This window comes from Aotus nancymaae, unplaced genomic scaffold (genome assembly GCF_030222135.1).
Source record: "Aotus nancymaae isolate 86718 unplaced genomic scaffold, 86718_ANA_hifiasm-v0.15.2.pri h1tg000079l, whole genome shotgun sequence".
Classification (NCBI taxonomy): domain Eukaryota; kingdom Metazoa; phylum Chordata; class Mammalia; order Primates; family Aotidae; genus Aotus; species Aotus nancymaae.
This window is the reverse complement of record NW_026988494.1, coordinates 20,924,364-21,179,857: the sequence shown is the minus strand read 5'-3', so window position 1 is coordinate 21,179,857 and position 255,494 is coordinate 20,924,364. Positions and strand designations below refer to the sequence as shown.

The 255,494-nt window shown below is 47.4% G+C and overlaps 7 protein-coding genes across 29 annotated transcripts; 2 read left to right on the top strand and 5 right to left on the bottom strand.

Moving 5' to 3' along the window:
• The first annotated feature begins 7,309 nt into the window (after nucleotides 1-7,309).
• Nucleotides 7,310-13,102, top strand: EGR3 (early growth response 3). 4 transcript variants are annotated; one of them, XM_021665138.2, is made up of 3 exons: nucleotides 7,911-7,990; nucleotides 8,415-8,467; nucleotides 9,271-13,102. In XM_021665138.2, the coding sequence occupies exons 2-3, from the start codon at nucleotides 8,428-8,430 to the stop codon at nucleotides 10,278-10,280; spliced, it is 1,050 nt and encodes a 349-aa protein (XP_021520813.1). In that variant the 5' UTR covers nucleotides 7,911-7,990; nucleotides 8,415-8,427; the 3' UTR covers nucleotides 10,281-13,102. The 4 variants fall into 4 exon arrangements, with proteins under 4 accessions (XP_021520812.1, XP_021520815.1, XP_021520813.1 ...); XM_021665137.2 differs by lacking the exon at nucleotides 8,415-8,467 and having other exon boundaries at nucleotides 7,310-7,990; XM_021665140.2 differs by lacking the exon at nucleotides 8,415-8,467 and having other exon boundaries at nucleotides 7,883-7,962; nucleotides 9,271-10,928.
• Nucleotides 13,103-31,633: 18,531 nt separating this feature from the next.
• Nucleotides 31,634-88,807, top strand: BIN3 (bridging integrator 3). 4 transcript variants are annotated; one of them, XM_012435195.2, is made up of 9 exons: nucleotides 31,634-31,709; nucleotides 55,748-55,796; nucleotides 63,371-63,411; nucleotides 63,765-63,826; nucleotides 69,733-69,869; nucleotides 70,265-70,305; nucleotides 76,192-76,333; nucleotides 76,514-76,648; nucleotides 78,671-88,807. In XM_012435195.2, exons 1-9 carry the CDS (start codon nucleotides 31,702-31,704, stop codon nucleotides 78,815-78,817), a joined length of 762 nt encoding a protein of 253 aa, XP_012290618.2. In that variant the 5' UTR covers nucleotides 31,634-31,701; the 3' UTR covers nucleotides 78,818-88,807. The 4 variants fall into 4 exon arrangements, with proteins under 4 accessions (XP_012290618.2, XP_012290619.2, XP_012290620.2 ...); XM_012435197.3 differs by lacking the exon at nucleotides 63,765-63,826 and adding an exon at nucleotides 61,500-61,533 and having other exon boundaries at nucleotides 31,694-31,709; XM_064368888.1 differs by lacking the exon at nucleotides 31,634-31,709 and adding an exon at nucleotides 61,500-61,533 and having other exon boundaries at nucleotides 55,752-55,796.
• On the bottom strand, nucleotides 79,725-94,974 carry CCAR2 (cell cycle and apoptosis regulator 2). Of its 2 annotated transcripts, none has more exons than XM_012435187.2 (21): nucleotides 94,830-94,974; nucleotides 93,842-93,937; nucleotides 93,495-93,586; nucleotides 92,971-93,062; nucleotides 92,639-92,753; nucleotides 92,338-92,467; nucleotides 92,063-92,159; nucleotides 86,965-87,084; nucleotides 85,495-85,717; nucleotides 85,304-85,417; nucleotides 84,811-84,974; nucleotides 84,229-84,400; nucleotides 83,913-84,143; nucleotides 83,577-83,813; nucleotides 82,566-82,710; nucleotides 82,351-82,433; nucleotides 81,698-81,844; nucleotides 81,448-81,559; nucleotides 81,159-81,347; nucleotides 80,822-81,027; nucleotides 79,725-80,548 (listed from the first exon to the last, which is right to left on the bottom strand). In XM_012435187.2, exons 2-21 carry the CDS (start codon nucleotides 93,897-93,899, stop codon nucleotides 80,504-80,506), a joined length of 2,772 nt encoding a protein of 923 aa, XP_012290610.2. In that variant the 5' UTR covers nucleotides 93,900-93,937; nucleotides 94,830-94,974; the 3' UTR covers nucleotides 79,725-80,503. The 2 variants fall into 2 exon arrangements, with proteins under 2 accessions (XP_012290610.2, XP_012290611.2); XM_012435188.2 differs by lacking the exon at nucleotides 94,830-94,974 and adding an exon at nucleotides 94,254-94,627.
• A 329-nt stretch (nucleotides 94,975-95,303) lies between these two features.
• On the bottom strand, nucleotides 95,304-99,128 carry CUNH8orf58 (chromosome unknown C8orf58 homolog). Of its 4 annotated transcripts, XM_021665106.2 has the most exons (7): nucleotides 98,604-98,773; nucleotides 98,400-98,501; nucleotides 97,914-98,054; nucleotides 97,634-97,742; nucleotides 97,396-97,508; nucleotides 97,071-97,177; nucleotides 96,310-96,518 (listed from the first exon to the last, which is right to left on the bottom strand). In XM_021665106.2, exons 1-7 carry the CDS (start codon nucleotides 98,697-98,699, stop codon nucleotides 96,407-96,409), a joined length of 780 nt encoding a protein of 259 aa, XP_021520781.1. In that variant the 5' UTR covers nucleotides 98,700-98,773; the 3' UTR covers nucleotides 96,310-96,406. The 4 variants fall into 4 exon arrangements, with proteins under 4 accessions (XP_021520780.1, XP_064224902.1, XP_021520781.1 ...); XM_021665105.2 differs by having other exon boundaries at nucleotides 95,304-96,518; nucleotides 98,400-99,128; XM_012435191.2 differs by having other exon boundaries at nucleotides 96,352-96,518; nucleotides 97,071-97,152; nucleotides 98,400-98,773.
• A 6,574-nt stretch (nucleotides 99,129-105,702) lies between these two features.
• PDLIM2 (PDZ and LIM domain 2) lies at nucleotides 105,703-121,968 on the bottom strand. 4 transcript variants are annotated; one of them, XM_012435189.3, is made up of 10 exons: nucleotides 121,206-121,968; nucleotides 120,033-120,127; nucleotides 119,200-119,351; nucleotides 115,875-115,944; nucleotides 115,632-115,777; nucleotides 115,399-115,477; nucleotides 110,252-110,334; nucleotides 109,892-110,037; nucleotides 108,349-108,466; nucleotides 105,703-106,303 (listed from the first exon to the last, which is right to left on the bottom strand). In XM_012435189.3, exons 1-10 carry the CDS (start codon nucleotides 121,927-121,929, stop codon nucleotides 106,126-106,128), a joined length of 1,791 nt encoding a protein of 596 aa, XP_012290612.1. In that variant the 5' UTR covers nucleotides 121,930-121,968; the 3' UTR covers nucleotides 105,703-106,125. The 4 variants fall into 4 exon arrangements, with proteins under 4 accessions (XP_012290612.1, XP_012290613.1, XP_064224971.1 ...); XM_012435190.3 differs by having other exon boundaries at nucleotides 121,524-121,585; XM_064368901.1 differs by lacking the exon at nucleotides 121,206-121,968 and adding an exon at nucleotides 120,333-121,072.
• A 3,148-nt stretch (nucleotides 121,969-125,116) lies between these two features.
• SORBS3 (sorbin and SH3 domain containing 3) lies at nucleotides 125,117-150,182 on the bottom strand. 7 transcript variants are annotated; one of them, XM_021665107.2, is made up of 21 exons: nucleotides 150,021-150,177; nucleotides 145,478-145,634; nucleotides 145,105-145,222; nucleotides 143,056-143,249; nucleotides 141,613-141,676; nucleotides 138,739-138,777; nucleotides 138,184-138,250; nucleotides 135,915-136,005; nucleotides 135,625-135,711; nucleotides 135,476-135,529; nucleotides 134,640-134,726; nucleotides 134,128-134,174; nucleotides 133,572-133,711; nucleotides 133,287-133,339; nucleotides 133,146-133,192; nucleotides 132,842-132,956; nucleotides 131,260-131,385; nucleotides 129,355-129,666; nucleotides 128,762-128,871; nucleotides 128,142-128,244; nucleotides 125,117-125,936 (listed from the first exon to the last, which is right to left on the bottom strand). In XM_021665107.2, exons 1-21 carry the CDS (start codon nucleotides 150,125-150,127, stop codon nucleotides 125,475-125,477), a joined length of 2,580 nt encoding a protein of 859 aa, XP_021520782.2. In that variant the 5' UTR covers nucleotides 150,128-150,177; the 3' UTR covers nucleotides 125,117-125,474. The 7 variants fall into 7 exon arrangements, with proteins under 7 accessions (XP_021520782.2, XP_021520783.2, XP_021520784.2 ...); XM_021665108.2 differs by having other exon boundaries at nucleotides 145,105-145,177; XM_021665109.2 differs by lacking the exon at nucleotides 150,021-150,177 and adding an exon at nucleotides 148,103-148,170.
• A 3,916-nt stretch (nucleotides 150,183-154,098) lies between these two features.
• PPP3CC (protein phosphatase 3 catalytic subunit gamma) lies at nucleotides 154,099-255,274 on the bottom strand. 4 transcript variants are annotated; one of them, XM_012435199.2, is made up of 15 exons: nucleotides 255,174-255,274; nucleotides 222,925-223,122; nucleotides 222,452-222,576; nucleotides 204,097-204,208; nucleotides 191,051-191,196; nucleotides 189,185-189,324; nucleotides 181,797-181,874; nucleotides 181,617-181,711; nucleotides 176,545-176,670; nucleotides 175,468-175,539; nucleotides 169,399-169,425; nucleotides 168,423-168,504; nucleotides 167,707-167,804; nucleotides 160,995-161,024; nucleotides 154,099-159,878 (listed from the first exon to the last, which is right to left on the bottom strand). In XM_012435199.2, the coding sequence occupies exons 1-15, from the start codon at nucleotides 255,220-255,222 to the stop codon at nucleotides 159,694-159,696; spliced, it is 1,563 nt and encodes a 520-aa protein (XP_012290622.1). In that variant the 5' UTR covers nucleotides 255,223-255,274; the 3' UTR covers nucleotides 154,099-159,693. The 4 variants fall into 4 exon arrangements, with proteins under 4 accessions (XP_012290622.1, XP_012290624.1, XP_012290623.1 ...); XM_012435201.2 differs by lacking the exon at nucleotides 160,995-161,024; XM_012435200.2 differs by lacking the exon at nucleotides 169,399-169,425 and having other exon boundaries at nucleotides 255,174-255,271.
• Between the last annotated feature and the right edge of the window lie 220 nt (nucleotides 255,275-255,494).

Genomic DNA, 255,494 nt, shown 5'->3' with positions numbered 1-255,494 from the left:
TCCCCTGAGTGCCTCCCGCACCGCCCCCCACCCCACACTCACACCTTTTCTGGTTCATTTCAAGTCATAAAGTTCCTCTTTCCAAAAAGCCCCATCCCCAGAGACTCCTTTCTGCAAAGACACCCGTCCCTGCTGGCTGAGAAGGGCCTGTCCCAGTGGCCCCCAGGGGGAATGACAGTCCCTCGGAGCACATGACCCCACTTACCCTCCCTGAACCCTGAGCTAAGACAGTGAAGTTCCCACTACAAGCACTCATCCCTCCTCCTTCTCCCTGAAGACCCCAGCCCAAGCCCTACAGAACCCCTAAATTTGATTAGGAACTTGAACAGATGTCTCTCAACCCTTCTGCAATAGAACCAGAAACTCATGGATTAACAGAGCTGGGAGGAACTCAGAGCTAGTTTATCCCAGTCCAACCCCTTCCCAAAGGCCAGGAATGAGAAGGCCTTGGCCTAAAATCTTAGATCATTCATAGCAGAACCCAGAACTCCTGATACCCAGGCCAGGGCTAACACCTGACATCTACCCACACACCACACTTTGCACGAGTCTCACCTTCTAAGATCCTCCTTCCCTCCTGACCAAGCCCAGCCAGCCCCACACTCTCATCCTCTGGGGTACACATGGCAGTGACTCACTGCCTTGGACTTGTGTCTTGGGAGAGGTCTCCAGGACAATCCACTTTGGGTGCCTGTCCTCCTCAATATGTGGTACTTTTTCTGGCCAGGCACAGTGGCTCATGCCTGTAATCCCAGCACTTTGGGAGGCCAAGGCAGGCAGATAACCTGAAGTCAGGAGTTTGAGACCAGCCTGGCCAACATGGTGGAATCCCATCTCTACTAAAAATGCAAAAAAAATTAGCTGGATGTGGTGGCAGACACCTGTAATCCCAGCTACTTGGGAGTCTGAGGCAGGAGAATCACTTGAACCCAGAAAGTGGAAGGTTGCAGTGAGCTGAGATTGCACTATTGCATTCCAGCCTGGACGACAAAAGTGAGACTCTGTGTAAAAAAAAAAAAAAAAGTTACTTTTTCTCTCTTCTCTTCTCTTCTCTTCTCTTCTGTTCTTTCTCTTCTCTGCTATAGTACAGTGGCAAAATTTCAACTCACCACAGCCTCCACCTCCTGGGTTCGAGATTCTCCTACCTCAGCCTCCCAAGTAGCTGGGACTAGAGTCGTGTGCCACCATGCCCGGCTAATATTTGTATTTTAAGTAGAGATAGGCTTTCGCCTTGTTGGCCAGGCTGGTCTCAAACTCCTGACCTCAAGTGATCCTCCCACCTTGGCCTCCGAAAGTACTGGGATTACAGGCGTGAGCCACCTTTCCCTCCAGTAAATGTTACTATGTAACATGACTTTTTCTCTTTAGTCTCCAGACTCTACCTGAAATTGCTTAAAGAGTAATCAAAAACACTCTTGTTTCAACATCATTATAATGTGTTAGTTTGAATTTAGGCACAAACAGGTGTTTAGAAGGGAAGTATGCAACTAGCTTGAAGAAGGCCCGGTAGCCTCCGAGACAGCCTAGGAAAGGGGTAGTCAGTACGGAGTGGCACAGTGGCCGTTTCACCTACTGAGAGACCCTGGCAGAAACAGTTCCTCCCTGATTTCTGTGGGAATGGTGAGTACCCTTACTCTCCCCCTGGGCTACGGCTTCTCCCCTGCCCCCATGCTGGGTCCAAGTGGGTGCTGCGGTGCACCATTCAAGCTTGTCTTTCTCCCACACATTGACTTCTCCACAGTTTCATCCTGATTCCTCCTCTTACCCACATCTACCACCCCGTTTCTTTCCCTTGACACAGCCACAGTGGGGACAAAGGATGGATGTAAGAGCATTTGTTTTGGGGTCACATAGGATGAATTCCAATGTCAGACCAGCCAGGTAACCTCCAGTAAGCTACTGAAACTCTTAAGACTTAAAAGGACAACACTAAAAGCTTCCTGTCACAGGATTGTGATAAAGAATGAAGAAAATTATGGCCTGGAACGGTGGCTCACACCTGTAATCCCAGCACTTTGGGAGGCCAAGGCGGGCGGATCACCAGAGATTGGGAGTTTGAGACCAGCTTGACCAACATGGAGAAACCCTGTCTCTACTAAAAATACAAAAATTAGCTGGGCATGGTGGTGCATGCCTGTAATCCCAGCTACTCAGTAGGTTGAGGCAGAAGAATCGCTTGAATCCAGAAGGTGGAGGTTGCAGTGAGTTGAGACTGAACCATTGCCCTCCAGGCTGGGCAACAAGAGCAAAACTCCATCTCAAAAAAAAACTCAAAAAAAAATTTTTTTTTAAGTAGTTGGGCACAGTGATGCGCACCAGGAGTCCCAGCTACTCAGGAGGCTGAGGCCGGAGGATTGCTTGTGCCAAGGAGATCAAGACTATGGTAGCCATGATCATGCCATTGCACTCCAGCCTGGACAACAGAACAAGACCCTATTTTTTAAAAAACAATGAAGAAAATGAAATGTGTCCACAAGGCCTGGCCAAGACAGGCATCAGATATCGGTCGCCCCTATCTTCCATGTCTACAGCCTGGAACCTCCTGCAGCTCCCGGGACTGGGCTCCGTTTCGACTCCACCAGGAGCACTAGCCTCAAGGTCTTCAAGCCTGTGGGAATCTGTGGGGCTGCCAACAGTATTCCCTTCCTAAAGCTTCTAGGCAAAACCAGCCTAGCCTCTGAGGTAGCTGTCATTATCCAAGAAATGACAATGACCTCTAGAACGCCAGACAGGGCTGGCTGGGAGGATTCCACTGTGACTTGTCCATCACCTATGAACCCCTGTAGCACACCCCAAAATGGAAAACAACTGAGAACCCTCAAGAGAATGGCCATTCAGGAGCAGTCCCACCAGGCTGGGCCCCATACACAGGTGCTTGGTGTGATTGGAGGAACCCAGACACTCTCTGCACCCCAAGTCTCCCGCTCCTTGACTCTGATATGCCACAACCAGATGTGATTCCACCAGCATTCATGGGCACCTGCCACTTTCCAGCCATCATGCTGAGTATTGGGCTTGATTCCTCTGGGTTGTATATCACCCTCCCTAAGCGTTTTCTTTTAAAAGGCAAACACCCTCTGAGAAGGGCAATGCATTAGATTGCTCACATCCCAGATTGAATTAATTCAGGGTGTGGGGAGTTCTTTATTCTAAGATAGCAGAGAAGGACTAGATATCTTTAGCAAACAGGGCAGCTAAAGTTCAGAGAGCAGAGGTGACTATAAAACAAGACCAAGACAGAGCTGTCACTTTGCATTTTTCTACAGTGGATTTCAGGGGCCAGTTCTCCTCCCTCCTTTGTCCTTAATCAAGACAAACACGCCCATGCCCAGGACAAGCAGCCGCATTCCCCATAAGTACAGCTGATGAATTGGACTCCATGGGAGACAGCAGCCAGGAGCTGGCGGCCCTGGCTCTGCTGCAGAGGAGCCGGCCTGCCTTTCACCACCTCCAGGATAAGGACGCCCTGAACCAGTGCCTACTCGCTCCCCAGCAAGTTCAGGGCTTAGAGTTCAGGTAATTAGGCCCTTGGCAGTCTCACCTGAGCCCGCCAATAAACCAGACAAACATCTTCAGCTCCTGTTCAGGAGGAAGAGAGGAAACCAGGAGGGAGGAAGGGAAGGAGGAAAACTTTTTTCTGTTCTAAGGCTTGGCAACCAGAAGGGAGAATGCGATTCATTTACAAAGCAGCCACTCCAACACCCCACTCCTGCTCCACACCCAGCGTTGTCCCCTCCTGCCACAGAACCCTGGACTCCATCTGCCACAGTCCTCCAGGGAGACGGAGGACATCTGTGCAGGCCACAACCCGAACAGGCACTGGGTACTGAGGGCCTAACCTTGTAGGGCAGGCTTTCCCCAGCATGGTTCCTTCTAGCAGAGGAGAGAAGGAAAGGCTCCCTCCCACTCCAGGGGCTACAGCGCCCCCCAAAAATGTCTGAAAGCCTGCTCCAGAGTGTTAGAGAGCAACTGAGTGACTTCTTTGAACCCTGCTTTGTGTCACCACCAGCTCTTGAGGGCTCACGTCGTGTCTGGGCTCTTGAAGACCCGGGACCATTCCTTAACCATCCCTAGATAGGGACAGTGCCCAGGAGATACCACACACACACGGATAGGAATTTCCTTTTCTCCCTAAATAATAAACATTATTAACACTTCTTGCATATGATCATGCTGCTCTGTGATGAAGTTCCATACCTGGCCTTTTTAGTACCTACATCATCTAAATTTACTCCTGCCATACACAGGAGGGAAGGGACTGTGTGTCACATGGCAGGGTGAGGAAGAATAGTTTAACAATAATAACTGCAGTTTATTGGGTGCTTTCTTAAGGGACTGGCAAGTACTCTATGAGGATTATCGAATTTAATTCTTCCTAAAGGGTAGATACTGTTATTATCCCAATTTACAGACGAGGAAACCGAGGCTAAGAAAACAAAAATACAGACGTTTGCCCAAGGTCACAGTGAAGCTTTAATGAAGACTTTAATTGAATTGAAGGCTCCCGTTTTATGCAAAGAACTAGTAGAAAGGAGAGGGGAGGAATCACGTCTCCAGACTCCTATCCAATCTTGCTGCCCGGTAAGCAGGCCCTGGTGCAGGTTGGCAGATTTTGCCCCATGCTCTTCTCCTTGGGAGCAACAGGTTCAGCGAGCCGAAAAGGGTCAGGGGAGGGGGCCATCTATCTCATCCAGATGGGAGTGGCTGCACTCCACCGCCTCTGTGGCCCTGGAAGCTTAAGGATCCCAAACGCTTCCACCGCCTCTGCCTTTCCCAACGCAGGCCCCAATCCAACAGGATGAGGACTTCTAGCTCCTCACTCTGCAGCCCCTCCTGGGGAGAGATCCTGACAGGTGGAAAGTGAGTGCATCACAGAGGGGTCCTCCGGAGTTGAGCTGGGCTGCCCGGAGGCCTCTCACTTCCTTCCCACCACCCCCGCAGGCTGAGCTCTGCCTCGCGCGGGGAGACAGGGGCACTGCAGCCTTCGGGCCTGCAGCTGCCCAGGACCGCGGACCCCACGGCGTCTCCCGGCCCCGGGCGGGAACCGTGGAGACCCTCCGCCGCCTCCGGGTGCACGCTCAGCAGGAAGCGCCGTAGAGGGGCCAGGACTGGGACTGGCGCGCCCGCAGCTCTCTGGTCGCCGCGCCTCCCCGCTCCTCCCCTACGACCGGGCTCTACGTCCAGAGGCCAGAGCCGCTGGCTAATTTTTCACGCTCCCCCCCAGACCGCCTCCCTGGGTGACGCTACAGCCTGTGCGGTTCCTTTAAAGGCTGCGGGTTCCGTTCTTCTTTCCTTTTCCACTGGATGCCAAAATATGCAAATCTTGGGACCGGAATCTGAAGCCAAATCGAGAAGGAGAAGGGGCGCGGCCGGCGCGTCACCGGATCCGCTCCTTGTATGGCTCTTCCCGGCTTGGCCCGCCGCCCTGCGACCCTCCCTGCAGCCGCCGGGGCCCCTCCCGCACCCAGCCCGGCTCACACCGCCGCCCACGCCCCCTGACCGGCCGCGCGCCCCGCCCCCGGGAGGGAGCTGGGGGCGGGAGGCACAGCCTGCCCTGATTCTGGCCGGAGCGCGGGACCGCCGCAGCGCGCTACCTCCCCGCACTGCGCGGGCGGAGGAGGGCCCGGGGGTGCTGTGACTCCCTAGTATAGGAGTGCGGAGCCTGGCGGGAGAGGTGGCGGGGGTGGAGAGAGGGGGCTTGCAGGAGGCGGGAATCCCTCTTTCCCTAAGAACTAGAGAAGATGGGGGGAGGCCGGGCCCTCCGGTCCCCAGTCCTCCACCGGGTGGAGGGGAAGGGAGGGGAGGGGAGCGAGGTTGTCATCCACCCCCACTACAACGTGCAGCTCGGGAGTTCCTCCCACACGTCCCCGGCCCGCGTAGCCCTCCCACGGCGTGAGGCCCGGGGATCCTCTCCTCCTCCTTGTCAACGTTCCCACTCCCCCTGAGAAATGCACGTTCCCGCAACCCCGACTCCCTAGCAGGGGACGAGGGATTCACCGCGCCCACGCGGCCACCGAGGAGGGAATCCTCCCCGCCAAGCCGCTGTGAGTTGAGGGTCGCACCCCCATGCTCCCTCCCTCTCCCTCGCCCTCAGGCGGGCTGCACGCGCCTTGGGAGCAGGCCCCAGGGAGCACAGCAGCCGCCCCCGGGATCCGCTGCCGCTCCGGGAGGTGACAGCGCTCCGGGTCGGCACACAGGCCGCTCTAGACTGCAGAGCGCCGGCAGGCAGCAATGGGGACAGCCCTGTGGAAGGCGAGGGGGAGGGCAGAGACTAGGGGAGGCCGCCGGTGGCTCAGAGACTGTGGGTTCGGCGTCCTCCTGCTGCAACTCCGTGGCGGGCCCTTAACAGGCAGCAGTAGACAGCGACTGCGCCCGGGCCTGCTGGGCCCTCCTGCCATCCCGTGGCCACAGAGGCTGCTTTGGAACCGTTAGGGAATTTACTGGGGATTCAGTACACGTGTTTATCTATCCCTGGAACTTCTTTCTTCTTCACCACCAAAACCACACATCCTCCACCCCAGATGGATGGGGCTCTTTGGCGCAACCGCTGGGGTGCTGCGAATATCCTCGCCACTGCGCTCAGCCTGGAGTCAGCGCCGGGTCAGGGGCCCAGGAAGGGGCAGGGGTGTGAGAGGCGAATCAGAGTGAAGTTGGCACAAAAGTTCTTGGGATATTGGACTAAGGAATTCTGAAACGTTGGAACACCCCCACCCCCACCCTGAGAGAACCCCTCCTAACCCCCACAAAGGAAAGCACTCCCTTTCTCTTAATCTCGGATAGGATCCCGGACGCCGGAGCCGCTGCGGGAGCAGGGGCGCAACGCACGCCTTCCGGGTTCCCCAGCGGTTCCCAAGCTGCAAAGGGACTTCGTCAGGTATTTTCAACTCTCTCTCTAACTGCTGGGGTGTTGGAGACCACTTGCAAACAACCCCACCCCACCGCCCACCACCCCCCACTACCCCCTCCTAATGCAAACCTCAAATAAACACACATAATGAGTTACTGGTGTTTCGACTCCACGCTACGAGCTTTGCGCTTTGCGCTTTGCATTTAGCTGTATCCTTCCTTCCTCTCTCTTCTCGCATTCTTCTTTCTTCTCCCCTTCTCTCTCTTTTTTTCAAGAGCCGCGAGCGTTGCGGGCGCCGCACGTTGGCTGAGGCCCGCTTCCTGCTTTCTAATGTTCCATTGTGAGGAGCTTCCATTGTGACGTCGCGCCCCTTCGGCTGGGCTTTGTCTGTCCATATATGGGCAGCTACGTCACGGAGCTTTCCCGGGGCTCAGATAAATAGGCTGGTGGAGTTCCCTGGCTGGGAGCTTTTGGGCAGCAGTGAGCTTGCTAGGAAGCGGCGGGGCTGGTGGTGGTGGTAACAGCGGCGGCAGAGGCGGCGGCGGCGGCGGCGGCGGCGGCGGTGGCGGTGGCGGTGGCGGTGGCAGATCGGGGGGCGGGGGGGCCGCGGGCGCGTGTCTGTTTGTGAGATCAATACTGAGGCCGCGTCCGACCCCCTTGAGCCGAGATCCCCCCAGCCCAGCCCCTACCCCACCCCCCCCGCACACGCCCCACCCCACCCCCCACGACCCAGCCTCATAACGCACCAGCTGAGGCACCCAAGAGGATTACCCCCTGGGGCCCCCTCCCGCCCCCAAAAAGAGAGAAGATCCCCTCTCTTGGCCCATCCCTTCCCTTCTTCCCTCCCCCCTCCCCCCGAACTTTCCCTCTCGCATGCTTTTCCCCTGCACCACGGATCGCCTCTCGGATGCCGCTTTCCTGGAAGCTGCGTTAGGAGCGAGCGGCGGCGGTGGCGGCGGTGGCGGCGGCGGCGGCAGCTCGGGAGTGCTATGACCGGCAAACTCGCCGAGAAGCTGCCGGTGACCATGAGCAGTTTGCTAAACCAACTGCCTGACAATCTGTACCCCGAGGAGATCCCCAGCGCGCTCAATCTCTTCTCCGGCAGCAGCGACTCGGTAGTCCATTACAATCAGATGGCTACAGGTAAGGGCGGCGGGGAGGCGGCAAGGCAGCAAGGAAGGAAGGGGAGAGGAAGAGGAGGAGGGGACGACCTGGTGATGGATGGATGGATGGATGGATGGATGGATGGATGGATAAATGGATAAATGGATGGAGAGATGGGGGCGCGCTGGGAATTTTCCAGGGGGCGAGTTGCTTTTCCCACCCACTCCTCCCGCCCTCCTCGATCGGGAAGGCTAGGTTGGCGACGCCACGGTAGAGGCTTCGGTTCTCCCGGGTGGGGGCAGCCGCCGACCGGAGGGAGGTAGGTGCGAGCGGCTCTGGGGCTCTCCCTCCCCACGCAGGGGGCCCGATCGCCGGGCTACGCGCAAGGCGTGGTGCTGTCGCCCCCTTCCCGGGAGGAGCCCGGCGTCTTTTTCACCCGCGCTCTCCCCCCTTACTCCCTCAGCCTCCCACCCGGGATGGAGCCATGTGCGGCGTGGAGTCCCCGCGGTGGGAGAGGTACTGCGACGCTGCCTTTCCGGGGCGTTCAGCAAAGCCGTGGGGGTGTGGGGACGGCGGGGAGAAGGAGGGGGCTCACCCGCGGGGCGGGGGCTGCCACGGGGGACGATCCCAGGCCCGGTGAGCTGGGGAAGGGCGGTTGCTCCCGCCATGGAGACACGGGCCGGTTTTCCGCCGCTCTACACCCTCTCTAGCTGGGGCTAGGCTTTTCCCCTCCAGCAAGAGCTGAAAGCTCCTTCAGGCCCGAGGAGGCTGGGGCCGGAGGAGGTGAAGGGAGAGCTCCCTTTGAGGGCGGCACCCTTCTACGCTCCGAGGACAAAGCGTCGGAGCGCTCTGGGTCGGCGACCCGAGAGCAGCGCGCGTGGGGGCATCGCCGGGGAGGGAAAGGCGCGGCGTCCTGGAGCAGACAGGGCCAAGGAAAGAGGCCGAGTTGTGTGCGGTGGAGAGCGAGAGCCCAGAGCGCTCCGGGTCTGAAACTACCTGTAGCTGCAGCTACCTGCCCGCCCCACCTCAGGAAGAACAACAATGCTTCTCGCGCGCGCGCGCGTGTGTGTGGTACGTGAGTGTGTGCGCGGCTTGTGCGGTGTGTGTGCAGCAGCCACTCCACACCCCGATCCGTAGTATTTTGCTGTATCCAGGTTGCGCCCGGGAGCGCGGCACCGCCCGCTTTGCGCCGGGCTCAGCGTTCCTCTTACCCCATGCGCTACGCACTCCACCCGGCCGCACCCTCAGCACCTGGGCGCCGCGGCCCGGAGCCGGCTTAGCTTCACTCACCCCTCCCCTCTCTCCCCTGCTCTCCGCAGAGAATGTAATGGACATCGGTCTGACCAACGAGAAGCCCAACCCGGAACTCTCTTACTCCGGCTCCTTCCAGCCAGCCCCCGGCAACAAGACCGTGACCTACTTGGGAAAGTTCGCCTTCGATTCCCCTTCCAACTGGTGCCAGGACAACATCATTAGCCTCATGAGCGCCGGCATCTTGGGGGTGCCCCCGGCTTCAGGGGCGCTCAGCACGCAGACATCCACGGCCAGCATGGTGCAGCCACCGCAGGGCGACGTGGAGGCCATGTATCCGGCGCTACCCCCCTACTCCAACTGCGGCGACCTCTACTCAGAGCCCGTGTCTTTCCATGACCCCCAGGGCAACCCCGGGCTCGCCTATTCTCCCCAGGATTACCAATCGGCCAAGCCGGCGTTGGACAGCAATCTCTTCCCCATGATTCCTGACTACAACCTGTACCACCACCCCAACGACATGGGTTCCATTCCGGAGCACAAGCCCTTCCAGGGCATGGACCCCATCCGGGTCAACCCGCCCCCTATTACCCCTCTGGAGACCATCAAGGCGTTCAAAGACAAGCAGATCCACCCGGGCTTTGGCAGCCTGCCCCAGCCGCCGCTCACCCTCAAGCCCATCCGGCCCCGCAAGTACCCCAACCGGCCTAGCAAGACCCCGCTCCACGAACGGCCCCACGCGTGCCCGGCCGAGGGCTGCGACCGCCGTTTCAGCCGTTCGGACGAGCTGACCCGGCACCTGCGCATCCACACGGGCCACAAGCCCTTCCAGTGCCGGATCTGCATGCGGAGCTTCAGCCGCAGCGACCACCTCACCACTCACATCCGCACTCATACGGGCGAGAAGCCCTTTGCCTGCGAGTTCTGCGGGCGCAAGTTTGCGCGCAGCGACGAGCGCAAGCGCCACGCCAAGATCCACCTCAAGCAAAAGGAGAAGAAGGCGGAGAAGGGCGGTGCGCCCTCTGCATCCTCGGCGCCCCCCGTGTCGCTGGCCCCCGTGGTCACCACCTGCGCCTGAGGCTCGGGCCCCCAGATCCCCACTTTTCCCCTCCAGTGCCTCCCGCTGCTCGCCTGATAGCAGCGGGAAAGCCAGCCACGGAGGCGCAGGGGCCGCGCCCTGGCCTCTCCATGGACGTGCGGCCCCTTGCTCCCCTTCGACGCCCCCGGTTCCCAATCTTTCACGCCGGCCAGCGGTCAGGGGCCAGGGCTGGAGGCGCCTTCCCCTCGCGGTCCCCTCCTTAGCCAAGGCGTGGGGGCGGAAAGGTGGCGTCTAGCCCGCTTTGTTCAGTTCGGATCGCCTTGATCCAGGGGCCGCCGGGCCGCGCCAAGGACCTGCAAGGGACTGAAGGCGGAGCCCATCCAACCCTCGCCCGACCCAAACACCTCACAGTTTCCCCCACGTCTCCCTCTGTACCCCCTCGAAGACTCGAGAGGGGGAGGGGGTAAGGAGCGCACCAAAGCGCAGAGCTTGCTGCCCGCCGCACGCACGCGCGCCTGCGTGAGGGGATGCGCGCAAGTGTGTGCGTGCTCGCGTGTGTATGTATGTGTGTGTGAGTGTGTATGTGTGTGTGCGCGCGCGCAAGCGTGTGTGTAAGACTCTTGAGCTGAACTGGGCTGTGTTTACCCCCAAACTCTTCCCCACCTCGGGTCCCCAAACGGCTGGGGGATGTCCCAGGCTGGGAGTCCGCACGTGGCTGGAGGAGATGGTCTTCCATCCGCTCTGAAATCATGTTTCTTAGAGAAATGCCTCGGATGCCGCCGACGACGCGGTGCTGCTGCCTCCGCTTCGGATTTGGCCCCTCAGAACCCCTCCTTTTCTGAGTGCTTCCCTCTTAGGCCTCAGGGCAGTTTGATCTGTGGGGAGAAAGAGCAGCCATCGCTGAGCCTGCCTTTTAAAATAGATGTATATTTCCTTAGCCCCACTCTAAGAAATCTGTGTTCCTGAGTTTGCCCTCTGGCCTCCTCCTCTTCCCCTTCTCCCCTCTAAACCTTCTCCCATCTCTTTCAGAATCTTTTCCCAGAAAGGCAGGCTTCAACCGGCCACTCCGGCTTTGTGTCTTCTCTCACTTATATAGCAATTTCTCCTTCCCACCATCATGGGGAAGCTGGCTCTGCTTTTGCCCTTTGTCATCACCAACACAACGGATAGAATTTAAATATATGTATATGGTGTGTGTTTGTATGTATGTATATGTATATGCATGCATGTGTATATAGATACACATGCGTACATATATACAACATACACACAATATGTATTCCTAGCAAAATAAAATCTCTAAGGTACTTGGTTATCCAGTGCAGTGCACCGGAATAAAGAGAATTTGTAGGCGTATACAGCTTTAAATGATTTATTTTTTATGAAAATGTTAACTGATGAGATTATATCTACATGTATGTGTATGTGTGTGGATATAGATACACATATCTGTACATGTATGTGTGAGTGTATATATATATATACACATATACACATACATGTACAGATATGTGTGTGCACACATATATACATCTCTGTCCAAATTTTCCTCAAAGATATGGGGATTTTTTTCATGAATCCATGTTGATGAATGAGGTGTCTCCTTTCCATACCCAGTCTCACCTTCTCCCCACCCTACCTCACCTCTTCTCAGGCACCCCTCTTCCCCAGCTGTCCTGCCAGCCCTTCTCGCACAGGGTGGCTCCTTTGAAGTGGAGTAATAGGGAAGGTTGCTCTCTGCCACAGCTTCCAGCATGGTCTTGACTGAATGTACTGTTCCTGTTAGCGTTATTTCTCCTGTGGTCAGTAAGCTGCCCAGAGAGAAGGAACAAAGGTCTGGAGTTTACAGAATGTCTGTTTTTAAAGTCACTTTATGCGTTTTCCACTTTTTTTTTTTTAAGAAAAAGAAGTACCATTTTTGCTTTGTTTTGTTTTGATTTTTTTGGTGGTGGATAAATAATACTAAAAGGACTCTAGTGGAAAGGGGGGAAATCGAAGAGCAGGGGGTTGTGAATTTCCAGGTACTTGGACTTTTTGTAGAAGGAGAGAGAAGAAGATGAAGTTTGCCAGGAGGGCCCATATTTTTTCAGCTGAAGGGTAAAATCTTTCTTTGCAGAGACAGTATTTTGCTGAATACTTTTTATAATGTGATGATTATTAAAAAAGCAAAAATTTTGGTCACTTCCAAGCTAGAAGGAGGAATCAGATATCCTTTAATATTTTTTCCTCGCTCCTTCTGGCATATGCATGTCACTGCATGATAATTGAGTTTTCCTTTGTTTTAATAAAACTGTTCTCAGACATTAAGCTAAACTAAGAGAAAAATAACTTTGTTGCCAAAAGGTTGTGCTATCCAGATTTTTTATATGTCTGCATGTTTTAAAAAAAAAAAAGCAACAAAAGAAAATGCACTCTAACTTATGTGAACTGAGAGAAAAAAAATCAGGTTTTAAACAGGAAAACCTATGGGGAATGATATTTTTTGAAAGACTTTTGTATAAAGTTGAGTACTTAGAAAAAAAGACAAACCAGATGTAATATATTTTGTGGATGTTTTTATTTCTTGGATTTATAGTACCTTATACTAAGGTTAAAAAAATATGCTTGATATTGTGAAAAGGTGAAATTCTTCACCAACATTTCATTTGCTCCTTTGTCATATTGTAATGCCAATATAATATAGTTAATGAAAACAGCATTTTTAAAAACCGAAATATTGAAATGGTGTAATGTTGTACCATTTGCACTGTGAGCAAATGCTAATACAGTAAATATATTGTGTTTGCTGACAATCAGCCGGCCTATAAATCTCCTTATTTTATTTCTTGTTTTTATAGCATAAAGTTTTAGTTTGGCCTGTTTTTTTGTCTTGGTTTGTTTTTGGATGGTGGTTTGTTGGATAGGTTGTTATGCCTGGTTTTGCCGTTCTTACTCTGAAAACTCTCAAAGTGCAAATGTAGAACCTGGTGTCATTGGAAGTAGGTCAGAATTTGGTGCAGGTTTTGGTGTTTCAAATAGTTTTGAGTGTTTACTGTGGTACCAGGAAAATATGATTCCCCTCCACCCTTCTGGAAGCCTCACACTGCCAGAGGGATTAGGTGAACGTTAGGCCAACAGGTTAGATAAATTCATGGGAGTCAGGGCTGGTGACTGGGAATCTTCTAGAACCTTCTCTCTGGTTTCCGATGGGTATTTGGGGGTAGAAGGGAGGAGATCTCCTGGTTTATGAACAATTTCTCTAGAGACTGTCTTAGGGAAAACCAGAACGGGACTCTGGAGGGCCTGTTAGCCATACTGAGTAGTTCTCTTGCCAAAGCTTTTGAAGCCTGAAAAACAGGTGGAGACTTGACAGAGGTTCTTCAGGGTTGGCAAGATGGCCAGAGAGATTGGCAGCTCTTCTGTGGTCAGATAACTGGAAAAAATCAGGTTTTAAACTTCTACAACTTTAATCCCACTTGGGAGGGATTCTGCTAGGCCTCACTGTTTGTAGCTGCGTGGTAAAGGTGAACCTTGATGAAAACCAGCTCCTATGGATGACCCAGGGATCCAATGCCTTGAAAGGAAGAAAGGACATTGGGATTTGGAAAACACACAGGGAATGTTTGCATGGCATCAAACTGCCGTACCTTATGATTTCTACCTCCCATAAAAGCAATGCTTCTCGTATCCTGCAAGCTATCTTCCCTAGAACATTTCTCCTCCTTAACTTAGTTTATTTGCCAGCCCTAGAGCTGTCTCCACTTCTCTCGAGGAAAATATAACCTCCACTTTCTTCTTGTGTCTTCATGTCCATTTGACACCCCTCACCTTGTTCCCCGTGGTCTTTAGAAGCCCTTATCCCTTGAGGATTGTTCTAGAGCTGTCTTTGGACAAGTCAGTGGTCTCTCCCTCCCCTTCTTCCTGCCTGCCCTTGGAAAAAAAACTTGCCTGGATTCCTCTGCAGTGCATTTCACATAGGATCTGCCTCACCCAGGTTTAGGGGCTTGGTGTATAATGCTGTGCTATGTAAACCTCCCACCAGATTGTGACTGGGGTCTGTGTCTTGGACCCCGAGGTGCTGACCAGGTCAGCCACAAAGCAACAGAAATGCCATGTCCCTGCTCCAAAACCACTCTTTGGCACCCCAAGTCACACCCGTCACAGAGAAAAATATGGGTGGTATTTCTGGTTGGCTATAGTTACCAAGAAGTCGAGGCCAGACCTGGGTGGAGGAGGTAGGCTGTGGTCCTAGAAAAGAATGTTTTTGAAGTGAGAGATGAAGAAGGAGAATGCAGTATGGAATCTTAAATTTTCCCACCCACACAGGCAGGGTCACTGGCTGCCATCTTGAATTCCCTTCTCTTACCTCATGAAACTTTTAAAATTTCAAACTGTGGCTTCAACAGCCTTATAGAAGTATCCTTCCTTTTTAACAAAGGGACTCCAAGGTGGCAGAAAGGTCCTGACAATAGAAGATATAATCCATCTCTTTGCTAAACTAGATATTTCCTTTCAGATTTCTATGTGTTTTTCAAGTGACTAGTATGGGAAGAAGATACTGTCCCTGGGTGTCTTCATCGTCATCACCCAGCCCCACCTGCACCTTCTCCAATCAAACCAGGCCTTCAGTGTAATACTTTCATCAACAGTGTACTATGCTGCATGATTAATAAACTCACTATCCATTGGTGGATATTACTCAACCCAACCTGGTTCAACCACTGGGTTACTTGGCAATATGGCAGTCCGCCTGGCTGGCGCCAACCCTGTGTGGTGTAATCACTGATTCACACTTTGTAGCTAGATAAGAGTGTCCCAGATAGCATCACACCAGCTACCCAACCCACTTGGGTTTTGTAAATATGGGGACAGAAGACTCAACCCTGAAACTCAGGGATGAAGTAGGGAGAAGGTGGAGGGAAGGCCTAGATGGGGCTATCACCGGAGGGAATCAGTAGAGGCTTTGCAATGAATAGGCCCTGGGCCCTGGGGCAAAATCAGGTATCAAAGGATGGAAGGGATAGAGGCATAGCTCCTTCCAAGAACTCCTGGGGTGTTTGGGGGTGAATGAAAGGACACCCCACACATGCATACACACACACACACATGCACACGCACACACCCCTTGGGAATGGTGTACTGAAAGCGATGACTCTGCAAAATTGTACTTGGTGAACTGGGGTTGAGTATAAATGAGATACCTGGAGAGAACATGGGGCAAGGTATGGCATATGTTTTTGTGCGATGTGTGGTGGCAGTGGTGGTGGCGAGTGTGTAGTTGTGTCTGTATTCACAAGCATATCAAAAAGAATAGCAAGGTGGATTCTGGTGAATGAAGGCGCTAGCTCATGGCCAGCTGTTACTGATCTTTTTCTAATCCATAATTTGCTTGTCATAGATGAGGGGGTTGTGAGCTGCCTTCTCCTGGCCCTGATTGGCTTCCCTGGTGTTGTGGAACAATTAGCCTGAGGAAAGCAGGAGGCCTCTGTGTGTCCCAAGAGCTAGAACTCATACTGACAAAATCTTAAGGACAAAGGGGAAATAACTGACTGTCTAAAAGGTGCCGTGGGGTTTTAAAAATAGGTCAGAGTCCCAGATCTATCCCAAAGGGTTCTTTTCAGAATAACTATTCTTTGTGCGGAGAGGAGAGAGTTCCCCAGAGGAAGGGGAAGAAGGCCCTTGATCAGAGCGGTCCCTGGGTCAGCCCCAGGGACCACGCAGTCTTATGCACCCGTCAGACATCTGCAGAGGCCAGAAGAACCCCTGGCCTGGGAGCCTTCTCCCAGTACATCTGCTCTTGAAGTGTCACCATTCCTTTGGCTTGAACGTTTCTGTCCGCTCCATCTCTAATATTTTTAAAAATTGGTCATTTTCCCAGCCCCATGCAAGAACAGGAGTAGGCCAGGGTGGGAGGTAGTGTCATGAAGCATTCCCCAATTTGCAATAAAGCCTCTGACATGTCCCTGCCCGGGCATGACAGGACCAGGCCCTGACTCTCCCTGCTCCGGAAGAGTCCCCATCCCCATCACAGCTGGCTCATCTCTAGCCTGGAATTGGAGCAGTTCCTGCCACCACCTCTCCTGGCTACCAGCAGCCTCTGACCCCAGGCTGGAAACACTATTTCTTCCCCTCTAGCAAACACACAGATGCCCAGAAGGAAGTTTTCTGAGCAATTTTACCAAGGAGCTAATGCAAACAGAACATGGCTACAGAGCTGCAAACAAGAAGAATGTCAACAAAAATGTTCTAACTCCTAGGATGGGTGGGGGTCAGACTGTGATTCCATTCGGCTTCTTTCAAGCTGCCTACCTGCTTCTGGGCCTTGCCTCCTCCAGGGAGACCCCCAGTGCATTCTCTCAGGACATGTGTGGTTTCTCTGGTTTACTGAGGAGACCCTGTTCTGCTTCCGGGGTCCCTGGATGAGAAAAGCCCTTCCTCTGGGCCTCAGAATTGCCTTCCTGGGCCCCCAGGCACCCCGTGCTGCTCCTATCAGCCCCTCCTTCACCCCATTCCTGGGGAACTCTGGGGCTCCACACGCTCTAATCTTGTCCTTGCTCCAGTGGTGCCCCTGAGCCCCCACTCTTGCTGCTTGGAGCACGATGGCTGTCCTTTTGGCCAGCCCTTCCCGCCAGGCCTGCCCACGGCCTGCAGCCTTCTCTGCTTGGGCCTCCTGTTGCGGCCTCACGACCCAGCCAGAAACAGACTGCTCAATGATAGACTCACTTGGGATTCCCTTTTGGGTCGCTCACCGAGTTCCTAGCTAGAGTCTCAGGAATGCTTCCAGCTCTCTGTTCCCTGGAGGAATAGAGATGTCTGTCACCTTTGAGTCTGGGGACATCCCAAGCCCTCTTCAGGGGAAGTTACCCTTGTCTATGGGCCTGCATTCTCTGAAATGGCTCCCCCCAGGGGCGGCCATTCACTCACCTAGAATCCATCAGTGCCCTGTTCTCACCAAAGAGAGAGAGGTTAGTGGCTGGAACAGAACTGAGCCTTTGAGCCCTTTGGTATCTTCTCCACAACAGGCTGCAAGATCTCACACTTTTTATTCCTTAGCATCAACACTTTACATTGTCCAGATGCCTGACAGTCTCCCATTCCTCTTCGTTCCCTTCTCTGCACTGCTTAGGAAGGTCAGGTTGGTCCAGCAGGAGGGATGGAAGAAAACTTCCAGAACCCGCAAGACCCCAGGGTGCTAATGAAAGCCTTGTTTGGGGCACTTGTTACTTAGTCGTAAAAATGAAGCGACAGTTTGATAATCTGGCAGCTACTCTGGTTATTCCCCCAGGGCCCTTAACCCACTTTGGGACCATCACCTCCCTCCTACATCTGAATCTCAGCTCTGCCACTTTCTGGCAATGTGACTCTCAGCGAGTTCTTAGTCTATCTGACCCTTGATTTCCTCTTGTCTTATCACTGCTGTTGCGGAGCTTAAATGAGATACTGGATATAGTGCCTGGTTCATGGTGGGTGCTCCATCAGCGTCATTTATCTTTCCTGTCCCTTACCCCATCCCCATCCTCCAAACACAGTTGCAAGAAAACAGGCTCTGTCTCCACCACGGATGGTTACATCAATTCAAACAGCCAGGGGACCTCACAGTCCTTGCCACCACTCCCAGCCCCTGCCATCCACTGCGTATCTGTGTTCTGAAAATAGATCCTCTCCACCCTACCCCCAATCCACTCAGAGAAAACATGAGTCCTTTCCCCTCTTGGCCAGGGCCAAAACTCATTGTTGTTATTTCCTGGCCCAATTCCTGACCCTTCCTCACGTCCTTTTGTCCCATCTCTCTCTAAGATGGGTGGATGGGACACCTTCCTGATCCAGTATCATCTGCAAAGTTAATTAATGTGTCATTGGGCTGTTGCCTGCTTCCTGATCCTTATCAGGGATTTAAATAAAACGCAGCAGCCCCAGTTCTCCCTCGTCCATCTCTCGCCCTTGATCTTGCTCATCAGTCCTTGACCTCAGCCTTCCGGCTAGTCCTTAGCTTCCAGCTGCAGGCTTGTGGCCCTGCTTCTGCCCAGGCCTAGTCTAGGGGCAGAGGTGGCATACAGGGCTTTAATTCTGTGAAAGAATCATGGACATAAGGGTCCCTACCTCAAGGTCCCACTTCCTTGGGCAATTCCCTCTAAATTTTAGTCACAAGGGACCTTAAGATGCCATTTAGTCCAACATGCTCCTTTTTGGATAAGGAAACAGAGGTCTAAAGAGGTTTGTGACTTGTCCAAGCTCATACATCTAGGAAGGGCAGAGCTGAGAATTCAGATCCCGACGATCAATGGAAGGTCCCACAGGAAGGTTAATTGCTTGTTTATTTATTTAAATGTTTGTAAAGGGCCTGCCACGTGCAACACATTCTTCTAGGCACTAGGGATACAGCAGTGAACAAAAAGGCCTGCATTCTCAGAGCTTACCTTCTCCAGGGCAGAAACAGATAAACAAGCAAATATGAATTATGCCCGATTGTGATATGTGTTATGGAGAAAAATACAGTAGAGGAAGGAGAATGGTAGTGTTGGGGGAAGAGGGTTACAATCACAAACGGCTGATCATGGGGAGACGCCTTTCAGTACAGGTCCAGGAAGTGATGGGATGGGCCACGTGGCCATCTGAGGGAAGAGCTGTCCAGGCCGAGTGCAAAGGTCCTCAGGAGATGTTGGTGTTCTTGGGTGTCTGAGGAGTAACGTGGAGGCAGAGTGGTGGGAGAGGAAGGGAGCTGACAACAGGAGATGAAGTCGGAGGGACGGCGTGGGACCAGGTCACAAGAGTGCTTTAAAGGAAATGAACATGTCCAAAAGAAGCAAACAAACGCTGAAGGCTAATGGTGAGGGAAAGGCCTCATGACCCCTGAGCAGAGCCCCGACCTGTACTCACTGGGCTGCCAGACCAGCCAGCCCTGGGGTGCGGCTACCCTGTTGTTTCAGCCTCAGCACCCCCAGTCCTCTGCTTGGCCCTGTCATCCCCTGACTGCAGTCTTCTTAGCCTTTCTTTCACATCTGAGATGTCAAAGACCACCAATGACTCCTAAACTCCAGCCTAGCCAAAGAGAGACAGGGGTGCCTCCTTCAAGAACCATAACCAAGAGCCTTTCCTCTTCCTGTTGACATTTGCCGTGGTGCCAAGTTCCTAATGAGATGAATGAATCTTCCTGCTGCCCAGCCTAGGAGTGGGAATCTCCCTTGGCCTCATCTCTCAGAAATCACTCCTGCAGAGCCACCTCCCTCTTTTATCTGTGGCTAGATTGACCATGTTTTTCCCCCTGGCAAAAAGCTGGTGGATGGTCAGGTTCTTCCAATATGGTCACATTCTCACCCATACCCTGGGCCCTGCCAAGCAAGACGGGGTACCCTGAAAATCATTTGATCTGCTATACCACTTGCCACACGCTGTCTATTTCCCTGGATTCTGGCAAATCTTCATCTCATAGCATCATCTCTATAGCCCAGTCTGGGCAGTTTCATGCCTCCTGAGAAAAAAACACTTCTTTCTCCCTCTTCCCACCTTTTCTGGTCTTCCATTTCATGCCTCTCCGAAAGCTCCCCTTGGCCCTTGGCTTTCCCTCGCAACTTGACATCATCCAGAGCTTCTTCGCATCTCATTTGTGCATCCATGAATTTAGGAAAACTATTAAGCCAGGTACAATGTTTGCCGTGGGGATGGGGTGGTCACACAGTCCAAAGATGAACAACACACCGTCCGTGAAGATACTCTGTGGGGGAAGGCAGACACACAGACAATTTCAATACACCAGAACTCGTGTCGTGATAATGGGACACTCTGACAGGAAGGCACCTAAATCAGAGTTTAGGGGGAAGCAGGGAAGAAGGGGTGGGGTAGGGAAGCTTCCTGAAGGATCTCAGTCCTCTTTCACGTTCCACATCAATAACAAAACCACTAAGCTGCTGAGGATTTCCTATGTGCCAAGTGCTGCGCTCAAGGTTGGACATGAATTATCCCACTGGACTCTAGGTAGAGTGGAATTACCCAAGGGTGTTCACCGGCAGCCTGTGGGGCTGTTCACTCTTTGTCCTTTTCCTGGAGGAGGAAGAGAAAATCCCAGTGGCCCACAGGCCCTAGGAAACAACAGAGCAGCTTGGCATCTCTGGAGTATGCCCAGCTGGCTTAGTGGAAGTTGTCCAACCCAGATGACATGTCCCTGCGTTACATTCTGGTTGCTTCTCCTTGCTACAGAGCAGACTTTTCTGGGCTTTGGGAAGAGATACGGGGGCATCCATCTTTGGATTCTTTTGGTTCAGGCACGACATCCTTCCAGGGGGCCTCCGCCTGCCCTGGCTCTGTAGGAGCCAGTTATTCAACACGGACCTGAGGTGGTGAGCTGGGAGGAAACCCACCCTCCGTGCTCTTCTTCCTGGGGTGCTTAGAGTCAGGTTCCACAGTTCCAAGCATGGCCAACCTCCACCTTTTCCTCTCTCAGCCCATCCACCTGCTTCTCCTTTGCTGCTGGTTGAAGAGCTTAGACAAAAGGCCAAGGCTGTGGCTCCAGTTCCAGCACTGACTCTCTCTGTGCTTTAGACCCTAAGCCAACTTCTTAATTTGGCTGAGCCTCTATTTTCCCATCTGTACAATGGGGATAATACCCTTCTCCACAGAGTTGTTGAGAGGATCCACTGGAATGTAAATTATGGAAAAGAGCTGTCCTTTCCAAAAAGCCAAAAGAAGACTGTTGGAGGAGGGAGGTGGGCAATGCTCTTCTCCTTCAACAGGTAAATATGTTCTGGGGAGACGTTTCTAGGTGAAGCTAGATGCCCAGTCTGAACTCGGTCACTGTTCTTAGTAGGTCAGGTGAGAAGACCACACAGGATTCAGATGTCTCCAAGATGACAAGCTCAGGAATAATCCCTGCTTCATTGTTAGGAACTGTATTTTCTGGGTCTTAAGACATGGAAATCTCCATCCAATGAGGATGTAGATCATTGAACAGATGTACACCCTCTGCACTGCACTGCATCAGGCGTCAGGAGACCTGGCTTCTGGTCCTGGCTTGAACATGAGGACAAAGCTCTATGATGTCTGCAAAGTCACAGCCCTTCCCTGGGTCTTGAACATCGAATGATCCCACTAGAGAATCCATGATACCTTCAGCCCTAAAGTGCAGAAGCCCCAGGATTGTTCACTGTGTGCAAGACCCTCCCCCTTCTCATAGCTGGGGGCTGAGCCAGGGCTCAGCAATGCTGGGATGAGACTCAAATGCAAAGATCCTGCTTCTCATTGCCTCAAAGCACCAGTTCTCTCTCTCTATCCTCCTGAGAGCCTCTGAGGTGCCATTGGCATCCTGGGACTCTGAGACCTCCAGCCTCTTTCCCTGACTGTAGTTCCTTCTGGCCTGAGCCAATGGGGGAATGTTCTGTGACTTCATTTGCATCTTGGATTGTATTCTTAAACCCATTTTCTCTCATATTTGCCTGAAAAATATATAGAAACTGTCATACAATGCAGTCCTCTGGTTTGGGGTCCCATTCAACCCAATGCCAGAAATGCTTCGCAATGGTTTGCAGTACTTGGATCACTTCCTCTCCATGGACTGGAAAGCCCCAGGGGGTGGTGGGCTCCTGAATGCAACCCCTCCCCTAGTGAGGGAGCAGCAGGGGGCCCAGAAAGCTCAGAAGCTCTGCCTTTGGGGCCCTTTTGAGAATTCCTACTGCTGGGAGTCCCCGTTTTGGGATTTCAGCCTTAAATCCACCATCTGAGCCACTACCCCACCTGCTGGGTTTTCCTCCCAGATCACCACCACAAGTCCCTCCTTCATCTCAGGAAAGGACCCTCTAGTCCTCCTGGAAGCTCATCCCTCTTTTCATCCACCAAGCCCAAGTGTGCCTCACCCTATCCTCCACCCAAACTCTGCCCGGAACCAGGAGCCCCTCCCTGCTGGCACACCCCCTTGCCCTTATCTCCAGCATCACCCATTTATTCCAATCCTCACCCCACTGGAGCGTCTGCTGGGTTACTCAACCTCCCCTAGGTCAAGCCTGTGTTGGACGAGTTGAGTCATTACCTCCATCTCCTCCCAACCCTCCCGCGTCTCAGGAACTGGGCTAGTTTGGCAGGCTGGGAGGGAAGCCTCTGTCCATTCCATGTAGGCAGCCTCCTGGGACCAGGATTTTCCAGGTGTAGAGCCTAACTTTGTCTTTCCCGGAACACCCTCTGTCACCAACTAGACCACCCAGTCACCCACCTGAGTTTGCTCTCTGCCCATCTCCCCACACCAGCTCCTTCTGTAACCAGTCATGAAACTTGGACACAGCAATGAGTCTCTCTGGGCCTCGGATGACACATCTGCAAAATGGGGGCTAATGATACCTTTCCTGCCCCAGGGGAGGATGTGGGGCTGCTACTAACTCCTGGTCCTCCTATAGCTCTCCTAGGCTGCTCATTTCAGCTCCCTGTCTCTCTCTTACTCTTAGAGCACCTCATCTGCAAGCAATTTGGATTCTTAGGTCACTATACAGCCTAGTCTCTGCCCAACCGGCTCTGCCCTGGGCTCCTACCTCTCCCATCCACATCCTCCCACCCTTGGGGTCTTGGCAAATGTGACTGCCACCAAACAGGCACTGTAGACACAGCCCCCAGAAGTTCAGGCCACCACTTCCTTCCCTGCTTCACCCCACACTGTCCAGGGAGACCCAGAGGTTAGACAGCAAGGTCCAGATTCCCTCTAGGACAAGAAGCCAGGCTCTGTCCTCGGCTCACAAGGCATTCTGAAGCTGGCAGGACCCTGGACGATCTTGTGTGTACAGCCGGGCTCTGCAGCTCCCATCTTGGTGCACGCCCTGCACACAAATGCAGGCAGCAGCCCTACTCAATTCTCCCACAAAGCACACACTTTCCTGCTCTCCCTCCCCCCTCTCTATTTCTCTCTCTGAGCTGTGCTCCCAGAACACACCCTCCCAGCCCACCAATCCTACACACGCCACTGCGCTTTACAAGCATCAGCTCAAGAATCTCCCAGTTCCCCGCTTGCTCCCTCCACTCTATCTCTCCAACTCCTCCACCCGCAAAGGGTGGGCCCCTGTCTGCCCACAAGACGAAGATGCCTCGGCTTCTCCAGGTCTGCCTTTGCAGGAAGAGGATTTGCTGGCTTCTTACAGCCCCTCACCTCCCTTTCTCTGCAGGCAAAAGCAGCCCAAGGCCCCCACAGCCCGGGCAGCCCCTCCCCAGCATCTGGTGAGAGGACAAGAAGAAGGAAGAACTGTGGGTTCTTTTCCCTGAGACTCCTAGATTTTGTACCAAAATGCAGGGTGTGCTCCTGTTTGCATTTTTTTTTTGTTTCCTTTCTGAAAATAACCATGAAACTATCATTTCCTCCCACTGCCTTTTCCCTATCTTATTTGGATTAGCAGAGTTGCTGCAAGAGGTGGTTTGGAGCCACTGACAGCCTCCTTCCCTGACCTGGGTCCAGAGAACTCACAGGTGGCTTTGGAGCGGGTGCTAGGTCTTCTGGGGTGGAAGGAAGGAGTGCAGGTGCTGGGCACCATGGGGTCACTGTGACCCCCTCAATCAGAGACCCCTGGGAAACCAGGTTTGAGCCTGCCTTGTGCCCACATTAGAAAACGTCAGGAACAACCTCAGGCCTGGCTTTCTCTCTGTAGCTTTTCTGGAATGGGGGACAGCAGCTCAGCCCCCTCCCTTGGCTGACAGGTGAGGAAGTTGCAATTGATACAGGCTCTCCATGTGGGAAGGAGTCAATAGAGAAGAACGGGTGCTTATACAAGAAGAAAAATGGGGTGCATGGCGAGAGGGGGTGCCTCTCTTCCTTTGTTTGTATCCAATGCCTCCTCCAACGCAACTGCTCTGGGCCTTCATGCTGCTACCTGAGAAGCAACCTCAAAAGGAGCCAGCTTCAGGGTTGGGGGCAGTCAGAGAGACCCCCGAAGGAACCCGCCTCTCATGCCAGGGCCTTCAGGGCACAGCCCACTGAAAACCACCACTTGCTTGAGAAACTGAGAACTTCCCTGTAATCTCAGCACTTTGGGAGGCCAAAGCAGGAGGATCGCCTGGGGCCAGGAGGTCGAGGCTGCAGTAAGGCTGAGACAGAGCAAGACTCTGTCTCAAAAATATAAAAAGAAAAACAAGCTAGGCGTGGTGGCTCACGCCTGTAATCCAAGCACTTTGGAGGCCAAGGCGGGCGGATCACCTGAGGTCAGGAGTTCAAAACCAGCCTGACCAACATGGTGAAACCCCGTCTTAAAAAAAAAAGAAAAAGAAAAACAAAAGAAAGAAAGAAATGAGGGGGCAGCAACCCAGGCCTCCATGCCCTGAAGATGGTTCTTTCACAAAGCCCCTATCACAGGCCTCCAGCCTCTGAAGCCCACCGCTGCCTGACTTGTTTCTGGTTGAAGAGAACCCTGCGGGAGGGCCCTCTGCTGGTTCTGCCGTCCCTCGGGTCTGGCCAGTTGCAGTTCCATGAAAAGCAAAGGATGGCTGATGCCGGAAAAGGGAACATGGACTAAAGGTGCTTGGCCTGGCCTTCCCGGCAGAGGGAGTTGGGGCCCCCGGGACCTTTCCCACCCTTGTTTGGCCTCTCTTCTCTCCTGCCGTGTGCCTTCTTTGGGGATTCCTTCCTGATCAGTCCAGAGACACAGCAGGCCAGGGCTGGAGGGTGGCAGCTGGCCTGGCCTCAGTGGCACCACTGTCTCCTCCTATCCATCAGCCAGGTTCTGTCCACATGCCCCTGTCCACATGCTGGGTACCACCTTTCACTGTGACCAGATTCAGTGGCATGTACCCCATCTAACTTCTCTAGGCCAGCCTGCTGCAGTGGGACCTATCCCTTTCTTTGAGGGTCTTGGCTTGCTCCAAAGGTGCAGGCCTCGGCATGAAATCCTTCCCCCAGCTCCGTAGTCCTTCCTGACACATCCGCACTATGCACCCCTCGGTTCCGCCTCTTCCTCCCCAGCGGGACCCTTCTCCTCCCTCAGGCCGAGCTGCTGGGCTATTTGGGGCACTGCTGGGCTTGTGGTGTAATCAGTGCCTAGGGATAATTGCCACCTGCCCTGCCGGTGTCTGGGGGCTGTCTCCACCACAGCAGCAGGGGGTGGACACTGGGCAGCCAGGCCAGCAGCAAGGTCAGGCTGGAGCAGTCCTGCCCTCTCGCCAGGCCTGCTGCTCGTGCGTGGGACTCGCAAGGATTCCCTAGCAAAGCCGTGAGTTCCTAGAAGTTATGCCCACCTGGGACACTCTGTGGCTTCAGCTGGGGGTGGATGGCTATCCCAGCCAGAAGACAAACGTCCTGAGGCTACTCTATGCTCCCACTCAGCCCAAACCCTGTTCTCCCATACTGCCTTCCAAGGTCAGGGGATACCCATTGGCTGTTGGCCTATGGACAGAACAACAGCCAAAGCAAGAGCGACTTGGATTTGACCTTCAGCCCACCAGGCCTCATCATCCTCCTTCAGGGAGGCAGCAAGGGCTAATGAGACCACTGTGAAGGTGAGTCTACCATAAATGTTAGCTCCCTTCCTTTCTGTTATCTTCTTTTCTGCTCCAAGGCAGCCTGGGTTTAGACAGCCTGGGTTTAAATGCCTGTCCTTTTCACTTAGCCAACTCCGTGACCTTGGGCAATTAGTTCAGCCTCAGTTTCCTCATCTGTAAGAAAGAGATGATCAGAGGAGCTGCCTCACCAAGTTACTGCAGAATACATGATCTAATACATGTAAAATGCTTTGCCCAGTGCCAACAAGACTCTACAATGCTGGGTATTATTATTGAGAACTGCAAAGGGCAGAGAATGGGGGTTGGGAGCATCCATATGCCAGCTCTAGAATGCCCAGGAAAGAGAAGCAGGACTGAGGGGACAAACCTCAGTCAGCCCCAGGGCCGGACTATTGCAGCTAAGATCCTGGAGGATGGGGTTGGGGCATCTCACAGACCTTTTCTGTCTAGGAGGACTCACTCCCACTCTTTTGACCTCATTTCCTGTAATGTGGTGTCATATAAGCTTTTTGAGGCCAGAGCACACCAAATACCTGTGGCTGCTTTATTTTCCAAAGAGAAAGTCAGCAGCAGCAACATCCAGATGAAGTACTCTGATCTTGAGACATGCAGAAATTGAACTATATTTCTGTCTCTTTCTTTCGTGTTACAGTAAAAAGGTTATTTGTCCTAATACTTGAATTTCTTTACACAAATATTCATGGGCCTGTCACTTGAAACTCCACTCAGATAAATAAATGTCTGCTTTCCAGAGTGAAGCATTTAGGGGTGGGTGGCAAATGGGCTTAAGAGCTGGGCCAAAAAACCAGGACTCACAGGGTCAGCCCATCCCCACAGCAACCAAGCAACCCAGCACCATTTCTCCCTGCTTCAGTGCCTTCCCCAGCAGTGCCCAGAGCTCCCACTTCTGACACCTTGTATCAACAGGCCAGAGCAGGACAGCACCTCAGCTCTCCAGCCCCACCAGCACCAAAGTGGGAGCAAAGAGGGACACACTGGGTGGGAACAACAGTCAAAAGTACTAGATACTGCCCCATGGAGATGGAAGAGAAGGGAGAAGGCCAAAGTGTGGGGAGTGGGGCATGGGCTCTAATCTCACCCGCCAGGAATGTCTCAACCCCAGTTAGAGCCATGAGGGCCCCAGCTCAAGGCAGCAGCTCTTAGCCACACCACTGCCTGGCATTAGCCCCACATCACAGCCATCCTGAGCCCCATCTCAGGAGCCGTGTCTTCAGTGACTTCCTCTGACTTCCCCTTCCAGGTGTACCCTTCAGCTACCTGGAGGAACAGGCCACCCAGACCCAACTCAGAATCTCAGGAGCCTTGGATTCAGCAGTCCTCCTGCCAGTTCTCTCCAGTGGGCACCTCCTATTGTGAGTCTGGGGCCATCGTAGAGCCTACCTGTCAGGGGGCTGCCCAGCCTGGACAGCCCTTGGCCTGATGCCCAGGGAACATATCATCCTGGGGGAATTATTTTCCCTCCTGGTGCACTCTCCCTCACTTGCGTCTCCTCCCGGGTTCTGTGAGCTAATCAGAGAGAAGGAGGGGGAGGAGGGGGTGCTGCTTGCCTTCCCCGTTATCTGCAGCAATCCATGGTGACTAATGCTCCCAGTTGGTAAAAAGGCAGTGTAATCAAAACACTTTTTTTTTAGTCCTTAAAGTTAGTCATTCTCCCAGAGTGAGGAAAAAAAAAAAACCCACAGCAGGCACCACGAGATGCAAGCTGAGAGGCCCACACTGATGGATGGAACCGAAGCATTGGCTGTGGCAGCTCCTGTGGGTCAGAGGCCAGGGCTCCTCCTCCTCTGGACCCTTGGCTATCCTTCCTCCACACCCGCATTTGTTCTTGCTTTCCCCAACATCTGGGCCTTCTGATCCCTCAAGGACGTCCATGCCATGTCAGGGGCTGCCCTCTCCTCTCACCCTGCCCGGTGCTGCCACCTGCTGGCCCGGCGATCTCCATGCTGGAGGAAGCATATAAAATCTTGCAGGATGAGGCCAAGCCTGGCACCACTGTCAGGTGCCTGGTCCTAGGGTGGCCCTCCCTCCACCCACAACCAAGCCATTTAGTAGTGATGCTTCACCTGGCTCCATCTGCCTCACTGTACCTTGACAGAACCATAGATTGTTGGAGGTGAAATGGCAAATTGTAGTGGCAAAAACATAAGGGTCAAAGTCGGGGTGCTCAGGTCAGAAACCCCACTTCACTGCTTCATGAAGCTATACTATAGCTTCATGGCTATACTTCAGCTCCATCATCTGTGAAATGACAATAATGACAGTATCTACCTTATAGGGTTGTGGCAAGGATTAAATGTGAACTGCTTAGAATAGTGCCTGTCATGTCATGAGTACCCAATTATTATTAACTTATAATAAAAATAATAACAAATAATAAAGTGGAATATAAACCACCACATTGCCCTTTCTTGTCCAAGGCAGATATGACTAATCAATCACAGAACTTCTCCACTGATGGCAGATTCCCCAGAATCCTCAACACTGATTCTAGGCAGATAATCCAAGTTGGAACATGGGATAACGTCCATTCGCCATCCCAGATCTAACCTGGACCTTTCCCATTGTGATCAAGGAAGATGAGGCCCAGAGGAGGGACAAGACTCCCTCAAGCCACTTGGAGACAGAGCCATGGGTCAGACAGGCATTCCTGGTTCTGCCTGCTGCTTGCTGGCCTGGTTTCTGATGTGTCACTTCACCCTGACCTTTGAGCAGTCCATGTGGGCTTCCCACCACTGGAAATCTCACCCTGATTTCCTCCATCTTCTCCCACCCTTGGTCCTCCTCCTATGTCCTTGGCCCCCAATGGCCCCAGGAAAGCTGTTGCTCTGAGAAGTCCTGCTGAGCAGGTGCAGAGCAGGGCGAAGTAGGGCAGTGAGGCCACACAGAAACCTGAGGCCTGCGTCTGAATATCTGCAGGAGCCTCCCTGAGGCATCGAGACCTTTAGGGCTGCAAGAGAACTGAGCCCACCAATTTGGCCCTATCACGTTCAGTTCTTCAGCCTCAGCCTGGTGCCCTAATGAAGCCCCTGATAGCCCAGGCCCAGGTTCTGGGAATGCTCACTCTTCACTAATGAGAGGTTGGCATTGTGAAAGACCCGGGGGCCAGCCCTAGACTTCTGTGTGGGAAAGGCTGGGAGAGAACAGGACATAACAACCCCAGAGAAGAGGGTCATCAGTGATAAGTACCTGCTTACCAACTTCTGAGTAAAAAATTCCAAGGAAAAGTTGGGGGCTGATGGCAGAGCAGGTTCTGCTGCTGCTTTCCTCTTGTAAACAGCTTTTTCCCAGACTTCTGGGGAAGAATCAGTATTTACCAGCCTTGAAACCAGGAGCATCCATCCCTACCCAAAGTGCCTCCACTATCAGCTTCTACTTAGAAACCCAATTTTCTCTTTTCCATTCCTTCCCTGCAGGGGCAGGATCAATCTGTATCATGCTGTCCCTTTGGTTATAAATAAGGAAGACATAGCTCCCGACCCTGCAGGCTGAGTTTTTCACAACAGTGGGAAGTGTTTATGGGTCCTCATGTTCAGCTCCCTGGGGATCAATGCCTCATGGCACAGGAGGCTCACGGAGGAACACAGGACAGCAGGGTGCCTGACTATGCCTCCTCTGCCCAGTGCCCCTCTAGCTGAGAGAATGAGCCACAGGTAAGGAGAGCAGGCAGGCACATTCCAGACAGACTCCTGCGAGGCCACCATTCTTTTTAGTTACCTCAAAGATCCTGCTGGCTGCATTAAAGATCTGAGGCGACCTGTCAACAGCACAGCCCCAGAAAATTCTTATTTAGCTTTATCCCAGGATATCACCAGTTCCTCAGACCTGTCCACTTATCTGAGCTTGCCTCTCTGTTCACCTGCCTTTCCCATTCTCCTATTTCCCTAGGGCCTCTAGAGTCAACAAGACAGCTGACTTGGAACCTTGCAATGTTGGAGACTTTGGGGATGTTATCTATCCACTCCATCTTATAGATTAGGGGACCAAGGCCACAAAGGGGATCTGAGGTCAGTTATAGTGTCAAAGATGGAACTGGAAATAGAGCCCCAGACTCCTCCAGATTTGCAATCCAGAACTCATCCATTCTAGTCCTGCAGGATGTGTCTGCTGCCCTCCAGCCCTGAAACAGACTTCTCCTAGGATATGGTAGTTACCTAGGCTAAAACATTTGGAAATATTTATCACCGTTGGGCAATAACTGAGGGAGGTAGAGTATGGGGAAGGGAGGAAGCAGGTGGGAGAACTATTCATAGGTGCTAAATGCCAGGAGGCTCTTCGCCTTCAAAAGACAAAGAAAATTTCCTTCTCTTTTGGAAGGGGCCACAATAGCTCTTCAATCCATCACACTCTCTGCAAAGCAGCAAAATCTCTGTCTCCCTTCACACATACTCTCTGCCCAGGCTGCCCTTTGGTGAATTCTCCTCTTCCTCTTTACTCTTCAAGGCTGCTCTTGTGCTCATTGTGGCCTGTTTTCCAAGGAACAACGTTGTAGTAAAGCTGATCTGTGTGATGGCAACCCAACCTCCATTGGAAACATCAATTGAGTCAAACTATGGACTCTCAAGAATGGAAACAGAACACACAAATGAGAGACTGCATCCTGTGGCCCACCCTGCTACCTCTCCTGCTAAAGCCCTCTGCTCTACCCTAGGAGGTCAGAACAAATCATACATTACTTCTGCTCTAGGTCATTGGTTATATCTTTCACACTAGGTCATTGATTAGCAACTCAGTAAGCAGTCCCTGAAACACTCCCAGTCCATTTGAGGAAGGAGAATTCCCAGAGAGAAGGTCACTGGGGGGCCAGCAGCACCTACTCGGGCCTCACTACCTGCTTGTCCCTCTTCTAAGGGAGGGAGGTACTTAGGGGTAAGGAAACCAAGTCAGCCCAGAACCCCAAGCAACTTGTGAGCCACTAAGGCCTTGAATTCTGACTTTAAGAGACCTGAGGCAAGTCAGCTGCTTGCTTGTACCTGTGTCTTACCATGATAAGTTTCCTCTTCTTGAACCCTCCTCACCCCTCATCTCAGATTCACCTGGCTAGCCCTGATTCTGCCTTCCGGGCTTGGCTTTCATAGGCTCCTCCTGGAAGCCTTCCCTAAAACCCCATGTGCTGCTTCAAGGTCTCCTTCCAGGAGGCCACTACATCTCATTCTATCCTATCATATAGCATCATTGTAATTGCCTGCTTGTCTCTCCCTCCAGGAAAAGTAACTCTGGGAAGGAACAAGGGCAGAGCAGATACTTCTTTGGAATGGTTGTATCCTAAGATTGGCTCAGTACCTGACACTGTAGGTGTGCAACTAATATTAGTTAAATGAAGGAATAGAAAGAACGGGACAATTTACATCATTTGAGTCCTACAGAAGAGACCAAAGGGAAGGGCTGAAAGGCAGGCAGCAACCCATATTCTGCGTCTTCTTGTGTTGAGTAAATCTACAGAACATTCCAACCTGAAAAGCACCTATATATTGATATTCAGAGCACTGTGCCATCTTGAAGGAGTGAAACGTCCGTTTGTTTGCAACAGGTAATGCATGTGTGGTGTGCAAACTGTAAAAGACAGGAAAGAGCATTCAGAGAATGTCAGTTTTCCACTCTCTCGGTCCCCAGTGGCTTCTTCTCCCATAGACAACTGCTGCCACTGTCTCTGGATTAGAAACCACTTTGGCAGGACAGGCCAGCTAAGGACCTTACGTGGTCAGGAGAAGAGCTCTTTAGGAGTCAGTGTTGAAGGCAGAAAACGCCCCCAGAGGTCTCACTCTTCCTCTGTTGTAGCCTGAGTATCTAAGTGCTAGGCCAGAGCCAGAGACGGTCGCCGGCAAGGGAAACTCCGCGGCCCGCACGCGGCAGCGGAAGGGTTAACGCGCCGGGCTCCGCCCTCCCAAGGGCCTCTTCCGGGCGGAGGGGCGGGATTACGTCACTTCCTGGAGACTGGCTGAATCCGGAAGTGATCCCAGAGGAACGAGTTGTGGTTGAGGACGCCGGCTGCTGGCCCAGGTTCCGGATCATGAGCTGGTGAGTGAGGCCGGAGCGGCGGGAGCTGCTGGAGCCGCGGACTGGCAAGGCCCCTGCCCCTGCGTCAGTGCCGTGTCCCGGCGCCCGCCGGTCCTGCGCGACCCCTCTGTCCCAGAGCAAGACCCGACAGCTCCTGCCCTAGGGTCGTTCCCTCGGTGCTTTCCCCAGTCGCAGTTTCTCAGCAGGAGTCCCAGGAAGACCGGCGGAGAGTCCTCTCAGCTTGGGACTTAGCGTCTGACTCCTGTTTTGCGGGACCTGTGTCCTCCTAGCTCCTTGAAGTGAGGGACTTCCTTGTTCCCTCCTTTTTAAAACTCCCATTGAGGTGCAGTCAGTGTCGTCTTTCTCTCTGTGGGCATCGCTGCCCCGCGCCAATCCCGCCAGAGCTGTGCCCCTCGCTGTGGTAGCCTGGACCCAGTTCACTGACCAAAACCCACTCGCTTTTGGGTAACTATCCTTTGCACGACTTAGCCTTCAGAAGACAAAACTTGCTTGTCTTTTGGAAGGGGCTAGAATTACACCCCGCACCCACCCTCCCACTGTGGGATTGGACTGGTTTTAATCATTCCAGGGCTAGTACCCCCTGCCTTCCCTCCAAGTAGGAATATTAAATTTAAACTTTTGGGAACTATCATGCCATGACAAAATGAGCCAGGGAGTCTTCAAGTAATCGAGTCACAGCTCCAGTTGCTGAAGAACTGTGTGATACTTGGCTCATAGTAGATGCTTGATAATGGTGTATTTATTTTGTAACATTCCGTTGGCCCAAAAGGCAATCCCCATTTGTTGCTCTCGATTATTTATGTTCACAGGAAAAAACTATGACTTGCCTGCCTTCCTGGGGCTTTGTTAGAGGACGCTAATATGAAAGACCTTACCTTACCAATCAGGCCCAAGGACCTGTATAGGCACAACCCTGGACCTCAGGGGATTCAACTATAATTTGTGAATAAATCAGCCCATGGGCTTAGGGAACATATTTGCCACTCTTTCCTCAGAGTCTAGTGTGTTTGTGTATGCAAAGTGCATGATAACTAGTTATAACAAATGCAGATAATAGAACATCCTTCAGGAAGGCTTTTGCAGTCTAACTTTTGGCCATCAGTGGAGACCTCAAGCAGCTGATATCAGTCAGTGTGAGGGCTAGCTCTCAAGTAAAATGTGAACCATCTGTCCCCTCCCCCTCCTGTTTCTTAGACCAAGCTTGATGGACAAATGTCTGACAATCACTGCCAGCACGTGGAGGGAAGCCCGAAGCAATGTCCTAATAAGCCCCAGCAGGAGCTGCTCCTTCTCCCTCCATCATTTGCTCCAGGAGGCCAATAGGGGGCTGGAGCCTTAAAAAGCTACCTTTCCTGTCTTGGTATAACCTAGTTACTGGTGGGCAAAGTGGCAGTGCTTCAGTTCCCTTTCCCAGAGGAATTATGTCCTTTCAGTGTCATTCTGGGTCCCCTAGTTTTGCGATATAGATGTCCTCTTAGCTGGTGCGTCTTGAATCTTGAGTATTCTTGCCTTTTTTTTCAAAGTGAAAAGCAAACAGTACAGATGCTTTATATCGCTTAAATTGGCATTTACTGAAGCAATCCTCACATGCTGGGAGAAGAGTAGAGCAGAAACTAATAAAGGTAAATGATTCTCTGGGTGATCTGAAGCAGATTGTTTCCACCTGTCTCACAGAAAGCTGCTCTTCCGGAGAACTAGTAGCCCTTTCGTTAAAGGTTAACTTGTCAGGTTGGAGAGAATTGAAATGGACAACTGTCTAACAAGAGCTGAGATTTTCATCTAGTAGCATTAATTGACCAGTACGTGCACATCTTTGTACCTCCTTGGACTAAGAGTCAGCCAGAAGGGTGGCTTTGTCCTTAAAAGCTAAGATTCCTTTCTCTTCCTCCTTAAAGGGCTTCTACGTCATCTCTTGCGTGGACCCTGACCCTCTCTCTCAAAGAGGGGAACAGCACCGGCGCCTGGGCACACAATCAGACTCAGTTCCTAGCTCAATGGCTGGCAAGAAGACTGGGGCTGGGTCCTTCTGATTCACTCCCTCAGTGGTTTTCCTGCCCCCAGAATGAATCCATCCATTCATGTGAAACTGGAATTCTCATTAGGGGAAGAGACCAGAGTGACGTAGAGCCATCATGGGAGGCTGATGCCCAAGGTCAGGTTCACCAAGTACATGGGCTGTGCCAAGCCATCATTAAATAAGGCCCAGGGGCACATGGCCCATGGTCTCCAGAGGGTAACCATTGTTCTGGGCTAGGCTGAGCTTTCAAAATGTCACAGTGAGAAATGTCCAATATTGATGCCCTTTGCACACTGTGGACTTTGCATGAAGAGTGAGAGGCCTTTGTTCTCTGCTTCCTCTGTGCAGGCAACCCGCCCACCCCCTGTTTGTTTAGTGGGTATCTGCTGCCTTCTTGCACCATCTACCCATCCACTCAGCCACTGCTCATATAACCATCTGCCTTTCAGCAAGGTGACCCAGTGGTCTGTCCTACTAGGAAAAAGGCATTTGATATTCACATCTCAGATCACAGATTCACTTCTTGGCCCCAAGCCAAATGCTTCTCTCTCTCCAGCTCTCTTGCTCCCTCTTTCTCTCCCTCTCTCCTGCCACCCCACCACCACCTCTCCTTCGAATTTGTCCCCCAACTTTCTCTCCCCCCTCATTCAGCACCTCCCTCCCTCTTTGTCTCTCCCTTTCTCTCTCTCTTCCCCGTCCTCCAGTGTATACTCAGGTGGCTTTATTATGGTATGAAGAGAGAATGAAGTAGAATTAAGAACAGTGACCTTAATCTAGCTTAGCGGGCTCCAGGAATTCTAGCCTCCCGTTGAACCATGCACCTTGATGATTTTAGGCTTCAACGATGAGAAAAAGGGAGTGCTGGAAAAAATCTCCCTATAACTAGGGGTCCAGTAGTTTGATGAGAAGGAAGGAAATTATAGACAGAGCAGCTAAGTGTGAGTAGGAGTTAGGGTGCTGCGTTCAGGTTCTGGCTCAGTCACTCAGTGCGGCCTGGTCAAGCATTGAACCGTTCTCTGTCTTGGTTTCTCCATCTGTAGCATGGAGTGGCTATTCCTGCTGACACTTTGCCACCTGAACCTGCTGTGAAGTGGAGTGGAGAGAGATTTTTCTGACCCTTCCGGGGTCTTCTGTCTGCCCTTCACACTTTAGTATTCCTCATGCTTGATCCTTTTTTGTTTCTTTTCTGTTCTCACCCTTTATACCCTTGCTGTCATCCTCAGGATAGAGGCCTAACTCTGGACCAGGGCTCCTGAGGCCTTTTGGGCCTGGCTGTCCCTCTTTACTTCGTGTATGCCATCCTCCAGGCTTCTCCTGCTCTCTCATGCCCCTGTGCCTCTGGATAACTGTTCCTTCTGCCTGAAATGCTTCCCCTTCACTCTCACCCATTCCACCAGGCCAGCATCCACTCATCCTTCAAGAGCCAGGCCACTCTTCACGTCCCCTGAGGGTCTTCCCTGAATGGCCCCCCACACCCTGCCGTGCTGCATTGGTTGCCCCTCCTCTGACGTTCTCTTCTGACCTTTATCGACATCTGCTCAGCTGGTCAGTTTACTTGTCTGTGAGTTCTTGAGTATGAGGACTGTCTTGTGGTCATTGCAATCCCTGGCACTGTTCCTGGCAGTCAGGAAATGTTTATTAAATGTATGAATGGGGCTTTTTTCCCCCATTTCCTGACTTGCCTGAGCTCAGGAAAAATTTTAAGATAAAAACGTGCAGAACCTACAAACCACTTCCTAAAATGAAAAGCCTCTGAAAGTGCTATTGTTAAATTGACTGACACTAGTGGCTTCCAGGTCAGGCTGCCTCAGATTTCTCCTCCCCACTCCTCTCTTATCCACTTCAAACTGCTCTGGTGGTTTCTTCTGTACTCCCATAGTGCTTCTCCTGTAGCACTTCTGCATGCTTCTAGGTATCACAGACATGTACCTCTCTCCCATGTCAACCCCATGAGGACAGGAGCTACATACAGTTTCTTCATCTTTGTGTAAGCATAGTGGGTATCATGCACATAGTGGGTATCTAACAGGTAATTGTTAAAGGAAATGCATGGAATGTAATGAAAGAAGAAAAAAGGGTGAACTTCTGGGTCAAACAGCCATTATTCATTTTTTTTCTCGGTGAAGTCTTTCTCCCTATGATTACCATTGCTCTCTCACATGTGTAGATTGCTTCTAACTTTTCAGAGGGCTTTCCCATCCTTTGTCTGACTTTGTGCTCCCGTCTGCGCAAGCAGTTCAGTCTCATTATCCCCCTTGGCAACTTGTTAGAGTTCACTCAGCCAGTACCTGACAGAACTGGAACTAAAACCTGTATCTCCTGAGTATTCTGTCCCTGTGATCAGGAATATTGGAAGAGTGGCAGACCATTCCCAAGCTGATTGGATCATGAAGGAGTTTCACTTTGCTAGGGTGTGTTGACACTAGCAGGTTGGTAGTGAATCACAGGGAGTTGTCAGTCTTCACACACAAGAGATAGAGGAAGTCCTTGTGTCCTGCAGACCTCTAGGTGTTCTGTAACAGGCTCACCTGCTTCTACCTGTGGGGCCCCTGCCTGGGACAGCCTCACCACTCATGTCCTCTGTGACTTTGGACACACCAAGCTTTTCCTCCTCACTGGAGAACATGGTAATGCCTTGAAGACAGGAGCCCCATAAAGAGTCTGTGAGATTCTGTGTGTGAGCTTACTCCTATTTTAGGTATTTAATGAGAGACAAAGGATGTCTTCCAGGTTTTGGAGCAGTCAGGAAGAGTCCAGTGTCTTGATTCCCACAGCTACTTAGTCAGAGATGTTATACTTACTATACTCTTGAAGGAAATCTGTTGGGGGTAGTCTTTAGAGTCAGCTGTTAACCTATTAGAATTGTTTTCCCAAACCCATTATTTTGATGGCTAACCCAAAGGGCCCAGTATAGTGTGATGCACATACATGGTGCTCAACAAATATTTGTTGATTTAATGCTTGTTAAACATTTATAACATGCAAAGGTCTGTGCTAAATGTTGAAGGACATTTAAAAGGCTTGCATGAGTCGGTCTCTGTCTTCAGCCAGTGTACGGAAAGTGCTAGGGATTCAAAAGGACAGCCGATCACTAAATGTCAGTGTGGCATCATCAAGAAAGACTTGAAGCAAGAGATGTAATTTTAACTGAACCTTGACTTAGCAAGTATGTGCTGTTTCAGTGGGAGTGCGAGAAGGATCCAGGTTAGAAGCATGGCATGAAAACGGTGTGTGGAGTTAGAATGCGTCAAGAGTGTTTGCGCGGACTGTCAGGAGGCCAGCTTGGAGGTGGTAAATAGTGGTTTGGGTAGAGGCTGCGTTGGGGAGAATTGGCACTCCACCTCAGGACCACGTTATATAGTGCTTTCAGTGCCATACTGAGGACTTGAAATTGAGCCTAGGCTTTTGAAAATTGAAGGCTTTTGAGCAGGGAAGTGGTATGGCCAAAGCAATGATTTAGTCAGATTATTTTGGCGTTGGCCTGCAGGATAACTCAGAAAGAATGGAGCCAGGGACGCTAACTTGGACAGTCGTTTCCTTTTTTTTTGAGACACGGTCTCACTCTTGCTCTGTTGCCCAGGCTGGAGTGCGGTGGTGCAATTGCAGCTCACCACAGTCTCAAATTCCTGGGTCCAAGCGATCATCCTGCCTCAGCCTCCTGAATGGCTGGGACAATAGGTGTTAACCACCACACCCAGAGTAGTTTCCAAAATTTTTTGACCACAACTCACAGTTAGAAATACCTTTGATAACACAACTCACACGCACACACCTAACACTTGAAATCAGTTTCACACAGTATGTGCGCAGTGCACTCTGATATTTTCTATTATGTTCTTGTTTGTGTTTTTTTTTTTTTTCGAGACAAGGTCTGCCCCTGTTGCCCAGGCTGGAGTGCAGTCACGCTATCTCAGCTCACTGGAACCTCCACTTCCTGGGTTGAAGGGATACGCATGCCTCAGCCTCCCACATAACTGGAATTACAGGCATGTGCCACCACTCCTGGCTGATTTTTGTGTATTTTAGTAGAGACTGGTTTTCGCTATGTTGACCAGGGTGGTCTCAAACTTCTGGACTCAAGTGATCCACCCGCCTCGACCTCCCAAAGTGCTGGGATTACAAGCATGAGCCACCGCAGCCAGCCTTGTTTGTTTTTTCTTAAAGAATGACCCACCTCCTTTGACTTTTTTTTCTTTTTTCCTTCCCAAGGTGAGTGCATATGATTTTTTAATTTCGTGAGTGATTTTGATATATGTGTACAATGGAAGACTATGTAGCAGGTTAAATGATCTTTGAGTGATAGGTGTTCTACAAAGACCTCGGTTTGAAAACCACCTATTTAAGAATATCATTACAGATATCCAGACTGTAAGCTCACACCTTTGACTCTAGCAACTAAAGATAGGTTGCTTGTATATGTGGTTGTTTCACTGGGTTAATAAGAAATACAGAAGGGTCAGCAGTAAAGAACACTGGCTGAGTTCTTTATAAGAACTCATTCCGTAGATTTGAAAACTGTTGATCACTTTCTAGAAAAGAAAACCCAAGTGAACAAAAGCTCATACAGAGATATTTGGTCTTATTAGTAATCAAGAAAAACAGATTAAACCAACAATGAGATGCCATTTCTCAGCCATCAGACCAGCAGAAATTTTGAAGCCTGACAGTGCCAAGTATCTCAGGGTGAAGAACAGTAAGAACTTACATACACTGAAGAAGGGGGTGTAAATTAGAGATTTTGCAGTTGGAACAGTAGCTGTCCCTGACCCCAGAGAAACTCCCGTACCTCCATGCAGCAGGGGACACATGCGGGAGTATAAGCTGCATCATGATGTGCAGATGCCCAGCCTCTGGAGAATGGGGAAATAAATTGTGATGTCTTTACATGATGAAATATGGGCCAGGCACAGCAGCTCATGCCCTTTGGGAGGCCAAGGCAGGCAGATCACTTGAGGTCAAGAGTTGAAGACCAGCCTAACCAACATAGTGAAACCCCATCTCTACTAAACATACAAAATTTAACCAGGCATGGTGGTGGACACCTGTAATCCCAACTACTCGGAACCTCAGGCAGGACAGTCTTTGAACTTGGGAGGTGGAGATTGCACTGAGCCAAGATTGCGCTACTGCACTCCATCCTGGGTGACAAAGTGAGACTTTGCCTCAAAAAGAAAAAAGAAATAATATGTTTTAGTTAAAATGGGTAAAATAGAGCTGTGTGTACCATTGTGGGCATATCTCAAGAATATACTGCTGAATGTAAAAAGCTAGCTTCAGAATGATACATTCAAATACATAAGAATGATACATCCAACGTTGTAGGCTGGGCGCAGTGGCTCAACACTTTGGGAGGCTGGGCAGGTGGATCACTTGAGGTCAGGAGTTCAAGACCAGCCTGGCCAGCATGGTGAAACCCCATTGTAAGGTTTTTTCTCGCCGAGTTTAAAGGGAAGAAACTGAGGCCAGCACAAGAAGAGCCAATGCAAAGGATTTATTCGGGCTCCCGGACAACGTTCTGTGGTCCCACAGGAGGGGCTGGAGAAGTCGCGCGGACTCCTCACAAACGTGGGGTTTTATAGGGAGTGGAGGCGTTTGATTGGTTGTGCCCAAGGTGAGTGGGACCCAGATGGGACAAAATGGTAGGAGGGGAATGGGGCCCGGATGGAACAAAATGGCAGGCGGGGAGTGGGGCCCGGATGGGACAAAATGGCAGGCGAGGAGTGGGGCCCGGATAGGACAAAATGACAGTAGGTAGTGGGGCCCGGATAGGACAAAATGGCATCGGGTAGGTCCTGGTGGGGCTTTTTTTCCGGGCTCCCGGTGGGGGTGGGGGTGTGTCCGAGCTCCCAGCAAGGGAAGGGGGTGTGTCTGAGCTCCTGGCGAGGGAGGAGGAGTGTGTCCGAGCTCCCCAGCGAGGGATGGGGGGGTGTGCGTCCGAGTTCCTGGCGAGGCAACCGGCCTTACACCCATCTTTACTAAAAATACAAAAATTAGTCAGGCGCAGAGGTGCACACCTGTAATCCCAGCTACTAGGGAGGCTGAGGCAGAATCACTTGAGCCCGGGAGGTGGAGGTTGCAGTGAGCTGAGATTGCGCCACTGCACTCCAGTCTGGTTAATAGAGTGAGACTCCCTCTCAAAAAGGAAAAAAAAAAAGATACATTCAACATTGTACTGTTGATGTAAGCATTAGACCTATAAGGCAATACTGTATTTTGCATATGGACTTAATATAGTACAAGTATGGGAATAATAAATACTAAAATCAGAATAGTGGTTACTCTAGGGTAACAAGGAAAGAGAAGGAAATGGAATCTCAGGAGCCGGGTGAGGTGACTCACACCTATAATCCCAGCATCATGGGAGGCCAAGGCAGGAGGATCAGTAGAGTCCAGGAGTTAGAGACTAACCTGGGCAGCATAGTGAGACTGTCTCTACAAAAAAAAAAATTAAAAATTAGCCAGGGGTGGTGGTGCAAGCCTGTAATCTCAGGGTGTGAGACTTAGGGCGCCTCAACAGTATCTGTACTGTTGTGTTGTTTGAAGAATAATATCTAAAGCAAGCACAGCTTCGTTAGAATTTGACAAAGCCAGGTGGTGGTACGTGAGTATTTATTATATATTCTTTATATTCTTTGTGTATTTACAATATTTCATATTTTTTTAATTTTTAAATCATTGCTGGGGCAGACCTCACTTTCCATAGCAAGAGAATGTTTGCCTCTCCCCTCACCCTACTGTCCAGGTGGGGATGATCCAGGGAGGGGGCCTACAAGTCATTTTCCATCCAGCTGTCTTCCTTCTACCTCTTGCTTTCTAGGGGCCAAACTTTCAGCAGAGAAGAAGAAAAAGGTAGTGTGAGAGCTCTTTATAATTGCTAGTTGGTAAGAGACAGAACCAAAGTGAAATTAAAGATGGTACCTCAGAAACTAAACAGCCAGTCTGGTGCTCTCAGAGTCTAAGCCGCTGCCAGCCTCATCGGAGTGGAGATGAGGCCAGTGGCAGTTCCCTCTGCTTGTAGCGTCTGCAGGACAAGCCTTTCACCTCCCAAGTACAAAGCCATTTTCTGCCTCTTCTTATCTTACAGATTAGAATGAGAGTAAGTGATTGCTTGTCTGTCGGATATTAGGATCTTCTTAAGGGGCTGCAAAGGAAAAACATCCCAGCTGCCTCTTTGAGTTGCCTGTCTTCCTCTCTTAGGTGCTTCATTAGCCTCCACACTTTTGACAAAAATCCTTAGACTATATAGGGGTAAGTTGCCCCCCAAAGTTAGGCAGACTTATCACTTGGTCCTGGTGGTAGTGCATCACAGTATAGGATAGCTGCTTGCCCCCAAAACAAAAAAGTAATTTCAGGTTTCCTAACCATTCTTGGTTGGGGGTGAGGATACTTATCTCTGTAACTTCTTGCAAGTCGCCCCTTCTGGACCTGGTTGGTTGTCATCATCAAAATACCACCACCACCTTCTCAGCAAAAAGCAGACTGCTTATTTTATGTCAAGATCTGTTTTAAGCATTAAACTTGTTTAACCTTCACAGCGACCCTAGAAGATGAGTAGATTATTATCCTATTTTATAGACAAAGAGATGGAGACACAGGGAGGTGAGGTCACTTGCCCAGAGTCTCACAGCTGGTAACAGGCAGAGCCAGGATTTGAACCCCAGCTCTCTGGCTCCAGGCCCCTGATCTAGTGCACTGTCTGTCCTGTGAAGTGCAGGAGTGGACACTTAAAATAAACTGATGTATCAGCAGCGCCTATGCAGTCTGGCAATAGCAGATGCTTAATAAATGGTTGCTTTGATGAGATGATCTCCCAGCTCTTGGGTGACTTAACATTGTGTGCTTCATTCTGTCTACTTTTCAGAGGTCAACCTGGGGAGCGGTGGGGAAGGAGGGATCACAGCTGAGCTGGAGAAGTGTTCTGGTCCAAGTCACAAATCCGCCAAGTCACAGTCATGCCTTTTATTTTTAAACACACACATACCTCCTCGGACCGATGGCAGGTCGAGGTCAAGTTCTGTGTGTTCTGGTTGGGTCAAGCTAACTTGGAGAAAGGACCGAGGTGGGGCTGGAGGCTGTGGTCATAGGCACTGGAAAGGGCATAGGCACTGGAAAGGGCTGATTTCCAGCTCAGTTCATGTCCCCCTCTGCTGGGGTCTCTCCCAGCCTTGCTCGGGCTGAACTTTCCGTGGCCTTTCGCATTGTGGCCAGCTGGCCCTTCAGACAGAGAGGGTGGCATCCAACCAGCAGCTGTTCTGCCGGACCTAGATGGCTCTCGATAAGCCCTGTCCCGGCTCTGGCCCTCTGTTGTTTCTCTCCCACCATTAAGGTGGTGGTGGCCTTGTGGGGCCTCAGGCCAGACCAGGCAGCAACCCAAGGATAGAATAACAGAAGGCTGGGGGGAGGGGCTTGTCCTTCCAGCCTGCTGGAGCTGTTGCCTCTCGCCCACCTTCCTGCTCTTGCCGAGACAGTGACTCAGGCCCAGACCACTCCCCGGGGAGCCAGGATTTCAGCCACTATCAACCGCCACCGCCCACTCTTTGCTCAGCCCTCCCTCCATTCTCACCTCCCTTACCTCCCTTGCCCCCAGAACTGTGGGTCTCTCGTCTAGCTAGAGATAGCAGAAAGATATGGGGTGGGGCAGACTGAATCGTTTCAGGATTCTTACCAACCCCAAGCCAGGCCTAGGCTCATTCACGTTCAGTAGGATTCTGGAGGCCAAGCGAAGACCCAGGAAGCAGGTTTAGGGTTCAGCCTCTTTCCACTCTTTGTCGTGAAAGTAGGACTCTCCAAAGAAGACAGGGACGTGAGCTCTGCTGGAGTGACCAGGGGATCCCCACCCAGCTGCCATCTGGGCCTGCCTTTTATCTCTGCCTCTGCAGAGGGGGTGAGGAAACAAAAGATGGAGAAACCTAGCAAATTGAAAATGTAAAAGAGCTGTTTTTGTAAATAGACATTACACAAGAGCAGGGGCTTTTTTGGAAAGGTTCTACTGAGACAGACAGAATTAGCCAACTGGCATCATGCTACTAATAGAGATATTTACTGTTTGAAAAAGTATATTTGTAGCTTCGGAGAACATCCTGTTGACTTTTTCTTTATTATGAAAGAAAATAGAATCTTTTCCCCCCTTTGCCCTCTGTACACACAGAACTTTTTTTTTTTTTTTTTTTTTTTTTGAGGTGGGGCAGTTGGGTATTGGAGAAGGGGAGGGTTGAGAGAAATGTTTTCTCCATTTTGTTGCTGAGACTAAAATATCTCTTCTCCTGCCCTCTGGTGCTCATATTTGTGGAATGGGAAGCAGAACCAAGCTAGGACTTCTACTCCACAGGCAGAGAGCTCAGAACTCTCTTAATTTCTTCCAGAGCTCAGAGATGCCCTGGGGAGCAAGCCGTGTCTTCACTCTGGCCCTCTGCTCACATCCCTGATTCCAAGGGGAGCACTGAGGCAAGTGTGAGGAGGAGGGAGGAGAGTCCCGAAGCCTAGTGGGCCTCCTGCCCTGGAGCACTGCCAACCTCAGGCTGGTGTGTCCTGGCAGTGCCGAGGCCACTGCTCTCAGCCTGTGATACTGTCACTCTTGCCCCATGCCCTCCAAAGCAGCTGCTTCTCCTAAGGAAGTCCCCTGTGCCTGCAGGGGAAGAGCCACAGGGATGAAATGGGGACTCAAGGGGAGAAGAGGCACAAGAGCCTGCTGAAGTGCAGTTGTGTTGCCCTTCCCACTCTCCCTTACTTGCCACCTTTCACCACTTCCTGCAGGAATGCTCCATTTCAGCACAGGGAGAATCTGATCCATCAGGGCACCTGCCCAGTTTTCTGCCCATTTCTCTGACAGAATGGGCTCACATCTGCCATTTGGCAGCCTCGATAGAAACCCAGGAGCCTCTTCTCCTTTCATATATCCTCTCAGGCTCTTTGTTTTCTCTTGAGCCATCATACTCCAATAACTTTGTCAGGCTTTGCTTTCAAGGCCAAGGGCCCACTCCATTTTCTTGGTCTCCACTGAATGTACTGTTGCTGAACCCCAGCACTGGTGGATATTCTTTTTAGGCTTTTGGGGCTTTTGTTTTGTTTTGTTTTTTAGTTACCTAAGGATTGGGAGCCCAGAGACCATGATACTGCCTTTCTTTGTTCTTTATATAGCATTATCTAAGAGTAGTTTTCTTCAGGAACCTTAAATCAGAGCATGGTATTTTACAGGGCCCTTGGGCAGTGTGCTTCGTCATTCATTTAATTAATCATCCAGTGCTTACTATGTGCACAAAACTAGACTATAAGCTGCATGAGATCATAGAAGGAATCCGTCTCGTTCATCTTGATACCCCTAGAACCTAGCACAGTACTTGAAACAAAGGTGCCCCTTAATAAATATTTCCTCATTCAATGAAAAGTTGAAAATAGCATTGTGCCTAGTACAGTACTTACAGGGGTTGCCAAGAAGCATGACATTCAGTCATTGCCCTTGAGGTGCTATGTGTCATAATCAGAAAGCAAGACATTCACACATCAAAGTTAATTAGCCTGTACCCTTTACCAAGCAAAGTTTACTTAAGTAATGAAAGGATGGCTCAATATTAGGAAATACGTTTACACAGTTCAACACAATAATAGGTCATAGGAGAACAAACTGATTATCTAAATGCATGGTGAAAGGCATTGGTGGAATTCAAAAATCTAGTCTTTGTAAACTTTTAGTAAACTAGGAACAGAAAGATATTTTCTTACTATTAGGAACCTTCCTGGGTGAAATCAGGAATAGCTGCCTTCATATTTGATAGTGAGGGATCAGACGTAAAGCATTCTTACCAAAGTTGGAAACATTTTTCTGTAACTTCAAGCTAATGCAATAACATAAGGCAAGAAATAGGTATAAATATTGGGAAAGAAAAGATAAATTTTATTGTATTTTCATACTCTGATGGTATACCTGGAAAGCCTAATTAGTTATTTTTCTTCTTTTCAAATTGAATTTCTTGGGCTATAAATTAAGTATGTAGATATGGTGACTGGTTTCAGAGTAAATGTGCCAGGAAGATAATATGAAAAAGAGAATCCCATTTACAGCATAACCAAAAATATAAAATTCCATGGAATGCACCTGAGACATGTATAGAGCTAAAACTTCACATGTGTTACTTTGGGATCTTAATATTTAACAAAATAAATATAGACGATGGTTATGAGAAAAACTCAAGACCAAGAAAAATAATAAGGCTAGAATGAATGAAAAGAAATATGGCTCTGAATGAGCAAAAATAGGATCTTCAAAAGTTAATCTATAAATATATTGCATTTCTGGTAATAATCTTATGAGGGGTTTTTAGGTATGGGTAGGGGTGAGAGCATACAGCTGATAAAATTTATCTTGAATAATTAAAACAACCAAGAAATTACCTGAAAAAAATTTAATAAGGGGTTTGCTTCGCCAAGTTGTAGGAACTTTTATACATCTAAATAAATCTATGTTATTGTCAAAAGAGTAGATCACTCTGTGTTATGGAATAGTAGATGCATTGAATGATGATAAAATAATTTTTCAAAGATAGAATACTTTTAAAACTATTAAAACATCTAAGGAGTCTACACTCAAACTCTAAATGCAGCCATGATTTAAATATAAAAAAAAAATCACTAAAATTCACATGGAAAGGCAAGGGACACAGAACAGTCAAAACGATCTTGACAAAGAACAAAGCTGGAGAACTAATACTCCCCAGTCTTAATACTACAAAGCTACAGTAATTAAGATCATGTGGTACTGTCGTAAAGATAGACGTAGATAAATGGAATAGAATTAAGAGTCCAGAAATAAACCGTTACATATTTGGACAATTGATTTTACAAGGATGCCAGAACAGTTCAGTGGAAAAGAAATAATCTTTTCAACAAACGGTGCTGGGACAAATTGGATAGCCACATGCCAAAGAATGAAGTCAGACCCCTACCTCACACCATATTTAAAAATTAACTCAAAATGGATCAGACCTAAATGTAAGAGCTAAACTATAAAACTTCTAGAAGAAAAGACAGGAGTAAATCTTCGTGACCTTGAATTTGTCAAAGGATTCTTAGATATGACACCAAAAACACGAACAACAAAAGAAAAAACAGATAAATTGGACTTCAACTAAATTTAAAACTTTTTGCTTCAAAGGACACTATTAAGAAAGTGGAAACCCAGCTCATGGATGAGGGAAAATATTTCTGATTATGGGGTAATACCCAGAATATACAAAGACCTCCTATAACTCAACAACAATAATAAAACAGTTTTAGAATGGGCAAGCAATTTGAATAGATCTTTCTCCAAAGATATACAAATGAACACATGAAAAGATGTTCAACATCATTAGTCATTAGAGAAATGCAAATCAGAAATACTACCTCATATCTACTAGGATGGCTAAAATGAAAAAGACGTTAAGTGTCGACAAGGATATGGAGAAGTTGGAACCCTGATATATACCACTGATGGAAATGTAAAATTATACAATTATCTTGGAAAACAGTCTGGCACATCCTCAAAGCTTAAACATAGAGTGACCATATAACCCAGCAGTTTTGCTCCTAGATATATGCCCAAGAGAAATAAAAACATATCCACACAAAATCTTAAACATAAATGTTTGTCACAACATTCATTAATACCCAAAAAGACGAAACAGCCCAATTGCCCATCAAATGATAAGTGGATAAACAAAATGTAAATCCATACACTGGACTAGTATCCAGTGATTAAAAAAAATAAAAGGATGAAGTACTGATATATGCTACGACATGGATGACCTTCAAAAACATTTTGCTAAGTGAAGGAGGCTGACACAAAAGGCCACATACAAATATAATTCTACTTCTGTGCAATGTCCAGAAAAGGTAAATCCATGGAGACAAAGCAGAGTAATGGTTGCCAGGGCTGGGGGAGGGGAGTTGTTTGCTAATAGATGTGGAGTTTCTTTTTGGTGTGATGAAAATGTTCAAAAATTAAATAGCAGTGATTTTTGCACACTTCTGGGAATATACTAAAAACCCCAAATTGTACACCTTAAAAGGGTGAATGTTATGGTATGTTATTTAAAAATAAACCAGATTCTGAGTAAAGATGACAGATTGAATACATACATCTAATTTATCTCCCTCACAAATCCTACAAAAAGCACAGTAAAGCAATTTTTTTAAGGCATAAATCCATAGTTCAGGGAGACTAGAAGAGACATCAACAACAAAATTTGGGAATTAGAGTGCAGTTACATGAGGTAACTGACTTAGTTCTAAGAAAGTCAAATCCCAAACTGGCATTTGAGAAAACCGAGAGCCATCCCATTGTACGTCCCAGAATTCCCAAAGGTTTGGGAGTTGGTACTAAGTAACTCTAGAAGTTGGGTGAGGCCAAGGGCTAAGATAACAGGGTGATTGGTTGCAAACTCTTTATGAATGGCTTAGAGCCCTAACATCTCCTGCCTAACTCTGGGAGACTGTCCCCACCCCACCCTAGCAGAAGAATGAAGAGCCCTCCACCCCAACCCCCTCCTCCAAAGAGTTTGTACCAGGGGACACAAAGGTGGATTTAAGGTGTGAAACTTATAAAAGTTAAGCCTCAGGGCCCCTGACTTAAATGGACCTTTCCAAGACCCTGAAAGGGACCCTAGGCATCCCTATGTTTTGGTAAACTGACACATAAAGTATTTGTATTGCAATGAGTTAGGAAAACCTCTGTCTTCATTCCTGCTTTTTCTTCTTGGTCCTACCACTCATGTCAGGCAGTCTTTGGGTAGCCTAGGCTTTTTGGGGGAATGGAACTAGGGGAGGGTGAATTAGGAGTATACTGTTTTAACTGTACTTTGTAAATACATCTTTGGAAAATGTTAATAAGAAGAAATTACAGACTCCTGAGTTGGAAATCTGTGAAGGTTACCTTTTTGGTCAATTTTAAATTTACTTAAAAACTAAGGGGAAAATTGGATTTAAAAATAATGAAACACAAAAATGATAAGGTGACTGCTTAAACCAATAGAAATTCTGGAATCAAGCAAAGCATAACGAAACATTTTCAAATCGTACCAAAAGTGAGTAATCCATTAAAAGAAGGAGATCCATTTTAAATAGGGGTGATGATGGTTTGATAACTCAGTTAACAAGGAGGAGGAGGAAATCAGAGAAACACATTGATAAAACATTTAAATTTCTGATGGATTTAACATGAAAGACATAATGAAAACAAAACTCAAGATATGCCCTCCTACAAAGACATTAGTGATGAACTGGTCACTGTCATTACTTCAAAGAACATGTAAGATTAGTCACTGTACAAGAAATCTTGAAATGTGCCCTGACATCTTAGTTTATCTGCAGCGGAAACGTGAGATTTTTCTAAATTTTACAAGAATCCTAAAATTTATATATTATGCTGAAGAAAGGCTTTCCAAACCATCTAAAACAAATTTCTAGTAGAAAACAAATTTCAAACAACCATACCAGAGGAAAGATGGAATTACCTTTTTTACTCTTAGGAAAATTTTGCTACCAACTCTGTGTTACACGAAGAGGCAACCAAACGCTAAGCCGCCCAAAGTGTAGGGAGACAAGATAGAGATGTGTTAGGCGGATGATTAACAAAAATACTCGATTGTTTTCTGATGTTTGTGTCATTTGCTAGCTTTTAAAACTTGACATTTGTTGTGCTCTTTTCTCTGCCTGAATATTCATTTTCATGCCTATTTGTATATTTGTAATTTTATATTTTTTAAATAGAGCATACAAAATTGTGAAAACTTCAAACCCACCTCTGAGAGGGCAGCAAGCACAGCTGAGGGTGGGACTGCCCTAGTGAAGTCAGGAGGATGAAGTGAATTCGCACCCTCAGGGTGCCACGGCCCGTCCCTTCCCCTCCCCACCACATAGGCACGCTTGTGCACACAAACACGCACATACAAGCTCTTCCATTGCCAAGTTCCCAGAATGGTAGGAGATTGGAAGAATCTTCTTTAAAGAATTTTACCCGCCCAAGAGAAAACACTAGAAAGATAGTGACATCAGGGAGTTCCCCACAAAACTGTTCAGCCAGATTGCAGATTGCCCTTCCTAGTAGATCAACATGGTTCCTGTGCTCAGAGCTTCTTGTCAGCTCTTTTTGTCTCCCAGTCATATATGAGAATAGGCAACCAAGAATTACCACAAATCCAAGGAAAGCACTTAGTGTGAAAAATAAAGACAAATGGGGGAAAAAAGCAACTTGGAGAAAAACTAAGACTACAAAGGGAAGAAGCTTTTTAATTAAAGCTGTTGTTAAGATCCTCAGAGAGAGAAGGCATCCATGAAGTAAAAACAGGATACCATTTTAAAAGGACAGCCTAAAAATTTTAAATGGCTCTTGGAAATTAAAAATCTCATAGCAGAAATGAAAAAAAAAAAACAAAAAACTCGTTAGAAGCATTAGAAGATAAAATTTGAGAAACGGAAATTAGAGAACCAGCCAAGGAGGGTCAACATCAAGATTGTAACAGTTTCAGAAGTAAGAAACAGAAAACAGAAGAAATCAACAAAATTGTTTAATCCCAGAACTGAAGATTATAAATTGGCAAATTGAAATAGTCCTATGAGTACCCAGCACAGTGGATGAAAATAGACCTACATTGTTGTGAAATTATGCAACACCAGGACAAACATATATTCCTATAAGGTTGCTTAAAAAAAACTAAAAAAAAACAGGTCATATATAAAGAATAGGAATCAGAGTGGCTTCAGACTTCCCCACAGCAGCAGTACTGGGAAGTTAGAAGACGGTGAAGCAACACCTTTGAAATTCTGGCAGAAATTGTGTACAGCCTTTAATTCTATACCCAAACTAGCCTGCAGGTAGAAGAAAAAGTTTTTAGGATATGCAAAGTCTCAAAAATGATCTCCCACATGCTTTGTTTCCACCCAAAATAAGGGGTAAACCAAGAAAGAGAAGGACCAGGGGAAAAATCATGAGACAAGTCAAAGGAATCCCAGAAAAGTTGGTGAAGGTAGAGCTGGGGCTGAGAGCCGCACAGCTGGGGAGCAGGCAACCAGTCCGGGTTGGAGCGAGGCAGCAGCTACAGAGCAGACTGTTCCAGAAGATGCAAGGGAGAGAGCACCCGATATGATGAATGTATCAAAATTAGAGTTAGACCACAGATTGAATTGAGGATAAGTATGTAGACAATTAAGCAAATGAAAGAAAAGTGACAGTTATCAATTTTAGGGAAAGTAAAAAAGCATACATGTTATTAATTATGTTTTACTGCTGCATGATACATTCTCCCACAACTTAGTGGCTGAAAACAACAATAAATAGTTTCTGTTGGTCAGGAATTTGGGAGTGGCATAGCTGGCTTTGACTTGGAAACTTTCATGAGTTTGTGACTCAGTACATCGGCTGGAACTGCAGTCTTCTAAAGCTTTGACTGAGGTGGAACAATCTGCTTGTTATCAAGGGCAGGAGGGAAGAAAAATCATAATATCCTCCTAATAGTTGACTAAATAGTGAGCTTACCAAGTTATAATGTAATTGTATTGAGAAGAAGAGCTGCAAGTGTGGCTTCATGAGGGAGAGATGGACACCCAGCAATATTTTGTTTAATTAAATCCTCATCTTCCAAAGTAAAAATTCAATAGCTAACACAGATTTTTAGTGCCTAAAAACCTAACAATCTAAAGGTAGCAATATAAGCATTTATCCTTAGACGTGGAAACAGTTGAGTTGAAAGTGGTTGATTCTGGCAAATGAGATTAGTAGTCCTGGGAACGTTTTACATAAGAAATCTTGTTGCCTTATTAGACAATGCACACTATAACTTTGATACTAATAGAGTTTAGTTTAACAAAAGGAAGCCATGCAAGTAATAAAGTAAATATAGGTGAATAGTTGCAAGTTGATGGAGTGGAGGAAGCAGGTCATCCTGTTTGATACCAAAAGAAAAAATCACAAAAGAAAAGACAGATTTAGTAGATTTGATTGTGTACTAATCAAAAGCTTCTGCACATGAAACATAAACATGTACAAAAGTGAAAGGCAGACACTAATCCAGGAAAAAAACCCTGATACATAAACCAAAGGGTGGTTAGTAAAATGTAAACTGTTTCAGTCTTTTCAAAAATGTTAACTGTTTAAATCTGTCTGGAGGGCAGTTTGGCAAAATGTATCAAAGCCTTGAACACTGTATACAGAATTGATCCTGTGTGACTAATCCTTGGTGTGCACCATGATTTAGCTCTTAGAGCTTTTGTTCATAATAGAAAAATTTTGAAACAGTTGAAATGACCAGCAGTAAGTGATGAGGTTATAGAGATAAAACAAGTGGCACATTTTCATTATATACCTGAACCACTCATTTTACTTCTGTAGCTCTGAAAAATGAGGAGAGTGAAAATGATACATTCTCATATAAAACTATTCATGGCCGGACGCGGTGGCTCGCGCCTGTAATCCCAGCACTTTGGGAGGCCGAGGCGGGTGGATCACGAGGTCAAGAGATCGAGACCATCCCGGTCAACATGGTGAAACCCTGTCTCTACTAAAAATACAAAAAATTAGCTGGGCATGGTGGCGCATGCCTGTAGTCCCAGCTACTCAGGAGGCTGAGGCAGGAGAATTGCCTGAACCCAGGAGGCGGAGGTTGCGGTGAGCTGAGATCGCGCCATTGCACTCCAGCCTGGGTAACAAGAGCGAAACTCCGTCTCAAAAAAAAAAAAAAAAAAAACACTATTCATGATATATATTTCTTTTACTTTTTTAATTTAAAAGTTACACAAATATTTACACATATACATGCACACACACATATACACACTGAATCGGTATTATTGTCAATTTTTTCCTTTGGGGGTGTATGTGTGTGTTGTCCTTTGTGTTTTTCTATGTCTTCCAAGTTTTTAACATTGATCAGGTGCTATTTTTGTAGTCAAGAAAAAAAACAAGGTTTTTTTTTTGGTTTTTTTTTTTTTTTGGTGTATTTGAAAAAAAAAAATACGGAAAGTGCAAAGAAGAAAACAGTAATCATATTCTCACCACCCAAAATTAGCCACTACCAACATTTGGCATATTTGCTTCAGTGTTTCTTTCTGTAAATTTAAAAAATACAAATAACAACACTAAAACATTAACCTTGGCCATCTTTTAGATACGAAATTATGGCTGGGTTTTTTTTCCCCCCCTCATCTTTTCCTCCCTCATCCCCCCCAGTCACTCAGTCCCTTTTTATTTCTCAAGTTTTCTGCAGTGAGCATGTTTTTCTTTAATAATTGTTTTAAAGTTAGTGTTTCTCATGAGAATACTTTTTTCTTTTTTTGCCCACCTGCAACTGTCTTGATTGAGTTATAGAGAATACTTTTTAAGGGAATAAACTGCAGTTAACTGTAAAGGGTAGAATTTTTAAAATGCTAACTAAGTGATAGACATTTAAAAGACGGTGAGTTTTCCTGGGAGCAGAGAGAGTATTCCTTGTGGGGGGGTAGCCATTTGTTCCAGTTGCCCTGGGCAGTCCAAATTGTCCTGATGACATGTACTCCAGAATGTCCCAGTTTGGGACAGGAAACTATAAAGAGTCTAGATTTGGGGGATTAATGAACAGCCGCTTGGCTGAATCATGGCAGTTATACTGAGTGAATAGGAAAGAAATTAAAGGTAAGATTGAGACCATATTACAGAGATACATTGAATACTAATGTAAGTTCTTCCACTGATTCCAGGGCTGGAACAGGAAATACATAAGATGCACTTGGTACATGTTGTAGTGCTAGAAAGTAAGGAAATAACACGCACACATACATACATACATACATACATACATACATACATATGTTGATGTGGGTATGTCAAAGGAACACAGGGGCCAACTGAAAAAGCTGCCAGTGGCCAAAACTGGAACAGTTTGAGCATCAAAATAATGTATTGGATTATAACCCAAAATATAAGATAAATATGAGTCCATACTGATACTGAATGGTTGAATAAATAAGAAATGGGGCTCTGTGTGATGGCTTCCTCCCAAGGAGTGCAGTAGGGAAAGGGGGAAGGGAGAGTAACTTTACAGTAGGAAGCTGGTGATCAAGGGTCTCACATCATCAGGGTAAGGCATGTTGACATCGTGAACCCTGGGTATGACTTGGGGACAATGGCTCTTCTGCTCTGTGATCTTCTATCCCAAAAGCCATAACTCCATTCTAGTTAGGAGAAAAGCATCAGACAGATCCACGTTGGCATTCTATAGCATGCCTGACCAGCACTTCTTAAAACTGGGGTGGTCCTCAAAAGCAAGGAGAGATTGAGACACTGTCACAGCCAAGCAGAGCCTCAGGACACGTAGCGACTGAAGGTGATGTAGTGACCTCGGTGGGAAGCTGGAACTGAGAAAGGACATGGGGAAAACCGAGAAGATCTGAAGAAAGGGTAGTCTTGACTCTGTCACTGTTGGTTCATTGATTGTGAACAGTGAACCACACTAATATCAGGTGTTAATAAAAGGGGAAACTGAGGGTGGGCCGCATAGGAACTACGCACTTTCTTCACAATTTTTCTTTAAAACTTTTTAAATGAAGGATTTTTTTTAAGTGTTCTAATAGGGCTTTTGAGCAGGTGAGTTGAAAAATAATCAGAACAGTATGATAATTCTCTGTGATTGTATCTGTGGTGAAAATACAAGGAGATACCTGTTTCGTCTGCACAGTGTACATAAACTCTTATTGTGCCAGAGCACCCAGTTCAGCACGAATGTCCTCCCTGTTCATTTCCAGACCTTTAAGAACAGTGAACCCCTTTGAGTTCCGTAGGACTTCAAGACTAGGTATTTTGATCACATACTTTATAACATACTCATGTGAAAAGAGTATTGAGCTGTGGGTAGCAGAGAGAAAAACTGGGCTGGACACCAGGGGCCCTGGTTGCTTCTTCTGGTTCTCTGGTGACCCAGCAGAGTGACCCTGGGCTTGTCACTGAACCTCTCCGGATCTGCTTCCTCGTCTACAAAAGGAGAGGGTTGAACTGGGGAAAAAATTTCTATGGTAACTTACAGTTCTAAAAATACTGTGCTACTAAATTAAGGTTTAGAGGGAGGCTGTAGCACCACAAATAATGGAATCTATGTTTCTGATTTCTTAGTCCCTTGTCTGCAGTACTAAACTCCAAGAATCATTTTGAAGACCACTCTGAGACTTCTTTAGAATTCTCATCCTACTCCCCATATTCTTGGAGTGGAGATTCAGTTTAGAATTCCAGTTTTAGATGAGCTGAAGGGATTCCAACTCCTTTGTTTCATAGTTTAAGAAACTGGGCTCCAGAGAGATTGCGATTTGTTCAAATCACAAAATGAGTCAGAGGCAGAGGCCAGGTTTTCTGATATCTGGTCTAGAGCACTTTCCACTGCAGTGTCCTTCCGACAGAATATGGGCTGTCTTTTGCACTGCCACTGGGACCTCATTTGCACTGTCTCCAGAATGGTCCTTGAGGGCAATTGCTCACTCTCCAAAAACTATCATGTCAGTCAGCTCTAATCAGTAAGAATGGGAAAAGTAACCAGGGTGTGGGGACAGAACACGTCTCCCCATGAACTTTTCTTCTTTAGGTCTGAGAAAGGAAGACAACAATTTTTTCTTTTCCTTTTCAGTTCCAGACCTTACCTTTCCTCCCTGGTTATTATGTAGCCAGAAATTATTTATTTACAGAAGCCATGTGAATCAGCCAGCCCCCAAAGGGTTAACACTCAAAAATTACGGGGCTGGGTTAACAATAAACAGGATGTCCTCCAGAAATTAAATTTAAACCACTGTGACTCAGGCTGGCCCATCCCCTTTACTGGATTGCTGTCTGGGGTCATTATCGGTGGTTAATTATACCGTTGGGTTTAGCAGCAGTGTGTTGGTCAGTTTGGGCCAAAGGAAAGCAGGCTCAGGGAAAAGGGGGTGTGGAGGGAAGGGTGGGACCTGGGCCTGGTGGAGCGGGTCTGGTGTGTTGTGGAAACATGCGGTTCGAATGGAAGAGCCAAAAGGAGAGTGATGAGCATGGCTGGCTGAGAGCCCTCTGCCGGACCTGATTCCAAGGATTCTCGACTCACTTCCTACCTGGGATCAAGAGCCTACCGTTTCCATAGCTATTGGGATGCACTTTCTAGCCTGGCCGCTTTTCTTCCTGGAATCGGAGAATCATAGAATACTCAGTGCCTCAAGGCAGCTTCTAAATGACCTAGTTAATCCACTTGTTTTATGGAGTAGGAAATGAAGTCCCAGTGCAGTGGTTACCTGCTGAAGGGCAGCCTCCCCTCCCCTCCCCTCCCCTCCCCTCCCCGCCCCTCCCCGCCCTGCCCCGGCCCACCCCTAGGATTTTTTGTTGGTTGTTGGTTGTTTGGTTTTTGTTTTGTGTTTTGAGACAGAGTCTCACTGTCAGCAGGCTCTGAGTACAGTGGCTCGATCTTGGCTCACTGCAACCCCTGCCTCCCAGGTTCAAGCAGTTCTCCTGTATCAGCCTCCTGAGTAGCTGGGATTATAGGCGTGTATCTCCACACTCAGCTAATTTTGTATTTTTAGTAGAGATGGGGTTTCACCATGTTGGCCAGGATGGTCTCGATGTCTTGACCTTGTGATTTGCCCGTCTTGGCCTCCCAAAGTGCCAGGATTATAGGCAGAAGCCACCACGCCCATTGGTTGGTTTGAGATAGGGTCTTGCTATATCACTTAGGCTAGAGTACAGTGGTGCAATTATAGCCTACTGCGACCTCAAACTCCTTGCCCTCACCTTTTCATTGTCTTTAAATGACAGACTATCAGTAGGAAAGATGTTCTGAGGCAGAACAACCTGCATCTGACACTGTAGATGGGAGGACCTCTCTTTCTCAGAACCAAGCCCAGATGTTGACGGTTGCACGCCCACCAGGGCCCATGGTCCAAGTACCAAGTAGCAGGCAATGGCCACGCTTCCTCACCCTCCTGGGGGAGGGTGGCCTGTACTGTACCGATACTTTCAGCTACATCCTTCCCCACTTCTCACAATATCCCTCTTTGTCTCTTTCTCTTACAGGATTCCTTTTAAGATTGGGCAGCCCAAGAAACAGATTGTACCCAAAACAGTGAGTAACCCGATTGTTTTGCTGTGAGATTTAGTTCTGTATCACATGGCCTTTGCATAGAACCAAAGCTTTGAACCAACACATCTTGGGGCTGGAAAGACAGCAACCTGGGCCTCTTCCCACTTATGCGGATCCAGAACCTCACATAGACTGGGGCTTAGAGGGGCCTGCTGTCCTGGGACATTTCCCCCAGTAAGGTTAACCTGGGCTCTTCATCACCCTTGGGCAGGTGGAAGAGGTGGATTACCAAAAGGTAGAGAAAGATACTGCTTCAGAATAGTCCACCTCTAGGGACTGGCTTGCGGTCTACATTTTTGCTAACAGCATTCCTGAAACAGAGCCCCCCCGTCCCCCAAAGATACTGCCCAGGCAGTTACCTCAGTTGCAAAAGACCAAGAAGCTTTTCCCAGTGCCCTCAGCCTGTTTCTCCCAACTTCCAAATGCATTCTTGGCCATGAGTCACTCAGCAGGAGGGGAAGATTGAATCCCTCCACCCTTTAACACCCCCCTGACCTCCCCCCAATTTTTCATCCCTACTCCAGAATGGGAAAGGAAGAGAATCATAGATTCTTAGGAAGTTAGATCTGGAAGCTCATAGAGATCAAGTAGTCCAACCTCCCAATTTTTCCTGATGAGGAAAACGAGGCCCGTGGAAGGTTGCAGCGACTTTCTCAAGTTATAAAAACCCCACACTGGCAAAGCTGGAGTTAGAGCTCAGGTTTGAGCCTCTGGCCAATACTCTTTCCATTGCCTTATGCTTCCCCAGGCTGTGAAGCCCTCCCAGTGTTTTGGAATCCCAGTGTAGAATAGCCTTTTCAACCCCCTGACCCACAAATCTGAATGAGTCTCTTGGTTTTAACATGAGAGACCACAACTGTAGCGCATCTGTGACGTGACAGCTACAGAAAGTCCAGCACTGTGCTGGCAGCAGAGGTCCTCATCTGTCATCCCAGCCCCTGACAGTTCTCCTTGCCTTACTAGCTTTTTCCCCTCCTTGGCATAGCTCTCAGAAGCACAGGAAAGAGATTGCTTCAGTCTGGTGAGAACTTTGGCACACATCTGACCACTGGCTCCATCTCCAGCAAATCCAAAGTCAGGTCGCTTGAAAGGAAACAGGCGCAAGTTAAAAGCTCCCTGACTGGGTGCAGTGGCTCATGCCTGGAATCTCAACACTTTGGGAGGCCAGGGTGGGAGGATCATTTCAAACAAGGAGTTTGAGACCAGCCTGGGTAACAAAGTGAGACCCTGGCTCTACAAAAAAAAAAAAAAAAAAAAAAAAAAAAAAAAGAGTGCCTGTAGTCCCAGCTACTTGGGAGGCTAAAGCAGGAGGATCGCTTGAGCACAGGAGTTCAAAGCCACAGTGAGCTATGATTGCACCACTGCACTCCACCCTAGGTGATAGACCGAGACCCTGTCTATTTAAAAAAAGTGGGGTGCCTCTCTGCTTCACGCAGAGGCAGGTTGCTGACCAACTCAGCGTTGATGTCCCATGCAGAGGCTGACCATCTGTGGAGGCTCTCAGCTGAAGTCCAGAGAATCTGGGTGTGCACATGTTGGGCTCTAGCCGGCTGCAGGAAGTGGGAAGGTGTGGCTTTGAGTCTCCAGAGTTTAATCCATGACAGTCTGAAAGGGAAGTGGTTTCAAGAGGGGTCTTTTGTTCTGAATGCTTGCTACAAACAAGCAAACAAAAACCCTCCTGGCACCCCAACCTTTATAGAAATGGACTTTGTTCTCCACAGAAAGTGTAGGCAAACGAACTGCTTTGCCGGTTTGTTGGTGGCAAAATCTCTGGCTCCATTCATCTAAGGAGTGGCAAGGACTCGCGGGGAGGGCAGATGCACTCAGGGCGTCCCTCTTCCTTCCTCGCATCTGTCTCGCTGGAGATGGAATTGTGATCCTCTGATTACGGTATCTGCTCTCCCAGATAGACTGGGAATCAGGTAGGGGTCAAGAAACAGGTTCAGGAGGCTGGCAGCCTGGGTCCCCATCCTGGCTCTGCCATGTGCCGTCTGTGACCTTGAACAAGTTCCTCAACATCTTGAGCCTTTGTTTCCTTATTTGTAAAGTGAGGATAATGACAGTACCTGTGTCACAGATGTTACTTGAGGCTCAGACAAGGTAGCACATTGAAAGCACCTAACACAGTGCCTGGCACAAAATAAGCCCCCAGTTAATATTAACAACATCACAGGAAGCTGGTTGACTTGACCCTCTTTATGAACCACCAGGGACTCAGCCTGTCCCAGGAAGCCAGATTTCACAATGCAGCAAAGTCGGTGAGGCCTTTGATCTCTCACAAAGAATCACAGCTGAACTCAGCTTGGGGAAGAGTTATTTGCTTCCCTGACCTATACCCCTCCGCTTCCCAGAGGCACTGAAGTAGAATTAGCAAGACCCTGCCTCTTCAGTCTCATTCCCCACCCACTACCTCCTTCCAGCCCCCAAAACAGGCCTGGGCTGTGCAGTTGTCTCAGCATCTCTGGCAGCTGCCCTTCAACAGCAGTGACGCATTCTGTTGTTCTTGCCCAGGCACTTTCAGGGAGGGGAGCAGCTGTGGCTCTTTGGGTTATTGGAAGTCATGGAGCCCCTGTCATGGGAAGAAATGCTCGTGTTATCTTCAGGGAGTTTCAGGAGGTTTTTGGCTCAAGGCACCCAACTGTCAGGCACAAAGAAAGCATTGTGTCCGTACCCTCAGTGTTCTCCTTTGCCCAGGTTATTCACACACATTCCATTATTGTCAAGGCTTTGGCTGGAATGGCTTGTTCCTGCTGGGGCTGACCATTAGAACTGAGATGGAGGAAAAAAAGCTCCCCACTATCCCAATCCTAATCTTCCACCCAGTCCCCTCCTGCTCCCCAAGTCCCATAAAGTGGCTGGAGCATCTTAGCCTGGAAAGAAGCCGCCGTAACTTCCTGCATAACCAGGGAGGATGGAAGAGGTCTTTGAAGCTTTGCTATTTGTGTCCCTCTGAATCAAGGGTTACTCTGGGTCTTAAACACAAGGAACGCACACACCAAGGTTCCTAGCCAGGTGGATGCTCTGCGAAGTCAGAGCAAAGAGAGTCTGGCCACACAAAGCCTCTCCACTGGAGAAGGATTTTCACGTGCCAGGCGGTAGGTTCCTCAGCCTCATTAATCCTGCATAATCCTGCTAGAACATACCTTCAGGGAGCCCACATTCCACCCAGAGCATCCCTTGAAGGAGGAGCTTCCCACAGTGCTGCAATTCTGAGCTTCTCAGATTCCGATCAGATGCACCTCAGCCCTGGGATCACAGCCTCGGCCTTGCCTGCCAGTTTCCTTTTTCACTTCACCATGAGCATAGGTTGGGGTGGGAACTCAGCCTGTTCATTCACTTAGCAAATACTGGGTTTCCACTCTGTGCCAGGGCCTGACCTGGGCACTGCCAGTTGAGCAGGGAATAGCACAGCCCCTTCCTCCCACCCTGGGCCTTGGAGAATGAATGCAGTACGTGGCCAAGGATAATCGTGTGGGCCTTGGTTCTCCCTGCACTAACCTCGCCAGGCTGGCCCAGCCTGCCCTGATCCCCTGACGGTCCATGCACATGTGTTTACACTTGCATTGTTGACTGGGGTCCAGTTGCCTTTTTGGCAAAGGCATCAAGCGTTCAAAGATATTCAGATCTTTTCTGTCTGGCTCTTTTCCTCGGAATGAGGCTCCAGTGTGTCCCTTTAGTCCCTTAGCCATTATCTGAGAGGCTAGAATTCTGGCAGTGTCCCTGTGCATCTTTCCCCAGTGGAGGAGAGAGCTCTCAGAGCAGTGAGCTAGAGAAGCCACCCACCCCAGCCGCTGGCAGCAGGGGAGGTGAGATGTTTCCGAACTCCTCTCACGCTGTCAGATGGCCTTCAGTGGCACCAAGTAGAAAGAGCATACTTCCGCCCCTGACTTGCTCCTCAGCTCCAGTGTGAGACCTCAAGCTCCTCAGCTTCCAGAGTGATCCAACCTAGCTAAAAACCTGAAGTCCCTCCCGGTGCAAGTCCAAGCAGTCCCCAGCCAGGGAGACCAGGTGTTCTCTGACATCCCACACACACCAGCACACTTGGGGGATTGCAAAAGAGAGGAAGGGAGCCAAAGACTGGGGCCCCGGGGTTCAGCAAACTCTCAGCTCCCCTCCCAGAGAGCACCTCCTGTGTGTTCTGGATCTCTAGATGAGCTTGGTTTGGGCCAAGTAGTGCTTTGTTTTAGTTTTCTCTTTCTGGAAAGAAATACTTTTAATAAGTGAAGATGCTGCTCAGCTGTCATATCCTGCAAGGTTAGACAAAAGATGTGTCGGCTGAGTGCGGTGGCTCATGCCTGTAATCCCAGCACTTTGGGAGGCCAAGGCAGGCAGATTACTTGAGCCAGGAGTTTAAGACCAGCCTAGATAATATGGTGAAACCCCATCTCTACCAAAAAAAAAAAAATTTTCAAAAATTAGCTGGGTGTGGTGGCTCACTCCTGGAGTCCCAGCTACTTGGGAGGCTGAGGCATGAGAATTGCTTGAGCCTGGGAGGCAGAAGTTGCAGTGAGTCGAGATTGTGCTACCGCACTCCAGTCTGAGTGACAGAGTGAGACTCTATCTCAAAAAGAAAGAACAAAGATGTGTTTAGCAAAGGGAGCTAGGGCACTGTCACAGCACCCAGGCATGGGCCTCCACCCTTAGCCAACATCAGGGTTTCCCTAGCTGCCAGTTTCCTGCATGCTTAGGGCAGCTTCTCCTCTCTGCGAACAGGTTTATAGCCCAGTCTGCAGCCCCAGATTGCTCTGGTCTTCCCAGAACCCCAGTGAGCAGGAGAAAAACACAGAAACTAACTTTAGTGAGCACTGCCGTGGGCCAGGCACCTTGCAGTCTGTTCTACGTACGCTGCCTCTTAATCCTCAGAAGGAGCCACTGAGGTAGATATTATCATCAACTATTTTCTCGTAAGCCACCTAAAGTTGGCTGGGTGAGGTGGCTTACACCTGTAATCCCAGCACTTTGGGAGGCCAGTGCGAAAGGATGACTTGGGGCCAGGAGTTCAAAACCAGCTTAGGCAATATAGTAAGATCCCATCTCTACAAAAATTTAAAAATTAGCCAGGCATAGCGGCATATTCCTATAGTCTCAGCTACACAGGAGGCTGAGATAGGAGTATTGCTTGAGTCCAGAAGGTCAAGGCTGCAGTGAGCTATGATGGCACCACTGCATTCCAGCCTGGACAATAGAACAAAACCCTGTCTCAAAAAAAAAAAAAAAAAAAAAAAGTCCTCAGTACTATCAAGGCTCCACAACTAGTATCAGAGTTCATATCTTACCTATCTCTGCTCATGCCTCTAAACTGCATTCGTCTGTGGCCCTGCTGGAGAAAACTAGGCTGACACCGAAGTACAGACTTTGAAGGGCCCTGGCAAGGCTCCTTCACACCAAAGCAAATTTCCCACCTGCAGTCACTGCGGAGCCTTTCCCTTCCTTTAGCTGAGACTTTTTTTTTCCCTGCTAACTGGAAATCCCCTGGGACAGGCAGCACTTTAAATGCTTATCAAGCATTTGTGCTTTAGTGGGAGTGAATTTTGAATTTTTTTCTTAAGAGTAGCTTTTGCTGGATCTTAAGGAAAGTAGTGATAAAAATAATGGGTTCCTGGGTGGGGAAAGAGTCTGCTGAAAAGAGGAAGAAAGATTGTAGGATGGGAGGCTGGGGCACCAATGGTGGTTTTTACTTCACAGTTTTGTAGAAGATACTGGATGCCACGATCATAAAGTAAGTAAAAGACCATTTTTTCCCCTGCTTCCGGATTTTACAGTTGAAATGAGGAAGGTACAGCTATCGCCATGCAAGGGGGTCTGTTGTCATGCCCTGAGGGCGGGCCAGAGCTAAGCAGACTCTGTCCAAGTCTCTCTGGCCTTATCACTGCCGTCCAAAAGGCCCATCAGCAAGCATATTTGTATCTAGCTGTTGTTTATGTGCACCACCAGGGCCCACGTCTGTTTGAATCAACCAGGGTATCCCCAGGTCCTGGCAGAATGTATCCCACTTAATACGTGCTCAATACATGTTTGTAGGAATGAATATTGTTTACATTTGAAGCAAAAATACCTGAACCAGGACTCTGTATTCTAGCCTTGCATTGCCACCAGAATGTCCTGCGTCCTTAGGGAAGTCACTTCCCTCTCTGGGCTTCAGGCTCCTCATTTGTGACATGACTGCTGTTTTGTCATTCCAAGGCTATGTTGAATTAATCTAAATCTAAACGTGCAGTGCTAATTAGGGTTGATGGGCTCAGAACACTCTCAGGTCATTGTTGCTGGATGGCAGTGATGGGAACAGCCTGGCTCTGACAGTTTCTGCAAATATGTACTGCCTGACCCTCAGCCTATAGCGTAAGCAGAAGTCAGGATCTAGGGCTATCGGGGGCAGGAGTCTCGGGGAGCAGCCAGGAAGACTGCTTTCTTAGGTCAAGGCTTTCATTCATCAGAAAATGCCTTCTAGGAGAGTGATGGTTACGAATGCAGGCCATGGAGCCAGGCTGCCTGGGTTCCATTCCCACTGTGCTCAACTCTGCCCTTCACCAATGGGGTGACCTTGGCCAGGGTATATAACCTGGGTCCCGGTGACCACCTCAGTACTGTCACCTGATAGTCACGCCTGCCTTGGAGATGAGTGTAGAGAACTCCATTCTTGTAAAGCACACAGTGAGGGCTCTGTGAATGTGAGTTAGCGGTTTTGACTGCTCAGAGCATGAAGCCCAGAAACTGGCCCCTGACGTCTACTGCTCTGGCCAGGGAGAGTAGGAAGGACTGGCCTCTAGCTTAGTCTCCGTCTTTGCCTCTTGATAGCATTTACTTCCCATTCCACGCCCATAAGAGACCCATACTGAGGCCTCTTTTTACAGATAGTGAAGTCTAGGCACTAAAAGAAAGTACTAGATTCTTTAACTTGTAAGTGCAGCCCCAGGTTCAGGACTCACCCATTTGGTTTCAGTGTTGCTGGCTCTCGAGAGTCACTGTCTGGTTGGGAATGGAGAGAGCCTGCCTGAGTCAGTAGTCATAGTGTCTGTGTTTGATGCATCCCAGTCACAAAGCACAGGAGCATGCTTGTCCTGACCCACCCCGAGCCCAGCAGGGGCAGGTGGCCCTGAGAGGAGGGCACGGTAGGAGAGGAGGCGCCCTGTGTGGACCTGGAAACTAGGAAGGGCAAAGACAGCCCCCAACTCCAGACCCGCCCTCTCCTCTGCACCCTGCTGCCTCCCTGGATGGGATCCAGTCACATTCTGAGCACCCTGACCACCTCCAGCCTGGGGTGAGGAAGGCACGCAGCGAGTGCCTTGCTCCCAGCTGGGAAGAGCAGAGCCACGGTCTGCTGCCACCTGCCTGGCTGGCTTCTCTGGGAGGGGAGCCTTCTTCCCTCAATCAAACACTTAATTAACTTGGGAACACAGGAATACCATGTCAGGAGCGCTCTGTCGGTGCTTGTGTGAACTGGACCCTGTTGTTTTCTGCGGACTGGGGCAGGGTGTGGAGAGAGTTTCAGGAGGCTGGGAGGTTTTTTCCACCATGCTGTCATTTCTCCAATAATTGAGTTATCTCTCTTATTGCAGGTGGAGAGAGACTTTGAAAGGGAATATGGAAAACTCCAGCAGTGAGTGTCAACCCCAGAAGGCTGAGGCGGGAGGCAAGAGGGACAAGGGCCCCCTGCCAGGTCTCGCCTGTCTGCCCACCACCCTTCCCTGGGCTGCCCCTCTGCCCCATGAGCACCCTAGAAGCAGAGGGCAGCTCGGGTCACCAGGCTGCTGGAATCGTTCCCCAGCAGTGGCCGCACGAGAGTCATTCACTCGAAGCCTTTGGGTGTAGTGGCACTTCAGACAGCAGAAAGTGTCCCCATGGGGAAGGGCCCCTTCTCCTCCTCCCTGGCAGGCCCTCCAGAGTATCTGGGCTTCCCTCAGTTAGGGGAGGGGAAGGGGGATCCCCAGCAGCCTGTCCCCTGCCTTGCAGACTAGAAGAGCAGACCCGGAGGCTGCAGAAAGACATGAAGAAGAGCACCGACGCCGACCTGGGTAGGTGGCTTTCCACCCGCACCACTGGCTGGGCAGGTGAGGCAGAGGTGGGCATCCTCCCTCAGCCCCCCGAGGACTAACTGACGTCGTTGCACTCAGAGGATGCCTACCCAGTGTCCTGAGAAGCGGCCTAAGGACAGTCACTCCTCACTAGTCAGATCCTACTTCCCACAGAGCTCGCACCACCCCACTTTGGATGTGGGTGCTGGGGCAAGGCTCTCCTGGGATTCTAGTCAGGGCGGTACTGCAGCTGGTGGAAGCTTCTGGTAGTAGATGTCTCGATTGCCTCAGAATCCGGGCCGCCAGCTCAGGCTGTCCAGAGGGAAAGGGAAGCCCATTCCCTCTTGCAGAAACAAGAATCCCTGGCCTGCTGGGCCGGGCACTCCAGTGGCAACAGGAATGGAAGCTGTGGTGTGTTGAAACAGAAGGTTGGGTTAAAGTGTAAGGCCAGAAATGCCCCAGATAATTCCGTCATAACAAAGGGTACTGGGAGGTCCATGGAACATGGGGGCCAGCAGGTGCTGGGAAACAGCTCGGGCCCTTGGGGAGGTTTCTTGGCTGGAGAGTTCTTGTTTGAAACAAGGAAGAATAAGGCCCAGGAGCCCGGAGCCACAGGCATGTCTGGGATAAAGGAGCATCCAGAGCCCTTGTCACAGGCCACGTCCCAGAAAGGAGGCGACGAGCAGCTGGGAAAGGTGGAGAACTCCTTGAGGTTCTTTCTCCAAGGCCTCGACTTTTCTACCTCAGAGCAGCGAGCACTTGACCAAAGGTTGGTCAGTGGCTTCAGCACTCTGTGTGCACCTCCAGACAGCCGACTAAGCTCCACCTCAGTTCTCTCACCCGGGAAGCAAGCACAGGGAATGCCAGCCCAAGTGGCACGGGCTGGTGTTGAAGATGAAGTCACCTGAGCAACATGAAGCACTGAGAACGGCCTGGCACGGGTCAGCTCTCGGGGGATGTCAGCTCCTGTTGTCACCGTCATCATTGTCGGCAGCAAGGCTCCCTGACTGGTTCGACCTCCGCTGCTCCTTCCCTGGGTTCAGTGGGAGGGACATGTCTATATACCACACTGGAATGGGGACCTAAAAGAGACTTGGGTCTGGCCAGGACTGCTCACTTCCTCTCATTCAACAGATACGGACTGAGAACCCACCTGTGCCAGGCACTGTCAGTGCTAGAGAGTCAAAAGCAAGACAAAATGAGAGCTTACGTTCTAGGAGGAAGGCCTGCAAGAGATCTAAGAGGATGGGTATAATGACACGTCATGGCGAGCACTGTCAAGAACAGTCAGGAGGTGGAGAGTGACCGGGTCCAGGGAGGCCTTTCTGGGGAGGTGTCCCTTGGGCAGAGTCCTAAAGGAATGAGTAACCCAAACAAGTAGAGCCAAGGAAAGAGGGCCTGAAACACAGCGGACAGCAAGCGTGGAGGCCCAGAGGCCGCGGACAGCAAGCGTGGAGGCCCAGAGGCCATGCATGCTGACCAGAGATGCAGGAGAGCCAGCAGGATGGGGGAAGAGCCATCTTCAGTCCCCTCAGCCACTCCAGCTGCTGAATAATGCTGTTACAGTTGTGAAGAAATTTCACCTACACAAGCTCTTCTGACCTTGAGATTGACAGGGCACATGACACGTCCGTTTTATAAAAGAGGAAACTGATGTCCATTTGATGAAGGAGGAAAAGTTCAGCTCCTCTTCTCAAGCCCAGGGCCTTGTCTCCACAGCGAAGCCTGCCCATGCCCCACTCATTCCTTTGCCCTGCCATCCCAAACTAGAAACAGCCCCACTCCAGAACCCTGGCCTGTCCAATCTTGGCTTGGCTGTCTATGAACCTAGTGCAAATGGGTGCAGTGTCACTGTCTCCTGACACCATTCAAAGGGCCATAGTGCAGTGGGCACCTAAGGGTGAGATTTGAGGACCAGCTGGCCCCTACTTGGTACTGCAATTAAGAGGAAAACACTTGAAATGTCCCTAATGGAGGCAGTTATTTGAATTTGTTCCCATTTTATGCCAGCTCCTAAGCCTCAGCCAGTTACTGATGTGTAAACACACACCTTTCCTACCAAGCACTGATCACAAAAGGAAAACATTCCTTCCCTGGGAGCCACCGCCACCGCCACCACCATGCCCTGGTGAGTGCTGACTGCCTGTGCAGGGACTGTGGCCGTCTTGTTCTGTGCCATAAATCCTCATGCCAGTGCTAATTCCTGGGCCATGGGCTGGTCTGAACATGCACCTTGCTCCTGGCCCCTACTGTTGCCAAACTATGTGTGTCACAAGCCAAGGACCGGATTTGGGCGTTTGTGTGCAGTTGTTTGTTTTGTAGTTATTTCAGGTCTGAGTTACTTGGGTTGCATTTTTCTTGATCGGTCCCCACTGCCTTTCCAGTTCTGGAGCTGCTGTGACCCATTGCTTCCTTTCCTTCCTGCTTCTACAGACAGCTGCATTGTCAGAGCATAAATGAAGCCAGGTTGTGCTGTGTTCACAGCGGCTTGCTCCGGAACCAAGGAAGGCATCAGGGGTCTATGAGGCGCCATCTGTGGCTGTGGAAAGCTTAGTTTTCCAGCAGAGAAACCAGGGTTCGATGGGTGACTACAGAAGCCTAGGATTACTATCCTCAGTTAGGAGTGGATGTGGGCAGAGACAGCACCTCTGGAGAGCAGTGGTGCTGGTTGCAGGGCGGAGGCAAGCCTGATGGCCACAGCAGTCTTCCACACGGGGCGGGCATCAGCGTTATGGGTGGGCTTGCTGTGCTGCAGGCCGCGGGGCCCCACCTCCAGCCTCTGATTCATGGGCTGGGCGAGACCTGAAAATGTGTGCCCCTGGAATTCCCAGGTGATGCTGGAGACCCACACTGTGAGCACCACTGATCCAGACAATTGAGGGGAATGGAAGGATGCCTTTCCTGAGTGTGGAGTCTCCTGAGCTCCCCAGCAAGGTGGAAAATCCCCAGTTATTCTAAAAAAGATGACCTTTCTTTTAGAAACTTATATTACTTTCACAGTGCTGTGCTGGATCTTTGAATCTTACATTCCAGAGGCCGCATCAGGACTCCAGAGATCCAGATGGGGTCCAAGACCCTCACTTTCTCTATGGTTCAAAGACCACCAGCCTCCCGATGTGGGCCAGGCTGACTGTGCCCCTCTCCCAGTCCCTGCAGGGAGCAATGAGGAGGGATATGTGCCAGAGCAGGGACCACAGGCCCAGAGGGGCATGGAGACCTGCTGTTCTTTATTTTGTTTTGAGGGGGAATGGGGTCTTACTATGTCGTCCAGGCTGGTCTCGAACTCCTGGGCTCAAGGGATCCTCCTGCTTCAGCTTCCCAAAGCGCAGGGATTACAGGCATGAGTCATCACGCCCAGCCAAGGCCATGATGTTCTTGGCATCATCTACCCCAGCTCTGCTCTGCGCGCATGAATCGGAGGCATCACTGGGCGGGGATTCCAGACCCAGTTCTGCCCAGGGCTGGCCACTGAGTCCACTCAGTTCCTTGACTTCCTGACAATGCAACAGCTTTAGGAAAGAGAGAGGGAAGTGGGGCTGGGCCCGGTGACTCATGCCTGTAATCCCAGCACTTTGGGAGGCCTAGACAGGTGGATCACCTGAGGTCAGGAATTTGAGACCAGCCTGACCAACATGATGAAACCCTGTCTCTACTAAAAATACAAAAATTAGCAGGCACCTGTAATATTACCCAGCTACTTGGGAGGCTGAGGCAGGAGAATTGCTTGAACCCAGGAAGCAGAGGTTGCAGTGAGCCAAGATCGTGCCATTGCACTCCAGCCTGGGAGATAGCAAGACTCCATCTCAAAAACAGAAGTGGAAAGAATGTCTCCTTGATCCTCTGGCTTTTTGGGTTTTCTTCAGATATTTTAAAAAGAATAGAAGACATTTTTAACATTTCCAGCTTTATCTAGAATTTTATTATCTTTCTATTATGCCGTATGTGATCATTTCATAATCAAATCAAGTTACATATTTGTTCCCAAACCTACAGTCACTTCACAGAACTTGAGGTGTTTTTTTCCTCCGTTTCCTCAGCGTTTCTGGAAAGTTTACATTTCCAGCCTTCTCCCACAGTTTGCCCTTTTGCTGGGTGACTATAGCACTCTCCTAAATTCCAGAAAAATCCCAGGAGGATGCTCTGGGCTGGCTAGTTGTCTACTCAGTGCTGCCTTGCTGGCTGATGAAGGGGCCTGGGGGAGGTGGACCCTTCCTCAGGGAGAGCAGGGTCAGGGGTCGGGCTCATGCCCTGGAGTGCTAGGCAAGGCCACATCTGTAATTAACTGGGAGGCGAACCTTATGTCATGCGTCAAGACACTTTCCACAGTTAACATCTCTGAAATCAAAGTACTGTAACACTTGAGAGTGTAGCCTGGTTTGACTGACAGCAGGTTTTTTTTTCTTAGTAGTTTGTAGAGTAAGTGTCTTGTAACGAAGAGCATCTTAAATTCAGTAACATGCAAATAAAAGAAATTCCTTGCAGTGTGTCTTCTCTCCTGCCCCAGACACACTCTGACACTGGTACAGACAGCATCAGGCCAGCATGGCCCTTCTCCATGACCTCTTCCTGCCCCTCTAGAATTTTGTTTCTAGACTCTACAAATAATGGATGCCTGAAAACATGTTCAGGACCAAAAGCTCCAAAGCTGCCAGCAGGTCTCCAGCCCGCCTCTGAGCCGCCTGTGACTCGCAGGCTTCCCATCTGCCCAGCAGGGAATGTCAACACAGGAGGGAGGAGCACGGAGGGGTGGGTGGCACATTCGTGGGGACCGGGTACCAGAGCGCCTGAAAAACATCAGCGGATGCCCCATCAGAGCCTCGTGGACCTGTCCACTGGCTTCCTCCAGGCCAGATCACAAGGAGAGCAGTCAACAGGGAGGCAGCTGGCCAGGGTCAAGGGTCAAGGCCCAGCTGGCGCTCACAACCATTTGACCTTGGAGACGTTACAAATGCTTTTGTACCTGATCTGCCTCCTCTCTAAAATGGAACCAAAATAATTTCCCCTAGATGTTCCCTGGGTTGTTTGAGCTCTAAATGAGAGTGTATCGGAACCTTGACAGAACCCCAAGATGGGGACCTGCTGGCAGCTTTGGAGCTCCTTGTCCTGTACAAGTTCCCAGATCTCCATTATTTACAAACAAAATTCTAGAGGAGCAGGAAGACACCCTGGAGGAGGGCCATGCTGGCCCAGTGCCGTCTGTGCCAGCTGCAGAGTGTCCAGGCAAGTCTCAGGGGAAAACACATTTTCCAGTGAATCTCTTCCTACTGGATATCGAGGAAACTAGGGGTTGGCAGGCTACAGCTGCTGGCCTAATCTGACCTAGTTTTGTCAATAAAGTTTTATTCAAACAGCCACATCCATTTTTTGTGTGTTGTGGCTGGCAGTTTTCACAGCACAAGGCAGAGTTGAGAAGTTGCAACAGAAATCATACGGCCCACAAAGCATGAACTGTTTACTGTTGGGCCCTTTGTAGTGAAAGTGTGTGTAAACTGGAGTACTGTTACTCTTGTCCATGTGGGAGTCCCAAACCAAGCTTGACGTCCAAACCACCTGGAGACGTGGTTTTAAATGCATATTCTTGGGTTCCAGCTTTACTGAATTAGGATCTTTGGAGCCAGAAGCATTATATTATAGCCTCCCACCCAGATAGTCCTTTTTAACCTAGGGTTTGGAGAACAGGTAAAGCTGCTCAAAAGAATCGCCCAGAACAGTGTCAGTGAGGGGAATGAATATTAAACCAGGGGATCAGCGGCTCGTGGCTATGTGGCACTCTGCCATTCTGACAGCCATGGCGGTGAGAAGAGGTCATCAGGGTGCAGGCCCCTGGCCATAGGAGGGCAGAGTCCTTAAGAGAAGCCCATGAAACCTGTCCCTTCACAGGCTCACTGAGCTTTGGCTTTTTACAGCCATGTCAAAATCTGCTGTGAAGATATCTTTGGATTTACTCTCCAATCCCCTCTGTGAGCAAGACCAGGACCTTCTGAACATGGTGACGGCCCTGGACACTGCCATGAAGCGGATGGATGCCTTCAACCAGGAAAAGGTAGGTGACTGGGTCTTGGTCTGGGATAGGCCTCTCCCTGGAGGGACTGTGCGGGGAGGCCTGAGTAGGCTCCCTCTGCTCTCAGGGCACTTAGCGTTCTGGCCTTGTGTGCTGCAATGTGCCGCAGGCCCACAGGGCTCTTCACAGACTGTTCTGCCCTGGCTCTCCCTGCTTCCTGAGGCTCCACGAGCTGACATCACTCACTGTGAGGGTCGCCCATGGTAGTCCTGTTCACGCAGCCCCTGAGCCTTCTGTGGCTCAGGCCCAGGACAAGGACAGTGCCCTGTGGTCCTTGGGGCTTTTTGGTCCAGCAGTAATTAGGGGCCCGGCCTTGCCTATCATCCTCCCCTCTCCCACCCCACCAGTTTTAATGTCTTTGGGCTTTTCTTTTACAGGTGAACCAAATTCAGAAGACTGTGATCGAGCCCTTAAAAAAGTGAGTAAATGTTACCTGGGGGCCTCGGAGCACTTATGGGAGAGGCAGGTCAGCAGCCACTTGGAGCTTGAACAGCATTTCTAACAGCCTGTCCCCAGATTCCATGGGGACCAACAAGAAACTCAATGGGGACGTTAGCTCTGTGACCTGTGGCCTAAGGGTCTGTGCTACTGTGGGCTCTAGAGCACCTGCATGGCCCAGGTGAGCTCAGGTGACCCCTGCCCGCCACCCCCGACAAGCAACCGGCCACTCCTCCGGTGGTCATTTGACCGCTTCCTCCTGATTGAGAGCCAGTGGGGCCAGGCTTGCTGAATGGAGCTAGCAGAGATCTTGGCCAGCCCTCAGCAGACATGAGCAAGGCCTTTCATCTTGCCCCGCCGGATTGGGAGAGCAGCTGCCTGCAGCACTCGGCTTTGGAAACATGGGGGTGGCCGCACACAGGGAGGGGTGCGGCAACAGGGTCTGGCCTGGGAAAGTCCCCTAGCTTGTGACCTGTCGGGGTCAAGAATGCTTCTGTGAGACTCATCTTCTGTCAGGCAGGCCCTGGTCTGTGATCAGACAGGCCTATTCCCTCGATCCCCAGGGCGGGGAACAGGCAGAGCCATGCCTTGAAGCCCCGAATCACTTCATCATCTTCCCTGGCCTCTCCCGAGCAGGCTGTGACCTAGAAAGCGCCTGCTTGCCCAGCTGCACTTCCTTGCCTCTTCTGTGGTGGTCCTGGGCAGTTGCCTTGCCAGGGCCGGGTAATGAGGCTCTGCCTAATTATCACTGGCCTGGCCCAGGGCCCGGAGGGCAATGAGGGGAGCAGTTTTGATCCTGCAGCCCCTGGGGTTTGGGGTTGCTGAGCTGTTCATTGACTGTGCAGGCCTGAAGTATGGGATTAGGAAAAGGCCCGCCTGTCACTAGCAAGCTGTTGTTTCTAAGCCAAGACCGTGGAGGCTCAGTGATGGCAGGGAGAGAAGGGACTGCACCTCCCATTCTGGGCCTGGCCCCGCAGCCTCCCCAGAGTGGGCATCCACCACCCGCTGCCTGCTGGTGACTGGTGACAGTACAGCCCTGTGCCATGGGGTTGTATAGGGAGCTTGAGTGCAGAAGGAGCTCCATGGCTGTGGTTTTCAGTCCTGGGCTTCAGGACAGACGGTTCAGGGCTGGTTGGGAAGGACACAAGCCAAGAAGACCCTGCCGGCAGAGGGCTCTTCTGTGCCAGGGCTGCAGGGGTCCCAGAGACAGACACAGAGGCTGCCACAGGCACCCATGGCTGGAAGAGTGAGGCAGAGACCCAGCTCAGAGAACTGAGGGACTGACTCCCACCTCGATTTCAGTACCAACAAGGCGCCCTTGAAATCTGATCCCTGGCTTCTGGAGCCCAAATGGAGAGAAACCCCGGCCACTTCCCACCACCCTGGTGGCCCACCACCTGCCAGGAAGGTGGGGGTGTGGCAGAGGGGGCGCACCATCTCCGCTGCAGATCCGCTGACCTCTGCATGAGCCCTCAGGCCTGCCTGGCTGGCTTCTCCCTGCATCCCCACAGCTGACATATGATCTCCCCCGACCACATAAAACCGCGCAGCCTGCAGCCTCCTCCCCATTGGCTTCCTCTTGCCAGAAGAGAAGCTCCCAGGGACCCCAGCACCGGAAACAGGAAACTGCAGCTTTCCTGTCCTCTGATGAAGATCATGGCCACATGGCCACCCCACCGCCCCCAGCCTCCCAGCGGGGCTCTGCCTCTAATCCCCAGTCTCTGGGCTGTGTTCACATGTCGGATGGGGATGCTTTCAATTTCCCTTTCCTGGTGGGTGGAAGCTCCTGGCCGCGTGGGCACAGACCAAGGCATGGCAGGCATTCCCCACCAGTGCTGGCTGCGCCCAGCCCACCTCCCAGCCGGCCTCCCTCTCCTTCCCTGTTCTGCTCCTCTTTGCCCCATGCATCCCCAAGGGAGTGAGTTTGATATTGAGCCTTAAGACAGGCAAGAATTGGCAGTGATCATGAGTGTTGCTTTGATCACTGGCCTGGGCCCAGCCTGGCCCTGTTATTTGAGGATAAACGTAGAAGAAACTTCGGGAGCTTACAGTGTAGTGGAAAGCCATGATCTATTCTCAGGTGAGCGGCAGGTGTGGCAGTGCCAGCGTGGTGCAGTACTGTGGAGGAGAGCATGCTGGGTGGCCTGTCCCACCTGCCCCCACCCAGCCTGGGAGCCTGTTTCCTCACATGTGAAGAGAGAGGGCCAAACTGACTTCTTAGAATGGGACAGTCAGCACCTAGGAGCAGGAGAGGAGGTTTTGGTGGGCTGAGGTGGGCAAGGAGAAAGGAGGGGTGAAGTGCATTGGGACAGCAGAGTGGAGCCTGGGTCCTGGCCTTGCTCCTGGGGAGAGGTTCCCCCTCCTCATATGATTGGGTGGAGTCAGCAAGGCCTCTATGGTGTCCCAGGGGCGTATCTAAGAGGGGTCAGCACAGGGGCCTAGCCTGTACGTATCTCTCCCTCCCCTGTCAGCACCCTGAGCCCTGAGCTCTGAGCTGAGGTCCCGCGCAGCAACATGGCACATCCACCGTCCGCCCCTGGGCTTTGGCAAAGTCTTCCATTGCTGAAAGTAGAAAACGGAGGTGGGGCCTCAATGGGTCAGCGACCAGAGCAGATGTGACAGAGTCCTAGTCCCCCACATTTCAGCCACCTTGAGACAGGCTTCGCCCCGCCCTGACTGATGTGAGTTTCCTTGGAATGTAGAAGGGTGTGACCCTTGTCCCTACCCCTAGGGAATCCCAATCCCAGGATCCAACCTCCCCTACCGCGGTGGTAATTTATCAGCCGTCACCTCCAGTGGCCTGAGCAGGCAGAGCCTCTTGGTGACTGAGGGTGCTGTTGTGGGAGATGCAAGTTTTCGTGGTGAAGACACACCCTTCTCACAGGGGCAGGTACCCTGCAGCCATGTCCCCTGCAGAGGCCAGGTGGTCTTGGTTCCAGGGGGCTGGTAGGAGCCCATGCAGTCAGGTGGCCTCCTGGAAACACTGCCACCCCATCCCCCTGAGGAGCCCTGTAACTCAGCCTCCCTCACCCCGGCTCGGCACTCCCCTGTAGTCAGTGCTCCTAGTGGCTCTGACCCTGGCCCTGGAAATAATAAGTCCCAGCTGTGGGAAGGGGGCTATGAGAGGGCCTCAGGGATGTTGGGGGTTGGGCTGCTGGAGCAACCAGCATGCAGCTCCTCCCATCCTGCGCCATGGAAGGTGCCTTGTGTACACATGGCTTCATGCTGTGATGCCCTCCTTCCTGAGGATGTGAGCTCAGTGTGGTGGGATTGGGGCCAGGGCCAGCGAGCCCTCCACCTGCTGCCTCCTGCCTGCTTATCATCTTTGCCCTGTCCCGGTGCTAGCACCCACCCGGCAGCTCCCAGGCACCCACAAGGCCGAGGCACTGGGACCATGCAGGCAGCAGGTGGCTTCCAACACAAGGACCAGGGTGAGGACTGGGGTGGCTCCCAGTGGTCCGTTGGCCATTTGGGGCGGAGGGAGAGGTGGCATAGTAGCCTTTGAGGCCAGCTGCACCTGCTGCCTGAACACGTGCCTCTCAGCTGCCCAGGAAGGGGGGCGGGGCTCCACAGCAGCTGCAGCTCCACAGCAGCTGCCGTGGGTGAAAGCATCAAGCCCAGCTCCTCCCGGCGGTCTCACTCCAGCCCACGCCATGGGTGGCCATGTGTCCTGGTGGTGTCTGCTTCCTCTCAGTTCCGCAGAGCTGAGGGGGCCTGCGTTCTCCATGGGCAGTGCTGGGAGGCCCATGGCTTCTGCCTAGCAAGTTGTTCAGATGCTGGTTTGATTACTGTGTCTAAGGGCACGGCTGAGGATTCAGGGCACTTTGGTGGCTTCACCCACTTAGCACTTTGTTAGGCAGGGAGCCCGTTACGGACACTTGAGGTGGAGGATTCGTGTTAGTGGCCTTTCTTGGGGATAAGACCTTTGTTTCATCAAAGTCTACTCCCTGTGGCTTAGTTTGGGGCATTTAATGCTTTGGTAAAGTTTATATCCTCTTATTCTCTGGCAAAATTGTTCATTAATCTTACCTCACCTGGACACTTGATTTGCTGAGGCTTTTTAAAACCAGGCTCATGACTGCAATCCCAGCACTTTGGCAGGCCGAGACAAGTGGCTTACTCAAAGTCAGGAGTTCGAGACCAGCCTGGCCAATATGGTGAAACCCTGTCTCTACTAAAAATACAAAAATTAGCTGGGCGTGGTGGTGCACTCCTGTAATCCCAACTACTTGGGAAGCTGAGGCATGAGAATCACTGGAACCCAGGAGGGTAGGGGCTGCAATGAGCAGAGATCATGCCACTGCACTCCAGCCTGATGGAGATAACAAGACTCCATCTCAAAACCAAATTCATGGTCATGTTCCTTTGAGAGGCATATCTGAGAAGTCCTGCTCCGCCTGGTGTCTGAGCTCCTAGAAGCTGACAGTGAGTCTGCCGGTGTCCTCTCAGCTCTGAGTGCCTGTGAGAGGCTGACCCCAGCCTCAGTAACTGCTTCCTGCCCTCATCTTTCCTCCTCTCTGGGTTCATCGTAAAAACCTCCAGGAGGAACCAACTCTTCTGGTACCGGGTCACCTCCAAATGGCCACAGAGTCACGAGCTCCCTGCGCTGCACAGCTGGACCCTGAGCACTCCTGGGACTCGGGCTTGCCCTGCTGTGACACTGAGGGCCAGCCCTCCAGCAGCAGCAGCAGCAGCAGCAGCAGTGAAATCCTCGGGAGAGCATTGCTCCTGGCCGCTAAAGGCCACACATGTCACAGATGAGGCCCCTGGGGACCTGCAGTGCTGCATTGTCCACCGCTGCTGTCTCCGGGGCCCACTCCTCTGAGTCTCCCACATGGTCCCTTCTAGTCACGATGGGGTAGGAGGAGGTCCTCAGGGCATTTTCCTAAAGCAGTTGGTTGGCGCTTTGGCCATTCCAGTGGCAGAACTATAGGACTTCTGCCTTTTTATTTTTATATTTTTGAGACGGAGTCTTGCTCTGTTGCCAGGCTGGAGTGCAGTGGTGCAATCTCAGCTCACTACAATCTCTGCCTCCTTGGTTCAAGCAATTTCCCTGCCTCAGCCTCCCGAGTAGCTGGGACTACAGGCGTGTGCCACCGTACCCGGCTAGCTTTCTTTTGTATTTTAGTAGAGACAGGATTTCACCATCTTGGCCAGGATGGTCTTGATCTCCTGACCTTGTGATCCCCCCACCTTGGCCTCCCAGAGTACTGGGATTACAGGCATGAGCCACCATGCCCGGCTCTGCTGCTTTCATGTTGCCAAGGACGTGTTGAAGGAGAAGGTGCCCTGGACCAGGAGTAAGTTCAGATTTCAGCTGTCACCTGCCATTGGCACTGTGAAGGCTGGAAAGGGTGCCAGACAGAGAACGTGGACACCTGTGCTCTCTTCTGGACCTTCTCTGCCTCATTGTTTCCTTGGTTGAGTTATATATCATCTCTGTCCTCAGTTTCCCTCCTTTTTAAAAGCGAAGTGTTGGCCAGATGACTTCAGAGCACTTTCCCCACCATCCTCTAGTCCATTGTGTGGTGAAGCTCACAGGAGGTGGGGGTCAGGGCACCCTTCCTTCCTGGGTTGCCCTATGCTGCCCGGCTCCTGGGACCTGGCCCACAGCCCTGCCTCCTCTCATCTGTCCTCACCCCACGACGACATCCTCATTCGCACAAGCTGCAGGGGACAGAGCCTCATCTGTCTTGTTCACAGTGAGCTCCCCGAGACCTAGAGCAGGATCTGGCACTTAGTAGGTGCTCAGGACATATTTTTGGATAAGTGAGTGCTGGCCAGGCCACCCCTCCAAGAACAGGCCCATCTCCAGCCAGGCCGCCCCTCCAAGAGCGGGCCCACCTCCAGCCAGCTCGTCCCACAGGTTCGGCAGCGTCTTCCCGAGCCTCAACATGGCCGTGAAGCGGCGGGAACAGGCCTTGCAGGACTACAGGAGGCTGCAGGCCAAGGTGGAGAAGTACGAGGAAAAGGAGAAGACGGGGCCAGTGCTGGCCAAGCTCCACCAGGTACCAGGGAGGGCACACAGGCAGGGGGTGGACGGACAGGCCATCGTGGTCACCTGTGGAAAGTCCCTTCTTTCACCTGGGGGCACCAGGACCGAGACACCGCATGTCCCCACCCCACCCATCCTGTATCCTGCACCAGCAGAGATAGCGAGCTTTGACACCCTGGGTCTTGTTCCCTAGGCGCGAGAGGAGCTGCGGCCGGTACGGGAGGACTTTGAAGCCAAGAACAGGCAGCTGCTGGAGGAGATGCCGCACTTCTATGGCAGCCGCCTTGACTACTTCCAGCCCAGCTTTGAGTCCCTCATCCGAGCGCAGGTGAGGCCGCCAGGCTTGGTGGATGTATCTTGTGCCACTCCCTGTCACCCACGATGGAAGGGTGGCTTAGTCATTCTCCACCCCAGGCATGGCCCCGAAGGAATTCATTCCAGTACTAGAGTCCCAGGCTTGGCAACTCCGGGGCCCTGACTCTCTGCTATTTGAGTTCTGACATTGCTCTTGATGAATCCCAGACCAGGAATGGCTGAGGTTCCCCTTTGCCCAGTTGTTCCTCCCTGGGTCTCCCTGCATTTCACTATAAGCAGCCCCTCCGCCCCACACCCTCGGGTGGGCAGGCTCGTGGCCCAGGTGGTACAGAGGAGAAGGGATCTGAAGGGTGGAGGCCTTTTCTGAGGACCCAGCTCCCTGCCCCACCCACCCCTAGCCAGTCCTCTTTTTATTGGGAGATGGCGGAGTCCTGCCTTGGAGCCACCAGGTAAGGGGTCCCAGAACCCTGGGGAGAGCCACACTCGGGGCTGCTGCTGGGGCCCTGGGGTGGGCCTGGGGTCATGGGGCCACACCACTGGGGGTCACACATGGGCCAGGCCCCAGCGTCTCCTTCCACTTGGGGCAGGAGGACACAGAGTGGCAGCGCCTGTGGCTCCCGCCGTCCTCACCCTGCTCCACCTCCTCCCCCTCCTGCCCGTCCTCCGTCTTCAAGCCTTTAGCAAGGATTGTTCCCCCAACTGGCAAAATAGAAGAGGGTAGATGCCCATGCCAAGAGCGGCTCCCTTCCACACAGGACCCCACTGATGGCTTGTGCTCAGCAACAGCCTTGGGACCCCAACACCTCTGGCATCCCTTGGTGCCAGGTCCTCAAGCCACAGGCTCTGTGCCTCTCAGCCCCTGCAGTCTGAGCATGGCTGGGCGTCTGGCACCCTCCAGTGGCCGCAGCCATTCCTGCAGGCCCTGCAGTCACAGCCCCGAAGCCTGGCCCACAAGCCCACCCTGCTGGGCTAGAGTCAGGGTGGCCACCTGCCCCAATCAGGACGCTTGGGCAGGGTTCGTGCCAGGGCTGGGCCTTGTCAGTTACCCACATCCTTGGTCCTGTGCCATCTCTAGGGGGCAGTGAGAACTAGAGCGTCATGCAGGAGGGGTAAGGGACTTCTCCCAACACTTCCTCCTACAGCAAGGGCTCCCTCTGGCTGCCCCTCTAGGTTCAGTGGAGACATGGGCCTGCCTCTTCCTCACTGTCACCTGGGTGCTCCCCTGCACCCTCCCTCCTGTTGCTTACAGGAGGAAGCCACAGGGTGCCAGGCTCCCGTGTGCCCAGGTTGGAGCAGATGGGAGGCCAGGGATGCCCTGTAACCAGGCAGCATCACTGGGGGCTGTTTGGCTGCCTCCCAGGCCCCAGCCTCCCCCTCGCCCGCCCGGCTGCCATTAGTCATGGAAAAGTAAGCATTCCCAGTGACTCACCGTGCAGTGGCTTTGGCTGGGAGTGGGGGTAGGGTGGCCCACCCCACCCCCGTTTCTGGTGCCTCCCTAGAGGGATCCCTGGCAGTGAGCCTGGCCTCTGAGCTGTGCCCCTGGCCACGCAGCTCAGGCCATGAGCAAGGATGGGATATGAGTTGGGAGGGAATGGAAGGCTAGATGGGCATCCCCTTTCTCACCTGTGCTTCTAAAGCTGGTTTAGGGCTTTGGGAGCCACTAGCCTACCATGCCCTCTTTCTGCCATGGACAAAAAGCCTTGGATTCTCCCCTAGCTTACAAAAAGCAGTAAAACTCCCGTCACGGTGCCCATCATTCCACAGCCGCCCTAGGAGGCCAGTGCCTTGCTGCACTGCTGCTGGGGGAACCAGGAGCCCAAAGCAGGTGCACCTCCACCTGCAGCCACTGAGGCCCAGTTGCTCCCTGCCTCCTTTTGGTTCAGTCTCAGCTAGTGCCTTTCCATGCCTTGCACATCCCCAAAGGCACGTTGCCACGCAGCTCGATGGGTGAGAGCGGGCAGGAGTGGCAGCCTCTGGGACCCTGAAGCACATGGTTCCCTGGAGGCAGCACATGCCAACCTGTTGCCTCCCCCAGGTGGTGTACTACTCGGAAATGCACAAGATCTTTGGAGACCTGACCCAGCAGCTTGACCAGCCAGGCCACTCGGACGAGCAGCGGGAACGGGAGAACGAGTCCAAACTCAGTGAGCTCCGGGCCCTCTCCATTGTGGCTGATGACTGAAAACCCGTCACTCTCGGAGGACTCCTGTGACACGGTCAGCCTTGCTCGTTTTTGCCCTTCTCAGGGCTAGGGTTCCACTCTTCCACAGGCTGGGGACACAGGTGGCCCTGGTTCACTTGCCGGCCTTTTGCAATGAGTGACTCTTCCCGAGCCCAGCATCAGGAGCCCTAGGCAGGCCGCCATCTCCCCACTCACAGCCCCAGCAGGTAAGCAGTGCAGACAAACCCTGGGGGCTTTTTTATTTGGAGAACCATCCACCATGCATCCTGGCTCATGGCCTGAGCAAGCGGCAGCCCTTCCAAGGGCATGGCCTTCTTTGGCTCAGTTGAGGGTCTTGGCCCTGCATGCATGGTGGGGAGCAAATCTACCTCCAAAGGACTACATCCTGGGGAGCCTACTGGCCCCTTGTTGCCTTTTCACTTCAAAGCTGCTTTTTTCTGGGAGAGGCCCTGAGCCCTGCCAGGGAGAGCTGGTCCTCCAGCCCGGGCAGGCCCTCAGCCAGCTTCCCAGCAAGACAAAAGCTACCCTTGTGGCTTTGGGACCTAAGTCCCTGGGGTTCCCAAGGTAATAGAACTGTTACCTCGGAAACTCGAACTGTCAGCGCAACTGTCCCCATGTTAATTCTTAGGCCTCAAAGCAAGAACAGTGGGTTTGTGTCTCACCTGAATATTTGGAATTTTATTTTTTCAAGTAAAGTTTTCAATGAAACGTCCACATGGTATTATTGTGCTGTAACTTAGGGCAAGCAGAGGAAACCCTGTGGTCTCATGCAGGGGCACCCTCCAGCCCGGCTATGCACACCTCCCCTGCTCTACCTTCTGAGGCAAACTGCACCATGGTCCAGCAGAGACCCTGGGCGGGAACGACATGCAGGCAGGCCTGGAAGAGCTGTGGAGGACACGCTTGGTTTGTTTTTGACTTTGGTTTATTTAAAAAACAAAAAGCCAAAAAAAAAAAAACCCAACTTTATATACAAAGTCAAACTGAAACCATGGATTATGGAAAGAGGCAAGAATTATGGGGAACAGGGGAGAAGGCTGGGCCAGAGCCAATACCACATTCTGAACACAGGAGCCACGGGAAAGAAGTGCTGGTCTCTTCTGGTGAGTCTGGGGTGACTGGAACACAGTGTTCTATTGGCAAACAAAGCCCAACACTGAGTGCTTTCTAGCATGGACTCCATTCCTGGGATGGCCAAGGGAGACCCTTCCCCCAGAAGCCTGCGTCTGGAACTAGCAGGGCCTGTGCCATCCGGAGGAGGGGGGCGCTTAGCCCCAGCCAGGCTCCACGTCTGTTTCTTCAGTTCACTGACATCAGACCTTGTCTCACACTCGAAAAGCCTTTTTCTCCCCTGTCTTATTCTAAACTGGATAGAGGACAGGAGAAAGTCAGCACAAGACTAAAAGGGCCCCAGGAGAAATTCCAAGGTGGAGGGCAAAATGACATTCTAGGGGTGCAAAAGATGTTGTATTTAGTTGTAAGTGGAACCGGGATTCCTCACGCATCCATCCCACGTAGCACAGCCCCCAGCCTGATGGCCTGCCGTCCTCTAGAGGCTGAGCACAGGGTCAGCCACCCCTGCCCTGGCTCCCAGGTCTTGCTCCCGCTGCTTTCTGGTACCGCAAGGGTCTAACTTTGCCAGGTGCCACCGCTGCCCTCACAGGATGGCAGTTCCATGCAAGGCCGTCAGTTGCTAGGTGCCGGCTCCTCCTTCTCCACCCAGCTGTCAGCCTGTTTGAAACAGATGTACCCAGAATTGGTCCTGGCAAGGCAATCTGAGGACTGCGTACTGCCTCCTGCTGGGAAGCTCCCCACTGCTGACTGCTCAATTCCCAGAGAACCTGCAATGCAATCGGGGCCGTACAGCCTGAGAAGCAACGGAAGGAAGAAGCCGGTGCCTGCTGGCCCTCTGGTAACTCTGGACATGGTGGTAAGTGCCCTTCCGGGGGCTTTTAGAGCTCAGGGAAAGGAGCTGCAGTGCCTCCTGGTCCACCCCTACCTTACCTTTTCCACCACCCGCTGCATCTCCAGCTGCAGGGGGGCCAGGCGCCTGCGGAGCTCCTGCAGCAGCCGCTGGAGCTGGCTCTTTTGTCGCTCTGCCATCCGGGCGGTCTCCTCGGCCTCCGCCAGCCGGGATCGCAGCTCCTGCATCTCTGCCGCCAGCGTCTTATTTGTAACTTCAGTGGCTGAGAAACGGTTATGGCTCTCCTCTGTGAGGTAGAGGAGGAAACAAAGATGGACCCTGCTCCATCAAGTCCCAGAGCACAGGGCAGAGCCTAAGTGGTGGCTTCTCCACTGGTCTGCACGTGCCCCCGTGGTGGCCACAGCCCCAGGCCCTCACCCAGCTTCAGCTCCAGTGTGTGGATCTTGTTCTCCAGGTAGAGCCGCCCACTGTCCTGCTGCTCTGCGCGCTGTAGCAGACTCCCCACATTGATCAGGCTGCCATTGTGGGACACCAAGGCTTTGTGTTCCGTGGGGGTGGCACCTGGCTTTGTGCTTTTCCCAGGAGGAGGCAGCAGATCCAGGTTTCCTAGAAGGAGCCATGCAAAAGATTTTAGGATGGGGCCTAGGAGGAGAGGGCAGCCTGCCCTTCCTGTTCCCCACGAAGGCTGCAGGGCCCCAGGACATACCAAAGAGCACCTCCTCCGGAAGGCCACCGTCCAGGCTCTCTTGGCGACTGTACTGTAGGCTCCGGTACTGGCAGATGTTCTGGGTCACCACCCTACTGACCAGCTGCTTGGCCTGCAATAAACACACCCTCAGACACCTGCTGTTAAGAAGGCCCCATCTCTGACCCTGGCGGTGTGCAGGAACCTGGAGCAGGAGTAAGTGCAGGCCTGTGCCCGTGTGCTGGGGGCAGGAAAGAAGAGAAAAAGGTACCTGCTCTGCACTGAGCCGGATCCCAAGGGTAAGGAGGATCCTCTCCAAGTCTCGCCGGTGCAAGTAGCCACACCAGTTGGCATCAAAGAACACAAAAGCAAGCAGACAGTCCAAGGGGAGCACAGCAGAGGGATCCAGCTCCTTGGGCTGCAAAGAAAACAAAGATGAGTAGGATTTGGAAATAGGAAGTTCCCTCAGTGGCTCTACTGCCCAGGATTCAGCCTGTTCAGAATCCAGTGGCTCAGGCCACATGCAGTGATGCACTCCTAGAGTCCCAGCTACTGAGAAGGCTAAGGCAAGAGGATCACTTGAGCCCATTCATGCCTGTGAATAACTACTGTGCTCCAGCCTGGGCAACATAGCAAGACATCGTCTCTAAAAAACAAAACATCAAGCAGCTTGGCTGATGATGTTCATCACACCCAAGCCAGCCTTCCTCTCTGGGGCACTTTCAAAAAAACCTCCTGTGCTCTTCTCTCAGGAGAGGATCAAATACTACTCCCCGACAGACAAATGTTCTCCTGGCCTATGAACATGCCCTTCATGAGCCAAGGGCCACACTGTGTATTGGGTCCATCAAGAAAAGTCACTGGTAAGCATCCTTCCCCCAAGGAGCACCACTGCAGCCCAGAGAGGTTGAGAACAGCCCTCACCATGTCCTGAAGTGAAGAGAACTCCATCTCTGACTGGTTTGAGGCAACAGAACGGACCTCCGAATCCTCCAGCTTTGCTCCTGCTACAGAAAGCCCAAGATAAATGGAGAGCAGGTCCCACCACAGCCCCACAGTCTGAAAATGAAAAGCAGCTAGGCCACAGGTGGAAAGCCACATCCCGAGCCTGCAAGCTCCCCTCCCACCATTCCACGTACCGAACTCCTCCTCTCCATCATCCCTCAGAAGCAGCAGTTCTGGGTCCAGGGCCATCTCACACAGGTCCTCGGAAGCCTCGCCCCGGGGTTTTTCTTCTTCTTCTCCCCCAGAAGAGGGTGGTTTGGCCAAAAGCCCATCCTCCTTCTAGGGAAGCAGACGAAGGTGATGAGGAGAAGGCAGGCAGTTACCGTAATTACCAACAGTAATCATGGCTGACACTTGAGTATCAACTATGCCCCAGGCACTGTGGAGGGGTCTACAGACACACACTGATTTCATATATTTAATTTCATTACTTGCAATTCAGAGCATGCCAGGGCATCACCAGACACCTGGGCTTTTCCTCAGGTGCTGATCTTGGTCCCAGAAGAAATTATATTTACTCGATTGTATTTAAACAAGCAGCAGCTGAGCATGGTGGTGCATGCCTGTAATCCCAATACTTTAGGAGGCTGAGACAGGTGGATCACTTGAGGTCACGAGTTCAAGACCAGCCAGGCCAACATGGTGAAACCCATCTCTACATAAATAGAAAAATTAGCTGGGTATGATGGTGGGTGCCTGAAATCCCAGCTACTTGAGAAGCTGAGGCAGGAGAATCACTTGAACCCATGAGGCAGAGGTTGCAGTGAGCCGAGATCATACCACTGCACTCCAGCCTGGGCGACAGAGCAAGACTCCATCTCAAAAAAGAAAAAAGCAGACTCGTATTTCAGAAAAGGTTTACAAAATTTTCTAATTAACCGTCAGGCAAGCAAAGCACCCCACTCTGTCAAGTGCTTTCAGTGACTGGGGTTCCTGTGCGATCAGGCCACACAGCCACACTGCCCTGTACCATCTTCCCTCATGCCACATAGTGCCACTTACTTACTAGCTGTGTAGCCTCAGTCCGTGCTGAGCAAGGGAGTGGGGAATGTACTAGGGTGCGGGAAGCAGTGAGAAGAGAGCCCGGGGTGAAGGTGCGTGGTCATGGCAAGCACTATGGCAGCCTGGGGCAGGAGGGTACTCACCAACTGGGGCTCTGACTCCGCAGCCGGGCCCTCATTGTGTGCCTCATCCTTGGGCTCCTTGACCACCTCCTCTTTGATGGCTTCTTCTTCCTTGGTAGCTTCCTCCTTGGCCGCCTCCTCCTTCTCAGGTTCAGGTGGGGACACGACCTTTTCAGGAAGGCTTAGCAGCATCTTATAAACCCTATAGCCAAAATCCCTCTGGAGCATCTCCAGAAACAGCTCGGCCAGCACCATCACCTGATGGGGAGGTGGCAGGGTCCATGAGCATCAGGAAGAAAGGCTGCTCCAGGCCCACACATCCCAGCCCACTGCCTCCCCAAGACTCTTGACACCTGCCTCAAAAGAGATCCTTTCTTTTGGCCTCCGATCCTCCACAATCCCATGGAGGGACAGGTTTACACAGCCAGGGCGTGCGATGACAGCAGGTTCTAGTGGCGGCGGAGGGGCCTCTGGAAGATCAGTATCTGTTTCCTGCTGAGTGGTGGCCTCTGGAGTCTCTGCGTTCCGTCTAGAAGCATCTGCCGCTTGCTCTGAGGCATCAGGTGCCTGTTCAGTAGGTTCCGTTTCCTGTGACAACAGCTGAGATGAGACCCTCTGGGCCCCGGGATCAGGGGACCTACTTCCCCCGCTGCTGGTTAAGGCAGAGCCTTACCCCTGGTGCCTCTTGGGTCGAGGGAGCTGCCTCTGCAGCTTTCTGCTGGCACAGGGCCTCCCACTCCTCCAAAGTAGGCATGATGGTCCAGACATCCGGCAGGTACACCACCACTGTCTGCAGCCGCCGGGGAGGGCCTGGCTGCAGGTACTGAAACTCAGCAAAGCGCCACCTGCACACGGCAAAGGAAATACTAACTTCCTGAGTGACAACTCCACGCAGACACCACGTTCACAGGCCAGGGCTTCAGCTGCCAATCAGCACTCAATGAGCACACACTGCGAGCCCAACTTGAAAACACAACAGCAAAGTTACAGACCAAGTCCTCAAAAAACGCTCAGTCAGTGGGGAGGCCATAAGGACACAAGCGCCATACAAGGTGCAAGGACAACACAGCCTGGGGGCTCAGCTGGCTTTTGGCATACACTCCACCCTAGCCTGAGGCAGCAGAGGGGGCAGGAGTGGGACTAGGGGGCAGAAGAGAGCTCAGCAGCAGAAAGAGGCAAGGGCCGGGCCTCCCCAGCAAAACCCCTCCAACCAGCCCGGTGGGCTGGTGTCGCCAAGGCTCGGGAAGCCACTCACCACTTCGTGCAGCTGCTCAAGTCAATGCCGGTCTGGGCCTGCGCACAGCGGATGGCGGTGCGCACCAGCACCTGAGGGTCAGCCTGAGGGTTGAGGCCATCCAGGGAAGGAGACCATTCACCCCCAACCAGCACTGCCTCTTCTTCTTTCCTGCCCAGCAAAAACTGCAAAAAAGAGATCAGGGATATGAAACAAAAAACCACATTTCCTGGGTTTCCCACTGCAGGGGAAGGCTGCCACCCATCAGAATGAAGGCAGCAGGAAGCGGCGAAGTCCACCACCCAGCAGAGTCGTGATCTGCTAACATGAACCAGATATCTAGTTCTGACTAGTCACAACAGCTCTGAGCCCCTCCGTCCTCCTGGATGAAATGAAGGGCGTTCAGCTCTGAGATGCTTTGTTTCTATGTATTTAGGAACAGGAGCCAAGCACTCAAAACATGACAGGTTCTGGACGTACCCCGTGAATGCATCTCCTGCCCTCCAGCTCCTACCTTAATCTGCTTCAGAGGATGCTCTGGCGTCTCCCTTGGCTCAGCCATGTCATCCACAAAGAGCATGCAACAACGATACAACTCCTCCAACCCCGGGGAAGAGAACAGCAGTACCTGTGCAGAAGGAGACACTCAAGAGCTGCCTTCAACCTCCGGAAATCAGATGAAGCAGCAGATGCCTGTCGGCTTACCTTGGAACTATAAGCGGGGTCACTGTCTGCAGGGATAGGCTCAGCACCAGTGTCTGGAGCTGCCTCCTTTTCGGAAGAGACCTGGATCCGGCTTGGATGATGGAGGGAAAAGGGCTGGCTCAGAGGGAATGCCGACAGCCAGCTCAAATGCACGGACAGAAAATCTGAGGGGACCAGGAGGCTGCGATAACGGCGCTGGAGTTCTAGGAAGTCACAGATGGGGCTACAGGAAGACAGCAAGGGAACCCAGACTGAGCAAAGACTAAAACATTAGAAATTAAACAGTCAAAGACTTGAAAAAAATGGACGAATTATTTTTCAGTCTGAGAAAGAACTTTTGAAGTAAGGCACCTCTCAAGGAAACTGGATCAGATCTGACCACTTAATTTACAACCTCTAGATGGCAGAAGTCAAACCGGGAAAGGGAAAAAAGAAAACACTTACAACACATGACAGAGAAATGGGTCATTGCTATAATATAAAGGAACTCAAAATTCAGTTAACAAAAAAGTTCAAAAGCCTAAGAGAAAACAGAAAATTGACATCAGTAGGTTCTTCAGAGAAATACATGAGAATTAAAAGCCCATGAAATATGCTCAGTCTCACTTATAAGTAAAGAAATGCAAATCGTGGCCAGGCACCGTGGCTCACGCCTGTAATCCCAACACTTGGGAGGCTGAGGCGGGCGGATCACCTGAGGTCAGAAGTTCAAGATCAGCCTGACCAACATGCAGAAACCCCGTCTCTACTAAAAATACAAAACTAGATGGGCATGGTTGCGCATGCCTGTAATCCCAGCTACTCAGGGGGCTGAGGCAGGAGAATCGCTTGAACCCAGGAGGCAGAGGTTGCAGTGAGCCAAGATGACACCACCACACTCCAGCCTGGGCAACAAAGCAAGACTCTGTCTCAAAAAAAAAAAAAAAATGCAAATCACATTATCCTGTGTCACCAACTAGACAGACAAAGATGAAAAAGTCTGCTAACAGTGCTGGCACAGGCATGGGGAACAAGGACTCCACACCCCACTGGGGACAGCAGAATGGGCACAGCAGCCTCTTTGGGAGCTAGGGAAGCTTAAAGCAAAGCCTTTGAACCAGCTGTTCCATTTTTAGGAACTGATCTCAACAAACACATAGGGTGTAGAAAGAAGGATGTTCATTCCAAGAGAGTTTAGGGTAATCAGAGTGCAAATGGAGAACTGGTTAAATAAATCATGGTTCATCCATTCAATGAATACTGTGTAGTTGCTAAAAAAACTGGATCTAATAAACGTTCACATGGAATGAAATCTAAAGTACATTCAGTGAAAAGGCAAACCACCGAACAGTATGTACAACAGGTTTCCATGTGTTTTTTGTTATAAAAGGCTGTAAGAACACACACATGCACTTGCATGGACCCCATCTCATTTACATAAGAAACTGTTACCAGCACCAAGTCTCAGCTCACCTCAGCCTCACCACTCACCTGTCCACAGTGTAGGGAGTGAGGTGGACCCGGTAAGGAGGCAGGTCATGCCTTGGCTTCTTAGCACCCCAGGGCTCTCCGCCAGCCCGCTGTTTGCGTTTCTTGGAGTCATAGTCATCACTAGAGTTTGACCCATCACCAACAGTAAGAAGCCACATTGTTACATGTATTCAATACATAATGAACCAAAAGAACTAGAAATAATCTAAATCCCTCACATCCAAGAAATGGATAAAGAAGCCATGCTAACAGCCATATGACAGAACGTTACAAAGGTATTTAAATGGGTATCTACACTCTTAATAACATAGAAAAACATGCCTGTTAAGCAAAAAGCACACTCGGCAACACTATACACAGTAGACCTCAGCTACTCTAAAAACAACTTTAGAAGACTGAAAGAAAATATTAATGGTGGAAGCCTCTGGTAAGCTTACAAATAATTTTCTTCTATTTTTCTGCACTTTGCAAATTATAGTTAACGTGTTTTTTTTGAAATGAGAAATTGATTTTTCTTTTAAAACGAGAGACAGATCTATGGATCCATGCTATGCATTCTATAAATTTTGTTAGAAGAGACAGTTACAAGGCCAGGCACAGCGGCGCCTGTAATCCCAGCACTTAGGGCAGCCAAGGCGGGTGTATCACTTGAGGTCGGGATGTTTGAGACCAGCCTGGCCAACATGGTGAAACCCCCATCTCTACTAAAAATACAAAAAAGTACCCAGGTGTGATTGCACACATCTTTAATCCCAGCTCCTCAGGAGGCTGAGGCAGGAGAATCTCCTGAACCCAGGAGGCAGAGTTTGCCGTGAGCCAAGATTGCCACTGCACTTCAGCGTGGGCAACAGAGCAAAACTGTCTCAAAAAAAAAAAAAAAACACAAATCTTTAAAAATGCACATTAAAGTCATAAAAATATTCAAACCAGTTGCTCCAATAATTCCACTCTTGAAAATTTATCCCAAGAAAGTTAATTCAAAAGAAGAAAAAAGGCTACACATAGTGGGAAAATACGAAGCAGCATAAACTGAGAGAAAAAAGCCAAATAAATATTCAGCAGTAGCCAAATTTTTATAGTAAATAAAAATAATCATGCAGCCATTAAAACAATCAGGACTGGAACAAACAATATGGAAGACTTTATAAATACACAAAAATAATCTGAAAAACTAGAACACAGGAGAAAAGTGGCAAGAGAGTTTCCTTTTCAAAATTATTTTCTAAAATTATTTCATACCTACCTGTCAATAACAGTTATCTTTAAAGAGAAAGGTGAAAACCGTACACACACACACACAAATATATATATATGTTTTTTTTTCCTTTTTGAGTGCAGTCTCACTGTCACCCAGGAGTGCAGTGGCACAATCAGGGCTTACTGCAACTTTTGCCTTCTAGGTTGAAGTGATTCTCCTGCCTCAGCCTCCCATGTAGCTGAGATTACAGGTGCCCACCACCACACCCAGCTATTTTTGCATTTTTAGTAGAGACGGGTTTTCACCATGTTAGCCAGGATGGTTTTAAACTCCTAACCTCAAGTGATCCACCTGCCTCTGCCTCCCAGAGTGCTAGGATTACAGGCATGAGCCACTGTGCCCAGCCTATATATTTATATTATTTTTACATAATAGCATGTACTACTTCACACATTTTTATAGTAAGTCATTTACTACAATATCACACTATATGTTATGTGGTGAATACAATAGATACGGGTACAATAAATAAAAATAGAGAACAAACCTTTAACCATTCATTATAAAGTGCCAGACTGATAAGGGGAAAACCCCCCATGACACATGACAGAAATAAAATAAACTAATTTCTCTGTGCCTTGGTAACTGACTTGATTGTATTTACCAGAGGTTTCTGTTCTGCCTTTTAGACCTGCCTGGGTCGTTTCCCTATTCATCACACCCCAGTGGCTAAGCTCAACAGATTTACCATGAGCCTTGTTCTTTTCTCTTCTGTTGGCCTGGGTCCCTTCCATGTGCATAAGCATCTCCATCCTAAAGTGGCCTTCCTCTCTAGCCCTGATGGGATGTCAGTAGCCCCTTTCTAACAGAACACACATGCAAAAGCCACTGTGACAACCCTCGAGCACACAGCAATGCTGTCGGCTTCCAGCTAAAGTGTATGTTCCGCTCAAAGCTTTACATTGTGTGGCCACTCTCCTCCCCTTCGTGTACGTTATGGGGAGGTCATAGGGCAGCACTGGGGGCTGACCTCTCAGGACCCGCAGCAGCAGAGCCCAACTGGGTACACCTGTCTAAAAACCGCAGCTCAGCAGTAGTCATTCAATAGAGACAGTGTTCTCTGCACTTCCATGCAGAACATTAACGTGACAGAGTCCTTCATAAATGAAGAGTTGCGAAACTACATAAATAAAGTCACTGCCCCAGAGTGACCTCCTTCCTACTACCCCTGGCCCCACTGCACACTCTCTCTACTCACTGATTGGTAATAGACTCTCTCCCTCCCAGTGGTAGTACAGGTTGAGTATCCCTTATCTGAAATGCTTTGGACCAGAAGCATCCTAGGTTTGGAATTTTTTTCAGATTTTGTAATATTTGCATTAAACCTACTGGCTGAGCGTCCCAAATCCAAAAATCCAAAACTGAAATGCTCAATGAGCATTTCCTTTGAGCACCGTGTCAGCACTCAAAGAGTTCTGGATTTGGGAGCATTTTGGGTTTTAGGATTTAGGATGCTCAACCTGTACCTCCTTTCTCCAGAAGCTGTGCCACTGAAGCATTATGGCCAAAGTAATGCAACAGACTTTGCATGGGCCTCAGCACAGCCAGGAGAATCAAATGCAACTGACTAAAGAAAGCCTGAAATTAAACCGAAAGCAGAAAGTCCACAGCAGCCACAGCTTCACCTAGGCCACACTATCTCAGAAGGCACCTGCTGTGATTTTTTAACAAAACCTTAAACTCACGCATGTGAAAGGCAGAAGGTCCTTGGAAACTGAGGACCAGGAAGATGCACAGAACAAGAGTAGGTAAATGCAAAATATATACCAGAGACTGGTATATGCTTATATGCTTATGAAAATGGTGTCTATGATAGAGAATGGGACACAGGGTTTCAAATAGTGGAAACTCCATGGCAAACAATCCCAAAGCTTCCCCCTAGTTAGAATTCACAATAGGCTGGGCATGGTGGCCCACACCTGTAACCCCAGCGCTTTGGGAGGCTGAGATGGGAGGATCGCTTGAGCCCAGGACTTTGAGACCAGCCTGGGCAACATGGCAAAACCCTTTCTCTGCCCCCACAAAAATAAATAAATAAATAATTTACTTATTTTTTTTTTTTGTAGAGATGGGCTCCCAAAGCACTGGGATTTATAGGCATGAGCCACCACACCCTACAAAGAATGGTTTTAAAAAAGTTAGTCGGCCGGGTGCGGTGGCTCACTCCTGTAATCCCAGCACTTTGGAAAGGCCGAGGTGGGCAGATCACCTGAGGTTGGGAGTTCAAGACCAGCCTGACCAACATGGAGAAACCCCTTCTCTACTAAAAATACAAAATTAGCTGGGTGTGGTGGCACATGCCTGTAATCCCAGCTACTCGGAACGCTGAGGCAGGAGAATCGCTTGAACCTGGGAGGTGGATGTTGCAGTGAGCTGAGATTGTGCCATTGCACTCCAAACTAGGCAATAAGAATGAAACTCTGGCTTAAAAAAAATTAGTCAAGCGTAGTGGTGTACACCTACAATCCCAGCTACTCAGAAGTCCAAGGCAGGAGGATGACTTCAACCAGGGAGATCGAGGCTACAGTGAGCCATGATCACGCCACTATACTCCAGCCCTTGTCTAAAAAAAAAAAAAAATAGGGGTAACAGTTACATGAGATTTCCCATTTGTCAAAATTGTCTAGTTAAGATTTGTGCATCTCAGGCCAGGCGCGGTGGCTCACGCCTATAATCCCAGCATTTTGGGAGGCCAAGGCGGGTGGATCACGGGGTCAAGAGATCGAGACCATCCTGGTCAACAAGGTGAAACCCCGTCTCTACTAAAAAATACAAAAATTAGCTGGGCATGGTGGCACGTGCCGGTAGTCCCAGCTATTCGGGAGGCTGAGGCAGGAGAATTGCTTGAACCCAGGAGGCAGAGGTTGCGGTGAGCCGAGATCGCGCCGTTGCACTCCAGTCTGGGTAACAACAGCAAAACTCCATCTCTTAAAAAAAGGATTTGTGCATCTCAATCTACGTAAGTTCCACCTTGAAATTTTTTACCTTAACAAAATCAAGTGGGATCAGTGAGCAGACAGAGGTAGAGATGAAAAATGGTAGCTGATAGCTGAAGAAGATGGGTAATGGGCATATAAGGTTCATCATACCTTTCTGTTTACCTTGCGTGTACTGACATTCTCCATTATAATAAGTTTAAAATGAACTAAAACAGGTCTTAAATCAGTCTAGAGCTTAACTTTTAGAGATACAAGCAAAACACTCTCAGAGTGAGTCTGAGGAAGGAACATGTGAACCCGAGAGGGCACAAGACAGTATGTTCCTGGTGGTCCCCAATGCTACAGATGAGACAGGATCACCCAGGATACCCTAAAGGCCCAAATCAGTCATGCCTGCTCCTCACATGGCTAAGAAAGCTGAGTGCCCAAGGCACGGAGGCCCAAACTCCCAAACAGAGTGCAATATATACCTTCTAACAGCATACTTAAGAATGTGTCTGTAAAGAAACATTTTAAACAGACAACTAAAACACACACTGCAGTGTTACTTTTGACATGTTACTACTAAAGAGTTTCCATTCTTGGCATCTCAACTTAGGGACCAGAAACAAGAGAAGCATATTTAAGAAGTATCTCAACCTGACATTTTGAAAGATGAACTCTATCAACTCCCTGCTTACTAAACCACTGTATAAAGTTCCAACGTTTGTATATGCATTTTAATGTGTCTACATACTTTAGAGAAAAGGGACTAACGTCTAGTGCAGACAAAGAATGTTAGACGTTAAGCATAGCCACCTTCCAAACAGTTGACCTGGGTTCACCTCCTGGCCAACGCAAAAAAAATAAAGAGAACGTTAGTGTCAAAAAGTGGACAAAAAAAGGGACATCATCCTCTTACCTTCGGCCCTGATCCAACCGTCCATGAGGGCCCCGGGCAGGAAATCTGTTCAGGTGGCTCAGGTGAAGTGTGTGGGATGTTTGGAAGAGACTCAGAGCTGCAGAAAGGAAATGGCCGGTGACTCAAAAACCCTAAAAACTTGTCCAGATTGCCCACCTTTCTTCCAGTACACAGAAGTACCCACCTCTGTGCTGAAAGCAACCTGAAAGTGACAAATCCACTGATCCAGAGTACCCCATAAAGCCACACCCAACAACAGTGCCACTAGTACTCACGCTTCTGAGGAAAGAGTGGGGGAATCCGATGAGGCTGGAAGATCAACTGAGGCTGAGCTCCCAGAATCCCTTGCTTCTGGCCCAGGGCTGCTACATGCAGAAGGGGAGGTGCCGGGGACTTCAGTAGGGGCTGCAGAACAGGAGCCAAGAAATTCAGGAGACCCCATGGTTGAGGCACTCACTATCTTGGAAAGATGCAGTCCTAACCCCTTGACAAAAGTCAGAGTTTTGCCCCGCTGTCGGGGCACGGGGGCTTCCATCCCTCCCCTTTCCAACACACGTGCTAAGGAGAGATGAATACCTGGTTGGAGAGCGTTTGCACCTTGACAGCATTCCAGGGCACTGCCTGGCCTGGGTTGTATGCAGCCTTCACCAGCACCTTCTCACCCAGCTGGGGTAGCCGGCCCTTCACCACACTGCCAGCATACAAGCCAGGAGGCCCAGTCAGGAGAGGGACCCCGGCCAAGCCACCCTAACTGTCCCTATGAGGCCTTTCCTTTTCCCATCAAGATTTCCCACGTCTTGCACAAAAACAGCAAAGCAATGGCTGTGAGTGGGGCGGGGGCAATACCAGCAAGGTAACAGAACTGAACCCAATAAGCATGTCCAGTAGGGGACCAGCCTAGAGCCTACCTTAGCTGAAAGAAGACCTCTTCATCCACAACCCCAAAGTAGTCATGCAAGCTGGTAACGATACCAGTGAAGACCCGCTGTTTCTCCCCACCCTGTAAGAGAAGAGGGCAATAGTAAAGTAAAAGGGAGGAAGCTGGACAAAATCAAACTGTGCCATGAAGGTCTCATCTCGATCCACGCCCTGGCTCAGCATACTGCCTCAAGAGTTCACACAGAGTGAAGCACAGGTGTATGGTGGGCGTACTCCATCATTAGGGGCTGGAGTAGATTTGAGCTGGTTCTTGACCCACAAGCTGCTTCTGGGATTTCCAGTTCTTTAATTCCAAGAGGTGTGCTAAAGATTTCCCTGGCACCAAAAATGAAGATGCCCCAGGCTGAAGGCTATCTAGTCAACCCCACACTAGCCCACTTCCAGGAGAAGGGTCAGGAATGATAAACACTATCATGTAAGAAATCAAGAGCACCAGGCCTCCACGCATTCAGTCCAAAAGGCTTGAAATTCACTATGAGGGATGCCCACCTACCTGAAGGTGCCTGGCATTCTGGGACAGTTCTGTGGCCACAGGAGGAGTGAGCAAACCAGGAGGAGGTCCCAGAAGAGATGTTGAAGCTGTGCCTACGGGGAAAGAGAAGCAATCTCCAGGAACCTCACCTACCACCTTAAGCACTAGAGTCAACCAAAGGGTATGGTAAATCCAAAGGCTAGAGCTCCAGCCAGCTCCTCCACAGGGTTTCACTGGCAGCCAATGCAGACATCTCCTGTTTTCCAAAGGAACATCAGCAGCAAATTGCTCTCCACCAGGGAAACCCCAAGCTAACTTCAGAGCACATACTTCCCAGTATGAGGCTAGGTAGGGAGGAAAGTGATCACCTGAGAAGTTGCGTCCCCCTGGAAGCGGGTTGATCCGCTGGCGCTTAAACTGGGACATTGGGAACGCTGTCCTCTTTCAGAGTCGTGGGGAAAAGCCTTAGATCCAAAAAAAGAGAAGTTAACAGCTCATACGGGAAATTTCCATCTACCCCTGGAAAGGTGGGGAATCTGAAGTAAGAATATTAACGAAAGCAGGGAGGTGGGTAATGAGAATGAATGAAGGTAATAGATAGAGAGAATACAGAAAAGCAAGAAACCAAACAAGAAATTAATTGTTGCAGTTTGCCCTCACAATAACTTAGTGGTGGGTGATATTGTCATGCTGTTTTACAGAAGAGGAAACTGATGCTCAGAGAGAATAAGAGACTTTCCTAGGGCTACATAACCAGGTAGTGACAAAATTGGTACTCACACCCAGGTCTCCCAACAACTTAGCGCTCCTCTCACTATGCCACGCCACCACCAGAGTAGTTGGCGGGGTGAGGGGCTGGAGAGAGCCCCGATGACATTCCTTCATTCAAAAACATCCGCCAAAACCCTCCACGCAGGGCCCGGAAAAATGGAGGAGGCCGGTGCTGGCGAGGAGATGGTGTGGGCCCTTTCCCCGGAAGCCCGACCCGTTGTTTCCCCGACCGGATGGTAGGAAGGCAGCTCCCTGGCCGACCGAAGGCGAAACCGGCTGCGCGCCACCCTCCTGCTCCCACGCTCCCGGGCCCTCCGCTCCGGCCTCAGCAGCCGCCAGCGCCAGGTCTCACGGCAGGGCCGCGGCGAGGCCACCGGGGGAGGTCGGAGGCGCGCGGTTTCTCCTCCTCCCGCCCGCCCCCAAGGCCGAGGCCGTTGCCAGGGAGACGGGACTTGCAGTCCGAAGAGGGGCTCGGCCCCTTCGGCGCCCCACGCATCTTCGCCGCCCGGCCCTCGCAGCCCCTCAGCCAGCGGAGGGGCGAGGGGCGAAGGGGCAGAAGGGCGGCGGGAGGGCCCCCCAACCCACCTGCGGGCCAGGGCCGCGACACCGGGGGACAAAGACACCCGGAACCACCACAGCCGCTGCTGCCGCCGCCACCGGAAGCTCCTCTCCGGAAGCGCGACCACTGGTCGGAAGCTGCCACTCTCCCGGATATGGTCCCTCCCTCTTCTCCACCGACCTCTCCCTTCCCCCACGCCGGCCTGCCAGCCCGCGGCAGCTGGGGAGCGGAAGTGCGCCTTCCCGGATCGGATTCGCGTCAGGAAGTCGCGCGTCGGTAGTGTCCTCGCTAAAGAATTCCCATCAGAAAAGACGGCCTCGGATCATTGGTTCCGGGCTCAAAAGCGGCGGAAGCCGGGACCCCCAAACACAAAGGACCCCCAACTGCCTACCACCCCCGACTGCCTACCACCCCCGCCTCCCTCTGGCAGTCGAGACTGGAACTGGCATGAGAACCAGCCCCTCCTGACTGTAGGAGGAGGATGCCTATCAGTGGCCATTTCTAAAAGACATTCCTGTGTCTGACTCAAGCCAGTAACCTGCATGCCTAGACCGCTGTTCCATTGACCGCACTCCACTCCAACCCTGGTGGGTAAGTAGTCAGGAATCAGTGCCCTAATTATCAAAGATGAATCCTACGAGGCCTCAATGAAATTACTTGCTCAAAATCTTGCCAGGAGCCTGGCCATTTTAGTCCCCATTAGCAATCCCAGGCTCCCCTTATCCTCCAACCTCCTCATCATCCCTCCAGCCCTTTCCTATTCACTTAACGTTCACAAAGTACTTTGAGGCAGTTTAATCTCACTTTATCCTCATAAAAAGTCTGTGAGGTAGGTAGGGCAGGCATCATTATTCCCAGCTGGAAGCTGGCTCAGAAAGGTCGACTCAGGATCTAAGAACTAGTACAGTCACCTGGTTTGAGTTAGGACCAGTAAATGCTAGTACAGAGCAGAAAAGCTGAGCATTGGTTTTGAAAGTTATTCTTCTGTCCCATGTTGTTCCTGATCTTCCTCATTCCTGGTGCAATCTTCAGGAGTCCTGGGCGACCATGCAGAGGCAGCCAAGGCCACGCTGTTCTCTGTCCCAGGGCTGCCTGGCTCTGAGGAGGAAAGCTCAGTAACTGCCCATTGGGGAATAAAGTTCAGTTCCATCCTTCTGCAGCGACCTTCCCCATATTATCAACCCTTTGGATGTATTGTATCAGAAGAGATGGTTGGATCCAGCCAGCTTACAACACTGACAGTCACACAGAGATATGCATACCATTGTGCATAAATACACATCTGCAACATGCTGGGCCCAGACACGTCACCGTGCCAAAAACACTCCACAGACACCTGATCATGAGTGAGTTCACATTGTGGAAGCCCAGGGATTTCTGGTGAGGAGAAGCCCTGCAGCTGCTGCATCTTGGGAGCCTCACAAGAAACCAGGGCTCCTGACCAGACTGCTTAGAGGACAAAGATTCAGCCCTCGACCCAGAGAGGAGGGCAGGCATCAGCAGCTTTTCCTGGCAGTGCAGAGAAGCAACAACAGGGCAAAGGGTGAGGAAGAGTTCGCATCAAGTCCCCTCCACCCAGGGTCACCAGGTGCACTGAGAGGTCTCAGCATACAGAAAGGTTTTTTGCTCGTTGCTTCTTAACCACTAATGATGGCATAAAGGTCTTCTGGTGGGGGTGGCACTGAGGCCTTTCAGGGAGGTCCCTGGACTGGATCCTGTGGAAATGAAAAGAAGACATTAGGCCAGAAGGAGGAAATAAAACAATGGTCCCAGAGTTGAGAGAACGTGATTTATGTAATGGCTGAGAGGCAACGGGGGCTGTGGCCTGGGGCTGTTAAATGACTTGGTACTTCTTCCCCCTGGAGAACTCTTCAGTATATAAGCCCTTCGGCATGATGGCCTTCACCCACTGTGAAATCCTTTGTGCTCCACCTTGCTCTCCCCAAAAACCTGGGAGGTGACCTAAATGTCAGCATTGAGGGGTGAGGGCTTGCTGAGCTAGGGTAGGCAGGTTTCCCACATTCTGGTCCTGACTGTCGCTGACTTACCGTGTGGCTTTGGAAGAGCAACTACCCCCCACCCCACCCAGAACCCAGCCTCCTTATCTGTAAATGGGGTGTTTTACCTACTTCGTTTCTTCCAGCACTCCCTTCCAGACTGCCTCTCCAGTTTCTCAGGGGCAATAATGGCAACTGGCATGACAATCTCAGCATTTTGGCTCATCAGTCTCCTCTCCCTGCCCTAACCTGGCTAGGCACGGGGCTCACCTGGGGCCAGAGCCATCAGGAGGGGCAGGGGGCTCAGGGTGGTGGTGGCTTCTCCGGCAGATCCGGTTGAGCAGGACCTTGACTTTGTCCCAGTGGGAGAAATCCCGCTGAGCAGAGGACGAGGGATCACCAAGAGCCCCTCCCACACTCGGACCCCTGACCAAGCTCTCAGAGACAGCTGTCACCACAGCTAGGATGAGTCGCTTGCTCCAAACAGGAATCAATCCTGTCATTTCCCCAGAGTTGCTGGCCCCCAGGGTGCCCATGCATCCCCACCACCCCTCCCCCCCACCCCACCACCTGCCCACATACACCCGTCCCCTACCTTGTATCCCTGGGAAGATGGCAAGTGGTACATTGGCTCCACTAGGGCTTCTGGCAGCCTGGGAGGGTTGGCACTGGGCACCTCCACCTTTGTGGGTGAAGCAGCCTTTGCCCCTTCAGAAAAAGAGTCAAGTTACCCAGGGCGAGGGTCGGAAGATACCCCATCAAGCTTCGGCTCAGAGGACCTGCTGGTGGGACCCTAGGCAGGCAGGACAAAGGGAGACATGGTGGCCCCTCACCTGTCTGCTCTGTCTGGCTTAGCAGCTCCCATGGCCCCTGCCCCCCATTGCCTTGGGTGTGTAAGGGGGACGGTAAAGGGGCTCGGGCCAACTCCTCCCCGTCGGGATCCTGTGCACAGAAGAGACAGGTGATCAGGGTCTGGCGAGAGGGCTGAGGCTGTTCTGAGGGCCTCATCACCTCAGAACAGGTTCCCTGAGGGCAGCCACAGTTCCCGGGGTCCCATCTGTCCTCTGTCCCCACCCCCACTCACTGGCCTGTCCCCACTCACATCTTACTCACCCCTGGGGGCCTCTGGATCCGAAGCTGCAGATAGAGCTGCTGGAGCCTCGCCATCTGCTCCAGCACCAGGCACAGGTGTTCGAGATAGCGAAGACCCTGCCCGGGGAGGCAGGCCCAGGCTCCAGGCCCCAGGCCCCCCACCTGTAGGGCATCATGAGATAGAGGGGATTTCAGCCTGGCTCCTGTCCTGCCCCAAGCAGCCAGGCTGGGCTCATCCAGCAGATGGGAGCAGAGTGGGCCCCAAGGAGGAACACACGCAGCCGGCTTCCCCACTGCCCAGGGGGGCACACCAGGCAGGACTTGCAGCTGCCCAGCTCCTCTGTGGGGGTGGCTGTACACAACTGGAAGTGGGGTGCAGCAGGAAGCTATGACACAACCCATCAATTAGGGGCAGGGAGTGCCCCACCCCGAGAGAGCTCCAGGGAAAACCAGAGGAGCTAGGCTGTCCATCCCGCTCTTAAACGCAGCCTGAGAATCGGCACTCACCGCCTCTTCTTCCAGGCCTGACTCTAGGTCCGTGTCTGCCTCCGTGGACTCCTGTTCCCCTGCTCCAAAAAGGGGCACTTCACACTCTGGCTTGCTTGGCGGCTGCAGGGGGCGGTGTCCTGTTAAGCTGGCGGGAGCTGCTGGGAGCCGGTGGGACCGCTCCAGCACCTGCTCCAGCTTCTGGCTGGCCAGGAGCCCGCCTACCTGGGCCAGGGGCTCAGGACTTCCTGAGGAGTCAAAGTCCAGGGAGTCCTGACAAAGGCCCGGTAAGGCGGCCAGGGGGCTGTCCCCAACTGCCATCTCCACTCCTGAGTCCCGGGAGGCCAGTTTGAGAAACTGTGCCTCCCTGCCGACACCACTGAGCTTATCACCTCTCTCCCAGGATGAGCACCCGTGGGCAGCGTCTGGGATCCGTCTGTAGGTGCTGGTGACTCCAGGCACTATGCAGCCCCATGCCAGGCCCTCGCCAGCCCCATCTGCAGAGAGAGTCAGTGTCAGGCCGGGCAGGCCACCCCCAACACCCCCAGCATTCCTGGCGGCTGGCAGGACTGCCCCAGGGAGGAGTATCCTAGACCAGTGAGGAAGGGCGGACACTGGACAGCCACGGCCGCCCGGACATGGCCACGGCTGTTTGGGAGATGTGTGGATGGGATTCCCTTCACAATAGTTGTTAGCGACAGGGAACCCGTGCTCTGGGCTGTGTGGCAGGCAAAGCCCTGGCAGGCCACGTCCATCAATCCCTTAGATGACCTGGCCTGTGCTCCCCACCTAGCTAGGATCCGCCCGCGATCTCCAAGTCAGCAGTGGGGAGCCACAGGCTCTTCCACTGCTCCCCAAGCGGGAGTAGGACTGTGCCCAGCTTCAGGGAGAGGTGGGGGGGGACAAAGAGGAAAGCCTGGGACCCAGTCTGCTCTGGGGGCCTCCTCAGGATGCCAGCTGAAGCCGCTCCTGCAGCTCACCGGGAGAAGGATAAAAATCACAGAACCGATTTGAGCTTTTGTTCTAAGTGAGAAATAGTGAAGATTTTTGTCACCTCCGCAGGCCCTCTGGCGACGGCGCGTCCCGGCGGAATGAAGGGTGCGGGAAACGGGCTTGGGGGGACGAGCTGCGGGGCACGCAGGAGCCGGATGCCCACCCGGGCCCCTCTGGGCAAGGAAATGGGCCAGGAGGTCACTGGGTAGGAGAGGGGTCCGCAGCCACGGAGGGGGCTCTGCGGAACTGCCGGCTGGGGCGCGGGCGGATTCCCACATCCTCAGACGGAGCGGGAAGGCGAGGGAAGCGGAGCCTGAGGAAGTTGGGCGGAGGCGGTGGTGGTTTAACGCCAGAGCCCAGGGGGGCTCCAGCCTACGAGGCGTCCCCTGACGACCGCCCCTCCAGAGGGAGGCGGCGAGGGAGGCGCAGCGGGGCAGGAGCTGCCCGCAGGGTGCGCCGCTCTGGGCGAGGAGCTGAGAGGGGCTGCCCCGCTTGGTGGCGGGAGGCGGCTCCGGGGCAGGGGGGTCCCGGCCAGCCTTGGGGTGGGTGACTCACCCCGGCCGTCCACGGCGAAGGCGCGCCGCCGGCCCAGCATGGCCCGCTCCCGGCCCCGGCCCCGGCCCCGGCCGCTGCAGCCGCCCGAGGATCCCGGCCCGAGGCCCCGCCGCGCTCAGGAAGCTCAGCGCCCGCGCGTCCAGACCCAGCTGGGCGCTGCCCCCCGATACTCCCAGCGGAGCTGGGGGGCGGAGGGCGGAGCGGAGGGGGGCGGGGCCTAGGGGGAGGGGAGAGGAAGGGAGAGGAGGGGCGAGACAAGGGAAGGGAGGGACGAAGAGAGGGAGGGGAGGGGCGAAGAGAGGGAGGGGAGGGGCGAAGAGAGGGAGGGGAGGGGCGAGGGGAGAGGGGGAGGGGCGAGGAGACGGGGCGAGGAGACAGAGGGGGCGAGGAGACAGAGAGGGGGCGAGGCGAGAGAAAGGGGCGGGGCGACAGGAGGGAAGGGCGGGGCGACAGGAGGGAAGGGCGGTGCGAGGCGAGGGAGGGGGCGAGGCGAGGGAGGGGGGCGAGACAAGGGAAGAGGGGCGAGGGGAGGGAGGGGCGAGGGGAGGGAGGGGCGGGGCGAGGGGAGGGAGAGGCGGGGCGAGGGGAGGGAGAGGCGGGGCGAGGGGAGGGAGAGGAGGGGCGAGGGGAGGGAGAGGAGGGGCGAGGGGAGGGAGAGGAGGGGCGAGGGGAGGGAGAGGAGGGGCGAGAGGAGGGAGAGGAGGGGCGAGGCGAGAGATGTGAAGGGCGCCAGGTAGAGGGTGCAGGCGACGTGGTCGCCAAGCACAGGCAGACTCGACCAGCACCCCGAAGGCACGGACTGGGCAGCGCCCCTAACTCTGGCTGAGGCCAAAATAAGGGTCCAGATCCGCTGTTCTGCGAGGAGCCGGCCCCCTGGGTTCACACGCAGGGTCTGTCTTCCTGCCGCGGACTTGGAGCCGGCAGGGCTGGCCGGAGGACCGGACAAGAGCCCGGAAGGAAATGGAGGCCCACGTCCCGGCCGTGGGAAGACCGCTGAACAGGACGCGGGCACCTGGCACTCCCCAGCCTTGTGGCTTGGAGCCGGTCCCTTGGGCGCTCGGAAACCTGGGCGATGGGAGGGGAAACGATTCCTGCCCACTGGGAAATCCTTTACAATTGCAGGACGCGCGTGTGTCCTCGGAAAGATCTGAACCCCCTCCCGGTCCCGTGCCTCTTTCTCGTCCCGAGTTCCCTAAAGCTGGGGACTGGATAGGTCTCAAGGTCTGGAAAGATGCAAGCCAGCGGGGAGCTGCCTGGAGACTGGACCAAAGTGTAAATGTCCCCCAGTTCCCACCTCTCCCCTCCCCGCTTTGGCCCGTAGGATTCCACCACTCACTCCCCCTCCTAAAAGGAGCCCAAGCAGCTACTGAAGATGAGAAAGAGATGGTGACCAGACTGGGGCCGGTGGCCTCTTAAGGAAAGGGCCTCCGCCAGAGGGAGGGGCCAGGGCTGGAAAAATCCCAGCAGGACCCAAATCCCCTCAGGCAGATCAGGGCTGGAAAAATCCCAGCAGGACTCAAATCCTCTGAGGCAGATAAGGGAGCAGGCGGACGTGCAGACTTGCACCTGGGCCTCCAGGGGAAGGGGGAGGCTGGAGCCAGAGCCACTGGAAGGAAGTGGCTGTTAACTGGGAGGCATAAAGCAGTCTGTGCACCCCCTTCCCTTTGCTCCTTTCTGGAACCAGTCCCCAAACACCCACTGTGGGAGCCTTCATCCGAGAGCCACAAACTATCAGATTTTAAAATTTTATAAAACGGGGAAACTGAGGCCCACAACCACGCTCTGCACAAGCTGGCGGAATAAGAGCCAAGTGCAGGAATTGCTGGCCGTGTCTCAGCACCATCCTGCTCTAGCCTAGGCCCTTCCCTGCTAGCCATGGGTCCTCTGGGCTGCCCCCTCCCAGCCCTGTCCTCCTAGACAGTCCCCAGTCTGCTTCCTCACAGGCAGAGGGAACCAGAGTGCTGGGCCTCCAGGAACTGCCTCATGCAAGGCCAGCGAGATGTCTGGCATTACACCCCTGGCCATGCCAGAGCCCTGCCAGCCCTCCCTGGGTAGGAGGAAGCCTAGACTCCCTCCAAAGTAAAAGAGTGGGGAGGGAGCCTTTGCCAGATCGCGCCCTGAATTTGGAGAATGTGGGGCGGGATTCCAAATAGTCTCCGTGGTGACTCTGGGGCAGGAATGCATCTGGAAACAGGAAACCCAGCCAGCAGGAATGCAATGTCTCAGCACAACGCTTTGTGTGTGACTCAAAAGAACTTACGCATACACATACACAAACCCCAACACACACTCCCCTCCAGGCCATGGCGCACCCCTCCACCCTCCCACTCACACATGCAGATGTGTCCTGGCTGGGACCAGCTCAGAGCAGCCTGAGCCCTGGCGGTGGGTAGGGACTGGGGGTGGGGGGTATCTGATGGATCTGACCCAACACTGGCTTCAGGAAGCGGGTTTCCTGCAAGCTCAGCTGGAGCTAGTCCCTGTGGGAGGAAGCACAAAGCTAAGAGCCTAGAGAGGGCTGGGAAGGGCTCTCAGGTGACCTCCAGTTGTGACCAGAGGTGGCCAGAGCTGTGCCTGGAAGGCTGTCTCTGATGACAGAGGGATAAACTCTGCCCCCCACAAGCCAGAAACCCAGGAGGCAGGCTGTAGATCCATTTCTAACTAGCTAGGAGTCCTTGGACCAGTTACAGAACCTCTCAGTCCTTGGTTTCCTCATCTGCAGAGAGGATAACAGTACCTATCTCGCGGTTATGAGAATAAAGTGAGTGAAAGCCTTGAAAAAAATCCCTAGCACACCAAAACTGCTCCCAAATCTTTGCCATTATGACTGCCTAGCTGTGCAGCTTTGGAAAAGTCACTTTCCCTTCTCTAACCAAAGGGGGTTGTATCAGATGCTCCTTTGGGCCACTTCTAACTCAAATCTGTCACTTCTGCAGTTATTCTCCTCAATGCAGGGAGGGAAGAGGGCACTGCATGGGACAAAGTCCAGGAAGACAGAAGAGGGGGTGGGAGCATGCAGCTAGCTGGCTTAGGGTGGGGATGAGGTCAGAGCTAAAAAACCAAAGACTGCCTGCCCCAGCCTCCTCTGCTGACCAGCTCCTAACTCTGTTCTTCTGGGGGAGTTCCCTCCCGAGCCTGGGCTGATTGTGTGGCTGGAGACAACCTGGTGCTGAAATCCTCAGGACTCCTGGGAGGAGAACCGGCTGCCACACCGAACAACATGGGCCAGAGGGGGATTTGAGCTGGAACCTAGCACAGCCTTCTGAAGGCATCCCACAGCTCACTGGAATACACGCCATTTCACATGTGCCCTCTCCCCACTTCTCCTCCTCCACTCCTCTGACACTTTGGGCCCAGCAAGGCGTGCTACATACAGGTGGGAATCAGTCCACTCCAAACGTCCAAACCATCTTTTCTAACCTGTCACTTCTCTGCTTAAAATCTTCCAAGTGTTCCCAAAGGCCGAGTGAGGTGGCTCATGATGCCTGTAATCCCAATACTTTGGAAGGCCAAAGTGGGAGGATCATTTGAGACCAGCCTGGGCAACATAGCGAGACCTTGTCTCTAAAAAAAAAAAAACCTAAAAATTGGGCCAGGTGTGGTGGCTCACACCTGTAATCCCAGCACTTTGGGAGGCCAAGGCAGGCAGATCACAAGGTTAGGAATGCGAGACCAGCCTGGCCAATATAGTGAAATCTCGTCTCTACTGAAAATACAAAAATTAGCCGGGTGTGGTGGTAGGCACCTGTACTCCCAGCTACTCGAGAAGCCAAGGCAGGAGAATCGCTTGAGCCCGGGAGGCGGAGGTTGCAGGGAGCCGAGATCGCACCACTGCACTCCAGCCTGAGCAACACAGCAAGACTCTCTCAAAAAACAAACAAACAAACAAACAACTTAAAAATTGGCTAGGTGTGGTGGTACTCACCTATAGTCCCAGCTACTTGGGAGGCTGTGGGAGGATCTCTTGAGCGCAGGAGGTGGAAGCTGCAGTGAGCTAAGATTGCACCACTGCACTCCAGTCTGGGCAATAGAGCAAGACCCTGTCTCAAAACGAAGTGTCCCCAGAGCCTCAAGGTGAAGTTCAAATTACTTCTGGCATTGACAGCTCCCTTCTGATCTTATCTGTGTCCCCATCAGCCACTGCTCTGAGTGAAGCATCCTCAGACAGCCACCCCATCACTCAGCATTCCTCTCCTCCATCTGTCCAAGACCCAGCCCTCCTTTCACATCATGGCCACTGCTTCAAACTCACCGGACGCTCCTCTGCGCATTCCAAGGTAGCCCTTAGCACTCACTGACACATCGTCTTATTCATTCATACCCTGTATTCCCGCTGTGCCCAAAAGCCCAGTGTTTCCCGGCGAATGGGATCTTCTTTTTAAGGCCCGGTCATGGGCTGCACCGGACACTAGGTGGCGCCAAAGAGGCTACCCCCGTTTCTGACCCGCGCCTGGGGTCCCACGGGTTCCTGAGCCAGACAGCCTTGATCTTTTCCATAAAAATAAAGACCCGTCTCAGGCAGCCATCCAGGCAAAAGATTAGACAATGATATCAAGATGTAAATTATATCAACAGGTGCCTGAAGAGGCAACACAAACGTCTGCGCCAAGATTCCTTCCATAAAGAGTCAGAGAGCACAAAGCTGCCAGCAGGGACCAGCCAGGCACCCTGGGAAGCCCAGCTTTGATCTTCTCTGAAAAGAGAGCTGGGGCTGTGGCTAGGCTGGGCTGATGGGGATGGGGATGGGTCCACAGCATCCTCTGGGACTACCACTAGGGGTAGTGGGGGAATCAGGCCCAAATCCTAGGGACCACTGTCCCCTGCCTCAACTCAAGTGCACCCCCAGGCAGCTCACCTGGCACTGACCACATGCATTGTGTTGTTTTGTTTTTTTTAAGAGACAGATCTCTCTCCCTCCCAGGCTGGAAAACAGTGGCACAATCATACCTTAAGGCAGCCTCAACCTCCTGAGCTCAAGTGCTCCTCAGGCCTCCTGAGTGCCTGGGGCTACAGGCCTGAGCCACCCTGCCTAGCCTGCCTTTTTCCCCCCAGATCAATCACCAATTAAGCCAGCAGAGTCTTCCAGGTGGAAGGTTTCACCAGGCAATGTAGCTCATGCCTGTAATCCCAGAACTTTGGGAGGCTGAGGCAGGCGGGTGGATCACAAGATCAGGAGTTCGAGACAAGCCTGGCCAACATAATGAAACCCTGTAATCCAAATACAAATTACAAAAATACAAAAATTAGCTGGCCATGGTGGCGTGCACCTGTAGTCCCAGCTACTCAGGAGGCTCAGGCAGGAGAATCACTTGAACTCAGGGAGGTGGAGATTGCAGTGAGCTGAGATTGCACCACTGCACTCCAGCCTGGGCAACAGAGAGACTCCCTCCTAAAAAAAAAGAAAAAGAAAAACTTGCAGAAGCAGAAGGTTTCAGTAGATCAACCTGGCCCCAGGGGCCCAGCCCTTGGTGGGCCAGAGGTTATCTCATCAGCTTGGCTGGGTGGATCTCCTGGCCTTCCACCATCCCCTCCAAAGCTCCCAGTGACCACCTCATTCCCGCCATAGCAGGAAGGTCCTCTGGTAAAACAGGCATCTTTACAAAAGGGTTAAGGAAAAACACGATTCCAACCCAAAAGAGGCAAGGCCCTTCCACCGGAAATGTCAGGTGCAGGCAACTGGCAGGGGTGGGATTTGAGGGAGGGAAAATAAGAAGAAATGTGTGTTTCCTAAGTAAAGACCCTCCACCTGGTGGTGGGAGCAGCTCATACCCAGGGCTGGTGGTGGGAAAGAGAAGGAAGGGATGTCTACTTTTTTTTGTCCATATTCATACATTTATAGAGCTCATATGTCAAAAACTTTACACAGTGACACCATCAGCCCCTGGCCCACCTCTCTCCTTCCCACTTCTGTGTTCCACCCTGCTTAGACCCTGACATACAAAGGTTGATCAAAGGCAGCAGCCACCTCAGACTAGCACAGTGCCAGTCCTGCAGGGGATAGGGTCCTGGCAGGGTGAGGGTGAGGCTCCTGCAGCCCAAGACAGGTCCCAGACCTTGGCCCACCCAGTGAAGACAAAGGGGCCTCAGGTCCCCAAACTTAGCTCACGTAAGAGCAGACGCCCACAATTGCCCCTGCCATGCCAACTTGTATGGGCACGACCCTGGCCCGGCAGTGCAGCAGGCTGAGGGCGTGGCAGGCTCAGGCCCGAGAGCTGAGGGGGGTGGGTGCGGAGTAGCGCTGGCGGGCGTGCTTCTCACAGTACAGCTCGTCGCCCACCCAGAAGTGCCCACGCATCTTTAGGTTCAGCCCACAATCAGCGCAGGTGTAGCAGCCGGGGTGGCGGTACCGGCCCTCCTGGATGCGCACGGCCTGGTTCCTGCAGGGGAGGGAGAGGCTTTAGCTCAGAGCTGCAGCACTAGGCAGAAGGCCACCATTTCCCAGGGGGCCTGGTCCCCACCCTAGCATCACGACCTGGGAAGAACCCAAAGCCTTCTTAGAGACTTGATTTTATTTATTTTTAATGGGGTTTCATCCTTGTTGCCCAGGCTGGAGTGCAATGGTGCGATCTCAGCTCACTGCAACCTCCACCTCCGGGTTGAAGCGATTCTCCTGCCTCAGCCTTGCAGGTAGCTGGGATTACAGGGTTGTGCCACCATGCCTAGCTACTTTTTGTATTTTTAGTAAAGATGGTGTTTCACCATATTAGCCAGGATGGTCTCGATCTCCTGACCTCAGGTGATCCACCTGCCTCGGCCTCCCAAAGTACTGGGATTACAGGCATGAGCCACCACACCAGGCCCGAGACTTGACTCTTGAAACGGCACGCAGGAATCTCACTTTGACAAACCCCCTAACACACACACATCCCCACCACCACTGCCACCGCTGGGATCTCTAATTTAAAAAAAAAAAAAAAAAAAAAAAAAAAAAGGGTGGCCAGACACAGTAGCTCATGCCTATAATCCCAGCACTTTGGGAGGCCAAGGTAGATAGATCGATTAAGGCCAGGAGTTTGAAACCAGACTGGGCAACAAACCAGACTGGGCAAAATAGCAAGATCCCATCTCTACAAAAAATTTAAAAATTAGCCAGCTGTGGTGGCACACACTTGTAGTCCCAGATACTCTCAGGAGGCTGAGATGGGAGGATCACTAGAGCCCAGCACTTCGGGGCTGTAGTGAGCCATGACACTGCTACTGCACTCCAGCCTGAGCAACAGAGTAAAACCCTATTAAAAAAAACTAAAAATTAAAAAAAAAGTCATTCCTCCCACACAAAGACTGAGGAGTGCACCCTACATTGCCTGGATTTTGAACAGAGCAGTGATTCTCAGTGTGGTCTGGGGTCCCACAGCCAGCAGCATCAGCCTCACCTAGGTACATGTGAGAAATGCTCATTCTCAGGCCTGCTGGCCTCCTGGAGCGAAGGCTCTGGGGTGTGGCCCAGCCATCAGCATTTAACAAATCCTCCAAAGAACCCAATAAAGGATGGAAAACACATGCTTTTAAAACACGCATTTCTTATCTCTACCCAGCAGGGCAAGTGGATATTCTCCCACTCTGCAGATGAAAACACTGAAGCCCAGAGAGGTTAAGGGATTTGCCTAAAGTCCATCACCTGCGCCTCCACGCTGCACACTTCAGAAATTTACCTGAGGGAGGGGTCAGCAACCTTCCAGAGAATGCAGTTGCATTATAAATGCCACCCACTGAGAAAAATGAACCCACCTCGGCTGGATATGGTGGCGCAAGCCTGTAATCCCAACACTTTGGGAGGCCGAGGCAGGCAGATCATGTGAGGTCGGAAATTCGAGACCATCCTGGCCAACATGGTGAAACCCTGTCTCTACTAAAAATACAGAAAATTAGCTGGGCGTGGTGGTGTACACCTGTAGTCCCAGCTACTCCGGGGGCTGAGACACAAGAATCCCTTGAATCTGAGAGGTGGAAGTTGCAGTGAGCTGAGATTGCGCCACTGCACTTCAGCCTGGGTGACAGTGCGAGACTACATCTCAAAAAAATAAAAAGGAAAAAAAAGAAAAAAAAAAGAAAAATGAGCATACCTCGGGAAAATCCAGCCTGCTCCAAAGTGGGAGGGAGGGAGGGAAAGAGGAGGAGTTTGCAGGAGGAGGTGCTGCGCCTCGGGCCAGATCTTTAGAGGCTTTGAAATTATTCAGAGATAAATTGAAAGGGAAGGGAAAGGAAGAGAGGGAGAGGGAGGAGATGCAGCCGGAAGCAGTTAGCACAGGCTCCTAAGAAGCCTGTAACTAAAGCCCCCAAAGCTGTGGGGCATTGCTTCCCCTAGGGTCCCTGACTGGGTGCCCAGTGTTAGACCCGATGGGCCTGGCCCTTCCTGAAAGCATCCAGTGCCCTGTCCCCCTCCCCACCCCCCTGCCGAGGCTTCCCCCACACCCACACTCACGCGATGCTGGTGCCGCACTTCTCACAGGTGTGGAGCTTGGGAGGGGCAGCCAGGGCCCTGGAGGTGGGGAGGGAGGACTGTGGGCTTAGCGAGCTGGGCAGGAAGGCTGGCGTGCCACCTGGGGGTGGGGCAGACAGACACGTGGTGAGAACCCACCAACCACAGCACCGTCCCAAAGCTGCTTTGAGGAGGTGGTCTTGGAAAGCACCCTTAGTCAGTGACCTAAAGTCACACTGAGGGTGGGACCGGGTAAGGAGGAAGGTGATCTTGCCAGACGTGTGGCTGAGGCTGGACAAGGGCATGAAGGAGGCAAGTACAAGGCCTAGTGTGCCCATCTAAGGCCACCTGGGGCCGTCTGTGCTCAGTGTGTGACATGGCAGGTTAGGCAGGTGCTTCCTTTCTAGTGACCCGGTAATGATAGTGTGAATAGATAATAATAACCCAAGACGGTAACAGGAGCGCAACGCCTTGGTAAGTCTTTCAAAGGGCTTTTCCATGCGTATTGCGTCTGAGCTCTCAAGCCACGCTAAGATGAAGCCTGGGGCTGTGGGGCAGCTGTCGACCCTGTCTGCAGTTAAGGATGCTGAGGCTCCCTTGGTGAAATCACCACCCTCTCCCTGTGCTGCCTCCTGGGACCTTCTGAGGCCTCAGGGTCAAAACAGACAAGATGTGCTCCAAACCTTCTCAACCCACCCGCTATGCCTGTGCAAATACCCCTGGGAGCTAAAAGTCAGCGTTAGAACCAGCCACAGGGGCCCTCTCTGGTCACTCTCCTGCCTGTCCTGTCATCTCCCTCCCCGTCTCCCCGCTGTTCTAAAGGGCACTGGTGCCGAGCGCCTGTAGGAGCTCCCGCAGCAGCGCACACTTCCATGGGAGCTGGCCAGGCCCATCTGCCCCAGTGAACAGAGCTCAAGAGCAGGTGTGAGGCATGACCAACTTCTAGCCCCAAACTCTGCACATACCTGCTCCATCGGATAGGTACGGCATCTGTCACGTGAAGAACTGAACTCTGGCAAGCCTCCGTATGTCTTGCTCACCCGGCACTGTATTTAATGCCTCTCCTGGGTCAGGGCACTCCTCACCTGGTTCCCGAGGGCCCTCACTGCAAGGGCTTGGCCTCCACTGGCACCCTCCGTGCTACCAGGCCCCCTTCTCTCGCTCTCGCACCCCAAAGCCCTTTGGCTCCCAGCATCTGCTTTCCACAGTGCTTCCTGCCACCGTCTTAATGCTATTTAAGTCTTGATTTTTTTTTTCTGAGGCTAAGTCAAATCCCTCTTCCACCAAGAAACCCTCCCTGGAGGCCCAGCCCCAGGCCTCACCACCGCCTTTATCACTCAGGTGACACTTTCCCATCCCAGCCAGCTAGGCTACTGCCCAGTACCGTCTGGGAGCATGCTGGTGACACCCAGACTGTCAGCTTCTTAAAGGAAGGGTTGGGGCTTTGAGCCTAGTCCCGGGATGAGTGCTTCACAGGCGCTTAAGAACACTGGTTCATTAAGGGAGCCTCCTTTCTCTCCCCAGCGCCCCCACCCCAGGGCCTCACCTCTCTCCTCAGCCTCCAGGGCTTCCTGCAGGAGCCGAAAGGAGCTGGACTGTCGGGGGGCCACCCGTCCCTCACGATTTTCCTGCAGCATCTTAAAGACTTCTGAGTCCTCGTCCAGGAGGAGGCTGCCCCCTTCCGAGTTCACGCTGGGGTGGGAGGCAGCCAGGAATGAGGGTCCCTGGCTGGGGCTCAGGCAACCAAGGGGATGGGGGGCAGGAGAAGAACGTGGGGGAGGGGGAGGAATCTGGGAAGTGGAGAGCCATCTGGGCTTGGGGCCCCATCCCTCTCAGGGAAGCCAGTCTCCCTCCTGCCCTCCCAGCCTTCCAAAACCCCACCCGACCCTCCGGGGCCTGCTGGTACCTGGGCCTGGATGGACGAGGGCCAGGGCCCGGGGAAGGCGGCAGCACCAGCACCGCTGAGTCGCCAGCTCGGCTGAGGCCAGCCTGTGGGGAGGAGGCAGCCGGGGAGGAGTCAGGGCCCGAGCCTTGGTCCAACACACCCAGGAGGGCCCAGCCTGACTGTTCCCCGGCCAGACACCAGGGGGCCCCCGGCCCTCACTGACCAGCAGGCCCCCTGCCCCTGCCCTCGGAGCCAGGGTACAGGGACTGCCGGGTACAGGGACTGCCAGTTCCAGAGCGGGAGGGAGGCATGCAGGTTCTGCCAGGGACCAGGCAGCAGGAAGGCACCAGGTGACAGCTAAGCGTCGATTTCTATGCCATGCATACTATTATCTGTGTGCAGAGACATTGCACACTCGGCCTGGCCGAGATCCCACAAAACCAGCAGAGAATAAGCATGCTACCCTTTTGCACTAAGGAGACGGAAACAAAGGGATGAATCGAGGGGGTCGAGGCTCCCTGGGAGCCAGGGCTGGCGGGGGAGAGGCACTCTTCCCAAGGAGAGCTGGTTCCTCTCCCAAGAGGCGGGGATCTGGGCTGACCAGCCTGTCTCTGCTGCCCTGGGAGGTCTGGGCTTGCCCCACAGAGCTTTGGGGAGCCAAGACCTCCCTGGGTCATGCTCTGGCAGCAGTGCCCCTCCCCAGGCGTGCCCTGTCCATTGGGGGCTCTTACATTTGCTCCCTACATGGAAATCTCGCCTTCAACCTCACAGTTGTTCCTGGAGGGCAGTTTACAGCCTGCATCTCAGTACTGCCCACTCCCCTGCCCCCTTTCCATTGCCACCCCAATGGGACTCCACTGAGCTCCAGGAGCCCGTACCAGCCACTGGGAAGGAGAGCCTTGGAGACAACCAGGCGGGCCGGTGCCCAGGGCCAGGGGCACTGTTTCCTGGGAAGCCAGCTTCTTTCCATTTTAAAATTCAAAGTCATGGATGAATTATGCAGCCAGATGGAAAACTGCACAAATCCTTAAGGTAAAGTAAAAACTTCTGGGTCATAAGAAAACAGCCCTTGGTCAGGCACAGTGGCTCACGCCTGTAATCCCAGCACTTTGGGAAGCCAAAGCAGGTAGATCACGAGGTCAAGAGTTTGAGACCAGCCTGGCCAACATGTGAAACCCCATCTCTACTAAAAATACAAAAATTAGCCCGGCATGATGGTGCAGGCCTGCAGTCCCAGTCCCAGCTACTCGGGAGGCCGAGGCAGCAGAATCGCTTGAACCAGGGAAGTGGAGGTTACATAGTGAGCCGTGATCATGCCACTGCACTCCAGCTTGGGCAACAGAGTGAGACTTCATCTTAAAAAAGAAAAAAAGAAAACAGTCCTGGACCCTCACCCCACCAGGCCTCTTCCAGCAGTTTGCCTTGCAGCCCTCTGCTCTCAGGGTTCTTCGGTAAAACGTTCTGTTAGGTAAGGGCAAAGTGGCTGGTCCAACCACCTGGAGCGTCAGAGGCAGGGCCGGGACTCCACACCAGGACTGCAGGACAACGGCCTGGGGCTACGCAGTCACCTGAAGCACCCAGAGATAGTTTCCGCAGGTACTCAACAGCCACATCACATCTACAGACAGGCCGCCACAGGCCCTGCCTGGGGCGCCGGCCCAGGATCCCTTCATGAGCCAAGTCCTCATTCCCAGCCAGAGGGAAAGGGGCTTTTTTCACTTGGCCTCTGCTCACCAAGGCATGTGCCTACCAGCAGGGGGAACTTGCCATTTCCAGAGAGACCATGAGGGCGTCCTGTGCCTCCGGCTCTGCGGCCTTGGGTATGTCAGGAGGCCACAAGGACGCAGCAGCCCTGACCCTCCAACTCACAACGTTCCTCCCAGGCACTCCCGCCAGACCACCAGGCCCAGAAAAGGAGCCCAGCTCCCCCGCTGGGAGAGGCAACCCCTTTCTCCTCCCTCCATCCCTCCCAGGCGATTAGGGGTTAGGGACCCTTGTCTTCACAGAAGAAACCTTTCATCGCCAAATCTAAAAAAGCCGCCTATCAACAGGCTGTCTGCAGACAACACCTCTCCAGAACACAGGCATGTTCCTGGGGGTGGGGCGGGGGGCTCAGGGGGAGAAATCCAGGAGAAATTCTGCCATTCAACAAGTTTAGGATACAAAGAAAAATTAAGGCTAGGTTCGGTGGCTCATGCCTGTAATCTCAGCACTTTGGGAGGCTGAGGTGGGAGGAACACAAGATCAGGAGTTCAAGATTAGCCTGGCCAATAGAGTGAAACCCTATCTTTACTAAAAAAAAAAAAAAAAATACAAAACTTAGCTGGGCATGGTGGCATGTGCCTGTAATCTCAGCTACTCAGGAGGCTGAGGCAGGAGAATCGCTTGAACCTGGGAGTTGGAGGTTGCAGTGAGCTAAAATCACACCACTGCACTCCAGCCTGGGCGACAGAGTGAAACTCCATCTCAAAAAACAGAAAAGAAAAATTAAGTGGGTTTCTTTCTCGTGGGACTTCTTAGAGCTTTTAAGACTCTCAAGTGTAAGTGACTTTTAAGAGATGGGGGTTTCACTATGTAGCTCAAACTGGTGCGGACTCCTGGGCTCAAGCAATCCTCACTCCTCAGTCTCCCAAGTAGCCCAGACTCCAGGCTCGTGCCACAGCACCCAGCTTCACAGTGATTCTCAGGAGGCAGCTGTGGGACCACAGCCTCATTTGTAGACTAGAACGTCAGCTCCGCAGGGTCAGAGATGTCATTCTGTTTTTCCACGAATGCCTCCCTAGAGCCCAGAGGAGCGTCTGACGTGAAGCAGCTGCTGAAAGAATGAGCAGAGTCATCAAGGTCAGAGAAGGGAGCTCAGAGCGTCTAGTCTAACCTGAGGCCCAGGGAGAGGCGGAGGGATGGTTTAAGCCATCACGGCAGAAGTGGGACCGACCAGGTGGGTCTTCCTGCACCCAGCCCTGGGCTCGTGCCCCGCAAGCCCCGTGCCCAACTCCCTGGGTGTAGGCTGGAGCCTGGGAAGTTGCCTTTCCAGCAAGCTCTCAGGTGTTGCCTCTGGTGTGGGAGCCATGCCCCTGTGCCTTCCATAGCCTTCATTTTCCTGGGCCGGGGACAACACGAGGGGGAAGCTTAGGAAGGCTGCCCTTGAGCACGTGGTCCTGCTAAGACCACAGCCCGCCAGAGGCTTCAAGGAAGGGAGCCAGGACTGACACTGACAGCCCTCTTCAGACGAGCTCATTCCTGGCTTATCTCTGAACAAAACCTTCCCCTAAAACATCCCCCAGCCCCACACACCAGGCCCCCTAAAACATCCCCAGCCCCCACACACCAGGCCCCCTAAAACATCCCCAGCCCCCACACACCAGGCCCCCTAAAACGTCCCCAGCCTCCATACCAGGCCCCCTAAAACATCCCCAGTCCCCACATACCAGGCCCCCTAAAACATCCCCAGCCCCCACACACCAGGCCCCCTAAAACGTCCCCAGTCCCCACATACCAGGCCCCCTAAAACGTCCCCAGCCCCCACACCAGGCCCCCAAAACGTCCCCAGCCCCCACACACCAGGCCCCCTGAACATCCCCAGCCCCCACACACCAGGCCCCCTGAAACGTCCCCAGTCCCCACACACCAGGCCCCCTGAAACGTCCCCAGTCCCCACACACCAGGCCCCCTAAAACGTCCCCAGCCCCTACACACCAGGCCCCCTAAAACGTCCCCAGCCCCCACACACCAGGCCCCCTAAAACGTCCCCAGCCCCCACACATCAGGCCCCCTAAAACATCCCCAGCCCCCACACACCAGGCCCCCAAAACGTCCCCAGCCCCCAGCCCCCACATACCAGGCCCCCTGAAACGTCCCCAGCCCCCACACACCAGGCCCCCTAAAACGTACCCAGCCCCCACACACCAGGACCCCTAAAACGTCCCCAGTCCCCACACACCAGCCCCCCTAAAACGTCCCCAGCCCCCACACACCAGGCCTCGCCTGCACCACCGCTTTCCCACCTCCCCGAGCGTCCAGCCTCCCTGAACCCTACCCACCACCACCTCCAGTGTCCAGAAACACTCCTGACACAGCCTTCCTGCCCACCGCCCGCTCCTCCCTCCCCTCCCAGAACGCCTCTTGCCTTTGTAATTAATACCACACTGCTTAGTGCTTAATTGCTCCAAAATTGTTTTGCAAGTTTGCCTTATCTCTATAACTGCATTTTCAATTCCTTAATGAAGGGGACCCATGGAATACATCTGTATGGCCACAGCACCAGGCTGGCGCCTGGCTGGGCATGAAGTGGGTCACCAGGGAGCCCCTCTTGGGAAGCCCCCCTCCCCAGAAAGATCCTGCTCCTTCCTCCTCCAGAGCCCGCGGGTTCTAGTGCCCTCCCTGGCCACCCGCAAAGGCTGTGCTTTCTGGAATGTAGAATCAACCCGAAGATAGGGCTCAGCAGCTGGGCCGCGTCCCCATCACCCCAAAGGCTGGACTTGCCCCCCCATGCCTTCCCCAGGGCTGTTGGCTGCCTCAACTCCTTTACCATACCCCGCCCTTGAAGAGGAGAAATACCACCCAGGAAGGGGGTTAGGCCGTCACCAGTGGTCACTGGGACCTGGGTGGAGGAGAGTCTAGGGTAGCGGGGTGCGGGTGGGGAGGAGGAGACAGAACAAGCCAAGAGCATCTCGAGGCAGAACCGTCGTCCCACTGGGGCATCTCTGGGCTGAGTCAGAGGAGGAAGAGGGGGTGGGGGTGGGAGTCGGGCAGGCCCGGGGCTTGGAATGGGGAGGAATGTGTTCAAGAGCTGCAGCCAGAGCCGAAAGGGAATCATCCCAACAACAGCAGTGAAACTATTTCAGCCGCAGCCCAAAAGAAACACACTGGGCAGGGAGGAAGTCAGCAGGATGAGAGGGGAGGGGACCGGGCGGGGGGGCAGGGGGTGCCAGAAGGAGTACAGGAGACAGACAGGCCACTGGGCACTGCCGGGCAGGGCTTGGGCACAGCACAGGTGGCCCACGACCAGATGCGTGGCCTCTCTGGCTCAGGAGCACGCCTGTTGCCAGGAGAAGGAGGCCCTGGCTGCCCAAGTGGGCCTGGCCACCTGCAGCCCCGGGGCACCGGGAACCCGCAGGGACTGGGGGTGCTTCTGTTCCTCCAGCCTGTCTACCACCAGGAACCCTCACCTGTTGGCTTCCGGGGCGGCTTGAGTAGGACAGGCGGTCAGCAGCGGGGAGGCCTGGGGAACACACCAGACTCTGGAAACTAAAAGCAGGAAAAATGTGTGCAGGGCCACCCCCAGCCTGCCCAGGGAGGACGGTGCCCCAGGCTCCCCCGAGCAGAGCTCCGGAGACTCCAAGGAGACAGCCTGGAGTTGGCAGCCCAGGCGACCAGGGTGCCCACCCATGGGCGCACTTACCTGCGGCTGATGGCCGCCTCTCCAGCGAGGGGGCTGCTGGGGGGTGGCGGGGAGAAGGGGCTGCCAGCCCTCGGGCTGAGGGAGGTTGGGCTGGAGTAGGAGGACCTTAGGGAGGACTGACTCTCAGTGTGTGTCCTCACAGAGCCCTGTGGAGAGTGGCGGTGTCAGGAAGAGCAGCCTGCGCCTCACTCTCGTGCACCAGTGATCCGGGTGCCCGGGCTCCCGGGGAAGGCGCCAGCTTACCTGGAAGCGAGTTGCCAACACTTCCAAGGAGCTGTCCCCATTGGTCTGCCCTGGAGATGCAGCCTGAGACCTGAGGAGGCAACAGAGGGAGGAGAGTGTCACAGGGGCCCTGCACCCCACAACCCCCAAAAGAGTCAAGACTGTTCTCAGATCTAGTTCTCAACACCAGTAAAAGCTACAGAAAATTTGGACCTCAGGTTGTCAACTTTTCACTTTGCCAAACTCAAGACAAACAACTCTCACAAACAATCACCATGGTTCCTTAAAAGAAAGGACAGCTGGCCAGGCACAGTGGCCCATGCCTGTCATCTCAACGCTTTGGGAAGCCAAGGCAGGAAGATGACTTGATCCCAGGAGTTCAAGACCAGCCTGGGCAACATAGCAAGACCTCCTCACTACGAAAATTTTTAAAAAATTAGCTGGACATGGTGGTGCATGGCTGTAGTCCCAGCTCCTCGGGAGGGATCACTTGAGCCTAGGAGGCGGAGGTTGTAGTGAGCCATGATTGCGCCACTGCACTTGAGCCTGGGTGACAGAGTGAGACTATCTCAGAAAACAACCAAACCTGGGCATGGTAGCTCACACCTGTAATCCCAGCACTTTGGGAGGCTGAGGAGGGCCAATCTCTTGAGGTCAGGAGTTCAAGACCAGCCTGGTCAACATGGTGAAACCTTGTCTCTACTAAAAATACAAAAAAAAAAAAAATTGCAGCAGGGCCATAGTGATGCATGCCTGTAGTCCCAGGACTCAGGATGCTGAGGCAGGAGAATTGCTTGACCCTGGGAGGCAGAGGTTGCAGTGAGCCGAGATTCTACTACTGCACTCCAGCCTAGGTGACAGAGCGAGACTCCATCAAAAAAAAAAAAAAGGATAATTTGGTTCTAAAAATTAGAAAATACATATCTTCAGCAGAAAGTTCAAAGATTCAATTTTATTAGAGAGTCTTCATATTTACCCTGCCTTTTTTTTTTTTTTTTCTTGCCTGGACTTTGTCACTAATGTCACTGTCTCAGATTTGTAGATTAATTTGGGGGAAGACGGGAAGACTACTGATTTTTTTTTATTTTTTAGATGGAGTCTCACTCTGTCGCCCAGGCTGGAATCCAATGGTGCAATCTTAGCTCACTGCAACTTCCACCTCCAGGGTTCAAGTAATTCTCCCTGCCTCAGCCTCCCAAGTAGCTGGGATTACAGGCACCCACCACCACGCCTGGCTAATTTTTGTATTTCTAGTAGAGACAGGGTTTTGCCATGTTGTTGGCCAGGCTGGTTTTAAACTCCTGACCTCAGGTGATCCACCTGTCTTGGTCTCTCAAAATGCTGGAATTACTGGCGTGAGCCACCTTCCAGCCCGATTACTGATTACATAGAAATAATCCTTTACAGCTGGGCATGGTGGCTCACACCTGTAATCTCAGCACTTTGGGATGCCAACACGGGCGGATCATTTGAGGTCAGGAGTTCGAGACCAGCCTGGCCGACCTGGTGAAACCCCATCTCTACTAAAATATAAAAAAATTAGCCAGGCTTGGTGTTGGGCGCCTATAATCTCAGCTACTCAAGAGGCTGAGGCAGGAGGATCACTTGAACCCCAGGGGAGGGGTGCAGGGGGAGTTGCAGTGAGTGAGCTGAGATTGCGCCATTACACTCCAACTGGGGCAACAGAATGAGATTCTATCTCAAAAAAAAAAAAAAAAGAAGACAAAGAAAAAAAGAAATAATCCTTTACATTTTAACTCATGGAGAAACTGAAGCCCAGAGAGGGAAAGTGAGCTGCCTGAATTTCTAGAGCTCATGGTGACTGGTAGACCCTGCCCACTGGAGGCCAGGGTGCCTTTGAGAGTGTCACTCCCAATCCCTTCCTCAGGGATCTCCCCAGTTAAACAAAGGGCAAGACGCACCCGCCTCCTTCCAGACAAGCAGACCCAGGTCCCCACCAGCGGGAAGGGCTCCTCGTCCCAGCTCCCTGGGTATCCTCTTCCAAAGTGGAGCCCAGCTAGAGCCCTGAAGGGGAGGTCACTGGAGTCTGGGCTGGGGGACAGCCTGCCTTGTCCCCTCCTGCCACACATTCTTGGCCATCAGTCTGCTTCTAGAGACAGAGGGCAACAGGACCCTCAGCTTCCTGGGAAAGCCTTGGGATCAGAGTGAAGGTTGCTCAAGCCCTGGCTCCAACTGGGAGCTCTGCTTCCTGCCCCAGGGCTTCTGAATGCCAAAGAGGTCACCTGGGGACTAGGAAGCGGGATGTGGGGGGCGGGCATCAGCAAAAGTTAAGAGACTGGAGTCTGGGCTTGCCCGGTGAGGAACCAGAGGCCCCATTTACAGGCCAGGCCTACCTCCCCGAGCCCTAGCCTCTCCAGAGAACCCCAGTGGGAGAAACATGTCCACAGCTCCCATCCTTTCCCCACCAGGCCCTGTAGCTTTCGGCCCCATTCTCAGATGCCATGAGGTGCTCTCTACCCTCCTCCTTGGGATCCCGATCCTGCAAACACCCAGGGACCTGAGCAACATGAAGGGAGCCAGCTTCTCCAGCAAGGCAGGGCAGGGCGGGGCAGTTGGAGGAGGAGGGGCTTGGGAGGGCTGGAGGGAGCTGGGCAATGTGGGAGTGGCCAGGACGCAAAAGGTGTCTGACTCAGGTTCCAGGTCCGTGCAGAGGGCTCTCCCGAGCCGGGGAATCTCCTAGCATTCCTGATCCATGACTCAACTCGATGCCCCACCCCAGGGAGCCACCTGTTCCCCCTAAATCTTGGCCTCTGGGCCCCACCCTGGCCCCACCTTGGCTTATAGGCTCAAAACCGCAGGAGTAAGGCCGGGATGAGGAGTCCGCCTTCACCAGCAGGGCCCAGAGCCGCGATGGGGAGGAAGGGACAGGCTCTGTGAGGAATGAGCCCCCCAATCCTCACCTCCAGATGGGAACTAAACAAAGGTCATGCCCTGTTGGAGGCAGGAGTCCTAGGGGCACTGCCTCAGGCATATCTTTCCCAGAAGTTTCCCCTCTTCAACCCACTTCATGCCCACGCCCTGTGCCCTGCACACTCTTGGGAACCAGTCAAACCCGGGCTTCCAGGTGGCTGGTGCCAGCTCACCCTGCCCAGCCTGTGGCTGCATGCCCAGCTTGGTGCCCACCTTCACCCAGCCAGGCATGAGAACACCCCTCAGCCCACCCTGTTGCAGGAAGCAGAGCCCAGGACCTTCTCCCCAAGGTGCGAACAGGGCCTGAGAAGGATGCGTTAGGGCTGAGCTCTAGGCTGTGGGCAGGAGCAAGGGCTGCTCCGTGGGCTAGCATGGGAGGGGGAATGCCCAGACTCAGCAGAGTGGGAGGCCCTACCGGTCCAGCTGCAACCGCAGGGGTGAGGGGCTCTGGCGGATCTTGGTCTGGGCCTCGGCATGCAGCATGCCCTCTGCACTTTCCCCGTTGATGGCCACGATGATGTCTCCAGGCCGGAGGTCAGCGGCCTTGGCTTTGCCCCGCTCAGCCACCTGTAGGGATGAGGAGCTGGCAGGCTCAGACTATGGCCCACCCCAGGAGGGGACTTCCCGCTCTGCTGCCCAAGAAACACAGAGGCTGCTCTGACCAAGGACGGCCTGCTACCTCCTGCACGGCCCTCTGCCTGCTCATGGTTGGCACCCAGCTGATCAGCCACCCCCTCCACGAGCATGGGTGGCAGCCGCCCTCCTCACACTGGCATTCTAATCGGCCTCCCAAAGAATGCAGCAGCAGAATTTCAGGAATTGTGCTTGGAAATACTTTTGGATAGAGAGCCTTGCCCGTGCAAATCACACATTGCAGGTGGCTGCCTGCACACCCTCCTGAGGACGCTCCCAGCCTGGGCCCGGGTCAGGTGGAGACTGCCAAAAACTCCGGGGCTCTTGTTCTAGTAACCACCCAAAATGGCTGCCTGCAGGTGCGGGGACAGCAACTGGGAGGCGAGAGCAGGCCTTGTCCTCGGCCCAGCTCCCTTTCACTCCCAAGGTCCGTTCCTGAAGTGGCCGCCACATCCCTGTGGTGAAGGGCCATGGCTCCCTGGCAGCCAGCATGCCAGGCAGCAGCAGGTCTCCAGCTCCAGAACAGAAAAAGCCAGCCATCTGTGGAGACTGGGATGGACAGGGCTGGCCTCGATTCTGGGGGATCTCCCCGTCTCTTGGAGCTGCCACCCTTACCTTGGTCACCATGATGGGCGTGTGGAAATCCCTGCCCCCTGTGATACGGAAGCCCCAGGGAGCCGGCCCGGCCACATCCACCGTCAGCGCCATACCTGAGGAACAGAGGACGAGGAGGTGAAGTCTGTGTCCCCACTCGGCCCCGGGGGGCACTGTAAAGCAGGAGAGGGGCCGAAGGGAGAAGGAGAGGCACAACAGCTCCTGGAGAAGTCACTCTGGGGCTCTGGGGTGGGTAGAGGAAGTGGCTAACCCCCTCCCTCACCCCTGAGTTTCACTTCCCCCCACCCTGGGAAGCCATGCCTCTGGGTTCTCCGTTCATCTTCAGTCCAGGGAGCAACTCCCAGGAGGGGGCTGTCAAGCTGCGGGAGGGGGCGCTTGTTGAAGCATCGGGGGCAGGGGCTGGCAAGTGGAGGAGAGGCCAGCACCCCCCTGCCACCCCTCCTCCACCAGCAGGGCTCAGTCCCACCAGCTCTTGCTTCCTGTCCCCGAAACCCACAGAACAGGGTACTTCCTCTCCACTCTGGGGGAGGGTGGGTGAGTAGCCTGGAGAGAGCAGGGCTCAGGGAGCAGGAGTGACAAGTCAAGGAACCAGGTGGCACCCATACAGACTGTGCAAGTCCCTGGCCAGGTGAGGGGCTGGTGGGACGAGGCCAGGTCTTCACTGGGGCCTCCTAGCTGCCCGCCTCTTTCCTTCTTGGCAATGTGGCTCACATGGGCAAGACCGGGCTCCCCACCTCCCCCAGGGGCCTGCTGCCAGGGCAAAGAGGCCAGAGTTCATCTGTCAAGCTGTGCACACCCACTCCCCAGATTCCCAATGCTGCCTGCCAGCGGGGGTGACAGACCTCCCATCCACAAGCCCTCGGCTGGGCAAGGGAGTGCCCCTGCAGACAGACCCTTGTGGGATTTCCTGAGCCTCTAGCTCTGGAGCCAGGAGCCAACCCCGGCAGGAAGCCGCGGTGCCAGGCTGGGCACCACCCTGCCCAGCACCCATCCTGAGGCTGCCCGGGGGACGCAAGTGCTACCGGACTCTATCAAGAGCACCAGCAGTCTGTCCTCTCCATCCCTGGCCGGCTTCCCCTGGGGCCCAGGCCTGGCCTCTGTCCCCAGCACCGCCCCCACCCCAGTCCCCGAGGCCGGCGCTGGCGGCTCACGGCAGTCCTGAGATTCCCAGACCTTTGAGCCGGTCAGTGGACTCCGCGCTGCGGGCGCCGCGGGGAGGTGCCCAGCCCGATGGCCCGGCTCTCCCAGTTCTGGAGCCTCCTTCGCTCCGAGGGCAAAGTACCGTGCGGGTCGAAGGCTGGAGAAGAAGCGCGCGGGCCGGGGAGAGCGCAGCCCGCCGGGGCGCCCCCGCCGAGGCGAGGCTGCAGGGAGCGGGGCCGCGGACGAGGCCGGGGTCCCGCGCCGACAGTGGCGCGGGGACGGGCCTGGCGCCGGGAAGGGCGGGCCGCGCGGAGGGGCGCAGGTGGGCGCGCTCACCTGGCTGCCGCTCACCTGTCGGGCTGGGCGCCCAGGCCGGGGAGGGAGGGAGGGCGAGGAGACGATGTCGCTCCTGCTGCCGTCTGCCCGACTCTGGGGAGAGCCCGCCCGGGGCTCCGGGACCTGCCTCCGCCCATGTGATCCCGGGGCCGCCCCTGCCGCCGCCTCTGGCCAGGGAAGCCGCCGCCTCCGCGCGGCGAGCCCGGGCGCTGCCACCTGGCCCGAACCCGTCGGGGGGATGGGGCGGGCTGTCCCCAGGGCTCCTTCGAGGCTGCGGCGGTCCTCTCGGTGGCGCCCGCATCCTCCCCGGAGCGCCCGCACGCCCCCGACCGCCCGGAGCAGAGAGGAGCCGGTCCAGGGACGGCCCCTCGCCCCACTTTGCAGACGGCCCAGAGGGCAGCCGCGCTCCCGCGCCCCGCATCCCCAGGTCCCGGGCAGGGTGGGCTGGCTGGGTGCGTCTGCGGTCCGCCTGGCTCCTCCACCCACTCCAGGCTCAGAGGCTGGCGCAGACGCGGCCTTGACACCCACAAATCCCAAACCAAGGCCGCCCTCCTCCCCATCAACGCCCTTCCTGAATGCTGGCTTCTCGGCAACACAGAACTTTTCTGCCTGGAATGCCAGCAAAGTGGGGCCTGCCAGGGTTCTAGGAGATGGAGAGAGCCCCCTGGCTGGGGGTTCACTGGGCACCCCCACCCCCGGGCTGCTACCTTCCCGTTCCTGCCGGCCCTCACCTAACCCTCTCTGCAGGCCTGACCCCCCTCCACCCCCTCCCCTTTTCCTGTCCTCCCCACCTTCCCCTGTCCTCTGTCAAGCACCTCCAGCCCACTCTGTAAGGATGAGAGGACAGCCAAGGAGGGGACCCAGGTGACAGCTCAGGGAGGAGGAGCCGTACCTGGTAACCCCCTCCCCGAAGACCTCAGGCCCACGGAGCTGCCTCTCATCGTGTCTCCCCTTGGCCTCTGGCTGTGAGGTTGCTGTGTTTTCAGGGGCTCCTGAGGTACAGCTGTGCCTCACCTGCCTCAGGTGTGAGTCATTCCCTCCACTCTCGCCCTGTGAAGAGTGCCCTCCCCAAGCCCTCACCTGCCCGTGTCCGAATCTCAGCCTCCCTGAGTTCACAGTCCAGCCCCCCTCCACCCACAGCCTCTGTCCTGGGTGTGTACACTGCTCTCCCACTGGCTGGTTCCGGGTCCTGGCATGGCCATCTGGCCTGATGCGCCTGTTCTACCTCCCCGACTGGACTGGAAGCCCCTTGAGGGAAGAGGCAGCTACAGGCAGGGTGAGCACAGGCCCAGGGCACACAGACCTAGCCCCAAGCACACAGCTGTGTCTCACCGGCTGTGTGACCTTCAGCAACTTCCTCGGCTCCTCTGGGCCTCAGTTTCCCCATGTAGAAATGGGGATAATGTACCGCTTACCGTCCTGTTGTAAAAATTGCTTGGCCACAGGCAAAAGCCAAGGATGGCACAGAGGTGTCATACAGAGTCGCTGCCTCTAATGGGGAGGGGACTCCTAGGAAGGGATGTGAAGGAAGGGAAGTTCATCCATTCAGTTTTTCCATGCAATCATTCCAACAACGTTCATTCAGTGAATACTGAGTGCCAGGCACCGTGCTCGCCTCTGGGACTGCAGAGTGAACCAAACGAAAGCCATAGTTTCCTCAGAGAACCCTCCTGCAGGCCTTGGAGACGCTACAGACAACCCCAGGTCATCTGGCAGGGATTTCTGATGGGTGGGTTGTAAATTCACAAAACTCACCGTAAAGACCAGTCAGCAGACCCAGGCAGGGCACGACTCTATGGCACAGAAGGGGCATGTCCTGCTCGTAGCCTCTCTGTGGCCCTGAGGAAGCCATGTTGCCGCCCTCCCCTCTCTAAAGGATGAGCCATCCCCAACAGCCTCTGATCTTCCCTTCACCTCCCCACTGAGGCCAGGTCAAGGCACAGAAGTGGTCATCTTTCAGGCACTCCAGGGTCGGAGGGTTTGTTAGCTATGGGAGGTGCCAGCGCTCCATCAAAGAGAGGGTGTGAACTTGATCTCTATCCCAAGGAGAGGAGGCCTCAACCCTGATATGTTTTATGAGGACATCAGGGAGTTCACAAAAAAAGAGCTGAGATGGGGGCATGGCAACCAGGCCAGCGGGTTCTGAGGAATGGTTGTTTCCAGGCCAGGATGGGCTGGACCTGCCCATTAAGAACCAGACCAGGATGAGGAGGGAGGCGGATGGGGTACTCGTTCTTCCAGCTGCTGTTTAACCCCTGCTGGGCCCAGGCCGCACCCAGGTTCAAGAAACCTGCCAGGGCTAGGCCACTGCCCTGTCAACCACGAGCCCCTCCCCCTCTGTCCTGATGGAACTGGGCACCACCACCTTTCACTCCAGCCACCACCTCTTCCCCCCTGCCTCAGGTGACAGGCCTAGAAGACAGGATTGCCAGGAAGAGCATAAAAGCAGCCCAACTCTGGGCCACTGGAGGGAAGTCCCTGACCTCACACATGCCCTTCCTTCTAAGGGCCCATGGACAAGGGCTGCCTGGGCATTTGGTAGATTTCAGGAAGTGACGTGGACCTGAATTCAGCATTTAATAATGACGTGACCTAGACAACTTCATTTCCCAGAGCCTGGCTCTCTCCTTCTGTAAATGGAAACATAACCTGCCATGTGAGGCTCAGGCAAGGAAACACATGGGGACCCCCCGGTGCCCTGCTCACCGCTCAGCAGCAGCCGAGAAACGGGGCTTTCTTTCTTGGCAGAGTGGCCATGCCTGGACTGTGTCACCACTGCCACAGGGACCCGAAAGCCCCAGGACTATAAAACCTTGTTCAAGGCTGGGCATGGTGGCTCATGCCTGTAATCTCAGCACTTTGGGAGGCTGAGGTGGGTGAATCACCTGTCAGGAGTCCGAGACCAGCCTGGCCAACATGGTGAAATCCTGTCTCTACTACAAATATAAAAATTAGCCAGGCGTGGTGGCACAACCCTGTAATCCCAGCTACTCAGGAGGCTGAGGTGGGAGAATTGCTTGAACCCAGGAGGCAGAGGCTGCAGTGAGTCAAGATCACGCCACTGCACTCCAGCCTGGGCAACAGAGCGAGACTCTGTCTCAAATAAATAAATAAATAAACCTTGTTCAAGAGTAGTTTTGGCTGGCTGTGCCCCACCACTCCCAGCTTCCCACAATGGATTGCTCAAGAGCCTGAACCCAAAGAGGAAAATAAACAAACATGCAGGGCTTCGGTGTAAAAATGGAGCACACAGAAGGCAGGCAGCAGAATACTTAGAAATGTCTTCTAGTCCAGCAACCCCACGGTGGCCGCTCCAGAGTCCAAACGGCCTGCAAACAAGGCACATTCAGTCCCCCATCTCCGGTGTCTCCCTGCGGCCAGGGCCCAGCACTTTTTATCACACAACTGCCCAATCCTGGTGGCTGCCCAGCCTGCTTGACACCCGAGGGCCGAGATCTTTGGAGGTAACAGTGGTGTTTTTCCACCCTGCTCTTACACACACACCTGTTCCACGCGTCTCCCAGCCCAGCCACCCGCAGAAGGAATTCCTATCTTCCTAGACAACAGGAGGCACCTCCCACCCCAAGGAAAAGCCCTCAGACACAAGGTCCCTGGTATGCAGGTTTATTTTACATTCTCTTCCAGAGGGGACTTGGCGCTGGGGGAGAGCTAGTAGGCAGGGGGCAGCACACAGCAGTCTCCCTGAGGAACATCTGAGCCAGGCCAGTGGTGTCTGGCCCCACAGTGCAGGGAGATATGCCAGGCCCAGGCCCAGGACTTGGCAGCCTGTGGGAAGAGGTGGCCTTGGGGCCAGAGCTCTTGCCAGGCCTGGATTGCTAAGAAGGTGCTGGGACTGTGTCTCGCCTTGCTTCGCTCCTGGCCCCAGCTGGAGGCCAGAAGGCAGACGCAGCCATCAAGATGAGGTGCGTGGGAGGAACCCCAGAAGGTGGGGGTGGCCTTTGGTCTCTAGGAGGCTAGGAAGCTGGTCCTGGTTAGAGGAACCCCGTGGGGGCGAAGCGGGGAGCTGGTCCCTGTTAAAGGAAATGCTGGGGCAGGATGGGGGTTGGGGGCTTGGGGTCTGGTCTCAATAAGGCCTGGAAATGGTCTCCACTTCAAAGCAGACCTCTGTATTTGGGGAGTAGGGTGGGGAGGAAATGAAAGGGCTGTGGGAGGAATGCCTGTGAGTCGTGGGTGGGAATCAGTCCAGGGGGCTTCGAGGGGGGTCCGCGGGAAAAGCTGCAGGGGTCTCTGCAGATGCCAGGAGCTCAGGTCCCGGGGAAGGAGGATGTGAGGGGTTCTCTCCCTCCCACGAGTGCTATGGCTCCCCACCCCGTCCTGGTTGGCTCCAAGTTGCCATGGAGACCACTCACACCGGGGCAACGTAATTTCCAGGGAACGTTCCAAATTTCTGGGTCCTCCGGGAGACACCTGAAAGAGGAAAGGCAGGAAGAGCGTTCCCCACTCCCTTCTTAACTGGGATGCAGGGGTGAAGGCCTGCCCTCTGCCGGCAGTGCCCAGAACTGCAGGGGGAGTTCCTCTCCCAGGGAGGGGATTGGATTTGCTCTCCTCCTTCCTGCCCCCTAGCGGCAAAAGCTTAGATGAGCAAAGCTACCCTTCCCATACTCAACAACCAAAAGAATCCGAGCAATCAACAAATGTGCACCACTCTGCACACAGCACGGAGTCACTCCACCCTTCCTCCGCAAAGTGAGGACGCAGGAGGAGGAATCACATAGGGCACCCTCACTTAGAGATGGATGGGAAGGCCTAAGAGAAGCCTGAGTGAATTGCCCAGGAGCACCCGATGCTTAGGAGCAGGCTTGGGACTTCGATCCAGGCCTCTGGTCAGCTACAGCCCCACAGAAACTTGTGTCCTGGAGAGGAGGAAGGGGAACCCTAGCGGACAGCGCATCTCGGGGAGCCTGGCACCCTGTGCTTCCGCAAAGCCAGCTCTTCTGCTGGCTGCCTTCCTTCATGCCCTGAAGAGGGCAAGGCCCTGGAGGGAACCGGCACCAGCCCAGGGTCACTGGTGGAATCACTAGGGACCCAGGCCAGGGTTCCTGACCTTCAGAGCCCTGCCCATTTCCCCTGCACATCCCTGCCTCTGGAGCAGCCCAGAGGGAGAGCTCCTGGTGGAAAGGACCAGGGCTGACACCTGTGTATCCCCACCCTCCAGCTGGCTCCTCCAGCCTGGGAGGACGAGGGAGTGGAGAAATATAGGAATACAGAAACATCATAAATATTATATTTCTATATATAGAAAAATAGGAATATAAACTGAAATGAACATCACTCCTGCCCTTGGGTAAATGGATGATCCTTGGCCTCCCCTTCCAGGCTGGCACCCTGACTTCCTTGGGGGCAGCCCATGCTCGTCCCACCCCCACCCTGTTCCTCTGCCCCAAGTACCTCCCTTTCCTCTCAGCCTCCCCAGATCCTTCCCCTGACCTTCCAGGCCCAGCTCTCTCATTTCCTCCAGGAATCCTTCCCTGACCTGCACTACCTAAAACGGTCACCACTCGCTACATGTGGCTGCTGGGCACTTGAGATATGCCCGTGAATTTTTAAAACTGAATTTTTAATTTTTCTCATTTGAACTACATGTAAACAGCTGCATACGGCCAGGAGCAGCCATACCGGAGGGCACACAGATGTTACCCATTCCTCTCTAAGCACTTATGGCTCATAACACAAAAGTGCTGCTTTTTCTTCCTGTCTGCATAGGGTTGCAAAACTTTATTAGAAGTTGTAAAAAAAAATTCCAAAGCGAAAGTGTATCAAGTAAATCTGAATGCACCAAGCACCGCCCCCCTCCCCGTCCCACCAGCAGAAGGTAGGGGCTGTTCACAGGCTAGTGCTTAATGGTCCTTGGTGGGTCAGGAGACTGGCCGGCAGCTGTACTGGGATCAGATCAGGAAGAGTGGGCTGCCAGGTCAAGCAGCTGCCCAAGAAGTTCCTCAGACCCTCAGGCCTCAAAGCCTGCTTTGGCCTGGGGTGGGGAGCTTCTGGCCATTCACTTCTCTCTGGAGACAGCCCATCCTTTGAAGATGAGGCCTGCGCAGGGCCTGCCCACTCTGGGGAGAGACCCTGTGAAGCCTGCTGCGTTGGTCACCTTGATCCAGGCCAAGGCTGACCTGAGGCTTCCTGCATTAGCCTTGGTCACAGCTGCCCTTGGGTCGGTCCTGAGGGGCTGGGAATTCTCCACTCCCTCGTCCTCCCAGGTTGGAAGAGCCAGCTGGGGGTGGGGGATACACAGGTGTCAGCCCTGGTCCTTTCCAACGGGAGCTGTCCCGGAGGGCTGCTCCAGAGGCAGGGGTGTGCAGGGGGAAGGGGCGGGGCTCTGGATGTCAGCGACCCTGGCCTGGGTCCCCAGTGACTCCATCAGTGACCCTGGGCCGGTGCCAGTTTCCTCCTGGGCCTTGCCCTCTTCAGGGCCTGAAGGAAGGCAGTCAGCAGAAATGCTAACTTTGGGGAAGCATCGGGTGCCAGGCCCCCCCCCCAGTAACCCTGTCAGAAGCTGGGTGGGGGGGGTGGTTGGCCATGAATCTTTGCTGAAGCAGCAAAGGGAGGCAGCAGCAGCCCACCCACATCCCCTGCAGCCCTAAGATGCCCCCGGGGGGCCCACACACCCACAAACCAGCCGTCGTCACACTGCTGCATGACGTCCACCCTGTCCCCCTCGCGCAGCTCCAGCTCGTCTTCGTTCTGGGGCCTGTACTGGTACATCGCCCGGTACCTGCAAGAAGCATTGTCATGGCAACCAGAGAATGGGCCCAGGGGCTCTAACCCCAAGTGTTGCCACTTTCCATGAATACCCCAGGGTCCCTTCATACTTTCACTAGCCCCTGACCCAGCTCCTGGGAGCGACTCTGCCTGGGCTGGGTGCGATCTTCCCCAGGCTGGCCTCCTGTCCTCTGCACCCTGAGCCACCAAACCCTCACCTCCTCTGAGCACCCGGTGCCTTCCCATCCATTCTACCAGTTCCACACTTCACTTATACACCCATTGACCTCAGAGCTAGAAACCCAATCAGGAGACTGATGCCACGAGGCCATATAGCTGCCAGGAGGGGTTGGGAACATCACGGACCAGTGCCTCCTCCCTGCCCCAAATCACCATAAACTCTTCGAGGACAAGGGCTACCTGGTAGAAGTTTCCCACATCCACAGGTGGGGACTGGGGGAGGATGGAATATGCGGCATTGCCTGTGTGGCCCCCCCCACACCTGACCAAGCGCCCTCAATGGTACTCACGGGGTCCAGTGTATCTGAGAGGTGTTAGGGGAGGAGGTTCCCAAGTCCAGGGGATGGCTGGGACCTCGAGGCTGGGACAGAGCTGGCCCAGGGGTGCCGAGATTCTGGGGCTTGAGAGGAGGAAAGGGATGTCAGAGGGAGGAAGATGATGGGTACATCTAAGTCTGAGGGAGGAGGCCCAAAATGTGCCTTCCCACTCCACCTGCCAGCACGCCTTACACACAGCCTCATTTTGGCCCCCAAACCCCCAGGGCACAGGGACACCTGCTGTGACTGTTTCATTTCATAGGGGCCAGAAAGCTGAGGCCCAAGTAGGGTGAGTGGCTGGGTTTCTGGACTCCAGGACAGATGTACCAGGAACCCCCAGGGGCAGGAGCCTGAGCCGGCTTTGGAATTTCACCCAGAGCTCCGTGGGCTAGAGCTGGGTGGGTTGAGGCCCCCAAGCCAGGGTGGGGCTGCCGTGTCAGCTTCTGCCACCCTACTACTCTGACCCAGTGCTGTCCAGGAAGGATCCCTAAGAGTGGGTGAGTCATGGGGGTGGGGATGGGCAGTGGGGAGCAGGTGGGCTCTCTGGTGGAGGCAGGCTACCTCACCTGGGTCTGTGGTCTGAGCTCCTGGGTGGGGAAGGAGAAGCCAGTGCGGCGGGGGGAGGTCCACCCCCCACAGTCGGTGGGGTCAGCTGGGTTGCGCGGTGCTGAGGGGGAGCTGGGTTGACGGGCCAAACGGGCAGCAGCGGTCAGATGGGGAGACGCGGGGAGCTGGTGGCCGTTGTCACAGAGCCGGAGCCGGGGTTCGCGAGACACCTGCACGTAGCTGGCGGGGAATATGCCCTGGCGCCCCGTGCCCGCAATGCGGCCCTCGTACCAGTTCTCATTCACCTTGCGGACCAGGCAGATGTGCTCTCCCTGGGGGGGGGGGTCAGCATCTGTGGCGCCTTCCTGGTGCCATGCACCCATGGGTGCCTTATCTGGGTTGTCTCATTCCAGCCTAACATCTTGGACACACGAGGGATCAGGGTCGAAGGGGGCCAGCAGGTTACTTGAGTTACACGGTAAGTGCAGGACCCAGGAGCCAAGCTCAGGCTGCCCAGATGAGGCTGAGGCTGAGATCGGGTGTGCATCCCCCCTCGGAGCTCACAGCAAAGTCTCTCCCCAGAGCTCTGACCACAGGTGAGCCCGTGGCTAATAATGCAGATGCAAACCCAGCTCCACCAGGCCAAGCTGTGTGGCCTCAAGCAGGCTGATCTGCCTCTCTGAGCCTTGCTTTCTCCTATGTTAAGTGAAAATAACCATATTGTCACTATGAGGTGTGAATGAGATCAACAGTCCACTCCTTAAACGTGCTGGACAGGAGCTACCACTACTGCATTTCTGCCTCACACTGCAGGACCCTGTCGTGAGTGTGTCCAAAACACTCCCCAGGACAGGCAGGGAGCCCTCAAGCCCACAGGCTGGCTGACATTAGGTAGAACCACCCCCTGGGAGGGTGGCCTCCAGCCCTTACCTTCCCCTTCCCTCTCCTGCCCCCACCTCTCTCCAACCAGCCACCTTTGTCCCCCATTGTCCTGGGGGCCAGCTCTTCTGGGTGGCATTCATTATGGTCTGGCTTGGTTGATTTCAGGGGCGTGGTCGCTGCTCCCAAAAATCAACCAAAGACGAACCACTTCCCTGCTTTCTAGAACAGTATTTTTCAAACTTGTTTCACCACAATCTATAGTTAAAAATGTTTTAATAATAGCCCAGAATACATACATGTGTGCGCACACAGAACTGCCAACAGTATGATAAAGTGCTTTCTGCCCGCAATGCGTGCTCACGTTTCTATCTATGCCTTTAAAAATGCTGAATATGATTCCCTGCAACCTGCAGCTGCAAAAAATATATAACTCTGGAAGTTTATGATGATCTTTTAAAAATGGGCCAAAATTGCTTGAGAGGCTGGGGAAGGGGCAGGAGGATCACTTGAGCCCAGGAGTTCAAGGCCAGCCTGGGCAACATAGTGAGACACTGTCCCAACAAAAAAAAAAAAAAAAAAAAAAAAAAAGATTACACTAAAGGAAGCATAATGAAAGAGACTGGGGAAAACTCTGAAATCCTGGGTGAAGTGCGGTACATCAGACTCTTTTTAAAAAAAGTCATGGGTGGCTCATGCCTGTAATCCCAGCACTTTGGGAGGTCGAGGCAGGTGGATCACAAGGTTAGGAGTTCGACACCAGCCTAACCAACATGGTGAAACCCCATCTCTACTAAAAATATAAAAATTAGCCAGGCTTGGTGGCACGTGCCTGTAATCTCAGCTACTCGGGAGGCTGAGGCAGGAGAATCCCTTAAACCCGGAAGGCGGAGGTTGCAGTGAGCCGAGATCGTGCCACTGCACTCCAGCCTGAGTGACAGAGCGAGACTCAGTCTCAAAAAAAAAAAAAAAGGTGTTTTTAGTGCACATATTTACCTATGTCTTTGCCTGCCCTCACCCACCCCACCATCTCCTGCCTGGCCCACCTTGCGGAAGGACAGCTCCACCTCCAGGTCCCCCTTGAAGGTGTACTGGGCCACGGCCTCTCCATACTCCAGCACCTGGTAGGTTGGGGGCTTGATGGGCTTGGGGATCTCATCTGCGGGCAGCACCTGCATCAAGAAAGGTCGTGAGAAAGATTTGGCCTGGGTAGCAACAGAGCTCAGACAGGAGCTTCCCGTGAAACAGCAAAGAGAAGGTGGACCTGCTACCGGGCAGAGAAAAGACATCAACACCAGACACAAGCCCTGGGGGCAGCCAGGGGTGGGCGCAGCCAAGGAGAGCTAGAGGATGCGCAGGACTCTGGGAAGGCTCCCTGGAGGAAGAATTTTCTATAGGGGTGTGTGGAGTGGGCATTATAGGAATGAAAAACACCAAGAGAAAAGATGTAAGCCAGTCCCATCGCAGAGGTTAAGTTGCCCACAGAAGACAATGAGGCATACGAAGCAGCTGGCAGCACCTGGGGAGCTGTTCCCAAACTGAGGGTCCACCCTTTTCTCACTGCTGAGAACTAGGTGTCCCTGGGTTCCAGGGCCTTGGTTCCTCCTCCCCATTTACCCCAGCAGGCACCCAGAATCCTCATGTTCTCTTTGCTTCACTCTGCCCATAAAAATCAAGCAGCAGGCTAGGTGTGGTGGCTCACACCTGTAATCCCAGCACTTTGGGAGGTCGAGGCAGGTGGATCATGAGGTCAGGAGTTCAAGACCAGCCTGACCAATACAGTGAAACCCTGTCTCTACTAAAAATACAAAAATCAGCCAGGTGTGATGGCACCCGCCTGTAGTCCCAGCTACTCAGGAGGCTGAGGCAGGAGAATTGCCTCCGCCAGGAAGCGGAGGTTGCTGTGAGTCGAGATCACGCCACTGCACTCCAGCCTGGGAGACAGAGCAAGACTACATCTTTCAAAAAAAGAAAAAAAGAAGACATCACTATGGATTTTACTGACATTAAAAGGAGAGTAAGAGACTATTATGAACACCTTTATGCCAGTAATTTGGATGACCTCACATACCTTAAAAGTCACAAATAGCAAAAATAACCTATCACTCTTTATCTGTCAAGCCCAGAACCTGTCACTGGAATCAAAAGACCTGGATTCGGATTCTGGATCTTTTTCTTAATAACTTGTCACTGAACCTTGGCAACCCATCTGTAAAACAGAAATAATCTATCACTCCCTGGGCAGTGAGAAGGACCTGAAAGAGGTTGTGTGTGTATATGTGATTTAGAAACTGTAGCACACTTCCCGCTCTTGCTAGTTGCCATCAGGATCATTCCCAAAGACAGCCTTAGAAAGACGGATCTGAGTGCTGAAAGTCTGGGGCGCCGATGGGATGGTTGAGGATCGGGCTGCTTGGTCCTGCCCTGGGCTGGCTCCACCCTCATTCAGCAAACATTTCCTGGGGTCATGCAGAGCACTGGGCCACACCCTGTGGGGGCCAAGGACAATCCCGAGACATGCCCCAGCCCCTCACAGTTTTTCGCCTTAGGAAACCCGAGGTTTGCAGTGTCTCCCAACCCCTGCACCATCCCAGCCAGGCCCTGCTTGCTCCTGTCTCTCCTGCTCACCTCCACATAATTAGCAGGGAAGATGCCCAGGCGGCCATGGTGCTCTCCCTCCAGCCAGTTCCTGTCCACCTCTTTGTGGATGTAGACAATGTCGCCCTTCTGCAGAGTCAGCTCCCTGCAGGCCGGGGAGGACCCACACGGTAAGCTGAGGCCTCCCAAGCCTCCTTCCCTCCAGACCCTTCCCAGTACACCCAGTCCTCTCCATCCCTGGGGGATGCCCACTGCAGCCCCGTCCCCCTCCCCATCCCCCTCTGGATGGCAGAGCCTGCCTTGGGTGGAAAGGGACGGGAAGGAGGGCACTTACTTGGGGGACTGCGCCTGGAAGTCATACTTGAGCCTGGCGGCCTTCCTCTAGGCAGGAGAGAGGACAGAGTGAGCCACCTCAGTAGGGCGGGTGGCAGTTCCAGGACCACTCCAGGTCCCCCGCACCCTGATCCCTCCTTACCTTCTTCTCTTCCCTCCTGGCTGGGCTGCCCCCTCCGCCAGAGGCACTAGGTTCTGTAGAGAAGCACAGCCTCAGCCTGGGGAGGCCATGCCTGGGGAGGCCATGCGTGGGGAGGTCCCTGCCTGGGGAGGCCGTGCCTGGGGGACTGGTTTGGGATGGGGTTGCCCCCCACCTAGGGCAGGCACCAACAGAAGCAAGGGGCTCTGTGACCCGCCACCCCTGGGGCACCAGCATGCCTGGTGGGTGGGCATCTCCTCGAGAAAGAGAGCAGGGCTGGGTCCTTACCTCGGGTTGAGGAAGGGTAGACAAAGTCCCTCCGACCTAAGAAGGGGCTTCCTCCATCAGCCATTCTGTGGGGGCTCAGGGACCGGGCGGAACCCAGGTAAGGTACATGCAGGGAGCTGGGGCTCCAGGCTGAGGCCGGGCTGCATGGGGCACAGAGAGTGAGCCTCCCGCCTGGGGCTCCGCGCCCCACCCTGCTCACTCCTAGACTGCTCTGACCCCCACCGCCCCCATCCCTGCTGCCTCCTCCGAGGGCGTCTCCCGGGTCTTGGGCTCTCCACAGGATGTCCTACTTCCCTAGTCGCTGCGCCGGGAAGGGAGAGGCCCGGCAGGGCCCGGCGGGGGTGCAAGACTCCGCTCGGGACCAGCTGCCCTCGGCGTTTTGGGGACGGCGCCCCGAGGAGTGGCTCTGCGGTCCCCTCCGGCCACTGGGCTCTGCGGGTCCCTCCTCCCCCGGCTGGGCCCCACGATCGCCCCCGCCCGCCCCGCCCGGCCGCGCCACGTTCCCTCCCGCCCGGCCCGGGACAGCCCCCTCCCTCCTCCTGCGTCTCCCTCTCACCCGGCCCGGGGCCGCTGCTCTGGGGCTGGTCGAGGCGCTGGCGAGCTCTGCGCGGGTAGACAGCGCGATCAGGGCCTGCGACCCCGGGGACCCAGCAGCAGCCGAGGCCGCTGCCTCCGGAAAAGTTTGCAGCTCGGGAGGGGAGGAGGGCGGGCGGGACGCGGGGTCCTAGAGGCGCCCGCCCGGCCGATCCCGGAGCGGGGCGGGAACGAGGGGAAGGGGCGGGGGTCCCCGAAGCTGAGGTCGGGGGCGGGACGGGGTGGGCGCCTGGGCGTCGGGCTGACATGGAGTCCACCTGGAAGGGCTCCTCCGGGTCACTTGCGAAAGTCAACGCCCTGTATTCTTTGGAGGAGCCAGCCGCCAGCGCCCAGGAGGGCCCGAGGCCGGTGCGGGCTGCTGGAGGCCGAAACCTCGGCTGCGCGCCCTCTGCCCAGCCCCGTCGCCGAGGCTCCCCGCCCGCCTTGACTCTGCGGTCACCGGCGCGCCCGGGAGTGAACCCTGGGGGCTGGTACCTTGGGGGACGGCAGTCGGGTCTCGATTGCCCGCAGGTCCTTGTCCAGCTCGGCGCTCAGCTTGGCCAGCTCTCTCTCCAGCAGCACCTGCGGGCGGGGAGAGGCTGGGCAGTGAGGGGCAGCGCACGGTGCGGGGGTGGGGACGGGGGCCAGCGGTCAAAGATCGGCTGTGAGAAGCAAGGCCGGCGTCCCGGGCTGGAGTAAGGGCAGGCCTCAGCGCGGGGGCCGGGCTCCTGCCGGGAGGTGTGGCCCAGGGTGCCAGGAGGGCATCCCCGCGGCCTCTCACATGCCCTGCACGCCCCAGGAGTGCCTTCGCTTCCTGATTCCAGGATCCCGAGTCCTACCAGTTTCTGTCAAGTTATTCCTCTTTTCGGGCACCAGTGGGGCTCCCCCTTTCATCTCCCATCTTCTCCCACCCCCCAAGGCCTGGCTTCACTGTGCCCATCCAGACTCCCCTGTCACCCCAGGGGCCGGAGCCTTCACCCTTACACTGCTGCCTCCCAGCCTCTGCTAGGGATCTCGGCCGGGTCAGGCTCTCCGAGCTTCTCAGAGTCCAGCTCCACCTTCAAGAATACTTCCTGACAATCCCAGCGCACACTGACCACTTCCTTCTCTGCTGCTGCTGTGGCCAACACATATTTCTTTAACACATGTTTATTGAACACCTACTTTATGCTAGCCACTGCCAGAGTGCTGGGATTACAGAAGTAAACCATATGGGACTGGAGAGAGGGCCCTTGGTTCATGGCCAATGCCCATGGTCACTGGGGCCCTGGAAACCCAAGTCTCCCTGGTTTATCCCTGACATGGCTGTCCCCAGCACCCTCAGCACTCACCTCAATGGGCTGGGAGGGCTTCTCACCAGGGTCGTCCACCAGTGGTTTCTTGGGCTGGAGGGTAGAAGAATGTGTCAGAGCAGGTGAACTCACTTTCCAAAATGTGTCAGCTGAGGGTGTGCACACACCAGAGAGCCAGCCGCACTCACCCTCTGCCCAGTCTCTAGTTCTTGCAGAAACTGGTTCCAGGACTCTTCCGTCCAGATACTGTCTACTTTTTCTCGGCGTCTGGGCACCTGCGTGGAGGCAAGTGGGTATCAGCTTGTGTAGAGGGCTACTGGAACACTGGTCAGGCTCAAAATGCAGGCTTGCAGGCCCTGGCCCTTCCCCTGGGCCCACAGCATCCTCTGAGGGATTCAAACTGAAAGGGCAGTGCAGCACTGGGGCTCGGCCATACAGCATACAGCCGGGGCCGACCAGGGAACACGCTGCCAGCTACCTGATTTGGGGGCTGCAGCACCGTGGAGAATGCTCCAGGTCTGTAGCTGAAGGTGCTTCTAGGTAACTCTTCAGAGTGGTCCCAGCTTCTTCTAAAGAAAGGGAACAACATCTCTTCAGCTTCCTTTTAGGGAAACTGAGGCAGAAGTGATCACACAGCACTCTCGCCCTGCCCTTGTCCCTGCTGTGGGGTCTACTCTGCCTCTGACCACTCCTGCCTTTACTCTGGAAGCAAGGTTAAACTGTGGAAGCTTAAATTCCAGCTCCATTGCTTAGTGGCGGCGTGACCTTTGAACAAGTTACCGATCTCTCAGAGTCTCAGGCTCAAAACCTGTAATATAGGAATGATTTGGTGAGGGAACAGGTGTGCGGTGCTCGGGAGAGGGCCTCACACATACATGTGCTCCAGGAGTGGCCCGAGCCTCTCCCACTGGCCTTTTTGCTGAAGTATCCTGCATGTGCGTTGGGTCTGACCCCATGACTGTGGCTATGTGCGTCTGTGCAGTTTGAAGAAGCTGGTCTTTCTGGGTGCTGTGGCTGAGTGATCTTACACCCATGTGCCGGGAAAACCAGAGGCAGCCCTGCCCTGCAGCTCCGGGCAAGTTATTTCTGCTCTCTGGGCCTAGTTCCATGAGGGTGCCAGCTTCAGTGACTCCATCTGTGAGACCACCCCAGCCACTGCAGTACAGCATGGTCACATCTGCCTTAGCTCCCATCCATGGCCCCTTCCTGGCTGCCTTACGTGGAATGTTCCAGCCTCTGTTTGAAGGTTTCCACCGAGAGGAACCGCTGCATCATGCTTATCAAATTATACAATGTCTGACTGAGGGTTGCGATTTGTTGGCTGTAATTATGACTCCACTCTGATTTTGGTAATAATAAAAGTGACCGTGAGAATGGCATGGTCATTCCTTACCTAAGGAAGCTGTAATCATAATTAAGCCTGTATATTACTAATGTTTGTGCAGACTTGCTATGTGTGAAACATGATGCATGTTATATACATGATCACACTGAGCCCTCACACCCTTCTAGGGTCCCCACTTAAAAGATGGAGACACAGGCCAGGTGCAGTGGCTCAAATCCCAGCACTTGGGGAGGCCGAGGTGGGTGGATCACTGGAGGTCAGAATTTTGAGACCAGCCTGGCCAACATGGCAAAACTCCATCTGTACTAAAAAAATACAAAAATTAGGCCAGGCTAGGTGGCTCACGCCTGTAATCCCAGCACTTTGGGAGGCTGAGGCGGGTGGATCACAAGGTCAGGAGATCCAGACCATTCTGGCCAACCTTGTGAAACCCCGTCTGTACAAAAAATAAATAAATAAATAAAAATACAAAAATTAGCCAGGCATGGTAGCATGCACGTGTAGTCCCAGCTACTTGGGAGGCTGAAGTGGGATAATCCCTTGAACCTGGGAGGCGGAAGTTGCAGTGAGCCAAGATCGCACCACTAAACTCCAGCCTGGGGGACAGAGCGAGACTCTGTCTCAAAAAGAAAAAACATACGGGGACACAGAGGCTCAGATAGGGTGAGGTCACATGGCTAGTGGGAGTGCACAGGCTTAAACTCAAAATTCTGCGTCCAAATCTTGAGCCCTTTGCCTCTAGCTTATGGGTGATGCTCAAACCACAGGCCAGTTTCAGCCATGCTAATGAGGCTAGCCCCTCCCTGCGAGGGAGTAAGAAACTCAAGGATTTAACTCTGAGAACAAAGATCCTGATTCCCACGGTGGTGCTGACCTCGCCAGGGCCCCAGCAGCCCGGCAGGGCCTGTGGTTTGCACAGAGGAAAGGAATGTCACCCTTCATCCCTCCAAGGGGCTCCTCTCTCCGCGGTATCAGGCGGGAACTTGGGTTCTTACACATCCCTTGTTTTCTCTCAGGTTTCAAAATGGATGGCCCTGGTCCAAGTTCCCCTCAACGGTTCCGTCCACGGCTGCCTTGGCCGTCCCACGCCCTGACCCGTAGGATCTTTGGGGCAAACAGTTCCCGCTGCTGACCACAAACACATCACAGGTGCTCCTGGCCAGGAGCAGGTGCGAGGTCCACTCCTACCCACCCTTCCCCTTTGGCCCTGCAGGGAAGAGAGTCTACGGGGGTGGTGGAGACCCAGAGATGGGACAGAGCCCAGAGGGACAGGGAAGCCAGACCCCACTCGTGGCTGCTGCTCCGAGGCTGTGCCGGCTGTGGCCACGAGGGGGCGCCCATCCCATGGGGTCCCACGGGCCGCGCCCCTCCGCAGCCTTCGGCCCCGCCCCTCTGCTCTCACCCACTGGAAGGTGCTGCCGTGCTGGACCTGGGGACAGGTCTTTGCTGGGCTCCTGGATGCCTGGGGTCTGCAGAGGAGGTACACGAGGAAACCATTGAAAATGGGAGGAGACAGGCCGGGACTGGGCTGAGGATACCTGGGTGATTATTTAGGATTTCAGTACCACCCCCTTGCTCCTGGGTGGCTCGTGGGGACAGGGTGGTTGGTGCTCAGGGACACTGAACGTGTGTGCGTTGCCCCAGAGCTTTACGACGTTTACTAAATCTTCAAAACAACTCCGGGTAGGTGATGATCTCATCTTATAGATGAGGAAAGGGGGGCCCAGAGAAATCCGGTCAGGGAGTGGCAGAGGGCGCATTCCCCGTGCAGGCTCAGGCTGTTAATTGCCACCTACCGGGGGATTTGGAGTGCTCTGGAAATGAGCTATAAAAACCTCTCAAGTTGAACTGAGCCAACTGGAGAGCCCCAAAGCCAGGCGGGGCTGCAGGTCCCAGCCCCAGGAAGGGACGGATGCAGGCACAGGGCTATGGCAGCTGGGTGCCCACATCCCCTCACCTCTGGGCGGCTCCTCGAAGGTCCAGTCCAGCTGCAGGTCTGCAGAAGCAGAAAGGACCAGGTCATGGGACAGGGCAGAAAGCGAGGGCAGGGTGCCCCGGGAGGCAACCACAGCCCTCCAAGCCTCTCTAGAGCAGGGGGCTGAGGGCTGAGTCAGGGCCTGAAGAATGTCCCAAGGGAGGGAAGGAATTAGGAGGGCGGCTCCCTGGAGGGCTTGAAATGCCTCTGGCAGGCTTGGGGCCTAAGCGAGCCAAGCAGGCAGCCACCTTGCCCAAGCCCTCCTGCTCCTCCCTCCCCGTTCCCACAGGCACCCTCTCCTGACCTTGGTGGACCTGCCCTCACCACTCAGGCTGGGGAAACTCCACTTGCACCCTCTTCCAAACGCTTTCCTTCCCCCTTTGCCCAGACCCACTCTGAGCTCCTCAACGTGCTGGGAATGTCTGTGGCTTCCTGGGAGGAGCTACTAACCAGCCAACCGACTGCACCCCATGGCACGCGCGCGCGCGCGCACACACACACACACACACACACACACACGCGCGCTACAACAGCTCCTGCCTAAACGCCAGCCACACCAACCCTCACTGAGCCCTGCGCCCTCCTCCCACTCCTGGATTTGTCTGCTTTCCTCCACAGCAAACTGTAGCCAGTGACCATAAAGGCCTCACTGTCCCCAATCCCTACTCCCTATCTCCCCAAACAGGCTTTTGCTCACTGCCGCCCATCCACCCACTCTTATCAAGGACATCAAGGATGTCCTCTTATCAAGGATGCTGGTGACCTCCACATTGCCAAATCTCATGGTCAGTTCTAAGTCTTCATCTTACTCAACCCATCAGCTGCATTTGTCACCGCTGGTCTCACCCTCCTTTTGAAATTCCCTTTCCGCCTGGCCCTAGGGAGATCTCTCCATTTCCCTCCTACCTCCCTGGCTCTACCTTCTCAGCTGCCTTTCTGGTTCCGCCTCATCTCTCAAACTCCTAAGCATCTTGGTGCACGGGGGCTCAGTCCTGGGGTCTGTTTGTCTATCTCCCTAGGTGATCTTGTCTAGTCTTACGGATTGTTGTTTTTCAGAGATGGGTTCTTACACATCCCTTGTCCTCAGAGATGGGGTCATGCTATGCTGCCCAAGCTGGACTTGAATTCCTGGGCTGTCTCAGCCTCCCAAACAGCTGAGACTACAGGTGTGTGCCACCGCACCCAGCTGGTCCTAGGCTTTTAAAACAACATCTATTCCCATGATTCACAATCTTGGCTGCACATGAGAATTACTGGGGAAACTTTAAATCAAAATCTCTTTTTTTTTATTTTTTGAGACTGAGTCACCCAGGCTGGAGTGCAGTGGCACAATCTCAGCTCACTGCAACCTCTGCCTCCCAGGTTCAAGTCATTCTCCTGGCTCAGCCTCCCAAGCAGCTGGGATTACAGGTTCATGCTACCACGCCCAACTAATTTTTATATTTTTGGTAGAGACAGGGTTTCACCATGTTGGCCAGGCTGGTCCCCAAATCTCTTTCGAGTGAGTTCCAGGTATTTCCATCTACAGTTTTAGACCTTGCCCCATGAACTACAGACTTGGCTATTCAGCCGCCTACCCCACCTCTTCACTCAGACGGAACGTGTGTCTAAAACGGAATCCCTCTTAAACCTGCTTCTCCTGCAGTCTTTTCTGTTCTGACAAATGGCGACTCCAATCTTCAACTTGCTCAAGTTTAAAACCATCCTTGACTCCTCTCTTCCATGGCACACCCAATCCATCAGCAAATTCCAATGACAGAAAGGTATTCGGAATCTCGCCCTGTCCCACTAGGCCCACTGCTATCGCCCTGGTCTAACACACGATTATCTCTCGCCTGGATTAAAGCAAAGTTGTAATGGCCTTTTCTCCCCAGCCCTTACGAGGCAAGGGAACTGGTCCCCCTGCTTCCATCATTCCTTCCCCGCCCCGCAGCAAGAGGCAACCTTTTCAGCCATTACTTGTCAGAGCATGGCACTCTTCCGCTCAGTGGCTCCTCCTCATTTTCACGGTAAAAGCTGAAGTCCTTATAATGGCCCACATGGCCCCACATGCCCTGACGCCGCCATGTCTCACTCCATCTCCCACTACAAGCTCCTCGCTCCAGGCCAGGCTCTCCTTGCCAGTCCAGAACGTGCTTCTACCTCTGGGTCTTCAGAGCTCCCTTTGCTGGAATGCTTCCCCCAGCTCTGCCAGGTCCACTCCTTCACTGCCTCCGCGCTCTGATCAAGTCCCACTTACAAGTGGCTGTCCCCGCCCGTCCTGGGTGAAGTAGCAGCCTCCCTGCATGGGGCGCTGCCCTAGTCTGGCTTTATTTTTTCCCTAGCGCTTTCCACCATCTGCCACGTCAAAGGTGTGTCTGTTTATTATGTGACTTCCTTTGATCTTTGGCACCTAGAATAGTGCTCTGCATGTGATACATGCTCAATAGAAGGTCAAGGACTCGCTGAATGGATGAGTGACCTCGCAGCCAGCTCCCAGGCACACCCAGGGGTGGCTGCAGTTTGAGTTGTGGAAGAAAGCCATGCTTCCAGTAAGGGAATGACCACAAGCAGTGCCATTCCAGCCTGGCAGGGAAATCAGAGAGGGATTTCAGGAAAGGAATGGCTTCTCAGTCCCCCCAGAGGACACTGGGGGACAGTGGCTTGTCAGTGTCCTTCTGAGGATGCTCTATAGACTGCTGCTGGCCCCAAGGACAGGGAGGGGACAGCCTATTTTCAGGACTACTCATTAGAGCCTGGGAGGAGGTGGAGAAGAACCCCTTGAGCTGCCAAGTCCCCTTTTCTGTCCCTGTCTCTCCAAGCCCCACAGGCCAGAATCCACTTTGGCAGGGAGAAGGCCCTGGAAGGGTATCTCACCTGGCATTTTCCGGTGAATCTGCTGGAACATTCTCCGGTACCAGTCTCTGGGGCTGTCAACGCTCTGGGATCAGAAAATGCAAAATCAGTCCTCCCTGCTTATTCACCCTCCCCGTATCAAGCCACAAAAGCTTTTCCTCAGCGAGACCTTTCTCTAGCCATCCCTGAAGCCCCCGTAGGGGGGCTGGGAAAGGTTTCTCTTATGATCTCTTTCATAACAATGGCTTCATGTAATATGTCCTATATAAGTAGGATATATGACAGGATCTCCACTGAAGTGTACACAATAATGGTGGTGTGAGATTTGGGGCAATTTACATTTTTTCTCTTTGTTTTTCTTCATGTCCAATGTTTCTACAAAGAACATTTTTCTTTTGGGGGGAGACAGGCTCTCGCTGTGTCACCCAGGCTAGAGTGCAGTGGCATAATCATAGCTCACTGCAGCCTCCAATTCCTGGGCTCAAGCAATTCTCCTGTCTCAGCCTCCCGCGTAGCTGGAACTACCAGCATACACCACCATGCCTAGCTAATTTTATTTTATTTTTCCTAGAGACAGGGTCTCACTCTGTTGCCCAGGCTGAAGTGCAGTGGCGTGATCTCTGCTCACTGCAACCTCCACCTCCTGGGTTCAAGCGATTCTCCTGCCTCAGCCTCCTGAGCAGCTGGAACTACAGGTGTGTACCACCATGCCTGGCTAATTTTTTATATTTTTAGTAGAGACGGGGTTTCTCCGTGTTAGCCAGGATGGTCTTGATCTCCTGACCTCATGACCCGCCCCCCTCAGCCTCCCTAAGTGCTGGGATGACAGGAGTGAGCCACTGCACCTAAGCCAAAAATGACAGTAATCATGGAAGAGTGAACTGCCTGTTTCTCATCACCTGCCTCATCCAAGCCTCAAAACAGCCCTGGGAGGCAGGAAGGGGATGTCACCACTCCAGTTTCCATATGAGGAAATGGTGCTGGTTCAAGACACAAAGGTGGACGGAAAAGGGCACTGTATCCCCAGTCCTAAGTGGACCCCTGGATCCTTCCACGCTTGCCACAGTGAGAGACCTTCTCACACGAGACTCACTCATTCATTCGGCCAGTCATTCATTCATTCAACAACCATTTCATGAGTGCAGTGACAGGCCCTGGGGCTATGAAACTAAGAGAGGGTCCCCCCAGGCTCAGCCCTTGCCACAGGGGTTCTCTACCTTTGAAACCCTGATGGGAGTTCCAGATCTGTACCCTGAACAAAAAAGTTGTGCAACTCAGGCACACGAGGGTGTCCGTAGCTTTATGAGGTTGGCCCCCTGAAGCCCACCATGGCTGACCCCCTGCCTGGTCTGGGATGGTTTGGGTGTGGCCTTTATCGCCCCACCCCCACTCTCATGCACAGAAGTGGAACTCCCTGCAGATCCCTGGGCCCCATGTCTCCATGGCCCCCAGCCCTGGACTCACGGATCGGGGGGCAATGGGCATGCCGCTCTCATCCACGGGTCCGATTCCCTCGTACTTGACCCAGCGCTTGTCCCGACGCTTGCTGTCCTTGGTCCACGTGGCTGACCAGTTCTGGGCTTGCTGGCGGGCAGGGGTCTTTGTGCTTCCAGAGGGCTTGGTCCCAGGGCCTGGCCAGGTCTGATACCACGCAGGGTCTGTGGGGTACATGCAGGAAAGCATTAGCGAAAGGCAGGGGTCCCCACCTGAAGCTGTGTGTCCCTTAGCTCCTCAGACCATGGATCTCTGCGGGTTCAAAGTTTCAACATCACCTTGTTTGTTTGACTGGATGACTCAGAGCACCACGGGCCTCTGTTTGTTTAAGTGAATTTAGATGGATTTGGTTTTGAGAGTGCTGTGCCTGGCCCTACTCCCATCCTTCTTTCCTGGGACTATCCTCAGCGCTTTCAGAATAAGGTCTGGAAATCATTACTTGTAGAGAATGGAGGAGACATCCCAGCTGGGGTGTGGCAGAAAAGAAGATGAGCTGGGGGGGTACAGACCTGAATTCAGACCCCAGCTCTGCCACGTAATGGCTGCCACGACCTGGGGTACATCAGTCACCCTCTCAGTGCCTCAGTTTCCCCTTCTGTAAAACAAGGGTTACTGTGACAAGGATTCAGTGACATCTAGTGTGTGTGACTGTACCCAGCACAGTGCCTGACACACAGTTGAGAGGCTCTCAGTGAAGGTCAGACACCCATTCCCCAGATGTGGTTATGACTGAGTCCTCAATTTCCCCAGAACTGTTAGCCCCTGAGTAGCTACGGCACCAGCATAAGGGCTGTGAGGCCAGATGGACAAGGGTGTGAATTGCGCTCGGCCTCTGTGGCTGAACATCTCTGCAGATGGGATTCCTCACTGGGAAGCTGTCAATCATCTTCACCCCTACTTTCTCAGGTTATCAAGGGGTTAAATGAGGGGAGCCTTGTAACGTGTTTTTATAGTGTCCAGCATGCTCTGGGTGTTCCATAATTGTGTGTGTGTGTGTGTGTGTGTGTGTTTTCTGAGACAGATTTTCACTTTTGTCACCCAGGCTGCAGTGCAGTGTCTCGATCGCAGCTCACTGCAACCTCCACCTCCCGGGTTCAAGTGATTCTCCTACCTCAGCCTCCTGGGATTACAGGCACCCGCCACCATGCCCGGCTAATTTTTTGTATTTTTCTAGTAAAGACAGGGTTTCATTATGTTGGCCAGGATGGTCTCAAACTCCTGACCTTGTGATCCTCCCGCCTCAGCCTCCCAAAGTGCTGGGATTACAGTGTGAGCCACCGAGCCTGGCAACTAATTTTTGTATTTTTAGTAGAGACGGGGTTTTGTCATGTTGGCCAGGCTGGTCTCGAACTCCTGGTGATACACTCACCTCGGCCATCCAGTGTGTGTGTGTTTTAAGTGACAAGGTCTTGCTGTGTCACCCAGGCTGATAGAGATAGGGTCTTGCTATGTTGTCCAGGCTGCATAATCATTTGTTAAATAAATAAACTCCTTTACACAGCACCTGCCTCAGGGGAAGGCTCGATAAAGGATGTCACTTTAGGAGAAATGTATTCAGGGCTGGCCTGCACCCAGGAGTTCCCAGGACCTCTAGACCAGGACCTAGAGCTGCCTCCCCAGCCTCATGCTGGGCAGCTTGTTGGGGCTAAATGGGACTGTCTCCAACCCTTCTCAAGCCAACAGATGCTCACATCGCCTCCACCCTTCCACCCCCAGTCCCTGCGGGAGGTCCCCAGGCACAGGGCTTCCGCACACTTCCTTTCCCTGGCACCAGGCTGGAGGGCAGGGGAAGGGATGCATCAGCTTGCTCTCCCCAGGCGGATGTCTTTTGCAGGGTCAGCAAGCTCCACAGGGAGGGGCTCGTAGTGAGCCCAGAGGCCTCTGAGGAACCTCCTCATGGCCCTGAGACCCCCATCTCCCGATGCTGCCCCTCCTGCTTGACACAGGGTAGTGCCAGATGGCAGGGCCCAGGGAACTCTGACCCTCCGCCCCCTGCATGAGGCTCCTGAGCAGACCTACCCGGGTGCTGGGAAGCATCTTGTCCTGGCATGTAGCAGCCATTGCACACAGTCCTGGGCGCGGGGTCATGGAACTGGAAATTAAGGGTGTTGGAGCCACCATTCCGGATCACGGGCACCTGCGGTGAGGGGCCAGGAGCAGCAGCTCAGGGCCCAGCAGGGCAGGAGGGAGGGATGGCTACTAGGCACAGCCCGCACCCCTCAGTGATAGTCCCAGGCCTACCTGATGTTTTTGTGGGAAACCAGCAACCCCACCCCAGAGCTGTCCTCAGCCCTCCCTCCATTCCTTTCATCCTCCTGACCCCACCTGACCTGCTAGCCTCCCGACCAACTGTGGGCCCCCAGGGCACCCTCCTCCCTATTGTCTCACTCACCCGTGTCCCCCGGGAGGATGACCCTATGTGGGACTGGAGGTGGCCAGGGATGAAGTCGTCCAGGCTGAGCCCAGTGGGGAGGCTTCGGGGTGGGCCCTGCATGCTTGGGTCAAGGTCAGAGGACCCCGGGCGAGCCAGCTGCTCCTCTGCGTGTCCTCTGTGGGGAAGGAGGAAGGAAGGGAAAGCCCTGCTAGGCTGGGCTGCCCTTGCCCTCTTGGCTTGACCCTGGGGTAGAGGAGGAGGGGCCGGCTGTGGGAGGGGGTCAGGACCAGCTGGGTGCGAGCTCAAGGACCCAGGAAACAGGCCACACCAGGCACCCGCCTGCAGGCTGCCCGTGCCTGCCTGCTTCCAGAGGCACAATGGGCCACTTGTTAGGCCCAGGGCAGGAGCTCCGGGTGGGAGTGGGGGTGGGGGAGCTTGGGTGAGGAGGAGGGAGGGGAGGGGCGGCTGGCCAGGAGCCCGTGGGGCTCTCCCTGCTCAGTGCAGTCAGCTTCTCTACTCCCCCCAGAAGGCAGGCACAGGGAAACCGGGGCAGCTGGCAGAGAGGGGGCCTGGGCACACAGGACTTTGTTTCAGTTCCCTCTGTCTCCCCCAGGCCCTGTGTGGGCATCTCTTGCCTGCAGGCACAAGGAATTACTCAGACCACCCGCCCACTGCCCTCCAGGAAGTGGCCATCAGGGCCCTCAGCCCGATAAGGCCAAGGGGAGTGGCAGGGACATTTCCAGGCAGCAAGAGCCACTCTTGTGAGCTCACAGGGAGCATGGGGGGCCCTTCCTTGGCCTCCTTTACAGAATGAGGACTCGGGAGGGCTCCAGGTGGGTGGAGAGAGAAGCAGTGGGTGAAGGCAAAGCTGAACCTGCTCATGCCCACAGAGGGGTGGTGCTGAGTGCCCTGGGTGTTCTGCATGAGGGCATGTGTGTGTGCGCGCACACACACACACACACACACACACACACACACGCTGGCTCCACTTTCCCCTGCCCCACCAGGCTGTTTTGTGAATGGAGGGTCTCTCCTGGCAACACCACGCCTGCCCGCAGCCAGATTCTTCTGCCCCATGCCAAGGCTGGGGAAGGGGAAGGGAGCCCCACGCACCCAGGGAATAGAGGGGCAAGAGGGGAGCCCAGAGGGTTGGGTGCAAGAGGACAAAAAGGGGCTCCCAGTTTGGAGTGTCCAAGGGGGCTTTTTCACCCAGAGCACTGCGCTATGGCGTCCATCCCTCCTCACCTCAGCTGCTGGACTGGACCAGAAACAGCCAGGCTCTGCCACCTCCCAGGACTGGATTGAATCACATTTGCCTGTGCCTGTGGGGTCCTTGGGGGCTCTCAGGGAGGGCTGCAAATGCATCGGGAGGAGCTGTCTGTGCATGTGTGTGTGTATGTATTTGTGTGTTGGAATCTGGGTGCAGAACTGTGAATATGACTTCTGGAGGGGCCACCGGGGGGACCACATGAACTGCACGGGGGTTGTGGATACAGAGGGGTGTCAGCTGAACAGTGGTGGGGGTGCAGTCATATAAGCAGTGTAAGAGTTGGGGGGCCCAGAAGGGATGATGGTAGAATAAGGCTGGGATGACTCATCCCCTGGACCCAGTTCCAGCCCAAGACTGGTGAGGGTGCAGCCAAGGCTGGGGGCAGCTCCCTGTCTCTGGTCTGAGTTTGTGGGGACTCCTGACATTTGAGCTGCTGTGACACAGCTCTTCTGTGCCCATGATGGATGGGGGGGAGTGCAGCACTGAGGCTGGAGGAGAAGCAGCTCCCCAGCTGGGTCCAATTAGGACTCCCACCAAAGCAAAACATGCAGACACACCCCAGTCCCAGAGCTCCACCTCCCCTTTTGGGGGAAGTTGAGGCAGGGTGGGGTGGAAGTTCCGCAGGCCTGGAGCAGACTGGCTCCTCTCAGCGCCCCTCCCTGCCCAGCTGATTGCTTCAGGCCAAGTTGCTGCTCAGCAGCCAGGGTCTGGGCCATCAGCTGACAGCGCCTTCCTTCCCTGGCCTCCCCCGCCCACCTCGTGCTCAGTGAGAACTGCCCTTTTGGAGGATGGGCAGGGCTGGAGGTCCCCCCACAACCCATATTCAGGGGTTTCTGACCCTTGGTGCCCCCATCTGCACCTCCTCAACCCTGCTCCCTGTGACATGCCCCCAGGAATCTCCAGGGAAGGATGGTCTGAGTTCTCTTGGCAGCCTGGTCAGGAGACTTAGGGAGGACTTCCAAGGAAGAGGGGAGCATCTGGTGACTGCTCCCCCATCTAGCAGAGAGTGGAGGGGCCCTCCCAGCTTTCAGGTCGCTCCTCCAGGCAGGCAGCCAGCCCCAGGAGCAGGAGAGAGGTGGTGGCTCTGCTGGGGTGGGCACTGGCCTTCCTCCTCTGAGCACTGCCCTGGCCGTGGGGGCCTGGCCCTAAGCGCTTTCCCAGGTATTTCTGAGCGACAAGGCCATGTGGACTAGGACAGCTTTTCTTGAATTTCACTTTTTCTGGAATGAGGACTGGGTCGGGGGTACTTCCCACCTCTTCCCAGAGTTTGGGACATGGACCCCAGGGAGGGGCTCAGTGCAGTCCCATGGGGTTGGGCGCAGATCCCTCCCGCTGGCCTCGTCTCCTCCCTGCCCCTCCTTCCCGGGACCTACCTTCTCCAGAGAGCAGGTGGCCGGGCCCGACGTCGCCTGGGAGCGCAGGAGCATCCCTGCCCCGCTGCTGCCTGGCGCGGGCGCTCGGGGAGGAAGGGCAGGGAGAAGCGCGGGCCGTCGCGGCCCTCGTGACCGGGTCAGGACTGGCCGGGCCAGGCCGGGCGCCCGAGGAGGAAGAGGGAGGCCGAAGGGGAGCGCGCGCGGGAGGCAGGATCAGGAGAGAAGCGCGGCGGGGCGGGCGGAGTTTGGGTCTCGAATATGGACTGCGAGCTGGGGCTGGGCCGGAGAGGAGGGGCCGTGAGAGTGCCCTCTGTCCGTCGGGGCGGGGGGGACACTGGTGGCCCCCTGCCGAGGGGGCCGGGCCGGCGGGGAGGCGGCGCCGGGAGGGGCCACCGAGGGTCCCCGGGGAGCCCGCTTTGGTTTCCCAGCTGCCATCCCGGCCCGCACCGCGGTGCTGGCGTCGGGGAGGGGTCGGGCGGGCCGACGCGGGCCACTCAGAGTTTCCAGCGACATTTCCAGAGTGTGGGAAGCGAGCGGCCGCGCTGCGGAGTCAGGACAGAGGGCAGGAGTGGTGAACCGCGGGAGGCGGGGGAGGCGGACAGACCCGGAGCGAGATGAGGGCGCCCTGCGGGCACAGCGGCCGAGCGGACCAGGGAAGGCCCCGCCGCCCCTCCGGCTGGGAGTGTGTGCCTGCGGCGGCGCGCGACTGGGCGTGTGCAAACAAGCACGCGAGCGTGCACTGCAAACGTGCGGACGCTCACACACGTGCAAGCACGGGGAGGAAATTGGACCAAGGGAGCGGCCTCCCTGGGCGTGCCGCGCCCCTAAAGAGGATAAGGGCGGGGTCCCTTTGGCGGGGATGGGATTAGAAGGGTCTTGGTGTTCCCAGACACTGTGCTTGTTTTTATCTGCCTGCTCTTCCGCTGTTCTCGCTGCTCTGAGCTGGGTCCCCATTGCCCCGGCCCTCTGGCTCCCCATCCACTGTGGCCATTCCCTCTTCCCCTCTCTGCCCCAAGCCTCTGTGTGGCACAGGGCCTGCTTCAGAAAGCGAGGATGCTTAAGGAACACTGATGGACAGTGGGAAACACTTGAGATCCTTTCTGGTGCTTGGGTTGGCTCAGGGATCCCCAAGCCTCAAACCAATCAACCAACCAATAGTTATGATCAACTTTAGATACCAGCTGGGACCGATCAATGCGAAATGATGAAAACTAATGTCATCTCCTGCATTCCTACTGGGTGTCAGGCTGGTGCCAGAGGCCACCATGAGCTTTGGAGTGTTTTCCAAGCTCTCGGTTCAACTCAAAGGTTGGAAGGAAAGAGAGTGGAGAAAAGACTAAGCGAGTTTCAGTCCCCACCACCATTACTACTTTAGTCTTATCTTCTCTCTCCAAGAAGCTCGCCCCAGTTGCCTTGAATCAACATCACATGTGAAAGCTGGAGATGTTTGGGCTGAGAAGCTTCCGTTGGGCCTGCTGGCCTCTAGCGCCCGCGGGGCTGCTGTGTGAACACAGCCGCACCAGCAGCAGTAGGACCACTGGGAGCACATCACAGGGAAGCAGGTCCAAGGCTTCCCAGGAAGATTTTTACATGATTCCAGGGGTTCCGAGTCTGCCAACCGTGGGACATCTGTGTAAAGGCAACCGTTGCACTGAGTGGGAGCTGAACAAGATAACCTTCAAGACTCCTTCCGAGAACCTCTGACTCTTCAGGAGATCGAAAGAGATGGGTATGCCGGGCACTGCTGTGGAGGACAGCCAAGCAGTGGAGGAACTCTGGGACACTTCTTGAGGGCAGGCAGCGGTGCACTGCCCCTCCCTTGAAGCTCAGATACCTCCTTGCCCACCCCAGGTAGCCTCTTCCCTCCCTCAGGGATAAAATAGGTGCCCATTTCCTTAGACACGCATTTTTTTCCCACCTGTCAGGGTCCTTGGGTCTAAGAAGGACCACATCACTTTCACTTTCTTCCTTCTTCTCCCAAGATGGTGAAGCTGAAGCTCTTCCGACTGCAGGAATCCTGGCCATACCCTCTCACCAGCAGCAAGCTTCTCTTATTCTCTAGGGCTCTGACCTGGACTCCAAGATAAATATTTAGTGTAGAGGGTGCAACTGAGCTGACAAGGTCCCCACTTCCTGTTTCTCACAAAGGGAGGTGGTAGCCATGGGCAAGGAGCTGGGGACTGACTACCAGTTTCATCCCTATGGGAATTGGGAGTTTAGTAAACAGCTTTGTAGGAGGAGGCGGGGCAGGTCCCACGGGAGACCTGAGCTTTCTTCCTGAGCTTCTTTGACTTCTGCCTGTCTACTTAGGCCTAGACTCTGCTGGGCTTATCACCTCTCTCACGTCAGAATCCACCATGTTCTGTGGTGCCCATCTGGCCTCACAGCTGACAGGCTGGGAGACAGACAGTGGGACCACAGGGCAGGGAAAACAAGGAAATTTGACTGACTCCTTCCTTTCTGCCCTTACTTAAAGAGAATTCCTTCTCTTTGAAAAGCAGAGTAAGAGGGGGAAAGTAGCAAGGTTTAGAGATTCAGCCAGGAACCAGGTGTCTGATTTCCCCACGCCTCCCTCTAGCGTGAGCTACCCTTGCTGCCTCCACAGCTGGCACAGTTAGGAAGAGGCTGAGGCTGGGAAGGTTGTCCTAGATGAGGCGGCTGGCCGGCTGGCTGTCAACAACAGATTCTTTTCCTTTCCAAATCCCAGTGCACTCTCCCCTTTGCACGCATGACACCCCTAAGAGGGATTTCCCTCCCTGCGAGTCACCGCTTCCCCACCTCTGCCCTTTGTCAGGGGCTGCCTCTGCCTTCTCAGAGCCACCTGAGCCACAGTAAACACAGTTACGTAACTGCCCCTTTTTCCCAGCTACCTGATCCCAGGCACCAGTATCCCCCGCTCAAGCCCTTGAAGCTGCACCTTTTGTTCTGTGGGTAGCCCCCAACATCACCATCAACAGGGGTCTGTCCACACCCCTACAAGGGGAGGATTAGCCATGCGACTACCAGTAAATGTGACTCTTCACTGGAGGGGAAGAAGGTAGTGAAATTCAGGTTGCTCTGAAAAGCAACCTGCATCACCAAGAGGAAGGATGAGGGGAAAGAGCACTGAAGAGAAGGTGGGGCGAGGGAGGTGGGCAGAGCACCCAGTTTTAGTTCTCAAGTGGGGAAACGGGAAGCGAGGGGTCGCAGAAGACATGCACCGTGACTCAGTTCTTGAGGAGCGCCTTGCTCTGGTGCTGGGAGTCAGCCACTGGGATGAGTCATCCTCTGAGATGTATCCTGGGCAGCTAGGCGGCCCTGGCTCTGTGCCTCAGTACCCTCATGGAGATACAGGGCATCTGCTCTTCCTTTCTTTTCCACCCCGGGATGAACTTCAGGTGCTTTGAGTAGATTTTTTTTTGGGAGGGGTTGCTCTCAGAAGTGTTTTCTTCCTTCCTTTGAGCGGCGCAGGCAGAACAGAAGGGGTTAGCACAGAAAGCACTGCTGTTTCCAGCAGTTTGGACTTCTCTAGAAGGCCACAGTGACACAATGGTGAGGAATTGAAACCAAGTCACATGAACACACCAGCAAGAATATGGACTATGTTTCATCCCCTGGACTCCATCCCTTTCTCCTGGGTCCTCTCTTGATTTTCGCTCCTGCAAATGTTGCCAGCCAAGTTCTACTGATGGCCCTTTCCGTGCCAACCACTTATGGGAACAGGGGTAGGCAGAAGGGGAGAGTGCAAATGACCCATCTTGGGATTTCAAAGGCCCTCCTATGTCGGCAAAGGCATGACCCGGCTCATCTGGAATTCAAGATTTCTAGTAGAGTCACTGTAGAGAGAGGGATCTGAGTGAAAAAACTCCCAGTACAGGTCAAGTATGGTGGGTGTTGGGGCCTGGCAGCCAGGATGGGTGCATGGAACCCCATGAGAATAGAGAATGAGACTCTCAGTCCTGCCTGGCACAGACCTTTCCATAGCACATGCATGATGTAATGGGCACATCTATTCTGGGTTCTCAGGGCCAGTCTCCCAAAGGCTGCAGGAGAACTCAGCCATTTGCCCAATTTATCCCGCCTGTCCTCAAGGAAGTTTTGACACTGACATCACATCCACGGCTGTTCTCTCTGCCTCTTTTCATGGATGAGCAAACAAGCACAGTGCACAGATGGGGTTTCTTTGAGAAGAACTGAGCTGGGCGAACCTCTCTTAGTTCTCGGGAAAGATGAAACAAGCAGTGGCTGTCAGCTCTAGAAAGCAGATTTTATAAGGGAAGGATAAATAAGTGATGACCTCAGAGGGAAAACCAAGCCAAGTCAACTCAGTCACAAAGGAGGGCACAGACCCAGGAGTTGGAAAATTAGGTCTGCATCAGTCTTCTTTCCCAGCTCAGGTAGACTGCGATGGGTAGGATAAGAGGGCTGATCTGTTGGCCCAGTGGATATCATGAGGTAGGGCTCTGGCTTCCAAACAAAGAATAACTTTGTCTTCCCACCTCCTTGAATTCTATGATGAACCTTCTCCTTAACAGCACCAGCATTAAAAAGACTGCTTCATTTACCATTATTCATCCACTGCATCAAAATTAGATTTTCTTCTAAAGCCTGAAAGTTGTGATTAAAAAAAAAAAAGCAAGACCTTGCAATTACATGCAGCAGGCAACAAACTGGGGACCAGATCTAGATGGAGTGACAGGTTAATAGGAGTTTGCATTCAAGTCCTTCATTTCCAGGCTATTAAAAAGCTTTCCACAACTCCAGAAATAAGAGGAAATATTACCTAATTTTACCTAAGGTTTAGCTAAGCTGTAGGGACATTGCTACATCAAGATGCCATTGGGATAACAAAGAACCCAATGCATACTCAGCTTACCGGAAATTAGAAACCTGGGCCAGTTTTCTGGCCTGTAAACTGCACGGTGGCCCTTAGTGTGGCTGTATTTAGTCTAAAAGTCACCTCACTTGAGCCTGGCAGTGCTGGATTCAGCCTTTCTACCTCTACTGCTGTAACCTGCAGAGTCCCCTCACTGACAGTTTCCTCTACAGGTCCCCGGCTCTTTTCCTATCCCCAATCCCCCAATTGCCCAGGGGAGCTTATTTTTCCTTGTGAACCCATAGCACCTCATGATATTTCTACTTTTTTTTTCTTTTTCTTTTTTTGAGACGGAGTCTCATTCTTGTTGCCCGGGCTATAATGCAATGGTGTGATCTCAGCTCACGGCAACCTCCGCCTCCCGGGTGCAAGCGATCCTCCTGCCTCAGCCTCCAGAGTAGCTGGGATTACAGGCATGTGCCACCACACCCGGCTAATTTTGTATTTTTAGTAGAGACAAGTTTTCTCCATGTTGGCCAGGCTGGTCTCGAACTCCCAACCTCAGGTGATCTGCCTGCCTGGCCTCCCAAAGTGCTGGGATTACAGGCGTGAGCCACCATACCTAGCCAATATTTCTACTTTTCAGAGGAATGAAAAGGCTAGTCTGACACTTCCGTTCTTGGCAGCCCAGCTCCACATTCAAATCGTCTTTGGCTGCCTTGACTTCTCTGAGATGGAATTCACCATGTCTATTATTAGGATCACATGCACAGTCATTAAATTACAAGAATACAAAACTATTTTTATCCTTGGTAAAGAATGTATGCTTTCTGGGATGTCTTTCTCTTCCTTTTCTTCAAGCAGCAGCCTCTATTGAAGAATCCACAGAGGGGGCTGGGACTTGAGCAAGGAGGAGGCCGGGGCAAGGGAGTGGATTCTGAGCTGGGAGAAACAGAAACACGTTGTGACCACCATAGCTGCCTTAAAACAAAAGGGCTAGAGAGATGAAAGAAAGAGGTCCTTTTTATCGTGATGGGATTGCTTCCCTTGGGAGGGGAATTTCTTGGCATCATCAGAGACCAGACCAGACATCAAAAGCCAGGCTTTCCCCTGGCCTCTGGAATTGTTAAATGAGTAAAAGGCAAATATAAGTGCCTCCACCAGGAAATACAGGAAATAAAGACACAGGGAGCCAATAAAGTTATCATTTAAGGGTGTCTTCTTCTTTTTTTAATCTTAAGAAGACTTCTAATTTACAGTACAAAAGTCCTAACAAATTAATTTCTTGTTCACAAAAAAAGACATTAGATGATTTCGGCCAATAAGTAACATTTCCACCACTTTCTTTAACATAACTGAAAGCAAGAAAAAGTAGGCAATCTCTAAGCACAAGCAAATAATCCATCATCAGAAGAACCTTGAAAAAATATCACACCACCAGCCTAGTCTCACATCTGACCACCATGCCATTTAGGAAGGAATACTGGGACCCCTTCTTGGAAAATGTTTGCTGACAGATCTATTGGGAAAAACAACTATTGGGGTCACAATGCACTGAGAAAGGAAAAGTGAGGGTTTATAATGTCACCTTCAGAAAGGTTCTGTGACAAAACACATCTTTATTGCCCCAAATCAAGATCTATGGTAGGCCTGCTCCTCATTACATGCATTTCACATTAACATGCAGGAAAAAAAAACATTTGGAGACATCTATGTCAAGGGACTGATGGAATGTGGGCAAGAACTTACTGGAAGGCAGTGTGCTTGGCCCTACTTTAGAGCTGCTCAGAGGGACAGTCGGTGTCCATGTCTTCGCTTCTTGATCTTAAGTCACCTAGACTTGTCATGAGGGCGTAGAAGAGGAGATGATGCATAACCCTGTCTTAGACAAAGGTGTTATTTAGCAGGTCTTGCCAAGGTGGCAGGGGTGTGAGGCCAAGGCCTCCTGGGAGGGAATATACTCTCCAGTATCATCTTTACCTTTGTGACTGCATAGATGAAGGCAGCTAACACTGACCCCATTCACTCTGGCTGGCTAGATATAGGCAGGTCAGGTCCCAAGTTCCAACGTAACATAGGCTCCCTCTTTCACACTCTGTCAATGGCACAAAGCCCTATTGTTAATACAGTTCTCTACTCATACTCAAGAGTAAACAACACTGTCCTTCGACAACACAACTTTCTTCCTCTACACACATCTGCTCTGACAGCTTTCCTCTGGGTGTCTCATCAAAGCAACACTGAAAGGGACTATGGCAAGGCAGTGCTTGGGACCCGACCTCCAGGTAACCTGACCCTCCTCAATCCACTGCTGGGCATTCTAGGCTGTCCTTTACTCACCTTCTAGCAGATCTCAGAAAAGACGTGTTTCGCGTACCAGACAAGGTGGAAGCCATGGTTATAACCACAAACAGTTTAGGCAATTGGAGCCCATACCCACAGATGGGCCCTGAGTTCACCCTCCCTCTGACATCTTTTCTGCCTGGGCAAGGAAAGCTGAGTAACGCTTTAGGAGAAACTCGAGTTCCACTGTTACTGTAACAACTAGAATACACACTGGGGATTCTAGAATGGTACTGCAACAAGTTTTTATGGCTTAGGAAATAATTTTCAATGCAGAGATTAGAGAGAAAAACCGAAAATTAGTACAAAGCAAAACTATGAATCAACCAGTCTAGGGCAAGCTCTTCCTAAATCAATTTAACTGATTGGTCACCCAGACTGGTCAAGATGAAAATTCTTAAGAGCTTAAACGTTATAGATATGGTACAGTGGAAAATTTTGGGGATCAGCTACCTTATTTACATAAAGTTGGGCAAGGTAGAGGGAACAGATTTTAGCCTCACTCATTCTGAGGCTGAGAGACTCTTGAGTAATGACCATGAACAGCAAGGCCAGCTGTGTCTCATGCAGACATGGCTTATGATATTTTTCCTATAGAGATTAGCTGCCTCAAACTGTGTTACTCAGAGAGAAGAGCCAAAAGGCTAAAAAGGCCCTGAAGTTATCCAATTTTTAAAAATCTTACCCTTGCTCCTTAATGACATTTAATAATAGTCTACTGACAAAACAATGAGGGTTTTTCTCTTCCTATTTTGAACAATGTCAGTAAGGAAATCATCCCTAAGTTATCAGGATGGCAAAGAAAGCTAAATAAGGCAAATCTCTGCTTATTGAAACCTGCTTCATTGAATTGTTCATGGAAAACCCAAAAAAGGCAATGAAAGATATGAAAAATATTGATGTTCCTGAAGTGGCTGAGTCTTTTACTCCTAGGCAAGGAGCAGTATCAAGCTCATCAGAGTGGGATAAGCAATTTTTACCTTGCCAATCAATATCTAGTCTCAAAAGACCAGCAAATCAGCAATGTCTGTACTTGTAACCAAAGTGTCACCTTGAGAGTTTAAGGAAAACAGGCTATTTTTGTTTAAGCATTCTATTAAAGAGACACACACACACACACGGTTTATTGTTTTGCTCTTGCTCCAAACATTCAGAATATGGGATCAAAAAGGGGTACATGTTTTGAACTTACATTAGATGAGTTTTCAAATTTTTAAAAGAAATCATCATCTGATCGATTTAAATGTCCTGTGACATGTATGTCACCAAAAGTGAGAAACCTAGTCCATGTGAAGCATCGTCTTCAAAATGGTATTTCAGAAATGTTTACAAAGGAGTCCTAATATGCCTGGGGACTTGTTTTTCTCTTCCTAAATGGGAGAAGTTACAGAAAAAGAAGGTCCCTGTGGGCCTTCCACAGGGAAGGTCCTATGAAGGAGAACACAAACTATTTCCAATATCTTTAGAACATATGGGAGCAAGATTTAATAAAACAGAAGGGGCTTTGAAAACACCAAGACTGCAGGCTTTGACAGCAATTAAAATGTCCGTTTAATGATGGCCCTAGGCATGAAAAGTAGTCTTAGAGCAAACGCACGGCAGGCGTCCAGCCACCTTGGAAGCTGTTGTTTATATTAAAACATTAAAAAATGTGTGAAAACCCTCCAATGAAGTCTCAAGGGAAGAAAAAGTAGTTATTACAACATTATTCCTAACATGCATGCCTTCTAAATGGTTTTGAGTCATAGGTGCACAGGTGTGTATAGGTACATGGATCGAGAGCCTCACTTTAAGAAGCTGCCTGTATCAGAGACACACCTGGTACACAACTTTCTAAAGTGCTGAAATACATACCCCAGCCTTCTACAGAACAGAAGGGATACCTTTACCTTTAGAATTCAACAGAATGTTCAAACCTAGCCGCCTCTAAGAGCTGGTACTGTTCTAAAACTCACTCAGGTTTTCTTGAACCAGGACCCCTTACCTCTCTACCCTGGCTGATTCCTCGACAGCTCAGAGGGAACCAGTTAAATACTGTATATGATTCTGTGATGCTTCTGTTAAGGAAACTTGCTTTATCGTTCTGCTTTTTGAGACAACAGTGAAGCCATTACTAAATAATCATCCTTTTAAGTTAACAAAATGTTACTTTTTGCTTATAAAGATTTACAGTAACTATTTCTACTATTGCCTGCAGATGGAGGCCCGTAAGAGTGGCTGCTACCCGTGGGTTGTATATATGTAACAACCACCATAATGAGAAGCAGAAAGGGATAAGGGACTACCAACTCTGCAGTCTGTCATGTGGAATGACTTTCATCAGTGAAATTTCCAAAGACAGGATCTTTTCTAATCCTGGGATTGGAAGAGAGAGGAGCATGAGGATATCTAGGTGGTTAATACCTGATTTGAGTTGAATGACAATCAGGAAAGACAGTTACCTGAGACTTTTTCTCCCTTCTTTGACAGGTTTTACTCACAACCCATTCGGAGATCTTTTATTTCCTTCCTATCTTTTTATTAATGGAGCAATCCATGCAGGTAGATTCCAGTCCCCAAAAGTGCCTTGATTTCTGCCATAAACAAATCAGGAACTGTTAGAAAAAAAAGGTATAGGGTGGCCGGGCGCACGTGGCTCATGCCTGTAATCCCAGAAATTTGGGAGGCTGAGGTGGGCAGATCACTAGGTCAGGAGTTCAAGACCAGCCTGGCCAGCATGGTGAAACCCCATCTTTACTAAAAACACAAAAAATTAGCTGGGCATGGTGGCACACACCTGTAGTCCCAGCTACTTGGGAGGCTGAGGCAGGAAAACTAATTGAATCCGGCAGGTGGAAGTTGCATTGAGCCGAGATAGCGCCAGTGCACTCCAGTCTGGGCGACATAGTGAGACTCCGTCTCAAAAAGAAAGCTAAGAAAAAAAGGCATAGGAAAACAGAGGTAGATGGGCTAAGTCTTCATTCTTCTAATGAAAAGTATGGTTTGTTTGAAAAAAAAATTATGTTGTTTTTTGTTTTCCTGGTTTCCTGGAAACTCCCAGTATGAAGTGTTACTGTCTGAAATACTTGCTTTAGTGTTAGATTGCCACATCACAAATGACACTAAGGAATGCCATAAATGTGCACGTTCCATGCTTTGATGTAGTGTTCCCAGGCACGCACATTCACCGCAGAGCTGACCAATGAGTATTATGACATGGCTCCTGCAATGAGGCTGGCCAAAATGGGAGCTTAAGTAGCCCCAAAACTTTCTTCACTAGTTGGTTGTGACTTGAAATTCAAAGGGAAGATAATTCACACATTACATCTGAACACTTGTTTTTTAAATTCCAAAATATGCTAATGGAGGCTGAACTACCGTTAAACCTAAAGAGTAACTGATATAAAAGACAGGAATCCTCACTTATCCAGTGTCCTTTAGCGAGACCTTCCATTCACAAGGGGACCACTCTGCCCTTGTCAATTTCTACTACCCCAGCTGGCTTCAGTAATACCAACAGGGAACAACAGAAGGGTGATGGGAAAGTAGATGTGAGAGCTGATGCCAACAGCCTAGAAGGGTCTATATACATCTTGCTGTAGAAGGTGCTGCTGAGGGCATTAATCAAATATTTAGAAAGTGACTTCCTTTACAGATGGGGCAAGTCACCTGGGGTTCAAAAATGAAAGCAAAAGAATCTGGCAATTGTGAAAGCTTTCTGAAAATCTTTCTCCTCCAAAGTTCTAAGGAAATTTAAACCAATCATACCATGGTTAGATGAACAGATTTTAAGTAACTCCAAGAACATCCCTTGTTATTTCTTATTTTGCTTTGTTAGAACATATTTAAAGGAACTGAGAGTCCAGAGAAAGTAGGTTATTGTGGAAAACATTTCCCCTCACCCCTAAAATCACTGGGTTTGGATTATTCACTCTGAAGTTCTACTATGATCCAGTTTCCCATCAGAAGAGTAGCAGTTTTAGCCACTGAAACCTAAGAGGCCTTTCTTCAATGGCACACAGCAGAAAGGGAAAAAAAACGAAAAAAAAAAAAATCTTGCATTTGAAAAGTTATTAGTCTTACATGAAAGACGTTACCTTCCAAACAATAATGAAGGCTGACTAGTTCAAGTCAGAAACCCAGGGTTGAGGTTTCCAAGGCCCTTTTATTAGGGGAAGTTCCCCTTTACAGCACAAGACTTCACAAATGTATTGACAACAATCAGATTCATTTCTAAAAATTATGGAGAAAAAAGGGAAAAACAAAACAGATGTACTTTTTATATATAGTGAACATAAATTAAAAGAATTTATAAAACGGTCACCTTTTTTACAGAACAAATGCAGACTGAATTATAAATGCACCTCCAGGTTGAAGTGGTTTGAGTTGCTTTAGTTTCATTTTCCAATAATAAATAAATAAAATTTGTTCTTGAGTTTTAGATCCACCTGAGCTGCAGCAGGACTCTAAGTCATTATTGGGCTTTCTTCCCTTGGTCGCTCCTGTGCGCAGCATGTGAGTGGGCTGAGGTTATAGATTTCATTGGCCCATCAGGGCGTATTGTATCTTTTCGGGGTGGCATTCGCTCATTTATTCGGTCTAGACCTCGGGCTTCTTCAAAACTTCGGATCTTGTGCTGAAGCGAGAACCCTCTGATGGCTACAGAAAAATAGGAAGGGGGTACAGAGAGCTCAATTAGGCTGCAAAGCAACAAGCTTAAGAGAAAGTTTCTTAGCACACAGCAACCTCCTAAAGAAACACACAGAAAAGTGGCTATGGAGCATAAGTCTGGTGAAGGTCACAGGCAATGTTTGACTGAATCAGTCTTGCCTGAAGCTACTGCTTCCTTAAAGCCCAAAGGGCAGCTGAAATTGTGAAAGTAATTTTCATAAAAGCTCTATATGCAGAATCATGGTAGAAATACACCTGACAAAAAGCTAACAAGTACTTACTGGGCCTCAATACATTTGTGAAAGAGTATCTTATGCATCAGAAAAGTGCTCAATGCTAGAAAAAAGGCAACACTAGAATAATAGCACAAGTTAAACCCAGAGTAGTCGCTTTTAGCACAAAGACCACAGAGATCACCAAAAAAAAGTAAGAAAAGAGCTAATCTTTTTGTTTAGGACAGGTTTTTATCTTGCACAGCCAGGAGCTGTACGTAAGTTAAAAACTTAAAAATAGCTTCCAGATATTTTCCTCCTGATTCAACTTTTGTATCACCAAGGAAAGGCATTCCCATTTTGAAACCATCTTACCTAATAAAACAATTAAATGTATAATACAAGTTTATCAATTCCAACGGTTTTCATAGAAACAAAGTTAATTTAACTTGCCTACCTTAGGGCAACCTTAGTAATGAATTGAACTAAATTCCAGTCTACTTCTGCATCTGCTCTTGAAATATTTTAGAATCATTAAAGAGGCTGACCTATTTGGCTCTCTGTAGAATCAAATGGATGTCTCTTGCACATGGAAGAGATACAGGAGTAAACCACTTGACCTCTCATGACCAGTTACTTAAGCTTCTGCCATTGCATTAAAGCTGATAGAGCCCAGAAAAAACTGTAGCTGTGGTTAAGGTTATTTAAAATTAATGCAAAGATAGGACACAAAGGAAACACCTGCTTTGTGAACATGCCTAGAAATAGCTATTCCTTTTCTCACTGTTACAGTTTTGGTGATGCAATAATAAAATATTTGAAATGTTGATAAAGCTTTGAAAAACCAATAGACAGACACATGATCACATCTATCAGAGTAATACGGCCATACCTTCCCGGGCCTCTACCGCTTCTACTGTGGCTGTAAGAGGGCAGGAGCAGTAGCATGCAAAAATGAAGACAGAAAAAGAGTGAGTAACCAACAGTACTGCTGGGAGCACAGCCATCCCACGGTCCCGTCTTCTAGCCTATCCCCACCCGTAATGAAAGTCAACTAGTTAGAGAAGCAAGAAGATTATTGCGAGAGATTCAACTGGGGTGGGAGGAATATGGGATGGGGAGAGTTTCTAATATTTTTAACATTTTGGGTGGCATGGGAACATTGCTCTCTTCATTTTAAATAGCCAACTGCTACTTTATATCTTGACATCCACAAATCATAACATGAAGAATCAAATAATTTGACATCACAATCTTCTTTAGTTTGTAGAATAGCTCAGGTGATACTAAATGAGCTACTGCTGGCTCCTATTAGAAAAGCTTATTTACAACTACATCTTATTGCTCGACTACCTTATTTGGAGTCCAACTGTCCTACTAATTACTTCCTTTTTTAAAAAAAGAGTAGCCTTTGAAGAGCAGACTGGCATTTGGAAGGAGAGAAAAACAGATTCCATATGAAGGGTTATTTCTTGTCCAGGAGTGAAATATAAAGCTAACAAAGGCAAAGAACTATTCAATTCCTAATGCAAATGTGTGAACTCATCTGGGCTTAAAAATATAGCAGAGGCTGATATTTCCAATCCATATGGCTTCCAAACAGTGTTCAAGAGAGTAGGCCAATAACTAAGAAAGCCCTCTTCTTTCTTCACAATGGAAAAGGAAGCAACTTAAAAATTAGTACCAACAGGTAAACTGCCTTGCAGTTTTCACTCTCAGAGAGTAAAAACTCTAACATATGAAAAGGTACAGGGGGTGGCAAGAAAGATCCTATTAGGAGAACCCTGTCAGTTACTCCAGTACCAATTTGCCAAAAGAAGGCAGGGAAGAATAATGAGCAGTAAGAGTTTGCTGCTATTCCCAAGGCTTTATATATCAATATGGGAAGAGAAACTGAAAGAACTACATTAACTACCTAACACAATGTGAAAAATGGATCACTGGAATCTACTTATGAAGTGTTTCCACTTGTCACCCATAGGTAGGCATGTATTAAATCACTGTCACGCCCTTTCTAATCTCAAGTAGAACAAATACACTTTACGAGAAAGCTACAGTGCCTAACAGCACATCACTGATGTAACTGTTAGGAAATGGGAGGAGAAGGCATTGCTGAAACTGTATACTGAGTGTTGGTCTAATTAGAGCTTAAAAGCCATGTGGTAAAATGTGTATGATATTATGTTGTTTGGGGCCCTCCCAGAATTGCTATTCACATTGGCTATAAAGATAGCAGTCTGCCATAAGGGCCATTATAAGAATATATCAAACTACCTCAACTTTCTTTTTTTTTCTTTTTTTTTTTTTTGAGACGGAGTTTCGCTCTTGTTACCCAGGCTGGAGTGCAATGGCGCGATCTCGGCTCACCGCAACCTCCGCCTCCTGGGTTCAGGCAATTCTCCTGCCTCAGCCTCCTGAGTAGCTGGGATTACAGGCACGTGCCACCATGCCCAGCTAATTTTTTGTATTTTTTAGTAGAGATGGGGTTTCACCATGTTGACCAGGATGGTCTCGATCTCTTGACCTTGTGATCCACCCGCCTCAGCCTCCCAAAGTGCTGGGATTACAGGAACTTTTTTTCTTTTTAACATCTGAACTGAAACAGAATTCATATACCACAAAATTCACTTGTTTCAAGTATACAAGTCAATGGTTTTAATATAGTTAGTTGTGCAACCTCACGACAACTGTACTTAGAATATTTTGATCACTCCAAAGAGAAACCCCCAACTTACTAGCAGTCACTTCCCATTTTCTTCCCTCACCTCTTCCCCTTAATCCTAGTTGAACACAAATCTACTTCCTCTGTAGATCTGTCTGTTCTGGACATTTCATATGAGTGACATCATATAATGTGGTCAAGGTTCAGTCATGCTGACATATATACCTGTATTTCATTCCCTTTTATGGTTGAATAGTATTCCATTGTGTAAACCATATTTTGTTTATCCAGTTTATGGATAATTGTTTGTTTCCACTTTTTGGCTATTATGAAAATGCCATTTTGGGCTACTAGGATGAATGCTATTTATGAACACTTGTGTACAAGTTTTTGCGAGGACATATTTTCATTATTTCTTTGTGGGGTATGTAGCTATGACTGGAATTGCTGGGTAATATGTTAACTCTAAGTTTAATCATTTGAAGAACTGTCAGCATGTTTTCCAAAGCAGCTGCATCATTTTACATTCCCACCAGAAGTGTAAGAAGGTCCCAATTTCTCCACATTCCCAACACTTCTTATTAACTGCTGTCTTTTCACAGCCATCCTACTGACTGTGAAGTGGTATCCACTGTGGTTTTGATTTGCATTTCCTGAATGTCTAATGATGTCAAACATCATTTAATGTGCCATTTGTATGTCTTCATGTGAAAACGTTAATTCAATTCTTTACTCATTTTTAATTCGATTATCTTATTATTCAGTTGTAAGAGTATATTTTCTAGATACCAATCTCTTATGAGATATACAATTTGAAAACATTTGCATCTATTCTGTGGGTTGTCTTTTCATTTTCTTTTCTTCTTCTTTTTTTTTTTACTTGAGGAGTTTTGCTCTTCTTGTCCAGACTGGAATACAAAAGTGCAATCAAGGCTCACCACAACCTCCGCCTCCCAGGTTCAAGCAATTCTCCTGCCTCAGCCTTCCTAGTAGCTGGGATCACAGGCGTGCACCACCATGCCCGGCTAATTTGGTATTTTTTGTAGAGATGGGGTTTCTCCGTGTTGGTCAGGCTGGTCTTGAACTCCTGACCTCAGGTGATCCGCCTGCCTCCGCCTCCAAAAGTGCTGGGATTACAGGTGTGAGTGCCCAGCTTTCATTTTCTTGATGGTACCATTTGCAGTAAAAGAGATTTTAATTTTGATGTAGTCCAATTTATAACCAATCTGTTTTAATCTGATGGTCTTTGTGAATCTTGTTCTGTCCTCGGCTTTCCCCACTATTTTGGCTATTAGGATGCTTAGAGTCAAATTTGTGGTTGACTATTGGCTTTCTTTTTGTTTTTCTTTGTGCTTCAATTTCCAAGCACATTTATTTTATCCACTGTGTTTTATATATGCTGTAACTCATGCCAATCCCTCTTAGATCAAAGTGGGGCACACATGAATGTATGTTACATTGCCATATGGGATATTGTTGGTTGAAAGCTTTCCAAGTAAAGTTATATGAACAATAAAAGGTCTTTTTAAGCTAATGCTCCAGTTTGCCAGTGGAATCAAGACTCCAATGTGAAAATAACAAAATAAACTCACTTCCTGTGAATCAGTAAGAATCTCTAAAAAGTTGGCTCCAACTTTACCTTTGTTCTCACACATTACTGAAGATTTCTGTCAATTTTGGAAGTATCAATAAATGGTCCTATACTGATTAAAACACTCATATTCAACTCAGGAACAGAGAGAAATTTAATATGTTGGGGCTGAGTCCAAAAGGTGATCAAGAATTAGAAACAAATTTCCAAATAACAAAGCTATATAATTCTGTTACTCAGCCCTAATTTGCAGATTTCCTCTCTTAAGGTCTAGACAAAGTTGGTTTAGATGAAAACAAAAACTTTGTGAATCAGCAAATTTTCATCATGTTCATGTAAGGATGCTATAGGACATTCTTTTTTTTTTTCTCTTAACTCGTGTTGCTGCCTATTATTCTAACATATCTTTGTTAGAGTTGCTCTCAGAATATCTCACATGACTAATTACCAAGCAAAGCAATGGTGGGAACATATTCTGCTTACAAAAAAACTACACATTTATTTGAGAAAAATATTCAACCAGAAATAGTTTACTGATACTTTCTGTGAAACTAAAGGAACTAGGAAAATAAACTATACTTCCAAAAAGAGAATGTTCAGTCTTCCTTCTAAACAGCTGAACTCTAATATTTCAGTATTCAATTTAAAAGAAAAGGAGGAATTTAATCCTATAAGAAGAAAAAAAGGGCTTGACGTGGTGGCTCACGCCTGTAATCCTAGCACTTTGGGAGGCGAAGGCAGGCAGACTGCCTGAGCTCAGGAGTTCGAGACCAGCCTGAGCAACACAGTGAAAGCCCATCTCTACTAAAATACAAAAAATTAGCCAGGCATGGTGGTGTGCGCTTGTAGTCCCAGTTACTCGGGAGGCTGAGGCAGGAGAATTGCTTGAACTCGAGAGGCAGAGGGTGTGGTGAGCCAAGATTGCACCATTGCACTTCAGCCTGGGTGACAGACCAAGATTCTGTCTCAAAAAAAAAAAAAAAAGAAGGGGTTTGTCCCTATTAGTCAATAGCAATGAAATTTCTACCAAAGAAAAAGGACTCCTATAAATGGTAGGATGGCCAGGCACACTGGCACACACCTGTAGTCCCAGCCACTCAGGAAGCTCAGGCAGGGGGACTGCTTGAGGCCAGGAACTGGGTGCTGCAGTGAGCTGTGATACTCATTGCCTCTAGCCTGAGCAACTCTGTCTCTTGGAAAAAAAAGAAAAAAGGCCAGATGAAGGATGATATGGGAAAAAAACTTAAGTAGAAACAATTAAACAAAACATGGGGAGCAAAAAAACCAGTGAAACTGTAGTTTAAGATATTAATGCTTCAATGCCAGTTTTCATACCTAGAGTTAGTCACCCAGTGACGTGATCTCCTGTCTCTTCCCCTTGTATGTTTATTCTCACAAACATCAATCTTTTCATTCCAGGATTCCAGAAAGCCCTTTCCTAAGAAGTCAGCTCCCAGGTAATTTTTAGAATTGGTACTCTGATTGAAGTGGTGATTGTGGCACTGGACTAGAATATGGCTGCAGGGAAAGAGGCAAACTCCCTCTCTGATTGAGAAACTGTAATCCCCTCCCTCTCAGATTGTTTTCAGTAAGGTACAAAATATACATGAGGCATAGCATGTACACAAATTTGTACAGCTCTATACATTCTTACATGTGTATACATATGTGTAACTACCATCCTGATAGTGATATAGAACATTGCTAACACTCTAGATGTTCCATGTGCCCTTCTGGGACAATATTCTCCCAGCAGAGGAAGTGACATTCTCACTTTATTAGTACTGATTAGTCTGACGGTTCTTAAACATTATATAAATCAGACAGTCGGTGCTCTTCTGTGTCTGGCTTTTGCAGTTTACTGTAATGTCTGTGAGATTCAACCATGTTGTAGCATGTGTCCACACTGTGCTATTTTTTATTGCTGAGTATATTCCATTGTATAAATAGAATACAATTTACTTATTTATATTTTGAAATACAGTTTATTTATGTAGTCTACTATTGATGGACATTTGGGTTGTTTCCAGCTTTGAGCTATTTTAAATAAAGCTCCTGTGAACATTCCTATGCATATCCTTTGGTGAACATATCTAGTTTCTCTTGGATATATGCCAGGTGTGGAACTGCTGGGTTACAGGGTAGACATGTTTAGCTTTCCTGCCCAATAGTTTTCTAAAGTGCTTGCACCAATTTACAAGCCCCCCAGCAACGTACCTAGTTCTAGTTCTCCACAAACACACCAATACTTGGTACTGTCAGACTTTTTTTTTTTTTTTGGAGACAGGGTCTCACCCTGTGACCCAGGCTAAAGTGCAGTGGCACACCCATAGCTTACTGTAGCCTTGAACTCCTGGCCTGAAGTGATCCTTCCACCTCAGACTCCTAAAGTGCTGGGATTACAGGTATGAGTCATCACACTCTGGCCCAAACTTTTAATTTTTAGCTTTTCTAGTGGGTATGTAATGGTACCTACTATGATTTTTTTTTTTAAAACAGAGACTCGCTCTGTTGCCCAGGCTGGAGTATAGTGGCGCAATCTTGGCTCACTGGAACTCCACCTCTTGGGTTCCAGTGATTTAGTGCCTCAGCCTCCTGAGTAGCTGGGATTACAGAAGTGTGCCACCATGCCCAGCTAATTTTTGAATTTTTAGTAGATGTGGGGTTTCACTGTGTTGGCCAGGCTTTTCTTGAACTCCTGGCCTCAAGGGATCTGCCCACCTCAGCTTCCCAAAATGCTGGGATTACAGGTGTGGGCCACCGCACTGTGGTTTTAATATCTATTTCCTAGATGAAAAACTGTAACTATACTAAGATCTTTTCATATGTTTATTGGCCACTTTGATGTCCTCTTTTGTGAAGTGTCTGTTTATGTTTTTTGATCATTTTTGAAATTTGTTTTTTCCTATTGATTTATAGTTCTTTATATATTCTGGATATAAGGACTTAGACATATATGCTGCAAAAATTTTCTTCCTTTTGTGTCTGGCCTTTTTCCTCTCTTAATCATGTATTCTTAAGAAGAGAAGTTCTTAATTTTAATGAGATTCAACTGGGCTTTTTCTTTTAAGCTACTTTTTGCATCCCACTTAAGGACTCTGCCTACCCCAGTGTCTACTCTCCATGCTTTCTTCTCATTTCACTGTTTTTTTGTTTTTTACATGTAAGTTATAACAAGCCATTCTGATTTGGTTTTCTGCATGAGGGAAGTAGGAGTGAAGATTTATTTCCCCCAGATGGTATAACCAGTTGCTCTCACGGCATTTACTGAGGAAAGCCCCCATTTGTACGTGTGTGCTGACTGTTGGGTAACGGGAGCACATCCCCATGGAGGAGTGCTCTCATACTCACCCGTCTCGATAGTCTGCTTTCCTCCTGAGAGGACACCCAGAGGGAGTGTGCCTGTGGGAGTCAGGCCCTTCAGAGTCAGCACACTCTCACTTTCTTGCCTGCAAAGGAAGACCAAAGCCCTGGGTTAATGCCAGGGAACCCACCACTCAGCAATCAAAGATATTGAAGGAAGTGAAGAAAGAGAACAGAGATGGAAGACAGGTTCTCCTACCTCCTAACCCTTCCCTGACTCAAAGCAAGGGATGTTTTCCGCAAATATTTTCATTTTAAACAATCAGCCAGTTTTTGTTTTTCAGTTAGACGCACTTCACACCCAGGCAGTGTTCTAACATTTCCCATATATTATCCCATTCAATACATCTAACAACCTGTGGTTAGGGTCTATTATTATTTCTATTTTACAGGCGAGGAAACTAAGGCACAGAGACGAAACTCAAGGTCACACAGCTAAGAAGAGGTAGAGTCAGAATTTGAATACAGGCAATCTGGTTGAAAAGTCCACACTAAACCACTACATGCACTACGTCTAAGCTACTAACAAATGGATGTCTGCTGGAACATTTTTAGTCACTTTAACATGTTCATTCAATCTGCACTCAACCTAAGACCTGAAGTTTCAATACCAAATTCCAATTCTTGAAAAACTGCTCTGAATTCAACTTCTAATTTACTCTCAAAATGCCTTTAATCCACACTGTAATGACAGACATCCTTACCGAAGAATTGAAAAGACCCGGGCCATCTTCCCAATGGCTCTGATCTTATTCCTGATGATCTCCTTACGAACTGTAGTGCTTCCTTAGAGAATACAAAGAATACATAAGTTAAAGGAATGTGTTAATAGATTGCCTTTAAAAAATTCAGGATGAAATGTCCTAAGCTAAAGAAACAATTGCTTTTTAAAAAAGAAATGAAGGTTTAAGTTTGTTTAAACAAAAATCTCAGGAAGTTCTAAGGAGCAAGAGAAAAAAATAACCCAGAAGATAAAAAGATGAAGTAAAAAATGAGAGGCCACAAAAAAGACAGACTGGGTGGATCTATGAGAGGCAGGAACTTATTTGTGGCTGTGAAATGTAGAACACAGCAAAGAATATAAAACACACACACATAAACAAACCTCACAAAGAAAGCTGTTACAGCAAAGATCTCTTTTGAGAATGCTGTGGGCCACGTTAGGGCACAGGGTTTGGCCTGCCAAATGGCAAGTGATCATTCCAGCAGCTGTCTTCCGTATGTAAACACAACACCCAGCTAGCTCTCCTGAACTTAGTGAGGGCTGCTTTCATTCTATAATCTTCACTTACATTAGTGAGTTATTGCCTCACAACACTACTGACAACTGTGCACTATTTTAAAAAGCAACAACAGAAAAAGTTAATGTAAGACTTTATGGCTTTTTCTCATCTAAGATTCTGAAAATAGCCCACACATGAGAAGCCACGGTCCAGCATGCACCAGGGCACTACAGTCAAAAGTCAGAAAAAGAAACATGGCCTCTCCTTCCTCATCTCCAACCCTCAACACCCTGCCAGATCATGCAACAGGTCCAGAGAAAACGTATACATTAAAACTGAAGGGGAGGATGGAGAACCTGTTTGAAATTATTCAACTACCAATTTTAAAACTCTAACTAACAGGCTGTGGTGGGACAGAGAATAAACATTAAGCTCTTAGCACAGTTTAGTTGGATACCTTTCTGATAGCTTGGAATGTAGTGATCTTCAGGGAGAAGAGACACCAAGAAACAAGGAGATGAAGACAGAAATATGAGAAGAGAAATTTAAGTTTACATGGAAAAGAGTAAAAAAATCAAAGTGAAATGCAATGAGAGAAACAGACTATTATCTTATAAGGGACATCTTTGGTATCATGATACAACATTGAACTACAGATTTCTTTTGTCAGTAGTTTCATTTCTTCAAAGTTTATGGTTTTACATTAATTCACATCTATGAGCATTCAACATTTTCTGCTCTCACAGATCATGAAAATAACATTAAACAAAGATATCATTTGTGGAACAAATGATGCCAAAAACAAGAAACTAAAACAGAGGACAGAACAGTGTACAAATCTCTTCACAGGAACAGTATGTTTTTTGTTTAATGGATTCAATAGCTTCTCTTTCAGGGGATATAATCGTTCTTCATTTATTTATTTATTTTTTTGAGACGGAGTCTCCCTCTGTCCCTCAGGCTGGAGTGTAGTGGCACAATCTCAGTTCACTGCAACCTCCACCTCCTGGGTTCAAGCAATTTATCCTGCCCCAGCCTCCCAAGTAGCTGAGACTATAGGTGCATGCCACAACACCCAGATAATTTTTTGTATTTTTAGTAGAGACGGGGTTTCACCGTGCTAACCAGAATGGTCTCAATCTCCTGACCTCGTGATCCATTAGCCTTGGCCTCCCAAAGTACTGGGATTACCGATGTGAGCCACCATGCCTGACTGGGTGTTCTTCCTTTTTATTTATTTGTTTTTATGTTTGTGGTGGGAAAGAATAGGAAATATGTAAGTTTTTTTTTTTTTTTTTTTTTTTTTTTTTTTGAGACAGGGTCTCCCTCTTTTGGTCAGGCTAGAGTGCAGTGGCGAGATCTCGGCTCACTGCAACCTCAGTCTCCCAGGTTCAAGTAATCCTCCCACCTCAGGCCCCTATGTAGCTGAGACCACAGACATGCACCACCATACCTGGCTAATTTCTGCCTTTTTTTTTTTTTTTTTTTTGAGACGGAGTTTCGCTCTTGTTACCCAGGCTGGAGTGCAATGGCGCGATCTCGGCTCACCACAACCTCCACCTCCTGGGTTCAGGCAATTCTCCTGCCTCAGCCTCCTGAGTAGCTGGGATTACAGGCACACGCCACCATGCCCAGCTAATTTTTTGTATTTTTAGTAGAGACGGGGTTTCACCATGTTGACCGGGATGGTCTCGATCTCTTGACCTCGTGATCCACCTGCCTTGGCCTCCCAAAGTGCTGGGATTACAGGTGTGAGCCACTGCGCCCAGCCAATTTCTGCATTTTTAGTAGAGATGGGGTTTCGCCATGTTACCCAGGCTGGTCTTGAACTCATGTGCTCAAGCAATCTGCCCACCTCAGCCTCCCAAAGTGATTAGATTATAGGTGTGAGCCATCACGCCCAGTCAGTTCTTCCTTTTTAGAGTTTTGAATGTTCTTCAGAATTTCAAGTTCGTTTAAGTTGCCTTTTTGTTGTTGTGGCTTGTCTCTTAAAAGACTTCCCTTAGGTGTTGATAATCCTTGGTGTTCACTCATGATTAAGAGTAAGGGACTAAAACAGTTTCAGAATTGGTAGGTAGAGATTGCTGACTTTGTGCTTTATATCAAGTGATCAGGGTTGGCCTTCGTTAGAGAATAGAGTATGCATTTAGTCACTCACTTTTGGCAATGTACTGATGCCCTTAATTGTATCCTCCATGCACAAACCTTTGTGTTTATACTTTTTAGAGATTAGCCTCTAGACTTGGAGAGGAGGCAGTTGCCCAGAGTCTCACTTTGTTGCCCAGGCTGGAGTACATTGGTATGATCATAGCTCACTGCTAAACCAAATGAACAGAAGCCTTGAATTCCTGGACTCAAGTGATCCTCCTGCCTTAGCCTCCTAAAGTGTTGGGATTACAGATGTGAGCCACCATACCGAGCCGAGCTTTTTTCTTTGTCTTTCATCTTAAGCATTATGATGTGTTTAAGTACTATGTGTATTTGTTATGCTTCCATTTACAGGTCTTTAATATATGACAATATTGTAGCAGTTTTGGAAAATTTTTACTCATCATCTTTTCAAATATTGCTTCTACTCCATTCTCTCTTCTTCTCTGGGACTCCAAACACATGTATGCAAGGCCTATTTATTGTATCCTCTATGTCTCTTACGCTTTTTCTTTTTTTTTTGTATTTTCCTTTTTCCTCTTCATGCTTCATTCTAAATGGTTTCTTCTGAGACCTATCTTCCAGTGAACTTATTCTACGATTAGCTTTATTGACTCTGCTGTTGAATAATTCATCTTTTGAGTTTTTAAATTTATTTTATTTTTCAGTCCAGAACTTTCTTTTGGTGCTTTATCAAATCTGCTATATCCCCTTTTATAATTCACAATTTTCTGCTAAAATTCTCATTCTAGACTTTTAGGTCCTTGAACACAGTAAACATAGTTACATTTTGTTTTTTTAGCACAGTTATTTGAAAGTCTGATCTGATACAGCTACCATCTGGAGAACCTGAGGGTCTGTTTTTATTTTTGCAATTTCTGATGGTTCTCATTCATGTTGTTGTAACTCCTCAAACGCCTAGTTATTTCTGGTTGTGAGCCACGTACCATATTCGAAAGACTATTTGTAGAAATCATTTAAGGTCCTACACGATGTTGTCTTAGTCTAGAGAGGTTTGTTCTCTTCAGGTGCCTGGGCCACCTTATTTAAACTTTCAGGGATTGAATGATTTGAAGGTAGGCTATATTCCTTTCCAGAGCTGTGCTATTCCCAGCTCACCCTAACTCCTACGTAGATGCAATTTTTGAGGGTCCCAAAGCAGTGAACAGAAGACTTCTAGCACTCACATCCTCCTTGGCAAGCCTTGAACACTAACTTTTTTTAGCTTAGTCACACAAGGCTATCAAGGGGGTTGCTCAACCTCTTAACCTCCTCTTTTGAAATTCATGAATATCCTTAAACGAGAAACAGTCCCAAATACTGGTCTCACCTCTCTCCATTTCTGCCTTTCTCCAGGTTGCAGACTGGGAATTCTTTACACTTCATTCATTTTCTGATGCCTTTGAAACAAGCTCAAAAAATAGTTTGTAGAGTTTTTCTAGTTGTCTTAATAGTCGGCATTGATGTAAACTATCTAGTCTGCAATTGATGAAGTGGAAATTCTTAGTCTTATATCACTTTATCAAAATCTAAACTTTTATTGTAGCTTTTGAGTGGTTTTAGGAGGGAATTGAATGAGTAGTATGTTCAATTCACCATCTTAACCTAAAAAGTCATTTTTTATTTCTTTTCAGAAAAAAATAACATATCAGCTTATATCTGTACAACTTGGCAAAAATGGGAATAAGAATTCTATCCAGTTACTTTTGCACTTAACAGAATATCTAATACATTTTCCATATCAGCTCCGACAGCCATACTTCTTTTTTTAAAAAAATTTTATCTTTATTGTTTTGAGACAGGGTCTTGCTTTGTTGCCCAGGCTGGAATGGAGCAGTGCGAACACTGCTCACTGCAGCCTCAACCTCCTGAGCTCAAGCTATCCTCCTGCCTCAGCCTCCCATGTAGCTGGGACCATAGGCATAGGTATGTGCCACCATGCCTGGCTAATTTTTATATTTTTTGTAGAAATGGGGTGTCTCACTTTGTTGCCCAGGGTGGTCTTAAACTCCTGGGCTCAAGCAATCCTCCCACCTTTACCTCCCAAAATGCTGGATTACAAGTGTGAGCCACTGTAGACAGCCAATTCTTATTTTTTAACAAATAGATGTACTTCATATCACACGATTCATCTATCTCAACAACTATTCACCACTTTGCTCATTGTATTATATGTGGCTTTAGGGGATTGTAATGGTGATCAAAAACCAATTTTGTCCCAGCACTCAGGGAGTTTACAGTTGAGTGGGGGTAAAACATATTAATCATGTAAAGATATAAATAAATGTAGACCTGCAACTAACAAATGCTAAGGTGAGGTACATGGTGGCATGAGAGAGCATAACAGGGGTATTGGATCTAGTCAGGGATGTTAGAAATGTCTTCTGTGAGGAAGTAACAACAAGCTGAACAGAAGCCAACTGTAAGGAAAGGGGAGGAAGGAGGCTTGCATAAAGGAAACAATATTCCTGGTAGAAAATCTATCATATGGATATATCATAATTGATTTACCCAGCTATCCACTGAAGGATATTTAGATTGTTTTAAACCTTTTGCTATTAGAGGCAATATTTCAATAAATATTCCCATATATAATTTTTAGTATACTTCTGTAAACATATCTTTATGGTAATCAAGAATCTTTTCTGAACATGTATGAGTTCATAATAATTTCCATTTCCACCTAGACTTGAATATAAATTTCTCTAGATCTGTTTCTTCCTTATTTCATCTTCCCCTAACTTAAATTCTTTATTGTTTTTCTTTTGTTTTTCACTTGGCTGCACTATTTCCTCAAGAACTGGTTCCTTGAAGTGATCTCCTATACCATAAATAAAGGCACTCGTAAGGTATGTTCCATATGCTGTTGATCTTCAGTGTGGAACCTGAAGCATGCGAGTGTGTGGTAATTTCCTCTAGATTCCCAAAGGGAGTTCTGTTTTCTCCACTATGGAGATGGTTTAATCTCACAGTTGAGGGAACCATCTTACCACAGGACCTTGATAGGATGAGGCTGGTTTGTGCTCGGGTGACCACCATCTTTCCAGAATCTCTTGCATTCTCAGACAAGTCAGGACCTTCTTTTACAATTCAACCTCCCACAGCATACTTGGCTACATATATAACAAAATGTTCCTGTACAAAAAGATCCCTCACAGGCCAGTAAGAAAAAAAAAATGGAGCTGGGCACAATGGCTCATGCCTATAATCCCAGCACTTTGGGAGGCACGGACAGGCAGATAACTTTGAGCTCAGGAGTTCCAGACTAGCCTGGACAACATGGAAAAATTCCATCTATACTAAAAATACAAACATTAGCCAGTCATGGTGGCACGCGCCTGTAATTGCAGCTACTCGGGAGGCTGAGGCAGGAGAATCACTTGAACCTGGAAGGTGGATGTTGCAGTAAGCCGAGCTTGCACCACTGGACTCCTGCTTGGGTGACAGAACAATGCTATCTCACAAAAAAAAAAAAAGATAGAAGATATGAATTGACAAGTCACAAAAGAGAGATAAACATGGCCAATAAACACAAGAAAAACTGTCCATTAGTCATCATAAAAATGCAAACTAAAAATGTAGTAACACCAGACTATAACAAGTATCATACAGTATTGGAGACAGCACTGTGACTATGCACCCTGCACAATGTAAAGTGGTACAGCCGTTATAGAGGCTGTTAACACAGATATTCATTTCTAGAAATTTATCCTATGGAAATAATCAAAAAGTGTTATTCTTGATATTCTTGATTTTCTAATACTGCTTTACTTCCTTTCATCTGACATATTTATTTACTGTCTGTTCTCCCTATACTAGCAACTATGCTTATTGAGAGCAAGAACCTAAATAATACGGTACTTGGCATATATCAAGTATGTAATAAATATTGGTTAAGAGAATGTGCACATTTTTATCTATACAAATTTTCAAAACTGTATGGGTTTGATCAGCAAAAACTTGGGAAAAACTCCAATATCCAACAACATGGGATTGGTTAAAACACCAATCAAAATGGACAACTATGGATCCATTAGAAACTAGTCTGTCTACAAAGAAACTCCACAAAAATAGTAAGAGTACTAGATCTTATTACATGACCTCATCCTCATTAAAAAGAAAAAAACACAGAGGAAAACTATAAGCAAAGATAAAAGACAACTAACACAGTATACATTAAGATGTGAACTGTGGATATCTATAAGATGATGGTATTATGGGTGACTTTTGTTTTATTTATAGTTTCTTGTATTTTTCAATTTTATTTTTCTACAATCAACTAAATTCATTTTTAGTAAGACAAAGAAAAATCATTCAAAATAAACAAATAAAACCAAAACCAAACTTCTCCCTAGTTTTAGTTCAAAGAAAAGTTTACCTTCTGCTTCATCATCAGAAATCAGTTCATCATCAGAGCATATATTGAGCACATTTACCAGCATCTCTGTAACTATGTAAGACAAAATTATCCAAAATTTACATAATTAATGATGTAAAATACATTATTTTCTATTCTATTCTATTTTCTAAAATAATGTAGATAACTAAATAAACACACATTAAGTAAGCATAAACAAAAATCATTTATCATTAAGTTAATAAGAATAGCTACAAAGAGTAGAATTAAATGTAAACTTCCAGGTTTAAAAAGAATTTGGGTAGATTACTTGCTCCAGTAAAAGTCTGGAATCTTTGAAGATCTATTGCATAATAACTTGATTTTATTGGATTGCTGTTCAGAGCTTCTTCCACACTGATACATATATGAGAAAACTTTTTCCCATTTTACAAATTTAAGCCAACAGGCCTATGTCCAGCAGGTTTAGCTTATTTGAGTAGTTGTACAAATAAAATTGTAAGGACAATAAATTCTGTTTAAACCTCTTCAGTTGAAGAAATCTAAAGGAACAACAAGTAAATATGTTATTTTAACATCTTGATCATAGGTCAGCTACTTTAGATTGATATTTACAATAAGAAAACCTTAATATACTAAAATTTAAGAACCAATTACAGGCCATTTAAAAAACTATGTAGAGGCTAGGCAGAGTGGCACACGCCTGTAATCTCAGCCAGTACTTTGGGAGGTTGAGGAGGATGGATCACTTGAGGTCAGGAGTTTGAAACCAGCCTGGCCAACATGGTAAAACCCTGTCTCTACTAAAATACAAAAATTAGCCAGGCGTGGCAGCATGCACCTATAATCCCAGCTCCTCAGGAGGCTGAGAAAGGAGAATCGTTGGAACCCAGGAGGCAGAGGCTGCAGTTAGCAGAGATCGTGCCACTGCACTCTAGCCTGGGAGACACAGCGAGACTCCCTCTCAAAAAAAAAGAAAATCTATGTTGAGAACAAACAAAATTAGAAAACATTTCTGAACCATGAGAGGGCTCATGAAAATATAAAGTGTCCTCAGTCACTGAACAACTGACGAGATACGTGCTTTAGTTTGCTTACCTTTTTCCCCAACAAAAGGCAAAGACCATGTGAAAACATCCATAAAGTTTGGAAGCCAGTAGGGGTGTGGAGAACAGTTAAACTGTCTGATATTCATGACATTGTTTTCATATTTCAGCACAGCAGCTAAAAAAGAAAAAAGCAAGAAAATCTGGCACAGAGAACATGGCATGGCAAGTGGTATGCTTTGTACAGCTGTGTACCTGCTACACAGAATTCGGGAACTTCCCATTTGTAAAGTCAGGACTAGTCTAGGTAAGGGCAGATGGAAAATTTTATAGCCTTTTATTTAGTTCATTCTCTTAAGAGTTATTCCAAGGAACAAAGTTATGTGAAGAGCTCATATAATAAAAGAACAAAAGAAACTGAAACTTCCGAGGATCACTGCACAGTAACTATGTATGTAAACCTCAGGATTCACATGAGGAAAATTTCCCCGTAATTTTCTTTTATAGGCCAAATGGTAATTACAACTCTCCTTTGAGGGCAAATATCACTCACTAAATGGACACAGCCTGTTTTGCTAGTCATTAGCCAGAGTCAAAGACTGTATACTTCTGGGAATTTATATGTTGCAGTTCATCAACTCATACTCGGAGATACAAATGGCAAACTTGAAGCAATTTAAAATTCATGTTCAAAATTAGGTTAAATCATCTCTGTATTCAATATAGTGGATTTAAAAATTGCCAATTTCTCTGATACACAGCCAGTATATTTCCAGCAAACTATGTTTAATATTAACCATTCAGATAGTTGCACACATACTTTGATGCCAAACTGATTTTCTTTATATTTTGAAAGTCTTAAAATCCAATTCCTTAGCCTTTATCACCAGCAATGTTGTTTGCACTATTCTCTTAATTATTCTATGGTCATAAAACAAAACAGGGTGTAATGGTTCTCTAGAAATGACAGACATAGGTCATGTCCTGGTTCCCGTTTCTTTGCTATAGGATAATACAGTGTTCTTAAAATTTAAGTTATTGAATGTCTAAAATGTACACCATAGATTATTAAGAAAATAAATTAAAATAGAATCTCTAGCTCTTAAAAAACCTAACACTGGCTACAATGTACATGTTCCATTATTTTCACATATATGTATTTTATTCAATTTAAGTAAATAAATCATATATCATTATTCAACAACTCCCTCAATCTACCCAGGAAAAAGAAGTGTGAGGTGAGTCTCAACAGTGGATGACTGGAAACAAGAGCTTAAAAAACTGCTTTTGGGTGTGTTCCCAGTGAATGGAAGATAACAAGAATAAGAATCTTTAAAAATCATGATTAAAGGTCTTTCACGTAAGTAGTGGAATTAAGAAATGTTTGTAGATACCAAGAAGTCTTAAGAATATGAAAGAGTAATCCTAGCACTTTGGGAGGCCAAGGCGGGTGGATTGCCTGAGCTCAGGAGTTTGAGACCAGCCTGGGCAACACAGTGAAACTCCGTCTCTACTAAAATACAAAAAATTAGCCAGTTGTGGCGGCGTGCACCTATAGTCCCAGCTACTCTGAGGCTGAGGCAGGAGAATTGCTTGAACTTGGGAGGCAGAGTTGCAGTGAGCAGAGACTGCACCACTGCACTCCAGCCTGGGTGACAGAGTGAGACTCTGTCTCTAAAAAAAACAAAAAAAAGAATATGAAAGAGACCAAGCATGATGGCACACACCTGTAATCCCAGCACTGTGGGAGGCTGAGGCAGGAGGATTGCTTAAGCTCAGGAGTTCGAGACCAGCCTGGGCAACGTAATGAGGCCCTATCTCTATTAAAAAAAAATAGAAAAAAATTAGCCAGGCTAGACGCAGTGGCTTACGTCTATAATTCCAGCACTTTGGGAGGCCAAGGTGGGCAGATCACCTGAGGTCAGGAGTTTGAGACCAGCCTGACCAACATGGAGAAACCCTGTCTCTACAAAAAATACAAAATTAGCCAGGTGTGGTAGCACATTCCTGTAATCCCAGCTACTCGGGAGGCTGAGGCAGGACAATTGCTTGAACTTGGGAGGCAGAGGTTGCAGCGAGCTGAGATCACACCACTGCACTCCAGCCTGGGCAACAAGACTGAAAAACTCCGTCTCAAAAAAAAAAAAAATTATCCAGGTGTGGTGGCATGCACCTGTGGTCCCAGCTACTTGGAAGGTTGAGGTAGGAGGATCACTTGAGATCAGGAGGTCAAGGCTGCAGTGAACCAAGATCATACCACTGCACTCCAACCTGAGTGACAGAGACCTTGTCAAAAAAAAAAAAAAGAGAGAGAGAAAGAGAAAGAAAGAAAGAGAGAGAAAGAAAGGGAGGGAGGAAGGAAGGGAAGGAAGGAAGGAAGGGAGGAAGGAAGAAGGAAAGAAGGAAAGAAAGAAAAGAAGAGCAATAGTAGAAGAAAGCGAAGAAGAAAAAGAACAATAGAGTTGCCTTTTTCAGAAAAGAAGGCACTTGTATGGAGAGAAATTGAGTACCACCACGGATTGTTTCAAATGCCACGTTTTCTGCCTTTTTCCTTTCAAAATGCTTAAGAAACAACCAATGAAAATAAGATTGTTTTGAAATAAAGTTACTAATTATGTCAAAGATGACAGAAAACTCAGGTAGAATGAACTGTGGCTTTTACTATTTTTTATTTTTATTTTTTTAGAGTCAGGATCTTGCCCTGTTTCCCAACCTGGAATGCAGTGGTGTGACCACAGTTCACTGCAGCCTTGAACTACAGGGCTCAAAGGATCCTCCTACCTCAGCCTCCTGAGTAGCTAGGACTATAGGCATGCTCAACCTTGCCTGGCTAATTTTTAAATTTTTCTTAATAGAGACGGGGTGCCACTTTGTTGCCCAGGCTGGTCTTGAATTCTGGGCCTCAAGTGATCCTCCCCTTGGCCTCCCAAAGTGCTGAGATTATAGGCATGAGCCGCTGTGCCTGGCCAGGACTGTGACATTAAAAGTTTGCTAAAGAAGCAGTCAAGAACAAAACCAGATTAGATTGAGTGAGACAAAAACAAACAAACAAATAAACAAACAAGCTAGCAGTGATGAGCTGTATAGCAGCTGCTGACTTAGGTGGCATGTTTCAGCTTAGCACACTGATAAATCCATTGAGCAATAGATACTCTTTTTGATAAAGTTAAAAAAGAAAGTGAGAAGGGAACACCTTCATTACAAATATGAGATCTAAGGCCACTAAGAGTCCTTGAAGATGTTTAACAACACAAACAGTCCACACCATTGATAAGAGAATAAATAAGAATAAAACCTACGTTGCTAATATATTGGAAATATCAGGAGAAAGGAAGTAATAAATGTACCCAGGGAGAAGCAGAGCACTGTAGGACAGCTAAGGCTTAGAGAAGAATGCTAAGTTAAACGAAAACATATGGCTAGGACAGAACTTAAGTCAAAGACATGCTTTTGAAAATGGACAAGTCACTGGAGGACACACTAAAATGACTGACCCAAATCAGATTTAAATGAGATGTGCCATTCCGTAGTTTACTTAAAGTAAACATATTTGGCCCTCTTTGAAACTTTTCTTCCCAACTGCATATACAAGGTATAACTATAAAGTAATGAGACTTAAGAAACCACCAGCTACAAACACACCTGACCTTGGTATCAGATGAGTGTGGTCCTTTGACATCATCACATCAGACACAATAGCAGTAAAATCTATATTATTATAGTAATTTATATTTTCAACAACACTTTAATATCCATTTTCCTTATTCCAACTTATCTTCAACAATACTATATGACACATATTTTAAAGATGAGGCTCAGAGAAGTTAAGTATCTTGTTAAATGTGACACGCTTAAAAGTGAAGCAGGACTAGACTGACTCCTTGCTTTGTGTTCTTTTCAGCACAACTTGTTGCCTTACCATATAATTAATCCAGAGATGCTGCCATTACTCAAAACGTTTTTGGAACTCCTCTTTTGGAAGTACCTCCAGAGCCACTGTATCAGCAACACGAGAAAAACCAGTCTCATTACCTTATAATCATACCTTGTTTCTGACCCCAAATGGTATCGTCTAGCTTGATCACTCACCTTATTTATCAGTCTTGACTCCGAATGACTTTTGGCTGTCCAAAAATCAAATCCACCCTCAAAGGACGAAGATTTCCCATCATTGAGGATAATCAAAAGAATGTGTCGCAGACTCTGAAGGCAATGCCAAAAGAGGAGTTCCAAAAATGTTTCTGAACAAGGACAGCATTGTTGGAATAGGTGTGTAGCCTCCCAAGGTTAACTACTTTGAAGGGACAATACTCATTTGGATATGTTCGTTCTGGCATGTTTATTTTCAAAGTCCTATTAATTTATACTCATACTTTATAAACAACAAAATAGTTATAGAAATGTGAAGTTTTTAGTAGGACCACTGCCTTGAAAGAAAATTTATAAACTATTAATCATAAAAGTTTTAAATTAAACGATTTTAACAGGATAAAGTCTTAGAAGTAAAATTTCTGGAACAAAAGGCATGTATATATCCATTCCTCTTTTTTCATATGGGAAACTGAAGATTAAAAAGATAATGCGACTCATCCAAAGTCACAGTATTAGTTTCTGACAGGGCTTAAACTAAAAATGAAGTTTTCTTTTTATGTTTTTATTTATTTATTTTTTTACTTTGTACACTATCCACTCTACTTGTATCATACCTCAAGAAGAAAAATAGTCTAATAATTCATAAAGATTAAAATACCAATAGTAACTTTATTTGGGATACTGTTATAAACACATTAAATTCACCAAAACCAATAATTTATGCTAACTGTTCTAAAATGAGCCTGAAGCAATTTATTCTTCTTATACCTTGAGTCTGCAGTATTAATCTGACCTATTATGACCATTATTTATACTTACAAAGAGGCCAGTAATCCTTAGGAGATAAAGACCAAGAAGCAGCATAAATTCTAAATCTCTTGGCCTTTGTTTCAACTAAGACACCTCTTTTCATATTTTAAAATGACACACACACACACACACACACACACACACACACGCATATACATGCAATTAAACTAGAGCTCATGTTTACTCACAAATTCAAACTCAAATATTGCTGGACTCCTTTACCTTTATTGTTATAGACATCTAGGTAATTGGGGGCAGAGAAAATTGTAATAAGTGATGGAAAGCCTGTTGCTTGGCTCTTCCTGTACATTCGATACCTGAAAAAGAGATGAAAGCTCGTCTGTCTTTATATTAAATGAAAAGATGCTGCAGTGATATTTAGTACAGTTGAATGTAACTTACCCAGCATCTTGGGCTTCATGGGCTCTGATAATTGATAATAAATTGTTGTTCTGCAAAAATTCACAAACTGCAGGGTAACTGAAAAAGAAAATTAGAAAACATAAATCCGGAATTAAAACAATTATTTTTTAACAAGAAGATTGGGAAAAGTCAACATATCAGCTGATTTTGTTTTAAAATTTTAAGTATTACACACTACTGAAATTTTATGAATAGCTTAGTACTCATCATTCTGTTTTTCTATTTCACTAATATACTTCACTATAGATCAAACATGAAGACAATAGATAATCCTACAATAGAAAGAGCTCCTCCATCTCATCTTTTAATTTTTTGGTCTTAATTCATAATGATAGTGCAGCACCAAAACTTTTATCAGTGTCTTGATATTAAAAAGTACAACAGTAGAGTCTGTGTGTGTGTGTGTGTGTGTGTGTGTGTGTGTTAGGTGCTAAAAATTCAACACATATTTTTCTTCAATCATCGAATTGTCAGATTGTTAGAAAAATAAAAGAACCTACTTATAGCTTCATGGGTAATACCAACACCAAGACAATTTTATGCAGGAATATTTTAGATGTAAATATTTTAGTCAACCATATTTAAAAAAAAACACCATATTCTCATATACTCCTAAAATATTCTTTTCATACTATGACTTCTCTGTTTTTTTTTTTTTCTCTTTTTCCACTATGACCTCTCTGAATGACAAATGCTTGATAGGAAGAATTGGAGTACACGAAATTAACCTGGAATTACTTAGGTATTAATTATTTAGTTTATTTTTTAAAACCTTTGTTTCTCATTATGTTCATTAGAAAAAAATTTACTTTTAAAGTAGATTGTATGTGACATCAGCAAGATGGCAGAAGAAAATGTCCCCAGCCCTGGTCCTCATACAGAAACAATAGTTTAGTAGCCATCCATGGCCATAAGTGCCATTGTGAGAACCTTGGGATTGAGGCAGGTGGTTATGAAACCTTGGTGGAGTCCAAGACTAAGGAGGGCTGCTTTGAGAAGGCAGGCCCACTGACCTTCAGCTACAGACCCAGAATCAGCCTGTCCCTTGTGAACTTGGCTCCAGTCCGAGTCCTACCACCAGCCTCATCCAACCTGGGAAGGAACCATGCCTATTGATGCCCCTAGTAACAGACCTACCAACCAGACCCAACTGCAAACTCAAAGCAGCACCCTGACCTGGCTCCAGCCTGCTCTAATGTGGCCAAGAGGAAGTGCTGCCTTCCCAGGGACCTTGTGGGAATCATGCCTGTCCATTCCTCTGGTAAAAGGACTACTGACTGGACTTAAACATAAACCCAAACCAGCCTGTGATCCAACTTAGGTCCTATCCTATTAAGTTCCAGAGACAACCATTCCCACCCAGGGGACATACTTGTCCATGCTTCTAGTGGCAGGCCCACTGACTGTAAGCCTTACTGTAGCCCCGTAATTTAGCTTCAGCCCTGCTCAATCACAATACCACAGGCAGTTGCATCAATCCAGGGACTTGGTAGGAAAAGGTATTTACTTGACAAACTAGTCCATAAAACTGGAAGGCCTATGCTTCTTCAAATGTACAGACTCCAATGTAAGGCAATATGAATTATAAAGAACCAGGCAACAATGACAGAACCAAAGGACACTAATAAAGTTCTAGTAACTGGCCCTAAATAAAGAGAGAAGTGGGCTGGGCGCAGTGGCTCACACCTGTAATCCTAGCACTTCAGGAGGCCAAGATGGGTAGATTACCTGAGGTCAGGAGTTCAAGACCAGCCTTGCCAACATGAAAAAATCCCATCTCTACTAAAAATCCAAAAATTAGCTGGCCGTAGTGGCACAAGCCTGTAGTTCTAGCTACTCGGGAGGCTGAGGCAGAAGAATCACTTGCACCTGGGAAGTAGAGGTTGCAGGGAGCCGAGATCACCCCATTGCACTCCAGCCTGGGCAACAAGAGCAAAACTCCATCTCAAAAAAAAAAAAAAGAAAGAAAGAAAGATATAGGAATTGCATGACAAAGAATCCAAAGTAATCATCATAAAGAAGCTTAATGAACTACAGCTAAACAAAATCAGGAAAGCAATAAATGAATAAAGACAGATGTTTAAGAAAGAAACAGAAACCATAAAAAAGAACCAAACAGAAATTCTGGAGCTGAAGAATACAATGACTGAACTGAAAAGCTCAAAAGAGCTTTAACAGCAGTCTCAGTCAGAAAAAAAGAACTGGCAAACTTAAAAGGTAATTTGAAATGATAACACTAGAGGGACAAAAAGAATAAAAAAGGGTGTGGAAAGTATACAGAACTTATGGGACAACATCAAGCCTGGGTGAAAGAGCAAAACATCCTATCTTTAAAAAAAAAAACAACTCAAATGAAAACGAAAATATACATATCAAAATGTATGGGATGGGCATGGTGGCTCATGCCTGTAATCCCAGAACTCTGGGAGGCCGAGGCAGCTGGATTACCTGAGGTCAGGAGTTCCAGACCAGCCTGACCAACATGGTGAAACCCCATCTCTACTAAAAATACTAAAATTAGCAAGGTGTGGTAGCACATGCCTGTAATCTCAGCTACTCATGAGGCTGAGACAGGAGAATCGCTTGAATCTGAGAGGTGGAGGCTGCAGAAAGCCAAGAGCATGCCATTGCACTCCAGCCTGGGCAACAAGAGTGAAACTCCATCTCAAAAAGAAAAAAATGTATGGGATGCAGCAAAAGTAGTACTTAATGTAAAGTTTACAGTAATAAATGCTGATGTTAAAAAGCAAGAAAGATCTTAATTACACAACTTTATTTTACACTTCAAGAAACTAGAAAAAAAAAGAATAAAATAAGCCCAAAGTTAGCAGAAGGAAGGAAAGTTTAGGGCAGAAATGAATCAAATAGAGAATTGAAAAACAATTGAAAAAAGTCAACAAAACTAAGTGTTGGTTTTTGAAAAACTAAACAAAATTGATAAACCTTTAGCAAGGCAACAAAAAAAGAGAGACTCAAATAAATAAAATAAAAAATGAAAGAGGAGACATTACAATAGATGCCTCAGAAATAAAAGGAATGCTATGGGACTATTACAAACAATCATACACCAAAACACTGGATAACTGAGAAGAAATGGATAGAGTCCCGGAAATATACAACCTGCCAAAACTGAATCAAGAAGAAATAGAAAGCCAAAACAGACCCACAGCAAATATGGAGATTAAATCAGTAATCAAATACCTCTCAACAAAGAAAAGCACAGGACCAGATGGTTTCATGGGTGAATTCTATCAATCATTTAAAAAAGAATACCAATCTTTCTCAAACCTTCCAAAAAATAGAAAAAGAGAGAATTCTTGCAAACTCACATTATGAGGCCAGCATCACTCTGATACTAAAGCCAAAGACACCAGAAGAAAGAAAAGTATTAGGTCAATATCTCTGATGAACACAGATTTTTAAATCTACAATAAAACACCAGGAAGCCAAACTCAACAACACACCAAAAGGATTATATACCATGGCTAAATGGAATTTATCCCTGGGATCAAAGAAGGCAGAGTATCACTTTGCTCAACATCAGCTGGCAACATGTGTTCTAGGTGAGTCAAATTTTTTGTCTCACTATTCCCAGTAGCTACATTCTATCATGTTGCTGCAAAAACAGAATTAGTAAATAATGAAACACTAATGCTATAGGAAATACAGGGTAAAGTTCCTGTGAGCTTCTGGACACAACATTTTCATCCACCAATTAATATATAACCTGTGGCCAGGTGTGGTGGCTCACACCTGTAATCCCAGCATTTGGGGAGGCTGAGGCGGTCAGATCACCAGGTGAAGAAATCAAGACCATCCAGTCCCAGCTACTCGGGAGGCTGAGGCAGGAGAATCACTTGAATATACATATCCTTGTTTGAGATGTGTTTCTGTGCAATAATACTTTAATTTACACTGTTGATTCAGTAACATTGAACTCATGGCCAAAACCACCATAACTCATGTCTAAACAAAGCTTATATCTAACACTCACATATTTTCTCTGTAAGGCACACCACAGCCTTGTGCTTAGGAACCCTAGACAGCAGCACTTCAGCACTATGCTTGGTGGGCATTCTAAACAGTGAAATCACTCACAAAAAGCACAAAAACATAAAACATGTTTCACTAAATAAAAAAAAGAATGCCTATTTACAATATGAGGGCTACAAAAAGAAGGCAGGGCATCACTTTTTTCAACCTCAGCTGGGAACATGTGTGTGGGGTGGCTCAAATTTTCTGTTGCTCTGCACACTGCCTTCCCATGAATGACTATGGAACCTCTGTAAGTACTGATTTGGGTGTTACAAATACATCTTAGTAAGTGGGGGAATTCACAAGTATGAAATCCACAAGTAATGAGAATCAACTATATATCCACAGGATTGTTTTAGAAATAGAATTTCTGGATCAGAGGCCATGTACAAATGCCTTTGAGAGATATTGCCAAGTTGATGGCCACAGACATTGTACCAATTTCTATTCTGACAACAATAAATATGTATTATGCTCTTTGTTTTAAACAATGTAAAAAGAAATAAAAGTTACTGGAAGAGTTGGCATGGAGGAATGAAAAATGGTTGTTGGCTGGGTGGGGCTCATCCCTGTAATCCCAGCACTTTGGGAGGCCAAGTAGGGAGGGTCGCTTGAGTCTAGGAGTCTGAGACCAGCCTGGGCAAAATAGCAAGATTCTGTCTCTGCAGAAAATAAAAAAAGTAGCTAGGCATGGTGGCACATGCCTACAGTGCCAGATTCTCAGGAGCCTGAAACAAGAGGAATGCTTGAGTCCAGGAGGTTGAGGCTGTAGTGAGCTGTGATGGTGCCAGTGCATTCCAGCCCAGGTAACAGAGAGACCTTGTCTCAAAAAAAAATTTAAAAAAAAAAAAGAAGAAGAAAGAATAAAAAACTGTTTATTATCCATCTGACAAGGGATTAATAACCAGAATATATAAGGAGCACAAACAACTCAACAGGAAAAATCCAATAACCCAATTTAAAAATGAGCAAAATATCTGAAAAGACATTTCTTAAAAGGAGACATGAGATGGCAAATAGATACATGAAAAGGTGTTCAGTAGCACTGATCATCAGAGAAATGCAAATCAAAACTACAATGAGATATCATCTCATCCAGTTAAAATGGCATTTATCCAAAAGACAGTCAATGACAAATGCTGGTGAGGATGTAGAGAAAAGGGAACCCTCATACCCTGTTGGTGGGAATGTAAATTACTACAACTACTATGGAGAACAGTTTGGAGGTTCCTCAAAAAACTAAAAATAGAACTACCATATGATTCAGCAATCCCACTGTTACGTATATATCTAAAAGAAAGGAAATCAGTATATTGAAGAGACATCTTCACTCCCATGTTAATTGCAGCACTGCTCACAACAGATGAGATTTGGAAGCAACCTAAGTGTCCATCAACAGATGAATGGATAAAGAAAATGTGGTACATATACACAATGGAATACTATTCAGCCATAAAAAAGAATGAGATCCTGTCATTTGCAACAACATGAATGGAACTGGAGGTCATTACGTTAAGTGAAATAAGCCAGGCACAGAAAGACCAGCTTCACATGTTCTTACTTATTTGTGGGAGCTAAAACTTAAAACAACTGAATTCATGGAAATGAGAGTAGAATAATGGTTACCAGAGGTTGAGAAGGGTAGTGGGGCGGGGGGGAAATGGAGATAGTTAATGGGCACAAAAAAACATAAAGAATGAATAAGACCTAGTATTTGATACTGTGACATTTACACAATGAAGTGACTACAGTCAATAATAATTTAATTGTACATTTTAAAGTAACTAAAAGAGGCTGGGTATGGTGGCTCACGCCTGTAATCCCAGCACATTGGGAGGCTGTGGCAGGTGGATCACTTGAGGTTAGGAGTTCCAAACCAGCCTGGCCAACATGGTGAAACCTGGTCTCTACTAAAAACCCAAAAATTAGCCAGGCATGGTGGTGGGTGCCTGTAATCCCAGCTACTTGGGAGGCTGAGGCAGCAGAATTGCTTGAACCTGGGAGGTGGAGGGTGCAGTGAGCTGAGATCATGCCACTGCACTCCAGCCTGGGCAACAGAGCAAGATTCTGTATCAAAAAAAAAAAAAAAAAGGGAGGCAGGAAATAAATAAAATGCCTAAAAGAGTATAATCGGATTGTTTGTAACACACAAAAAAAATGCCTGAGGTGACAGATAACTCATTTACCTCGATGTGATTATATGTTGTATGACTGTATCAAAATATCTCATATAACACATAAATATATATATATACCTACTATGTACCCATGAAAATTAAAAAAAATTTTTTAAAGAAAAATGGTTGTTTAGAAGAATGCTAAAAGTAACAAAATCAAAGTTTCATGTGTGTATGTGCATGTGTGTATTTTAATGAACACATTTTCTTAACCAACTAACAGATTTTTAGGGGAATAAGTATATGTATTCTTTGCCACAATAAAACACTGGGATTAAAAATAATTTAGATTTCCAATTTCTCTATATCTTCCTTATTTATTTATTTATTTATTTTGAGACAGAGTCTTGCTCTGTTGCACAGGCTGGAGTGCAGTGGCATAATCTCGGCTCACTGCAACCTCCACCTTCCGGACTGGAGTGATTCTCCTGCCTCAGCCTCACAATTACCTGGAATTACAGGTATATGCCACCACGCCTGGCTAATTTTTGTATTTTTAATAGAGACAGGGTTTCACCATGTTGGCCAGGCTGGTCTCGAACTCCTGGCCTCAAATGATCTGCCCACCCTGGCCTCCAAAAGTGCTGATATTATAGGTGTGAGCCACCGCACCTTGCCTGTCTTCCTATTTTTGAGTGTCTAATCACAATGAAAGCTCATGTGAAATTTGAAACAACAGCCAACTTCCAGGAAATGTACTGGGCTTAGTTCACAATGTCCTGTTCTTTTTATATCTTAGCCTATACCAGTGGTTACAAAAGCTGGAGAGCTTTTCAAAACACAATAGGATTCCTCTATCTCAGACTTAGTATATCAGAATCTCTGGGCAAAGAGCCAAGAAATCTTTATTTATTTATTTATTTTTAAAAGTGTATAGATAATGTTTAGGAACAAATAGTCTAGATCACTTAAAATCAGACAAAAAAGTACTGCAGAAAGTCCAATCATGTTTGGTGTGTTATACTTCTTAGGGCACAATACCTAAGAAAATATAAAAAGCCAAACAAACAAACAAGTTTCTTGCCTCCTATTAATCAAAAAGTTAAACACAAGTGCTTATACTACATAGATTTGAAATATAAAATGCTGAAAAACAACCTGATAAAATGTATTACCATTTCCTCTCATAATTTTCGACCTCAAGGACTAGCTTACCTGTAGAAATAAGAGCACCCTCGGACAGTGTTGTGGGTATAGTGCTCCAAGGTCTTCTCACTGCCATAATCCTCTGAGGGATCAGACCAAAGCAGGTCACACACAGGCCCAAAGGCAGGAGGTTCCGTAAACCTGTCTAACTAGAAGACACACAAAAGCAAAAAGAAAAAAATCAGGAGAGCAAAAGGCTCTCAGAAACTGTCACAGAAAAACCCCTTCCACCCACAATACTGTATTAGGAGAGACGCCAGTATGCCCCTAAAAGATTTTCCTGCAAGAAAAGGAACATTTAACCATTTTAGATATATAATTTTTATTATTTTTCTGGAATAAATTTTTATCAATATCCGTCATCTAACCATACTGCAGTAAAGGACCCTCTTACATCCTAATTGTAAAGCAGTACTAATTTAATTCAAATGTGAAATCAACCACTATAGAAATAAACTATTTTAGAAAGACTATGACTATATAAAATTATTTTTAATTGTCTAGGTGAGCCAATGTTACCATGAGAGCAGAAATGTTTTACTCTGGTTCTGTTCATTGCAAACCTCATTCCTGTGGAGATTTCTTTATTTTAAAGAATTCTAAGTTTGTAAGGGCGTTTCCATAGAATGGAAAATTCTATGCAGTTGGTATTTCAATATGAGTTATTAAGCCTTTAGTCACTGCTGCTTTAGTTAAAAGCATTAAAAACTAAGAGAAAGCAAGTACTACAATAGCTCAGTTCCAAGAAGAGAATTTCTACTGAGTGAAAGAGCTTTTTATCGATACAACTGATTCAGAATTATAAAATTCATATTTTCCTATGTAAAAGAGAAATGCTGGTTATTTAAAAGGCAGAAAGGCAGGAGAAAAGCCAGTACATATAGGTACACTCTCTCACCCTGAGGAGACTGACTTTCATTCACAGAAAATAGTTTTATAAACAGAAAAATCTTTAGTCTCAGTACCTGTAAGAGAGGATGAGTATCCATCACTTTGATTAAAAAAGAGAGAGAAGTGGAAGAATTCAAAGGTAGAGAAGAGAAGATGGCCACGTAGAATAAAAATTGGTCATTTTTTTCCAAAATGAAGATACAGAATCCTGGAAATTAATAGTCACCATGGAAGGCAAGTATAACAATGAAACTTTATCATCTAAAATGTCAAAGCCAATGCATTTCAGAGCTGGCAGTGTCCTCAGACCATCCTCTCCAACTTCCTAATTTCACAGAGAAGAAATGTGACTAAGAGGTTCAATAATTTGGTGCAGGTTACACAATTAATGGCAGGACTGTGATTAGAACCCTTTTGCACTGTGACATAATTTAAAGTTTCAGGACTATACTACAAGAATGTTAGGTTTCTAGTTGGTAAAAACAGAGCTCATTAAAAATTATAATTTGTGGTAGATACATACCAAAATGTCAGCAGTAGTTATCTCATGGTGATGAAATCAGAGGTAACTTCCATTTTCTTACTTTTGATTATTTGTATTTTAAAGATTTCAGCTAAAGATAAACTGGTTGACGGCAATAAGAAACAAATTTTAGGCCAGGCTCGGTGGCTCACACCTGTAATCACAGCACTATGGGAGCCCGAGGTGGGCAGATCACTTGAGGCCAGGAGTTCAAGACCAGCCTGGCCAAAACGGTAAAATCCTGTCTCTACTAAAATTATAAAAATTAGCCAGGCGTGGTGGTGCGAACCTGTATCCAACTACTCAGGAGGCTGAACCAGGTAGGTGGAGGTTGCAGTGAGCTGAAGTTCCACCACTGCACTTCAGCCAGGGTGACAGAGAGAGACTCTGTCTCAAAAACAACAACAACAACAACAAAACACACATTTTAAAAATTATGAGAATAATAAAAGATTACTTACTTTCCTAATGTCATCTAAAGAAGTAATTTCAGGTGACATTCCTCCATGTACACACAGAAACTGCTGGTTTAAGAGGGCAGCAAGAGGAAGACAGTCAAATGTCTCCATACAGGCATCATACACCTGTTCAGAATATTTGATTCGACCTAATAAAAAAGGAAAACCAGTCAGTTGAAGAAAAGTTAAAATGTAAATTGTATCACATTTGAAAAAGGATATAGGACAGGAGAATATGGAGCTATTTTAAAGACATTTATTTCAGATAAATTGAAAGCACAATTATCTTTGTAAAGATACTTTTGAAAAGTTGTAGATAATAGGTTAAAAAAAACCTCTCTCCTCTTAAAGACAAGTATGACCTTGGATTAACTTTCAAGCTCTGTTGCTTGGAAACTTGATAAGGTGACTGTCCACTGTGTTATTAAGCAATGTGGCTTGTGGTAAAAATTACCCAGGTATCTAGTGGGAAGCTACAGCTTTAGGATCCTCTGAAGGTAGTTTTACAACACACATCGACACTTTTGATGCATGAGGCTTCTATACCAGGATGGCTACCTAATCTTCCCACTGTGGATACTGTTTCCTTGTACCTGAGCTGGTGGGAGGATGGGAGAAGGCAAGAGAGACAGAAAGCCACTGGACTTTCTGTATGCACTCTGGTGAGGACCACTCCACTGAAAAGGAACACCCAGTGCTGCCTTTCCTGACGTGTATCCTTCTAAGTATATGGATGACAAGCAGGGTCCATGATAGTCTTGTGAGTCTGAATATTTCATTGAGTCTTAAAGATCCCTTAGGAGTATTGAAGATATATAAGTGGCAACTAGAATCTTAAGCGACAACAATAAAATGTCAATAATGTTTTTGCTCATGATTTTTAAGCTCTGTAAGCAAATTATGTCTTTTTCCAATTTTTTTTTTTTTTTTCTATAAAAACATTTGGCTTAAGCTGGTATGGTGGCTCATGCCTGTAATCCCAGTGTTTTGGAAGGCTGAGGTGGGAGGATCGCTTGAGGCCAGGAGTTTGAGACCAGCCTGGGCAACACAGTGAGGCCTCATTTTCACAGAAAGTTAAAACACAAAATTAGCTGGCTATGGGGGCGCACACCTACTTGGGAGGCCAAGGTGGGAGGACAGATTGAGCCCAGGAATTTGAGGCTGCAATGAGCTACAATAGTGCCACTGCACTCCAGCCTGGGTAACAGAGTGAGACTCTGTCTCTAAACAGTAGAAAATAAATGTTTGGCTTAATAAATTATGTTTTGATGTGGTTGTCAACTTGGGGCTACAGAATAAGGAAACACATCAACGGGTGGGAGGAGGGGTATCCACAAATCTCTGGAAAGGAAACGTCATGAAATAATAGGTGGGAAACTAGAAAATGGGTATTAAAGAAAAAAAGGAACATTTTCTTCTTTCTTGGCCTTGGTTTCCAAAAGTCAAGCTGTGCTCAGGGGTGTGTGTGGGTAGAGAAGACCAGAAGTACAGTCAGGAGGCCGGGCGTAGTTGCTCACACCTGTAATTCCAGCACTATGGGAGGCTGAGGCGGGTAGATCATGCGGTCATGAGATCAAAACCATCCTGGCCAACATAATGAAATCCCATCTCTACCAAAAATACAAAAATTAGATGGATGTAGTGGCAGCCTCCTGTAGTCCCAGCTACTGGGGAGGCTGAGGCAGGAGAATTACTTGAACCCAGGAGGTGGAGGTTTCAGTGAGCTGAGATCATGCCACTGTACTCCAGCCTGGGACAGAGCGAGATTCTGTCTCAAAAAAAAAAAAAAAAAAAAAAATACACTCAGGCAGCCCGGCAGAACTGTGAGCTCCTTCTCCTCTTCCAAGATTCTGGGAAGATGAGGTAGCCTACAGGATCAAGAGAACAAAGCTGTATCGAGTGAGTAACACTATCTAGTTGGTCATTATTTCTATTTATTTCATTTTTGTGATCTCTAAGCCTTTAGAAAAGACATGTTTCAGGATCAGAGCCTGGTCCTGGCAAGGCTTTAGGTAATAAAGTGAAGAATGATAGATCTAGATTTGGGCCAGACTGCAGTACTATATGGGTGGCAGGAATGATTAGAGATCCCTAAGGAAGGTGAAAACCAGTAGACCACGCTTGAGGTTGTAAGGCCTTCCATCCCTGAGTGTGAAGATGTCTCTTTAATGCCAGTATTAGGTGATCAGGGTTTGAGTTCATCAAGGGAGCCTGTGGGTTTCTTTGAGGTTTTCAGAACATTTTGTAGTGCCGTTATAGTAGTTAGGAGCTCCAAGTTAACAAGAACCATGTCTCATGCATTGCTGCCTCTCCTTACAGTTACATCCTTAATACTCTGCTTTGTTTTAAATACATTTTACCCATTTCAAAGTAGATCTAGCATTGGCCAGAAAGTCTGTTGGAAGCAAAAAACAAACAAAAAATTCTTTAATTTATGGTTAGTGACTGACTTTTTCTCCTGAAAATCCTAGGAACCAGAGTTCCCTCTGTTGCCAATGCCAGTAAGAAATTCATCCATGGGAGTCCTACACTTGAATATAGGTAGGGATTTACATTACTTATTAATTCATGCTCCATGACATCTTACATTGATAAATGCCTTTCAACCCTAAGAATGACTCAACATAATTTCTTACCCTACTTCCAAAAAGAATGCCAAGTCTGAAGATGTTAAGTAAGGAAGTATATTGTCATTTTTAAATTAACAGGAGGTCAAAAATTAAATTAAGCAAAAAGGAGTTCATCTTATATTAATATGTGAATAAAATAGGCTATGAAATGTTAGCATCTTTATTGTTTCAAAATATATGAAGTGCATATGTAATTACCAACATTTAATTTTCTGAGGGGTTTGATTGATGATGGTATCTATATTTTTCTTAGTTTAGCTGTATATTCTTAATTTTTATGATGAATATGTAACCTTTATATAATAACATTTACAATTATGCTATCTCTATTTTTAAATATTTTTTAAAGAAAGGATCTTACTACTGCCTAGGCTGGAGTGCAGTAGTGCAATTGGAGCTCACTGTAACCTCAAAGTCCTAGGTTTAAGTGGTCTTCCCACAAAATCTTCTAAGTAGCTTGGACTATAGGCATGTGCAACCACAACCAGCTAATTTTTAAAAATTACTTGTAGGGACAGGGTCTCAATATGCTGCCCAGGTTGGTCTTCAATTCCTGGCCTCAAGCAATCCTCCTACCTCGGCCTCCCAAAGTGCCGGGATTATAGGCATGAGGTACTGCACCTGTACCTGGCCCAATTACCTTTATTATTTAAATGTATTGAAGACTCATGATGTGTCTATCAGTGAGTTAAACATCTGGCATGGCATCGTGGTGAAGAGAATGGAGTCTGGAACTTGTTGCACAACTCGAAGAACCTCAGCCCCCTCCACTTACCAGCTATGGGGCCTTGGACAGAAATTTTAACTCTCTGCCTTGGTTTCCTTATCTATGGTCATAATAATAATACCCTGAATTGTAGATTCAGGGTTGCTATAAGGATTACATTAATTAATTTATGTAAAATATGCAGAATAATGCTGGCACTTAGTATGTACTATGTGTTAACTGATAAAAGTATTTAATACTCACAGAAACCCTATGAAGTAGCTATTACTGTCTTAATTTAAAAACAGGAAATTAGGCTTACTTTCCCAAAGCTGCAAGCTAGTAATGCAGAACTGGGGCTTACACCTGTTCATTCTATTAACTACCCTCTAATATTCCTCTTAATCATTATTTTAAAATGAGATTTTGAATAGAAGAATCTAAATAGCCAAATATATAACTCCCAGAGGTTAAATTAGCTGATTCAAGTGCTTTGTTTTCAAGACAAATTTTAAGATATATCCCATAAAACAGTTATTTCTATAATGAAGGAAAAATGCATTACAGCCATAGGATGACACTGATATAAGTTCTAACTAGTATCAATAATACAACATTAACAAAACAAAATTTTCAACAAAATTCTTTGAAAGCAACTTTGAGAGTCAGCACTACTTGCAAGAAATCACAATCTGGCCTAGTCACTGATTATGTCTTTGTTTCAATTTTTATTTGCTTTATGTACTTATTATTGTCTGAGACAGGGATTCATTCTGTCATCCAAGCTGGAGTGCAGTGGTATTATCATAGCATACTGCAGCTTTGAACTCCTGGCCTCAAAAGATCTTCCCACCTCAGTCTCCCAACGTGCTGGGATTATAGGTGTGAGACACAGCTCAAATTTTAAAAGCCACAAAAGGGTATACTGTGCCTCCTGCCCTCTCAGCAGGTAACCAATATTACCAGTTTCCTGGGTGTCTTTACACAGATGTTCTATGCATACACATGCAGATGTGTATGTTCCTTCTCTTTCTAAAATATCCTTTTGCTTTTACATAAATGATAGCATATATATACTGTTCTTTACTTGCTTTTTGTACTTAAGAAAACATTTTGGCTATCATGCCCTATCTTCAGATGAAGAGTGAAGGAGTTAAGAATATGTCACCCCAAAATATGCTCCTCTGGTACACTGACAACTTTGAGTTAAAGGCACTTGAAAAACACCAGGTGCAAGAAGATCATTCTGACCTTCATGCTGTTTCTTCTTCTTTTTTTAATTTTTTTGAAACAAGGTCTTGTTACATGACGAGGATGGTCCTCAAACTCCTGGACTCAAGCAATCCTCCCATTTCAGCCACCCAAGTAGTTGGGATTACAGGCACATGCCACAGCGCCCAGCTCATACTGCCTTTTAAAAGCAGGAGATGAAAGTCACATTTGAAAGATGCCCTCCCAGAACAATAGACACTGGGGCCTACTTGAAAGTGGAGGGTAGGAGGAGGGAGAGGATCAGAAAAAATAAATACTTGTGTCATAGGTACTAGGTGATAAAATAATCTGCACAGCAAACTCCTATGACACAAGTTTGCCTATGTAACAAACCTGCGCATGTACGACTGAACCTAAAATAAAAGTTAAAAAAACAAAAAGAAAAGAAGATTCCCTCCCTATACTAGAAGGAAAATAACATTTTTACCACCAAGGATTAATAGTTGAGGCTGAACTCAAATAACTCTTATCTTCCAGTCTCCTCACATCATTTAGTTACTTTTTCACAACTTACTACTTTTTGTCCAATTCAGCATGTAAGTGTTCACCTCCGAGTCTCTAGGTCTTCATTTCCTTATAGCGGCTCCCATGTTATGTAGCACTTACATTAAATAAATTTGTGTGCTCTTCTCCTATTAATTTATCTTATGGCGCTGGGCACAATGGCTCAAGCCTGTAATCCCAGCAGTTTGCGAGGCCGAGGCAAGCAGATCACGAGGTCAGGACCAGCCTGACCAACATAGTGAAACCCTGTCTCTACTAAAAATACAAAAAATTAGCCTGGTGTGGTGGCACGTGCCTGTAATCCCAGCTACTAGGGAGGCTGAGGCAAGAGAATCACTTGAATCCAGGAGGCGGAGGTTGCAGTGAGCCAAGATTGCGCCACTGCACTCCAGCCTGGGGAATAGAGCAAGACTCTGTCTCGAGAAAAGAAAAAAATTATCTCATGTCAATTTAATTCTCAGGCCCAGCTGAAAAACCCTAAGAGAGTAAAGGTAAAATTTTGCCTCCCCTACAGGAGAGCTTTGTAATTTTTTAACATCTACATAGTATTTTGCTTTACGGATATATCACAATCTAATTAGACCCATCTGTTGCTGCTCTAAATCATGCTGCAATGACTAATGACAAACAATATGTGTTTATTTTTTTAAAAATCCAGTTGTCATAACAATACTGCTTTCATTAGTAAAATTACAGGAGTTTCTGGAACATGTCAGTAAGCTATTTAACTATACTTTTTTTTTTTTTTTAAGACACAGTCTTCTTTTGTTGCCAGGCTGGAGTGTAGTGGCACGATCTCAGCTCACCACAATCTCCGCCTCCCAGGTTCAAGTGATTCTCCTGTCTCAGCCTCCCAAGTAGCTGGAAATACAGGCACACACCACCACGCCTGGCTAATTTTTTTATTTTTGGTAGAGAAAAGGTTTTACCATATTGGCCAGGCTGGTCTTGAACTCCTGACCTCAAATGATCCACTTGCCTTGGCCTCCCAAAGTGCTGGGATTACAGGCGTGAGCCATCATGACTGGCCTTAACTGTACATTTTAAAAAAAATGGTTCGTAGAAATGACAAATTCATTTACTTTAGAAACTTCAACCTAGAGCTATGAGCTTGGACCCAGAGCTTTTACAGAATAATATAAACACTAGGTTCCTTCGAAGAAAATAAATACATAAAAATAGACTGGGCATGGTGGCTTGCACCTGTAGTCCCAGCCACTCAGGAGGCTGAGGTTTAAGGACCACTTGAGCATGGGAGGTTGAGGCTGCAGTGAACTATGATTTTTACCACTGTGCTCCAGCCTGGGCAACAGAGCAAGACCCTGTCTCAAAAAAGAAAGAAAGAAAGGAAAACACTACGTTTCTTGCTTTCTAAGGACGTAACAATAAAGAAATATTTTTGTAAAAACAAATAATATGTCAAAAATGAACTGTTAGGGGCTGGGCATGGAGGCTCACACCTGTAATCTCAGCACTTTGGGAGGGCAAGGTGGAAGGATCATGAGAAGTTCAAGATCAGCCTTGGCAACATAAGCAAGACTCAGTGTCTACAAAAAATTTAAAAATTAGCCAGGCAAGGTGGCATGCACCTATAGTTCCAGCTACTCAGGAGGCTGAGGCAAGAGAATCACTTAAGCCCAGGAGTTCAAGGTTGCAGTGAGCTATGATTACACAATTGTACACCAGCCTGGACAACAGAATGAGACCCTGTCTCTCAAGAAAAATTTTTTTTGTTTAACTATTAGACAAAAAAAAAGGTTAATGTTTGAACTGATGGATATTGAAGTTACCCTGACTTGATAATTATAATTATATACATATATTCAATATATCAAATGTACCTCAAAAATAGGTACAACTATTATATATCAATTTTTTTAAAATGGAAAAAAATGATACTTTTCTCTGAAGAAAGGAATATTTTTTAAAAATCTGTACATTATAAAGCAACTTAAGGTTGATATAAGAAAAGCCTTCACCCACCTCTTGCTTAAAAACATGAACAAGATTACAGCTGCAGAATCTGAAACTAAGCATCCCTTAGTAATTATAAGGTGCTAATTCTAGAAGCCACAGTGGCCCTTTAAGAGTGATCAGCTTATCAGTAAAAACACCCATACAGAGCAGCACACATGCTCTCTCCTTATACAGGAATAAATTTTTCAATTTATACTTGAATTTGTGTGCTCATTCCAAGATTTATTTACATTTCAGATGCAGCATTATAACAAGAGACAATCTATCTTGGTAGACAGGAGAAGAAGAAAGCCATCAGGTTTAACTACAGTTAAGTCATGTGAAAAGCAAATAAAAACCAAAGAAATTCTGGGCAAAATAAGACACTTAAAATGTTTCCAGGACCTATTGTTGTTCCATCTTCTAAAAATAGTCTGAACCATTTATACCTGTCAAAAAAAATCTCTGTTATTATTACACATTGCATCCCTGTATCAAAATCTCATGTATCCCATAAATAAATATACCTGCTATATACTCATAAAAATGAAAAATTAAAAAAAAACTCTGATAAGACAAAGAATAATTAAATAAAATGTCACCTAAAAAAACTCTGAAACTTAATTCAAAACAAATGCAGTCACAGGCAGCTTTCTTCATTACTTATCTACTCCTAATTAATAAAAATAGCTGACTTATAGCAAGCATTACATTCCAGGGCATTTGTTAACTGCTATACGCATTATTTAATTTTCCCAGGTAAGAAATGAAGGTGTTAAGGAATACTCCAAGTTTGATTTAGAAAAATAATATAAAATAAAATATTTCTAATTTTTGTTATTTGGTGAAGTGGTTCCCAAAGGACAGATAATAGAAGCTTCCCAAAGATTCCGGAGTAGTCATTCTTAACCAGCAGCACAGAGCTGAACCACCTCAGGTTCTTTACAAAGCTTTTCAAATGCTTGGACCCAAACTGGGTAAGTTTTAAATTACTTTGAAAAATAGTGGTACATAGTGTTGGTAAAATAGTAGTACACAGTGGTAGTAAAAAATAATTCAAACAATAGTAGAGAGGACATAAAATTAAAAGTAAGCCATCTGTGATGGCATGCACCTATAGTCTCGGCTACCTAGGAGGCTAAGGCTACAGGATTGCACGAATGTAAGACTAGACTGGGCAATGTGTCAACACCGCATCTCAAAAAAAAAAAAGTATAAGTTCTCTTAACCCAACTTCCACTGTTAATGATTTCTATTGTACATTAAATATTTTAATTTACAAAGGAGATGGCCATTTACATGCTCTACAAATGGCTTACAAAATATCTTAGCATCTCTCCATATCAGTACGTATTATGGGTATATTTTGGTTTGCCTATCTTTCTTTTGCTTTCAGAGACAGAGTCTTGCTCTATCACCCACGCTGGAGTGTGGTGATCACAACTCACTGCAGCCTAGAATTCCTGGGCTCATGTAATCCTCCTGCCTCAGCCTCCCAAGTAGCTGGAACTATAGGCACATGCCACCACACTCAGCTAATTTTTAAATTTTTTGTAGAGAAAGGGTCTTACTATGTTGCCCAGGCTGGTCTTGAACTCCTGGGCTCAAGCAATGCCCCCATCTCGGCCTCCCAAAGTGTTGGGATTACAGGCATAAGCCACGCACCTGGCCACCTTGGTCTTTCAACAGCTGCCTAGCATTCCATTGTTAAAAAGCACATTATCACTTACTTCATCAGTGTCTTGTTGACATTTAGATTATCTTTTTACTGTTGTTGTTGTTGTTATAATTAACACTGCAGTAGACATCCTTAAGCATCCGTATCTTTCTCTTTGTGAGTATATCTGTGTGGTAGACAATTTCTAAAATGACCTGCATTGACCTACATCTTTGTATCTATAATCCATCCTCTTTGTATCTATAATTCCATCCTCTTTCAGTGGATGGAAACTGTAAGTATGATAATGAGACTCCCATTATTTTGTCCCATTATACAGGAGGAAAGACAGATATCTTCACCTAATCAGGTGAACCATTTATTTATTTATTTACTTACTTATTTACTTATTTTTAGGGAAAGGGTCTCACTCTGTCACCCACGCTAGAGTACAGTGGCATAATCATAGCCCACTGTAACCTCAAACTCCCAGGCTCAGTCTATCTTTTGGTCTCAGCTTACCAAGTAGCCGGGACTACAGGCTTGCACCACCATGCAGGCTGACTGATTCTAATTTTTTTATTTCCTTTTTGGTAGAGATGAGGTCTCACTATGTTGCCCGGGCTGGTCTTGAACTCCTGGCCTCAAGTGATTGAGGCCCTTTGGCCTCCCAATGTGCTGAAATTACAGGCATGAGCCACCATGCCTGACCTAAGGTGAGCCTTTTGAAAACTGAGTGAGCAGCTAGCCAATCACAAAAGAGAAAGTCAGAGAGCTGCACTCAGGCCAGCCTGGAAAAAAGCAAACATTAGGGCTGGGTGTGGTGGCTCACACCTGTAATCCCAGCACTTTGGGAGGCTGAGGCAGGTGGATCACCTGAGATCAGGAGTTCAAGACCAGCCTGACCAACATGGTGAAACCCTGTCTCTACAAAAATACAAAAATTAGCCGGGCATGATGGCAGATGCCTGGAATCGCAGCTACTCGGGAAGCTGAGCCGGGAGAATTGCTTGAACCCAGGAGGTGGAGTTTGCAGTGAGCCAAGATCACGCCACTGCACTCCAGCCAGGGAGACAGAGCAAGAAACCATCTAAAAAAACCAGAAAAAAAAAAGAAAATATTCATATTGGGAGCTACCACTGGAGGTGACATGTTAAAGAACTGCAAACAACATCAAGAAGCTGAGAGCCATTCTTGGTCAACAGCTAACAGGACAACAGGGACCGTAATCCTACAGTTACAAGGACTGCCAACAAGTGACCTTGGAAAAAGACCCCAAGCCCCAGATGAGAACTGGCAACACCTTGATTTCAGCTCAGTGAGATCCTGCACAGAGAATCTAGCCACACTGTGCCTAGACTTCTGACCTACAATAACTATGAGATAATAAATATGCTCTTTTAAGCCACTAAATTTGTGATAATTTTTTAACGCAGCATTTAAAAAGTTAATAAAATCTGTGTAATAAATTCCTACAAGTGTGACTGCTAGATCATAGTCACACTTAAAATGGGGATATGCACTTAAAATTTTTATATATATACAAAATTGCTCTTCAAATACTTTACACCTTGTCATTGTTGTTGTTGTTGTTGTTGAGACAGGGTCTCACTTTGTCTCCCAGGCTGGAGTGCAGTGGTGATCATGGCTCATTATAGCCTCAAACTCCCGGGCTCAGGTGATCCTCCCAACTCAGCCTCCTGAGTAGCTCGGACTACAGGTGAGTGCCTCCATGCACAGCTCATTTCCTGTGTGTGTTTTTTTTGTAGAGCTGGGGTTTCACCATGTTGCCCAGGCTGGTCTTGAACTCTTGGGTTCAAGTGATCCGCCCACCTCGGCCTCCAAAAGTACTGGGATTACAGGCGTGAGCCACCTCGCTCAGCCTACAGCAATTTAAACAGCCAGCAACAGTAGATTTAAAACTTCCTGGTAATTAGCTGCTGATTTAAAGTGTTTATTCCAGTAAGTCACCAAGGGCTGGAAGGATCTGTATCTTGCCCTCTTGCAGCTGACTTTTTTGACAGAATTTTTAAGAAGTGCTTATCCTCTAAAATTTATTTTAATAACAAAGACCTTTTCTCGGAGGCTCTACTAGGAGGGAAGTTGTCATTACAACTACTATCTCCAATGTAGAAAGCTAAGGATAGCAAGAATTCATATGAGCATATAAAACACTACAAATTGCAATCTACCTATCAGTAAAGGGATCTGTGGGCAGTTGGATAAAGTCCAAGTCTCTGAAAACAAATTTAAAAGTTTTTTTAACGTTGAAAATTATTCTTGAAATAAAAGTTTAAATATTTTATAATATATTCTTCTAAGATAATAATCTGCAGAAAAATCTGAATAAGATATAAAATGAAATCCATGATCAAAATATCAGCCATATGAACACTGAAGTATATTTATATATTCAGGATTCCTTAAGAGGGGTAGATTTTAGAGCCAGATGGGACCCAAGATATTTAGTTTAGCTTCCTTATTTTATAGAGAATATCCTAACATTTTAGAAATCAAAACAGGTATAATTTTGCTTTTGTTTATTTCAGTAGTTTCATTACAAAAATAAAAAAAATATTTTGGAGTATAACCCAATATACATATTTTCTGGAGGACTTAGAGTATGTCAAAAGTCTTTAAAATGTGCCTGCCCTCTAACCCAGAAATTCTTTTTTGAGAGTTTGTTCTAAAGATACAAATCATAGATGCTCATTCATTCAAATGAACTCAACCAATATTTATTAAGCAACTCCTATGAGCAACTAGATACTGTTTTGAGTGTTGGGGAAAACAACAGTGAACGAAACATTTCCCTGCTATCATGGAGCTGGTGGCACAGAAAGACAGTAAACAAATAAATATATATAAATCACAGGTATAGATAAACACAAATGAAAGAAAAAAGTATGAGGGTAAAATGATGAGATTATGATTTAGAAAAGCAACCAAAGGAGAAAATCTCTGAAGAAATCACATGAATGAAACAGAATGTATATCTTATAAGAAAATAGGTATCTGGGGAAAGAAGAACTAAAAATGCAAATGCCCTGGGCAGGATCTCCCAAACATCCCCAACATAGTCTCCAACATACTGTCTGTTAGTGAGGAGCCAATTATGAGTAGCAGATTCTGGTCAAAGAAATCTATCAGTTTGTATTTTTTGAGATGGAGTCTTGCCATATTGCCAAGGCTGTTCTAGAACTCCCGGGTTGAAGGGATCGTCCAGCCTCAGCCTCCCACTATGTTATTTGTTTTTAAATCAGCTAGTGATGTTTCGACTTTCTAAATAATTCTACTTTTTTTCTTTTTTTTTAAATTTTGAAATGGAGTCTCGCTGTGTCGCCTAGACTGGAGTGCAGTGGTGTGATCTCGGCTCACCGCAACTTCAACCTCTTGGGTTCAAGCCATTTTCCTGCCTCAGCCTCCTGAGTAGCTGGGATTACAGGTTTGCACTACTACACTCAGCTAATTTTTGTATTCTGAGTAGAGATGGGGTTTTACCATGTTGGCCAGGCTGGTCTTGAACTCCTGACCTTGTGATCCACCCGCCTCAGCCTCCCAAAGTGCTAGGATTACAAGCATGAGCCACCGCACCTGGCCAATAATTCTAGTTTTATATGAAACTTATTTTTACCATTACAGTAGTATTTATAGTTAGAAACAACCTAAATATCCTACGACTATTACTAAATCAGCTATATATATGATTGTGCATTCGTAAGATGGATTACTTAAAAAAATTAAAATAACACTTAAAAACAATGGTTTCTTGGTCATCTGGTGCCAAATAAAAACTTAAAAAACAAAAAACAAAAAACAAAACAACAAAAAAAATCATGGTTTCAAAAATACTTAACGATATGGAAAAAATACTACATTGGTGAAACAGAAATTTATTAAACAGTACTTATGAGCCCAATTTTATTTTTAAAATATATACAGATATATATACCTGAACTATTTCATAATAGGTTTTATATATACATAAAAAAAGAATAGAAGACCATATTTCAAACAGTACGATAACAGGGATTACCTCTAAGTGCCATGATTATGGACACTTTTATCTTCTTTAGACTTCTCTATGCTTTCCGAATTCTCAAATTAATTATTTTATAAATAAGGGAGAATCTAAAAGTTATATTCAAAATAAATGTCTTAGAAGAAGAAAGAATCTTAGTTCTTAGCAGGTGAAAAAAATTACAACAAACAAAAGGACAGGAAGCATTTGAATTCCATTAGTTTCTTTTCTCTTTATGTTTAACTTACTTTAGGACAGGTTAAAAAGTAACTAAAAACGTTCCGGAGGAGAGATTATACTTACATTCCTGTTTGAAGGTGAAATAGTCTGTAAGATGCCTGCATTCATGATTTCCCCGAAGCAGAAACAATGTTTTGGGATGATTAATCTTTAAACTCCATAAATACAGCACACACTACAAGAAATTCAAGGATAAAATTTTCTTTGTGAACTTCATAATGCATAAACACAATTTATATAAATTCAAATGACTTGCTATAATGGCATATCTCATTGCTACTTCCAAATTGAAAATGAAACCTTCTAGCTTTTGAATGTGATACACTAATTGCCCTAGAATTTCATAGAGTTGCCTTCATAGAAATCTCTCTCTAATCTCTCTGTTCTCATGTTCTATCTAAATATCTAGAACTCTCTCAGAAAGTCACTCACATATATATTAATCCTAAAACCTGTATTTTATTTAATTCTGAAACACTAAAGGCATTTCCACTAAGACCAGAAACAAGGCAAGAATGTTTACTATTTCTGCTACTATTCAAAACTGGTGGGAGGGTATTAGCCAATAGGATTACACCTTAATTAGAGGGTTAAGAATGGGTAAAGATGTAACGTCCCCAAAATCAATGATAAAACTAACTCAAATAATAAAATAATTCAGTAAACTAGCAGGATATAAAATTAACATACAAAATCAATAGCCCTGGGGCACAGTGGCATGCATATGGTCCCAGCTACTCAGGAGGCTAAGGCAGAAGGCTCACTTGAGCCCAGGAGTTCAAGGTCAACCTGGGCAACACACGGAGATCCCATCTTTAAAAAAAAAATAGACCTTCTATGCAGAAACAATCAACAGAACATCATGGAGCGAAATCCCCGTTTGTAACAGCAACAAAGAGGACTAAAGACATAGGAATAAATTTAACAAGAAATATGCAAAATCCATACAAGGAAAATTTTTAAATGCCCCTTTAAGACATAAAAGTAGACATGAAATAATGGAAAGGCAACCGCTGTTCTTGGATAGAATAAAATAACATTAAAAGATTACCGTTCTCCCTAATTTAACTTATAAATCATTGCAATTCCAAGAAAAATACAAACTATCTTATGGAGTTAGACAAGTTGACCCTAAAATTAATATGGAAAAGTGAACATCCAAGAATAGCCAGGAAAACACTAAAAAGAGACATTATGAGGGCAGACTACTCCTGCCAGATGTTAAAACATACTATAAAGCATCTATAATCAAAACAGTGGTACTGGCCCTTAAGTAGATAAATATAGCAGTGGAGTTTTATACTACAGATATAGTATAAAAGTACTTATAAAAACCTGTTATATGATAAAGGTGGCATCTCAAATCACAGTAATAATAATGATGAACTTTTAAATAAATGGCTCTGGGACAAGTGATTGCCATTTTTAAAGAAAAGATAAAATTAGATCCATATCTCATGCAATGTACAATAAACAACAAAGGAATGAGGGATCTAAATGAAAAAAGATAAAACCACACAAGTTCTAGAAGAAAACACGAATGAGTTCTTCTTAAGCCTACTGTAGGTCAAAATTGGTGTAGGTAAGAACTTACAACTAATGACTAAAAATTCAGAGACAATAGAAGATGGATAAATTTGACCATACAAAAATTAAAATAGGCCGGGGTGGTGGCTCATGCCTGTAATCCCAGCACTTTGGGAGGCCGAGGCAGGCAGATCACCTGAGGTTAAAAGTTCAAGACCGGCCTGGCCAACATGGTGAAACCTCATCTCTTCTAAAATACAAAAATTTGCCGGGCATGGTGGTGGGCACCTGCAATTCCAGCTACTCTGGAGGCTGAGGCAGGAGAATCACTTGAAGCTGGGAGGTGGAGGTTGCAGTGAGCCAAGATCACGCCACTACCCTCTAGCCTAGGCAACAGAGCAAAACTCCATCTCGATGATGATGATAATAATAATAATAATAATAATAATAATTTCCATAGTAAAAAAAAATTTGGTCAAACTGACAAAAATACACATTCAACTTTTGGCCCACTTCCAGGAATCTATCTTGAATATACAACTCCAACAATATGAAAATAAACATGCACAAGGCTGTACCACATGTGTAATAGTAAAATATTAGGAACAATGTAAATGACCATACACAGGAGAGAGGCTATGCTGTGAAACAGTCACATAATAAAGCACAAGGATGAGAAAGATAGTGATAAAGTGATTTGGAGTGATTTCCAGGATATGTTTTTAGATTAAAAAAAGCAAAGTATGGCTGGGTACAATGGCTCACAAATGCAATCCCAGTGCGTTAGGAGGCCAAGGCAGGAGGATCGTTTGAGGCCAGGAGTTTAAGACCAATATGCACAATATAGCAAAACCCCATCTTTTCCAAACATTTAAAAATTAGCCAGATATGGTGGTCACATGCCTGTAGTCCCAGCTACTCAGGAGGCTGAGGCAGGAAGACCCCCTGAGGCAAGGAGTTTGAGGCTGCAGTGAGCTATTATCATGATCATGCCACTGCACTCTAACCTGGGTATCAGATGAGACTCTGTCTTAAAAAAAAAAAAAAAGTACAAGAGTAGCTATAGTATGCCACCCTCTATATAATAAAGAAGAAAATATAAAAGAAATTCATATGTATATATCTACTTCGTACATAAAAAATGCAGGAAAGATAAAGCAGAAACTATAGAGATTGGCATTCAGGCACAATAGATCATGAAAAGAATAATGTTTACAGCATGAGAGCTAAAACAAGAAGAGAGAGTATGGCCTTGTTTGATCTGAGGTGGTAACATGCGTATTGGGAGACTCACTATCCACATGTCTACCAGTGAGCACAAAAGCACTGTAAGTATTGAATTTGAGGTTACAAATAAATTTTATCAAAGAGGCACAGGCATATTTGCAAATACAGAACCCATGAATGATGATAATCAACTGTATATACCAATCATGAAATATTCTGGATATATTTCACAGCCTCAAAACACAAGCAAAAAATTGATACGGTTTGGCTGTGTCCTCACCCAAATCTCAACTTGAATTGTATCTACCAGAATTCCCACACCTGGGGGAGGTAACTGAATCATGGAGGCTGGACTTTCCCATGCTATTCTTGTGATAGTGAAAAAGTGTCATTAGATTTGATGAGGTTTCTATCTAATTACTAATGTAACTATCATATGTTACTAGTTACTAATGTAACTATCATAACTAATGTAAATTATATAACCCCTAACAGTAACTATCAGGGGTTTCCACTTTTGCTTCATCCTCATTCTTCTCTTGCCACCGCCATAAAAAGTGCCTTTTGCCTCATGCCATGATTGTGAGGCGTCTCCAGTCTTGTGGAACTGTAAGTCCAATTAAACCTCTTTTTGTTCCCAATTTCAGGTATGTCTTTATCAGCAGCATGAAAAAGAACTAACACAGAGGCCTATGTTGAGAAACAGATACATCAACACAATCATGTACCATGTAATGTTGTTTCGGTCAACAACACACCACATATAGGACAATAGTCCCATAAAATTAAAATAGAACTGAAAAATTCCTACAACCTAGCGATGTAGCTATCATAATGTCTACATGCATTACTCACGTTTGTGGTGATGCTGATGTAAAAAAACCTACTGCAATACCAGCCATATAAAAGTACAGCACATACAATTATGGACAGTACATAATACTTGATAATAAATGTTACTGGTTTGTATATTTACTATACTATACTTTTTGTAATTATTTTCAAGTTTGCTCCATTTACAAAAGAAAAAGGCTCATTGTGAAACATCCCCAGGCAGGTCCTTCAGGAGGAATTCTAGCAGAAGGCACTGTTATAGGAGATGACAGCTCCATGACTGCTACTGCCCCTGAAGGCCTTCAAGTGGGACAAGATGTGGAGGTGAAAGACAGCGATAATGATTATCCTGACCCTCTGTAAGCCTAGGCGTGTGTGCGTGTGCATGTGTATGTGTGTGTGTTTATGTGTGTGTGTGTCTGTCTTTCATTCGTACCAAAAAATTTTAAAAGTAAAAAAATTTTTTCATAGAATAAAGCTTATAGAATAAGAATATAGAAGGAGAGAGATCCAAGATGGCTGATCACTAGCAGCTTGGGATTGCAGCTCCCAGAGAAAGCGCACAGAATGAGAGGAAGCCACACTTTCAGACAAATTTTTGTTACCCACGGACCGGAAGATTCCCAGCAGAGGAGCCCCATAGGTCACCAGGGTGACTCTCGTCACCGGCGTCGCAGTTTTGCTGGCGCCCCGGCGCGGCAGTTCTCAGTGCAGAATGAACGGGACTCGGTCCCCTTTTGATCGACGTTTGGAGCTCTGGGAAGGCAGAGTCACCCATTTACCTGATTGAAGAAGGGACTCAAGAGGGAAGCCAGTCTGGAGATTCCCGTGCAGAAAAGCACCACGAATCTTAATGCCACTGTTTTGCCGGCACAGTGGGTTGCTCAGATTTCGGCGCTGGGAATCAACAAGTTGGACGTCCACTCAGAGACCTAATCTGAAAGTAGGCAATTACAAAGACGACTTACAATGAACTTACAATGATGGGAAGAAACCGGCGTAAAAAGGCTGAGAATACCCAAGATCAGAATGCCTCTCCTTCTACAGGTGATCACAGTTCCTCATCAACAAGAGAACAAGGCCTGATGGAGAACGAGTGCGTTCCAATAACAGATTTACGCTTCAGAAAGCGGATAATAAGGAACTTTAGTGAGCTAAAAGAACATGTTCTAGCTCAATGTAAATAAACTAAGAACTTTGAAAAAAGGTTTGACAAAATGCTAACGAGAATTGACAACTTAGAGAGGAATATAAGTGAATTAATGGAAGTGAAGAACACAATACGAGTCACGAAGTATGCACAGGTTTTAACAGTCGAATTGATCAAGCAAAAGAAAGGATATCAGAGGTCGAAGACCAACTTAATGAAATGAAATGAGAAGACAAGATTAGAGAAGAAAGAATAAAAAGGAATGAGCAAAGTCTCCAAGAAATATGGGACTATGTGAAAAGACCTAATTTACGATTGATAGGTATACCTGAATGTCATAAGAGAATGAATCCAAGTTGGAAAAGAATTTCAGGATATTCAGGAAAACTTTCCTAATCTAGTAAGACAGGACAATACTCAACTCCAGCTAATCCAGAGAACACCACAAAGATATTCCTCAAGTAGAGCAACTCCAAGACACATAATCGCTAGATTCACTAGGGTTGAAATAAAGGAGAAAATTCTAAGGGCAGCTAGAGAGAAAGGTCACGTTACCCATAAAGGGAAGCCAATCAGACTCACAGCAGACCTCTCACTAGAAACCCTACAAACTAGAAGAGAGTGGGGGTCAATATTCAATATCCTCAAAGAAAAGAATTTTCAACCCAGAATCTCATATCCCGCCAAACTAAGCTTCATAAGCAAAGGAAAAAGAAAATTTTTCGAGAACAAGCAAGCACTCAGAGATTTCATCACCACCAGGCCTGCTTTACAAGAGCTTCTGAAAGAAGCACTACAAACAGAAAGGAGCAACCAGTATCAGTCATCCCAAAAACTTATCAAAATGTAAAGAGTATCTCTATAATGAAGAATCTACATCAACTAATGGGCAAAATAGCCAGCTAGCATTAAATGACAATATTGAACTCACAAATATTAATATTAACTCTAAATTTAAATGGATTAAATGCCCCAATCAAAGACACAGACAGGTAAATTGAATAAAAAGTCAAAACCCATCGGTACGCTGTATCCAGATCTATTTCACAAGCAACGACATACAAAGATTCAAAACAAAGGGATGGAGGAAGATTCACCAATTAAATGGAAGAAAACAAACAAACAAACAGGAGTTGTAACTTTCGTCTCTCACAAAATACATAAGATAGACTTTAATAATAACAAAGACTAAAAGAAACAAAGAAGGATATTACATAATGGTAAAAGGATCAATGCAACAACAGGAGTTAATGCTTATAAATATATATGCACCCAATACAGGAGCACCCAGATACACAAGACAAGTTCTTAATGACTTATAAAGAGACCTGGACTCCCACACAATAATAGCGCGAGATTTTGACACCACATTGTTAATATTTGACGGATCAACGACATAGAAAATTAATAGGGACATCTATGATTTGAACTTAGACGTGGAATAAGTAAACTTAGTGAATATTTATAGAATTCTCCACCCCAGTACACAGAACATACATTTTTCTCAGTATCATATTACACCTATTTTGAAAGTGACTATATAATTTAAAGTAAATCACTCTTCAGCATTTGCATAGCATTTCACAGACTTAAATAAAATATTGGTTGGCTGTTTGTTTGTTATTTTCTTCCCTTATTCCTTCCTGTCTCCGTTGTTAAGCACAATTATCGGCATAAAAGAGGTTTTTAATACCTATTTTTAGACTGCATTCCGGCCCGGGCAATAGAGCAAGAATCCTGTTCTCTCTCCCTCTTTTTCTTTCTTTCTCTCTTAAAAAAAAAAAAAGAAAAAGAAAATTCGTCCTCTTTTTAGAATCCATACAGAATAGGTCCACAGTACCTGAAATCTGTAGAATTCTGTAGACTATCACTTTCTAAAAAAAAAAGACATCAATTGGGAAGAATCTCCTAGGAAAAGTTAGGGCACAAGATCCAAATCAAAGGAATAAGAGGCCCAGGCCTGAGAGATACAGGCCTCATATTGACTTTGTTATGAGCTATTTTATTTGGCGCAAATCACTTTAAAAAAAAAAAAAGAATATAAGGAAAAACTATTTTTGTACAGCTGCATAATATATTTTATGCTAAGTGGTATTACAAAAGAGTCAAAAAGTTTAAAAAATTAAAAATCTTACAAAGTAAAAAGTTTCAGTAAGCTAAGGCTAATTTATTATTGAAGAAAGAAAAATAATTTTCAATAAATGTAGTGTAACATAAGTGTCCAGTGTTTGGTGATGTGCTTATCAGCTTCTAATTTCAAGTTTTATTTCCTTATTTTATATATCAGGATGCAACTGTACAATTGTTTTATATAATTCAATTACAAGGTCATGATTATCAAGAAATCTGTTCAACCACTCAATTACTTCTCTTTTTTTTTTTTTTTGAGATGGAGTCTTGCTCTGTTGCCCAGCTAGAGGGCAGTGGCGTGATCTTGGTTCACTGCAACCTCTGCCTCCTGGGTTCAAGTGATTCTCCTGCCTTAGCCTCCTGAGTAGCTGGGATTATAGGCGCCCGCCACCATGCCTGGCTAATTTTTGTATTTTTAGTAGAGATGGGGTTTCACATGTTGGCCAGGCTGGTCTCGAACTCCCGACCTCAGGTGATCACCCACCTCAGCCTCCCAAAGTGCTAGGATTACAGATGTGAGCCACCACGCCTGGCTCAACCACTCAATTACTTCTTCACTTCTATGTGAACAGAATTTTCACTCCACCTCCAGAATTATTTGTGTGTGTCAATACCTGTTCATCAATTGGACATCTAACAATATTTATATCACCAGGTCATCTGACAACATTTTTCTCTTTGGTGGCTTCTGTGCATTTAATACACTATATCTTTGCTGAAAATGTTCCTTTTAATCTTTTCTTTTCTCACAAAATCAATTAAAAAAAACCTAAAATGAAGCTGCTTCTCTCAGAGGAAGCACTTTGTTTTTATTTTTATTTTTATTCTTTTTAGACAGAGTATCACTCGGTCACCCAGGCTGGAATGTAGTGGCATGATCTCAGCTCACTGCAACCTCTGCCACCTGGGTTCACGCGACTCTCCTGCCTCAGACTCCCAAGTAGCTGGGACTACAGGCACACGCCACCACATCTGGTTAACTTTTTGTATTTTTAGTAGAGACAGGGTTTCAGCATGTCGGTCAGGCTGGTCTCGAACTCCTGACCTCAGGTGATCTGCCCACCTTGGCCTCCCAAAATTCTAGGATTACAGGCATGAGCCACCACACCTGGCCAGCACTTTGAAATAGATACAAATGAAGAGGGGACATCAAAAGGCTCAAAGAAAAATAAAACTTCACTATTCTATTTTATCAGCAACAGAAGTCTTAAAAATGCTCTACTCTTGGCTGGGCGCAGTGGCTCACATCTGTAATCCCAACACTTTGGGAGGCCAAGGCAGGCAGATCACAAGGTCAGGAGTTCGAGACCAGCCTGGCCAATATAATGAAACCCCATCTCTACTAAAAATGCAGCCAGGCATGGTGGCAGGCGCCTATAATCCCAGCTACTCCAGAGGCTGAGTCAGGAAAATTGCTTGAATCCAGGAGGCAGAGGCTGCAGTGGGCTGAGATTGCACCACTGCACTCCAGACTGGGCGACAGAGAGAGATTCTGTCTCAAAAAAAAAAAAAAAAAAATCTTTAATCCAGTTACTTCATGTGTGAGAATCTCATCTAAGTAAGTATCTGAAATGCCATCACAGATATATTCAAAAAGATGTTAACTTCAGCAATGTGCACAAAGGAAGTAATTGGAAAACAACCTTGTACCATTTAAATACAAGTGATACAGAATCTAATTTGCTGTTGTATAAGATATTTAAGTATCTCATAAACCATGAAGTCTGGGCTGGGCACGGTGGCTAATACCTGTAATTCCAGCACTTTGGGAGGCCAAGGCAGGCAGATCACCTGAGGTCAGGAGTTTGAGATCAGCCTGGCCAACATGTGAAACCCCATCTCTACTAAAAATACAAAAATTAGCCAGGTGTGGTGGTGAATGCCTGTAATCCCAGCTACTTTGGAGGCTGAGGCAGGACAATTGCTTGAACCCGGGACGCGGAGGTTGCAGTGCGCCGAGATCAAACCACCGCACTCCGGCCTGGGTGACAGAGTGAGTGAAACTCTGTCTCAAAAATAAATAAATAAAATAAAATAAAATAAACACATGAAGTCTGGAGATGAGATGTACATGTTTGGTGTACTAGCTCAACATCATCACCAAGAAACCAAGCCCTCTGTACCTCTGTGATCTGAGATTCACAGCAGGTCTGCTTTTCCTCCTTAGTGATGTCATCTCCTCATAGTCATAGCATGGCTGCTACAGTACACATATCCACATTCAAACTGGTGGAATAGGGGTCCAGAAGCTTCCACCTTGCAACAGTCTTTTCATCAAGAAAGAGTGTTTCCAAAAGCAAACAAACAAACAAAAAAAAACCCAGCATACTACTGGTTAAAAGAAAATCCAATGTTTACCCCTAGACCAATAACTGATGACAGGAAATTGATTGTCTTGATTAGTTCAGACCAACTAGAATTCATTCCCTGGCACTGGGATAAGGAACCTTTGATCGCAGGGTGTTCCTTCTCTGACATCAAAGGTTCTCCCTGCAACCCCAATCCCATTTATCTGAATAAAATGGAGATATTGTTTGTAAGGAAGACGGAGGGAAAATGTAGGTAATAGCATGACCTGCTATAAACCTATTTTTCCTGCAGTAGAGGAATGGTGAAATCAATTAAGGTATTTATATCATTAACTATTGTGAAAGTTGATCATGGGTTATTCCTGTCATACACAACTAAAACAGAGTCAAGAGGCCAGGGGAGAAAAGCACTCAGGGCATATAACATAGCCCCAAAAATGTAATTCTCTGCAAGCCTGTCTGCCGAAACTGCCTGCTATGACTAGAAGCCAGTTTTACCTAATGGCTACTGAAATGACCTGCTGAAATTCTAAGGCTAATTTTACCCACTGCCATTACTCACCAATCAAACCTGGCAAGCTCTCCGGAACCTCACTAGTACCAACGAACTTTCTCAAAGAGCAATACATAACATTTTTCTTTTTCATAAAACCTCTAACCTTCTCTTTTCTTTGGACATACCATTCTGTCTGCATGCATGCCCTAAACTGCAATTCTTTCTTCACAAATAAAACATCTTAATTTCAGAGATTCATCTCTTTGTTTTGACTTTGACATACTTGGTCAAGTGTAAGTCCAAGGCTGACTCATCTCAAAGAAAATCACCAGCCATTGGAACTATAGCATGAGGTAGCCACACTGGGGCCCTTTGAAAACCAACCCTTCCCCTACCAACTTCTGCAAACTGCCTTTTTTCCTTAGTGAGTCATTCTTGGACTGAACTCCTGATTTTGGTTGAGTTCTGTTTTATTTGGGATTTGGATGGGATGGTGTCTTTCCCCTTCCTGTCAGATCTGACTGAGAAATCTCCTATTCAGGAAGACTCTTTTTGTCCTTGTCTGTGGGGTCTGGCTGTGGGGTCTCAGGGAAGGGATTTTTCCCTTTGGGTTGAGGCCTTGAGATCTCTTTTTTTCTTCAGTTGGAGAAGGCTTCTTATCATCCTTCTTGGTAACTGGGTACTGTATTTTCCCATCTGTGCTTGTGTTTATTTGGCCTGTGCAAATTCAGTCCTTACATTTAATTGGTTTTTGTATATTTGGCATTAAACCAGAGCACCCACAATAAAATGGGCTCTCAAAATTCAAAGACATGCCAAGATATTTTCTGGGATTCCAGCCGATAACATGTTCAAACATTCTAAGGATCACTCAAACAGTCTGTTGTTCTTTAAACTAAAAGACCACAGTTATAAAATAATACACTCCAAATAAGATATGCATATCTCACTGATATTTTCAGGCTAAAAAAAGCATTCAGGACTCAAAGAATGACTCACTACAAAATACTGCCTCAAAGCTAGCTGAAACGCTTTCCTCTCTAGAGCTTTCCCCTCCCTCTCTGACAATTCCTCCTCTTCATCTTTTTCTAAACTAAACTCTCTTTTTTTCAAAACTCTTTGGCTATTCTGGCATACTGATCATTTAAATAAAACACTTAAAAGTAGGAGATATAAAAGAAAAGCATTTTGACCTTCATGCTGTTTCTTTGGCAAAGATGTAATTCCTATGCAAAGACAGCCAGCTCATACTAAGAGGAATGGCAACACTTTTATCTTCAAGGATAAAGAATTGACACCAAGAAAATACTGAACAGACCTTGTTAAAATAATTCTGTATCTTTTGGGCCTCCTCAGATAATTCAGTCATATTTCCACAATTAACTATTCTGTGTCCAATCCAGTTTATTGGCAACTGACTCAAACTACTTTACTCAAAATTTGGTTCACAATTCGTATAAGATTGCCTATTTTAAAAAATAATCTTAAAATTTAGCCTTATTCCATTTTGTCAAAGAGATAATCTGGATCCAACTGTTTTTTATAAATTGGTGAGTGTTTTACTATCTCATGACCAAAACTCTAAAATAAAAGCTGTAAGAATTTATTTACAATTATGTATATCTGTGTAGATTTGCATATATATTACATACATATACTATGTCGTATGCTGTGTCTACATAATGAAATCTGATGTAGTCAGTCAGAAATCCCTATAAAATACATAGAAATTAACCCAAGTGTTTTTTCAGTTCTTATGACTTAAGTAAATCTTTGATAAATAAATTTTTTTTTTTTTTTTTTTTTTTTGAGACAGAGTTTCACTCTTGTTACCCAGGCTGGAGTGCAATGGAGCGATCTCGGCTCACCACAACCTCCGCCTCCTGGGTTCAGGCAATTCTCCTGCCTCAGCCTCTTGAGTAGCTGGGATTACAGGCACGTGCCACCATGCCCAGCTAATTTTTTGTATTTTTAGTAGAGACGGGGTTTCACCATGTTGACCAGGATGGTCTCGATCTCTTGACATTGTGATCCACCCGCCTCGGCCTCCCAAAGTGCTGGGATTACAGGCGTGAGCCACTGGGCCCGGCCGATAAATTAATTGTTTTTAAAATTGTCGATAAAGGCTGGCTGTGGTGGCACATGCCTGTAATCCCAGCACTTTGGGAGGCTGAGGTTGGAGTATATCCTAAGGCCAGAAGTTCAAGACCAGCCTGAACAACATAGTGAGCCCCATCTCTACAAAAATGTAAAAAAAAAAAAAAAAAAAAAATTAGCTGAGTGTGGTAGCACGCCTGTAATCCTAGCTAACTGGAGTGGCTGAGGCAAGAGGACTGCTTGAGCCCAGTTCAGGGTTACAGTGAGCTATGATTGCACCACTGCACTCCAGTCAGGATGACAGAGAAAGACCCTATCTCTTTAAAAAATTTTTTTAAATTATAAGGTAGGCATAAAAATGTGTTCTTTATTGAGAAATATAATAATTTGTATGATAAAGAATCTTATGTGCCAAATTTTTGTCCTAAAATAAAATGGCTATTGTATTTTTTTTTTGTTTTTGAGCTGGAGTCTCGCTCTGTCGCCCAGGCTGGAGCACAGTGGCGCAATCTCGGCTGACTGCAACTTCTGCCTCCCAGGTTCAAGCAATTCTCTGCCTCAGCCTCCTGAGTAGCTGGTATTACAGGTGCCCGCTACCATACCAGACTAATCTTTATATTTTTAATAGAGACAGAGTTTCACCATCTTGGCCAGGCTGGTCTTGAACTCCTGACCTTGTGATCCACCCACCTTGGCCTCCCAAAGTGCTAGGATTACAGGCATAAGCCACTGTTCCCCAGCCAATAAAACAGTTACTTAAGAAAAAGGAAATACAGGACAAAGCAGAAAGTCCAAGCACATCATTAATGGTCTGAATAAAATTGTAATATGGTTTGTGAAAACGAAATTTATAAAAGGAATTTTGTATGTGATCAAGTTGGCTATAATAAATAAAATGATGTATGGTCTTTCTAAAGATTGAGCTTTGATATTAAAAAGACACTAATACACGGCCGGGCGCGGTGGCTCAAGCCTGTAATCCCAGCACTTTGGGAGGCCGAGGCGGGTGGATCACGAGGTCAAGAGATCGAGACCATCCTGGTCAACATAGTGAAACCCCGTCTCTACTAATACAAAAAATTAGCTGGGCACGGTGGCGCGTGCCTGTAATCCCAGCTACTCAGGAGGCTGAGGCAGGAGAATTGCCTGAACCCAGGAGGCGGAGGTTGCGGTGAGCCGAGATCGCGCCATTGCACTCCAGCCTGGGTATCAAGAGCGAAACTCCGTCTCAAAAAAAAAAAAAAAAAAAAAAAAAAAAAAAAAAAAGACACTAATACAAAACTAAAAAATTTGGTCTCCTATGGTAGAGCAAGGCTTTTCTTAAAGTATTGATTTTCTGTTAGTAAAACTGTAAGAGGTTTCGACTTTTAATTCTGAAATCTGTTTCTTTTGGAAATTTTTCAGAAATAAATCTCAGAAGTTCAAATTTTGCTGCCCCTCACTGCACATGATTGTACATCATATATTATTGCCTTCTGTTCTTTCTCCACTTGAAAAAGTGTATCTTTTGCTTGGCTAGAAGGTAACTCTCTCCAACTTTTTCATCAGCTCCTGTAACTTTTTTTCTCCTGTTCTAACTCTACTATTATGATCTGACACTCAGAGGTTTATCTTAAAACCCTAGAAAAGCGGCCAGGTGCAGTGGCTCATGCCTTTAATCCCAGCACTCTGGGAGGGCCAAGGTGGGCGGATCACAAAGTCAGGAGTTCAAGACCACCCTGGCCAACATGATAAAACCCGTCTATACTAAAAGTACAAAAATTAGCCAGGCATAGCAGTGTGTGTAATCCCAGCTACTTGGGAGCCTAAGGTAGAATTGCTACCCAGGAGGTAGAGGTTGCAGTGAGCTGAGATCACACTACTGCACTCTAGCCTGGGTGACAGAGCAAGACTCCGTCTTGGGGTTGGTGGGAAAGCCTAGAAAAGCAATGTTTTCCTCCACTGTAATTCTCAGTTTTTCTTGATGTATCTGAATTGCTACATTCAGATATACCACACCCAGCCAAATGACTACTGTTTTACAGTGACCTGTGTAATTCTGTTTTGATCAGATGTTCTGAGCCTTTTGACAACTTTGACAAATGTCCCCAAAATCAAATCCTCAATTAAGTCTTTTTTTGCTTTTTAATTTTATAGAGACAAGGTTTTCCTTAGGCTGGTCTTGAACTCCTGGACTCAGGTGAACCTCCCATCTAGGCCTCCCAAAGCACTGGAATTACAGGCTTAAGCCACTGTGACCGGCCTCAAGTAAGTCTTTTTGAGCTAAAATAACTTTGGGGCTGGGCACAGTGGCTCACACCTGTAATCTCAGCACTTTGGGAGGCTGAGGCAGGTGGATCACCTGAGGTCAGGAGTTCAAGACCAGCCTGGCCAACATGGTAAAACCCCATCTCTATTAAAAATATAAATATTAGCTGGGCGTGGTGGCGGGCGGCTGTAATCCCAGGTACTCCGGAGGCTGAAGCAGGAGAATCGCTTGAACCTGGGAGGCGGAGGTTGCAGTAGGCTGAGATCATGCCACTGTACTCCAGCCTGGGTGACAGAGTAACACTTTATCTCAAAAAAATGAAATTAAATTAACTTTGGGATTTTTCAGTTCAGCCTCTGGAAAGCTTCAAAAGATCTATATCTCTCATCTTACACAGATATGAAATGATTAGGCTTATTTAGTAAATTATGTAAGAAACTGTTAAATCACAAGTGATACTAGGTCTTCTTTTAGTTGCATTTATGGGTACGTTGTTAATATAAATGTTTCAAAAATTGTATAATTCATTAAAATCTATTATGTTTTCAGTTAATTCTGGTTATTGTATCCTAAAATGCTATCTATAATAGAAATAACAAAATTCCTTATCAATTGTCATCAGATTTTAACCATGGCTATTCTAAGCTTTTCTCGTCCACAGGTACTGTTTTGTCACTAAAAACCACACAATCAGATTCATGGAAAGATTTCAACAAATACTCTTATATATAGGTTGCTGATAACATTAAGAGCAATAGGCTAAATAAAAATTTCTACAACTCTAATAAACAAACTGATGGACTCATGAAACTACTAATGGAGATCAAGTAGAATATAAATTGATTACTGAGATTAAGTAAAACTTGCCAGCTCTCCAGAACCTTGCTAGTGTCAATGAACTTTCTCAAAGAACAATATATAACATTTTCCTTTTTCATAAAACCTAACTTTCTCTTTTCTTCAGACATAACAAAGACCGAGCAGTCTGTGTGTATGCCCAGAACTGCATTTTTTTCTTGCCAGATAAAATGTTTTAATTTCAGAGATTGTCTCTTTTATTTGACTTTGACACTACACTTCTGGAGAAATCTTAACAATAGAGAAAAATGCTTTCCCCACAATCCTGAGTGGAAAAAGAAGATCAGAAAAGGAGCATATAAAATGCTCCCGATTTTCTTAAAAACAAAATATATACAAATATAAAAGAAGAAAAAGGACTGCAAGAAAATATAATAAAACACTAACAGTGATTATCTCTGATTTCTAAAAAGTTTTTGTTTTCTGTATTCTGCATTTCCCAATTTTTCTATTAAAAACTAAACTATTTATGGCCGGGCATGGTGGCTCACGCCTATATTCTCAGCACTTTGGGAGGCAGAGGTGGGTGGATCATAAGGTCAGGAGATTGAGACCAGCCTGGCCAATTAGTGAAACCCCGTCTCTACTAAAATACAAAAAATCAGCCAGGTGTGGTGGCGCACGCTTGTAGTCCCAGCTACCCAGGAGGCTGAGACAGGGGAATAACTTGAACCTGGGAGGCAGAGGTTGCAGTGAGCTGAGATTGTGCCATTGTACTTCATCCTGGCATCAGAGCAAGACTCTGTCTCAAAAAAACAAACAAACAAACAAAAAACTAAACTATAACAAAAAATTTTAATAAGGATTCTATGACCTTATTTTCATCTATTAAACAAAAACATCAGACTCATGGTTATCAAGAATATTGATTAAAAAATTATTTCTCTTTTCTTTTTTTGGTATAAAGTCCTATGAGGAACTATGGCAAAAAAAAATTATTTTTCAAGTGTATATGTGTAACATGTTAGACTAAGCTATAACCTACAGAAGTTCATTATCTTAGTGATTTATATCTAAGTGACTTCCAATGAACACTAGATATATCTCATAGTTCAGTTTTAACACTGGTATAAAATTTCATTGTCACCTTAAAGTTTTGATTCACTTATCTCTGAAGTTATTGCAGAAAACTCCTTTAAGTTAGCAAACATCCAATTAACAGGATAAAGCTAAATACAAACTATGATTTATTAACATTCATTCATTCAACAAATATTAACTGCATGTCTACTATGTATCAGGCACTGTGCTAATATGAAGCACACTGGTCCTAATATGAAGAACACTGTTAATTCAAGAAGTACATTTTATAATATACTGAAAGGTCTTTTCATAAGTGTATCTTTTCTATTAGACTGGCAGCTCCTACAGAGAGCATAAATCTTATTCTTTATTTTATTCTCATAGCCTGCCATAAAGTTGGCATTCAGGAACTTTATTGATGAGTGAGAAAAAAAATGCATAACACAAAATATTCTGTGGTGTATGTGCACAAAATAATTGTTGATATTTTATATGTGCTTTATTAATAGTATTAATGAATTAAAACTATTGTAAAGCTATTTTAAGTTATATAAGTTAATTAGAAGATAATCTGGCATAATAATTTATCATTAAAAAGTTGTTTTATGAAATAAAATGATTAGCCAGGCACAGTGGTACACATCTATAGTCCCAGAGACTCAGGAAACTGAGGCAGGAGGATGGCTTGATTTCAGGAGTTGGAGGCTGAGGTACAAAACGATTGCACCTGTGTAGAGCCACTGCACTCCAGCCTAAGCAACATAGCAAGATCCCATCTCTGAAAAAATAAAATAAAATAAAATAAATAAAATTGAATAAAATGGCTAATTAGAAACTCAGTTAAGTTTTACATTCTTCTAATCTTTACCCTCTAAAACTTCCTCATCCTAGCAAATACACAAAGAAATAAACACTCAATGTGTCTTTCTAATATCCATACTTTTTTTTTTTTTTTGAGACAAAGTCTCGCTCTATCACCCAGGCTGAAGTGCAGCAGCACAATCTCAGCTCACTGCAACTTCCGCCTCCAGCGTTCAAGCAATTCTCCCGGCTCAGCCTCCCAAGTAGCTGGGATTACAGGTGCCCACCACCATGCCCAGCAAATTTTTGTATTTTTAGTAGAGATAGGGTTTCACCATGTTGGCCAGGCTGGTCTCAAACTCCTGACCTCAAGTGGTCCACCCACCTTGGCCTCCCAAAGTGCTGGGATTACAGGCATGAGCCACCTTGCCTGGCCCCACATCCATACATTTGACTTACGGTCTACTGAAACATACATGATGTGAATGGCAACTGGGAAGCTCTTCAATGATACAGTCTACAAGCATGATCTCCATCTATTCCCAGTACCTATTTAGAGATCTTGGACATTTACCGTGCAGCAGGAAAAATAGGCATTACCATTTTCTCAGTTTATACCTTTAACTTTTGTCTTCACATTTGATACTAAATGAATTTTGCACACTGGCAGTTAACATTTAACTTTTCTGATTCACGAATTTAGATTGCCTATCTAACTGAAAACAAAAAATCGATTTTGTTGCTTATTTTTCCTGCAGTTATAGAGCAACTGCTGCTCCTTTGCTTGGGCATCAGGTGAGAGGGCCAACTTGCATTTAGGAGTGAGGCTGCATGACAATAAACCTTTCACCACCAGAAACACACTTAGTACAGCAAGATTCCCACACAAGGAGGGCAGGCAGAACTATAGACAGCAAAGACAGAAAGCAGAAAGCAGACTCAATTTCTCAGCTCACGCTTATTCTTGAGCACATTACAAATTCCATTACCCACACTATTTCAAAAGTTTTTTTCTCTTTTATTTGCCAGCATGTAGATTTGAATCAATGAACATTAAGTGTGAATGTGCTGTGGTTCCACTCAAGTCCTTGGTACTCAAGTTCTTGCATAAAGTTCTAAAGACGTTTTATCTTTTACACATAAAAACTTCTATTTAATTCTAACCATGCTCCTACCTTTCCATTTTCAAAATATATAAAAGGAAAGTATAAGTTTTCATTGACTACAATTCATTTTTCCCCTTCAATGAACATTTATTAAGTGCTATCTATGTGTAACAGTATCAGAAGTTATTCCTACAACGGACTTAGTGCTTATTTAGCACTGGCAGTTAATCTAAGTGTTAATTATAGCTCAGCAAGTTATGGTCTTATAATTAAGGTCAGCTAATATAAACCCCATTTAGAGTGAACAGCAATTTGTGTCATTTTTATACAGCCTGTACACTATCTTCAAAGAAGAAAAGTTAGTGAACATTTAACTATTTGTACAGTTGGGTTAATATTAATACATAGCCTATTTATCAGATTTTCTACTGGTTTTAAAAAAGGAATAACTGTTATATCAATGAAAACATTTCTACTACTTTAATTTTGAAAATAACAAAATTCATAAATTCTGCCAGAGTTCTCATTTTAATTTCGTCTACTGAGGAATGGAAATCCTCTTTTTTTTAAAAGACAATATAACAGTCCCAACATATCCAGTTTAATTTTTACCTCTATACTGAAATAGCCTCTGTCCACATAGTCACCCAGAAAGAGGTAGCGTGTGTTACTAGGTGATCCTCCAACTTCAAATAACTTCATTAGGTCAAAGAATTGTCCATGAATATCACCACACACTAGGAAAAAAAGTTATAAAGTGAGATGAGAAATTATATCTTAAAAGAAAAAGGGCATTACACTAAAAGGGATCATAGTTTAACTTCTAATTTAAATCACTCTAGCTTTTAACAGGACTGCTGTATAACTGTAGTCAATCTATTCATATTAAATAGTTCTATTGGAAATATGAGGCAGTCAAAATTGTATTTCTTCAATTAGCAACAAACATCCTAACCAATCCTGACTGTCTCATAATTTCTAGAAAAATTATCACACCACTTTTTAGCTGGTTATTTGTAACTATTTCTCAAAACTGCTCATGCAAATCTAAACTATGAACAGTATCATGCAAATACTTTTTATACCTGTGATTGGAGCATCTACTTCTATCATAGTCTTCTCTTGCCTCAAGATGGCAGCCCCATCATTGATGATTTTTAAGGCTACTTCCTCTTCCAGTCGGCCTTCCTTTACCAAATGGTTTTTCAAAACATCAATTTTAGGTTTCCCATTCTCAAATACTTCCTTGAAAGTAAGCCGTTGGGTTGGAGGAAAGGGGACAGCTACAAAAAAAAATAATATAATAATAATAATTTAGAATATTTAAATGTATAGAGAACAAACAGAACCCAATTCTTTTACATGACAAATTAAAACTAATAAATCACCATGATTTCACATCTATAGCACCAGTACTATGTGGGAAAAAAATCTCAAGATACTAAATAAATGATCAATGCTAAGTATAAAAAGGTCACAAAGGCATTTTAAAGATTTGTGTGTGCATAAAGTATAATTTTTGTTGTTGTTTGTTTGATTTTTGTGTTTTTTGAGCCTGTTGCCTAGGCTGGAGTGCAGTGACATGATCTTGGCTCACTGCAACCTCTGCCGCCTATGTTTAAGCAATTCTCCCGTTTCAGCCTCCCGAGTAGCTGGGAGTACAAGGTGCATGTCACCAAACCTAGCTAATTTTTGTATTTTTAGTAGACACAGAGTTTCGTCATTTGGTCAGGCTGTTCTCAAACTCCTGACCTCAAGTAATCCACCCACCTTGGCCTCCCAAAGTGCTGGGATCACAGGCATGAGCCACAATGCACAGCCCTATAATGTTTTATGTGTAAACATGAAAGACCTGAAGCTGATTCAGGGAACAAGTTATAAATGAGACAAGGCACTAGATGGTAAAAATATCTTTGTTCTTCTCTCTGTGGAAAAGGTGTTAAAAACGAAACTGTGGTTAAAGAAAATGAAAGAAAAGTAATCACAATACTAAAATGGCATTTATTTCTTCCATAGAACTAACCTAATGAAACCTGTTTTAGAAGTCTCGGCTAGGTGCAATGGCTCATGCTTGTAATTCGAGCACTTTGGGAGACTGAGGCGAGTGTATCACCTGAGGTCAGGAGTTCAAGACCAGCCTGGTCAACATACTGAAACCCTATCTCTACTAAAAATACAAAATTAGCCACACGTGGTGGTGCACACCTGTAATCTCAGCTACTCAGGAGGAGACTCACTTGAATCCTGGAGGTGGAGGTTGCAGTGAGATGAGATTGTGCCACTGCACTCCAGCCTAGGTGAAAAGAGTGAAACTCTGTCTCCAAAAAATAAAATAAAATAAAATAAAATAAAATAACATAAAATAAAATAGAAGTCTCACTGTAGTTCCTGAAGAGGGGAATCATGTATATATATTTTATTCTTAAAAGGCTTAGGCCAGGCATGGTGGCTCATGCCTGTAATCCCAGTACTTTGGGAGGCTGAGGCGGGCAGATCACTTGAGGTCAGAAGTTCAAGACCAGCCAAGATGGGGAAACTCCATCTCTACTAAAGATACAAAAATTAGCCAGGTGTGGTGGCAGGCACCTGTAATCTCAGCTACTCGGGAGGCTGGGGCATGAGAATCACTTGAATCCAGGAGGCAGAGGTTGCAGTGAGCCAAGATCACACCACTGCACTCCAGCCTGGGCAACACAGCAAGACACAGTCTTAAAACAAAACAAAACAAATAGCAATAGCTTAATGTACTTTGTTACTGATAATAATAACACTACTAACAGAATGGAGCTATATCTAAGAATAATTTGCTGTAGTAACAGAGCATAAAAGAATGGATAAGGGAAATCTGGTTATGTTTTCCAATCTGGAAATGCTAACCACTACCTTCAGTTTACATTGGGTACAAAGTTTATATATATAATATCATGGAGAATTAGTCATTTCAATAGAAAAACACTTTGACATTTTAAAATTGGCTGCTGTTGGCTGGGCACAGTGGCTCCTGCCTGTAATCCCAGCACTTTGGGAGGCCAAGGCAGGCAGATCAACTGAGATCGGGAGTTTGAGACCAGCCTGACCAACGTGGAGAAATCCCGTCTCTTTTTAAAAAAAAAAAAAAATTAGCAGGGCGTAGTGGTGGACATCTGTAAGCCCAGCTACTCAGGAAGCTAAGGCAGGAAAATTGTCTGAACCCAAGAGGCAGAGGTTGCAATGAGCTGAGATCATGCCACTGCACTCCAGCCTAGATGACAGAGCAAGACTCCGTCTCAGGAAAAAAAAAATTAGCCGGGCGTGGTGGCGAATGCCTGTAATCTCAGCTACTCGGGAGGCTGAGGCAGGAGAATCACTTGAACCCAGAAGGCAGCGGTTGTAGTAAGCTGAGATCACGACATTCCACTGTAGCCTGGGCAACAAGAAAGAAACTCCGTCTCAAAAAAAAAAAAATGGCTGTTGTCTTGTTATGTGCCTAGTTTGTAATACAGTCTACTTTAGACCCCCTGGGATCTAAGAGCCACAAGTCTACAAACCATACATTTAAAAGGAGGTGCTCAATTTAATTTCTGATATACGTCCAATGGTTGCACTGCCAGCTTTATGGAACCAAGCTTGAGAACCAAGTTGAAATCTATGGGTATTTTTAAAAGACTTGATCTATCCATATCATATTGTATCATTTCCAAGTAAAGAAAGTCCTATAGTAAGTTTTGTCATGCTTTTAGCTACCACTTGACTCATTTTAACTACTTAAATTTCACTGAAAAAATGATAGCCGCTACCTAACCAGTAAAATAACTAAATACAGTTGTGTGTCACATAATGATGTTCTGGTCAAAAATGGACCGTAGTTAAATGGAGTTGAAAAACTCTGATCTCCTAGTGATGTTATAGCCACAATAACATCTCAGGAATTGACTGATAAATTGGAACTGGAATAGGAATGCATAGCTGAAGAAGTAGCAAGAGAGAAGGCAGTTTGCTGGAGAAGAAAAAGAACCACTAAGAAAACTCACAGTGAAGGATTTGACAGAAGCTTCTGCAGACCTCAACAAGCTCCTTAAGAAGTATGAAAACATGAACCCCCCAAACAGAAAGGCTTTAATTAATACATGGGACTGTTCACGCTGCATTAACTGCTTACAAACAAGTCTACAATAAAAAATAGAAATAAACCAAATAAACGCCATGGGCATATTTCTGGAAAGTGTGACATTGTCTCAAGAAGAGCCTCAGGTAGATCCTTCAGTAGGGCTTCCAGAAGAAGTATCCTAGAAGATGACAGCTCCATGCCTGCTACTGCCCCTCAAGGTGTTTCAGTGGAACAAGATGTAGAGGGAGAGAAGCCAGGGATATTCATATCCTGTGTAGACTGTGTAGGCCTAGGTGCTCAGTGAGTTGTGTGTGTGTTCATTTTTACCAAAAAACTTAATTTTTTTTTTTTAAGAGACAGGGTTTTACCATGTTGGCCAGGCTGGTCTTGAACTCCTGACCTCAGGTGATCCACCGCCTCGGCCTCCCAAAGTGCTCGGATTACAGGCGTGAGTCACTGCACCTGGCCTCTTTTTAAGTTAAAAAAATTTTTTTAACTTTTTTAAATAGAAAAAGCCTATAAAGATATAAAGAAAAAATTATTTTCTATAGCTATACAATGTACTTGTGTTTTAAGCTAAGTGTTATTACAAAAAAGTCCAAAAGTTTTTAAAAATTGAAAAGTTTATAAAGTAAAAACATTCCAGTAAGCTAAGGCTAATTTATTATTGAAGAAAGAAATTTGTTTTTGTTTTTGAGACAGGATCTTGTTCTATTGCCCAGGCAGGACTGCAGTGGTACTAAGAGGGCTCACTGCAGCCTCAATCTCCTAGGCTCAAGTGATCCTCCCATCTCAGCCTCCCAAGTAGCTGAGACTACAGGTGTGTACCACCACGTCTGGCTAATTTTTGTATTTTTTGTAGAGCTGGGGTTTTGCCATGCTATCTAGGCTGGTCTTGAACTCCTGGGCTCAAGTGATCTGCCCACCTCAGCCTCCCAAAGTGCTGGGATTACAGACGTGAGTCACCATGCCCAGCCAAGAAATTTAAAAAAAAATAAATTTAGTGTAGCCTAAGTGTTCAGTGTTTATAAAGTTTATAAAGTCCACAGTAGTGTATAATAATGTCCTAGGCCCTCACATTCACTCATCACTCACCCCCAACTCACCCAGGGCAACTTCCAGTCCTGTAAGCCCTGACTCATGGTTAAGTGCCCTACACAGGTGCATCAGTTTTTATCTTTTATACTGTGTTTTTACTGTATCTTCTATATGTTTAGATACTCAAGTACTTACCATTGTATTATAACTGCCTATAGTATTCAGTGCAGTAATCTGCTCTACAGGAGCAGATAGGAGCAGATGTGACCTAGGAGCAATAGGCTATATCACATAGCCTAGGTGTGTAGTAGTTATACCATCTAGGTTTGTGTAAGTACACTCCATGGTGTTCTCACACTGACAAAATCATCTCATGACACATTTCTCAGATGCATGAGTGTATTACCTTAAAATAGGGAACCATGTATCTCTATCACTGCAGACTGGGCGACAGAATGAGACTCCTTCTCAAAAAAAAAAAAAAGAATGATATGATCAAGGAGGAAGGAAATACTTGAATATTTGGAACTGGGTGTAGATAAAAGTTAGCCTTTTTATAATTTGTGCTTTGAGCCATCTGTGCAATAAGCTCTTTCTTTTAGTTTCCGAAACCAAGGTGATTTAAAGAGAAAGGTTTAAAGAAATTTGAAACCACAGTTTTAAATTTTAAAAATTGGGAGGTGAGATTCCCTAAATAAATGTTAACACCACATATTAAACTAAACACAGCTACATGCTAAGCACTACTGCATGAATAAAGGGAAGGGCAGCAAAATGTGTGACTAGAACAGCTTTCCAGTTTGAGCCATTATGAATACAGTTGCTATGAATATAATTCTACGTGTGCTTTGGTAGACATAAGCACTCTTTTCTCTTGGGTATATACCAAGGAATGGGACTGAAAGTTTATGGTGTTGACATTGGTTTTACCCAAGAGTTCACAAAGTGATACCATTTTACCCTCACATCATCAAGGTGTAAGGGTTCCAGTTACTTCATATCCTTGCCAACACTCGCTATTACTCATCGTTAAATTTTATTCCATTACAGTGCCTACTGGTATCTCTTTGTTTTCTACTTTGCATTTCCCTGATGAGTGGTGATGATGAGTACCTTTCTACTTGATTACTGGCCATTTGAATATCTTCTATGGGGACATGCTTGTTCAATTCTTTTGCCCATTTAAAACATTTAATATCTTTTCTTACTGATGGGTGAAAGTTCTTTTATGTTCTGGGAACATGTCCTTTTATCAGCCGTAAAGTCTTTTTTGTTCTTACTCATTTCTATGTAAACAATTCAATTAGGTTTATCATTATAATATAATTGACTATATACCAATTCTTTAAACTTTGTCTATGACTATAGAAAACGTAGACAACTTTTCTTTAGGAAAATAGTGTTTATGATAATTTATTTAAACATTTTCTTATTGTTACATAGCTAGACTATTTCAAAAATTGTAAATTATACTGCAGGACCAGGCATGGCAGCTCACACCTGTAATCCCAGTGCTTTGGAAGGCTGAGACAGGAGGATCACTTGAGCCCCGGAGTTCAAGACTCCAGTGAGCTATGACTGAGCCACTGCACTCCAGTCTGGGTGACAGAGTGAGACCCTGACTCTAAAAAAAAGAAAAAATAAATCATACTACAGAGAACATCCATATACACACACACACACACACACACACACACACACACACACACACACATATATATGACCCATATCATATATACGTATATATGGATCATACCTGATCCATATGGGTCATATATACATATAAATGTCTTTGTTCAAATCTTTATTTCCCTATAAGCTTCTAGAAATTCTATGTATTAATTATCTACTGCCATGTAACGAATTACCCCAAAACTTAGTGGCTTAAGACAATAATCATTTATTATCTATCACAGGTTCTGTGGACCATAAATTCAGACAGGGCACAGCAGGGCTGGCTTGTCTCTGCTCCACAACTTCTGGTGCCTCAGCAGGACACTCGACAGCCTGAGGCTGGAATTACCTGAAAGCTCTCTCACTCATATCATGGTTAATACTAGCTGCTGGCTGCAGCTTAGCTCCAGTTTTTGATACGAATATCCACATGTGGCCTCTTCATATGACTGAATTCCAACAACAAGCATCAAAAGACAAAGAGAGATCCAGGAAGAAGCAATATCTTTTTTTTCCTCTTTTTAGTTGTGCATATTTAAGGAGTACATGAGGAATTACATGTATATAATGCATAGTATCAAGCTGGGGTCTTCAGGATGTTCATCACCGGGTACAACATATTTTTTTTAAGTATAGTCATCCTGCTCTGCTATCAAACATTGAATTTACTCCTATCTTTATGTATGTTTGTACCCTTTAACTTACTTCTCTTTATCCTCCCCCAACCCCCACTCACCCTTCCCAGTCTCTATTATCTATTTTTCCACTCTCTACCTCCATGTGTTCAAATTTTTAGCTCCCACATATAAGTGAGAATATATGATATTTTTCTTTTTGTGCCTAGTTTATTTAACTTAAGATAATGACTGCCAGTTCCAACCACATTGCTGCAAGTAATATGATTTTTTTTTTTTATGGCTGAACAATATTCCATTGTGTATATATACTGTATTTTCTTTATCCATTCATCCACTAATAGATATTCAATGCTGATTCTATATCTTTGCTGTTGTGAATAGTACTGTAATAAATATGTTGATTTATTTTCCTTTGGGTAGATACTCAGTAGTGGGATTGCTAGATCAGCTGTATCCTATTTATATCATATCATAGCCTCAGAAATCAAATCACATAATTTCTACCATATTCAATTGGTTGGAACAGTCACAAGCCTGCCCAGGTTCAAGGAGAGTGGAAATAGATTCCACCTGTTGGTGGAGAGTGACAACATTCTGTGTGACCACATGAGACTAAAAATATTGCTATGGTTGTTTCCTGAAAATAGATTTTGTCATACTTTCTCTATTTAAAAGGAAAAATGGCCTGGTCACCAATGCCTCCAACAGTACCTTTAAATCGGAGTACATTTTAAATGGGCCACTCTGTATTTTCCAAGTTATTACCAAATGAGAATATCCATTCAATTATTACAGGCAAAACATTACAGAAGATATATTCCCAAATGTTTCAAAATAATTCGAGATGCCTATTATAAGTTGTATAAATATTTTCTCTGATTTGCCAGCTGTTAAAAAAAAAAATTCATGGAAAACAAAAAACCCATTTAGGAAAACTCTTCTTTCCTAAATGAATGAAAGGGATAAAAATAAACTATTGATGAAAAGCAGGCATTTTTTAAATGCTTGATTCAAAATATTATGTCAAGCTTCCAGTTTAGAATGACTAGCAACTTCTGGCTGAGCACAGTGGCTCATGCCTATAATCCCAGCACTATGGGAGGCCAAGGTGGGCAGATCACCTGAGGTCAGGAGTTCGAGACCAACCTAGGCAACATGGTGAAACCTCATCTCTACTAAAGATACAAAAATTAGTCAGGCGTGGTGGTGGGTGCCTGCAATCCCAGCTACTTGGGAGACTGAGACAGGAGAATCACTTGAACCTGGGAGGCAGAGATTGCAGTAAACCGAGATCACACACTCTAGCCTGGCCAACACAGTGAGAGACTGCCTCAAAAAAAAAAAAAAAAAATTAATAGCAACTTCTGATTCAACATTTCTTAACAGCTGCAATGATCTGAATGTTTGTGTCCACCAAAAATTCATAGATTAAAACCTAATCCCCAATGTGGTGGTATTAACAAGTGGAGCATTTGGGAAATGATTAGGTCATAAGGACTCTGCCCTCATGAATGGGATTTGTGCCCTTAAAAAAGAGGTCCAAAGGAGCTTTTTTGTCTCTTCTGCCACATGAGGACACATAGAAGGTGCCACCTATAAGGAACAGGCCCTCACCAGACATAGAATCTGCTGGAGACTCAACTTTTGGACTTCCCAGCCTCTAGAACTGTAAGAAATAAATTTCTGTTGTTCACAAATTATCCAGTCTAAGGTATTTTTTTTTTCCAGCAACATTAGGGAGAATTTTTTTTTCAGGCATTTTGTTATAACTTCTTGAACAGACTAAGTGGACATCTAACTAAAATACACATAAAAATAAGACATAGAACAGAATGAAAACTCTCTCCATAAAAACGATGATCGACAAGTATCCTTAATTCATTCAAATAATTTTATTGAATTGCTACTATGTGTTAGGTACTTGTATGCGCTAGTAAAAAAGTTTTGATGACAAATATCTCAATGCATAAGTACATACACAGATACCATAAAATACCAAATATTTTCTCCTAGGTAGATACAATTTACTTACATAATTTATTAATATTTAGCCAATCTTCAATTTTTAGAAATCTGTTATTGTTAAATATTTTCCTCTTACAATATCTGTAGCACGTCATTTTCCAAAAATGGCTGCAGTCAGCCAGATATGGTGACCCACTCCAGTAATCCCAGCACTTTGGGAAGCCAAGTTGGGGGGACTGCTTAAAGCCAAGAGTTCAAGACCGGCCTTGGCAGCATGGTGAGACCCCATCTCTACAAAAATTTTTTTTAAATTAGCCAGGTGTGGTGGCATCTGCCTGTAGTCCCAGCTACTCATGAGGCTCAAACAGAAGGATCTTTTGAGCCTAGTAAGTTGAGGCTGCAGTCAACTACAATCATCAGCCTGGACAACAGAGTAAGACTCCATCTCAAAAAGCAAAAACAGGCTGGGCACAGTGGCTCACACCTGTAATCCTAGCACCTTGGGAGGCCAAGGTGGGTAGATCACGAGGTCAGGAGATCGAGACCATCCTGACCAACATGGTGAAACCCCATCTCTACTAAAATACAAAAAAATAGCCGGGCATGGTGGTATGCACCTGTAGTCAAAGCTGCTCAGGAGACTAAGGCAGAGGAATCACCTGAACCCGGATGGAGGAGGATGCCATGAGCCAACATCATGCCACTGCACTACAGCCTGGACGACAGAGCAAGATTCCGTTTCAAAAAAGAAAAAACAAAACAATAAAATAACTGCAATATTTCTCATCCTACATACTCTTCTGCAATCTCTCTGTCTTGGTCTGTTTTGTGTGGCTATGACAAAATATCATAGACTGGATAATTTATAATAAATATAAATTTATTCATTCATAGTTCTGGGGGCTAGGAAGTTAAAGATTGAGGGTCCAGGCATCTGGCATGGGCCTTCTTGCTACATCATCCTGTAGCAAAAGGGCAAAGAGGTGACAAGAGAGAGCAAGAGATGGAACTTGCAGTCTCAAGACCTTTTATAATCAACATTAATGCATTCATGAGAGGTGGCCTTCATGACCAAAACTCCTCCCATTAGGCCCCACCTCCTGTTGCATTGGGATAACTTTTCCAACACATATTTTTTTGATTTTATTTTTAAATTTAGATTCAAGGGATATATGTGTAGATTTTTTACATGAATATACTACATAATAGTAAGGTTTTGGCTTCTACTATACCCATCACCCAAATCGCCAACATATTGCTTTCTGGGGGCCATATTTAAAGCATAGCAGTGACCTGACCCTATGCTATCAAGTGAGACCCTGTCTCTTAAAAAATAAACAAATAATAGGAAACTGTTAAGATGTTTTTCACAACGACAACATCTTTGGGTTTATACTAAATGGCCATTAGGTAAAACAAAGCTTTAGTCCTTTATCTTATTAAAAATTTTTTAAAGGATTATAAAAATTATTAGCTTTGTTTGGCATACTCTGAATTTTAATTAACTCAAAACTATTGTGAGAACTCTGCTTTATTAAATTTGGGTTAAAAGGAAAAAAAACCTCACAAATCATAAGGAAAGTTAAACCTTCCTAATTTAACCACGTATAATAAAATGTGTTAAAAATAAATATACTTCAACATTTAATTATCTTTCAGTTTAAAGAAAATACACATTCAGGCCGGGCATGGTGGCTCACGCCTGTAACCCAGCACTTTGGGAGGCCAAGGTAGGTGGATCACCTGAGGTCGGGAGTTCGAGACCACCCTGACCAAGATGGAAAAACACCATCTCTACTAGGGGCAAAATTAGCCAGGCGTGGTGGGGCATGCCTGTAATTCCAGCTACCTGGGAGGCTGAGGCAGGAGAACTGCTTGAACCCAGGAGGCAGAGGTTGCAGTGAGCTGAGATCGTGCCACTGTACTCCAGCCTGGGCAACAAAAGCAAGACTCTGTCTCAAAAAACGGAAAAGAAAAGAAAATATACACTCAAGTACAAAGACTGACAGAATAGCTATCTAAAAGAGGGCTTTATTTCTAGGTTTCACTAAACTTGGATTGGTGAAACTCATAATACACTTTATAAGATAAATAAAAGAAAGACCCAGAAATTGTCAATGTCCTCCCTGTGTGAGCTATTCTTACTTCCAGGATAATCAGTGACTAAATACTCATAAAACTGACTATGTATTTTCAGTAATAAAAGATTCCACTCGCCAGGTGTGGTGACTCATGCCTGTAATCCAAGCACTTTGGAGGCCAATGCGGGCGGATCACCTGAGGTCAGGAGTTCAAAACCAGCCTGACCAACATGGTGAAAGCCTGTCTTAAAAAAAAAAAAAAAAAAGAAGAAGAAGATTCCACTCCCTTCCATTCTGATAATGCTGGTTAATATAATAAATTAACTAAAACCTATAGTCCCATGATCCACGGTGGTTTCTGCTTCTTCCTTACATACATCTAAAGTTCCTGGCTATAAGATAAAGATAAGAATTGAGCCTTGTGGAAGACTTATCAAAAGAACTTTTGTAAATGCTTGTATCATGCACCCATTACTGACACTACAGAGAATAAAGTAATGATGCATACTGCCAATATCACTGCCATGGACAAACAGTGGCTGAGTCAGCATTCCCAGAACTGTTGTGGTCCAGAAGCAGAAGACAATGTGAATAGACTATTTATGTCCAAGATAATCAGAACACAACCTCCCAGATGCCAGAAGCCACTGATTACCACAGACTTGCATGATTCTGTCCTTTATTCTCTTGGCATTTTCTTCTCTCTCTACTGTTGTAAGATTTTAGGCTGTCAATAGACGCCTTGTCTTTAGTATTATCAAGACCCTTATCCTCACCAAAATATAAACCAAATATAGGACAGTTGCAAAGATGAATGACCCATATCCAAATTAAAGGAAAAAAATACTTGGTTACCCAAAAGAAAACCCAAATAGATTATGGGATATATGGGACATTATTTCAAACTTTAATAATAATTGTCTGAGTTTCAGTGTGTTGCAGATGCTTAAATGCTGCCGTGCAGCCACTGTCACACCAGCTGATTCATCTAAGAAAAAGAAAAAAATGGCCTGGTGCCTGCAGAGGCCAAAATGTCTACCATCAAAGCCTGATAAACATTCACAACCCATCAAACAACAGTTTGAAATCTTGATTGATCACCTCCCTTAAATGGTAAAGATTCCAGTTTAGCTGAAGAATGATCAGAAACAGAGATTAAAAATTGAAACAAAACTGAAACAACACTACAAATTGCTTGTAGATGCTCAGAAAAGCACTAGTGCTTGCAAAACAGATCAACTGAACCAAACCAAACCACAATGTACTGTGCATCAAAGTCCATCTAAGCTCAAACCGGTTTTTTTTTTCCTTTTTAAGAGACAGGGTCTCCCTCTGTCACCCAGGCTGGGATGCAGTGGCATGATCAAAGCTCACTGCGGCCTCTAACTCTTGGGCTCAAGTGATCCTCCCACCTCAGCACCCTCCAAGTAGCTAAGACTACAGGTGTGTGCCATCACACTCAGTTAATTTTAATTTCTAAAACTTTTTTCAGCCAGTCGAGGTGGCTCATACCTGTCATCCTAACACTTTGGGAGGCCAAGGTGGGTGGCTCGCCTGAGGTCAGGAATTTGAGACCAGCTTGACCAATATGGAGAAACCCCATCTCTACAAAAATACAAAATTAGCCAGGCGTGATGGCACACATGTGTTAATCCCAGCTACTAGGGAGGCAGAGGCAGGAGAATTACTTGAACCCAGGAGGCAGAGGTTGCAGTGAGCCAAGATTGTGCCACTGCACTCCAGCCTGGGCAACAGGGGCAAAACTCTGTCTCAAAATAAAAAAAAATTGTTTTTTTCAAAAGACTGAGGTCTCACTATGTTGACCAGGCTAGTTTCAAATTCCTAGTCTCAAAGGATCCTCGCATCCTAGCCTCCCAACTTGCTGGGATTACAGGTTTGAGCCACTGTGCCCAGCCTCAAACCTTTATTAATACCAGCTCACCCAGACCCTATGTTCTAGTACCACAAACTGATCTAACAGTAAATCCTCAGTGACATATGTGTCCTAGAGTCAAAACTACTGATTGTTACAGGAACTCACTCAAATTATATATTCTAGCCAATCCCTGCCCAGACTACTAATTTTATCCTAATATAACTCTGTGACAAACAGTTCCTAAAACCCTATATGTCCTCTTTTCTAACTCCATCCTTTTGAGGGGCCCCACAGCTCCTTCTTGCCGCAAGCTAAATCAGTGTAACTTATTTTTGACTACAGATGTCTTCTTGGTGGTCACTGGTAGTGGGATTTAACAGTCCCAAGGCAGGGAACTGGTGGCTGACAGTTAGGGATAGGAAGACTTTTTGCCACATACCTATTAAAATATTATGCCATGTTATTGTATTATTTACTCAAAAACAAATAGAATTAGGCTTAGAGATGTATATACTACTATCATAAATTAATCAACCAACAGTAATTTTACCAACATCCAATATTGCTGGAACTCACCCAGGAATCAGAGTATTTTAGATATCAGCAGACAGGAAAATTCACCACCTGCTTCTACAATTCTAGAAAACCAGCCAGCAGTTAGGGGTGATAATTAGCTTCATATCTAATGTAAACAAACTTTTATTATACTATTTACTAAAAATCAAGTTTAAAAACCCCTTATCATTAAAAACAAACAATATGTGGAACTATGTTTCCTAAATATGGCTCATAAAGTGCTATAAATAAAGATTTTCTTTTTTATGTTTAGAGACAGGGTCTCTCACTGTCACTAAGAATGGATGGAGTGCAGTGGCTTGATCATTCCTCACTATAGCCTTGAACTCTTCAAACAATCCTCCCACCTCAGCCTCCAGAGTAGCTGGGACTACAGACATGCACCATGACACCTGACTAATTTTTAAATTTTTTTTAGAGACAGGATGTCACCATGTTGCCCAGGCTGATCTCAAATTCCTGGCCTCAAGCAATTCTCCCATCTCAGCTTCCCAAAGTGCCAGATTTACAGATGTGAGCCATTGCACCTGGACTAAAACAAAGGTTTTCAAGCTATTTTTTAAAGTTTTGAAAGTTTCAGGCTGTGAGTGGTGGCTCATGCCTATAATCCCAATGCTTTGAGGGGACAAGGTGGGAAGATCACTTGAGGCCAGGAGTTTGAGACTGGTCTGGGCAATATTGCAAGACTCCACTTCAAAACACACACTCACACGCAAAAAACTGTTTGAAATTTTCAAGCACGGAATTTACAAAAATAGGATAGCAAAGTATTATCTATGTAGTATCAAGTATCGGTTGTAAACATTCTGCTAATCTTTCAAACTATCCTTTATTTAAAGATTTTTCTACATCTTTAATCAAAGAATCAAATATACTATATACTCAAGGCAAAAGAATTTCTTAAAACATAAAGAGCACAAAAGAAAAAACAATAATCACAACAAAAACAAATCTCTTAGAATCTCACCAGCCAAAGACAACTACTGTTAAGATATCAATGTATATCTTAATATTTTAAATATGTCAACACATTATTTTATAATCGGTTATACTATAGAGATAATCTCTAATGTTTTCTTAATTTAGTAGTAAGCTCCATTAATGTAGTTTAGATATTTTCTACCATTCTCTGGCTCGCCTTTCCATTTTCCTAATCAAACATCTTTAAAAGAACAAAAGATTTTAATTTTTTTAAAGTCCAATTATCAGTGTTTATGGTTCATGCCTTCTATGACCTAGCTAAGAAAACTGTCACAAAGATTTCTCATATATTTTCTTTTAGAAATTTGTAAAAAACTTTACCTCCCCCAAGACCATACCTCCTAATACCATCACATTGGGGATTAGGATTTCAACATACAAATTCTATAGCATTAAATAATCTTTTGTATTTCTTAATACATATAACAAAGTAATATGACATGAACTAGAATGAAAATAATCTCTGAGAGGCCACTAAAATTTAAGTCAAACCAACAATGTAGGCATAACACGTGACAAATAATATTCACATGCAAGATACTCTCTCATTAAAAGGAAAGGATTTTACACAATTCTAGATAAACTACCTAGAAGTTTATCTCTTTAAACATGAACGCACAACAAAGTGATAATGACGAAGTGTTATTAGTGGAAACCATGAATCCATTCTAATCTTACACATACACACAAAATCACTCAAAAACTTCAGGACTTCAAATATTATAACAAATTATAACACATTTCACACATGGATTGCACTAAGGAAAAGTAAGAAATTTGCAGCTCTGTATTAAAAAAGAAAAGACATTAAAAAATAATAAATCACTAAAGTGGGCTGGGCACAGTGGCATGCACCTGTAATTCCAGCTACTTGGGAGGTGAAGGTGGCGGCGGAAAGATCACTTGAGCCCAGGAGTTCCAGGCTGCAGTGAGCTATGACTGCGCCACTGTACTCCAGCCTGGGCAACACTGCTAAACTGTCTCAGAAAAAAAAGAAAATCACAAATGTATCTTTCTGGTGTCAACTTCAATATGTGAAACATATAATGCCATACACTGCTAATTCTTCATAACAATGAAATATTTTATTCATATAATTCTACTTATGGTTGCTGACTTCCTTAATTTGATTTAAAAGCAGCAAACTTTGAAGAAATTCACTGACTACAATTAACACGCTTTTCCCAATAATAAGAGCCTGGAAAGACTGTGTGTAAAATCATCAACTCCTCCAGTTTTTCCAACACCAGTTTCGGAGATTTACAATTCAAATCTAATTATCCAGTGTCATCCTTTCAAACACTGAAAGAGTACATTACCAACTGAAAAACAAAACATTCAGTAACTGAATATATCTAAGTTTCTATAGCTAGCCTTCCTAAAATCCTAGATAATAGTGAGGGGTGGGGGGTGGGGGTGTGTGTGTGTATGTATATATATATATTTTTTTTTTGAGACAGAGTCTCACTCTGTCACTCAAGCTGGAATCTGGAATACAGTGGCACGATCTCGGCTCACTGCAACCTCTGCCTCCTGGGTTCAAGTGATTCTCCTGTCTCAGCCTCCTGAGTAGGTGGGATTACAGGTGGGTACCATTGCAGGTGTGTACCATTAGCTACCATGCCTGGCTAATTTTTCTATTTTTAGTAGCGATAGGGTTTTGCCATGTTGGTCAGGCTGGTCTCAAACTCCTGACCTCAGATGCTACACCTGCCTCAGCCTCCCAAAGTGCTAGGATTACAGGTGTGAGCCACCATGCCTGGCTAATATTTGTTAATAGTGAAGTTCTAAAATCTATATCAAAAAGCTAGAAGGATTCTTTAAGGTCAAAAGTGCTAGGGAAAAATACTGGGGCAGTAATTATATTCTAGTTAAATAATTAAATGTTCACCTGGTACTTACTACATGGTCACATTGTATGGGTAATATGTGGAATATACAAATTTAATACATTTATTCTACCTTGAAGAATTGTATGCTCTAGTTGAGTAGAACTGACATAAAACAAGATATAAACACAGAAAAGTTAAGCAGTACATTGTATGGTTCAGACTATAAGTATGGAAGATTACAAAGGGGGAAATCAACGATGGCTCCCTTACTTGAGAAAGGTTAACTCATACCTTTCTCAAGTAAGGGTATGAGAAAGTTGAGACTTGGGCTGGGCGTCATGGCTCATGCCTATAATCCCAGAACTTGGGGAGGCCAAGGCGAGTAGATCACTTGAGGCCTGGAGTTCAAGAGCAGCCTGGCCAACACAGTGAAACCCCATCTCTACTAAAAACACAAAAATTAGTCAGATGTGGTGGTGCATGCCTGTAGTCCCAGCTACTCTGGAGGCTGAGGCAGGAGAATTGCTTGAATCCAGGAGGCGGAAGTTGCAGTGAGCCAAGATTGGGCTACTTACACTCCAGCCTGGGCAAAAAAATTCTTTTAAAAAAAAAGAAAGTTGAGACTTGGGCTGGGTCTCTCAGAAGTTCCAAAGCCATTTCCATACTTCTAGGTATTTGTTATAGCAGCGCTCCATTCTTGGTACCAAAGTAAGTAGAAGGTATACTAAAATAAAGAAAGGAGGAAATTTCACATATATATGTAATATACTGTATATTTCTAATGAAATATTTCAATATTACAAAATTTATACCCACATGCTTTCATGTAGATGTAAAATATTAAGTTTTCTGTATCTGTTTCAAATTTTTTTTAGAAACTAAAATGTTACAGATGTTGTTGAAGACACCTCCTATTCCTCTTCCTTCCTCTCCAGGGGTAACTAGTATCTTTAAGTAGTTACGTATCCTTTCTATGTGGATGTAATTTTGTTACTAATGCATCTATGCACAGTAGAGTATATTTAGAACTTTTTTATATAAATGGTTATCATCCTGTGCATCTTTTTTTAACTGGCATTTTTATGCTCAATAAAGATTTATTGGGAATGAGGCCAAGGTAACCTTTTTTTTCTACATGGGATTTTAAACTCCACAGGTGATTCTGGTTGGTAATGAGAGATGAGAATCATTCTTAGTCGGGCACATCAGCTCATGCCTGTAATCCCAGGAATTTGGGAGGCATAGGGGAGTGGATCCCCTGAAGTCAGGAGTTCAAGACCAGCCTGGCCAACATGGAGACACCTCATCTCTACAAAAATAGAAAAATCCGCCAGGTGTGGTAGCATACGCCTGTAGTCTCAACTACCAAAGAGGCTGAGGCAGGAGAATTGCTTGAACCCAGCCTGGGCAGCCTGGGTGACAGAGCGAGACTCTGCCAAAAAAAAAAAAAGGAAAGGGGAAAGGAAATAAGAGCTGAGAATCGTTCTAGGCCTAAGTATCCAAGAAGTCCTTCAATGCTCCCAAATCTAGCTTTTTACCATGTGTCAGTTGCTGTCAGATTACCCATAATTCATTAAAAATTATTTTACAATACTTCCAACTCAGAAGCAAAAACCTTAATCAAACCAGCTTTGCACATGATTAAAAATAACAGCCAAAGTATAAAACCGAATTTCTGGTGGAGAAAGGGGATTGGTATAGCTATACAGGGGAAGTAACTACATCTTGTGGTTAAGGTACTGTTGAGCACCTTTATTGTGCTGGTAGTTATGCTACCTATATGTGAAACTGCATAAAGGTAAACATACACAGACAGGAATGCATGTATAACTAGTGAAATCTGAACAAGCTCTATGGATTGTACCAATGTCAATTTTCTGGTTTTGGTACAGTACTGTAGTGGCGTGGGATACTGATGCTGGCAAAGAGAGGCAAGGGGCTTCGGGGAGAGGTGTATGGGACTTCCCTGTCCATTTCTTTATTTACAACATCCTGTGAATCTATAATTATCAAAATAAAAATTAAATAAATTTTGACAATCTAAGTTCCTAAAGTACACTCAAGAAATTCTGCAGCTTTTTCAAGGTCAGATTCTGTATGCTACTACAATAAACATCGACTACATAAACAATATGCATTTTCAGGTAAACACAAGTAAAATCTGATGTAGATCTGCATAAATGAGAACAGCCACATTGGCGATGATCTGCAGTAAGTAAGAATTGTAAACCTTAACAGGTAATTGGCCTATAAGCTATTATTTTTAGATTATTGTGTAGTCTTATCCTCATAGGACACTAGGATTTACCTCTGTTCACTACAAATAACCTTGCTTTCATTCCTATTTTAAGCCAGCAGGCCTGCCCGACTTTTTCAGATTCATTTCCTAATCTACTCACCTGCCTTGCCCATCATGAACAAGTAAAATACTGCTAAATAATTTATATTACATGTTATTACCAAAAGTCATACATGCCTTTTCAATGTTCCTTACTAGAACAAGTGATTTTATTTCAATGATCTGGTCAGGTTCTTTGAGATTATTCCTTCTGGTCTTTGATAGTCATAGAACTCACTTTCAAAGTATTAGCTAAGAACTGGTCCTCCTAGAACCAACTAAGTAGTAACCACAACCAGTGACAGTCAACAGAAACAATAACTTCTATAGCGGCATATGTTTTCTGTAAAGCAGTGCAAAATAGTTAAAAATAACCAACTTGCTTCCATGGAGAAACCCACCAACTATCTTTATTACTCCAGCCATTCATTTTAAACTTCCAGAAAGCCTTGGGTCACAAGAAAAAAACATACCTATGCACACACATGGAAAAAAAACACAGATGAAGCCTTACCTCTTCAGGCCACTAATCACAGTCTGTTTAAATATTAAAGGATTATCAATTTATATATCAAGGGAACAAACATTTCACACTATGTATTGTCTACAATTTAGTCATCAGCGCCTTTTGCAGAGGGATTAGTCATAGGTCACTAAATAGTTGTAAATTTCTGTGACATTTTTGAGAGGCTGTTATATGCTACACTGTGTGAGTACTTTTCAAGCAGTAGTTAACCTTCTAAGCATAACCAGAAATGTGCTGCATGTATTAGGAACTCATCAAATATTTATGAATACATCATTTCCAAAATTCTATCCATACTACAGAAAAGGAAAATTTCACCATTTTTCTTCTTAAGCATTTTAGGTCTAAATCTTTCCAACACTAAGAGACTAAAATTGTAAAACAGTCATGTGCCATATACAGTATTTCAGTCAACAACAGATCACATATATGACAGAGATCCCGTAAGATTATAACAGAGATGAAAAATTTCTATCACCTACTGATGTTTTCGCCTGTCTTAACATCATAGTGTAAGGCACTACTACTCATATTTGTGGTACCGTGGTATAAACAAACCTACTGCACTGCCAGTCAAATAATGATAACAAATATGTTACTGGCTTATACATTTATTATACCACCCTTCTTTTTATTTTATTTTATTTTTTTAATAAACCACCCATCTTATCTTTACTTTAGAGTATTCTACTACTACTTATTAAAAGAAAAAAGGCCAGGTGCAGTGGCTCACGCCTATAGTCCCAGCACTTTGGGAGGCCGAAGTGGGTAGAGGTCAGGAGTTAGAGACCAGCCTGGTCAACATGGTAAAACTCCATCTCTAGTAAAAATACAAAAATTAGCCAGGTGTGGTGGCAGGCGCCTGTAATCCCAGCTACTCGGGAGGCTGAGGCAGGAGAATTGCTTGAGCCCGGGAGACAGAGGTTGCAGTGAGCAGAGATTGCGCCACTGCACTCCAGCTTGGGCAACAGAGCAAGATTCCATCTCAAATTCTTTTAAAAAAAAAAGGTAACTGTAAAACAGCCCCAGACAGGTCCTTCAGGAGGTATTCCACGAGAAGGCATTGTTGTCATAGAAGATGACAGCTCCATGCTTGTTAATTCCCCTGAAGACCTTCTAGTGAGACAGGAGGTGGAAGTAGAAGACAGTGACACTAAAGATCCTGACTTTGTGGCGGCCTCGGCTAGTGTGTGTGTGTGTGTGTGTGTGTGTGTGTGTGTGTGTGTGTGTGTATGTGTGCGTGTGTGTCTTCATTTTTAACAAAAAAGTTTTTAAAATAAGCAATGTTTGAAACAGTAAAAGGTTATAAGGATATGAAAGAAAATATGTACAGCTATATAATGTTTGTGTTTTAAGCTAAGTATGATTACAAAAGAATTAAAAACTTTAAAAGTTTTTAAGTTTATAAAGTAAAAAAGTTACAGTAAGCTAAGGCCAATTTATTACTGAAGAAAGTTCACAAATTTAGCGTAGCCTAAGTGTGCAGTGTTTACAAAGCCTGCAGTGTTGTACAGTAACGTTCTAGGCCTTCGCATTCACTCACCACATACTCCCTTACTCAGCCAGAGCCACTTCCAGTCCTGCAAGCCTCGTTCATGTTAAGTGCCCTCTACAGGTGGACCATTTTTTATCTTTTATACTGCATTTTTACTGTACCTTGTCTAGGTTTAGATATGTTTAGATACCCAAAGACTTACTGTTGTGTTACAATTGCCTACAGTATTCAGTACAGTAACATGTGTACAGGTTCGTAGCTTAGGAGAACAGGCTCTACCATACAGCCTAGGTGTGCAGCAGGCTATAACATCTAGGTTTGTGTAAGTATGGTTAACTCAAACAACATGGGTTTGAACTGCACTGGTTCACCTATATGCAGTTTTTTTCAACCAAACACAGGATGAAAAACCCAATCCTGCAAATACAGAGGGCCAACTTTTGAATACTCAGGTTCCATAGCGCCAACTTCTGGATTTGAGTATTCAGGGATTTTGGTACATGTGGGGGTCCTGGAACCAAGCTCCTATAAATACCAAGGGATAACTACAACATATGATAACTGCATAATGATGAAATCACCTAAGGATGCATTTCTCAGAACTCTCAATCAATTAAGCAACTACAAGCGTGACTATATAAAATACAATACTCTTTTTTTTGAGACAGAGTCTCGCTGTGTTACCCAGGCTGGAGTGCAGTACCATGATCTCAGCTCACTGCAACCTCCGCCTCCCAGGTTCAAGCGATTCTCCTGCCTCAGTCTCCTGAGTAGCCAGGATTACAGGTGCCCGCCACCACACCCAGCTAATTTTTGTAAAACACAATACTCATTTCACATATCACTTAAAGTAAAATAGATCTGCTGTCTAATCTTACCAAGACATAAGACTAATTTATTTTTAAAATAATAGCTAACATTTGTTAAGCACCCACTATGGACACTATGCTAAGCACTTTACACACAATATGAGATGTAATCTTTAAATTCTGAGGTAAGCACTATCTACCATTTTACATTTGTGGCAAGGAAAATAAATAACTAAGGTCCAAGGCCACACATGGCTGGTAATTGGCACAGTTTCTACTCTTTCTTACACTGTCATCCATAAAATAAGCTTCTTATGCTTGCACATACTTAAATATTTACTACGCACCTAAGCATGTGTTAGGCACTGCATTCAGCATTAAGGATAAACAGTGGTTGCCCTTAAAGAGAACAGTTTATTGTGAAGAAAGGACAGGAAAACATTTAAAGAGATTTGCAAAGCAATGAGATTGTTTATGGAAGCTCATATAAGACAGTAACTCTCATGACGATGATGATGAAAATGATGATAATGATGATGATAACAATGGCGGCGACAGCCCCTAACATAACACATGTAGAGCATTCACTATGTATTTGCCACTGCAAGTTTTATTATCCCTCTTCTACAGATAAAGAAATGCAAGTAAAACAAAAGTAAGTGATTTATCCAAGGTCTTGCATCACTAAAAGAATTTGAGCTGGGCATAGTGGCACATGCCTGTAGTCCTAGGCACGAGGATTAGGCCAGAGGATCACTCGAGCCCAGGAGTTTGAGGCTGCAGTGAGCTATGGTGGTGCCAGTGTATTTCAGCTTTGCTAATTGAGCAAGACCCCATCTCTTTGAAAAAAAATATATACAATTTAAATCCAGGTGTGTCTGACTGAGGCCCATATTCTCAAACCATTACTCTTCACAGCCTCTTAGCAGAGGAGAAAAAGCTTCTCAGAAGTCCCCTTGGCTAAATCGTGAAAGATAAACAGGAGCTGGTCAAGTTGAGGGACAAGATTCTATGCAGGGCCAGGCACAGTGGCTCATGCCTGTAATTCCACCTCTTTGTGAGGTGGAGATGGAAGTAGGAGAGACACTTGAGGCCAGGAGTTTGAGGCCACAGTGAGCACTGATCGGACTACTGCACTCCAGCCTGGACAACAGAGTAAGACCTCATCCCTAAAAATATTTTTTAAAAAAAATTACATACAGAAGCAAGCAAAGAGCCTATTCACAGATATAAAACATTCTAGGGACTACACGTATGCCTTCCTAACCAAAGTGCTTAGGACCAGAAGCATTTCAGATTTTCGATTGTTTCAGATTTGGGAATATTTGCATATACAAAATGAGATATGTTGGGAATGGAACCCAAGTCTAAACACAAAATTCATTTATGTTCCATATACACTTTATATAAAGAATGTGAAGGTAATTTTCTAAATATTTTTAACAATTTTGTGCATGAAACAAATGTGTATACACTGAATGATTAGAAAGCAAATGTGTCACTAACACAGCCACCTATGTGGATAATCTGTGGCTGCCTGACATCACCATCACGCTGTGCATGGAAAAGACATATTGCAACCAAAGGGAGCAGGGAGGGTCTTTTTTCCCTTGGGGACACTGAAGAAACTTTGGGTTATGCCCCCAGGTTTTTATTACAATCCATCACATGAGATCAGGAATGAAAACATCCACTTGTGGTATCATCTGACACTTAAAAACCTTCAGATTTTGGATTAGGAACACTCAACCTGTAGTATTAAACTAGGGTGGGGACAGGGTGTGGTGGCTCACACCGGTAATCCCAGCACTTTGGGAGGCTGAAGAGGGCAGATCACCTGAGGTCAGGAGTTTGAGACCAGCCTGGCCAACAGGTGAAACCCCATCTCTACTAAAAATACAAAAATTAGCTGGGTGTGGTGGCGTGCGCCTGTAATTCCAGCTACTGAGAAGGCTGAAGCAGGAGAATCGCTTGAACCTGGGAGGCAGAGGTTGCAGTGAGCAGAGATTGCACCACTGCGCTCCAGCCTGGGTGACAGAGTGAGACTCTGTCTCAAAAATAAATAAAGTAGGTTGGGGATGAGGGGTATGAAATGAGAAGGAAGAAGTGGAACAAAAGGCTAGAGAGGTTTAGCGTGCAGGGTACTGCCCATCAACAAAGTTAGAGCTTATCCCACAGGCAGGAAGCGCTCATGAAGGATTTTGAGCACAAGAATGACCCTTGACATTGTTCACAGATCACGATGACAGCACAGAGAGATTACACAGTCCCAGCAAGAGGCTCCTGCAATGGCACAGCAAAAGGTGTATGAGAAGGATGAAGGAGAGGATATGTACAAACCAAAGGTTCACAGCATTTAGTCTGGTGGGACTGGACAGTCAGTGAAAGGGAGAAGCAAGAGTTTGGCCTGATTCCCAGGCTCGCCATCTGAGTCAGTGACTAAATGGGTAAGTGGTGCAATTAACAGGAATGGGAAATACACTTAGAAAATCCTTTCTTTCTCCTCTACTCAATAGTGTTCTTAATATTTATTTTATCACACTACCACCCTTTTTTTCACTTCAATCTCTTCAATAAAGTAAAATAAAAATGGACGTTTAACTTTCCACATCATCTATCTGGATAACATTTGAATTTTCTGTAATTTCAGAATAGGTTTATAAGCCTATAGTCTTGCTGTCCCCTTAGTGAAATCTCTGTCAACGGCCCCAGCAGTTTTCAACTATCCCTCTTCCTTTTCTAGATTGTATGTCTTGCAGTTCTCTGGCCCTTCCAGTTTGCCTATCTTCCCTCTACTCCTTAGTCAAGTATACTTCCTTTCTCCATCCTGACTTCTGTACGCCTTTCCAAGCCCCATCATGAAGCTGAAACAACTACTTTTTCTGCTAAACAAGTTGCCTCCACTTCACATCAGCTATAATATATTTAAGGCTCATTTACTTCTTTTCAGTTTTCCCCCGTTAAAACACTAATGAATCCTTAGATACAATGACAGTCTTTCCTAAACCTATCTGTAGCTGTTCTGAGACTTTTCTTTTTCTGTTTTTTTGTTTTTTTTTTCGTTTTTTGAGATGGGGACTCAGTCACCTAGGCTGGAGTGTGGCGCCATCTTGGCCTACTGCAACCTCCACCTCCTGGCTCAGGTGATCCTCCCATCTCAGCCTCCCAAGTAGCTGGGACCATGGGTACAGGCCACCACACCCAGCTTTTTAAAATTTTTTGTAGAGATGGAATTTCAGCATGTTGCCAGGTTAATCTCAAACTCCTGAGCTCAAGTGATCCACCCACCTTGGCCTCCCAAAGTACTAGGATTACAGGCATGAACCACTGCACCCGGCCAAGGCTTTTCTTAATTGTACTTTTTTCTCCCTAACTTAATTTTTTTTAAAAATAGAGATGGGCTCTCACTCTATCACCCAAGCTGGAGCACAGTGGTGAAATCATAGTTCACTGAAGCCTTGGAACTCCTGGGCTCAAGCAATCCACCTGCTTCAGCCTTTCAAGCAACTGTGACTACGGCAAGTGCCATTATGCTTGGCTCTCCCCAACTTCATATTTTGAAAAACTGAAATCTATTTAAAAAGTAAAAGAATCATAAAATGAACACCCAGGCCGGGTGCAGTGTCTCATGCCTGTAATCCCAGCACTTTGGGAGGCCGAGGTGGGTGGATCATGAGGTCAGGAGTTTGAGACCAGCCTGGACAACCTGGTGAAACCCCGTCTCTACTAAAAATACAAAAATTAGCCAGGCATGGTGGCAGACACCTATAATCCCAGCTAATGGGGTGGCGGAGGCAGGAGAATTGCTTGAACCTGGGACATGGAGGTTGCAGTGAGCTGAGACTGTGCCATTGCACTCCAGCCTGGGCTACAGAGCAAGATCCCATCTCAAAAAAAAAAAAAAAGAACACTCATATGCTCTTACCTAGATTTGCCACAGTAAATGTTTTGCCACTTTTGCTTATCTCTACAAATATATGATTTTTTTTAACAATTTAAAAGCAAATTGCAAACATCACATTTCAACATAAATACTTCATCAGATGCTGCCTAAATATAATACCATTTTCCTATATAACCACCATATATGTATATATAACACCATATATCACATTTGAGACATTTACAATGATACTGTGTAATATATACTCCATGTTCATATCTTCCCAGTTATCCGCAAAATGTCCTCTACAGTTTTTTATTTTCTTAATCAAGGCTTGACACTGTACTTGACTGACATTTCTCTTTCAACTTCTTTCATCTAGAATAGTCTTCCTGCCCTTTTTGTTTTGTTTTTCATCACTTTGACATTTTTAGAGGCCAACTGTCTTGCACAAAGTCCCACAAGCTGGATTTGTCTAATTGTCTACTATACTTAGGTTCAGCTTAAATTAAACACTTTTAGCAAGAATGCTACATAGGTAATGATTGAATGGATTTTTTTTTTATTGAGACGGAGTCTCGCTCTGTCACTCAGGCTGGGGTGCAGTGGCACCATCTCAGCTCACAGCAACCTCTGCCTCCTGGGTTCAAGCAATTCTCCTGCCTCAGCCTCCTGAGTAGCTAGGATTACAGGTACACGCTACCATGCCTGGCAAATTTTTGTATTTTTAGTAGAGATGGGGTTTCACCATGTTAGCCAGGCTGGTCTCAACTCCTGACCTCATCGTCCACCCACCTTGGCCTCCCAAAGTGCTGAGATTACAGGTGTGAGTCACTGCACGCAGCCTACTGAATGAATTCTTAAAATATCTCTCAGTGTTTGTTCATTTAGAATTTCAGTCTCTTGGGCTGACATTTTCTAGATGCTGCAAAAAAAAAAAACAAAAAAACCTTAACCATTAGCAATTAGTAAATCTAATTATGATTATTAAAGAAACACATTGTCTTGTCCAGCCATCCATTATATCTTTCTGTGCCCAATTTAGAGATCCTGGTTACCAAGTTATAGCCTTTTCTAACAACAAGTGAAGACTCAAAAAACTAAAAGATTCCAGGATAATCTAATGTGCCAACAAAACAAAATTGAGTATTTCGAACTAACAGTTCTCTCTGCATTCATCTGGATAACTAGGTAGAACATAAAGATAACTAAGAAATATAGTACTTAGGTTAGGTTGAAAGTTTTAGGCCTCAGGTTTGAAATTTAAAAAGCTGCTAAATTTTAACATTCAGACTATAAAAGGCAGGGCACAGTGGCTCACACCTGTAATCCCAGCACTTTGGGAGACCAACAAAGCAAGACGATCACTTGAGCTAAGGAGTTCGACACCAGCCAGGACAACATGGCAAAACTCCGTCTCTATAAAAAATACAAAAATTAGCTGGGCGTGGTGGTGCATGCCTGTAGTCCCAACTACTCGGGAGGCTGAGATGGATCACCTGAGCCCAGGAGGCTGAAGCTGCAGTGAGCCGTGATCATGCCGCTGCACTCCAGCCTGGGCAATAGAGCAAGACCCTGTCCCCACCAAAAAAAATAAAACTATAAAAGAGTGTTATATTCTAGCAATGATTGCACTAAAGGATGGTAATGATTGTAAGACATCCTTTTATTTCCACTAGTCACTTAGTAATTAAGTAGCAGCAAAGTTCCAAAATTAACTGAATCATTCTGTCTCTAATGGATATATGTCTAAAAATTTTTATTTATTTATTTTTTTGTAAGACAGAGTGTCGCTCTTGTCACCCAGACTGGAGTGCAGTGGCGCAATCTCAGCTCAGTGCGACTTCCACCTCCCATATTCAAGCTACTCTCCTACCTCAGCCTCTTGAGTAGCTGACGCTACAGGTGTGCACCACCATGCCTAGCAAATTTTTGTATTTTCAGTAGAGACAGAATTCCACCATGCTGGCCAGGCTGATCTCTAACTTCTGACCTCAGGTGATTCACCCACCTCAGCTTCCCAAAGTGCTGGGATTATAGGCGTGAGCCACCATGCCTGGCCTAAAAATTAGCTTTATCAAAAAATGCTACCTTAATGGAAAGATATTCAATTCCTAGTATCAAATACTGCTTGGGAAAAGGTCTTTAATTAATTATTTCATTTTAAGTAAGTCCTTAGCATTTTTCCTCAAAGAATCTCTTTTTTTTTTCACTTTACAGTAAGATGTGATTAGTATGTCACTTCACAAATATGATGTTAGAAGCCAGAATAATGGTTACAAGTGTCCTATTTTCCCCACTGTTGCCCGTTTAGGGACGGAAAGCAGTGACTGAAAGTGAACTCATGCTTGTTTCTGGGGTTCTGGTAATCTGTTTCTTACTTTGGTTGAGCAGTTACATGGGTACTTGGGTGCTAAATTTGTAAAAATTCACTAAGCTGTACATTTATAATTTGTATATTTTCCTGTATATACTCCAGTAGCAGTTATGGCACACTAAAAATTACATAAGGCAAAAAAAATTTTTAATCCCATTTTAAAATGCAAAAAAGAGATAAAGCTTAATTATCAAATGTTAGACCATAAATGAAGCTTTGATCAAAACCAATAACATACAGGTAAGAAAGAATACTTTATCCTTGCTCAAAAAAAAAAAAAAAATTAAGTGTTTAAATTAAGATGCCCTTTCAGAGATTGCAGACTTCTACTCAGAGGTATGAATCTCAATTAGCACTGATTTTGAATGCTTCAAAAGTTTGGCAGCTTTTTAATTACAATAATAAATGAAGCATAAATTAAACAAATACTGTTGACAAATACAGGAAATATCAACTTTAAAACGTATTCACACTGAAAATTTATACTTGAAAATGTTTCTTCTGGGTTGGTATTGTATCAAATGACTAAGTGTGCCCCACTGAAAATGTAAAGAACCAAAATATTAATATAAGCACTTTTTAATTTTTTAAATTTTTTTTTTAAAGACGGGGTTTCACCATGTTGGTCAGGCTGGTCTTGAACTCCCGACCTCAGGTGATCCGCCCGCCTTGGCCTCCAAAGTGCTTGGATTACAGGCGTGAGCCACCACGCCCAGCAATATAAGCACTTTGAAACCATTTCCATGATGATTGAGACCACTATGGAAATATTTAGGTAAAATAACAATATTTATGTTAAAATAATATGAAATATTTGTATAACAAAAGCTTGAATATGTGTGATCCATTTTCCTTTGAATTCAAAATATACCTGCAGATGGAAATACACAAAGGTATTAAAAGCAGTTATTTCTGGTGGGAAGGAATATGAAGTCTTTGTTTTCTTCCCTTTCTGACTTTCAAATTGTGTAAGTAGCAGGATTAAGCTTATATTTAAGAGAAAAAAATTTAAATCCTCAGTAAATCCATTCTCGATATAAAAAAGGGAAAGGGGGGCGAGAGCTGTGGAAAGAAATGAAGTATAGGTACCAGAGACTGAAATTAGGTTCAGGGTATGCTTGTAGAAATAGTAATTTTTGTCCACACTAATATTAAAATCTTTTAAGAAAGCCATAAGCACAATATTCCCAGTGCCAGGATATTAAGGAAACAGTAGCCTCCCATGTGTGGGAAAAATGGCACAGTACTCTGTGAATGTACAATATATCTGAATTCTAAGAGAAAGGGAGAAATGTATCAGCACCTTACTGAAAATAAATCTGACTTTTCTGTTAAACTCCATCTGGCCATCAGATAACAAACTTAAGACAATAGATTCTCTATATTAATCATGTAATTACTACTGAAATTTCCTTGTTGCTTCTGAAAAGATTCATTCCAGGGGAATAAACTGCTTTTATAAAAATCACTGTCAAAGAAAAAATGTGTCCTCAAACAGGAAAAGAAACTTGGAAACTAGAAAAAAAAGTGAAGCAGAAAGAATACCACAATTTAATCATCTTGAATTCCTAGTTCCCCCGTCCAGATACCAGTAGTGGTGCCCCAGTGCATACAAACTGCTCTAGAGACTCAGAGAAATGCTACTTTTAAAGCAAAGAAGAAATGAATGAGCAACCTACTAGGGTACACTGCAGATGGCACTCAGTAAACATTTAATGAATGAGCAAAATCATAAGAATGTTTAAACATAAACACTTTCAACAGATAGAGAAGAAAGCTACTGCCTGGGAAGTACCAGACAGAGTGTGCTGTTCTCTTCACATTGTTACCAATGAGATTTCACCCACATATCCATGATGTTGTAGAACAGATATTCTACTGACTAGGAACAGTTTCATAGCTTATAATTTCATATGCTTTCTAATTCTGATATTTTCAAATGTTAATGATTTTTCTACTAACCACTTCTGTAATAAGCAGTCTTTTACCAACCTACTATCATGTTTCACAGTACTACCTTAACTTGAGCTTTTCACATCCTTTATGTCATTTGCATGACCCAGGCTAAACATGGAAGGTATTATTAACCTTATTTTACAGATGAGATTTTTTTTTTTGAGACTGAGTTTCACTCTTATCGCCCAGGGTAGAGTGCAGTGGTGCAACCTCGGCTCACTGCAACCTCTGCCTCCCAAGTTCAAGCGATTCTCCTCCCTCAGCCTCCCAAATAGCTGGGATTACAGGTGCCAGCCACAACACCTGGCTAATTTTTTTTTTTTTTTTTTTTTTTTTTTGTATTTTTGGTAGAGACAGAGTTTCACCATGTTGGCCAGGCTGGTCTCAAACTCCTGATCTCAGGTGATCTACCCACCTTGGCCTCCCAAAGTGCTAGGATTACAGGCGTGAGCCACTATGTCCAGCCTACAGATGAGATTATTAAAGCAAAAAAAAAAAAGTTAAAAAGAAAAAAATTTTTTAAAAACTTTGCTTTGTTTTTGTTTTTTTTTAAAAAAGGCAAGGTCACAAATGAGTTCCAGAAGCAGGAGTAAAAACAAGATTTTCTGGCCAGTAGTCTAAGTCTTTCACCTTAAGAAAGCTGCTGTTTAAAGGACACTTAAAACACAAATCACTCCCGAGTACCCAGTCTTCTCCAAAATTTGCTCAAACAAAACAATTTAGGTACCCTTTAACGTTAACAGGAAATGACAGAATCAAAAAAAACCGGGGTGTGGTATCACCTCTGAAAAAGCTTTCAAGCTGTGAATAAATGCAGACAGTTTTGACTAAACAAGATAGCACTGGACCAGGGTTTAGTACCCAATACAATGAACCTTAGCTATGCACACAGTGACATCTCATTTTCTTCAACTATTTCAAACTCTGGAATACCCTGAAAAAAGCAACAGAAGTGACCATAAAGCCACAAATGCTGTGGTCAAGCTCTTAGGCTCTCCTTTTATATAGGAGAGAAATTCACACATTCTAAATGCATGAAATTATTTCTGTTTCATTTATTTAAGAGCAGTCTTAAAAGTACACAATATTCAGTAATTCATTTTGGTAAAGAACAAATTTGCATCCTACAGGATATGATGATGGTGTTTATTTAATCATGAACCTCACTATCGCCCAGGCTGGAATGCAGTGGCACCATTTGGGCTCACTGCAACCTCTGTCTTCCAGGTTCAAGCAATTCTCCTGCCTCAGCCTCCTGAGTAGCTGGGATTACAGGTGCCCACCACAATGCCTAGCTAATTTTTGTGTGTTTAGTAGAGATGAGGTTTTGCCATGTTAGCCAGGCTGGTTTCGAACTCCCGACCTCAGGTGATCTGCCCATGTGGGCCTCCCAAAGGGCTGGGGTTACATGCATGAGCTACCACGCCCACTTCCAGCCCCTGCATTTTAACGGTTTTATTTTACTATATTTTTATTTTACTATGTTTAAGGGTCATTTAAATTTTTTAATTTTCTTTTGATCTTATGCCATGTTACGGTGGAAATTACACAGTGCAATGGTGATTAGATTGTGAGATTCCTGAGGGCTGCCACTAAGCTTCACTAAGATCCTATTTATTCTCACTTGACCCACAGTTCTGGCTTATCTGGTTTCCCTGCCTCCTTCAGCTTAGACGTAGCAGGTTAGAAGGCAGTAAGGCCATATTTTGACAGAAAACAGTACTGGAGAGAGAAACTAAAAGCAGACAAAACACTGAACTGGTATAGCAGTGTGGAGTCATTTTAGTATAGGACGAAACTGTCAACACCCTTATACAGCAGAAGGCACCGGCCATATTAAGAGCACGGTACAGAAATTAATGTACATAATGATGACCTTGATTCCTCAAAAAGGTTATGTTTACTACACTCTGAATCTTAAGAGAGGGTTATATACTTATTATAGGGTATACACTATTAATATGAAGACTTGAATTTAAATGGTCAAAATAATTTAGCTGTTTAGGGGATAATGTCAGTTATATGAACAATTCAGTTAAAACTCTAATGATATCATACAAATGCTAAGTAGATAAATCTCAAAAATCCCATTATAATTTTGTAGTATAGATAAACATTTGTGAGGCTGATTTGAGATGGGGGGAAATCTAAATTATACACTAAAATTCTTCCCCCTCCCTGAACATGCAATAGGCGTTTCACCTTTTAAAAACGTATTCCCATCACCAATCTTAGTTGCCTTTTTCCTTCTAATACCAAAATAAAAAAGAAGGAAAATATTTTAATAATTTTCCCCACTGTCACACTAACCCCTGCATCCAAAGGCCACTAACACAGCTGGTCCAAGTCTATTCCGTTCTTACAAAATAGCGCTTTCAAACCGATTGTTAATCTCAGAGAGAACAGTTGTGCCTAAGTCTTATTGCTGAATAAAAGTAGCACATAAATTAGTGGTTATGTTTAATCCATGTTCTTAGTTTAAAGGCAGAAACAACTATAACCTAAAACCCTACAAGATTTAGAACGGAAGGAGCACTTTACATTTTGTTCTTACAACGACAGAAATCTAACCCAGGTACACATATGCATCAGAAAACATCATTCTCCAAGCCTCTATAACCAAAGTGAAAATAAAATACCAATACCATGTCAAGAGCTCTGTACACTTATTTTAAACATCATATAATGGATTTATCTGACTTCACCATACTAAGTTTATTTTGTTAATGGCAGTGACTTACAATGATCTAGAGAAAGTGGGTCAAAAGGCACATGGTATACGTCCTAAAAAAGGGTGGGGGGCGGGTGTCAAGAAAGATCTAATCTTAAAAGAAAGATGTGACTTGGAAGAGTCGACTCAACTCCCTGCTCACACCACCCCAGATGGCTTCCCCAGAGTCGTTTCTTAAACAGAAAAAAAAAGGGATCTGGGCCCTTTGGGGGTGATGGGAGAAGTTCCTACTGCACCCTGAACGCTTCGGGAAGGAACTTGGCAATGATGGCCAGGCACCGGGCCAGGTGCAGCAGAAAACGCCAGGTCCGGGAGGGCTGCTCCCGGGGCTGCCGCCCGGCCCTGTACACACCCCTCCGAGCCCTCCCAGGGTGGGCGCAGCCCGGCCCCAGCCTCCCTCCGCCCGGAGCCGCCGCCCAGTCGAGGGCCGTTTCCCGCGGGTCCCGGAGGAAAGCCCGGCCCGCCAGGCACCTTTGATGACGCGGTCGGTGGTGGAGAGGTGGAAGCGCCTCCCAGACATGGTCCCCAAGGCCTCCTCCCGGCTCCGGGAGCCCGTCCGACGTGCGCCTTCGCCGCGGCCGCCGCCTTCTCCTCGGGCGGCCTCAGCTGCCCGGAGCCGTCAGCCCGCAGTGCCCGGTCCTGGCTCCTCAGCGCTGCCCGAGCACCAGAAGGGCGCGGCCGCCGCACCGCCGGCCTCCGACGCCACTGACAGGACGCGGGCCCACCAGCCGCTCTCTTCCGAGGTGCCAGCGGCTAAGGCCGGGAACACCGACTCGGGGGCGACCGCGACCG

Excerpts from the sequence above, each read along its gene's own strand:
- EGR3 (XM_021665137.2), top strand. The coding sequence starts at position 7,837 with ATGACCGGCAAACTCGCCGAGAAGCTGCCGGTGACCATGAGCAGTTTG. Across the intron at positions 7,991-9,270 it reads TTACAATCAGATGGCTACAG|AGAATGTAATGGACATCGGT; the intron begins GTAAGGGCGGCG and ends TGCTCTCCGCAG.
- BIN3 (XM_012435195.2), top strand. Across the intron at positions 63,827-69,732 it reads GAGCACCGACGCCGACCTGG|CCATGTCAAAATCTGCTGTG; the intron begins GTAGGTGGCTTT and ends GGCTTTTTACAG. Across the intron at positions 76,649-78,670 it reads AGTCCCTCATCCGAGCGCAG|GTGGTGTACTACTCGGAAAT; the intron begins GTGAGGCCGCCA and ends TGCCTCCCCCAG.
- CCAR2 (XM_012435187.2), bottom strand. The coding sequence starts at position 93,899 with ATGTCCCAGTTTAAGCGCCAGCGGATCAACCCGCTTCCAGGGGGACGC. Across the intron at positions 92,754-92,970 it reads GAGGTCTTCTTTCAGCTAAG|TGTGGTGAAGGGCCGGCTAC; the intron begins GTAGGCTCTAGG and ends GTATGCTGGCAG. Across the intron at positions 92,160-92,337 it reads CCCACTCTTTCCTCAGAAGC|CTCTGAGTCTCTTCCAAACA; the intron begins GTGAGTACTAGT and ends TCCTTTCTGCAG.
- CUNH8orf58 (XM_021665105.2), bottom strand. The coding sequence starts at position 98,699 with ATGGCAGTTGGGGACAGCCCCCTGGCCGCCTTACCGGGCCTTTGTCAG. Across the intron at positions 98,055-98,399 it reads CAGGCCTGGAAGAAGAGGCG|GTGGGGGGCCTGGGGCCTGG; the intron begins GTGAGTGCCGAT and ends GATGCCCTACAG. Across the intron at positions 97,509-97,633 it reads AAGCCAGACAGAGCAGACAG|GGGCAAAGGCTGCTTCACCC; the intron begins GTGAGGGGCCAC and ends CTTTTTCTGAAG.
- PDLIM2 (XM_012435189.3), bottom strand. The coding sequence starts at position 121,929 with ATGCGGGGCGCGGGAGCGCGGCTGCCCTCTGGGCCGTCTGCAAAGTGG. Across the intron at positions 115,945-119,199 it reads CTGCGGTTGCAGCTGGACCG|GTCTCAGGCTGCATCTCCAG; the intron begins GTAGGGCCTCCC and ends TTGCCTCCTCAG. Across the intron at positions 115,778-115,874 it reads TGTTGGCAACTCGCTTCCAG|GGCTCTGTGAGGACACACAC; the intron begins GTAAGCTGGCGC and ends CACTCTCCACAG.
- SORBS3 (XM_021665107.2), bottom strand. The coding sequence starts at position 150,127 with ATGGCCAGGATTCCTGCAGTCGGAAGAGCTTCAGCTTCACCATCTTGG. Across the intron at positions 141,677-143,055 it reads TGCCCATTGCCCCCCGATCC|AGCGTTGACAGCCCCAGAGA; the intron begins GTGAGTCCAGGG and ends TTCTGATCCCAG. Across the intron at positions 136,006-138,183 it reads ACGGCAGCACCTTCCAGTGG|AAGAAGCTGGGACCACTCTG; the intron begins GTGAGAGCAGAG and ends CCCTTTCTTTAG.
- PPP3CC (XM_012435199.2), bottom strand. The coding sequence starts at position 255,222 with ATGTCTGGGAGGCGCTTCCACCTCTCCACCACCGACCGCGTCATCAAA. Across the intron at positions 176,671-181,616 it reads AGATGTCTATAACAATAAAG|CTGCTGTGCTGAAATATGAA; the intron begins GTAAAGGAGTCC and ends TTTCTTTTTTAG. Across the intron at positions 169,426-175,467 it reads TTCTGATGATGAAGCAGAAG|ATCACTACATTCCAAGCTAT; the intron begins GTAAACTTTTCT and ends TTCTCCCTGAAG.